The following is a 218,960-nucleotide window of genomic DNA, read 5'->3' on the forward strand; positions in this document are numbered from 1 at the left end:
CCAGACCAGCCTCAGCACAGCCCCCCCTCCTCCTCCTCAACCGCCACAACCCGCCACGCACCACCCCTCCCTCCTGCCCTGTCACTGAATGATTTATGAGTGGGGGGGGGGGGGGGGGGGGGGGTGTTGCATCACTACGGTGTCTGGGCATCTCTCCCAAGTGTTCTAGTCTTTGCCCACAACACTTAGGCTGGGAGAGTCAGGGTGGAGCCCTGGCATGGTGTTCACTCACTCACACACACACACACCAGCACACACACGCACACACATAGACGACACACATACACACACATACATGCACCAGCACACACACCAGCATGCACACGCCAGCACACACACATGCACACACCAGCACACACTTGCATGCACACACACATGCACGTACACACACCAGCATACACACACATATGCACGCACACACACCAGCATACACACACACATGCACGCACACACACACACATGCACGTATACACACCAGAGCATACACACACACATGCACGCACGTACACACCAGCATACACACACATGCATGCACATACACACACCCAGCATACATGTACACACCAACATACACACACACTCACTCATGTACATGTACACACACACATACATGCATGCAAGTACACGTACAGGTACACACCAGCATACACACACAGGTACACACCAGCATACACACACATGCATACTTAGTATGACTGAAGGGAAAGCAACGACAGTGAGGTATGAGAGATAGAGAAATATCATTACCACCCAACCCCCCCCCCCCCCCCCCCTCCCCTTCACCTCTGACACACGCCTGTGTGAGTGCACACGACTCCCCCGGGACGCCCTACAGTCAGACACACACGTGCACCTACACATACACACGTATGTACACGTGGGTGCAAACACACTTGTGCACCTACCGTAAACACATCAGAGAGCAGTGACAGAGGGGGCTATGTGTGTGTGTGTGGTGACAGTGGAGGCTGGCTGTGTGTGGGTCTATGTGTGTGTGTGTGTGGTGACAGTGGAGGCTGGCTGTGTGTGGGTCTATGTGTGTGTGTGTGTGGTGACAGTGGAGGCTGGCTGTGTGTGGGTCTATGTGTGTGTGTGTGTTGACAGTGGAGGCTGTGTGTGGGTCTATGTGTGTGTGGTGACAGTAGAGGTTGGCTGTGTGTGTGTGTGTGTGTGTGTGTGTGTGTGTGTGTGTGTGTGTGTGTGTGTGTGTGTGTGTGTGTGTGTGTGTGTGTGTGTGTGTGTGTGTGTGTGTGTGTGTGTGTGTGTCTGTGTCTGTGTGTGTGTGTGTGTGTGTCTGTGTCTGTGCGTGTGTGTGTGTGTGTGTGTGTGTGTGTGTGTGTGTGTGTGTGTGTGTGTGTGTGTGTGTGTGTGGGCGGGTAGGTATCTCCACTGGAAAAGCAGTGAAGTCCGCCCCCATGCAGCCCCCTCAACCAGCCCTATGAATGTACTGAGATGGGTGGGACGCGTGAATATTTTCCCTAATGGAGTTGCACTTCGGCGTTCGAACGCGGAAGTGCAACTCCATTAGGGAAAATATTCACGCGGGTGGGACACTGAGCCTAAGGTGGTGGGTGGCTGGAGGGATTTGGGGAGGGAGGCTGGGGGGGGGGGGGGGGGGGGGGGGGGGGGTGATTAACACTTTAATCGCAGAAGACGCTGTGCAGCGTCTTTCCCCGCCATGCTTATTCTGCCGAAGACGCTGGACAGCGTCTTTGATATCAATATTTCAAAAATCTGTGATCGAAATCATATTTCTCCCCCGGAGACATTATATGTACTGGTGAGCCCCTCTCAACTCTCCAACGGTTCAAGAGCGTCATCTGGTGGCCGATCGGCCGATCGCCCAAACAGGAAGTGATGCGGATGAAGTTGTGCTCACCCATATTTCGTCCGGGCACTCGCTATCGTTAGCAGGACTCCATCTTGACACACTGGATGTCGATCGGTTGCAAATAACTCGATAAACAACATGATTTGGACGTATATACTATTATACAACCTGGAAATGGATCGGGTATTTCTACATCCCATAATAGGAATATTTCAGTTCCACGTTCATCGTCCAACGGCGCGAGGAAGATACGGTAAGATCCAGCGTTATTTTTCAACGTGTTCTTTACTAACTGCTCTAATGATCATATCACCCACACTAGATGAATGATATAACGTTGCCCACGGAATTATAAACGACCCCCCGCCCATCCGGTCAACATCAGATCATACTTAGGTCGCTTTCACACAGGGGCTGTTTGGTCCGGACTTTCGGACCAGAATTCGATAGTCCGGTTTTTCGGGTCTGTGTGAATGCGCGTCGAACTCGGTCCGCGGACCAAGCAGGCGAACTCTAGTCCGCCTGAAAACGTAGGTCTCGGTTCGGCTTCATCGAACCAAAAGCGAACCAAATATAGGAAGTGATTATTATTACCACTGCTCGCAGCACTCACTGCAAAACAAGCACACTGCATCCAATCTCTCTATCTATCTATATATGTCTGTGCATCTTGGGAAGAAGGAAGAAAAAACGCGGCTTATTATTATTACCGAGGCGCGCAGCTTATTATATTATTAAAACAGCTACTTGTGGGCACTCATAAAAACACCGTGGTCTACAAGTTGTTTAGCGAGAGGATGGTGGTAATGTGCTTCAATAGAACAATGGATCAATGCCATGTCAAAACTCGGCTCCGCTGATCTGGAGGGCTCCGCAGTACACACACAGACACACACACGCGCGCGCGCGCACACACGGGATCGCAGCCACACACACATTTCCACTGTCCAATAGACAAGCGCCCTTTTCGACCGTGTGACATTGTTCAGAAGGTTTCGGTCCGCCTCACAGATATCTGTGTGAAAGCAGGCGAACCAAATGAAGAATGCAACAATGTTGCAACTTCACCCCCAGAACCGCACCGAGTCCACCAAAACTATATGTGAAAGCGACCTTAGTAACTCCTAGAAGCACGGCCAGTTGACATTTTTTATCTCGCACAGATTCCTATCAAACTGTATTTGATCATCAATATAATGCATTTGGGGCTATAAATCAAGTTCTGGAGAAAGCTGCAGAAAATGATAAAAACATACTTATACTTTAGACCGTATTCTAGTATGAATATGTGAATGAAAAAGTATAACGTTGCTACACCCTGAACAATAGATATAGGACGTTGAATGGGCCATAGTAATGTCAATTTAGCAATACAATTTAAAAAGTTATAGCCCTGCAAAGAAGGGGAACTTCTCCATGTTAAATAGGGCTGGCGAGGGATGGTAAATTATGAATTTAACCTTGGCGATCAAAGTGTTAACAGGCCTGTGTGTTGCGTGATTCTAAACTATGTGTGGTGCCAGAGCAAGTCCCTCCCCCCCCCCCTGTTCTAATTGGACGAGGTAGGAAGGCACAGTCGTGACAGCTTCCTCTTTTCCATCCAAAAAGCGTCAGAGAAAACAAGGACAGCAACACAAGCAGACTTTCTGAAAAGAGAAAAGAGGGGGGGGGGGGGGGGGGGGGGGGGTTTAAAGAAAAATCAATGCCGAGACGTCTCTTCATCGGCTTTAATGGAGAGGTAGCGGGAGGAAGTGATGCGTAGGCGTAGCAGAGTGAGAGAGCAATGAGGAGGAGGAATATGATGGAGGAGGAGACTTCTATTGATTCAGCTTTCATGTGCATTGACCATATTCACATGGCGGCCATTTTGCCAAGGAATTTCCGACCTGAGCATGACGCGTCTATACTTTCCGTAGCCGCATTTCTGCAGACCCCTCTCTGATTGGTTGAGCGAAGCCCCTCTCTGATTGGTAAAATGAAGCTCGGGGGTAGACGGCGGCTCGTGTGGTGAGCACAGACCATCGCTATAGTTTCCCAACAGGAGTAAAGTCTGTAGCAATCCAAAGTGACATTGACCACCAGACTCTTTCTCTTAAGGCATTAACTGGTTTAATTAATATAAATGTTATATTGTAACTGTCTAGTTACACATTGGTTCCGAAACATGTATGTTATTGTAACTGTCTAGTTAAGGCATTAACTGGGTTAATCTAAATGTTAGGTATTGTCACACCAGGATCAGTTGGTATGATGAAACACATGTTATTATATGTTTGATTGAAATGTTGTGTCTTACTAATAATAACTAATTCCTTGGTCAATAGAAGTCTCTGTGATACTTTCTGACATGAGAGCAAAATGGCCGCCGTGTGAACATGGTCAGTTATGTACAAATCGTGTTTTCCCCCCCTCCCTTACTCCCACACGCAAATACATTTATCTCAACTTTACACCGAGAACAGACCAGGCCTGAAGCGCCGCAAACGTTATTCCTCATGCGAGCAGTAGAGCAGTAGTCTGGTTGTTCACACCAGCAGTAGAGCAGTAGTCTAGTTGTTGACACCAGCAGTAGAGCAGTAGTCTAGTTGTTCACACCAGCAGTAGAGCAGTAGTCTAGTTGTTGACACCAGCAGTAGAGCAGTAGTCTAGTTGTTCACACCAGCAGTAGAGCAGTAGTCTGGTTGTTAACACCAGCTGTAGAGCAGTAATCTGGTTGTTAACACCAGCAGTAGAGCAGTAGTCTGGTTGTTCACACCAGCAGTAGAGCAGTAGTCTGGTTGTTAACACCAGCAGTTGTGCAGTAGTCTGGTTGTTCACACCAGCAGTAGAGCAGTAATCTGGTTGTTAACACCAGCAGTAGAGCAGTAGTCTGGTTGTTAACACCAGCAGTAGAGCAGTAGTCTGGTTGTTAACACCAGCAGTAGAGCAGTAGTCTGGTTGTTAACACCAGCAGTAGAGCAGTAGTCTGGTTGTTAACACCAGCTGTAGAGCAGTAGTCTGGTTGTTAACACCAGCAGTAGAGCAGTAGTCTGGTTGTTAACACCAGCAGTAGAGCAGTAGTCTGGTTGTTAACACCAGCAGTAGAGCAGTAGTCTGGTTGTTAACACCAGCAGTAGAGCAGTAGTCTGGTTGTTAACACCAGCTGTAGAGCAGTAGTCTGGTTGTTAACACCAGCAGTAGAGCAGTAGTCTGGTTGTTCACACCAGCAGTAAAGCAGTAGTCTGGTTGTTCACACCAGCAGTAGAGCAGTAGTCTAGTTGTTCACACCAGCAGTATAGCAGTAGTCTGGTTGTTAACACCAGCAGTAGAGCAGTAGTCTAGTTGTTAACAACAGCAGTAGAGCAGTAGTCTAGTTGTTCACACCAGCAGTAGAGCAGTAGCCTGGTTGTTAACACCAGCAGTAGAGCAGTAGTCTGGTTGTTCACACCAGCAGTAGAGCAGTAGCCTGGTTGTTCACAGTTTATAATCACAGGTAGAGCTGATATTTATCATAGGTAAATAAAAAATCAAGAGCATGATTTTAAACCATCCTGTCTCTGTTTGTCCCTATTTCTAGGACCAGAGTGAGAAAGTGTGTCTGTCACCTTGCGCTGTTCTCTCTCTTTTACCCACAGCCCCTCCCTTCTGTGTGTCTGTCTCTCCTCACTCCTCGCTCTCCTCACTCCTCGAATATCATGCAGTATCTGTCTCTAATCCTTTCAATCTCACCATTGTTACACTCTACCGCCCTCCAGGTACACTCGATCACTTCACAGATGAGCTGGACATGCTTCTTAGCTCCTTACCGGAAGATGGTACCCCTCTCCTTCTATTGGGCGACTTCAACCTGCCTGACTCATCTCAGTCAGTCATAGTAGTCTCCCTCCTACAATCGTTTGACCTGACTCCCACTGCCATGCCTCCCACCCACAAAGCAGGCAACTCCTTGGATCTCATATTTTCCCGTAACTCCAGCATCATTAACACCACGGTAACTCCCCTACATGTATCTGACCATTCCTTCATATCCTTCTCACTAACTCTCATGCTTAACCGAAAGGTCTTCACCCCAACTCAAACAGTCTCACTCAGACGCAACCTGCCCTCCCTATCCCCCTCCACCCTCTCCTCTGACATACTATCCGCTCTACCTTTGAGTGACACCTTCTCTGCTCTCTCCACAGAGATGGCAACCTCCACCCTCCTTTCAGCCCTTGCAACCTCCTTCAACAAGCTCTGTCCCCTCGTTGAGAAACCTGCCCGCCGTTCCCCACCCAGTCCATGGCTGACAGATCCAGTGAGAGAACAAAGACAGGTCCTGAGAGCAGCTGAAAGGAAGTATAGAAAGTCACGCCTCACTGCTGACATCGACACATATCACAACCTCTTGTTAACATTCTCCAAAACCATCACTAATGCCAAAGCTTCTTTCTTCCACCATAGGATCGAGGCCTCTGCCAAGAATCTTCGCAAACTGCATGCTACCATGTCCTCCCTCCTCACTCCCCCCCCACCCCCCCCCTCCCTCATCTTTCTCTGCCGAAGACTTTGCGATCTTCTTTGAGGAAAAAGTGGAGAACATCCGCAGCTCCTTCTCCCAACCCCCACCCATTCCAAATGCTGAATCGAGAACCTCATCCTTCACTCTGTCATCTTTCTCTCCCATTACAGAAGCAGAGACCCTGACACTGGTAACGTCGAACCGTCCGACTACTTGCCAGCTGGACCAGCTACCCTCCCCACTCCTCCAGACCATAGCACCAGACATCCTCCCATTCCTAACTGCAACCATCAACTCCTCACTCAACTCGGGGGTGGTCCCCACCTCCCTAAAACAAGCCAGAGTCACGCCGCTCATAAAAAAACCAACCCTGAACCCTACCATCATAGGCAACTACCGTCCTGTCTCTCTTCTCTCCTTCCTTTCTAAAACACTTGAACGTGCTGTATCCAACCAACTTACTGCTTATCTCTTACAGAATGACCTCCTAGACCCTAATCAGTCAGGCTTCAGGACTGGTCACTCCACAGAGACAGCCCTCATTGCGGTCACAGAGGCACTTCACTTAGCAAAAGCGAAAGGCCTCTCCTCTGTCCTGATTCTCCTAGATCTATCTGCAGCCTTCGACACAGTCAACCACCAGATCCTCCTTGCGGCCCTCGCAGGAATGGGAGTGGCTGGCTCTGCGCTGACATGGCTGTCATCATACCTCAATGACCGCTCCTACCAAGTGTCATGGAGAGGGACCCTGTCGGCCACCTGCCCCCTGCGGACGGGTGTCCCCCAGGGCTCGGTTTTAGGACCCCTTCTCTTCTCCCTCTACACTAAATCACTGGGTAACATTATCACGTCTCATGGCTTCTCCTACCATTGTTATGCCGACGATACTCAACTCTTCCTCTCCTTCCCTCCCTCAGATATCCACGTCTCTGAGCGGATCTCGGCCTGTCTGTCCGACATCTCCGCCTGGATGACGTCCAACCACCTCAAACTGAACCTAAGCAAAACAGAATTGCTCCACCTGCCGGCCAAATCCTCCCCCCTAACCGACCTTTCAATCACAGTCGAGAATGCAGCTGTGACTGCGTCCCCGACCGCCAAGAACCTTGGTGTTGTCCTCGACGACCAGTTGAACTTCTCTGCTCACATCGCAGCGACGACCAGAACCTGCCGATTCCTCCTGAGAAACGTCAGAAGGATCCGCCCCTTCCTGACAAAAGAAGCCACCCAACTCCTCGTCCAATCAACAGTCATCTCCCGCCTCGACTACTGCAATGCACTGCTCGCTGGCCTCCCGGCCACTGCCACTAAGCCTCTTCAACTCATTCAGAACGCAGCGGCCCGCCTGATCTCAAACCTACCGAAGTCGGCCCATGTCACCCCACTTCTTAGGGACCTGCACTGGCTCCCCATTGCTGCACGAATCCGCTTCAAGGCCCTCGACCTAGCATACCGTGCGGCAAAGGGAACCGCTCCCGCCTACCTCCGGTCAATGGTCTCTAACTACACACCCTCAAGACCCCTACGCTCTGCATCTTCTGGCCGCCTCAGACCTACTCCTATCCAAGCTCCGGGAAGGTCATCAAAGAGAAGTCGCCTATTCTCAGTCCTTGCCCCACAATGGTGGAATGAACTACCCACCCCAGTTAGGACAGCCGAATCACGTCCAATCTTTCGCCGTCGACTAAAGACGCACTTCTTCAACCATTATCTGAATAAAAAAAAAAAAAAAAAAAAACTATAAAAAAAAAATCTAACCCTAACTAACCGTACTGTCATGCACTTGTCCTAATAAACTAACCTACACTGTAGCACTCAACACTTTGATGAACATTGTTGCTCAGCTGATAGAGTTGTGCCCTTCCTGATGGCTTGTCGTACAGAACTTGTAAGTCGCTTTGGATAAAAGCGTCAGCTAAATGACTAAATGTAAATGTAAATGTAAAAAGTTAATTAACTGCATTTATACATATATATAATTGACAAAGCACATCCTTCATCTGTATCTCCACTGATATACAATTAACACATTCAAACCTTAACAGCGTGTTTGACGGGGCGACAGTGGCTCGGGAGGTAGAGCAGTCGTCTGGTAATCCGGAGGTTCCCGGTTGGATTCCCGCTCCTCCCGGGCAGCGTGTCCAAGTGTCCTTGAGCAAGACACTCAACTCTGCCGTCGGTGTGTGAATGTGTCAGTGGATGGGTAAAATGTGAGGAACAAATTGTAAAGCGCTTTAGATAAAAGAGATATATAAATGCACCATTTACAATTGACCATTTTTCGTTCATCCAGTTTTGATGGTTTTTTTTTTCTTATCTGGTACGTGGCCGATTCGCTCGCAGCTAGCGCCGAAAACATGACCAGACGGCGTTCCCGGTTGCTTCGAGGCAGTTTGCGGCGCCTCCGCTTGCGACGTGCCGGCCCCCACGTCAGGCGGGTATTTTCAGGGGATTTCAGGGATTTATTTATGAAAACACTTTTGTTGTTTCACCTGAGCTGCTCCGTGCGTCTTTTGTAAACCAAAAGCGCCCATTAGGGAAACGGGGCTCCTGCGGCGACGTCGCGGCTCAGCCTGTTCCCCCGTCCTGACAGCTGAGGAGACGAGGGGGAGGGCGAGGGGGGGGGGGGGGGGCCACGGGGGGTGTAAATAAAGGAAAGTGAGCTCCTGTATGTATCACACAGGTAGCTCAAGCCCCTTGATGAGTGACAATCTGTCTGCTTTTCAGAGGAGCAGAGGGAACGTGTGAGTCGGCCGCGGGGCGCGGAGGGAAGAGCAGCAGCCGCGTGACTCGTGTGATAGACTTAAAGGGGCAGTTCGCCCCCCGAACTTCAAGAAAACGCGTTTTCCGTCATGGCGAGTTCAGACGACACGATTATAGCCCTGGTTTTGCGCTCTCGCCGACAGCTCATTTTGGGGGGATCGGCGACGAAAAGTCTCAGATCAGAGGCGTCTCGGCGCTCGAACGCTATGTGTGAATTGTTCCAAGACGTGTCTCCTGAGTGACTCAACGATGTGTCGCTAGACGGATATCTGGACCCTGTTGGGGACAAGCAATGAGCTACAGCCAATGAGAGCACAATACGAGAGAGACAATTCTGCTGTGGTTGAGTTACATTGACTTTGAACTAGTGAGGGACTGCGAACAGAATGAAGAAACTCTGTCTGTCAATTTAAAAGCTGTTTTTACTGAATCAGAACAAGACAATGATTAAACTGTGCCACCTATTGCAATGTTCGATGACCCTGCTGTGTTATTGGTGTCTCTATTAGTTGTCATGCATTTATTCATGATTTTAGGGACATTTTAAAAAGGTGATGGGCGGAGATCTGGGAAATAACCAGTCCATTACCGGAGTGAAATAACCAGTCCATTACCGGAGTGAAATAACCAGTCCATTACCGGAGTGAAATAACCAGTCCATTGACACCACTAAAAGCTTGCGTTTTCCTTTTCACTCCAATACAATAGGGGGCGACAGTAGGGAGGTAGAGCGTTCATCTGGTAGTCGGAAGGTTCCCGGTTCGATTCCTGCTCCTCCCGGGCAGCTCCTCCCGGACAAGCCCCCATATTACGTTACCATTGATTAGCATGAAAATACTCGTTGTCTAGTATCAATGACACATAATATGAAACGGTAGCCAGAAGTAACAAAAAGGTTTTAATGATAATTACCATTAGGATTGAGGTTGCAGGAGTAACATAAAAAAAAAACACACAAACAAAGGACAGGACTGTGCAGACAGGATAAACCACACCCACAGGGGAGAACAAAAACAGATATTCACAAGGGGATGACGAGAACAAGAAACACCTGGGTTGATTACAAATGGATACACCTGGGCGGGAACTACAGGAAGTCAAGACAAGGAACTACACCTAAGGCACAGGAAAAGGGACACCACACAAAACACTGGAGAACACAGATCAGGGTTACATGAACACATGATACATGGAACAGACGAACAACCTAACAGGGTAACTAACAGGGATACAAATACACCCACACATAACAGTGTCGATGTGTCCTTGAGCAAGACAGTTAACCTTCTAATTGATATGTAGGTTGGCACCTTGCATGGTTGCCTCCGCCGTCGGTGTGTGAATGGGTGAATGTGAGGAACAAAATTGTAAAGTGCTTTGGATAAAAGCGCTATATAAATGCACCATTCACCATACATGAACTCCCCATTATAATGAGCAGGGCTGTACTTCGGTAGAAAATAGTTCCTACATGAAACTGCTCACAACAGAGTCTGCGGATTATCTTGAGTAACCGGGTCCTGGTTTCTGGAAAGAGACATTGCCTTTGAGTTTTTCGAATGTATTTATTTTGGTGCTTTGAGCCACAGAGTGCCATTCAGCTCCATTGTATTGGAGTGATAGCTGATATCTCTACAGCAGGTATCTCTACAGCAGATATCTCTACAGCAGATATCTCTACAGCAGGTATCTCTACAGCAGATATCTCTACAGCAGATATCTCTACAGCAGATATCTCTACAGCAGGTATCTCTACAGCAGATATCTCTACAGCAGGTATATCTACAGCAGATATATCTACAGCAGACATCTCTACAGCAGACATCTCCAGCAGGTATCTCTACAGCAGGTATCTACAGCAGATATCTCTACAGCAGACATCTCTACAGCAGACATCTCTACAGCAGGTATCTCTACAGCAGGTATCTACAGCAGATATCTCTACAACAGACATCTCTACAGCAGGTATCTCTACAGCAGGTATCTACAGCAGATATCTCTACAGCAGATATCTCTACAGCAGACATCTCTACAGCAGACATCTCTACAGCAGACATCTCTACAGCAGGTATCTCTACAGCAGGTATCTACAGCAGATATATCTACAGCAGACATCTCTACAGCAGACATCTCCAAAACTAAGCAAATCACACAAAGCAATGAATGCTACACAGTCACAAACGTAATTGAATGACTCCCAATGAGCTAATTGCACTCTTAGGGCTAGATCCACAAAAAAATCGATTGCACGGTGCTAGTTGCACCCTTACTTACAATTCATTATGAATTGAAAATGGGGGACCCTGATGTAAACAAGACGAAAGTATTTCTCTGGTCTGCATCTGCTTAACAATTGTGTGTATTGAGCCGTACTGTATTGTACCCATTCTGCAATCTGTTAATAAAATTTTCTCTCTCTGCACACACACACACATATATATGTACACACTTGACGCACACACATATACATAACTGCGTCCCTTTGTGGACGGTTGCCAGGCAACATTTCCCTGATTGGGTTAGCTGGCTGCTGCCCCCACACACACTCCTCAGCCACTCCCATCCCTCTCTCCCGTGGGACAGGGCTGCACTTGCAGGGCCAAGGATGGAGGGAGGAGACAGAAAGAGGAGAGGAGATGTACACCTCCGTATACAGTAGTTCCTCCAGGATCAGCCTTAAAGCTGCTCCTCGCCCAGGCTCCACGTCCATGTGTACTTCATGTTGTTCCATGATGATGATGGTGCTGGTGGTGATGGTGATGATGATTGTTAGTTTTGGTGAGGATTGTATCGTCGGCGTACAGTGTATTATAGACAGGCACCTTTGAGTGGATTCAGTATCTCACTGCTGTCGCTTGAGGAAATGTGTGAGTTGGAACAACTGTGGAGCTGTTGATTCAGGGTTGGTGATAGGTCTGGTCAGTCCCACTAAAGCCTGTTATGGAATCACACCCTTACTCTATCGCTATAGGATGCTGTGTATCTCTTTCTCTCCCTCTTTCTCTCTCTCTCTCCCTCTCCCTCTTTCTATCTCTCCCTCTCTCCTCTCTCACCCTCTCCATCTTACTATCTCTCTCCCTCTCTCTTACTCATACAGTAGATAAGTGTAGAATATACTTATACCCAGCATGCCTCTGTCAGCACGCACCATCCTGTGTATTATTTTTCTTTTTAATGTATTGATTAATTTTTTTTCCAGTTATTGCATTTCCTCTGGCATCCTGCCTGGGGCAGCTACGAGCTAAAGCGCTAACTCTGTATGAAACTCTGGAAAACGGTAGGGTCGGCGGTTGCCGGAGGCCATTTTTACTTTATTTGGTATAATGTGGCTTGGTGTCTGTCTGCAGTGTCTCTGGAGTGCGAAGAGATCGTTGGCCTTTGGGGGAATGTGAGGAGAGGAGAGGAGAGGAGAGGAGAGGAGAGGAGAGGAGAGGAGAGGAGAGGAGAGGAGAGGAGAGGAGAGGAGAGGAGAGGAGAGGAGAGGAGAGGAGAGGAGAGGAGAGGAGAGGAGATAATAGAAGAGGAGAGAATAGAAGGTGAGAGAAGAAAGAAGAGAAGAGGAGAGAAGAAAAGAGGAGAAAAGAGGAGAGAAGAGAAGAGGAGATAAGAGGAGAAAATAGAAGGTGAGAGAAGAGGAGAGAAGAGAAGAGGAGAGGGAAGAGAGAGGAGAGAAGAGAAGATGAGATAAGAGAAGAGAGAAGAGGAGAGAATAGAAGGTGTGAGAAGAGGAGAGAAGAGAAGAGGAGAGAAGAGAACACAACACAACTTTTACAGGTAGATGAATGTGTTTGAAGCCATGCCATGGAGATTGACCTGGAGTGTCCTGTGGCCTGTCTATACCAGAAATGTCAGCTTCTTGTTGTTCTTTACCGTGCACAGTACCACCACACATTATGCACTAACCGTCGCCTCAAGAATGACATATTTCAAAGATTAGACATTGAATAGAAAACGGTGTTGTTTACAAAAATTTATTCATACAAATCTTACAACACTTTCATAACATTGAGAAACATAAACCCCCCATAAGGACTCCTGCGTGTATAACGATATTTTTTCTTTTTTTTTCTTTTTTTTTCTTTACTAAGATTCACTTTTTTTTTTAAACACAATGTTTCCAGAATAGGTAAGAGATTAAACATTGAAGTAAGGCGTTCGGCGCTTTTTCTGAAATATCTAACAACAGGCTATGAGCTGGACAACAGGTCTTATCATGTTCAGTTAACCTTTTCATATCTAGGAGGGGGAAATGCACAGAAACCCTCTCAGTTAGGGGGCGGGGCTATTTTCTGATTCATAAATTACTGACCAATACCAAACAATCAAACAACATTAATAAACACTAGTCATTGGTTCACAACTCTCACAGACACTGAACGCACGCACACACGCACGCACACACACACGTTGCCTGCTCCATCAACAAATGGATTCTATTCATTTTTACTCGATAAATCATTGGCCATGCTTTTAAAAACGAAAAGAAAAAAAGCCTAATTCTACTACTCCTCGGGTAAACCGAGCGGAGCGATCGCACATCAAAAGTAAGTTTCAATGTATAAGCGTATGGGCTGCAGCATCTTAGGGCCACTGAAATTGCCATCTGTCATTTGTGGCGATTTTTCTTCTTCTTTTTCCCCCCTCATGTCGAAGCAAAGGCACCAAAGCCAAAAGCTGTTCCCATCCTTTACACGCATGCACATCCAAACACACACACACACACACACACACACGCATGCACATCCAAACACACACACACACACGCATGCACATCCAAACACACACACACATGCACACACACACACACACACACACACACTCATGCACATTCAAACACACACACACACACACTCATGCACATTCAAACACACACACACACACACCCACAGGCATGCACATTCACAGTCAAACACACACACACACACACACACACACACAAACACTCACGCATATGTACACACGCACGCACGTACACACAAAGCCTGCGGGAGAGAAAGCCAAATTGGGAGAAAATTTGTATTGATACGAGAACGTGGGGGGGGGGGGGGGGGGGGGGGGCGTAAAGCTGTATTTGCATAATACTGAATAAATACATAAGATATCTCCATATTAAAGCCTCAATGGGAGGGTCCCTCTGTGGGCGACCTATCGATTTCATACGCCTGCTCTCCAGCGTAGGGATTACTGTGTAGAGCGGCCTGGTCCGACGGCTCTATTGCGGCGCCTCAGAACGGCCACAGCCCAGGGAATTCAAAGCCCGATCCAGCCACCTGTATCAGACTCATTGACCCTGCTCTCACTCCGCCACGCTGTATCTCTCAGGTCTCTCTCTCTCTCTCTCTCTCTCTCTCTCTCTCTGGCTCGGAGCTACACCCCTCTTCTCTTACGCAACAGGCTCTCAATCGCCTCTCTCTTTCTCTCTCTCTCTCTCTCTCTCTCTCTCTCTCTCTCTCTCTCTCTCTCTCTCTCTCTCTCTCTCTCCTCCTCGTCTCACCCTCGCTCATCTCTTGATCGCTCTCTCTCTCTCTCTCTCTCTCTCTCTCTCTCTCTCTCTCTCTCTCTCTCTCTCTCTCTCTCTCTCTCTCTCTCTCTGTGTCTGTTACTTTCCACCACAGTCTCGCCTTGCTTCTCGTGGCTAGCTCACAACGCTCCTCGTCGCTCCGACACACTCCATGTAGAGACATCTAGCGCTGATCAGCTTTGTTATAAAAAGAAAGAAAGGGAAAAAAAACGAACCACAACAGCACTAGGTGAAATCAACACGTTTTATAGTACGGCAATCGATAGTAAGAGAGAAGGGGTCTGGTTTTTTAAATGCCACCGGGACGAAGGCAATCAGCGGAGGGGCGGGATGTGTCCTCGTGTGATATCATATCCACTATGAGATTAATAAAGGCGGGGTTGGGGGTGGGGTGGGAGGAGGGGGGGGGGGGGGGGGTAGTTACAATTCAACCAGTCAGTGCAGTACCAGTTTCCGCCACCTCTGTAGCCTCTCCTAATCCCCCTGCTCACACATCCCACTGGAACCGAGAGGGGAAGCGGTCTGTGGAAGCGAGGCTCTCCTGACGGCACTATCCGAACAGCACACAACAACGCCATGCAGTCTACCAGCACATTAGCAAGGTGTCCATCCCTGCATGCACCAATTAATAGGAAAATAACAGTTTACACATGGTCTACACGTCAACACCGCGCCTGGAGAAACACAGCAGAGAGACTAGAACTAACCGAGCTTTAAAGATGCAACCTTTCCTCTCCCTCCGCCCTATCCTCTCCTCGGACACTTCCCCTTCCTGTATCTCGGCGGATGCCGTGCACGGGGCAGATTCCTTTTTTTTTACCCCGCAAGGTGCCGCCCGAATGTGACCGAAGGCCGAAGCACACGAAACCGAGAACTTCCGTCGACTTGGAACAAAGAGAACGTGGAGATGAATATGCATATGAATCGTATACTGTACATAATACGCACAGAGGAAAAGGTTCTTCACGCAGGCCCCCGTCTCCTGTAGCTGTGTCTCTTAACTCCTACAGGGAAAGACTTTGGGAGGCTAGTGAGCAAGCAAGTGTTTTTTGTTTTGCCGCAAACTGTTGACTGCGACTCCTTTGCCACTGAGGGACTATACGGTCGTTCAAAGGCATTCTGTGTCCTTCTAAAGCCTCGCAAAAAAGGGACTCTCACCACCGGTTTGATGAATGACAGTTTGGGTCCATCAGTCATCCATCAAAGCTATGCGAGGCAGCTACTAAAGCCATCGGAATCTCGCTCCCCCCACCTCCCCCCAAGAGCGTCTGCGAGCTCACAAACCCCACACGTTACCCAGCAGGGGGGGGGGAGGGGGGGGGGGGGGGGAGATAGGGGGGGGGGGGGGGGAGATAGGGGGGGGGGGGTTCCACAAGGGCAACATCTATCATTTAGGGGGAAAATCCGGATGTGCCTCACACATAGCATGCTCACTGCTTCTTTAGGCCTGTTTGGAAAACAAACAACACTAAAAAAATAGAACGTTGGTTACAAAAATAAGTATAACATTCAATACTTTGATTGTCTTTTTAAAATCTATTTATTTTCTGCATATGTAGATGACCTTTAAAGATTTCAAGCGCATAATGTTGAAGGTGCACATTTATCTTTTTTTTTCTTTTTCTTTTTTTTATATATATAGAGAGAGAATGATTTTTTTTTCTTTTTTTTTTCTTTTTTTCAACATGTTGACATGAAAATAAAATATTGGGTCCACAACTGTGCGGTATCAAGTGCTTTTGTACAAAAAGAAAAACAATATTATTATTAAAATATTCATTTTAATGGCTTTACTTCATACATAAATACATGTTTAAAGAACACAGGCGCAATCCACTGTCTGGTCAGTAATATCAGGATGGTTTTATGATCGAGTATATATACACAGGAGGGCAGTTAGGGCGCTCTGAGGGCGCTACAAATAGGCAAGCCGACGTCCTTTGTTTCTTACTCTCTGTCTGTACCTTCTTCCCAGGACGGCTGCGAGGTATTTCTTCACGGCCATCTGCTTTCGATAGCGACTGTAGCTGTCGGTGAAGATCCCGTCCGAATGCCGTTTGGACAGCGGTTCCGATTCGTCCTCCACACTGCTGTCCTCACTGCAAGACAGGAGCAGAGCTCGTTAGGGGCGCCGGCTCTCTCACACATGAGCAGACAAGCACAGCAGGCGCACCTTGAGGAGGCGTTAGACCGCCAGCCCACTGCACGGTGTCATCACAAAGTTCCTTTAACGGTTCAAATTAGCTTCCTATCTTTTTTTTTTTCGTTGTCTAAAGACGAAAAGTTTGAAAATATATAAAAGACAACGTTAAAAATAGCAACCCATTGTATTTCCTGGCCATTGTTTCCTATAATGGCAATTTTTTTTCGGCGGTTCTGAGACAATAAAATCAATTCATGGATTATCAATTCATAATTGTTAGTGTTTTTCTTTTGTATTATTGTATATATTTTTTTGGTATATCTTGTAAACCTTTCCTCAATTCGTTAGAAACAAGAGCCAACCACCATCGCATTGCCACGCCACAACAAACAAAGAAAGAAAGAAAAGCGAACAATGTTTTTGCAGACGGTTGTAATAGATAGAAAAATTAAAAACACCCACAGAAATTACACGACACAATGTCAAAAGAGTGACAGAGACAGCGATGCAGCACCCTGGACAAAAAGGATGATGACGGCAGCGGCAGGTAAACGCTTATAAGAAATGCCCTTACCCTACACGTATTGTCATCAGAGAATGCAGATATTGTCTCGCTGATAACTGACCCAGGATCTCCCTCAAGGCTCTATCTAATTCTTCCTCAGCATGCCTCTCTGTTCTGAGATGATAAAACGCCAAACACATAGATCGTCAGTGACCAAGCGCAGACAAAATGAGCAAAAGTAGCCTAAAATGTGGCCCCGAAAGTCCAAATATTGCATAATAACTTTGAATTAATCTGAGGCGCCCTATGTGGAGTTATACGGCTATAAACTTTGCTCACATCCACCGGCTTTTATCCTTATCCTGGCGACCTGGCCTGTGTTTGCATCAACATTTTAGGCTACTGAATATGAAAATAACATTGAACAAATAACACGAGAAGAATTGGGGGAAAACAATGCAAAAGCCAACATTATCGCAACAGCAACACAAGTCATTAGAATGGAGTTGCCCTCCATCACTGGCTATATTGTGGTATTATAATATAATATTTACCTCTTCTCTGGAGGGTAGTATAGCGTGTACACGTCGTCATCCAAGGAAGGGGGGCTTCGTATAGCAATCTGATCGCTGTCAAAACCCATGTCGGATAATGAATTGCCATCTTCATCGAAGGCGTCGTTTTCAAGTCTGCGAATGGAAACATATTCAACGTTAATTTGCTATATTCTAACGCAGGATAATTCATCGAAACCTAAACACGTAAACAGAATCTAGTTGTGTTAAATGGGAATTAATAATAGGCCGAAGATCATTGGCAGAAGTGGCTATTAAAGGTATTTGCATCTGACACGAGTGAAAACGCGAGGAGAGGAAACGAAAAAGAATTGTAATATCTTTACAGGAAAATCCGTAAAAAAACAAATTATTGTACCTGTGCAGTTATGACCTTAAATAGCCTAAAATGTCTTGTTTGTTCTTTTAAAATTGCATGTCGCGAGGGACAAACTGTTTTTAACTCCAATCCGTTGGCGACTGTATATACAGGCTCAGCCTCATTAATTATTTAGGAATCAAGACAATGGCTGTGAAGAATATTGCATTTATAGGCCCCTCGAGCAACATTTCGATTTAAAAAAAAGAATGAGGAAAAAAAAGGAACCGCTATCAGCAATGAAAATTGGGGTCGTTGGAAATACATAGCTAAATTATAGATGTATTTTCCCCGACAAACGTGCATAAAAATCATAATAATTCTCCTGTGAATAGAGCGTTCCTATTCGTTTCGCCTCGCCTCTCTCCTCGGTGACGTCACCCCGGGGGCTATCCGTTGCATCGACTGCGCTCTCCGGTTATAATAATAATGAGGGGGATTCTGTGCGCCGTCCGTCCCACCGGACGGGTGTCTCTAGACGCAATCTCCACGGTTATTTTCCACACGCCAGAACCGGGAATCTCACGAAAACGTGTTCCCGTGGCGGTGAAGGACAAAATAAAATACCGTTTAATTCTGTGTGCTTAAAATAAAGACTTGCGCATTTCCTGCTGTATAATTACGCCACGCATATTTGAACTAAAAGTGCCCACAACATCCAAATTGTCCACCGTTGATTATGACTTTAGGATAGGTATAGCAATTCGTCACAGCAATTGCTAATACAAAAATAATGATAATTAGAAGTCAAGAAAGTATAGTTTAAAATCTCATTTAAATAGAAATCGACGGTCAAATAAAAAAATAAAATAAAAAGGCGTGTGAGAAGAAACGGCCGCACGTACCTAATCTTAGGGTAACTTAGTCCGAGAGGCGTGCAGTAGACGCTGTAGTGCATTATGATTCCGTAGACGAGCAAGACTAAAGTCGCTTTACTCGACCTGGCCATGCTGTTAGAGAATGAAAAACAAGAGAACAGCGTTAGACAGGTGCATCCATCCATCCACACGCTACACCAACATTCCTCAGATGAAATCAATAGGCGTGCACGTCGCTAACCCTCCTAGAACAATCCCAACACAAGTCATTAGAACAACATAAATCGTGTGTCCATGCATTCGTGCAGGAATTAGAATGTGTTTTCGATTCCTTCAAAAGTTTAAAGACTGCCCATTAATTAAATGCGACACCAATTCAATCCCCCTGCATGCATGGTGTTGGTCTCCGTGCACCAAAAGAAAAAGGGAGAAGAAAAAAAAGAACGAATTCCATAACTTAATCTTCATCGTATAGGATTTCTCGAAGCTTAAAGGAATTCGGAGCGAAATAACCGCTATATAAAAGCACGTATATACCTAATAGCAGAGGATGAGCAGAGCCGTTAGGGTGCGATGCGGGCGCGGCTGTGGTGCGTGTGAGAGAGAGAGAGAGAGAGAGCGAGAGAGAGAGAGAGATCTCGTGGCTGAAGCGCCTCGTCGTTACCGTGTTGCTGTCCCCCTCGGTGCTGCCCGGCGCACTTTTATACACAAATATATGACTAAACCAGTCGCCCTGGTGAACAAAAAAACTCGATGGAAAAGTACACCGTCCTACGTCTACATATCTTTGTTCTAAACTTTTTGTCCATGTGCAGCTGATTGCCTCGGAGTTTTATCCATGTATCGTGTGAGCCTTGCCTTTTTTTTTTTTTTTTTTTTTTTTTTTTTTCAATAAGTCACACAGATAGACGTCATCAAGCCTTCCTCCCGGAATATAATAGTAGGCTATGTTCCTTCCTCATCGATGCCCGTCAGACTCACCACCCCCCCCCCCACCCCACCTCTCAGATGGAAGTTTACTTCGAAACTTAATTTTTTTTTCCAGAAAGGGGGCGAATGCATACATTTATGAACTTTACACAGGCAGAGTCATGATGGTCAGCACAAATCATTTTCTCCCTCACTGTGCGACCACGGTGTGCCTCCTACGCGTCATCAATAACTCCAATTAGGCTTTTATTTTTTTATGAGTATATGGCTGAGCTGGGAAATGATAGGGAGTGATGATGGCCGTGGGGTTTCTGTGTCTCAAGAAGCATCACGATTCAGAGGTCCGCGGTGGTTTCAGCACCGGACAGCTCCCAAATCCGAGGGCCCTCTGCGCCTGCATGCAGGGCCCAGGGGGTTGGTTGGGGGAGCTGTCCGGTGCTGAAACCACCGCGGACCTCTGAATCGTGATGCTTCTTTTTCTTTTTTTTTCTTTCTAATCACATCTGATATTACTAAAAGGATATTGGAGCTCCGATTAACGACCATCACTGACTGGCAGCCCCGTCAATACATCGTTAAAATAAAGGAGGCTCGTGATGTGACGTGACGGACTGAGGAGCAGGATACAAGTTGCCACAAAGAGACAGTGGCTTTCTATAGACGTATACTGCCATAGATACCATACCATTGTCAGTCTACAGGATTTTGTAGTGAAAACTGGTATGAAAAACGATTAACGGCCAGATAATCTGTTTAGGCTAGATTTGTCTGGGCCTACAAAAACTGCATGGGCCAAGATTCGTTTATAATCCCGTATTCGTTGGGCTACGAATACAGACTATGGTTATAGGCGTATCCCCCCCCCCCTTAGCAATAGATGAGTCAGCATTCTATGCATCATCCATCTCATAGGACAAGCCCTTATCATACAAACATGGCCTCTATATAGACTATATACTACCACACCATTCATTGAAGGATTTGACGTGACGAGATCATTCACGTCAGCATGGTGTTTACTCTGACTCATGTCACCGTGCGGGGGGGCCTATCCCCAACTTTTGCTTTAGGACGTGATTCCAATAAAATGGCATAAGGTAAAAACCACATGGCGGGGTTTACAGACAGTCTGTGTCGTCGCCCAGCCCCTGGTTTCCACAGAGATGAACACACGGCGCCACCATGAGGCGAAGAGAAAGGCGTGCAGGCTCCTTCATTCCACAGCACTCCGTCCAACCTCTCTCTCTCTCTCTCTCTCTCTCTCTCTCTCTCTCTCTCTCTCTCTCTCTCTCTCTCTCTCTCTCTCTCTCTCTCTCTCTCTCTCTCTCTCTCTCTCTCTCTCTCTCTCCTCTCTCTCCTCTCTCTCTCTCTCTAATTTATTATGAATATATGTTCGGTTGCCTCACATAATCTTGAGTTCAAACTACCGCAGTGCTGATAAGATAAGATAAGATAAGATACGATCAGATCCGAGAAGACAGGATAAGACATTCCTTTATTGATCCCTTGGGGTAATTCGAGGTAGCAGAGGAGATCAAATAAAAACGTGTGTGACATTCAATCGGGGCACCGAATTATCAGTTTTAGTGTAAAGGATAAACGTATAGGTATTGCGGGGCGACAGTGGCTCAGTAGGTCGAGCAGTCGGCTGGTTATCCGGAGTTTCTCGGTTCGATTCCCGCTCCTAGTGTGTCGAAGTGTCCTTGAGCAAGACACTTAACGCCTAACTGCTCCCGATGAGCAGGTTGGCACCTTGCATTAGTCCTTGTATCAAGAGCTCAATCAACTACAGAGAATGAAAACCTGCCTCCATTTCTTATATTCAGAGTTTATTATATTGTTTACACCATTTCTTTTCATCTTTACTATAATTTTATTGCCTATATTTATGTCTTTCTATTATTACCCTGCCTGTCCATACCTGTACTTCCCCTCCCCCCTCTCCCATGCCCATATGATGCTCTGTTTGGGAATAGAATTGGAAAATCTCTCTCTACTCGAACCTATAAAGCCCCAATCCGAAATATGTTGACCGTATATATGTGGGTTATATTCACATATATTTGAAAAGGTGCTCAATATATGAAATATTATTTCATTGAGTAATCATTAAAAATAAAAAATACATCCACAGCTTTTAGAAAGGTGTGGAATAAAAGTATTGCTTGCAGCTTTTCCCCAAAACAATATTGATTAATGAATTTATCATTTTAAAATGTTGACAGGTCCAAAATGAATGTTGTTGCTTACATGTTGCAGGCATGTAGCCCCTCCCCACTTCCCCACATGGAATGCACCTGATTGGATCAATTACATGCTGGTGCTCTAGTGCAACATCTAGTAATGGATGAATGTTAATTTTGTAAGATAAGATAAGACATTCCTTTATTGATCCCCTTGCGGAAATGTTGGCATCATAGCAGCATGAGAGAGGGGGGGGGGGTACAGATGGGCAGGGTAATAGATAAAATAAGATAAGATATTCCATTATTGATCCCCTTGGGGAAATTCAGGCATTATAGCAGCATGGGAGAGGGGGGGGGGTACAGGTATGGGCAGGGTAATAGTAGAAATACATAAATACAGGCAATACAATTATAGTAACGTTTTTTTTAAACAGTGTAAAAAATATAATTAAGAAATGGAGGCACATTTTCATTCTCTAGTTGATTGAGCTCTTGATACAAGGACTAACACTAGACAACATGCTGTCATTCTCTAGTTGATTGAGCTCTTGATACAAGGACTAACACTAGACAACATGCTGTCATTCTCTAGTTGATTGAGCTCTTGATACAAGGACTAACACTATACAACATGCTGTCATTCTCTAGTTGATTGAGCTCTTGATACAAGGACTAACACTATAGTCTACAGCAGGGGTAGGCAACTCTAGGCACGCGTGCAGGTGGGGGCATTTTCATAGGCACAGGGGGCAGCATTAGAAAAAAAAAATTTGCTTTGAAATATTATAGTGAAATATTTTGCACTGTTGTCGCATTTATCTTGTTGAAATCCTCCCACAGGTTATTTTTACTACCACATATTTAATTGAGACCCTTTATTTGTTTATTATTTCAATTTAGCTGGAAATACATTGCTACATCATTCAGTAACATTTGCAGAGCCTTATAACAAAAACATTATTACGGTCACCATTGTGACCAGTGGGATTAATCAACACATTTTATTATTTATTTTTCTATTTCATTGAACATTGCACATGGTAAAAGCCATTTTTTTACTCAAAATGTGAGTATTACCAAGTCAACTTGTGTTCTTAAAACAATGACAATAAACATAGTTTTATTAGGTTGAAATAATGTGGTTGTGTACTTATTTTCCTGTTAACTTATTATGGATTGAAAACTGAAAACTTTAATGCACAGTAACTGAACTCAATATTTTTAAGTTCTGGTAACTTATTATTATAATTTTTTTTACAGTGTAGTCTTGCGATCAATCAAAACTTATTTACACGATATACCTCACATTCACCCTCCATTCACATCCTGGTGTTCTCCTGGTGTTTTCCATTAGGCCTGTAGGTGGAGCTATGACAGCACACGTACAGTACACACACCGATGGTGTGTGATGTGTCCAAAAATGAATGGGCAAATGTGAGTGAAATGGTCGCACTGTATGCAGCTGTTTGTCTGCAGCTGTTTGTCTGCATTGCATTCCCCCCCCCCAACTCAGATTTAGGGTTGATACAACCATCATAATAATATTGTTAATAATAACAATAACAATAATGATGTAATAATGTAAAAATTATCATTAAAAATACCTGATTATGAGAAAAAAAATTACGATGCATGGAATATTGTTGAGGCACACTAGTTACAACTATATTTCAAACAGGCACTCCATGTCAAAAAGGTTGCTGACCCCTGGTCTATAGTATAGACAATATGCTGTCATTCTCTAGTTGATTGAGCTCTAGAGTAGACAACATGCTGTCATTCTCTAGTTGATTGAGCTCTAGACAACAGGTAAACACCATATAAGACAACTCTGATCATAAGGGTATTTTTTACCACCTGCAGCGAGCACTGTTTGAAAGTCAGTCAACATATGGCAGTCTATAGGCCTACTTACTAGACGTTTATCCTTTACACTAAAACTGATCATTCGGTGCCCGATTGAATGGCAGGGTAATAGTACACAGTCAATTTCAGTTTGAGTAAAATTTACTCTGCGAAATTTACTGTGTAGAAGACATAAATATAGACAATAAAATGTGTTTTTTAATGAGTTTTCTTTTTAATAAACAGTGTAAACAATCTAATTAACTCTGAATATAAAAATATGAGAAAGATAAACGGTGTAAACAAAGGTGCAGATGAGGGTCTGTATGCCCTATCGGTTATATATTATACGTTACAATGGCCAATAAAGAATTATAATCTGAATATAAACTAAGAGTAAAGTAAATCAAACAGTATACACAGGTGCAGTATACACAAGGTACCCTAACTGGCATGATATAGGTCATACAATGTTGTCCGTGCAGCTTTTGGTGGTTAAGAGTCAGACACACGTAGTGATCAACATTCCTAGAGTTCTGCAGATGGAAAATAAACAGTTTGGAACTTTAACCATTGGTTTGTTTTACCCCAGAATTTACAAACATTAGCCTAACAATGTGAAGACACATTTTACAGCCACAAATTACTACAATGCCTAAATATAATTCAAATATGTTTTCTAGTGATAGCTAGTGTTATCGAACAACATGTCTCCATTCTTATATATGAAGCTTAAAGGGGTACTTCACCAAAAAACCTCAATCAGATCCGATCAGATTTTGTCCTGGTATTTAAAAGCAATTCAGGATAGGATCACCCTGATCCAGATTCAGACTTTTCAAGATTACTAGATCCTGAGTATCAGTGCTCTTTTTTTTATTTTTATTTTTTTTAATCTTTTTCCCCCTCCTTTTTCCTCCGATTTTTTCCCATCCCAATGTTAGTCGTTATGCCAATTCCCAATCCCCTTCCTGGTCGCTGCGCACTTACCCCCCACAGTCGGTCTGGGAGAGTGGAGGCTATCACGTGCTTCCTCCTACACACGTCTAGCCAATCAACTGCTTCTTTTCACCTGGCAGCGCGGACTCTCACTGAGAGGGTGTAACGTGTGGAAGGATCACACTACCCCCCTTAGATCCTATCCGTGCTGAGCAGGCGCCCCGACCGAACTGTAGGAGTCGCTGTTTACAACGACCCGGACCCACCCCTCCAGCTTTCCCACCTTCTAATACTGCCAATTGTATTAGTGTGAACGGCCAGCCAAGCTGGTGACAACGCCGGGAGCTGGATTCCTGAGTATCAGTGCTTTAATCCTACCGATCTCCATTTAGTGGATATGAAAAATAATACAAGGAAGACAAGAGTCCACATTGCAGAGACATTTATAATGTCTAACAATTTTTTACATACATACATACATAAAGGACATCAAATCATAATGGAATTGTAATAAAATTAAATACTACCTAGGGTAACAAAAAAATACATTAATTCAAAGGCAGCTGGATCATCCAGGCATGCTTTGAGGAGTTGAATTCTATAAAAGTTAGGTTTCAGTTTGCTGAAGGTGATGACAGATGGACCTTTTCTTTGTTGAAGATATTTTTTCTTTAATCTAAATTATATTTGTGATTGAAAATCTTTGTTGTGATACTTTTATGAACATAAACATGTATGTCAACATTTGTTTGAAAACAAAATTAGGCCACCACAAACATATTATATATTATTATTATTATTTAAAGTTAAATTCAAGATTCAAGATTCAAATTGATTTGCCATGAAGGTACATGTGTTGTTGTAGTACATTTTGGTGGGATAAAAATAATACATATTTTTGACAACCCCAATCCTGTGTTGTCAGTTTGAACTACCTGTTTTGAAGATTTGATCCAGATTAACACATTCGGGGCCATTGGGATGCGTCTAATAAATCTCTAGAGGACCGGCAAATGTAAACAGACGTGGGGCTGTTTGTAGAGCTAAATCTATACTTTATAGTATTGCTATCTGTCCATTCTCATTGTCAATTGGGACCATAAACCGTCCCTTCAAAATGGATTAAAGAAATAATTTTTTCATCAATACGTTCTCATTTTATAGCGCCGTGAATATAAGCGCTATACGGCATTTGGTCTAGTATATTTCCTGGAAGGCGAGATAAAGGGCTAATAGATACTAACGTTATATCCAATGGCATTTCCGTTATACAGATGCTACAGTTAAAACTCAAACTGCATATGATCGGCACGATCCTCAAGCATGTATGCATGAAAGGGGGGGTGGGGCGGGGGACGTTGTTTCTTATTATTGATTACCAATAACCGTGTTCGTCTAAGTAGTCACATAGGCCGATCGTATCGTATCATAACAAGGCTCGATTGGGCTGTAATTTACGTGAAACAGATCTTACCATGAGCCAGTTGGATCCCCCCAAACGTAATCCAAGCTACATGCTGCACATCCAGCATCGAGCTAACTGAAAATTCCATTGAAAGTCAAAAAAAATAATGCTCCGTTCAGCCACAGGGCACACTGCATTATCGCGATATCGCCCCTAAGAGGATCTGGCCGGTATTGCACTTTCTCGAATTCAAAGAGTAGGGTACATCTGCAGTGCATCTCGGCAACCTTGAATAGGTTATTAAAATGGAATAAAAGCAAAAACAACTTGCCACGGATATATCCGCGCTTCTGTCCACAACGGGTGGAATCGAAACACGGAGATCTCCGTGGTCGGGCGCCATTGTGTTAAAGCTTGGATTGGATTTCCTGATCCGATTGGATATCAAAGTGATCCTAATCCTGTTTATTGCCAAAAATCCCAATCTGATCTGATATGGATTAAAAGTTTTTAACTACTGGGCCCTGGTGACTGAAGGGTGGCTGGTATTACATCTACGGTGCCCACAATCCTGCCTAAGTGCCCTTGAGCAAGCCACCGAACCCCACAACTGCCCCAGGGGCGCTGCCTGTATGTGTAACTATAGGGATAGTCGAAAAGACAAATTTGCCTTGTGTACATTGGCAATCAAAATTATATTTTTCTAAAAGAATGCCAATTTATTTTGCACATAATCTCACACACATCCGAAAACTACATTTACATACAGTCATTTAGAGCTGACGCTTTTATCCAAAGCGACAGACATGTGCACACATAGAGCCCAAGGGTAATGGTAATGCAGCCTTTATCAACTATGCCCCAAAACTGTGGAACAAACTACCCCAAAACATCAGAGAAGCCAACTCACTAGACATCTTTAAAAGACAGCTTAAAACCTATCTCTTTGCTCAGGCATTTCACTGTGGGGTAATGCAAGCAAATACTTGATGCTCTGTTGTGAGGAGAAGATGACTTTTGACCTAAATCTTTCAAAGTTGTTTAACATTCCAGTTAGGTACATGGTGTTCACTGCCTAGCCAAGGTTGATTCTCCTAACTGGGCCATTTTCATCTGATTGAACAATCTTATCACACTTTTTACTGTAACCTTGCTATTTACATTTTACATTTTTATGCTCGCTTATGCTTGCCTGTATTTTTTACTGTTGTTGTACCTCCGTTCTATTTCATAATTTTTAGTCTATTTTTAAACTTAATCATTTTAAACTATTTTATTATTTGTATTACTGAATGAAACTGTAAACAGCCTATTGGGATGCTAGATCCTAATGTGAAACACTGTGATTTACCATACCTTGCTATGCTTGCTCATGCCTGTATTTTTTACTGTTGTGAAGTACTTTGAACTGCAACCTCTGTATGAAAAGTGCTATACAAATAAAGTTATTATAAGGGGTGCTCGAACACCTGCCCTTTTGAGCCTCATAAAAAAGTGCCCTTTAAAAAAAATATATATATATATTTTATTTTACCGTTGCGCATATAGACTGCCCTTCCAACTGAAAAATGTCAGGATAGAATAAAAATATTAGGCAAAGAGAGAGAGATGCCCCGTATTCCATTGCAGTTTGCACTGCCTCATCAGCGTGCCTCTCCGCGGACCTATATATTTTATGCATAGCGTGGGTGGTGATGATGATGATGATAGAAACCGCTGTGGCGCATACAGTTGAATGCTGGTATTACACTCACTGAGGGACATGAAGAAGTCAAGTCCGATGGGATTTGGGAATCTCATATACAAATCGGGATTGGAATAAGAAATGCATTTATATTAAACAATACAGAAACAGAATATACAGCACTTCTTGGGGTTTGTAGGGTAAGCACTTATTCCTTCCCCCCTGAACATTTATGGAGATGTATGGGCCTTTTAAGTCAGTGATAAAAGTGTCTTTCAAGGATAAGTGAGCTCCTGCACTGATTATTATAGTTCAATATTTGATCACCAAAACCCCCCAAAAAGCATAAAAAGTGGGGGCCCCCCGCCCAGAAAGGGCCCCCCAAAAATAGGTTCTAACACACACAGGTAGAGTGCCCTTTTCAGCCTTTGAGCACTTGCCACTCTAAAGTCATGTGCACGTCCCTGCAAAGCGACTTACAAGTCAGCAGGAACGGTACAACTCTATCAGCTGAGTAACAATGTTGATCAAATTGTTGAGTGCTACAGCGAAGATTAGTCTATTAGGACATGTGCATGACCGTAAGGTTAGTTATTATTAGGGTTATTTTTTATTTGTTTTCTTCATTTCAGATATTGATTGAAGAAGTGTGTATTTAGTTGATGGCAAAAGATTGGACGGGTTTCGGCTGTCCTAACTGTGGTGGGAAGTTCGTTCCACCATTGTGGGGCAAGGACCGAGAATCGGCGGCTTCTCTTTGATGGCCCTCCCGGAGCTCGGATAGGAGTAGGTCTGAGGCGGCCAGAAGATGCAGAGCGTAGGGGTCTTGAGGGTGTGTAGTTAGAGAGTAGAGACCAACGACCGGAGGTAGGCGGGAGCCGTTCCCTTCGCCGCACGATATGCCAGATCGAGGGCCTTGAAGCGGATTCGTGTGGCAATGGGGAGCCAGTGCAGGTCCCTAAGAAGTGGGGTGATATGGGCTGACTTCGGTAGGTTGGAGATCAGGCGGGCCGCTGCATTCTGAATGAGTTGAAGAGGCTTGGTGGCAGTGGTCGGAACTAAGGCCAGCAAGCAGTGCGTTGCAGTAGTCGAGGTTCAGTTTGAGGGGGTTGGTCGTCATCCAGGCGGAGATGTCGGACACATAGGCCGAAATCCGCGGATATATGAGGGAGGAAAGGAGAGGAAGAGTTGAGTATCATCGGCATAGAAATGATACAAGAAGGCATGAGACGTGATAATGTTACCCAGAGATTTAGTGTAGACTCTAACCAGTTTTGCACACATTCATTTAGATTGACAGTTATTGAGACTAAATGAGCTTGATTATGGCCACCGGTGATGTCATCGGGGCCAATGAAGCCTTGTGTTGTGTTAATTACAGCTCAATGAAATGAGCTGGTTGCCATATTCAAACTCATTTACTCTCAATAGCTGTCAAACTGAATTAATGTGTGCAAAATTGTTTACCGATTTTGGATTGTTAGCGTTTTTTGGTGTGCGAGATTATGTGTAAAATAAATCAGCATTGTATTTTTTGTGAAGTGCCCCATTAAAAGCATATACCAGGCAACAGTGGCTCAGGAGGTAGAGTGGTCGCCTAGTAATCAGAAGCTTCTTGGTTAGGTTCCCAGCTTCTCCCGGCAGCGTGTCTAAAGTGTCCTTGAGCAAGACACTTAAACCCCAACTCCTCCCGATGAACAGGTCGGCACCTTGCATGGTCGCTGTCTTTGTGTGAATGTAAGGCATACGTTTTATAAAAGCGCTATATAAATGCAGTCCATTTACGATTTACCAGTAGCCTAACAACCATCCACTTGTATGGCAGGCCCGATCCTGGGGTCTAGAATTTAGTTTAAGAATAGGGGGCAGGTAACCATACGATTTATTCTTCTTCCTGCTCCTTTTGCCCATGGTAGAACTGTATTTATGATTTTGTATGAAAACTGTATGATTGTATTGCTTCCATGTGGCAAATAAAAACTCTGAATCTGAATGCTACTGAAGCCAAGCATACATAATGCTATAATACTGTATGCATGTCTATATTGTGGGGCACCTGACCTAGCTGGAGGCAAGTTCAACCAACAATTTGAAACAAGAAGACTCACAGTCCAATTTTCAAATTTAAAAAGATTATTATATTTATTGTGAGGGGAATGGGTGAGTAATGCAACTTAAATCCTTCCCATCCGGGGTACTGGCTTCACCTTCAACTGGCTGGTCCTTCAGGCCTCCTTCTACAGCAGTGGTGCCCAACCAGTCGATCGTGATCGACCGGTAGATCGCACGCTGGTTTCAAGTAGACCGCGAGATTATTTTGGAAAATCATTGTTACGGGGTCTAGTTAGATCGAGGCGATCGGCAATCGCTTGCTTTTGTTTTCATGAATACCCGGATGTAGAGGAATGTGAAGCACTTTGCTTACAGACGCTGAACTTGATACTTGTGTCTGTCATTATTCATGCCGTAGAAACATCCACACAAACATGGTGTCAAAAGTAGTTGAACTTACGTCCATGTATATGTAGCAGGGTGGATTATCCCTGCTTTATGGGAGTGGTTGTACACGGCCACCTGGTAGCGAGAACGCAGCAGAGCTGAGTCCAGCTGGGTCCCCGACTGAAGGCCAGGAATGTTGAAGTGGAGGTCGAGCAGCAGGAGTGGATGGGGCCTAGGATTCACTGACCTAGGAATGGTACTCTGGTCCTTCTTGCCCTCCAGGGCGATCAGCAGTAGCTCCCCACACATCCACACTTCCCCCAATAGTTCCTGAGCCCTCCCACACCCGATGGCAGTAAGATGGATGATATATTCGCTCCCCAAAGCAGTACTCTTCCTTAATGATGAGTGGAGACCTTCCACAATGAACTATAGGCAGGGGGTGGGGAAAGGGTTAAACAATAATGAGCATTACCCGGAGAGAAAAGGGTTAGACAAAATGCACATTAAAGACACACACACAGTGCTCCCATTTATGTCTCCTTTACTGAAGCTTATACACGTTACACGTTATCGCATACCTATCAAGGCTACTTCCACACTGGGCACCTAGTGCTCTCGCTCTATATTACAGACACAGTAATGATCTCTTCCCTTTAAGGGTTATCTACTGCTCCGCTTCGCTGTAGGTGGGGAACAGGGTAGAGAGTAAAAGAGTTCAATGAGAATTTTTATAAAGAACCACACGTTATTAGTACACTCAAAAGAAATTGACAGTGGGCCCACGTTAGCAAATAAAAGTCCTATCTACAGCCGGCTTTTCCCCAAAACAATAAATGGTTGGGGCGCCCCTAGACACTGCTGCCAGCGTTAGTTCAAAGCACCGTTTATCTTCGCTCTTAGAGAGCCTGCGCCACACAGTGGAAATGTCTACCGATAAAGTTTCAGCACTCGGAGCGCCGCTGTACTTATCCAAGATGGCGGGCCTGCTCTCACCACCAACCGTCCGTGAGGTAAGATGGCCGTCGGGAGATCCCGCGATAACAGGCAGCGGGCGGGTTAGACGGTGGGCAGGTGACTGCTGGGGTAACGGCTTGGAGGGGCTGGAGGAGCGTGCAGTGTAGTGACGTCCGCTGCTGGGCTGAAGAGGTGGCCGACACGTGGGCTAAACTGTGGTGCTAGCTTATAACTGAAGTTAAGCTGTGGGTCGTGGTGAACCCCCTGTCATGACGCCTATACACAGCTAACGCAAGGTGGACAATATCTACCACCTGGTCTTCGGCAGTCGCTCGTCTGCTGGTTCATTCACAATGTCTCTTCCGCATTAACCAAACGCTAAACTATCGCATACTTCTATAATAACCCGCTTTGTAACTGAGTTTATCTCTCCCGTTCCGTGCGTCCTCCTCCCTCTGTGGAAAACGATGAAGAGGAAGCCCCTCCCTCGGCACCGCGCTCTGAACCCATCCTTCTTCACCTGTGTCTCCCTGCCCAACGTGACCACCAGCGCCCCTGGCGGCACCTGTATCCTGTCCCACTATGAAGTGTCAATGTTAGGATAGGGAGAATCAAAGAGCGGTCGGCCGGTTACACAACGTCCTCGCGAACACAGGGAATGCAAAGAATTAGCGTTAGACACATTGAATAATAGTCAGTCATTTTCAGGTGTCTACATATACATATTAGCTGACTATGTCACAGTCGGACTCTGGTTCTGAAGACAACATTACGGAGGCCGAGACAAGTAACGTTGGGCTATTGTCAGCTAGCATGGCGGCTAATATTCCACCCCCCTCCCTGATGAGCTTCACAGGCGACTGGAGCGTCAGCTGGGACATATTCTGTGCCGAATACGAGGACTATGCACTCGCTACAGGTATAACCAAGAAGGACATGAACATTCAGGCTGCAACTCTGAAGAGTGTGATGGCGAATGCAGGCACATTTACCGCCACAACCTGAATCTCACCGAACAGGATCAAGGGGACGCTAAAGTCATACTGGATACATTGGGGAAGTACTTCAAACCGGCGAAGAGCGTCATAATATGAAAGGTACGTGTTCGGGAGCAACATGAGGAAGGCGAATCCATAGACAGTTTTGTGACCAGACTGAGAGAAAAGGCAGCAACATGTGTACGGGCAGCTAAGAGATGAAATGATTTGTGACAAAATTGTACTAGGTGTTGCAAACGAGAGCATAAGACGCAGACTGTTGAGAGAGAAAGGGCTCACGTTAATTACCGCTGTTGAAATGTGCCGAGCAGCGGAACAGGCTGATATGGGAGTGAGAGCGATGGAGATAGCGAGCCCATGCGCCGACGCTGTTCACGCCGTTGCTAGGCAACAAGTCAGGCATAACTAGTCAGACTACTGCTTGACCTGACTCCTAGAACCCACCTCACCCCTGCCCAACCTAGGATGGCTTAGAGTAGACGACAGAGTACAGCAACTTGCAATGGGCCTGGTCTACAAGATACACTACGCGACCAAGGTACCCATGTACCCTGATAAAGATGGCGCCGCTATGCCCGGTCGCCTGTCTGTTCGCTCCGTCGAGATTGTGCTTACTTTTGTTAATATTTATAGTTTTAAGAGTTTTGTCTGTACCAACAGTAGGTGCATTTAATGTGTATGACCGTCAGTCACTTATAGACATCGGATTACGGGAAACTTACCGATTGGATTACTCCCTGAATCAGCTTTCCGAACCGCAGCAATGGCCTGTTGAGATCCTGAGAACACCAGGACCAGGTCTTGACCCCAGGAACAAAGGAATCATCAGGCGGCGAGGGAAGAGAGTTGGGATCCGTAACAGGCTGAGATCCAGACGACACCGAACGCCACTACCCAGTATATTGCTAGCCCATGTACAATCAATTGACAATAAACTGGATGACATCCGAGCAAGGATTCAATACCAAAGAGACGTTAGAGACTGTAACGTTCTCTGCTTCACCGAGACGTGGTTGACGCCGGACGTCCCAGACCACGCCATACAACCGGCCGACCACTTCTTCATCCACCGCAAGGACAGATCAGCATTGTCCGGCAAACAACGTGGAGGAGGTATTGCCTTCATGTTTAACAACAATTGGAGCGATCCAGCTAACGTGAAGGAATTATCGAACCACTGCTGCCCAGACCTGGAATATATAACCATCAAGTGTCGTCCTTTTTTCCTCCCGAGGGAGTTAACGGCGATCATCCTTGTAGGAGTGTACATTCCACTGCAAGCCAGCAATAATGTTGCGCTCTCCAGACTCCACGACGAGGTAAATAAAATCCAAGCAGTGAACGTTAACGCCGCCATTATAGTGGTGGGTGATTTCAATAGCGCCAATCTGAGAAAGGTATTACCTGACTTCTATCAGCATGTGACTTGTAACACCAGAGGCGGTAACATCCTAGATCACTGTTACACGCAATTCAAGGGTGGATACAAGGCTCATTCTGCTAGTGGCTTTGGTAAGTCAGATCACGCGTCCATTTTCCTTTCACCAAAGTACAAACAGAGAATCAAAAGCACTCCCGTAGTCTTGCGAGAGGTGCAGAAATGGGATTTGACGTCAGAGGAGACGCTCCAGGCTGCGTTTGACTGCACAGACTGGAGCGTGTTCCGCGACACAGATAACATTCATGTCTACACGGAGACAGTGCTGGACTATGTTCGTACTTTGGTGGAAGAAACAATCCCCACTACCACAATGAGAGTTTACCCAAATCAAAAACCCTGGGTAGACAAATCCGTCCGTGAAGCTCTGAGAGCGCGCACCAAAGCATACAACGACGGCCTAGTGGCGGGCAACATGAATGACCACAAGGTGGCGCAATACAACGTAAGGAGGACAGTGACAGAGGCCAAACGGCGCTACAAGGATAAAATTGAACTCCAGTTTGAACAGGCTGACTCTAGAGCTATGTGGCAGGGGCTCAAAACGATGACAGACTACAAAGGCGCCTCCCTCAAACTGAACAGTGACATCTCCTTAGCAAATGACCTCAATACCTTCTATGCAAGGTTTGATGCTGGTAATAACAACACCAGCCCACAAGCCACGGCAATGGGGGGGGGGGGGGGGTCTGCTGCTGATGGAGACTCAGTGTTCAGGGTAACAGAGCATGAGGTGAGGCGGACCTTTAAAAAAGTGAATATCAGGAAGGCAGCAGGTCCGGACGGCATCCCCGGCCGCGTCCTAAAAGTCTGTGCCGACCAACTGGCCCCGGTATTCACTGACATATTTAACCTGTCCTTAGAACAGGCTGTCATCCCCACCTGCCTGAAGAAGTCCACTATTATCCCTGTACCCAAAAAATCCAAGCCTGCTTGCCTCAACGACTACCGCCCTGTAGCTCTCACCTCCATAGCCATGAAGTGCTTTGAGAAGCTAGTAAAGGGCTACATCTGCTCCTCCCTCCCCATCAACATGGACCCCCTGCAATTTGCATACCGCCCCAACAGGTCCATGGAGGACGCCATAGCCCATGTGCTGCACACAGCAGCATCACACCTGGACAAGAGGCAGGGGAACTATGTGAGAATGCTATTCATCGACTACAGCTCGGCATTCAATACCATAGTCCCCTCCATACTCATAGCCAAGCTCAGGGACCTGGGCTTGAACTATGACCTCTGCCAGTGGGTCTTGGACTTCCTGACGGGCAGACCCCAGGTGGTGAGAGCAGGCAACTGCACCTCCTCATCCATCACCCTCAACATAGGGGCCCCCCAGGGCTGTGTTCTGAGTCCCCTCCTCTACTCCCTGTACACACACGACTGTGTGGCTCAGCGGAGTAGCAATACAATCATCAAATTTGCTGACGACACAGTGGTGGTGGGCCTGATCTCTGCCAACAACGAGAGGGCCTACCTGGAAGAGGTCAAGGTCCTGGCGGGATGGTGCCAGGAAAACAGCCTCTCCCTGAACGTCAGCAAAACAAAGGAGATGATTGTGGACTTCAGGAGGTCGGGGGTCAAGGACTACAGCCCCCTCAGCATCGACGGGGCACCGGTTGAGAGAGTCAACAGCTTTAAGTACCTCGGAGCCTACATATCCGAGGACTTGACATGGACCACACACATTGACAGTGTTGTGAAGAAGGCACGACAACGCCTCTACTTCCTCAGGCGACTAAGGAAGTTCCAAGTCAGTCAGAAGATCCTTAAGAACTTCTACTCATGTACAATAGAGAGCATCTTGACTGGCAAAATCACCTCCTGGTTTGGGAATAGCACTGCACAAGACCGAAGCAGACTACAAAGAGTGACACGTTCAGCCGAACGCACAATTGGAGGGGGGCTCCCCACCCTCCAGAACATTTACAACAAGCGTTGCAGGGGCAAGGCTAAGAGAATCATTAAAGACTCCAGTCACCCGAACAACTGCCTCTTTGAACTGCTGTGGTCAGGCAAGCGATACCGGAGTCTCAAGGCGAGCACAGAAAGACTCAGAAGAAGCTTCTATCCCCAGGCCATCAGGCTGCTAAACGAACAATGAACACTACACAACAACAACCATCAAACGCACATAGCACACACATCCACACGCACACACTCACTTTAAACAAACACACTGTAGCACCCACTCCACACACTTTATAGCACACACCCACTTTAAACAAACACACTGTAGCACCCACTCCCCACACTTTATATTTATTGATGAAGGATTGCACTACAACTCGCACACCTTACTGTAAATTGTACCTAAATTGTACCTCATCCCATTTCTGCTTTGCACTATATAGTACTGTACATTAGTACACTGCATAGTATTGTATATTATATGGTAACTCAGTTACGTCTATTCTGCATCGAACATTGTACATATGTGTATACTGAACACTGTGACCTCATTTTCTACTTCTAAATTACATGCTATACTATGTTATTTGATACTATCTTGTCTAGCACAGTCTCTGGAGCGTAACAGTAAGAAGCATTTTGTATGAAAGTATTCTGTACTTCTGTATGACAACTATTAAAGAAACTTGAAACTTGAAACTTGAAACATGTCAAAATACTTCCCAAAGGTCAGTGAATACCACGATCACAACACCAGAGGGAGCTCCACAAATCATGTAAAACCCAGATTCGGCTCAAACAAGGGACTAAACACGTTTCGCAATTATGCCACATCAATGTGGAACGCCCTACCTAAAGCTGTAAAGGAATGTGAATCACTACCCACTTTCAAAAACACTCTCAAAAAACACCTACGTGAGACTGCAATTCGAAACTGGCCCCTACAAATGTCCTAACCTAGTTGTACAGTAAATGACCAAGTAAGGCTTTGTCAGTATTCCAATGTACAGTGTAAAATGTGTGTGTGTCCCCTACCCAACCCCCCCCCCCCCCCCCCCCACCTCCAATGTACAGCCCTCACCCACCCACCCAACCCCACCCCACCCACCCAACCTCCTCCAATGTACAGTTTCTACGCCAAATGTATATACACTCTTTTTCTGGACATTTTTGTATCACAAACAGTACTGTATTTGCAAATCTGATATGTCATAAATGTATAGATGTAGCAGTACTGTCTATCTGTATGTCATGTATGTCATATATGTTATGATGAATTGAAAATGGGGGACCCTGATGTAAACAAGACGAAAGTCTTTCTCTGGTCTGCATCCCCTTAACAATTGTATGTATTGAGCTGTACTGTACTGTACCCATTCTGCAATCTGTTAATAAACTTTTCAATCAATCAATCAAAACCAAGGGAGACGGAGCTATTCACCCAGAACTGCAGTCAGATTATACATGCAAATACTGTGGCAACTCTCATCCAAGGGGCAGAGAACATTGCCCAGCATTTGGGAATCATGTGGATCACAGAATCACTTTGCAAAAGTGTGTCAAAAAAGCAAAAGAAAACCCACTGATGGAAAAGAGCACTGCATTGTAAATACAGCTGACAATTCAGAGCAAGACAGTGAGGATGACATATATGACTGACATTTAATTCTATTCTAATTGTATTCCACTTTTGCTTTGGCAATGTAAACATATGTTTTCTCATGCCCATTGATTGAGTGTGTGTTGTCAGTGTGTATGCAGAGTGTGAAATAAATGGGTCACGCTGCCTGCATGCCCAACATGAGAAGTTACAGTCTTGTCATTCTTGTAATTCCTACACTACACCATTACAATGATATATAAAATATCATATTATATTATATACCCATTCAATATGCACATGACAGAAAATATTATATGCCATATAATATTTTCTGTCATGTGCATATTGAATGGGTATTACTGATTGATTGATTGATTGATTGATTGATTGATTGATTGATTGAAAACTTTATTAACAGATTGCAGATTGGGTACAGTACAGTACAGCTCAATACATACAATTGTTAAGGGGATGCAGACCAGAGAAAGACTTTCATCTTGTTTACATCAGGGTCCCCCATTTTCAATTCATCATAACATATATGACATACACGACATACAGATAGACAGTACTGCTACATCTATACATTTATGACATATCAGATTTGCAAATACAGTACTGTTTGTGATACCAAAAGAGTCCAGAAAAGAGAGTATATACATTTGACGTAGAAACTGTACATTGGAGGGTAGGGGGGTGGGGGTGGGGGGGGGGACTGTACATTGGAGGAGGTTGGGTGGGTGGGGTGGGACACTGTACAACTGTACAAGCAAAACTGTACATTGGAATATTGACAAAACCATACTTGGTCATTTACTGTACATTGGGTTGGGTTAGGACATTTACAGGAGCCAGTTTCGAATTGCAGTCTCCCGTAGGTGTTCTTTGAGAGTGTTTTTGAAAGTGGGTAGTGATTCACATTCCTTTACAGCTTTGGGTAGGGTGTTCCACATTGATGTGGCATAATTGCGAAACGTGTTTAGTCCCTTGTTTGAGCCGAATCTGGGTTTAACATGATTTGTGGAGCTCCCTCTGGTGTTGTGATCACTGACCTTTGGGAAGTATTTTGACATGTACATGGGTACCTTGGTCGTGTAGTGTATCTTGTAGACCAGGCCCATTGCAAGTTGCTGTACTCTGTCGTCTACTCTAAGTCATCCTAGTTTGTCAAAGTGGGCAGGGGTGAGGTGGGTTCTAGGAGTAAGGTCAAGCAGTAGTCTGACCAGTTTGTTTTGAGATGTTTGTAATTTTGTTTTTAGCGCCTTTGAGGTGCTTTGGTACCATGAGGTGCAAGCATAGTCGTAGTACCCTTGAATGAGTGCTCCTGCCAGAGTCGTCAGGGTATTCTTGTTTACCAGTGAGGAGATCCGGTACAAGAATCGAGTTCGTTGGTTGACTTTTTTTATTACATTGGATGCCATTTTGTCACAGGAAAGATTTGCCTCTAGGATGGAGCCCAGGTAGGTAATTTCTTCTTTCCTTGTGACAATATTGTCACCCACTGTAACTGAGAAGCCGTCGGTCTTGCTGAGTTTGTTATTTGAACCGAAGAGAATGGACTCTGTTTTGCCCATGTGTAATGATAGTTTGTTATCAGCGAGCCATATGCAGATTTTGCCTAGTTCCGAGCTGAGGGTTTTTTCAACCTGTAACTTGTTCTTGTCAGAGACCAGCAGGGCTGAGTCGTCCGCAAACAGGAACAAGTTGCAGTCACAAGCTAACGACATGTCATTTGCATAAATTAGGAACAGTAGCGGTCCTAGTATGCTTCCTTGTGGAACACCACAGATCACTGTGAGGGGGGGGGATAGGGTACCGTTTACCTCCACCATCTGTTCTCTCCCCTCCAGGTAGGATTGCATCCAGCTCACTGATAGGCTATCAAACCAATTGCTTTTAGCTTGTCAAACAGAATGGTGTGATTGACAGTGTCGAAGGCCTTTTGTAGGTCCAGCATGACCATGCCGCAGTATTTGCCCGCGTCCACCTCTTGTTTGATGTGGTCGTTTAAATAGAGAAGGCATGTGTCAGTGGAGTGGGATGTTCTGAAGCCAGATTGGAATTCGTAGATTCGATTTTCGGTTTGTAACCGACCCCAATCGCACAACACAAGACAGGTATGATGGTTTGCCAAGAAACAGATATTTATTGAGAACAGGGAAAAAGGGCACTGTCCCTTTAAGGGAGAAAACACAAAACACTGGAATAACACAAGAGGGGAAGGTAAAGTGCCTTTAAGAGGCGGGCAGGAAAAGGGAACACTAAGGGAAAGTATAAGGGAACGCCTAGGGACAGAGGAACTAGAGACTAGGAGAACTAGGGACAAGGAGGACTAGGGACAGAGGACTAGGGACTAGGAGAGCTAGGGATAGAGGACTAGGGACTAGGAGAACTAGGGATAGAGGACTAGGGACTAGGAGAACTAGGGACAGAGGACTAGAGAGGGGAGAAACTAGGGACAGAGGCCCACGGAGGCGGGCTGGGGACAGGGAGGACTGGGAGGACTGGTGGGAACACCTGGGCCGCTCTGCAGAACTCTCTCGGCAGATCTCCGAGGTGGGTAACGGCGGCCGAGAGGGAGAGAGGAGAGGGTTAATGTACAAAGGGGAAAAACAGAGCAGATGCAGGAGAGGTGACCAGTCCAAATACCAAAGTTAAACAAAGTAATACTATCTTCGTGAAAAAATACACAAAGAGCAAAGTACCAAAACAAATACAAAGAGAATACTATCTTTGGTGTGAACAAACACACAGTGGGAGATGTAACGTCCAAAATAATATCCAAGTGAAACAAACAGAGGCACCACGCTGGGTGAGTGACTGTCAGATAAAAAAGGTGGTAATTCTTCAGTGTTAGAAACACACGAAAAACGGAGATGATCTAGACAGTCAAAACTCACCCAGACGTATGCGTAATGGTGCAGGAACAGCAGCGGCGGCGAGGGTGTCGCCATCGGGTAGCTGGCTGTCCGAGCCGAGAACAGGGTGGTGCTGGAACAGGCGGCGGTGGCGAGGGTGTCGCCACCGGGTAGCCGGCTGTCCGAGCCGAGGACAGAGTGGTGCTGGAACAGGCGGCGGTGGCGAGGGTGTCGCCACCGGTAGCCGACTGTCCGAGCCGAGGACAGAGTGGTGCTGGAACAGGCGGCGGTGGCGAGGGTGTCGCCACCGGGAAGCCAACTGTCCGAGCCGAGGACAGAGTGGTGCGCCACAACTTGGAGTGATAATATCCACGAGAGAACAAAACAGAGGCATTACGCTGGGTGAGTGACTTAACAGTCAAACTCACCCAGGAGGCACAACGCTGGGTGAGTGACTTAACAATCAAAACTCACCCAGGAGGCAACACGCTGGATGAGTGACTTAACAATCAAAACTCACCCAGGCGTGGAGGAGTGTGCCAAGCACGAAGGTCTGGAAGATGCGCTCCTGCGCGCTGGTCTGGAGAGCGTGCCAAGCTCGAAGTTCTAGGAGATGCGCGTCTGCGCGCTGGTCGGGAGAGCGTGCCAAGCTCGAAGGTCTAGGAGATGCGCGTCTGCACGCTGGTCGGGAGAGCGTGCCAAGCTCGAAGGTCTAGGAGATGCGCGTCTGCGCGCTGGTCGGGAGAGCGTGCCAAGCTCGAAGGTCTAGGAGATGCGCGTCTGCGCGCTGGTCGGGAGAGCGTGCCAAGCTCGAAGGTCTAGGAGATGCGCGTCTGCACGCTGGTCGGGAGAGCGTGCCAAGCTCGAAGGTCTAGGAGATGCGCGTCTGCGCACTGGTCGGGAGAGCGTGCCAAGCTCGAAGGTCTAGGAGATGCGCGTCTGCGCGCTGGTCGGGAGAGCGTGCCAAGCTCGAAGGTCTAGGAGATGCGCGTCTGCGTGCTGGTCGGGAGAGCGTGCCAAGCTCGAAGGTCTGGTAGATGCGCGTCTGCGCGCTGAGGTCTGGAGAGCGTGCCAAGCTCGAGGGTCTGGAAGATGCGCGTCTACGCTGGTCTGGAGAGCGTGCCAAGCTCGAAGGTCTGGTAGATGCGCGTCTGCGCGCTGAGGTCTGGAGAGCGTGCCAAGCTCGAGGGTTCTTGGAAGATGCGCGTTGCGCGCTGGTCTGGAGAGCGTGCCAAGCTCGAGCGTCCTTGGAAGATGCGCGTTGCGCGCTGAGGACTGGAGAGCGTCTGCGCTGGTCTGGATGTGCGTCAGGACGAACAGCTGCGCGGGGGTCTGCAGTGGAACGCTGGGGTGCCTCCCGTGGAAGTACAGGGAGCGCAGACCAGTCTCCCCCACAGGCAACGGCGACAGCTGGCGAAGGCTGGAGCAAACATCTCGACGCCGGAGAATGGAACAGCATAGGCAGACAGAGGATCTCCCAAAAGAGTCTAGATGTTTAGAGAATATGACTCGGCAAGTATACAACACGACCCCACGCCGAAACGAGGGGAAGCGCCCTGGTATTTAAAGCCCACAGGGGAACTAATTAGCCTGCCACCACAGGTGCGAGAGGTAATTGATAATCGAACAGGTGTGGCCACTGAGAGTAAAGAACGAGAGGGTGGGGGCTAGAGAGAGTGAGTAGGGAATTCCTAACAGTAGGCTTAAAGAAGACAGAGAAAGTTGGTGAGCAGCGGACAAAACCTCACAGTACCCCCCCCTCAACGGGAGCCACCTGGCGACCCAAAACAAATACAGACAGAGTGGCAGGGGGCAAAACAAGACAAAAACAAAAGGTACTGGCCAAGCCAGCAGGGGAAGCCACCACAAGAGTGGGGCTAGCAAAAGAAACAGGGTCGCCGAGGGGTAACTAGGGTAGCAGAGGGGCAACAGGAGGAACTGGCCTAGAGGAAACCGGGCCTAGAGGAACCGGGTCAGGAGGAACTGGGTCCAGAGAACTAGCCTAGAGAACTGGCCAAGAGAACTGGCCTAGAGAACCGGTCTAGAGAACTGGTTTAGAGAACTGGTCTAGAGGAACTGAGGGGCAAGCAGGGTAGCTAAGGGGTAACCATGGTAGCACCGGGAAAGGGCTAGCAGAGGGAAAGGGTAGCCGCCAGGGCACCGAGCTACAGGGCCTATGCTAGCTGTACTGTTACATCAACATAGAGGCTGCGCAAGCTGCCGGAGCTAGGCTAGCAGAGGGAAAGGGTAGCTGCCAAGGCACTGATAGCTACAGGGCCTATGCTAGCTGTACTGCTACATCAACATAGAGGCTGCGCTAGCTGCCGAGCTAGGCTAGCAGGGGGAAAGGGTAGCTGCCAAGGCACTGATAGCTACAGGGCCTATGCCAGCTGTACTGCTACATCAACATAGAGGCTGCGCTAGCTGCCGGAGCTAGGCTGGCAGACAGGGCTGGACCAGCATGAGAGAACAAGCTAGCTGGAAGGACAGTCCTAGCTGTGTGAGATAAACTGACCTTGCTAGCTGAAAGGGCAGTCCTAGCAGTGGGAATACTACACAAAAAAGTGGAGGCCATGCAGAGGGACCGGGTTAGCTGCTTGGGCCTGGCTAGCTACAGGGCCTATGCCAGCTGCAAGGCTGCACTAACATAGAGGCTGTGCTAACAGCCGGGGCCAAGCTAGCAGACCGGGGCCATGCAGAGGGAAACTGGGTTAGCTGCCAGGGCATGGCTAGCTACAGGGCCCATGCCAGCAGCAAGGGCTGCATAAACATAGAGGCTGTGCTAGCAGCCGGGGCAAAGCTAGCAGACAGGGGCTCTGCTGAGGGACTGGGTTAGCCGCCAGGGCATGGCTAGCTACAGGGCCTATGCCAGCAGCAAGGGCTGCATAAACATAGAGGCTGTGCTAGCAGCCGGGGCTAAGCTAGCAGACAGGGGCTCTGCTGAGGGACTGGGTTAGCTGCCAGGGCATGGCTAGCTACAGGGGGGTAACAGGCTAACAAGGGAGCTAAACAGGACTAACAAGGGAGCTAGAGGGAACAAGAAAAAAAAAAGAGGCAAACTCAACATACACCGTCTGTGCTGGCTGGGGTCGTCGATTTGGTGGGGTCGTACTGTTATGGTTTGTAACCGACCCCAATCGCACAACACAAGACAGGTATGATGGTTTGCCAAGAAACAGATATTTATTGAGAACAGGGAAAAAGGGCACTGTCCCTTTAAGGGAGAAAACACAAAACACTGGAATAACACAAGAGGGGAAGGTAAAGTGCCTTTAAGAGGCGGGCAGGAAAAGGGAACACTAAGGGAAAGTATAAGGGAACGCCTAGGGACAGAGGAACTAGAGACTAGGAGAACTAGGGACAAGGAGGACTAGGGACAGAGGACTAGGGACTAGGAGAGCTAGGGATAGAGGACTAGGGACTAGGAGAACTAGGGATAGAGGACTAGGGACTAGGAGAACTAGGGACAGAGGACTAGAGAGGGGAGAAACTAGGGACAGAGGCCCGCGGAGGCGGGCTGGGGACAGGGAGGACTGGGAGGACTGGTGGGAACACCTGGGCCGCTCTGCAGAACTCTCTTGGCAGATCTCCGAGGTGGGTAACGGCGGCCGAGAGGGAGAGAGGAGAGGGTTAATGTACAAAGGGGAAAAACAGAGCAGATGCAGGAGAGGTGACCAGTCCAAATACCAAAGTTAAACAAAGTAATACTATCTTCGTGAAAAAATACACAAAGAGCAAAGTACCAAAACAAATACAAAGAGAATACTATCTTTGGTGTGAACAAACACACAGTGGGAGATGTAACGTCCAAAATAATATCCAAGTGAAACAAACAGAGGCACCACGCTGGGTGAGTGACTGTCAGATAAAAAAGGTGGTAATTCTTCAGTGTTAGAAACACACGAAAAACGGAGATGATCTAGACAGTCAAAACTCACCCAGACGTATGCGTAATGGTGCAGGAACAGCAGCGGCGGCGAGGGTGTCGCCATCGGGTAGCTGGCTGTCCGAGCCGAGAACAGGGTGGTGCTGGAACAGGCGGCGGTGGCGAGGGTGTCGCCACCGGGTAGCCGGCTGTCCGAGCCGAGGACAGAGTGGTGCTGGAACAGGCGGCGGTGGCGAGGGTGTCGCCACCGGTAGCCGACTGTCCGAGCCGAGGACAGAGTGGTGCTGGAACAGGCGGCGGTGGCGAGGGTGTCGCCACCGGTAGCCGACTGTCCGAGCCGAGGACAGAGTGGTGCTGGAACAGGCGGCGGTGGCGAGGGTGTCGCCACCGGGAAGCCGGCTGTCCGAGCCGAGGACAGAGTGGTGCGCCACAACTTGGAGTGATAATATCCACGAGAGAACAAAACAGAGGCATTATGCTGGGTGAGTGACTTAACAGTCAAACTCACCCAGGAGGCACAACGCTGGGTGAGTGACTTAACAATCAAAACTCACCCAGGAGGCAACACGCTGGATGAGTGACTTAACAATCAAAACTCACCCAGGCGTGGAGGAGTGTGCCAAGCACGAAGGTCTGGAAGATGCGCTCCTGCGCGCTGGTCTGGAGAGCGTGCCAAGCTCGAAGGTCTAGGAGATGCGCGTCTGCGCGCTGGTCGGGAGAGCGTGCCAAGCTCGAAGGTCTAGGAGATGCGCGTCTGCACGCTGGTCGGGAGAGCGTGCCAAGCTCGAAGGTCTAGGAGATGCGCGTCTGCGCGCTGGTCGGGAGAGCGTGCCAAGCTCGAAGGTCTAGGAGATGCGCGTCTGCGCGCTGGTCGGGAGAGCGTGCCAAGCTCGAAGGTCTAGGAGATGCGCGTCTGCACGCTGGTCGGGAGAGCGTGCCAAGCTCGAAGGTCTAGGAGATGCGCGTCTGCGCGCTGGTCGGGAGAGCGTGCCAAGCTCGAAGGTCTAGGAGATGCGCGTCTGCGCGCTGGTCGGGAGAGCGTGCCAAGCTCGAAGGTCTGGTAGATGCGCGTCTGCGCGCTGAGGTCTGGAGAGCGTGCCAAGCTCGAGGGTCTGGAAGATGCGCGTCTACGCTGGTCTGGAGAGCGTGCCAAGCTCGAAGGTCTGGTAGATGCGCGTCTGCGCGCTGAGGTCTGGAGAGCGTGCCAAGCTCGAGGGTTCTTGGAAGATGCGCGTTGCGCGCTGGTCTGGAGAGCGTGCCAAGCTCGAGCGTCCTTGGAAGATGCGCGTTGCGCGCTGAGGACTGGAGAGCGTCTGCGCTGGTCTGGATGTGCGTCAGGACGAACAGCTGCGCGGGGGTCTGCAGTGGAACGCTGGGGTGCCTCCCGTGGAAGTACAGGGAGCGCAGACCAGTCTCCCCCACAGGCAACGGCGACAGCTGGCGAAGGCTGGAGCAAACATCTCGACGCCGGAGAATGGAACAGCATAGGCAGACAGAGGATCTCCCAAAAGAGTCTAGATGTTTAGAGAATATGACTCGGCAAGTATACAACACGACCCCACGCCGAAACGAGGGGAAGCGCCCTGGTATTTAAAGCCCACAGGGGAACTAATTAGCCTGCCACCACAGGTGCGAGAGGTAATTGATAATCGAACAGGTGTGGCCACTGAGAGTAAAGAACGAGAGGGTGGGGGCTAGAGAGAGTGAGTAGGGAATTCCTAACAGTAGGCTTAAAGAAGACAGAGAAAGTTGGTGAGCAGCGGACAAAACCTCACAAATCTCAATACTTCGTAGAAGGACAGTTTCCAACGGTAAATATTGAGACTATGGGGTGGTTTCCATCTCATTACGAGCATTTTCTTTGCTGCCGTTAAACCGGCCAGAAACACTCTCTTTTTGTGAGGTGTTAATTTTAGAGATGAATCATCATTTAATAATAAAATGTGTGGCAAACAAGGTATGTTTATCTCTGTTATATTAGTGAGAAATTGTGAGGTTTTGTCCGTTGCTCACCTTCTCGCTCTGTTCCGTTAAGCCTACTCGCTCTGTTCCTTTAGTTTTCTGTTAATCAATTGCATTCTCCTCACCTCACTAGCCCCCACCCTCGCGTTCGTTTGCTCTTCAGCAGCCACACCCTTAGACTACCTGTCATTATGTGTTTGATTGGTCTGGTGCCGAACACACACTTCTAGTTCGATTATCAATTACCTCCCGCACCTGATGTGTATTCTAATTAGCACCCCTGTGGGCTTTAAGTACCTCGCTCTTCCCCTCTAGCCTTGTCGGGTCGTTCCGTATCATATCTCTATCACCAAGACTCCTTCGGGAGGTTCTCTGTCTGTTATGCTGTTTTCATCTCCGGCGTGAGATGCGCTCTAGCCTTCGCCTCCTGTCGCCGTTTGCCTGGAAGGAGACACTGGACTGCGCTCTCTAAACTTCCACAGGAGGTATTCCAGTGTTCCACTTCAGACCTCCGCGCAGCAGACGTCCAGACGCGCATCCAGACCTCTGCGCCAGATGCACTCAAGCCTTCGCCACCTGTCGCCGTTTGCCTGGAAGGAGACACCGCACTGCGCTCTCTAAACCTCTACGGGAGGTATTCCGGTGTTCCACTCCAGACCTCCGCGCAGCAGATGCGCTCTCCGTACCGGCGCGTACTCAAAGCAGACGCGCACCATCCAGACCTCCGAGCCTGGCGCGCTCTTCCGCGCAGACGCGCTCTTCACTCCAGACGCACATTCAGACGCACTCCAGATGCGTCCTCCGTACCGGCGCGTACTCCAAGCAGACGCGCACCACTCAGACCTCCGCGCCAGATGCGTCCTCCGTACCGGCGCGTACTCCAAGCAGACGCGCACCACTCAGACCTCCGCGCCAGATGCGCCCTCCGTACCGGCGCGTACTCCAAGCAGTCGCGCACCACTCAGACCTCCGCGCCAGATGCGCCCTCCGTACCGGCGCGTACTCCAAGCAGTCGCGCACCACTCAGACCTCCGCTTGGACAACCCGTTCCCCGTGGCGACGCGCTCGCCCTTTTGATCCTGCTCTCTTTACGCACAACGCCTGGGTGAGTTTTGCCAGACTGTCTTTGACCCTATTCGTTTTTCGTGTGTTTTAGACACTGAAGATATCCTGCTTTTTGTCAGACTGTCACTCACCCAGTGTCAGCTTTTTGGATTGTTCATTGGGATAATATTTGCTTGAACATCGCTCACTGTGTGTATTCACACCGAAGATATTATCACTTGGATTATTATTGGGACTTCGCTCACAGTGTGTATATCACCGAAGATTCTATCACGTGGATTCGTTGTTGGGACATTACTCACAGTGTGTATTTACACCGAAGATTCAGTCACTTGGATTACTCTGTTTTGGGACAAGTCACTTCTCCTGTCACCTGCTCTGTTCCCCACTGTACTCTGAGCTAACCCGCTCCCTCTCTCCCTCTCGGTCCCGTTTACCACCTCGGAGAGTTGCCGAGAGGATTCTGCAGAGCGGCTCTGACGTCACCGTCTGATTCCTCAGACGAACCATCCCGGGAGAAGCTGCAGAGCAGCAACATTCTTCTAATGCTTGTATCCCAGTCTTTGTCTGTTTTCCATTCTCTAGTCCTCCTAGTCCTCCCTGTCCAGTCCTTCTAGCCCTCCTAGTCCTCCCTGTCCCCAGCCCGCCTCCGCGGGCCTCTGTCCCTGTTTCCCCTCTCTAGTCCTCCCTGTCCAGTCCTTCCAGTCCTCCTAGTCATCCTAGTCCTCCCTGTCTAGTCCTTCCAGTCCTCCCTCTCCTCAGCCCGCCTCCGCGAGCCTCTGTCCCTGTTTCCCCTCTCTAGTCCTCCTAGCCCTCCCTGTCCAGTCCTCCTAGTCCTCCTAGTCATCCCGTCCAGTCCTCCTAGTCCTCCCTGTTTTTCCTGCCCTTGTCCCTTGCCCTGGTCCTGTTCCCTTAGCCTTCCCCTTAGCCAGCTCGCCACCTAAAGGCACTGTGCCTTTTCCCATTTCTTGTTTTCCAGTAATTTTGTGTTCTCCCTTAAAGGGACAGTGCCGTTTTCTGTGTGTTTCAATAAATGCCCAGTTCTTGGCTTACTCTCATACCTGTCTTGTGTTGTGCGATTGGGGTCGGTTACAAACCATAACAGAAATAATGCAACCTTGGCCCAAAAAGCGAGTACTCTTGGACATTCCCACATCATATGTATGTATGTTCCTATAACTTTTTGCGGACATAAAGCACATAGAGGACTTTGTAATATTTTTATTTGACAGAGTTTCCTGGGTGACAGATAAAATCTTTGTATCATTTTGTAATGAGTTAATTGGTTATTATAATTACGAGAGGTTAGTGGAATATTATCCCATACATTCTGCCAATTTATGCAGGCATTGTAATTCTTTAAGTCTATGTTCCAGACAGTGGTATTACCTGTAGTTCTGTTTAGTTTTCCTTGTATTTTATTATATAACCCAGAAACAAAACCATTTTTAACATTTATGCCATTCACTATATTCATTAAAGGGTGACCTGGTAAAGGCTGATTCCATGGGACACCATAAGTGCGCATTGCAGTGCGTAACTGTAAATAAAAAAAGAAGGATGTACTAGGGACATTATAGATTTGTTTGAGCTCTTGAAATGATCTGAGACCGTATTCACTGTATATGTCAGATAGTTTGTGAATACCTTGTCTTTGCCAATTGGGAAATGTAGCTGGTTTCCCTCCCAACAGTAAGAAGTTGTTATCAAAAATAGGGGTATCTATGTGCCATTTTGTGTTCCACTGTCCCGTTTCGGCAATATATTTCCAGACGTAAATTGAATGTGCTATAATTGGGCCGAATTTAGTACGGCAAAAGCTTGGGGATAGACCAGAAAAGAGTATATCTTTGAATGTATATGGAGATACAATGTGCCTCTCCATATTCACCCATGGTATGTCAGAATCATTATTGAACCATCTTAGCAACGGTCTGAGCATAAAAGAAAAATAGTACTGTTCAAAATTAGGAACAGCTAGCCCTCCTGCTTTCCTACTGTTTTGGAGTGTGGAATTGCTGATTCGTGGATGTTGTTCACGCCATATAAATTTGAATACTAGTCCCTGTAGCTTCTCCCAAAATCCTGGAGGTGGCGGTAAATGAATCATGCTTACCAGAAAATTGATCTTAGGGAGAATGTGGGTCTTGACTACTGAAAGCCTGACTGAAAATGGGATTAATAATAGTGACCAACGGTTTAACTCGTCAGATATTACCTTCTTAAGGCTCTTGTAATTTTTTGACACAATTTTGTCAATGGATGTGTATATATCTATACCTAAATATCTGAAACCAGAGCCCACTGGTATTTCTGTATGTAGTTGGGGACTACTTGCTGCTGTATTTAGGGGAAGTAAAATTGATTTATTCAGGTTGATCTTGTAGCCTGAAATAAAACTAAAATGTTTAATAGTGTCTAGGACTACAGGTAGGGACCGTGGTGTATTGTCAAGAAATAATAACAGATCGTCTGCATACAGACAAATTTTATGGTAGGTGTTATTTACTATTATGGGTTTTATTTCGGCACAATTTCTAATTTTTTGGGCCAAGGGTTCAAGAGATAACGCAAATAATAATGCGGAGGCGGGGCAACCCTGCCTGACGCTACGTCTGATAGGGAAGGGTGTGGAACACTGATTGGATGTGATAACCATGGCCGTTGGATTATGATATAAGATTTTGAGCATATTTATAAATGTGTCTCCAAATGCCATATTCTTCATGGTGTGCCATAAGTACTCCCATTCCAGCCTATCGAAGGCCTTTTCGGCGTCAAGGGACAACACTGCACATGGTGATATTTTTGGAGCTTTGTCAATAATGTGTAACAGTCGTCTTAAATTATCTGATGCAAATCTTTGTTTAACAAATCCAGTTTGGTCTGGGTGGACCAATATTGGCAGTATCGTCTCTAGACGTCGTGCGAGGACCTTGGCATATAATTTTAAGTCTCCATTAAGAAGGGACAATGGACGATAGTTAGCACAGATGTTTCCATCCTTTCCTTTTTTCTGTATCAGTGTGATAATTGCTGTACTTATGTCTCTATTAAAACTCCCTTTCATAATGGCTTGTTGGAACATCTCGAGTAGTAATGGACCCAACTCTTTCCAAAAGGTCAAGTACAGCTCCGGTGGGATACCATCGAAACCTGGTGATTTCCCCTGTTTCATTTCTTTCAGTGCATCGTAAAGTTCCTCCAGGGTAAAGGGAGAATCTGTTGAGGTTATTTGTTGCTCTGTTAATTTAGGTAGATCCAAGTCTTCAAAAAAGGAGTCTAAATCAGCTTTTGAGAATTGAGCTTCAGATGAATACAATTGTTGATAGAAAAGTTTAAATTCTAGATTTATTTTGGCCGGATCGTTTACCATCGCTCCTTCTTTATTTAGGATTGATGTGATGTCTGCTTTCTGTTCATTATATTGGATTTTCCTAGTCAACACAAAGCTTGGATTATTTCCATTCAAATACTCAGTTTGCCTCGCTCTGTGAGCTAGGAACTCTGCTTTTTGTGCCATTAGAGCATTTAGTTCAGACTTCGCTTTCCAAAGCTCCCTTTCTCTTTCTTGATCGTAGTTGTTTTGTTGTTCTGCAGTTAGCAATGAGTGTCTATTTTCCAATCTGGATATTTCTTGATGGTGGGCTTTGTTACGTGCTGAAGCAAATTATATTGTATTATTGCTAATAAAGCCTTTAGTTGCATATAGGCAATAAGAATCTTTTCTGCATCCTCAGCTCCAGCTAAGCACACATCCAACACATCATAAAAGCCATTTTGGTCTGGCGGTCTGTAAATTGTGCCGACTAGAACAGATTTAGCCCTTTCAAATATAATTTCTACAAAAACAGTTTCAATAGCCTCATGATCTAGGTCCGTACGGTTAATGAATTTGGTGTCTTTATGAATGTACATACAGACACCACCTCCATGCCTGTTCCTGTCATTACGGACTATTGAATAGTTCTCCAATTCTATTTCCGGGTCTGTTATTGATGAATCCAGTTTAGTTTCAGAGAAACATAGAATGTTTACCTTACCGCTAATGAAATGTTGTCTTATTTCTGCCAGTTTGTGTCTAAGGCTGTTTACATTTAGATGGAAAATATGAAGTCCGTTTTTATTTGCTGTGTTGCCTATATCCTTGAGAAAAAGGTAGGGTTCATCTTCTGTGGGGAGGGGGGGGGGGCTCTGTGATGTCCGGGGGGGGGTGGGGGATCCTTTGATCAGGGTGGGTGTCCCGCGACGGGGGGGTGGGGGGGCGGGCTGTGTTGTTATTATTTGGTCCGTGTGTGGGAGGGGGGGGGGGTGGGTGTGATTCTTTGTCATGTCCTGGTTCATCTGCTAGTGTCTGTGTTGATTCCGTCTCGATGCCCGGGTGGTGAAATTCCGTGGGGAGGGGGCAGGGGGCTGTGTTGATTCCATCCCACCGGTTCCCTGTGGCGATGTCTCGCTGACCGGGTGGCTTTCGGTGGGGGAAGGGTAGGGTCCTCTGGCTCCGGTAGTTTGCTGTGTTAGCTTGCCGGCTACCTGCGCCACCGTCGAGTTGATTATCCCCGGTACCTTCACTCCCGTCTCGTCCTCCCGTGTATTCCTCTGCGGCGGCACCAGGTGTGTTGATTGCTCCGGCGTCGGGTGGAAATTAGGCACCCGAAGGCATCGTTGCATCCTGTAGTGCCAGACCCAGTCGTCGCGTCTGGGTTCGCGTCCTGACGGGGGTCCTGACGTGGCTGGGTCCGGGGGTTTAGCTGCACGTCTCCCGAAACTAGCAGGATAAGGGACAAAAAAGTCTTTCGGTCCATTCTGCCAGTCGGGGGTCTGTTCTTTCTTTCAGGATTAGCCGTTAATGTTGCGTGAGCGGTCGCTGTCCCCACGGCCAGGTGCTTATGCTCCGTGCCGTTTTGAAAATAGAAGTCGCTGTGGACCTCCTTTTCTATTTTTGTTCTTCTCTCCTCTTCCGTCTGGTTGTGCTTCATCGTTGAGTACTAATACTATTACATTTACTACTAATACCAGCCGAGAGTAGGTCAAATATGGGCTGGTAGCTCTCGGCTAGGTGGCAAATTCAAAAGTAGATCTTGGTTCAAAAAAGGTTGGGCACCCCTGTTCTACAGTCTTTAGACAGAAAAAAAAGTATCCAGGTCCTCCAACACACAGGTTTGGCAAAGAATTCCTCTTAATAATCCTCCACTGTCTTTACACGTAATATAGTTTCCCGTCTTCAACTCAAACATTAAAGGACAATGCCCAGCATTTACTAACTACCCAGGGGGGGGGGGGTATATCACGGTCTTCCAGGGGAGGTGGAGAGCTCCTTCTCCAGCACCGTCGTCTGGATTCTCTCCCCGTTCTTCCTGTTTGCCCCTGCTTAAAACCCTACGAGTTAATTAGTGATGCAACTCACCTGTTCCTGTTCCACAGCGGTAATCAGGGAGGTACCTGCCCTCAATGACCTTCCCCAGTGGCCTGGTTTGGGGGAAGGGTCTCTGATGTCTGCCATTTCCCTCTGCCAGGGGCACTGGGGTGCCATAATATATATCCCTTACTCACTTTGCGACTGTCTCCCCTACTGACTGCTGTATTTGTTGTCTGTTACTCGTGGATTTATGTTCTTGTGTATTCATATTGTTCCCTGTTTCCCTGTCGTTCTATGTTTCTTTGTTTCTTGTCACTTGTCAGGGACTTTGGGTAATTGAAAAGCGCTATACAAAATAAATTAATTATTATTATTAGTATTGTTATATGTATATTTGTGTAGTTGTTCTACTGTATATACTGTATCTATCCACATCTGTCTGTACATACCTTTTTACATATCTCTAGATACTATATCTATATCTCTTTATATATCCCTTACCTACTTTACTTTATTAATACTAAAACTCTGTACATACATCTGATTAGCACTATCTATACTCAGTAGTACTAATTATACTATATATTTTATGCCAAGTTTAATCACCTGTATATTGTATATTACTATTGCACATTTACATTTGCACTCTGGTTGGATGTCACACTTCTTTTCATTGTACTGTACTTGTCCTGTATAATGACAATGCATTTGAATCTAATCTACATAGGACTCTTTGGGCATTTGGGGCGTATCAGTCAGTAGGTGTCAGCAAACCTCTCAGCTTAAAGGTGCCAGAGGTAAACTCTCTGTATGTTCAAATTGTGCTGCTGGATAGTTTTCGGGATGACTGACTTTTTATGCTTTTCGCCCCAAAGCCCTGCACGGATTTGATTCATACTTGGCTTGTTCTAATGTCTTTTAGTTTTAAGTTTCAAGTTTTCAAGTTTTGTTTTATTTGTCATATATAAGGTACATGTACATTACAGTGAAATGCTTGGTTCTGTATAAGCCTTCTGATATTGTGCTTCATACAGTAAAACAAGTCAAAAGAATAGACCAAAACACTATACAAAATATACAATATACAAAACTAAAGTACAAAAAGCACAATGGTTTTTCAACACCGGTTCCCTTTTATACGTTTCAGCTGGGACAACGGCACTGTGGCTTGCTTGGCGCTGCCCACAGTGCTGAACTAAACAGCAGAGAGGCAATTGAAAAATCTAATTTCTCTCTATCTTAAGAACATTCACTTATACAAAAACAGACTGAACGGATATATATAACAGACCTGCTGGGGCAGCGGACTGAGAGCAGTGGACACAAACAGGCTCGATAAGATGGTCAGGAAGGCCAGTAGCGTGGTTGGGGTGGAGCTGGACTCCCTAGCGAGGGTGGCGGAGAGGAGGAACCTTGCTAAGCTCCAGCATCAGGGAAAACCCCTCCCACCCACTATACACAGACTTGACTGACAGGAGGAGCATGTTCAGTGCTAGGCTCACACTACCTAAATGCAGCACTTCATTCCGACAGCCATCAGACTATACAATGCATCACTGTGCCTCACTGCATCACTGAGCACAGAGTGACAGTTACCATCTTCCTGGACTCTTACTTTTGAAACAGCACTGTGCAATATTACACCTACTGTAGACTTCAGTATATTTTTACTGTATTTATTTACTGTATCTTTTATTCTATTTCATTTTATTCTATTCTTAGGCCATTTGTTTTGTTATTCTTATTCGTGACTTGTTCTGTCTAAATGTTTAATGTTGAGTGATTTGCAGTGTCAAATTTCCCTCAGGATAATACATTTATATTCTATTCTATATCTTTGAAAAGTCTCCATTTATTCAACACTTCTGAATTCACTGACAAACTGAACTGAACTGACAAAAATAAGGTGCATAAAAAAGCAAACAAAATTTCTCCACAGGCTACTCACCATCATTAGTAGAGCGGCAAGCAGCGTTTGGGGACAGAGTGAAATCTTCTTAAAACACTGTCCCTCCACTCATTCCTGAACTTTTTTGTTAAGTCCTTCTCAAATGCCAACTGAATTAAATTGGGCTTGCGTCGATGAAGCATACTAAGGCGATGTTCTGTAAAGACGTTCTTGAGGGTAGAAAACAAATTCTCACAGAGTGCTGTGCTAGTTTCAGTAGTGTTGTTGTTGACATCAGTGCCCACTAGGGCTGTCCCCGACTAAGGAATTGGATAGTCGACTTTGATTGAGAAAAAAAAAAAAAAAAAATTACCAGGGTGCACAGGCACAGCTGACTCAGTGGGCGGGCCCGGCCCCCTAATGCCCGCCCATGGCGCGGTCTGCCCTGGTGTAAACAAGACAAAAGTCTTTCTCTGGTCTGCATCCCCTTAACAATTGTGTGTATTGAGCTGTACTGTATTGTACCCATTCTGCAATCTGTTAATACAATTTCCAATCAATCAAATCAATCACAAGTTTGTGGTGAACAGTGACGTTGACGCAAAACACCACACTGCACCTAGGGGGCGCCAAACGCTTGCACATTTCTTTTTTGCACACCAAATTGGAAAGCGGTCAATATAAGGCCTCATGGAGACTAGACACAACGATGACATTTGCGTCTATAAAGTATTTCCGACCTTCTGTAAACTAGGGGTTGGATTTTTTTTTGGGTAACTGTTATCCACAGCAACAGGGTCAGGCGCCGAAACCTCTGTCCCATCCATCCAGAGCCTGTGATGTCGGCCATATTGGGCTCTAGCAGCCCACTGCACTTCCGCGTTACTTAGAGCTCGTGAGGGGGAGGGGGGAAGGGACGCGCGGGGGGGGGGGGGGGGGGTAAAACGAAGGAATGTTGATTAGAGTCTTGACGTAAGTGGTTGTAGCTACGGCTACTACAACCACGTACGTCAATGGTCTAATCAACATTCATTCACGCGCTCCCTCCCCCCCTTCCTCCTCCCCCTCACGAGCTCCATGTAACGCGGAAGTGCAGTCGGCGCTAGAGCCCAATATGGCCGACATCACGCTCTCCACGAGCTCAAAATACCGGAAGTGTTGCGGTGGGTCGGACACACAGGGGGGACAGCCATTCACTACAGGAGGATGGTTCCTCTCCTCGCCCCTCTAGTGTCTATTGTTTATGTTCCTCCTCCTCCTCTCTCTCGGAGCCTCGCCGGGTCCCAAGCGGTGACCTCTGATTTCTTTGATTTAAACCGTTTTTTCGAAACAACTTTAATCACACACAAAAAAACGTTGTCGGTCGGAGTTGTATTCGCTTATCGAGGGGGTATTTTTTTTTTATAATTTTTTTAACGGATTTTCCAGAACAGAAGCACCGAGGTGGTGAGGGTTCGGAATGGGACAGAAGACCGACGGTTGAGAGATTCCACACATCATAACGAGTCGCTTCAAGTCGGGGTGTTTCCACTGGGATTTGTAACATCAAACGCGAACAGAAGAAGACGCATGTAGCCGTGCTCAAAGAAACACAGGAAAGGTCGCTATAAAGGTAAGATAAGACGTGTTTCCGAAAAGATTCCTCGTGCTTTGTTTTTGTTTTGTTTCGGAAGTCAAGTGTGCTTCTTTAGCCTCAATAGGCCTTTCTTTCCCCACTTCGAGGAATGAACTGGAGAAGTTGGGACTTTAATAAAATCAAAGGAGTTTCCAAATCGTGTGACGTTGTGTGTCGAGTCGTAGTTTCTTTGAAGGACGTTTGCCTGGGTTGTGATACATGCTATTAAGGAGGAGCAATATCAGGTATTTATCCGGCATTATTGATCACTAGTGGTGTCCCTTTCACGCTAACTGTGATTGGGTTTCCTATATCGTCACACACTGAGGAGTCAAGCTCTATCTCATTCACACGCACACACACACACAAGCACACACGTACACACAATCTACTGATGAGACACACGGTTACCCAACTTTTGATAGGCCTCTTACACTAAACTCGTACTGTACTTAATAGAATGGATAAACGCCAACAAGCTTTCAACACTAACTACATTAATGCTGCTCGTGACGCGGAGGGGTTGTTTGTTTGCTTGTCTGTTGTTGTGTGCTTGTGTGTGTAGTGGCTGCAGTAGCACAGTAATAATCCCCCCACATGGTAATCCCAGTGAGGACAGAGCCTCAGTCTGCTGGACAGTCATAGTCTCCTGCCCCCTTAACACACACACAAGCACACATACACATACATTGATTGATTGAAAACTTTATTAACAGATTGCAGAATGAGTACAGTACAGCTCAATACACACAATTGTTAAGGGGATGCAGACCAGAGAAATACGTTCGTCTTCTTTACATCAGGGTCCCCCATTTTCAATTCATCAGGACATATGACATACAGATAGACAGTACTGCTACATCTATACATTTATGACATACCAGATTTATACAGTACTGTTTGTGATACAAAAAGAGTCCAGAAAAGAGAGTATATGACGTAAAAACTGTACATTGGAGGAGGTTGGGGGGGGGGGGGGGGGTTGGGTAGGAGGAGTACACACACATACATGCACAAACACACACTATACATACACGCACTTAATACACCATGCGCACATACATACAAGGACACACACCACACACACACAGCTGGACTGGCTGCTCGGCCTGTTGGCAGAGGAGAGGGGCACAGTGACAGGTGGTGCTGGCTGTAGAAATGGGACTTGAGTCGGCGGTGGCGGCGAGAGTCCCGGTAGGAGCCGGGCGCACGTGGCCCCCCTCGCCACACCAGGCGGCGGCACGCAAGGTAATAAAGTTACTTTAAGACTCCATGTTGATTAAAGACTAGGAGGCAGACTGAAATAGCTCCTAGGGTAGCGGCGGCGCAGGAGTGATGCCCGCATCCCGTCACCACGACGACGGGGCCGCACAAACACCGGCCGGCAAAAGTACACGTGAGGGGGGGGGGGGGGTAAGACGTCCGCACTCGGAGTTTACTGTGTGATTAGTTAAACTCTGTTACCCTTCTCTCTGTCCTTACTGGGACGTGAGAACAAGAGGTCCTCTTTTTCTGCTCTCTCTCTTCCCCATTCGTGCTCTCTCTCGCTCTCTCTCTCTGGCCATTGACGGGCACAGCAGGTGGCCTCAGTGGCATGAATGGATTCGGAAGGAAGTCTCCCCCCGTCCCCCCCGACCTCTTTGCTGTCATTGGCAGAGATGGCAGGATGCCCCGGTGATGAGAGTGCACTGCACCACAGAGTGTGGCGTGGTGATTACTGGGTTGCTTGAGCAGTGTGGCCCCCGCTGCCATCTCATCTCTCCTTTCCGACACAGAGGATTTTCCTGGATACATATAATCTGTAGTCTCTGGTAGCGGTGGCCGGTTAACCGGGCCGGTATTTTACATTTACATCATGATCATGCCTTGAGCCCGCGAGGCAGATGAACAAAAATGTCTGCAGACTAGCCCACTGGCCCGAATGCCATCTTTTAGGGTTCGGACAGCCGTTGCAGAAGCTCAGAGCGTTCGCTCTCACAAACATGTTCAGAAATCAGGAATACCGTCGGGGTCGAACGTTCTGTCGTAATGTAATCACAATAGCAGCTCCGCTCCCCGCTTCTGCGTTAAACTCAGTCTTAACTGTGAAATGTATGATATATAAGCGGATATAAAGCTATTGCATCATTTTACAAGTACCATAGGAGCTCAACAGTGCAATTTTTTTCGTTCATAACCTGGGAAGTATGCAAATTTACCGTGTTAATGGGAGAGTGTGTAACGTTATTCCAACAATCGTAGGGTTGGGTACCGTTCACATTTGAACCGTTTTATTTTTTTCATTACCGAAATGTGGCACCAGTGGATTTCACGTGAATCGGTAGTGTACTCGGTAGTACCGACGTGATACGGTCGATCGATACTCTTAAAAGTACCGGATTCGGTACCTATCCCTAAACAATGGTCACCTAGCGTTACAGTTATTCTGTCAGCTTCTTGGTAAGTGAGGGTCATTATATATTAGCTTATTATACAACTCTTACCTGGCCGATGCAAAGACATTCAATCTCACTCTAACAGCTAGCCACAACTTCAGCGTATCCTTCCCTATAAATACATCATTAACGCTACATTTCCTCCGCTCAGCCAGGTTGTCTAGAGTGTTTGGGTCCATGAGTCATGACCATGTAGCACAAGCTAGCCACAACTTGCTTGTCCGTCCGTATCAATAGAATATAAATACTTTATTCATCCCAAGAGAAATTTGACACTACAAATAACTCGCAGTAAACAGTAAACATTTAGGTAGACAAAAAATAAAGGTCACGAATAAAAATAAGCCTAAGAATAAAATATGGTCCGGGATATACATTTCCTATGTTACATTCTATGATTCTAATATAAGCTATACTAATATCAAATGTCCTATGTTACATTCTAATATAAACGATACAGTAAAAATATCCAGAATATACAGTGTATAAAATGTTTAGACTTGTCGGTCTAAAAGTAAAACTAAAAGTCCAGGAAGATAGTACTGTCACCCTGTGCTCAGTGAGGCACAGTGATGCATTATAAAGTCTGATGGCTGTTGGAATGAAGGACTTCCTGTGCCGTTCAGTGCTACATCTTGGGAGTCTTAGTCTAGCACTGAACGTGCTCCTTCTGTCAGCCAAGTCTGTGTATAGTGGGTGGGAGGGGTTGTCCCTGGTGGCATGGAGCTTAGCAAGTCTATGAAGTAAAGCGCGAAGTAAGTAACGTGTTGTTGGCACAATTCAGAACCATTGTTTTGATCTGATTATCGGATTCCAACATTAGTGGTTAACGTTACTCCATAGAAACCTGGCTCATCACACACACGCATATCTTGCGCATCCAGCCGTGGACGTGCATCGCAAGGTAAACGCACACGCCTCACAGTCAGAGCGAACACACATGGGTACGGTGGCTTATAATAAATAAACTGGACAATCATTTAGCTAAATTATATACACACAGTAATAATAATAATAATAATAATAATAATAATAATAATAATAATAATAATAAAAAAAACGAATAATTTGAATCCTGAATTTTTTAAAGCTTTGAATGTCAATATAACCAACGGATTCTGAGCCATCCGAACGTTCTGTGCCAGCTCTACTGCAGAGTGCAGACACATCTGTATCAGCCTGGTCAGTGTAGCTGCTGTGTATGTTAGCGTTCCCCTTGTGTCCATGTCGTCACTCTGTGGGGGAACTTAGGTTGCCAATGTTGCCTGCTGGATCAGTTAACGTTACCTGACTTAAATTCTTAGCTTTCAAAGCTCAGTATATTGAACTGGCCACTCTTTTGTAACGTATACAATGTTTACTGCCTGTATAATTAGATTGATTGATTCAGGTCTTTTAGTGAGAAAATGTGAATGACGTTAGTTCCTTCAACCAGCTAAAGCTGCTAAACTACTGCTATGTTGGCTTACAGGGCTCGAAAAGCTAGTGTATGGGTGTTCCAGCCCCCACTCGTTACTCCAAACAAGCCGGTGTTGTTAAACATTTATCAGATCTGTCATTTTGGATGGTTGAGGGACAGTAAACAAATGTAACTGTGAAGCCTTGTATTGTTGTTGAGCCTGTGATCTGCCGTCGTTGAGTACTTTACATTTACAATTACAACATATTTTCTTCATCACTGGCGCTCATTTAGCTACACGATCAGCCAGTGCAAAGTTTGCCAGCAGTAGTAGAGCAACAAGCCTCTCCTCTCACTGCAAGTCAACAATCTGCTACAGTAAGAGATTGATTTGGTAGTAGATAAGATACCCAACGTTAGTTACAGTTGGTTGCATAAATTCTGCACCTGTATGCTTGCTTGTCTCTCTCCCTCTGTGTGTATGTATGAGCCTCAATACACATCAATGAGAGATAGTAGTGGATTCATGGGACAGAATCTCTGCTCTTATCACATTGTTGTCACCTCTAACGGTAGTTGAACAAAGTAAATAAAATGTATTTGATCACTTAGATTGGCTATTTGCCTTGTAACCGAGTCTGTCAACAAACATGCTTCGGGACAATTTTGAGAAGCTAGTGAAGAAGTTAATTTCGAGTCGTCTATAACTCTCCTGCACCCCACTGTAAACGTTTGCCTAATGTCCTCAAGTCACCACCGTCTTTTCTTAAATGTCAACACATTACTCCCATCCTAAATGATAGCAATCTGATCTAAAACCGCTACTGGCAGTGGCTACTGGCTAGCGTTACATATATATTATGTTATAATGTGTAGAATGACGTCGCTTCTGACACACACACTGTACCTCAAGTCAAGTCAAGAGTTTTATTTGTCACGGCATACAAGTATACAATGAAATGCGGGGGGTCTTGCCCGCAACGATTGTGCATAATACAATAATAATATATAATAGTATAATAAGAATCCAATAGAACGACATTGTGCAATAATACAAGTAATCAAAGTAGGGCATATCGGTATATGTACATGAGTTATTTACAGAGCATGGTAGGACATGCTAGGTCCTGTGGTAGTGCAGTACACTGTTAGCTATGGATGAGGCACTGGGTCACGTACACTGCTATACAATGCTATATTATACAATCTCAAGTTATACTATACTATTCTTAAAGTGACCTTTCCTTTTGTAAAGTGACCATAAGTGTGAGCATGTGCACTGTGCAGCATGAGTGTGTGTGGCTGCTAGTGTGTGAGCGTGTACAGTGTGTGTGTTGTGTGTGTGTGCTCATGTGTGCTTGTGTGTGGAGAGTTCAGTGTTCAAGGCTCTGATGGCCTGGGGGAAGAAGCTGAGCCGAAGTGTCTCTGTCCTAGTTGCTGGTGTTCGCAAGCGTTTGCCTGACCGCAGCAGTTTGAACAGGCTGTTGTTGGGGTGGTGAGGGTCTTTCATTATTCTGCAGGCTCTGGATTTGCACCTCTTGTTGTATAGAACCTGCAGGGGTGGTAGTGCAATACCCGTGGTACGCTCGACTGAGCGCACCACTCTCTGTAGGCCTTCTTGTCCTGTGCCGTGCTGTTTCCATACCAGGCAGTGATGTTTCCAGTCAAGATGCTCTCTACAGCTCCCGAGTAGAAGGACTGGAGTATCTTCCCAGATACTCTGAACTTCCTTAACGATCTCAGGTGGTAGAGGCGCTGCTTCGCCTTTTTTACGACTGAGTCTATGTGTGTTGTCCATGTCAGATGTGGACCCCCAGGTACTTGAAGCTGCTCACCCTGTCCACGGTAGCCCCGTTTATCCTCAGTGGTGTGTGTCCCCCCTGCTGTCTTCTCCTAAAATCCACGATCAGCTCCTTGGTTTTACCAATGTTCAGGAGCAGGCTGTTGTCCTGGCACCAGCGTTCCAGTACCTCAACCTCCTCCCGGTAGGCCTTCTCGTCGTTGTCCGAGATCAGCCCCACCACCACTGTGTCGTCCGCAAACTTCACTATGGAGTTGGAGCTGAACCTGGCCACACAGTCATGTGTGTATAGTGAGTACAGCAGGGGGCTCAGAACACAGCCCTGGGGGGACCCGATGCTCAGGGTGATGGTGTTGGAGGTCTGACCCCCCACCCTGACCGCCTGGGGCCTTTCACTCAGAAAGTCCAGTACCCAGGCGCTCAGAGCGGAGCTCAGACCCAGCTCGATCAGCTTGTCCACCAGTCTGGTGGGGACTATGGTGTTGAACGCTGAGCTGTAGTCAATGAACAACAGTCTCACATAGCCCCCCTTCTGGCGGTCTAGGTGAGAGAGGGTGCTGTGTAGTACATGGGACTAGACCGCATCATCAGTGGACCTGTTTGGCCTGTATGCAAATTGCATAGGGTCCATATCACTGGGGAGGGAGACACAAATGTGATCCTTGACCAGCCTCTCGAAACATTTCATGGCCACAGAGGTGAATGCCACCGGTCTGTAGTCATTGACCGGTCACCTGCTCTCTTGACCATCAACCACTAGTCTTATCATTTGTAAACTCGTTGTATTGTTCACTCAAAACCATGTAAAAAAATGTACTGTAAATTTGTAAATGTACTGTTCAAATAGCTAAGAAAGGGATTAAAAGGAGAGAGATTTATATTGTTGGGGTTAACTTGTGGAACAATGCTGATGATATACATTGAAGAATAAGTCGATTGCTTATGTAAAAAAAATATATATATATATATATATTATATAGCTGTATAGTTATTTTCGAGGGTTACAAAATGTGAATAATTATTTGTATTTTTTTGGAGGCTTCATTTGATAAGAATATAGGACAGACATATATACGCATTATGCTTCAGCCTGTACCCTTTCAGTCACTGCCAGAATCAAAGACCGCTGACCGTCTGGAATTATTGTGCATATTGTGTGATGACTGAATTATACTGCTGCTACTACTACTACTACTACTACTATACTACTACTACTACTACTACTACTACTACTACTACTACTACTACTACTACTAATACTACTACTACACTGCTGCTACTACTACTACTACTACTACTACTACTACTACTACTACTACTACTAAAAAACATACCTAAAATAAACCCTAGACGTTTATTGTTCAAAGTTAGTCTTCCTATTATTCCCGGATGTCTTCATTCACCGCTCAAAGCGAGTCCCGTGTGAAAACCTCTCCTCGTTCACATGGATGTACAGGAATGTCCAACATGGTGATACATCCGAGTGCTGTCCTGAGCAAACATTACGCAATGAATACAGTTGCTCAAAGGTCGCGAGGCCTCTCCCAGAACACTCTGCAACTTATCTGATTAACCAGAACGGGAATGTGGGTTAAGAGAGTCACGTCATGCCTGTTCCTGTTAAGTGCATCACTCAAATCTTGAGATGTCCTCAGTCCCTCTGATGTACTCATGTATTCTGGAGTGCTTTGTGGTTACACTGTGATTAACTATTCATTAGTGTTAAAGGGGAATCCCTCTCTTGTGTTTGGTAGAGGTGTTGATTTACTACAGAGTCAAATGAGCTCACACTCTGTACATAACGCCAGGCCTGAGGAATACTCCTAAGCTACTGAGCATGCTCCAGCGTCCTGCTTTACAAGGGACTACATGGCGAAAAGGGGGCGGGGGCATCAGACGTTGAAGTGGAAGGTTGACCACCAGATGCACACTCGGAGTGGAGGTGGTGAACATTTACTTCTGGTTACTCCGTTACCTGGCGGCGAGAGAGAGCGTGAAGCTGGTCGAGATCTGTTAGGCATGTCTGACTCTTAACCACCAAAACCTGCATGGACTACAACGTATGATGTATATCATGCCAGTTTAGGGCATCTTGTGTATACTGCACCTTGTGTTTACTGTTTACTTTTACTCGTACTCATAGTATATATTCAGATTAAAATTATTATATATTTATTGTAACGTTTAATATATTACACTGTTTATTTTTCTCATTCTTATACTCTGATCTAATTTCATTGCCTATATTTATGCCTTTCTACTATTGCCCATACCTGCACCTCCCCTCCCCCCTCCCCCATGCTTCTATAACACCCAAACTTCCCCAAGGGGATCAATAAAGGAATATTTTACCACAAGAGACGATCATGTTTATCAGGTACTCAGTGTTTCCCCTGAAAAAAAAAAACCTGCACGCTGCCGGAATACATATTTGTGCGTGCGCACGTGCCGTCGGAATCCATATTAACGCACGCTGCCGGAGAAATAACTTAAAACTACCTTAGAATTGTTTGAGAGAGGTTATTCATGTTCATGGAGTCATGTGAATTTGCTAGGATGTTTTTGGTGTGTCCGCTGACTAGGGCTGTCCCCGACTAAGGATTTGGATAGCCGACTATGATTGGCCAAAATGTGCCGTTAGTCGACTATTAGTAAAAAAAAAAAAAAAAAAATGGATGTGAGGCAGGACAGTAGCCTTACAGTGCCTTACAGTGTATTGCAAGGTCTGACATTGACCAAACTTGATATGCATGACCTTGGTGGGCTCTAGGTCAACTCCTGAAAAGGGGGTCAATGTCAGACCTTGCAATCAAAAGTTAGGGGGCGCACTGAAATTATGGCAAGGGTTATTAGCCCCCTAACTTTTGATTGCAAAGTCTGACATTGACCCCCTTTTCAGGAGTTGACCTAGAGCCCACCAAGGTCATGCATATCAAGTTTGGTCAATGTCAGACCTTGCAATACACTGTAAGGCACTGTAAGGCTACTGTCTTGCCTCACTTCCAGTGATGAAGCTAAGCTATGCTAACGGAGCGTCTATTCCCAAAGCTAAAATGCACGCACAGAGACAAAAAAGGTATGCATCTTCTTGTCTAACTCCAGGGAAGATGTTAAATAAGCTAATTTCCAAAAAAAGTGGAGTTCCCCTTTAAGGAATGAGTCAGCGTTAATAGTTTTAAATGCAAATAATTTATTGAAACATAGAAGTGGGGTCGGGGACACACACACTGTTTCAACTCACCACCCCCGCATCATATTGTAGTCTAGTCTGTCTTCAAACTTCCACTCCTCTCGAAACCTTTTTATATTTGAATATCAACATTATCTGTGCATCCTCAGTAATCCTCAGTTTACTACAATATACTCCTCTCCTGAGTCCTGACTAGTGACTTCATCGTCTTTCCAAATGCACGCACACACACAGAGAAAGGGAGAGTACCCCCCCCAACCCTTTCCCTTTCCCCAGTCCACACTGTCTGCTGTTCTCTATGGCTCTGCCGCTGATCAGGATTAGCTTGTTAGCTTACGCTAACATAACGTTCATTTCGGGCGATGTGGGCATAAAGGAATGGCGACGATGCAATGCACGTTAGATGCATTTGACCCGTTGTGAGAAGAAGAAAAAACCACAGACTTATTTCGGCTCGCAAAATAGGCGCACTGCTGTGTAGCTCTGCTCTCAGGGAACAAACTTAACTTTTTGACTTACCAGCCATTTGGCTGGTAGATTTTAAAAACTACCAGCCAGGCAGATTTTTTACCAGCCATTGGCGGTTGGCTGGTACTTATTTTGTTCCCTGATTACGGCTCCTTTCGACCGACTAATCGACTAATAGGAGTTAGCCCTACCGCTGACACTAGAAGTGCTCTGGAGGCCCAGTTTGCTGCATATTTATTTGTACACTGCAAAAAAAGATATCTTATCAAGTGAAAATATCTTGTATTTGGTACAATAAGTCCAATATTGAGTAGAATTATCTTATTCCACTTTTGCTTATTTCTTTCTTGATTTTGGTCAATTTAATCTTGTTTTAAGAAAATGTTAATCTTAAGATTAAATTGACCAAAATCAGAAAAAAAGCTAAATTATCTGCCAGTGGGATAAGATAATTCAAGATAATTCTACAAGATATGTTCACTTGATAAGATACATTTCTTTTTGCAGTGTAGTTGTAATCAAAGTAAATGTCAAGATTAATGACATGCCTCAACACTTGTACACTATTTGTATTGAACATAGATAGGGATGGGTACCTTTCACATTTGAACCGGTACCGGTACCTGTGAATCGATACCGGTACCCAACGGTACCCTTTTTCGGTACTTTAGTCTCAAGAAATTTAATTTACCTACCTCAGTCGTAAAAAAAAAAATCCAAACTTCAAATAACTACAATTTCGACAGTTTTCGGCTTGTCATTGCTCCGACTGCTTTGTTGTTGAATCAAGTCAAATCCTAGGTAAGCATATTGTGCGTGTGAACGTTGACATGAAAAGAAAAAAGTTAAAAAAAAATAATAATAAAAGATTTTTTTTTTTATTTTTCTTTTCGGTTTCCCACTTGATTCGATACTCGGTAGTACCGACGTGTTTCGGTTCGGTGCCTCAAAAGTACCGAATTCTGTACCCATCCCTAAACATAGATATAGATGATTGAATAGATAATATAAAGGGGTGCACCGATGTATCGGTCGGGTCAGGGTTAGAAATTAACATTTTTTTTCAGGGCTTTTTTTGCCCCCCTTAATTGATTTTCGGGGGCTTTTTTTTGTATTTCGGGGGCACTGAATTTTTATGATAAACGGTAGGGGTGGGACGGTTCACAAAATGGACGGTTTGGTTCATATCACGAATTTTGGGTCACGGTTTTCAGTTCGATATACGTTAATTTTTATTAAAAAAAATTTAACACTCAAATCTAAAAGTCAAGATAGACTGCGCTCACAAATTATAACACTGGGTGCTGAAATCCCGTCGAGTATAATAGAAAAAGAAAGCAATACGCTTGGACCAGCACTCACAGATTTTGGTATATTTAATGGCAGCCTGAAACAAACATGTTTCGGAACATAATCGTTCCGAAACATGTTTGTTTCAGGCTGCCATTAAATATACCAAAATCTGTGAGTGCTGGTCCAAGCGTATTGCTTTCTTTTTCTATAACACTCAAATCTAAACATGTTTCTCATTTATTAAAAATAAAATAAAAGGATTACAGTGTTTACAGCCTTAAATAATGTTTGGCACACAAAGACCGAACTGACTGAAAAATATAGGCTACATTTGTCAAAGTATTAATTTAGTGCAAACAAACAATATGCTCAGCCAGCACTAGACTTTCCTTTCTTTAATGAATATAAACACACAAAAACAATGTCAACCATGTTTAAATTCCCTGCTTGTCAGTTCTTAATGGAAATATTCGTTTTCTGCTTGAAATTATTATGTTTCTGTCTACATATATTTAGACTAACATTATTTAAATATTGAGTGCAACTGTGGTGGATTACGTAATTCGGTGAGTTGGAACTATCTATGGATTGGCGCCGGGTCCCCACGGACATTTTAGCGTGTGGCACCGCCACCTTCAGCTCCGGTCACGTTAGGAGCAGTTCATAACGTCAACAAGCAGCGCGAAAGCGGCAATAGTCCCGGTTGGAGTTAGTAAAACACAGTTGTATGTTAGCCTTCTTGGATGTTGAATAAACGCCTATCATTGTCTTTAAACACCCCGCCTCTCAGACTCCCATTTCCTCCTCTGCTACAGTAGCTAGTAGCTACGGTGTTAGCTGTTGTTGTGAAGGGCTAGCTAGCTAACAGCTACAAACATTGTACAAACTGCTAACGCTATGGCAAGATGTGTGTAGGCCTATGTAATGTTAATGGCTATGTTTTTAAAGTCGTAATGAAGATTGATTTATATTGTGCGTGCCATTTTTACACAAACTGACTAGCACCTGGCTGCTGCTGCAGCCAGTGCAGAACACCGGCTCCGCCAAATGATTTTTTTTATTTGCGCGTCATCTGAACCGTATACGATACACAGACGCTCCATTACCGGATAAATATATATATATAATTAGTAAACTGTCGGGGGCATTAAGTGCCCCCCTTAACTGATTTTCGAGGGCATTTTATCCATTTTCAAGGGCATTATGCCCCAAGCCCCCGTTAATTTCGAACCCTGGGTCGGGTATCGGTATCGGCCGATAAGTGCCTTGTTGACTGCAATCGGCCTATCGGCCGATAAGCTCGAACGTGCCGATGGCAGTAGCCGATAAATATCCATCAATTTGTGTAGCGTCAAGACAAAAAAAAGTTCACTCGCGACCTGCACAACGCCGTCCCCAGTCCCCCCCACACACACACACACAAGCTACTGCATCAAAGTTACTACTTATGATTAACAAGGCATTCGTTTTGTGGCATTAATGTTATATAGTGTTACACGTTCAATAACATCAGCATATTATTTACCCGAACGTAGCAAGCGTTCATACTAGCTCAGTTCCTTCTGTTGCTCACAGAGCCCTGAGTTTACCCATTCTGCAATCTGTTAATAACGTTTTCAATCAGACACATGTATAGAAAGGCTTTGTTTTATTATAACATTAGTTGCAGTAAAATCATTATGCCTCATTTAAGTCATCCTGCGGAGCTAAAAGCTAAACGTCGGCCGCGCCATGTTGTTGTTCTAGAAAACCTCTCGTCAAAATCAATGGCGGACAAAAGCAGAAGTAAAAAATGTATACGCGCTTGCCGATTGGTGGTAACAGCGGGTGCAAGCGGTGTGTGACGTAATTGGCAGAATCGACTGTCAAACAAAATTTCATTGGTTGAGACAATAGTATCTAGCTGCAGCCCAGCAGGTAGACCATGCTGGGAGAACTAGTATCTAGCTGCAGCCCTGCAGAAGATACTGGGAGAGAGATAGTGCTATTTCTTGATGTTTCCTTCCTTTTTTTAAGTAAGTAAAGAGCCCTATGTTCATATCGGTGAGCACAATTTGTAAGACAAATATACAGTAGTTTCATAAAAAAATATATATATATTACCAAAAAAAATTTTTACAAAAAAAGAAAATATAAAAAAAAAATATATATATAAAAAAATTGCCACAAATATTGGTATCGGTATCGGCCGATTGTGTTAGTTGAACAATCGGTATCAGTGGCAAATTTTCATATCGGTGCATCCCTAAATACTAACTGTCTAACATACACAAATCATAACACTACAACAGCACGTTAGTACGTTACACCTAAGAAGTCTCAGTGGCATAGGCTAAATTCTGCCTTAGAGCATTTCATTTTCCTGGGCTTTTGAAAGAAAAGCTCCAGGGCTCGTTGGTGGGGAATTCACTGGTAGGGGCCCATTGATGCTGAGACGCATACAAGTGGCCAGATAGTCTCCCTGCAGCCTTTTTCTCAGGTCAGTCTTTTACACCCCCCACAGCCCAAATTAAATTTAAAAAAAAATTATAAAATAATTTATTTTTTAATAGTCTACTCTAGTTCATAGCAGCGGCGGTCCTAATTCAGCGGCGCTGCTGAATGCATATAAGGGAAACACTGGGTACCCAACCCTAAGCAGTGCTCCCTTTGGCCACATGGAGAGAATGACTCAGCCGGCTAAACCAGTGTAACGTGGCATTGCAGTGGACTTCCCCTTTAATATGTCACATTAACCCAATGTCCTCTGATAACTAGGCTAACCGCTCCGCTGAATGTGATGGATAGGAATAACGTCACAGGGAATATGGAATCTTGTCTATAAATTATAGGCTATAGATCATATTTGCCTCAAATGCTAGTCTTGGGGTCCTGTTAAACCGTTGGATAAACGCCTTGTCACATTGATGTAGGTCAAACATCTTGGCCTTATTAATAACTAGTGGTGGTGGGACAGTTTCTTGCTCTCCTGCTCCCGACCCAGCCCTGCTGCCACCCCGACCACGGCCCTGCTGCCACCCCGACCACGGCCCTGCTGCCACCCCGGCCACGGCCCTGCTGTCACCCCGACCACGGCCCTGCTGCCACCCAGACCACGGCCCTGCTGTCACCCCGACCACGGCCCTGCTGCCACCCAGACCACGGCCCTGCTGTCACCCCAGCCACGGCCCTGCTGCCACGCCAACCACGGCCCTGCTGCCACCCCGACCACGGCCCTGCTGCCACCCCGACCACGGCCCTGCTGTCACCCCAGCCACGGCCCTGCTGCCACGCCAACCACGGCCCTGCTGCCACCCCGACCACGGCCCTGCTGCCACGCCGACCACGGCCCTGCTGCCACCCCGACCACGGCCCTGCTGCCACGCCGACCACGGCCCTGCTGCCACCCCGGCCACGGCCCTGCTGTCACCCCGACCACGGCCCTGCTGCCACGCCGACCACGGCCCTGCTGCCACCCCGGCCACGGCCCTGCTGTCACCCCGACCACGGCCCTGCTGTCACCCCGGCCACAGCTCTATGTCCACATCACCCAAGCCACACCTCTGCGCCCATCCCAGCCACGGCTCTGCTCCCATCCCAGCCACGGCTCTGCTCCCATCCCAGCCACGGCTCTGCTCCCATCCCAGCCACAGCTCTGCGCCCATCCCAGCCACGGCTCTGCTCCCATCCCAGCCACGGCTCTGCTCCCATCCCAGCCACGGCTCTGCTCCCATCCCAGCCACAGCTCTGCGCCCATCCCAGCCACAGCTCTGCTCCCATCCCAGCCACGGCTCTGCTCCCATCCCAGCCACAGCTCTGCTCCCACCCCAGCCACGGCTCTGCGCCCATCCCAGCCACGGCTCTGCTCCCATCCCAGCCACGACTCTGCTCCACCCCAGCCACGGCTCTGCTCCACCCCAGCCACGGCTCTGCTCCCATCCCAGCCACGGCTCTGCTCCCATCCCAGCCACGGCTCTGCTCCCATCCCAGCCACAGCTCTGCTCCCATCCCAGCTACAGCTCTGCTCCACCCCAGCCACGGCTCTGCTCCCATCCCAGCCATGGCTCTGCTCCCACCCCAGCCACGGCTAAAAGCCTCTCTCATACAGCCCTCCACCATTGTCTCATGAGGCCCAGTGTGAGGCAGCGGTCCATGTCCCCCTAATCTGACATGGCATCGCTGTCAGTCTGGCACAAAGCCTCACATGTCCTCAAATGGGCTCTGCCCCCAGCACTTGTCATTGTGAGTGTGCCTGTGCTGTGCAGAATGCTAGTGGGGAGTGATGTAGTACACACACCGGGACATGGGTGGATACGTGGATGAATTCCTCAACAGCTCAGCCACCCAATACCAGCAGTCTTTCTTCACACACAAGAGTCTAGGGACAAAATAAGAATGACAATTCCCTTTCTCCTGTACGTGATCTAGGGCTGGGCGATATGGCATACAAATAAAATCCCTGATTATTTTTAAAAAAAATCGATTTACGATTTTAATCGATTTTTTTCTCTTGAAAACTAGAAACGCCAAGGAAATCATTCAAATAACCTTTGTTTTTATTTGACACAAAAAAAATGATCAAACTAAGATGAATGTCCCTATGGGATTAAAGTGCAAACCTAACTACTTTCACCAATCTTCATCTTCAAATAATAATACTATATATATATATATATATATATATATATATATATATATATATATATATATATAAGGTTACTCTTGATCAAACAAAGATGAATGTTAATAGTGCAATAACTTGCTTTTTCACCAAACTTCACTTAAAACAAATAAAAGGCAAGCCCCTCCCGGATTTTTTTTTGTACATTAAATGCATCAATCTGGTGCACTTTGAGAGCAAAATAAAGAGGCTAGATTCTATGATGAACTTTGTGCTCAAAACACAAAATCGACTAGACTAGTGCTTCCCAATCATCTCCTTGAAGCACCCCAGCCGTTAAATGTATTTGTTAAATTCCAACACCAGCACACCTGATTCAACTTAACTAGCCCTTTATTAGTTGAATCAGGTGTGCTGGTGGTGGAATTTAACAAATACATGGAAGTTCACGGCTGGGGTGTCTCGAGGAAAGGTTTGGGAACCACTGGACTAGAGCAGACATTTGAGCCATCAAAGAAATTAAGCAAAAGTGGTTACCTGTGTTGAACTGGTTTATTTTTTAGAAAATAAAAAAATATAGTGGATTACTATTACGACTACTACCACTGCCAATACTACTGATACATCCCTATTGGCAAACTTTTGTATTTAAAAAAAATGAAAAAATAAAAAAAAATAAAAAAAAAATTATTTCAAATTACTTAATTTATTTTGGTTCATTATACAACTGTACAACTAATTAGCGGGCCGCCACAGTCTAGGTAATTAATGGGAAACCCTGATATTTTAGACATCATTATAAACATCAGACTATTTTGCTCACATATTTAAGTAGTGCATTCTCAGGTGGTATTTGAAAGACACTTTGCTATTCAATTTACTACAAAAGTACAATGTACAAAGGTAGTAGTATTAAAAATGCCACCCCTAAATACTACTCACTAAATATCCTGACATCAGAGAGCTGTGCAAATATTGTGAAATACTTGCTTTTCATATATTCTCATTCAATTTTTTTTTAACTCATAAAATAAATTTGGGTCGCACGTAAATCGACAGGGACCGTCGGCAACCGGAACCAAACCATTTATTTTGCATGGCCCAACCAATATCCTGCAACTAATTCTACAACTTGAAAACTTAAAGTCGCAAAGAAACGGCTAGCAGAAGGCTATTTGATTCCACATATTATTTATGCGTTTCTTGTAAACACAGGAAGCTAGAGAGGAACTTGTCATGGATATTTATTGGCATTTACAGTAGCCAATAGTGCTGAATGTGAATTACGGTCACCCCATTAGCTAGCAAGCTAATGTTAGCAACGTTATGCAACATTAGTAACGTTAGCTAGCAAGCTAAATATTTTTTTTTCCAATTTTTGTTTGAGGCAGAGTGCTGCTAGCTTAGTTACAATGTGCTGGAAATGTCATTCTAGAAAGCATTTCATTGGTTGCTAAATTAATATACAGTGCAGGACCACTCATCAACATTTGTCTATTGTTTTCCAGGAAATTACAAACTCTTAAAATACCATTTTTTAAGAATACCTACAAAACCTTTCTGTCATTGTTTGGACAGGTACTGGCGTACTGTATAAGGGACAATCAGTCCAATACATGTGATAAAAGAACATAAACATCTATTTTGATTTCACGGGGCCTTTAACGCCCCAGAGTGTTAACAGAGGATGTCTGAATCAAACACGTGACCCACATTTCTTGGCGTGTGCGTGTCTTTCTGCAGACCATGTCATCCACTCCCCCCGGAGCCGCCAAAAGAATGGCACATTTCTTGGCACTAATCTCTTTGTCTATATAACACAGGCTCATTTGGGAAGCATGTCTGAGAGCGGATCAAATAATCGGGTCTGTAATTCAATTTGCTGTGAAGTCTATTTGAGCCGTCATTAGTTCTGCTAAATTTGTCATCCGAGATAAAGCGTTTGGGCGATGATGACGTTCAGCGCCGGCGGCGTTCCCATCCTTTTATCTCTCAGTATATTGTCTTGATGGAAGGGTTCCCTGCCATGTGACTTGTCTTGTTAACAAGGCTTAGTTCCAGTTTATTCTCCTCTCGTCCTCATTATACTATTAGGACTGGCTATCAAAATTCTACACTTTTATGGTATAGAATAGATCGAATTGCTTCAATACTATCTAGTATAAAAGAAAAATGCTGTGGTATGAAAGTTGGTATAGATAATTGTTTACATTTATTTTATTTAACCTTTATTTAACCAGGCAGGTCAGTTAAGAACAAATTCTTATTTTCTTTGACGGCCTGGCGAGAGGACTTGAAGGCTAAGGCCTAACAAAATTAATAGTTGGTTTCAGGTTGGTTGTCAGTTTGGCCATGGGTAGGTAGGGAATTTATTTTATTTTATTTTTTTATTTTATTCTTTCCCACGGCGACTATGGATAGGGAATTTCTTTATTTAATTAAAATGTTCACAACAACATGGATGCATGTACTCTGCCAGCATGTTTAATATCCATAATACTAAATGTTTGACTAAGATTTCTATGAAACTTTATTCAAAAAAAAAAAAAAATGATTTTTATATATATATTTTTTTAAAAACTCATAAAATATATTGGTTCGTCGCACCTAAATCGGCAGGGTCGGTCGGAAACCTGAAACCAACTATTAATTTCGTTAGGCCTAACATTGAAAGAGGACAAAAAAAAATATATATACTAATCACAATAATAAAGAAACAGATGGTACATACATCACAGAGGTAAGGGCAATAATTAAAACACATCAAACAAAATTACAAAGGGGCATACATGAAGCAGAACATGTAGAATACAAGTAGGTAATCTATCGGTGTCAATGAGCCAATAAGCACATTTGTTGCAAGATATAACATTTCTTCTGTTCAACCACAATCCAAAATGTAACTAAGCCTCCCAATGGCCCACACAGCACATGTGACTTGCATAACTTGGCAAAGTAAGGTATCAGGGGAGGAAACTAACTTTTTGGCTTACCAGCCAACTGGCGAGTATCTGATTTTTTTTACCAGCCAAACAGATTTTTTACCAGACAAAAAAAATCGCTAATTGTGATAATTACTTCTTTGTATGTCAAGCCGCGTCAATGTTGTGTATGCATCTGGGTAGGTACACTGTGCCTTTAAGACAGCACGGTGGTCTTACGACAGTGCTGTGAAGTACCGTCAAGTGTTGTGGTAACGTCAGTTGGGTTGGTGTGCTGTTGTGCACAGTGCACTGGTTGAGCTAGCCCCTTTCGTGACTGCGATGTGCAAGCCAGGGGCTTTTGAGCATGAAATAAAATGTCTAACCTTACGTCGTAGTCCGGTGCTTTTTTGGAAACATTATAGTCATAACAGATACACCTAGCTGGCTGCTTTGAGCACACGGGGCTAACGTTAGCTAGCAAGCAGCTATAGCTAAAACGCTAACTAGAAGCTAACCACTGTATACATTACACCTCTGTGATTTAAATGTGTCCTTAGTAACTTATACTCGAGGGTTGTACTAGGGTTGGATGCAGTTCCCCGTTGGTCAGTCTGTCTGTTTTCCATCTTCTGCTGTGTTTAACGTTATCTGTTTGCGAGTGCTCCTGATGGCTAGCCTAGTACCACAGGACTTTTATTATTATATGTCCGCGGGTTGGCCAGTACTGCGCAAACGTTTATTAAACATTATATGTCCGCGGGTGGTGCTCTCGTGGCACTGTCAACTAAAGCGAACACTCAGAAGACGCGCACCGTTTGCCAGTGCAGTGATTGCAGAATGTTTTATTTTTTTGTATACTCGCCAGCAGGGGAGGAAACTAACTTTTTGGCTTACCAGCCAACTGGCGGGTATCTGATTTTCTTTACCAGCCAAACGTAAAAAATACTAGCATTTGGCCAGTAAAGTGGCCTAATTTCCTCCCCTGTAAGGTATCTTAAAAAAAGAAAGGAAAAAAGGTTGGTAACGGCATCGAATCCCAGGTATCGGTATTGGCACCGGTGTGGTAAATCCCCAAACGATACAGGGTACTACAAACATGAGATGACCAGGAGCCGACTACAGTGATCTTACACGCTGTCCTGCAGCAGTGGACTGTCCATTCACACCAGCTACAGGGCGTCAGCAGATGAGGTCGATATAGACATCTGGTTGAATAGAATATCAGAGTAGTGCATGTGTTTGATCACCGGGCTACTCAATCCCGCCATTGTAAGGTCAGGTTAACCATCTGGACGCCTCTTGTCGCTTGGGCTGACTGTGTGTTTGCCCTCATTATTAGCCTTTGTGCTGCTCAGCGTTGGCATGTGTGTGTGTGGGCTCTGAATAGGCCAGGGAGCTGTGAGCGCTGCTCTGAGGGGGAGAACCTAAAGGTACTGTAGACGGTCCCGTCCCTTTGTTCAGGACCGCTTTGAAATGGACGCTACGGAACAAAGAGTGTCCAAAAATTGAATTTGCTGTCCGAGTGAATGACTGAGATGTAGCTTTTTCTGTTTGTTTGTTTTTCTGAAAGAGCTCTTTTGATGGTTCAAAAGTCACACTGCACAGCCTTGAATAATTTATGATAATAATCTGTTAATACCTGGTAAATTCCCTGCATTAAAGCTTTATTCAAGTGGAGGCAGACTTTAGAAGTTAACTTTGGCTAGGAAAAATGGGGCGCCAGTGACTCAGAAGGTAGAGCAGGTAGTCTGGTAGTCTGAAGGTTCCCTGTTCGAATCTGGGTCTTCTCGGCGATGTGTCCTTGAGCAAGATTCTTAATCCCGGGAACTTGGTCGCCTCTGCCGTCAGTCTGTGTGTGTGTGGGTGGGTGGGTGAATGTGAGGCATGAGTTGTAAATTGCTTTGGATAGAAAAAGCACTATATAAATGCCGTCCATTTACCGAAACATAATCAGTGTAGTATCACACAATAGAGGAGAACATTGTGGCGTCTGAATCCATCTAGTGGCCTTTATGAGAAAGGGCTCCGGGGGTTAAAGGTCAGCTGCATACCACAGAGGCTATGGACACTTGCACGTCAGCAGCGGTCTCCCAAGGACTGGTCTTTTGTTTGCCCCCCTGGGTCTTCTTAAAGAGCATGTTGTTCGCTGCTGTCCCCGTTACCACAGAGCCATGCCGCCCGCTGGTGGGTCGTATCAACAAAGAACGAGATGCCTGCCGTCGCTTTGCCTTTCGTCAATTGTGCCTTTCGTTGTTGTGTCGTCAACAAATCATTACGGTCTCTTTAAGGTGTGAGTGGTATTTTCTTTTGGTGTTAAATAGCTCTACATTCCGACAGCCATCACTGCTATTGAGTGTTTGGTCAGTAACAAACATGGGTCTCCCAGTCCCTCCGCTCTGCAGTAAACAGAAACTACTTCAACCAATCAGCAGAGAGGACCTTATTTCAAGACACCTTTCCAAGCCACATTTGCTTACTACACTGGCAGGTTATTGTACTTGTTTCAAGCACATGCTATTATTTGCTTAAAACTAGTTTTTATTTATTTAGTTCTCTCTCCTGATTCGATAAAGTGGGAACGGGACACCGGAACATGTATTTTCAGTTTACTGCAGAGTGGAAAGATTGGGAGACGCATGTTACTGACCAGACACTCTATATCAGTGATGGCTGTCAGAATGTAGATAGGGCTGGGCGATTCTTGCTAAAATGTAAATCATGATTTTTCTCTCTAAGAATTGAGATTACGATTCTTATTTTTTTCAATAAAATCATTTATAAAGAAAAAATGTGAATAATTTTTTTAATAAAGAAAAATCGTCATCACTTAGAAATGAGATTGCATAGGTCTATGAATCGAGATCGTGATTTTTTTTTCGATTATTTGCCCAGCCCTAAATGTAGATATATTATTTTAACTTGTAGACTACTTATTTTAACCAAGAAAATACCACTTACAGCACCTTTTTAATGAAGTATCCCAAGATACATGGTGGATTTCACTCCAGGCCGCGTCGCTGAACCACTGTAAGAGTGGATGGGCTCTGAAGTTAAACTTGTTGGCGACGATGAACCAGCTTGACCTGCGGGCTCTGCTCAGGCAGGCAGCTGGTCTATTCACAGAGCATATGGGACTCCTCTGGGAGCGCGTTTGGTGCGTACAGTGAACGCTGCCTTAAGTGGGATTTAATAAGATAATATGGTTCCTCGTGCTTATTCATAACGCAGGATCCCACATATAAACAATGTGTGTTTATACCTTTTTGGGTTCCTCAGTCAAGGGAGACGGTGGGTGAAATTAAGTTATTAAGTTGACATCTGGTCAGATAAGTACATAGTTGCATTACTCAAATCTCAAATCGGTAACTATGGGTAAAAAGTGCGTCAGACGATATGGCTCATAGATGATCGGTATTGGCGGAAAGAACTTCGGGGCCTCCTCTGTTCGACGAACAATCTTACTGACCCTTAGCTGCCAAGAGTTGTACCCTTCCTGCTGACTGTCGTACAGAACTTGTAAGTAGCTTTGGATAAAAGCGTCGGCTAAATGACTAAATGTATGTAATATCCAGTGTTCTTTTCGTCAGCTATTTAAAATAGTTGTCTTACTCATGTGTCAAATGCTCTTTTTCGTTTTCATCATATTTAGTCACCTTACCTATTTTTTGTTTAGTCAAAGGTCTGATCATTTTAGTCTTTTTAGTTTAGTCTCGCCACTAGGGATGCCCCCCGGACCCCGGTTTTGAACGGGAACCGGTACTATATTAGAAAATACCGGAGTATTTATAAGCTCCGACGTCCTCGGTACTGCTATCGATACTCTAGAGAAATTATTATTATTATTATTATTATTTAAAAGTTGCGAACGATCCTCTCTCTGTCTCTGCACGAGAAGCGAGCCGCAGCAAGCCATTACACACACTTGTCGCGAGCCACTCACACATACACGGGTAGGGACTGGAGGTGCCTGTCCGTGGCTAGCTACGTTAGCTACGGAGCTAGTAGTCAGTTTCAGTGTTGCTGGATGGTACACTCTAACGTTAACGTTATGCCGAGTTCATACTACACTACACTTATGAACTCGACATAGCGATAACGTTAATCCGTTTCCATGAAGTGTTTAATTAGCAGCAATCTGTTCTGTTGTTGAACATTTAACGTTAACGTGGCTAGCTACGTTAGCTACGGAGCTAATAGAGTATACCATCCAGCAACACTGAAACTGACTAACGTTAACGTTATGCCGACTCGCCGAGTTCATACTACACTACACGTATGAACTCGACATAGCGTTAACGTTACTCCGTTTACATGAAGTGTTTAATTAGCAACAATCTGTTCCGTTGTTGAAAATGTAACGTTAAGGTAGGTATCCGATGCACTTCCGGCGTGGACAGGAAAACGTCGTGAAATCGTTGTAGTCATTTTGTAGTCTTATTAACTAAAAGATTTTAACAAAATAAAAAGCAGCAGCACTATTGCATAACTGAGTCATGTTTGCTATGTATTTCTTTCTTTAGGGGAGTAGGACATTTGTTTCACAGTTTTAGCATGATGTTTTATAGATGGCCAGGTTAAACACAGGTTTTTGTTTTTTAAGAGGGGGCCGGGGGTTTGATTTGATTGAAGTTTATTTCAAATATGCAACACAACAAACAAATAACAAGTACAGATATAGCCTTAAGCCGTTCAAATAATAATTTATAATTTTTTTTTAAATTTAAATATATTTAAATAATAATCTAAAAGAACCGATAAGAGTATCGATAAAGTACCGAACCGTTAAGCAGTATCGATAAGAGTAGTAGTATCGATAAAATCCTAACGATACCCATCCCTACTCGCCACTCAGTTACAACCTCATAAGTTGGCATGAGCTTTTTTCAAAAACAAGCTAACGTTAGTGCTAGCTGGTTAGACAAAAATGATTGCAATCTAACCTCTTAAAGATTGGGAAAAAACAGGGGCCATTTTTGTTTTTGACGATTACCTTTTATTTGCAAAGCTTTACTTTATACTTTATACTATGCCTGAGTCTGGTCTCTTTTGAAAGGTAACATTCTAAAGTTGCTAACACAATAAAGAGTTTCTTTAGACACTGAAATAAAATATTTTCTCCTTTTGTGTTGACTTGTTGCCAGTTGCCTGTTTTTGGGTTCCATATGAGAGGTAGGAGCTGGAAAACGTGTGTGTGTGTGTGTGTGTGTGTGTGTGTGTGTGTGTGTGTGTGTGTGTGTGTGTGTGTGTGTGTGTGTGTGTGTGTGTGTGTGTGTGTGTGTGTGTGTGTGTGTGTGTGTGTGTGTGTGTGTGTGTGTGTGTGTGTGTGTGTGTGTGTGTGTGTGTGTGTGTGTGTGTGTGTGTGTGTGTGTGTGAGAAGGACTGCAATTGCTTGCTGTGTGAGAGAGAGAGATAGAGAGAATTAAGTACATTTGCTGAAATACAGTTGTTCTTAATTTTCTCACTTGCTATGTGAGAATGTTAGTTATTATGTTCTCAATGCCCCTTGCATTGTATGAGTTGTGTGGAAGAGTTTGCTAGTTCTAGTGCTACCCCTTTGTACATTGTGGCTGTGTCTGACAAAAGTTAACGATAAATAATGCTATTAGGGATACATTTGCCTCCTGCGTGAACTGTGCATAGCTGAATAGACTGTATTTTAACGTCGGTCATATGGTGGTACTTGGAGAGCCAGCTACGTTCTCAGGTGGTACTTGGTGTAAAAAGGTTGAGAACCACTGCCCTACATAATAGTGTTTTGAGCTACTTGTAAGACTACTGTGACTTCTGTGCTTGGACTGGCCTTGTTTAGGCTATATTTAACTGTTACATGAAAATACTGATAACACTGCCCTCCAACCCCTCTACACAATCATCTCAAATACACACACACAGCCATAACCTCCACACACGATACACACACGCACTTCCTGTCGGCTAGTCCTCACAACGTGTATTTACTACGACTTGCAGGACTACTGTGGCTTCTGTGGTTGTGCTGGCCTTGTTTAGTATATATAAAGATATGACAATATCTATGCTGAAAGTCGGTTAAACCCCAGCTGTATTAGTATGGCGGTTCTTTGGTTCATAGTTTATACACTGAGCTTTTAAATAAGTTGGCAACGTGGCCCATCCTCAAAGCAACTTGGAAGTGACCTCATGTCGCCTACATCTGTTGTCACAATAAACTCTTCCTCTGAATCTTGGATCTTGATGATCGTCACACTTCTTATAGCCTGTCGTTTGCCCGAAAATGTATGGAGTTAGACAATTATTTCCCCTGGCAATAGTTCTTACATATTCCTTTAGTCCATATAATTCCTTGCATGAATATTCTGAATAGGAAATATGTGAGGGAACGTGTGGTATGGAATAGTCAAGTTTTTCCAAATATTTCACACATTACTCTTGATTGTATCTTCATCTAAGATACATTTTCTGATAAAGCAGGTCATGATTGAAGGAAAACACATAGTTTGAATATGTTTGGATTATTTATATACAATGATTAATCATGAAATATTCTTGTGTGCATAAGTATGTGGACCCTTGGGATCCAGCAGCTGCTGGCAGTATGGCCTTCAGCTAAACCTTTCCCAGACCTTTCCTAGAGTTGAATACTAGTCTCTTGCATGTGCTTTGATGGACTTTGGTTAGTTTCATCGTTGAACTCCCTCAATTCACTGACATTTTAGGGATTTCTCGCATGAACAACTCACTACAACTTCTACAGTATTTCAAAGTGTCCCAAAGGTCCTAGTTGGACCTAGTATCATCGGCCCATCCATAATGCTCATGTCTTTAGTTTCATAATTCCATGCCAAGGTTGATGTTTGTCCTTGTATAACGACAGCGACCATGCATCTTCATGTAGATAGATTGGATTTGCAATAACTCAACAGAACCTAGGTAGAGCGGTCGTCTTGTAATCAGAAGATTCCCAGTTCAATTCCAGTTCAATTCCAGCTCCTCCCGGCAGCGGGTTGGAAGTGTCCTTGAGCAAGACACTTAACCCCTAACTGCTCCCGATGAGCAGGTTGGTGCCTTGCATGGTTGCCTCCACTGTCGGTGTGTGACTGTGTGAGTGAATGGGTGAATGTGAGGCATGAGTTGTGAAGCGCTTTGGATAAAAGCTGTTTATAATATAAATATGCGGTCCATTTACACTTACAGAATATAGGGACAAATCGTCGTAAAATAAGCATTATTTAATGAAAAATAAGTGAAATAAAACATTTTCATATATTTACAAAAGTTTGAAGTTCTGAAACGGTCACACCACCACTGGACAATTGTCACGTTTGACTTAAAGAAATCAAAACAATTCAAATTTTTACTAGAGCCATATGGAATCCGCGATCACGGAATCGCGGACGGAATCACGGAATTGAGCAATAAAAATGGAATCAACTATAAAAAAATAAAATAATAATTATTATTTTTATTTTTTATTTTTTTTTAAGATTTATTTTTTTTATGTTGTGGGACTTGTACAGCACTTTGTTCAACTTTGTCAGTGCTGTAAAGTTTAAACCTTTTTAAATCTTAGACAAACAAAACACTTTGCTTTCATGAAATATTGTAAGCCGTCATTTGAGGCTTTATAAAAGCAGCACAATGAACACAAATCTGTCAGTGCCGAGTCCGACCTCATCTTAAATAACAAACAGCATTGCTTGTTGTAGGTAACAAAGAGAGGCAGAGTTGATTTTGCAAAAATATATATAATTATTATTATTATTATTTTTTTTTTTATAATCGAATTTTATTTTCATATTCGAATCCCATGCCCATCGAACGAAGCTTCGAAGCTTCGAAGTATTTAAGACAGCCCTATTAAATGGACTGTTATATCTTATTATATTGTGGACATTTATTCATTCCCACTTATTAGACACTATTTCTGATGGTAAAATTAGCATACAAAGCAAAATACAGAATTCTGAAATATTAAAATGGAAAAAACGGAATTTGGAAAAAAATAAAATGGAATTTGGAAAAAAATAAAACTGATTTCATATGGCTCTAATTTTTACTTTCAATGTGTTTGACGTCATGTACGTCATAAATAAGTACCCGCCAACCGCCAATGGCGCGCAGATTTAAGGTTTGGCGACTAACAATGAGAGGTCTGCCCGCCACCTGGCGTGTAGTTCATATCGATACTCTTATTTCGAAAAAATCCTGTGCAGGTCTCATTTCCGCCCCAAGCGCAGCTCCAGTCATAATATCTATGGCTCCGTCAGCTAGCAACGTTTGGTTCATATGATACTCTTATTTTGAAAAAAACCCGTGGCAACTCGACGAGTCATATCCGCTCAGTCCGTGCTATTGTCTGCGGCGCAGGGCGGTCAAGCAGAGGAGCAGGGCTACACAGCAGTGCGGCTATTTTGCGATCCGAAATAAGTCGGTGGTGTTTTTTTCCCCCTCACAACGGGTCAAATGCATCGAACACGCTTTGCATCGTCGCCATTCCTTTATGCCCACATCTCCCGAAATGAACGTTACATTAGCGTAAGCTAACAAGTTAATCCTGATCAGAGGCAGAGCCATAGAGAACAGCAGACAGTGTGGACTGGGGAAAAGGGTGTGTGTGCGTGCGTTTGGAAAGATGACGAAGTCAGTCAGGAGTATATTATAGTAAACTGAGGATTACTGAGGATGGACAGATAATGTTGATATTCAAATATAAAAAAGTTTCGAGAGGAGTGGACGTTTGAAGACAGACTAGACTACAATATAATGCCGGGGTGGTGAGTTGAAACAGTGTGAATGAATGAAAACTTTATTTAACAGATTGCAGAATGGGTACAATACAGTACGGCTCAATACACACAATTGTTAAGGAGATGCAGACCAGAGAAAGACTTTCGTCTTGTTTACATCAGGGTCCCCCATTGTGTGTGTGTGTCCCAACCGACCCCACTTCTATGTTTCAATAAATTATTTGCATTTAAAACTATTAACGCGCTGACTCATTCCTTCAGTCCACTCAAAATTATGCTAATATTCCTTATGTTGTTTATGATATTAATTGAAAATAGCATATGAGAGTATTATAGTAATAATAACACATGGCGATATACTAAAAGCTATTTATAATTTTTGGCTGGAAAAAAATCTGCCTGGCTGGTGTTTTTTTTAAATCTACCAGCCAAATGGCTCGTAAGTCAAAAAGTTAAGTTTGTTTCCTGACGTCAACCACCTGCTTTGATCCTCAAGGTACTTGTTTCCAGAGGACTACCCTCGGGAGAGATGACGAGGGCTACCAGCCAGGCGTTGTTTGATCTAGCTTCAGTCAGATCCTCCCCCTCCTGCGCGCGCGCGGACACACACACGCGCGCGCACACACACACACACACACACACACACATAACAGAAAGTAACATTAGCCTGACTGTGATCAGGTGCTGGTTGAGAGAGACACAATCTGTCAAACTTTACCAGCATCACTGGCAACAGTCTCATCAGTATCATGGTCAGTTACCAAAGCCATGATTATTAATTTCCACATCTCCCAGCCAGGATCTGAACCACGAACGCCCTCCTCTCCCAGACCACTGGCCACGAGCCATGTCTTCCTCTCAGCCATTAGTTAGCTTCAGTCTTAGCCTCAGAGTCGCCTTGTCTTCCTCTCTGCCATTAGTTAGCTTCAGTCTTAGCCTCAGAGTTGCCACTAATTGGCTCCTGGGCCTAGTTGGGAAGCGATGTTGGCGTTTGGGATCACGGAAAGAATGACGCACGGGTCAGGTCGGGGGTCAAAGGTGGCGCTCAGGGTTACGATGGCGGGTGGTTTCCATACGAGCGGAACACCGAGCATTCGTCAAGGCCGAGAGCCGAGCGTCCGTGTGCTGCTGAAGAGAGGAAGAGCAACACTGTGCTGCTGAAGAGAGGAAGAGCAACACTGTGCTGCTGAAGAGAGGAAGAGCAACACTGTGCTGCTGAAGAGAGGAAGAGCAACACTGTGCTGCTGAAGAGAGGAAGAGCAACACTGTGCTGCTGAAGAGAGGAAGAGCAACACTGTGCTGCTGAAGAGAGGAAGAGCAACACTGTGCTGCTGAAGAGAGGAAGAGCAACACTGTGCTGCTGAAGAGAGGAAGAGCAACACTGTGCTGCTGAAGAGAGGAAGAGCAACACTGTGCTGCTGAAGAGAGGAAGAGCAACACTGTGCTGCTGAAGAGAGGAAGAGCATCAATGTGCTGCTGAAGAGAGGAAGAGCATCACTGTGCTGCTGAAGAGAGGAAGAGCAACACTGTGCTGCTGAAGAGAGGAAGAGCAACACTGTGCTGCTGAAGAGAGGAAGAGCAACACTGTGCTGCTGAAGAGAGGAAGAGCAACACTGTGCTGCTGAAGAGAGGAAGAGCAACACTGTGCTGCTGAAGAGAGGAAGAGCAACACTGTGCTGCTGAAGAGAGGAAGAGCAACACTGTGCTGCTGAAGAGAGGAAGAGATGGTCTGGTCTGAATCTCTGGTTTGGCTGCGTTCACTCCCTGGTTAGTGCTCAATTCAGATGTATTGCTCGGATCAGATTTTTTGTAATAATTTCAACAACTTTGGGGTTAGTGTTTTTTAGAAGTAGCCTGCATTTTATGTTTAGGTTAATATAGAATGTAAAATTAAATGACGACGTGCGGTGCCGTCGCCCGGGAGATCAAAAATGTATTTCTCAGTCTATTTTAATTCGCCCGGGCTGTGATATTATGAAGCTAGCAAAGCTCAGCGGTACATATACAGTACAGCCTGGAACCAGCAAAACGATACCCAACCCTAATATGTCGCAAAACATCATTCCAAATAAAACAGACGCACCCTAAATAACTGGTCTGGTCTGAATCATTTAGGCTACGTTCACACTGTGAGCCTTGGTGCTCAATTCCGATTTATTGCTCTGATCAGATTTTTAGAAATCAGATTATGTTCGAATGGGGCCTGTCCATCCGTGACGGCCATGACTACACACTGGTGTGTGTGTGTGTGTGTGTGCGCGCGCGCAGGCCTGCTTTTGTACGCCGCCAGTTCACACATCTGCGAGCGGCAAACCCAGCCGGCGACTCGCCCTCTCACATTTCAACCCACAAGCCTTATCTCGCTCCCTTGATCTATCCCTCCATCCATCCCCTGCTTCAATACCTCTCACGCTCTTTCCGTCCGACGCTCCTTGCCTTAACCTCAACCATTCCCCCCCCCGCCATACCTCGCTCCACACCTCTTTTTCCTACCCCCCCCCCCCCCCCCTCCTCTCGGCCATCTGTTTCTGCCGCCTCAGCTGGCAATTGCCTTTGGGTCAATAAAGTTTGGGGCGTGAGAGGAAATCAATAACCCATCCGTCTCGGACAAGCGGATCGATGCATCGACGGCCGGCTCTCACGGCGGGGGTTAAGCCACGGCGGTGCTGCTCTCGGTGAGCCGCGCGGGACGGAGTAAAGCCTCCAGAGCCCTCTACTCTTCTGGTAGAGACGGAGTAAAGCCTCCAGAGCCCTCTACTCTTCTGGTAGAGACGGTGTAAAGCCTCCAGAGCCCTCTACTCTTCTGGTAGAGACGGAGTAAAGCCCCCAGAGCCCTCTACTCTTCTGGTAGAGACGGAGTAAAGCCTCCAGAGCCCTCTACTCTTCTGGTAGAGACGGAGTAAAGCCTCCAGAGCCCTCTACTCTTCTGGTAGAGACGGAGTAAAGCCTCCAGAGCCCTCTACTCTTCTGGTAGAGACGGAGTAAAGCCTCCAGAGCCCTCTACTCTTCTGGTAGAGACGGAGTAAAGCCTCCAGAGCCCTCTACTCTTCTGGTAGAGACTGAGTAAAGACTCCAGAGCCCTCTACTCTTCTGGTAGAGACTGAGTAAAGCCTCCAGAGCCCTCTACTCTTCTGGTAGAGACTGAGTAAAGCCTCCAGAGCCCTCTACTCTTCTGGTAGAGACTGAGTAAAGACTCCAGAGCCCTCTACTCTTCTGGTAGAGACGGAGTAAAGCCTCCAGAGCCCTCTACTCTTCTGGTAGAGACTTGAGTAAAGCCTCCAGAGCCCTCTACTCTTCTGGTAGAGACGGTGTAAAGCCTCCAGAGCCCTCTACTCTTCTGGTAGAGACGGTGTAAAGCCTCCAGAGCCCTCTACTCTTCTGGTAGAGACGGAGTAAAGCCTCCAGAGCCCTCTGCTTCTCCTTCTCCATGGGTTCATCCATCGGTGGACGATGCCGTGACCGAGTGTAAATAGCGCACAAGGATTGTGGGAAATGTAGGAAATTGATACACGGTCATACGCTCGACTATGAAACCTCAAACGACTGCGGACATGCCGCGCAGAGTCCGGTCCGCTCACAGTACGCCCAAACCAAGTGGAAGCATTAAGGGGTGGTGTCTTAAAGGAGACCTGGAACAATGACACCTTTGTGTTTCCCAGCAGTATATGTACCACTACGCGTCCCTGGCTTCATATCACAGCCTGGAAAATGTATATAAGACTGAAATTAACTTTAATTCACTGCGTGAAATCAACCTACCAATTTCTTTGCGTGTGTAAATAATTTTTTTTTAAATGATAAAATATTTATTATTTAATGTTAGTTTGTGTGTGTCGTGGGACAACTACAGCATCGCAAAAACTACAGTGAGTGCACGTGACACACACACGAACTAACGTTAAATAATATAATTTTTTACAAATGCAAAATAATAATTAATAAAATCTATTTACGATAATTGTGTCCCGATTTATCGATTCTTCAAAATGGCATATCGTCTCAGCCTTAGAAATACCAAATGTTACGTTCCTGTCAAGTAAACGCCAGTCCCAGTAAACAGGCGAGACATTTTTAGAAGTTGGACCATTCCAACAACTTTGGGGTTAGTGTTTGACAAGTGGCCTGCATTTTATGTTTAGGTTAATATGAAATGTAAAGTGAAATGACGTGACATGCCGTCACCCGGGACATCTAAAGTACATTTCAGTCTGTTAATTTTATTTGCCTGGCTGTGATATGAAGCGAGCGAAGCCCAGCGGTGAATATACACAGTACAGCCTGGAACCAGCAAAACGATGGCCAACTCTAATATGTCACAAAACATCATTCCAAATAACACAGACGGACCCTAAATGACAACACTTTGACCTTGTTAAGAATCAAGATGACGACCAAAGCCTGAACCGTCTGAAACCCGGTACCACTGTAGAGGACCGTTCCCCGCCGCGCTCCTAGAGAGCCGACTTCCCTGCTCCTCCACTTCCTGCCCTCTTCCTCGCCACGGTCTGCTTTGTTTGATCCTCTCTGATCCCTGGAAGGACTCGGGCGAGCGGCGTCTCACCCGCCCTCTATGACGTTCTATGAGATTGTCCTTGGCGCTTGTCGAAAAGCTCATTTGTACACACAGTCACACACGCACTACACACCCACACACACACTACACAAACACACACACATACCCACTACACACGCACGACTGCGCATAAAATTAAATATTGTTTGTTTCCGGTTGGTTGTCAGTTAAGGCCATGGGTAGGTAGGGAATTTATTTAATTTTTTATTTTATTCTTTCCCACGGCGACTATGGATAGGGAATTTATTTAATTTTTTATTTTATTCTTTCCCACGGCGACTATGGATAGGGAATTTCTTTATTTAATTAAAATGTTCACAACAACATGGATGCATGTACTCTGCCAGCATGTTTAATATCCATAATACTAGAGGTTTGACTAAGATTTATATGAAACTTTATTGTAAAAAAATATATATATATCTATATATATATATATTTTTTTAACTCATAAAATAAATTGGGTCGCACCTGAATCGGCAGGGTCTGTCGGCAACTTGAAACAAACCATTTTTTCTTTTAGGCCCTACACACACACACTCACACACACACTACATGCACCCACACTACATGCACACACACCCACACACTACACACAGAGCTCATGCCCTCTTGCTCTCTCTGTGTCGTCCTCCCAGCTGTGACACCTGTTCCTCCCAGGCGCTACATTCCACTGATCACTTATTACACACACTTCAACAGAGAGGCCCAGAGTGACTTCTCTCACGACACGAGTGATGCGTACAGCCCCCCCCCCCCCCTCCCCCAGATGTCACCTCTCAGCGCCTGCCTAGTGGTGACACAGACACGCACGCTGTAACACGTCACACTATACTAGTGAGGACGTTCATTCGACATGCTGCAGTCATTCCCTAAATCCCGGTTTGAAACCCTGCCCCCTGAACGCCTGACCTTTTGACCTCGCCGCATAATTCTGAGCCCCACCCTAAACATCCCTCTTCTGCGCGAACGCTGATCCAATCTTCACTGAGAAGGATTTTCCCCTTGCATTTTTTTGGTTGCCTTTTTGTGAGTGTACACACACACACATATATATACTGTACATATCAGATAGCAGTGAGCTCTGTGGGGGATAGCACTAACGGGCTTGTAATTCTCAGATCTGTGTCAGGGGGATGGATAGCTCACTTGTTTTTGGGGGGGGGGGGTGAAATAGCTATAGGCTGTAATAGAATATAGTTTCAGTCTTTCTTGCGTTTGTAGGCTTTTGTGGGGAATCTAAGTCATGAGAGCACAGAGCCCGCTTCGCATTCTTTGTCTTTCTGTTGTGTTGAGACCTGAAACACAAAACCCTTCGGGCTATGTATAGTTTCATCAGTCTATCTTTAACCACACTCATGACACAATCTGAGCACCACCATGACAAAGCATGCCATGTGTACAGGGCCGGACGGACATCTGTTAGCTAATGTACGGTTTTTTACACATACGTACAGGGAGCGAAATTAACTTTTTGACTCACCGGCCAGTGGTGGGTAGATGGGAAGAATCTACCCGCCAAGCATATTTCTTACCCGCCAACTTTTTTTTGATAAATTTTTTTTTTATTATTATTTTATATAGATTTTTTTTTAATAAAATATATATATTATATAATCATACTTGTGGTTGTGTTATCTGCGAGACATCGCCACCTCGCTGTCTGCAAACAGCTCCACTGTCTGTGTGTATACTCGAGTGGCCTCCAGCTCCAGCAAGGATTCTCCGGGGGTGCAGCTGGACCCTAAACGCTACATTCAGCATGCAAAAGAATTCTCCGGCGCTGCACCTGGACCCTAGTCAGCAGCTCTCACTCATGCGATGTAAACCAGGGACTCGAATACGCATGTTGTTGTTGTTTTAGGACATTGATGCCAAGAGCTATCTGTAGCTACTGCTGGATGGCGTTGGGACAACGCCTCAGTGAACTATTTAGTTTACTGCGACATTTCGTAGTGACTAGTTACCTAGCCAACGGAGGTATTATGCACTGGACTATTGCTGGAGGATTTGTTGATGTCGGGAGCTATCCGTAGCTAGCCGGCTGGATAACGTTACACAATGCCTCGTGTATTAAACTAAGTGAATAGTTGACTGGGTCATTTTGTAACGGTAGTTAACGTTATCTCACGAAGGTCCCACACTGACTAGACTAACGTCACGGTGAGGCAATAGCCTCTGTTTACATGCAGGCATACAGGGGTAGGAGCAGCAGTGCTAAGTGCTAACTAACGTCACAGTGACTCGGAGGCAATAGCCTCTGTTTACATGCAGCATACAGAAACAGGTGGGGAGGGGGTAGCAGCAGCAGTGCGCGGTGCGCGCTTCATGTCTGCTGAGACAGCGAGTGAGAACTCCGCTAAAGAATTTGATCATGATTTTCGGTTTTCACATGACTATTTGATTGAGCGCCACACGGCGCTCAGACGTCTCAGTGGGAGGCGCCAAACGTAAAAACTGCGCGCAAATGGCGGGTGGCACTCTCTAGTTTCGGTCCCTGCATACGTAACATAGATATTTGGACGTCGTTGACACAATTTTTGGAAATTTGGCTCTGTACACCACCACGATGGACTTGAAATGAAACACCGGGTATTAAAACGGTTGTATCTGCAAGGTATTTTATTCGCTGGTATGGTCGTGCAATTGGTATAAAATTTCGCTCTAAGTGGTATTAAAAAGGTCTTCAATTGAATGTATTGAAACCGGCAGATATCCTGTAAAAGTGACTAATTTGATTTATGATTGTTCGTTTGTCCAATTACCTTTGCTCCCTTAAAAAGGAGGAGGCACATGTAGAAACTGTTGTAATTCCTACACCGTTCATCTGATTTGGATGTAAATACCTTAAAATTAAGGCTGCAAATCTGCAATTAAATTAATCTTGATTGTTTCATTTCAAGTCAACTGTGGTGGTGTACAGAGCCAAAATTGTGACTAATATGTATGGCCCTGACTGTACATGATGGTTGACTGTACTGATTCCTCATACCAATAGTGAAATAAATGCATAACTGTGTCATAGTGTTCCATCCATGTACTCATAGAACATGTCTATTTTACTATCTTTGTCAAGGCCACTGCTCTCCTATATAATATTGAGGCTATTTATTATGTGTGAAACATAATTCTTTTCATTTAGTGGATACTTTCTATACTTTTGTCTAGGGATGCTCGATATTGGCTTTTTTGCCGATACCGATATTGTCCAACTCTTAAAGGGGAACTATCTTATAAATGGCCTTTTTTAGTGTTTAGCATTGTTTCCTAGCTATGTGAACTTATATTAATATGATCTATGTCTCAAAATTCTCATATTGGCGCATTCTTCCAATTCTCCTCTCACAATATTCACCCTCACTGAACTGAGTCATTTGAAAATGTGCGCGATTTGTGATGTCAGAGAGACACCGCTGCATGTTAATGTTCAGGCGAACACGCCGCTGCGCAGTGGTTTAGGAGCCCAGGCTCAAAACAGCTCGAGATCTTGAGGTAGAAAAATGCTGTTTTTGAGGACTTGATTAGAAATACAAAACAATGAATAAAAAAAATATATATATTACAGAGGTGTTCCATAGACTCACAGGAATTGTGTAAAAGTGCCCAAATAGTGAAAGAAATAGTCAAATAGTTCCCCTTTAATTTCCGATACCGATATCAACCGATACCGATATATGCAGGGTTTCCCCCCCAAAAAATGGAATAATTTCAGGTAATTAACATTACATATCTCTTGTTGTGGAATTAACACATTATGCATACTTTTGACAATAAATAAAATCAGAATTTGTTCTTACTTGCTTGCCTGGGTAAATAAAGGTTATAGAAATGTAAAATAAATGTAATTATTATTATTTTTTTTTAATACCGATATTTTCCGATATCACATTTTAATGCCGATATCGGCCGATAATATCGGACATTATTATTTTGTCATAATAAAAATCTGTCCTTTTGTAATAAAGGTCTAAAACAATCCCCTTTCCGTTTCAAGCAGCTAAGCTAACGTGGTGCTCCCTCCTCTCTGCAGGCTTGACGATGGGTTGCGTCAGGAGTAAAGAGGACAAGGGCCCGGCGCTGAAGTACCGGCCAGAGAACCCCGCGGCCACGCCGGTCAACGCCCATCTGGGTCACTACGGACCGGACCCCACGCTGCTGGGCCACTCCCCGGCCCTGAAGGGCCACAACAACAGCTACAACAGCCACGCCGCGGCCCTCACGCCCTTCGGAGGGGCCAACTCGGTCATGTCGCCGTTCGGGGGCGCCTCCACCTCCTTCACCTCCTCTGTGGCAGTGAGCAGCCCCTTCCCCAGTGTGGTCACAGGTCAGTTCAGCCCCTCCCCCAGTGTGTGGTCACAGGTCAGTTCAGCCCCTCCCCCAGTGTGTGGTCACAGGTCAGTTCACCCCCTCCCCCAGTGTGGTCACAGGTCAGTTCAGCCCCTCCCCCAGTGTGTGGTCACAGGTCAGTTCAGCCCCTCCCCCAGTGTCTTCACAGGTCCGTTCAGCCCCTCCCCCAGTGTGGTCACAGGTCAGTTCAGCCCCTCCCCCAGTGTGTGGTCACAGGTCAGTTCAGCCCCTCCCCCAGTGTCATCACAGGTCAGTTCAGCCCCTCCCCCAGTGTCATCACAGGTCCGTTCAGCCCCTCCCCCAGTGTGTCTTCACAGGTCAGTTCAGCCCCTCCCCCAGTGTGGTCACAGGTCCGTTCAGCCCCTCCCCCAGTGTGTGGTCACAGGTCCGTTCAGCCCCTCCCCCAGTGTGTGGTCACAGGTCAGTTCAGCCCCTCCCCCAGTGTGTGGTCACAGGTCAGTTCAGCCCCTCCCCCAGTGTGTGGTCACAGGTCCGTTCAGCCCCTCCCCCAGTGTGTGGTCACAGGTCCGTTCAGCCCCTCCCCCAGTGTGGTCACAGGTCCGTTCAGCCCCTCCCCCAGTGTGTGGTCACAGGTCCGTTCAGCCCCTCCCCCAGTGTGTGGTCACAGGTCCGTTCAGCCCCTCCCCCAGTGCATCACAGGTCAGTTCAGCCCCTCCCCCAGTGTCTTCACAGGTCAGTTCAGCCCCTTCCCCAGTGTCTTCACAGGTCAGTTCAGCCCCTTCCCCAGTGTCTTCACAGGTCAGTTCAGCCCCTTCCCCAGTGTCTTCACAGGTCAGTTCAGTCCATTCCGTAGTGTCATCAGTCAGTTCAGTCCAGTTCAGTCCATTTTCCAGTGTCATCATCACAGGTCAGTTCAGCCCCTCCCTCAGTTTGGTCACAGGTCAGTTCAGTCTAGGGATGTCCGATATTATCGGCCTACCGATATTGGCATTAAAATGTAATATTGGAAATTATCGGTCAGTTCAGTTCAGTCCAATCCGTAGTGTCATCACAGGTCAGTTCAGCCCCTTCACAGGTCAGTTTAATCCATTCAGTTCAGTGGCCTGGTTGAAAAGGGTCATCCGAGGACGAGATAAGCAGTGGGTTCTCTCTCCGGGGCGTGTCAGTGTTGAGCTCCCTGTGGGGTTAATGATGGCAGCCTCCTTGGGTTTGTTCCTTGGTTCAGAATCACTGCGGTTTACCAACATCGTCTGCTCCCTGGAGGTTACTTGCTGGAGTCTTAAATCATCGCTGCTTTAATAGAGGACTCGATGAAAGATGCTAAGTTACTGTGGTCATTTTCAGCACTGAGGTCTAATGCTTCTGGCACTCAACCCCCCCCACTTGGTTTCTTTAGCATGCTGTCATCGGCAAACGATGTCCAGCTTTAGAAAGCTGCGTCGCTTACACATCGACACGGACAGGTCTTCACGAGCAGCAGATGTTATGCAAATGAGACCTTTGCAAGTAGACAGCCAATATGTCAAGCCCAAATCAAATGCCAAGAGCGGGCATGAAATCAAAACGGCAGGCGATGCAGCGTTCATAGCCTCTCCAAAAACGCTGAATAACATTGGTGTTCATTGAAATACATTGGCTTTAATTGTGTACAATTTGTGTTTTCCCAAGTTACTTTCACTGTGTGCCGTCGTTGTAGATTTTCAATGGGATGAAAATGTCATAACGGTGATCAAATGATTTTAGGGACAAACGTCATCTCGATAGTGGCCCAGTGGAGCAGCATTGATTTGATGGATGGAATTTGACGTAAACGCCGCTCATGCGTTCTGCCTTGAGATGTTTGTAGTGCCCCTCCCCCTCCCAGAAACACATCCCCACCACGCATAGACGCGCTCTCATTCCCTCCACCGTTTGCACGTGAAGACGGTGAAGTCATTCAGAGGCACAACATATCTTGCTACGCTGATGAAACCCAGCTCTTAATAAGCCTTATGGTGTGATCTTTGACTCTGCCTTTCACGTTGGGGAAAAAAAAAGGTAAAATGCAGAACTGAAAGCCAGTTTCTTTCAGCTCCACTGCAGAAATCAAAGCTCTCCTCTCCCTCTGGGTTCTGGAACAGGTCATCCATGCTTTCATCGTCACCCCCAGGCGTTATTACTGTAATTCACTGTAATTATCTGTACACTAGGTCGGATCAGCCAGTCCTCCGTGTCCCATGTGCAACTGGTCCAAAGTGCTGCGGCCGGGCTTCTGACTGTTTCCAGAAAGAGAGACCATTAGATTAGATTCAAATGTATCATTTGTCATTATACAGCACGTACAGTTAGGGCTGGGCGATATGGCCAAAAATGATATCACGATATCGATATCGATAATGATATCATATAACTCGATATCTATAATTATCGATATTGTTAGTACTAAAAATATATATATATATATATATTTCTTTTTTTTAAACAACAGATGTATGTTTATTTTGCAACAATTCTTTGTCGTTGCCGCCATCTTTAGTGTTACAGCCCCTCACACTCCAGTTCTCAGGCTGCAGCTGGTTTGAAAGCTAAAGTAAACAGGCTTCTCTGCTGGCTGTGGCTCCAGGGGAGTTGAATAGTTTCTTTTCTATTTTTTGGCGCTTTTTTGGTGGACAAACCACCGTACATGTGCACCGTGACTCTCGACTGGAGACTAGCTCTGCTAGCACACATAGCCTACTGTGTACAGACGGTTTCAAACTGTATTTTAAATTAGAAAGCAAACAAAATAAATGGACAAGAGAAAAATAAATCTCAATTTGGTCAGTATTGTCATTTGGACAAGCAAAGCCATTACTTTAAGTTGCAGGCAAGAAAGACAAGTCTGTCCACTGTCTCTGGTTTTAAAACTGCCCTGTTGCAGGTCACACACAAAAAGAAAAAGAAAAATAATTGTATTGATATTTTTTTTATTATCAATCGATATAGATTATTAAAATATATCGCGATAATTATCGTTATCGTTTTATCGCCCAGCCCTACGTACAGTACAAGGAATGGAAGTTTGGCATCCAACCAGAGTGCAAATGTAGCAGTAAAGTGCAACAGCAATATACAATGTACAGGTGATTAAACAGGTGATAATTAGGGCTGACCTTCGATCTTTTTTTTGGAATTCGAAGCTTCTGGGCCGAGATTAGATTTTAATTCGAAGCTTCGGCGAAAAAAAAACTTTAAAAAATGAATAAAAATAAAAACAAATGTATATATTCGAATTTTATTTTCATATTCGAATCCCATGCCCATCGAACGCGAAGCTTCGAAGTATTTAAGACAGCCCTAGTGATAATACTGTAGTGTCCAGCAGCTTAACTAGTAAGAGTAGGTACAGATATAGATATAGTATCTACAGGTATGTAAATAAGATTGCAGGTATGTACAGACAGATGTGGATATATATATATATATATATATATATATATATATATATATATATATATAGTACGGTAATAATAAATATTTATATATATATTACGGTATATACAGCATTATTGTACATTAGGGCTGTCTAACTAATATTCTATATTCAAATGAATAATCTACTTGTAAAAAAATATATACCTATATATATTATAATTGACATTAGATGTATGTTACATTTTGGGGGGAAAACAGCCCCCGGCAGTCTTCCTCTCAACTTGAATGTGCTGCATAATGGACAGGAGACACACAACGTCACTTTAATTTAGCGGAGCTGAACAACGTGCCAACAACAACAACAACCGCATGGCGTGATGGCAGAGAATTCACAACCCAACTCGGTCGCAAAGACAGTGATTTGGAAATACTTTGGATTTTGATCAACTTGTGGAACCTCGTGACAACGTTGTATTGCTCTCTCTCTTTCTCTCTCTTTCTGTGTTAGATCTAATCCAGCCCATTCAGTTTTCTCCTCCAGATAAACAATCTTCCCCTCTCTCGCTCTCTCTGTATCTCTCTCTCTTCCTTCCTTTCTCTCTCTCTTCCTCTCTATGTCTCTCTCTCTTCCTCCCCGCCCTCCTTCTCTCTCATGCACGTCTCTGCACGCCGTCACTTCCGAGGTCCTGATCTAAGAGTTCATGGACGACACGACTGATCTCTTCTAAAACTCCTCTAGACTATAATGTGAGGTTGGATGAGTCATAACCCGGTTACCTTCCCGTCCCGACCTGATGTTTTCTTTTTTAGAACGGCGGTGTATATTTAGATTCCTCGTCTCCATGGCCACTAGAGACCGTAACTAGAGTACAGGACATGTATTCTAGGCTATTAGATTCACAGGATAAGTGGCTTGAGATGTTGTTTTCTGATGGGGTCCAGTGGAAGGAACATAAAAACACAATAGAGACGAAACAATAACAACAACATAATCGCCAACATCAACAAGACAAAAACGACAAACACAACATCTGTAACCGTTGATTGAAAGCTGATCACAAAAACAAATCATTCAAAGGCGCAAGCAGCTCGTTTTCAGAGGAAAATAATAACCAGATGAGGTTAAAGACTTCTAACAAACCAGAGGTTACCTGAAAAGACTTCTAACAAACCAGAGGTTACCTGAAAAGACTTAACAAACCAGAGGTTACCTGAAAAGACTTCTAACAAACCAGAGGTTACCTGAAAAGACTTAACAAACCAGAGGTTACCTGAAAAGACTTAACAAACCAGAGGTTACCTGAAAAGACTTCTAACAAACCAGAGGTTACCTGAAAAGACTTAACAAACCAGAGGTTACCTGAAAAGACTTCTAACAAACCAGAGGTTACCTGAAAAGACTTCTAACAAACCAGAGGTTACCTGAAAAGACTTCTAACAAACCAGAGGTTACATGAAAAGACTTCTAACAAACCAGAGGTTACCTGAAAAGACTTCTAACAAACCAGAGGTTACCTGAAAAGACTTCTAACAAACCAGAGGTTACCTGAAAAGACTTTTAACAAACCAGAGGTTACCTGAAAAGACTATTAACAAACCGGAGGTTACCTGAAAAGACTTCTAACAAACCAGAGGTTACCTGAAAAGACTTCTAACAAACCGGAGGTTACCTGAAAAGAGGGCATGACTTAAAATACTTCTAACAAATCAAATGATACATCTGAAGCTGAAACAATGACACACATGTCATTAACATTCCAAAACATTGTGACGCAATAGAGGTCATAGGTCATACTCAAACCCAAGACTTTGTGGTTATATCAAAGTGTCTCTCTCCCTTGCCACCTCGATAACGGTAACTAACAATATCATAACGCATCTGGTCAATTATTCCAGTCGCAAGAAACCCTAAAAATAGACTCCCTTTTGCCAATTTCTGAGTAAAGTTTGGGAACGGAATACGAAGCTATACGTGTCTTTTTACGAGGCAGAATATTCCAAAATAGAGAAGTATTCCATGATGCTACGCTCGTAATGTGTCTTTCTTACAAAACAACAGAAACGGCGTCCGACCGACAAATAGCCGAAGAGGCACCCCGTGTGGGATTCGCCATCCCTGTCAAACCCACGCAGCAGACCCTGTCTGTACAAACCCACGCAGCAGACCCTGTCGTACAGATGTCTCTAATCCTCCCGATGTTCTCCTGTCCCGCCTGCAGGTGGCGTCACGTTCTTCGTGGCGCTGTACGACTACGAGGCGAGGACGTCGGACGATCTCTCGTTCAAAAAAGGCGACCGTTTCCAGATCATCAATAACACGTGAGTAGCTTTTTTACACGCTAGAGGCATGGGCGATGGATTTGAGTGTATGTTTGTGTGTGTGGTGTTATTGACATGGGTTTTAGTGTGCCTGGGAGTGTTGCACGTGCCCATGGTCATGCAAGTGAGTGGGTGTGTCTTTATCCCCCATTGTATTGAGGCTGAAAGCAGTCTAGGTTTATGGGTGGTTTTAATGGGGCCATCTGGTGAGCTTCCCACACACACGCACACACACACACACGCTCACGCACACACACTTATTTTTATTTAACCTTTATTTAACCAGGCTGGTCAATTAAGAATCAATTCTTATTTACAACGATGGCCTGGGCGAGAGGACAAAAGAGCCTCTCGAACGGTAATGGGGAAAGGGGTAAACTCTTTTATTAAGATAAGATATTCCTTTATTGATCCCCTCGTGGAAATCCGGGCAGCATGGGGGGGGGGGGGGGAGGTACACTTATGGGTAGGGTAGTAGTAGAAAGACATAAATATAGGCAATAGAATTATAATAAAAATAAACCGTGTAAACAATATAATTAACTAACTATAAGAATAATAAGAAAGCAGCGGCTGATCGGCGCAGTGGGCAAGGCGCTCGCCTCTAACGCAGGAGACGCTGGGTTCGAGCCCAGCTCTCGGCGTTGCTACCGGCTGGCCGGTCGTTCATACTAACACAATTGGCAAGTGTTAGAGGGTGGGAAAGCCGGTGGGTGGGGATTTGACGTTGTGGACAGCGACTCCTACAGGTCGGTTTGGTGACGCCGGTGCGACGGAAGCAGGAAGTGACGGGGGCAGCGTGAGCCTCCCACGTGTTACTCCTCGCCACTGAGAGCTTGAGCTGCTGCGGCGAAAAGATGCGACAGGCTGCCTCCTCGTGTACCGGAGGGGACACGTGATGCAAGGCTTCTGTCCTCACTACAACCGACCTGTGGGAGGCATAGTCTAGCAACATTCGAGACAGGGGAGGGAAGAATTGGATAATACAAAATTGGGATGGGAGAAAAATAGAAAATGGGGAGAAAAAGTGGATACGTTTTTTTTTTTTAAATATTAAGAAAGTAAGTAAAATAGAAGAGAGACAGACGATACATACGTCACATCGAACACACAACCAAATAAAATGACGAGGTATGTAATACATGAAGCAGAACAGACGGATTACAGTTAAAAGGCAACTCTGTGTAAACAACTCTGCGCTAGAGTCCTTAAAAGTAGTGAGGGGGATCAAGTTGTCCATTTTCAACGTCTTTTGCATCTCGAGTAGATGTATCAAATAAGTAATAATAATAAGGATATCAACCATATAAATGGAAAATTCAAATATGCAGTATATTATATAATATGTATGTATTATAAATATCTATTTATATATATAATTTACAATCATATATATATATATATATATATATATATATATATATATATATATATATATATATATATATATATATATTATATAATTGATATATATAATTATATATGTAAAATAGATATAAAGCATTTAGGTGGTCAGAAAAAACACTGGTTGGTGGTCTGATGCTGCATCGATCGGTAGATGGTAGACGGCAAACTGGATAATTCATTTTCAGACCAGAGATGAGGGTGATATCTGACAAACACCAGTGTCGTCAGTAGCAACGGCAGTGGTAGCCGCAGCAGCAACACCGGGGATGTTTCAACTGTTGTTCCACCATGGGAACGGGGTTGAAAGGAACCCAACCTGAGTATGTCAATAAGAGCAAAATGGCCACCGTTTGTCTGTTGTGGAGCATCCGGTCAGACCAGTGTTCTCTTCCTCTCTTCTCCCCAGGGAAGGTGACTGGTGGGAGGCTCGCTCCATCAACACGGGCCAGAAGGGATACATACCCAGTAACTACGTGGCTCCAGCAGACTCCATACAGGCAGAAGAGTAAGACCCTCTCTCTCTCTCTGTCTATCTGTAAATATTTCTCTCTCTCGTCTGTCTGTCACTCTCTCTTGCCCTCACTCTCTGTTTTTCTCTCTCTCCCCTCTCTCTTTCTCTATCCACCGACCTGTCTGTATCTCTCTCCCTCTCTCTTTCTCTGTCTGTATCTCTCTCTGCCTTTCCCTCTCTCTTTAGCCCCTCTACCTGTCTCTCTTTCTCTCTCCCCTCTCTTTCTATCGGCCTGTATCTCTCTCTGTCTCTATCTGTATTTCTCTCTCCCCCTCTCTGTCTTTCCCTCTATCTCTATGTCTGTAACTATCTGTCTCTGACTGTCTCCCTCTTTCTCTGTCCCTCTCTCTTGCTCTCTCTCTCTCTGTCTGTATTTCTCTTTCCCTCTGTCTCTCTCTCTCTCTCTCTCTCTCTCTCTCTCTCTCTCTCTCTCTCTCTCTCTCTCTCTCTCTCTCTCTTTTTTCTCTCTCTTTTTTTCTCTTTCTCTCTCTCTCTCTCTACACAGCCTCTTATTATTAAATCACCAGCCCGGTCCTAATTGAGGCAGCATGATGGGTCCAGACTGCTCCCACATTGTGACTAACTCACCATGTACACATGACAAGGCGCTGGGCCGGACAATAGAGCCTGTATTGCCGCTGAGAGTTGATGCATTCCACTGCCTGTCCTGCACCATGTGTGACGGGGTTGTGATGGGCTGTCCACTGCCTGTCCTGCACCATGTGTGACAGGGTTGTGATGGGCTGTCCACTGCCTGTCCTGCACCATGTGTGACAGGGTTGTGATGGGCTGTCCACTGCCTGTCCTGCACCATGTGTGACAGGGTTGTGATGGGCTGTCCACTGCCTGTCCTGCACCATGTGTGACAGGGTTGTGATGGGCTGTCCACTGCCTGTCCTGCACCATGTGTGACAGGGTTGTGATGGGCTGTCCACTGCCTGCCGTGCACCATGTGTGACAGGGTTGTGATGGGCTGTCCACTGCCTGTCCTGCACCATGTGTGACGGGGTTGTGATGGGCTGTCTACTGCCTGTCCTGCACCATGTGTGACAGGGTTGTGATGGGCTGTCCACTGCCTGTCCTGCACCATGTGTGACAGGGTTGTGATGGGCTGTCCACTGCCTGCCGTGCACCATGTGTGACAGGGTTGTGATGGGCTGTCCACTCCCTGTCCTGCACCATGTGTGACAGGGTTGTGATGGGCTGTCCACTGCCTGTCCTGCACCATGTGTGACAGGGTTGTGATGGGCTGTCCACTGCCTGTCCTGCACCATGTGTGACAGGGTTGTGATGGGCTGTCCACTGCCTGCCGTGCACTATGTGTGACAGGGTTGTGATGGGCTGTCCACTGCCTGTCCTGCACCATGTGTGACAGGGTTGTGATGGGCTGTCCACTGCCTGTCCTGCACCATGTGTGACAGGGTTGTGATGGGCTGTCCACTGCCTGCCGTGCACTATGTGTGACAGGGTTGTGATGGGCTGTCCACTGCCTGTCCTGCACCATGTGTGACAGGGTTGTGATGGGCTGTCCACTGCCTGTCCTGCACCATGTGTGACAGGGTTGTGATGGGCTGTCCACTGCCTGTCCTGCACCATGTGTGACAGGGTTGTGATGGGCTGTCCACTGCCTGTCCTGCACCATGTGTGACAGGGTTGTGATGGGCTGTCCACTGCCTGTCCTGCACCATGTGTGACAGGGTTGTGATGGGCTGTCCACTGCCTGCCGTGCACCATGTGTGACAGGGTTGTGATGGGCTGTCCACTGCCTGTCCTGCACCATGTGTGACAGGGTTGTGATGGGCTGTCCACTGCCTGCCGTGCACCATGTGTGACAGGGTTGTGATGGGCTGTCCACTGCCTGTCCTGCACCATGTGTGACGGGGTTGTGATGGGCTGTCCACTGCCTGTCCTGCACCATGTGTGACAGGGTTGTGATGGGCTGTCCACTGCCTGCCGTGCACCATGTGTGACAGGGTTGTGATGGGCTGTCCACTGCCTGTCCTGCACCATGTGTGACAGGGTTGTGATGGGCTGTCCACTGCCTGTCCTGCACCATGTGTGACAGGGTTGTAATAGGCTGTCTGCTTCCTCTGAATATAATACACACAGGTTACTTTGCTTGCCCCATCGGTCACATCTAGCTGCTCTGATTGGCCCATCGATAGGGGTGGGGGAAAAATCGATACGTAGTAGTATTGCGATACTTTGCGTGGCGATACTGTATCGATACAGGGACGCCAAGTATCGATATTAAATTTTTTATTAAATTCTTAATTTTTTTATTTTAAATGTATTAAAAAAAATGTATAAGGAAGTTGCATTGTTCATTTCAATACCTGTAATAGTACAGTAGTCCGCATACACGCACACATGTGCATTCAGTTAAGTTGGAATATGACTGTAATACAAACAGTTCAGTTTGTCAGGTACATGCAACACAGATTACAGTGTTTACATCTGTCTGCTTGAGAAAATACCATGTTCTGCAATAAAAAGTATTGAAGTGAGATGAACAGACTGGACTTTATTTTATTAGATAAAACATGTTGACAAAGTTTTACTTTGAAAAAAGGTAATAAATCGCAATATATCGCAATATTAATATCGCAATACTCAGCATATTGCAATATATTTAGTATCGCAATACTATCGTATCGTGAGGCCTCTGGTGATTCCCACCCCTACCCATCGGTCACATCTAGCTGCTCTGATCGGTCACATCTAGCTCCTCTTATCGGCCCATCGGTCACATCTAGCTGAGCCAGAGGCAGAGGACAGTGTCTGGTGAACAGAAGGCCACGCTCTCCTCTGCTCAAGAAGGAATGTCTTATCTTATCTTACGAGATGGGGACCTAAACGACTTGGAACAAATCAAACGATGCATCTGAAGCTGACACAATGACACAAATGTCATTAACATTCCACACTAGTTGTGACGGAATTAAATAGGGCTGTACCGAATGTCATTTTTTGAAGATTGAAGTATTCGAACGAAGCTTCAAATTCGTCAACATAAATAATCCAATAAGGGCACGGTTGGTATGAAAGTGATGGTGACGTCTTATAGTATAATATTATAATATTAGTGTAGCCTAATCTTTAACTGCAACTGTGAAGAAAACCCCCATTGGTTTAAACAGATTGAATAGACAAAAAAAATGTATTAAAGTTTTTAAATTCGAATGTCGGTTTAGAAATTGAATGTCAACATTATGATCGAAGCTTAGAAGCTTTCGGTACAGCCCTAGAATTAAAGCATCGGTGTACTGGATATTTTAAGGCATTTGTGCTCCGACAGTCAGTGGGCCTATAGAGTGACCCGGAACATGGCAGAGAGAGAGAGGGAGTCTGCGAGAGAGAGTGAGGCCCTGACCTCTTCTCTACACATTGCACCAAATCCAGTGGAGTCCTTTAGTTACCATGACACTTGACACATACCACTCACCTCAGAGATCGACGAAAATTTTTTAAAAAATATTATATTACTCAACATAAAACATCATGTTTGAATAGTTTTCTCTGAATATATTTGTTTTTCGTAGCGAGTGGTTTGGTTGTTTAGCTTCACAAGCGTCTCCGTTAAAAGGTCCTGGAGTCCTCTGTCTCACTCTGGAGTGTCTCTGGTTGTGTGGTGTCTCTTGGTGAGCCCCCAGACCCCCCCCCCCGGAGAGGCTTTCTACCGCTGGGATGATTGACTTGCACGCGGTTCTTTGAGGTCTTATGTAACAAAGTAATGTGCTATTTATGAGGCTGTTTAACGCAGTGTTAACTTCGATACCAACCCCTGGAGGAATATTCTGCCCGTTTCATTTCAACTGAATTCATAATGAGTATAAATTATGTAACGTAACTGGTATAAATACAGCTACCACCTCGGTCTGACTTCTGAAAGGTAACCCGTGCAGGATTACCTCCGAATAACAACGCAGATACAACAATAAAGCGGAGCCAGGCGATAACCACCGGCTATTTCCACGGCTCTCTGTCGATGGCGTTCCGTTCGTCCTCTCGCTGAGTAAGAGGCTTCGTGGGGGCGATAAGTGACTGCAGTCGTTTATTTTCAGCGAGAGGCAGACAGGTGGCAGACTGCAGGGGGATGTTGTGCGTTTTAGTTTTTTTCCGCGGATCAGCTGTGAGTGAAAGTCACGCAGAAGAGAGTGGGTCTGGGTGTGTTATTTGGCGAACAAGAAAAAAACGTCTGATTTTATTTTCAGTAATGACCCTGCTGTGTTACAAACATATATTTTGGGAAGGGGTGAATTAGAAGTTTGAGTAAAATTCTGCACGAAAAAAAAAAAGGTTCTGCACATGCGTTCCGTTGGTGGTTAACGTACCGTTGCATTCGTTCGGTACACAGCGCGTACTGAACCAAAGGTCCAGTACTGAAACGGCTCGGTATGGATATGTGTACCGTTACACCCCTAATATATATATATACAGGAATAATAGATTTATATATATATATATATATATATATATATATATATATATATATATATATATATATATATATATATATATATATATATATATATATATATATATATATGCTGTATGTACAGCATCATTGTACATGCTATCAGAGACATAATGTTAAGATTTGATAACATTACAGCACTGAGGCAATTTTGCACATGCAAGACTCTTGCACCGGTGCGTGAAAGGAAACAATCTGAAACCCTTTCTATTCACACTGCTTTTGCACAACGACCATATTGACATTTTGGGGGCCAAGCTGGACCTGGTCTCGGAGTGATGCATTATTACGGTTCCTCAGCAATATATTGTTAAGTCTCTGATGAACCTTGTGTCTTTTCTGGCAGGTGGTACTTTGGTAAAATGGGACGAAAAGATGCAGAACGTCTTCTGTTGGTCCCTGGGAATCAGCGAGGCTGCTTCTTGGCACGAGAGAGTGAGACCACTAAAGGTATTTCTTCTTCCCAAATCCACTCCGTCAACCACCCCACCCCACCCACGTAGGGTCTCCATCAACTAAGACTTTCATGTTGATTAGTCTAGGACTCTAGGTTATTTAATTATCCATTTGAATGGTAAGAGTTATTTGGTCATAAGTCATTACTGGAAAATGATAAGCAACATATCTGGTGCCACAATGATATTCACAGATATACTTTAGTCTTTTAATAAGCACTGGACTTAAAGGAACATTCCAGCATTTTGGGAAAAATGCACTTACCGTCTTCTCCAGAGTCAGGCAAGAAGATGGATAGGATACCAGCTTCGTCTCTGTGTGTTCAGTAGAAAGCTAACCTAGCTAGCCTAGCTTAGCACAAATGAATGGAAGCGGATACGGATCAGCTAGCCTAGCTGTTGGCCAAACACACCTCCCCCTGAGTTCTAAGCGAGGCTAGCTGATCCTTATCTGCTTCCTAGGCTATAGCTTGCAGCCGGATAGCCTTCTACTGAACGCACAGAAAAGGTTGGCCTTGTTTATTTTATTTCATTTTAATTACAATTTTAAAGGTGCTATAAATATAACATTCAGCCACTAGATGGAGCACCAGCACGTCATTCATCCAATCAGGTGCATTCCACGTGGGGAAATGGGAAGTAGGGTGGGGATTCAACAACAACAACAACAACAACAACAACATACATTTTGGACCCGCAAACGTGTGTTTTAAATGATAAATTCATTCTGGGGAGAAAGCAATACTTTTATTCCCTACCTTCCTAAAAGCTCTGTTGATGTATTATTATATACGGAAACTATTACTCTACAGACATTTTTTATCTATAGCTTCTTTAATTTATTATTGTTTGTTGTTTTGTTTTTTTTAAAGGTGCCTACTCTCTGTCCCTCCGGGACTGGGACGACGTGAAGGGAGACAATGTGAAACACTACAAGATCCGCAAGCTGGACAACGGCGGCTATTACATCACCACGCGGGCCCAGTTCGAGACGTTACAGAAGCTGGTGAAGCACTACACCGGTACGTAGAGCCTACACACCACGCTCCTGCAGGGTGGCATTAGAAGCACTACACCGGTACGTAGAGCCTACACACCACGCTCCTGCAGGGTGGCATTAGAAGCACTACACCGGTACGTAGAGCCTACACGCCACGCTCCTGCAGGGTGGCATTAGAAGCACTACACCGGTACGTAGAGCCTACACACCACGCTCCTGCAGGGTGGCATTAGAAGCACTACACCGGTACGTAGAGCCTACACACCACGCTCCTGCAGGGTGGCATTAGAAGCACTACACCGGTACGTAGAGCCTACACATCACGCTCCTGCAGGGTGGCATTAGAAGCACTACACCGGTACGTAGAGCCTACACACCACGCTCCTGCAGGGTGGCATTAGAAGCACTACACCGGTACGTAGAGCCTACACACCACGCTCCTGCAGGGTGGCATTAGAAGCACTACACCGGTACGTAGAGCCTACACACCACGCTCCTGCAGGGTGGCATTAGAAGCACTACACCGGTACGTAGAGCCTACACACCACGCTCCTGCAGGGTGGCATTAGAAGCACTACACCGGTACGTAGAGCCTACACACCACGCTCCTGCAGGGTGGCATTAGAAGCACTACACCGGTACGTCAAGCCCCGCCCCCTCGCCCCTAAACACCATGCTGCTGCAGGGTAGCAATTAGAAGAAATTGTTATTTACCAACCGACCGAACAAGCATTCCACCTCTGAGGTCTGTCTCCTGTAGCTTGTTATTGCCTCACTAGCGCGGGTCAGACATGTGTTACTCCTCCTGCCCAGGGATTAGTTGAGCTGGTCGCGCAGGCGATTGATTGATTGAAAATTGTATTAACAGATTGCAGAATGGGTACAATACAGTACGGCTCAATAGACACAATTGTTAAGGGGATGCAGACCAGAGAAAGACTTCCGTCTTGTTTACATCAGGGTCCCCCATTTTCTATTCATAATGAATTGTAAGTAAGGGTGCAATTAGCACCGTGCAGTCCCTTCTGTGTGGATCATCCCGCCCCCTCAGTGCGTCAGAGTGGCGGTCGCTCCGAGGCTCGGCTGAGTTAGACACGATGTTGTTTTGGTGTTGGTCACCTGTGTGGTGGCTGGAATATAATTGGCCGCTTAACCCTTTCGGTGCCACGGACGACATATCTCGTTTTATCAGCCCCCCCGTTGAGTGCCCACGACGACAAATATCGTTTTATTGTTTTATTAGCGATCTGAAATCATATTTCATCAACCGAGTCTCCCGTTGGTACACCAGCCCCTACATGATTTTTCAGCTTGCGTCTATAGCGTGCATACGTACACATATACTATCGATAATCTAGCGTTTATTTGAAAACGATTCATAAATAGGCCGAAAAATGACAACGTTTTTGTGTATTCTAGAATATTCCAGTAAATGTCTTTTATCATGGAATCTTTATATTTTCCTTGAAAACGAGGGCTTTTCAAAATGCTATAAAACGAAAATGAACCGATAAAAAAACAATCCGCTTTGACAATGTTGACTGCAAACGAGTCATTGATAAAGCAACGGGCAGATTAGACACATAGCCATAATTTAAAACATAGATTAGGCGTTTTTAACGCTAACATTGAAGTGGATGGTGGCATTCAACGGGTAAATCAAGGTTAAGCAAGGGCTCTGAAAGTGTTAGCGCTCTTTCTGATGGGAGTTTTCACAGGAGGGTAGGGCTGACCTTCGAATTGACAATGACTACGTCCTTGAGAATAACTGAAAAATTGGATTATTTTTAGGCTATATATCTTATGCTGATGTATGGTATTTTTGGAGTGTTACATTTAAAAAAAAATAAAAAAACGTATATCGAACCGAAAACCGTTAAACCAAAACCGTGATACGAACAGAACCGTGAATTTTCTGAACCGTTCCACCCCTATTAATTAGTACTACTGAGTGTGTAGTACAGATGTATACAGAGTTGTATAAATATGTACAGTGACAGGTATAAAGACACTATGGTAGTAAGTCATACTGGCCAGCAGCGTAACTAGTAAGGGATATGTACAGACAGTATCTATTCTGCACATGTTTTTTTTACATTTTATTGTCCTGAGAACATATTACGTCAGCTATGCTCAACTGAAATGGATTAGGTGGCAGTATATTATAGTATGACTTACAATAGAACATAAATGCAGTGTTATATTGTATTGTGGCCTAAATATTGTGAAATAACATATCAGGACCGTCTCCCCTCCCTATAGTGTCACACAGCCTAGCGCTGAGCACAGACTGCCCCCGGGCTGGATCAGCAGGTTGACTATTGGATGCAAACTGTACTGTCACTGTAAACAGTCCTTCTCTTACCGCCCCCTCCGTGTACAGAGCACGCGGACGGACTGTGCTACCGGCTGACGGCGGTGTGCCCCACGGTGAAGCCCCAGACCCAGGGCCTGGCCAAGGATGCCTGGGAGATCCCCCGAGATTCCCTCCGCCTGGAGCTCAAACTGGGCCAGGGCTGCTTCGGAGAAGTCTGGATGGGTAAGACACTGCTACTACTCTGCTACTATAATACTGCTGCTACTATACTATACTGCTACTGCTGCTACTACTATACTATACTGCTACTACTATACTATACTGCTACTGCTGCTGCTACTATACTATACTGCTACTGCTGCTACTACTATACTATACTGCTACTACTATACTATACTGCTACTGCTGCTGCTATACTGCTACTGCTGCTGCTACTACTATACTATACTGCTACTGCTACTACTATACTGCTACTACTATACTGCTGCTGCTACTACTACTATACTATACTGCTACTGCTACTACTATACTGCTACTACTATACTATACTGCTACTGCTACTACTATACTGCTACTACTATACTGCTACTGCTGCTATACTATACTGCTACTACTATACTGCTAATACTATACTATACTGCTACTGCTACTACTATACTGCTACTACTATACTGCTACTGCTGCTATACTATACTGCTACTACTATACTGCTAATACTATACTATACTGCTACTGCTACTACTATACTGCTACTACTATACTATACTGCTACTGCTACTATACTGCTACTGCTATTACTATACTATACTGCTACTACTACTGCTGCTGCTGCTACTGCTACTACTATACTACTACTACTACTTATATTGCTACTGCTACTACTGCCCCTACTGCTACTACTACTTATATTGCTACTGCTACTACTATACTATACTGCCACTGCTGCTGCTGCTACTGCTACTACTACTACTACTACTACTACTACTACTACTACTACTACTACTACTACTACTACTACTACTACTACTACTATACTGCTACTACTATACTGCTACTGCTACTACTATTCTACTACTACTACTACTATACTACTACTACTATACTCCTACTGCTCCTACTACTCCTACTACTGCTACTCCTACTACTGCTACTACTATCCTACTGCTACTGCTATACTACTGCTACTACTGCTACTGTTACTACTATACTACTGCTACTGCTGCTACTACTGCTACTATTACTGCTACTACTACTACTGCTACTACTGCTGCCGCTGTATTCATGACATTTGTCAGGGATCTGTTTACCTTCAGTATGCAAGGAATGTGCATGTGTCATTTCACAAGATTTAAACAACTTTTCAGAGACAGCTGGCATCGCTGGAGACAGGCGTCTCCATTCTTTTACTTGGCAACAAGCTCTGTGATCATTCCCACGTTCTGTTGTGACGGCCTGGGTATGTTGTAGCCGGCTCTCAGAATGCCTCCACACTCTCCATTAGCTATGTTCAGCCTGGCTGGGGCTAGCCATGGTCTAGCATGGTATGGTATGGTTGGGTTTGTGTCTCCATTAGCTACTATATTCAGCCTGGCTCGGGCTAGCCATGGTCTAGCATGGTATGGTATGGTTGGGTTTGTGTCTCCATTGGGTTTCTTGTAAACTCTCCGGTTGCAAAGCAACCTCTCAGAATACGCACCAGCAACTGTGGTACACAAGCTAAACCGTCATGAATCATGATACAACAGTCTCAGCCAGGTCCGGCCAGGTTCTAATGATGCTGGAGACGCTCACTGTGTGCCAGACAGGCCACAGCACGGCTAAACCCTGGTTAGTGAAGACAAGGCCACAGCACGGCTAAACCCTGGTTAGTGAAGACAAGGCCACAGCACGGCTAAACCCTGGTTAGTGAAGACAAGGCCACAGCACGGCTAAACCCTGGTTAGTGAAGACAAGGCCACAGCACGGCTAAACCCTGGCTAGTGGAGACAAGGCCACAGCACGGCTAAACCCTGGTTAGTGAAGACAAGGCCACAGCACGGCTAAACCCTGGCTAGTGGAGACGAGGCCACATCACGGCTAAACCCTGGTTAGTGAAGACAAGGCCACAGCACGGCTAAACCCTGGTTAGTGGAGACAAGGCCAGAGCACAGCTAAACCCTGGCTAGTGGAGACAAGGCCAGAGCACAGCTAAACCCTGGCTAGTGGAGACAAGGCCAGAGCACAGCTAAACCCTGGCTAGTGGAGACAAGGCCAGAGCACAGCTAAACCCTGGCTAGTGGAGACAAGGCCAGAGCACAGCTAAACCCTGGCTAGTGGAGACAAGGCCAGAGCACAGCTAAACCCTGGTTAGTGAAGACAAGACCACAGCACGGCTAAACCCTGGTTAGTGGAGACAAGGCCAGAGCACGGCTAAACCCTGGTTAGTGGAGACAAGGCCAGAGCACGGCTAAACCCTGGCTAGTATAGTGGAGACAAGGCATTTAGAGTACTTCACTGCTTATCATTGCTAGTAATCCACAGCTGTTTCTATGGACGCACAGAGAGGTATAGAGGCTGCTAGAATGAAAACAGGACTGAAACAGAGCGGTATAGAGGCTGCTAGAATGAGAACAGGACTGACACAGAGAGGTATAGAGGCTTCTAGAATGAGAACAGGACTGAAACAGAGCGGTATAGAGGCTGCTAGAATGAGAACAGGACTGACACAGAGAGGTATAGAGGCTGCTAGAATGAGAACAGGACTGACACAGAGAGGTATAGAGGCTTCTAGAATGAAAACAGGACTGAAACAGAGAGGTATAGAGGCTGCTAGAATGAGAACAGGACTGAAACAGAGCGGTATAGAGGCTGCTAGAATGAAAACAGGACTGAAACAGAGCGGTATAGAGGCTGCTAGAATGAGAACAGGACTGAAACAGAGCGGTATAGAGGCTGCTAGAATGAAAACAGGACTGAAACAGAGCGGTATAGAGCCTGCTAGAATGAGAACAGGACTGAAACAGAGAGAGGCTGCTAGAATGAGAACAGGACTGAAACAGAGAGGTATAGAGGCTGCTAGAATGAGAACAGGACTGCAACAGAGAGAGGCTGCTAGAATGAGAACAGGACTGAAACAGAGAGGTATAGAGGCTGCTAGAATGCGAAGAGTTTTCCTTTAGTTTTCTCTTCAGCAAAAAATGACTTTTTGAAAAGGACCACACTTCATTTTTCTTTACTTTTAACGAACCCGCCCAGTTGTGATGCTACTTGGACAGAACAGAACGTTTGTTGCCAAGCAACAGAATGAAGACGTCCGTCTCGAACCATGACGGGCGTCTCCAGAAGCTGTTTACGCTTTGTGAAATGACATGGCTTATGCGCTTTACTCGCGTCTTCAGTCAATTAAAATTTTTAATAAGAACTGCAGAAAGAGCAATATCCTTAATTCTGTTTTAACCGGCTGGTTTAGGAACCTTCTCGACGCCAAACACTTTTCAATACAAAACCCGTTCCCTCAAGTCATTGAACAAACATAGCTTACAAACGTCTCTACACACACACACATACACCAACACGTACACACGCATAGTCGCATACACACACACACACCCAACATACACGTACACATACACACATATACACACCCAACACACGTACACATACACACACACACCCAACACGCATAGTCGCATACACACACACACACCCAACATACACGTACACATACACACACACACACCCAACACATACACACGCATACACACACACACACGTACACTTACACACACACACACACCCAACACACGTATACATATACACACACACCCAACACACGCACGTACACATGTGACTCCTGCTTCTACAATCAACATACATGTCTGTGAAATAGTGATTGAATGAAGGACAACCACTTGCATGGGGCGACAGCGGTTCAGGAGGCAGAGCGGTAGTCTGGTAATTAAAAAGGTTCCCGGTTAGATTCCTGCTCCTCCCGGCCAGCGTGTCGGAAGTGTCCTTGAGCAAAGACACTTAACCCCCTAACTGCTTCCGATGAGCAGCTCGGCTCCTTGCATGGTCGCCTCCGCCGTCGGGTGTGTGAGTGAACGTGAGGCACAGGTTGTAAAGCGCTTTGGATAAAAACTCTTTATAAATACAGCCCGTTTACACAGTTGCACATAAATCAACCCACACAGGATACATTAATTAGCCTAGACGTCGGTACACAAATGAGCCAAGCGGTGTCTAAACGACCACATACAACACCGCGCACCGTGCATTAATTAGTCACGGGCGGCGTGTGAATAAACGCATGGCCAGGTGGCCCACAATGTATACACAGGAAGCTCTGTTCAATTATGCAACCGTGTACATAAAATGATGTCAAGCAAGCGCCCTCACTGTGACACACACACACACACACACACACACACACACACACAGGGAGAGAGAGAGAGAGAGAGAGAGGGCTCAGTAATCACAGGTTACCGCCTCCCATGGGCGGGTTATCTGGCCGGCCTGCAAGACGATTGGCTCTCTTCTTTCTTCTTTCATCCCTCGTTCCTTTCGTGAAGTCTGCAGCGAGCCCCGGCATGCCTGCTCCTACTACGCCATCCCAGGAATTCTTCTCTCTCTCTCTCCTTTCTCCTTTCCTTCCGCTTCTTCTTGTTTGTGAGTGGAGCTGTGGCTCTGCTCTTGCCCCTCTACTCCACCAGTTAGGGCACCGTGTGTGTGTATACGGTTTACTTTTACTCATACTCGTAGCATATATTCAGATAAAGAAATGAGTATTGCCTATATTTACACTAACATATAATCTTACCGATGGGGCGTTACAGACCCTCCTTTGTTTACACTGTTTATTTTCCTCGTGTTTTTATATTCAGAGTTAATTAGATTGTAATAAATCAAATGTTATTGCCTATGTTTACGTCTTTCTACTGTTACCCTGCCCATACCTGTACCTCCCCTCCCCCATGCTGCTGTGACGCCCGGATTTCCCCCAAGGGGATCGATAAAGGAATGTGTTCTCTTATCTCATTCTACTCCAGCGTCTCTCCTCCTAGCGCTCTGAGAGGCTGAGCTGCGGCTGAGCTCTCCCCTCTACTCTTACGATAGGATATAAGGGAACGCCGTAAAGATGCAAATATACTTAAACTTTTCATGTTTTCTAAACTAAGAGAAAACACGTACTGTCTGCAGCACGACACATGGCTCGTTAACTCATTGACTGCCGCGCTCTTTTCCCATCTTTACTCAATGGCGCCAGCATTATTGACCATTTTCGCAATGTCATCGTGTGTTCTGTATTATAGCTATGGACACAATAGTATGGCTCATTTGACGGGCATTGTTTATAGTCCAAGAGTGACTAACCAGTTAATTTCTACATACTGTAGTTTGTGCGCTAAACATCGCCCCTTTCCTAAATAATCCAGTCTTTTTTCATAGATCGCAAGATATGACGCGTTATATGCATTATGCCCAAATCATTCTGGTTGCTCGCCTGAAACCCCAAATACTTCCAAATCAAAGGTATATACCATATACATATGTGTTTTCACAGAAATCATCAAGGGGGGGGGGGGGTCGTTTTAACTAGAAACTACGATCGTTACAAAAAGCATGTTTTACGTCCGGTACAATACGACACTGTGATCGGTACAGAAGCATGTTTTACGTAAAAAGAATACCAGCAGGTTTACCTAAGATAGACCTTACCTCAGTCAGAAAGTACTCCAAACTTAATAAATCCCAGTAGACCCCATGGCGATCGCAATTACTCGTGTATATTGGGCATGGCTACCATACGGGAAAGAATAGCTCTGAGGCACCAAATCTTCCACTGATTGCTATGTTGTGATCCACTCCTAGGCGGAAACAGCCGGAGGTAAATCAGTACTGGAAGACGAGTGATATCCCCAGTTCAAAAGTTAGGCGATACTGCCACCTGGCGAGATTCGATCGTCATTGCAATTCCAACGTAGGCAGATGAGCCAAGGAGACCTAGGGAGCTCCGGCTGAGTGTTTAACACGGGGATCAAAGGAAAACGATCGAAGGATCTAATAACGTGATATTACGTTTTTTGGCACTCAAGCGTTGGCGGCGAAACGCGATATATATATTACGTTTTTGGCACAGAAAGAGTTAACAGGCTGTGTGCTTTTCTCTTCATCTCAGTTTGAGCTGCTGCCAAGCGGTTGAATTCCCCTCGTTTACACCATTGTGCTGTTGTTGTTGTTGTTCTTCTTCTTCTGGGATGTTATGCTCTATTGACCTCCATGGTCCACTTTCTCTCCATCCCATAATGTTAGCTAATCCCATCATGTTGGTCTCCACACGGTGTGTGTGTGGTGTAGTGTGTTGGGGTGTAGTGTTGTGTGTGTGTGTGTAGTGTAGTGTAGTGTGTGTGTGTGTAGTGTGTTGGTGTGTGTGTGTGTGTGTGTGTGTAGTGTAGTGTGTGTGTGGTGTGTTCAGTATGATTCATTCATGAAGGTCAGGCTTGTGACGGACGTTCCACATCTCCGATCAGCTCATTGTGTGTAAGCAGGGCGTGAGTAAGTGGCTCTCAACCAGGAAGTGAGTTGGTTATTTAGTGAGCGTTTGGGAGAGAGGGGGGGGGGGTACAGTAGTCCGTCGGGTCCTTCCTCTCCCCAGCTACACGTTACACTCGGGGCGTGGCGCCGCTCCTCCGTTTAGGATTAATGACCCTGTGAAGGTGGGGTCAAAGGTCGGCTTTATCTCACGCTCTTAAAAATGCTGGAAGGCGTCGGGGCACGTCGTCTCCTCGCCTGGCTGTCAGACTCCCCACGCAGGGGGTTAAATAGATTGATAATACATTGCATTATATTTTATATATAATATACAGGGCTTTCCCTAAACAATGGTAAAGGGGCGCAGCACCACTATGACAACACGTCAGCGCCACCATGTGTTTAAAAGAAGAAGAGGAAGGAAAAAAACGGGCGGGGGTAATAAATGTTTCTTCTTTTTTTTCCAGGGAAAGCTTGGGGCTTATACCTTATACACTGTACTTTAATCAATAATTTGTGGTTGTTATTTTATTGAAATTATGTTTTTAAGTTACAGCTTTTTTAAGGGCTTTCTTTATTGCAATTAGTTTCGCCTCCCGGCCCGGAACACCCCCTGCACTCGCCACCATCTTGCTTGAGGATCCTGGAGAAAGCCCTGCTCTATCTGTATATAAATTCTGTATATAAAAGTTTGTCCACCCTGACATTAAAGAGGAGCCGCCCGCCGCCCACAGATTGAAGTGTAAATGATTCTAAATGTGTTGGTTTTGAATTGTTTTAGTGTCGGGTCAGGTGGTCTAACCGTTTTTCTTTCTCTTCTCCAGGCACGTGGAACGGCACCACCAAGGTGGCCATCAAGACCCTGAAGCCGGGCACCATGTCCCCAGAGGCCTTCCTGCAGGAGGCGCAGATCATGAAGAAGCTCCGGCACGACAAGCTGGTGCCGCTGTACGCCGTGGTGTCAGAGGAGCCCATCTACATCGTCACGGAGTACATGGGCAAAGGTGAGGGCATCACACACACACACATCTACATCGTCACGGAGTACATGGGCAAAGGTGAGGGCATCACACACACACACATCTACATCGTCACCGAGTACATGGGCAAAGGTGAGGGCATCACACACACACACATCTACATCGTCACCGAGTACATGGGCAAAGGTGAGGTCATCACACACACACACATCTACATCGTCACCGAGTACATGGGCAAAGGTGAGGGCATCACACACACACGCATACATATATACACACACACACATACATATATACACACACACACACATACACATATACATACACACACACACATATATACACGCATATACACACACACACACATGCATACATACACACACACCTACACATACACACATACACATTGGGCCGTACTGTATTCTACCCATTCTGCAATCTGTTAATACAGTTTTCAATCAAATACACATACACACAAATACACACACACATACGCATGCACACATTCACATATACACACAAATACACACATACATACAGACAAATACACACAAATACACACACACATACGCATGCACACATTCACATATACACACAAATACACACATACATACAGACAAATACACACACACATACATACATACACAAATACACACACATACACACTAGGGCTGTCAAGGAATATTCTATATTCTAATTAATAATTCAATTGTAAAAAATAAAAAAAACATACATTAGATTGTAAAAATGAATATTTGATTTGTGTTTTATAAAAAATTATAACAGCCCCGGCGGTCTCCCTTTCGACTTCTCGCGTGTGTCTGAACACGCTGCATGACGGACAGGAGAGACGTGCCGGCTATATCATGGGATATCACTGCCCTTTACGTGCACCTTACGTTCAACTTCACACTAATAAAACGAATTGTCTATTGGCTCGGCAGCCTGGCATTCGTGTGACATCATGTCCGGAATCAACCAGCAAAAATAGCTCGGGGTTAATAGTTGTTGTCCTCGTCGAAAATTTATAATAATCATTCACGAGATACATTCAGTGCTGGATCTAACTAAATGGATTTATCAAGACACATTAAATGGTTAAAGAATGACACGCCACAGCGCTTCCAATTCGTATGGCGATGGTCTAACGGCAGCTGAACCAGTTAGCGTTAAGTCAGCTAAGTTACTTGTATCTTTTTGTGTGCTAAGTGCTAACGCTAGCGTGTTGAGAGTTATAGCGTCATGAATTTAAGTACCCTAACTTTTCAGTTTTTATAGCACTTTATTGTAAATCATCCCTCAGGGCAAAACAATGTTGTTTAGTCACATTTCTAGGAATTGTGTGCCTTAATCTTATTTAAACAAAACATGAAACAAGTATATAGGCTACTGTAGGCTTACTGAACAGATCATTAATTTACAGAAGCATCATACGGATCCCCAATGTTTTGATTATTATTTCACGTTTCATGTCAAGGAAAATATATTGTTTGACGTTTATCACGCCTTTTTCAGATATGCGCTCCTGTGTATAAATGTTCGTTCTATATACCGTGAACTTTCATTAATTTGATCATGCTCCGAGAGACAGACCCTTCTGAGAGGTTGAGATTATACATTATTCTATTTGTATGCTGGTGTATGTATGTTGATATTTATTTTGTTTAAAGGGGACCTGCATTGCTATTCCTAGCACTATTTGGGCAACTTTACACAATTCCTGTGAGTCTATGGAAGACATCTGTAAGGTTTATTTAAAAAAAAATCATTGTTTTATATTTCTAATGGAGTACTCAAAACTATCATTTTCCAGCCTCAAGATTTCAGCCTGTTATTGGCTGGGCTCCGCCCATAAGCACTTTCAGTGACAGTCATCCACACAGTCTGCGAGTGGCAGACAGAGAGAGAGAGAGCACTGTGTAAACACAGCTGCGTGCGAGATACGCAGGTCCCCTTCTTTTTCTCTCTCTCCCTCTCCCGTTTGAGGAAGTCTTCCACTGTGCCGCGTGCTACACGTTATGCTCCCGAATCGAGAGATAGAGAGGAGGAGAGAGAGAGACCGACCCAGAGACGACAGCGCGACGCGCACGTGTGTGTATGTGTGCTCTGTCGCGAGGGTCTATCTGATTCTCTCTCTCGCTCACTCTCTGTCAAACCCCGTTTGGTGCGCTACAACCACAGAGCCAATCGGATCACTATCCGCTCTATCCTCGCCACGTGACGTCACCATGCGAGTCAAATCAGAATGACCTGATTTTTTCGACCAGGAAATGAATGACCTGAAAGACGGCAATCCGCCAATATGGTATTTAGAGACACAAACACATTGATACTAACTCCTATTACTATAATACAATGCTAGACACTGAAAAAAGACATTTATAATGCATGTCACCTTTAAATAAATGACCTATTGCCTACTAGTTATGTCTCCTGTTGTATTGCCCTCTTGTGGACATAATGCGCAACAATAGATATTCGAATGGTTCGAACCTACCTCGAAGGAATATTCAAAGGTCATTTTTGGCCAATTTCTACAGCTCTAACACACACACACACACATACATGCCACGCCGTGATCTCAGACCTCATCACCGTACTGTAATGGAACGGAGCGTGTGAACCGTGGCAACCAGGAAGCTAATCTGTCTAAAATGGGGCGTGGGGGGAGTGGTGGTGCTGGAGTGGCCAAGCCCAGGTAGTCACAACACACACACACACACACACACACACACACACACACACCTATTCATAGTGTGATGCAGTATGGTATGACGGAAGGTAAAAATACTTGAAGCAGACCTTCCAAAACTCTTGCAACAAATGCTGATTCTGGCCAATAAGAAGTCATCCGACACCAGCGAGTAGTGTACCAACCTGTGTCCTCCACGAAGGTGCTTTAGCCTCCGCAGTGCAGAAAGATGGATGTAATCCACAACGCACTTCACCGAGGACACCGTTTTAACCATGTGATGCTGTTTCCAGGCAGCTTACTGGACTTCCTGAAGGAAGGAGATGGGAAATACCTGAAGCTGCCTCAGCTGGTGGACATGGCTGCTCAGGTAGGCGACACCAACACACAATACACACCACACACCAACACACCACACACCACACACACCACACACCAACACACACCACACACACCACTGTTACTGAGCTGTCAGTCACCACAGCAGGTACTCCTGGGTCTCCTGTCACAGACACTGTTTTAATGGCCTGTTTGTGTGTGTGTGCTTTTGCGTGTGTGTGCTTGCATGCATGCGAGTGCATGGTTGATTATCTTGCAAAGGAGAGAGCGACAGTGGAGCTATGTGTGTGTGTGTGGGCGAATGTTCAGGTGTGTGTGTGTGGGCGAATGTTCAGGTGTGTGTGTGTGTGTGGGTGGATGCACGCACATCTCTACAGTTGTGTATGTGAGGCTAATTCAGCGGTGCCAGCCCGTGGCACACAGTGGTCCCCATCTGGCTGTCATATTAATTTTGGATATCCAGGCTGACATCTCTACCTCCCCCCCCCCCCCCCCCCCCACTTGCCTGCCATGAGCACTTTAAACACCTGTCCTCTGGGGCCTATTAAGCCTGGGGGGTGGAGCGTGCGCTCCGTGATGTGCGCTTAACGCGCCTCCCTCTCCCCACTCCCCACCTCCTCTTTACTCCTCGCTCGGCCGAGTGGAAACGTGTCGGAGAATAATGTACACGGAGGCTGGGAACTAGAGGCGCCTTTCAGGCAAGCCGGCATGCGGCATAGTGTCACGCAGGTTAAAGCGATGGTACTAAGTGGCACCATTTATATATATATATATATATATATATATATATATATATATATATATATATATATATATATATATACAAATAAATAATAAGGTTTCGGGTCACGACTGATAAAAGTCATATCAAGCTGGGACAAGTGGAATGTCCGCTATGTTTTGCACAATTTACTAAATGATCACTATAAGTTTAGTTTATTAAGATCCCCAATTAGCTACAGCATTGCAGTAGTTATTCTTCCTGGGGTCCACATAAAATGTACATTGTGACAACATAATACTTACATCATAACCTATAACATTACAAGTAAACGGGACAAAGGACTAGAGACGTGGACTAGTACACACACAAGACAAGCTCCAATAATCCAATATCCAATTATCAACAATAATCTGAAATGTGGAGGAAGTCACCCTAAACAATATCTTAAATCTCACACTTTGGTCAAAGCCAAGAGCCCAGAGCCCCCACCCTCTCTTCTTAAGTCTCCTTCTCTCCCTCAGTGTTCTCCCAGCAGCCATGATGAGAGCTCTCCTCTTAGCCCAGCTCCTTTAATGACTTTGTACGATGTGTTTTCACTCTTAAACCTATATTATTGATCATGAAGATCCATCTACTATTGACGAGTCCGGTTCCACCACACTTTGCACTCTGGTTGGAGGCCAAACTTCTTTTCCTTGTACTGTACTTTTGCTGCATGATTTAATCTGTGATTTAATCTAATCTTATCTCTCTGAGACCTCGTGGTCCTGGTGGTCTAACGCCCTCTGTCTGTTCTCTCCCCTCCCTCCCTCCCTCCCTCCCTCCCTGTCCTGGACCAACCCCGGTCCAGATTGCCGACGGCATGGCCTTCATAGAGAGGATGAATTACATCCACCGGGACCTGAGAGCCGCCAACATCCTGGTGGCCGACAACCTGGTGTGTAAGATTGCAGACTTTGGCCTGGCGCGGCTGATCGAGGACAACGAGTACACGGCCCGGCAAGGTGGGTCTACAGACTGCTCCACAGACTGCTCCACAGACTGGTCTACAGACTTCTCCACAGACTGCTCCACAGACTGGTCTACAGACTGGTCTACAGACTGCTCCACAGACTGGTCTACAGACTGCTCCACAGACTGGTCTACAGACTGCTCCACAGACTGCTCCACAGACTGCTCCACAGACTGGTCTACAGACTGGTCTACAGACTGCTCCACAGACTGGTCCACAGACTGCTCCACAGACTGCTCCACAGACTGGTCTACAGACTGGTCTACAGACTGGTCTACAGACTGCTCCACAGACTGGTCTACAGACTGGTCTACAGACTGGTCTACAGACTGCTCCACAGACTGCTCCACAGACTGGGCCACAGACTGCTCCACAGACTGCTCCACAGAGCGCCCCTTCAGGCATTTGAGCCATCGTCCTGCAACTATTACTGCCCCAGTATACCATGTCAGGGTATCTGTGGGGTATTTAAAAGTCTTAAATTCACAATTCTCAATTTAAGGTCTTAAACGGTATTACAAACTCTTAAATTCACAATTCTCAATTTAAGCTATTAAAAAGTATTAAATTCGTAATTCTCAATTTAAGGCTTTAAAAAGGGTATTAAAAAGTATTAACCTTTTTTTGGGGCGGCAGCCCAGCTGTCGGGAGATTAAATATATGAACTGTTTTTGTATTCAAGATGTTGTTTTTTTGCAGGGCTATCGAGAGCTTGTATGGAACGCGTAATAATTTAAATTGGCACACGAGTGCAGCCGCTAGTTCAGTGTCGCTATGTTTTTGTTTTGTTTTTGCTAGTATGAAATTGGTATTAGATTTTTCTCTCAAGTGGCATTAAAGAGGTCTTCTTAAGTATTACATGTTACCTGTTGAAACCCTGCTGATCATCCGGTCTCTCTCTCTGCTCGTCTAGGAGCCAAGTTCCCCATCAAGTGGACGGCCCCTGAGGCCGCGCTGTACGGACGCTTCACCATCAAGTCAGACGGCTGGTCCTTCGGTATACTACTGACCGAGCTGGTGACCAAGGGCCGGGTGCCCTACCCAGGTAAGAAGTACCCTTGTTATCGCACCCTACAGGTGAAACACAGGGGCCGGGTGCCCTACCCAGGTAAGAGGTACCCTTGTTATCACACCCTACAGGTGAAACACAGGGGCTGGGTACCCTACCCAGGTAAGAAGTACCCTTGTTATCGCACCCTACAGGTGAAACACAGGGGCCGGGTACCCTACCCAGGTAAGAGGTACCCTTGTTATCGCACCCTACAGGTGAAACACAGGGGCCGGGTACCCTACCCAGGTAAGAGGTACCCTTGTTATCACACCCTACAGGTGAAACACAGGGGCCGGGTGCCCTACCCAGGTAAGAGGTACCCTTGTTATCGCACCCTACAGGTGAAACACAGGGGCTGGGTGCCCTACCCAGGTAAGAAGTACCCTTGTTATCGCACCCTACAGGTGAAACACAGGGGCTGGGTACCCTACCCAGGTAAGAGGTACCCTTGTTATCGCACCCTACAGGTGAAACACAGGGGCCGGGTGCCCTACCCAGGTAAGAAGTACCCTTGTTATCGCACCCTACAGGTGAAACACGGGGGCTGGGTACCCTACCTGTTTCATTATGTTCCGTCTGTCTCCCGACTGTACACAATGAACGGTTAAAGCAGTCTTGCTTACTTGTACTTTATTCATAGTTAACGTTATACAGTTGGGTTATCCCCAAGGAGATCAAGATACTCTCCTGTTCATGCTCACCGGATTTGGAACATCTGGCCATTCAATGCCGCCCATTCCACCTCCCCCGAGAGTTTACCGCCATCATTATGGCCGCGATGTATATCCCTCCCCAGGCAAACACCGTCAGGGCTCTGGCGGAGCTGGCGGAGCATCTCAACATCCACCAGATAAAACATCCAGACGCAGCAGCCATGATCGTAGCCGGCGATTTCAACCAGGCAAATCTGAAAAAAGTGATGCCATCCTTCTTTCAGCACATCGCCTGCTCCACCAGAGGGGGAAACACGCTCGACCACTGCTACACCCCGTTCAGAGCTGGCTACAAGGCTGTACCGGCTCCACCACTAGCGGGGGCTACTAGCACGTCCGATCATGACTCTATTTTTCCTGATCCCTGCTTACAGACAGAGATCATGTGACGCCGTCGTGTCACGTGAGGCAAAAAGATGGTCCGACCAATCAGAGGCCACGCTTCAGGACGCTCTCGAGGACGTAGACTGGGGGATGTTTCAAGGAAGCGCCAGTGACGTCAGCGAGTTTGCGGACACGGTTGTGAGCTTCATAACATCACTTGCCGACATTATTGTCCCCACAAAAAAGGTGCGGGTCTTCCCAAACCAGAAACCGTGGGTGGACAGTACTATCAGAGCAGCTCTGAAATCTCGCACCACTGCCTACAACCTGGGCAGAGAGTCAGGAAACATGGAGGAGTATAAGGCTACAGTCTATACTCTGCGCAAGGCTGTTAAACTTGCAAAATGGACGTATGCTGACAAAATGGAGACACAAATGGCACAGAATGACACAAGAGGCTTATGGCGGGGACTGAGGACGATAACTGACTACGAAGTCAGCGCCCCCTCAATGGGGAGCGACGACGCCTCTCTCGCGGACAACTCTTTCTACGCTCGGTTTGGTGCAGACAGCTCAACGGCTAGTGACGTCACTGGCGCGCCGGCTGTTGTGGAGGGGGGGGGGGGGGGGGCATCTGCGGGGCTCATTGTCGGTACACAGTGTGAGAAGAGCATTTATGCAGGTGAACACCAGAAAAGCTGCTGGCCCAGATGGAATAACAGGACGCATACTTAAGTCCTGTGCTAACCAGCTAGCCCCTGTGTTCACCACCATATTCAATCGATCCCTGGCGGAGTCAGTGGTCCCTGCCTGCTTCAAGATGTCTACCATCATCCCTGTACCAAAGAAACCCTCCCCAACAGGTCTCAATGACTACAGACCGGTGGCACTCACCTCTGTGGCCATGAAATGTTTCGAGGGGCTGGTCAAGGATCACATTTGTGCCTCCCTCCCCAGTGATATGGACCCTATGCAATTTGCATACAGGCCAAACAGGTCCACTGATGATGCGGTCTCCCAAGTACTGCACAGCACCCTCTCTCACCTGGACCGCCAGAAGGGGGGCTATGTGAGACTGTTGTTCATTGACTACAGCTCAGCGTTCAACACCATAGTCCCCACCAGACTGGTGGACAAGCTGATCGAGCTGGGTCTGAGCTCCGCCTGGATACTGGACTTTCTGAGCGAAAGGCCCCAGGCGGTAAGGGTGGGGGGTCAGACCTCCAACACCATCACCCTGAGCATCGGGTCCCCCCAGGGCTGTGTTCTGAGCCCCCTGCTGTACTCACTATACACACACGACTGTGTGGCCAAGTTCAGCTCCAACTCCATAGTGAAGTTTGCGGACGACACAGTGGTGGTGGGGCTGATCTCGGACAACGACGAGAAGGCCTACCGGGAGGAGGTTGAGGTACTGGAACGCTGGTGCCAGGACAACAGCCTGCTCCTGAACATTGGTAAAACCTAGGAGCTGATCGTGGATTTTAGGAGGAGACAGCAGGAGACACACACACCACTGAGGATAAACGGGGCTACCGTGGACAGGGTGAGCAGCTTCAAGTACCTGGGGGTCCACATCTCAGAGGACCTGACATGGACAACACACATAGACTCAGTCGTAAAAAAGGCGAAGCAGCGCCTCTACCACCTGAGACAGTTAAGGAAGTTCAGAGTATCTGGGAAGATACTCCAGTCCTTCTACTCCGGAGCTGTAGAGAGCATCTTGACTGGAAACATCACTGCCTGGTATGGAAACAGCAAGGCACAGGACAAGAAGGCCCTACAGAGAGTGGTGCGCTCAGCCGAGCGTACCACGGGTATTGCACTACCAACCCTGCAGGTCCTATACAACAAGAGGTGCAAATCCAGAGCCTGCAGGATAATGAAAGACCCTCCCCACCCCAACAACAGCCTGTTCATGCTGCTGCGGTCAGGCAAACGCCTGCGAACACCAGTAACGAGGACAGAGAGACTTCGGCTCAGCTTCTTCCCCCAGGCCATCAGAGCCTTGAACGCTGAACTCTCCACGCACAAGCACACATGAGCACACACACACTGTACACGCTCACACACTAGCAGCCACTTTAACATGAGCACACACACACTCATGCTGCACACGCTCACACTTATGGACACTTTACAGAAGGAAAGGTCACTTTAAGAATAGTATAGTAGAGCTTGAGATTGTATAATATAGCATTGTATAGCAGTGTACATAAAGACCCAGTGCCTCATCCGTAGCTAACTGTACTGCACTACCACATGACCTAGCATGTCCTACCATGCTCTGTAAATAACTCATGTACAGATACCGATATGCCCTACTTTGTTTACTTGTTTATTGCACAATGTCGCTCTATTGGTTGGATTCTTATTATATATTATTACTATTGTATTATGCACATCGTTGCAGGCAAGACCCCCCGCATTTCACTGTATACCTGTATGCCGTGACAAATAAAACTCTTGTATCTTGTATACATAAAGTTGGTTCCACCACAAGTGAACCCTCAGTGTTGCCTCTAAAACAGTCCTAAGTGCAACAGTACTTAAATCCTATTGTTACAATCTTTCTTTTTCCAAGTACGTCCCTTTCTCCGAACATAGATATTTAAGTTACAACTACTTAACCTGTGCTCTGCTTACTTACAACAGATCCAAACAACAACACTCACCTTCTCAACATTGTGTAAATGACTCATTACCTTTGTACACCTCAAACAATCAACAGTTCAAAACATGTGCACACATAACCCATTTCAATCTTCTTCTTTTTTTTTGTCCATTCTCTAATCACAGAGTATAGTCCTTCAGGTATTGAGGTCTGACAACCTGTCGACCAGACTTGGTAGTGACCGCACCTTGGTTCTCTACAGGGTCGACTGGCGGGCCGGCCTGCTCAGTCACTGTTGGTGCCGGTGTGACTGTAGTGGGTGTGTCTGTAGTGGTGTGATTGCGTCTGAGGTGGCGACGATTTCTTCTCAGAACACCTCCCCACTCTAACTCCACCTCATATGATCTGTGGCTCACTGGTTGGATCATCTTTGCCGCTCTCCAAGTCTTGTGTGTGTCACCAGGCTGTACTCTCACACTGTCTCCTCTTTTCAGAGTGTCCATGTCCTAAAAATATTTGCGATTTGATAATTGCATCATTCCAAATTTCGATTTAAAATAGTTTAATCGTGCAGCCCTAGTCCACTGACCTGCATATATCACATTTAGCGATGAAGGTCTTTATCTCCTCGTTCATCCAATGCCAGTATACACACTCCCTCGCTCGCCTCAGACATCCTTCTACTCCCAGATTAGAGGAGTGGATCCTGTAAGTGATGTCAACCCTGAGTGCATCCGGTATCACGGCTCTTTCTCCTCGGAAAACGATGCCATCCTGGAAACTCATTTCCTCCTGGAACGAGTGGTAGTGCCTGATGTCACTTGGCAAGTCTCTTTTCCTCTTGGGCCACCCTGACAGTATTCTATTTGCCACACTCTGTAACTTTAGGTCATCCTTTGTTGCAGCTCTAATAGCCCTCAGCCTCTCTGCTGAGATGGGTAAATAGCTAACCATGTTTACCGTCTCTACCTCTGTCTCACTGTCTCCCTTAGTGCTCTCTTGTAAGAATGCTCTACTCAATGTGTCTGCAAGCAACATATCCCTGCCTGGCACATATGTCACACTAATATCATAGTGCTGCACTCTGAGTAGCATCCTTTGTAATCTCTTCGGTGCACTAAGCAGTGGCTTGCTGTGGATATTTTCTAGAGGCTTGTGGTCGCTTTGAACTGTCACCTGTCTACCATATGTATATTGATGGAACTTTTCCATTCCAAACACTATGGCTAAACACTCTTTCTCTATTTGGGCATAGCCCTTTTCAGTTGGTGTGAGCGCCCTACTACTAAATGCTACAGGTTTACCTTTCTGTGTCAGGGCGGCCCCCAGCCCCGTGTCTGACGCATCCCATTGCAGCGTCCACTCCTCTTCTTCGTTGTAAGACTGTAGGACTGGTGCTTTGGCTATTTTGTCTTTCAGCCTTTGAAACGCTTCCTCTTGGACATCCGCCCATTCCCACATGGTTTCCTTACGTGTGAGTTGTCTAAGAATCTTGCAGTCATCTGACCGGTGGTCAAAGAACTTCGCCAGGTAGTTGAATGACCATCCCAACCAGTCTTTGTACTCTTTTTACATCTGTTGGCCTCGGCATCTCTCTGACCGCCCGTACTTTCTCCGGATCAATTCTCAGCCGTGAGCAGATGACTTATGTGGGGCACCTCTTTTTTTTTCGAAGCTTGAACTTGTCCGCGTTCAGCTTGATGTTGCGCTCCCTGCATCTGGTTAGAAAGCGTCTGAGTTTCTCGCCGTGGTCCTTTTCTGCTTCCTTCTGCGTTGCTCCTTCCCCTGTGATTAACATATCATCTGCTATGATGTAGACTCCTGGTAGGCCCTCTAGGGCCTGCATGAGCTTTCTTTGGAACACTTCCGGTGCTGGGCTTATTCCCATCGGCATCCGGAGCCAACGGAAGCAACCAAATGGGTCACCATGTTTCATTATGTTCCATCTGTCTCCCGACTGTACACAATGAACGGTTAAAGCAGTCTTGCTTACTTGTACTTTATTCATAGTTAACGTTATACATAAAGTTGGTTCCACCACAAGTGAACCCTCGGTGTTACCTCTAAAACAGTCCTAAGTGCAACGGTACTTAAATAGAACAATCCTATTGTTGCACTACCCAGATAACAAGTACCCATGGCACCTTGCAGGTCAAACACAAGTGGGGTATCGTATTCACGTCTGTCCATAACCACGATAAGAGACGGTGTCTCTGGAGGTAGATCGGTCGTCTGGTAATCAGAAGGCTCCCGGTTCGATTCCTGCTCCTCCCGGCCAGCGTGTCGGAAGTGTCCTTGAGCAAGAGACTTAACCCCTAACTGCTCCTGATGAGCAGGTCGGCACCTTGCGTTGTCGCCTCCGCCGTCGGTGTGTGAATGTGTGAGTGAACGGGGTGAATGTGAGGAATAAAAAAAGCGCTTTGGATAAAAGCTGTTGTATAAATGCACCATTTACCGCTTAACAGCTAATCAGATTTTCTGTTCAAACACGATGGATGGGTTGACAGTCGGCCAAGGAGCTGCACTATTGAATTATCTTACGAGAACAATGGCCATATAAAGGTCGGTGTTTCAGCCGTTTGGTGTGTTTCCCTTTATGGAAAAGTATCACGGTATTAAAATCTTAAAAAAAATAAAGATTATAATAATTTCTTACATTTATATAGCGCCTTTCAGGAAACCCAAGGCGCTTAACAGAGGAGGGGGCAAACTAAGGGGGAGGAGATCAGAGGAACAATTAGGTAAAAAGAGAAGTCAGGCTGAGAGGTGAGATTTTAATGAGTCCAGGGATGAAGCGTGGGTGGGTGCAGCAACAGAGAAGGCTCTGGGACCGACAGTGCGCAGGTTGGTGGTGGGGATGGAGAGGAGGATGGATACTATGGTATCACGGTTTAAATTAGACTGGATTATACCATTGTATTATTTACTGTAAGTTAGGGCTGGCTTACATACTTCGAAGCTTCGTTCGATGGCACAAGCTTCGAACATTAAAAAAATAATCGAAGTTTAAAAAAAATATATATATATAATTTTTTTTTCAAATTTTTTTTTTTCAAATTTTTTTCAAATTTTTTCTTTTATTTTTCTTTTTACTTCGGTGTGTGTGCATGGGGCCATTGGGTGGGGCCGGGGGACAAATACACTGGAGGAAAGTAACCCAGCTCAGCACTGCCCAAATTATATCATCACTATTGCCTGTTTGAAGGATATCATCCTCAAACACATATACACCACCTACACGCCTATTCTCAGTCCTTGCCCCACAATGGTGGAATGAACTACCCACCCCAGTTAGGACAGCCGAATCCCATCCAATCTTTCGCCGTCGACTAAAGACTCACTTCTTCAACCATTATCTGAAATAAAATTTAAAAAATAAAATAAAAAAAATCTAACCCTAACTAACCTTACTGTCATGCACTTGTCCTAATAAACTAACCTACACTGTAACACGCAACACTTTGATGAATATTGTTACTCAGCTGATAGAGTTGTATCCTTCCTGATGACCTGTCGTATAGAACTTGTAAGTCGCTTTGGATAAAAGCGTCAGCTAAATGACTAAATGTGAATGTAAATGCCTTGTAGAATTCCACACATAAGAAAGAAAGATACTGGGATGAATAAACAAAATAGGAAATAAAATGTAGAAATGCATGCAATACATAAATAAATATGAATCTCCATATATGAAATAGAACATTTAGATAAGGTGCTACTGAGATGTTTTGTTGAGTTCTTTGTTTTTTTGTGGAAGTAGCCCTTCTTAAAAATGCATGAACATTCACTGATAATTGGTCTGTAGTGGAGTCTACAAGGTCTACATTGCCGGACCATGTAGAATCCGGACCTTGTAGACTGACATAATTCTGTGCATAGTTTCATTATAGTTCAAATAATCAAAATCTTACTTCATTCATCTTAAACATTCTTGATTTGGGGGATTGGTAGTTCCCATGAAATCTGAAGTTGTTCAAACGACAACAGCGATCCACCTTGAATTAAATCACACTGTGTTGGCTGCGTCACAGTCACAAAAGGGGCTACTTAATTCATTAATCCAATCCACTTTATTTATAGAGCACATTTAAAAACAACAAAGTTTACCAAAGTGCTGTACAAGTCCTACAACATAAGATAAAATAAAAAAATTAAATAAAAATTTATTAATTAAATCTTTTTTTATTCGAAGCTTCGAATTAAAATCGAAGCTCGGCCCCGAAGCTTCGATTGCCAAAAAAAATTCGAAGGTCAGCCCTACTGTAACTGAGGGGTACAATTCCCTGACTGTATTACTAGATATGATACTTACTACCACTACCTTTGTACTTAATATTCGGCCACCCAGTACACGGCATAAATATATTATGATGAACACTGTCACGTAGATGAAACGGATCCAACACAGATGTACGAATTAGAAATAGGTCTTTATTTCTACACAGCGATGGTGTGTAGAGCAAGCACTTAATCAAATCAATCACATTTATGAATGGGAATTAGTATGCACTTTTATGGCAAGAGTATTCGTCGGTATATCAATAGAGAATGTCCAATCTCTGAAGGCGCAGGTGGTACATATACGACCTGGAATAGTTTAAGGAATAACAGCAATGATACTTTAATGATTATATACTGGATACACTAGGGGGGGTTAATCCGGTCGCTTGTAAGCCGACAGGAGTAGGAAGGGGGGGGGGGTAGAATCCGGCTGCCTCATCCGGCCAAGGGTATCCCAGGTGAACCCACTGTAGTGCCGTTCAATGCGCCGGCGATCCTTGGACCACAGATGAAAGCAGATGGACTCTTTGTGGGCCGGCGTCCTCCGGTCCACGGCGGAGAGACGTGAAGCGACCTCGTCTTGCAGAGCGTCTCCTCACCTTGCGTCCTCTCCAGGGGGGGGGGTTCCAACACACGGCAGTGTCGGGGGTCTTTATCCATGGAATAATCAACGTATACAAAGCATAATCCGTGCCTGGGAAGGCGGGCTGTCGTCGGTAGAATAATCCGGTATACAGGTCCACTCGCTCGTCGGCTCTGGGGCTCCTCGGGTGCAGCTTCACGTGGGGTCAACCACCCTGGATAAGCAGCCAGTTCTCTGCCCGAAACGATGGGGTACTGACTACGGTAGTATTCTCACCGCACGAAGCACTATATTAACAGACTATTATTAGCTTAATAGACTACGTCCAACTCGACGATATAGTGCCAAATATGACTATTCAAATATTAATATACACGATGCCTCAATACCGATGGTAAGCCGAACTTGGCCTTACTCCCACACGTGGCGTCGCGGGGAGGCTTGACGTCTGTGACTCTATTGGAGGGTAAGAAACTGGACTGAAAAGGAAGTCCTACTTTAGTAGCGCAGTATATATACGCACTATGAACAAATAGTCCCATTAGTGGTGCGGTAGCCAGATTCCTACGCGGAACTAGGACTTGTTCGTACATGTTGAGCGGTACGTTTGAACTGGGTCTGAGGGGTAGGGCAGCCTGGCACCAAGGTCTCGACCAATAGTAGAATGGAGACTATTATGGGATGTTCAGTAGGCTAGAATGGATATTCAATGCATATTGTACAAGGAATATACAAGGGATATCAGGGAATATTAGAGAATATACAAATACAATTAAATATATATATATAAATAAATATATATATTCGGTTTAATCTGGCCCTTCACAACAGCCACCCCCTGATTGGTCCCAGACCTAATCAGTTAAACAGAGACAGATTAATCGCGTTGTCTATTTACACATAAGGGTTTGCTGTAGGGTCAGTCAACTTCACAAAGTCATAGGGTTATAGGGTCATGGTCATCATCGATTGTGTCTGGGAGTCGGGGCAGTTCTATGAGCCTCGCCACGGGACGGGTGTAAGTGCGACCCTGGACGAGCACTTCAGCTGCTCGGACCTTGCCGTCGGCACCGGTGATCACTTTGCTTACGCGGCCGGCCGGCCACATAGCTCTGGGCAGTGATTGATCAATAATCATGACGACTGTTCCTTCTGTCAAATTGTCTCTCTCCTTTACCCACTTCTGGCGGGTCTGTAGAGACGGTAGGTAGTGCAGTAGGAAACTGCTCCAAAACTTGTCGGCTAATACTTGACTGTACCTCCACATTCGTCGGCCGTTCGCTTCTTCAGGCCGGTACATTGTCTGGGGTAATGCAGGATCTAGCCGCCCCATCAGGAGTGTGTTGGGGTCTGCGGAGATAACAGTGCTCAATCCACAGAACACAGACTTCTTATTTTCCACCTCCTCTGGACTTGCTTCCCTCGGGATAGGCATGGGCCACTGTCCTTCCGGGAGTCTTAGGAATGCGGGGCCGTCACTGTAGACCTTGCGGCGGGTGAGGTCATCTAGGGGCATTCCCCGGGTGATGACGTCAGCTGGGTTCTGTTTTGTATCAACGTAGCGCCACTCTGTTTCTCCGGTTAACTCTTCGGTTAAGTCTTGAATCTCGGTGACTCTGACTCCCACGAAGACTTTGTACTTGCATGAGTCCGATTTGATCCAGGCGAGTACTGTCGTGGAATCTGACCACAGGATTGTTCTAGACACCGGTATGGTGAGCTCACGTTGGATGAGCGTGGCTAGGTGCGCTCCGGCTAGGGCTGCGCAGAGCTCTAGACGTGGGATAGATTGTTGCTTGCGTGGGGCTATTCTCGAGCGGGCGAGGACAAATGCTGTGTAGATCTCTCCCCCCCTTTCTTGGGCCCGCAAGTAGGCTACTGATCCGTATGCGACCTCTGAGGCGTCACTGAAGACGTGTAAGTCCATTTTACATGTCTCTGGCCTCACCGTGGGTGGGAAGTAGCTTCGGCGCATATTAACGCCTGGGAGTGAGTCGAGCTCCATCTCCCACTCTCTCCAGGTGGATGCAAGGTGTGCGGGAATGGGGTCGTCCCAGCCCTGGTCCTTGTCCCACAATGCTCGTACAATCATTTTTGCCCTGGTGGTGTACGGTAGAATACATCCTAGCGGGTCATATTGTCGGGCGAGTGTTGTGTACACACTCCGTCTGGTGGTCGGCGCCGCCGCCGGCCTTCCCTGCTCCGTAGTCAGGGGCTTGTGTCTGTAGTGAAGCGAATCTGTTTTGAATCGCCACACCAATCCCAGGGTCATCTCCTGGGCTTCTCCCGGGATTGTAGCCATCCAGGTCTCGCTGCTGGCTGCCTTGTCCTCGGAGGAGAGGCTGCGCAGTACTTGCGGATCGCTGCTGGCCCACTGCCTGAGATCAAAGCCGCCTTTGATCAATGAGGCGCAGAGTTTAATCAGGAGAGCCTCGGCTTCTTCCTGGGTTGAAAGGCTTTGTAGACAGTTGTCTACGTAGAAGCTGTTCTTTACGCTGTGTCGGACCTCTTCGTCCGCTGCTGGGTCCTCTGCTACATGTTTCTGTAGTGCAAATGTAGCACAGCAGGGGGTGCACGTCGTTCCGAAGGGGAGGACTTCCCATTGGTAGATGGCTGGGTGCTCATCTCCTGGCTTCTCTCTCCATAGGAACCGTAACAGGGGCTTGTCCTCCTCTACTAATCTCACCTGCAGGAACATTCCTTTAATGTCCCCGCTGATGGCCACCTTTTCCTGGCGGAAGCGGAGTAGAACGCCGAGTAGGGAGGGGCCGAGTGTGGGACCGGGCAGTAACTCTTTATTCAGATTTTGGGATCCGATCTGGTAGCTGCAGTTAAATACTATGCGGTCTTTACCGTTGTGATGGACCTTGTGGTGAGGCACGTACCACGATTCAGTGGTCTGGTCAGCCTCTTTAATGTCCATCTTTGTGACGTGTCCCGCTGTGATGAGCTTCTCAATCTCAGCGCGGTATACACTCTCTTGGGCGGGGTTCTTGGCTAAGCGCCGCTCCGTGTTCAGCAGGTACCGTTCTGTGACGTCTGTCTTGGCGTGGAAAGTAGGCATTCCTTCTCGCCGCAGGAGTGGCGTGGCGTATCTCAACACGCCGTTGACCGGGACTCTCTTGGTCCCTGTCTCGAGGAGGTGAATGGCGTAAATGTCATCTTTAGAGCGAATGTCTTTCTTTCCGTTCTTAAAGGGCATTTGTTCCAAGGTCCATAGCCGCTCTACGTGTTGCAGGAGTGCGGTTTCTCCCTCTGTGACTCGGGAGTGGAGACATCTAGTGGCTGTACTTCGGTTGAGAGATTTGGCGAGCGGGCCTTGGAGAGTCCATCCCAAACGGGTCTCGACTGCTGCAGGACAGCCTCGGGGTCCGGTATGAACCCGGTCTATCGGGACAATGAGGTCTGCATGGTCGGAGCCTATCAACAGGGTCGGCATAGCATTGTCTATGAGCGGGATCGGTAACTTGCGCAGATGTGCATATTTCTCCATCAGCTTGGCGACGGGGTATGTGTACCGCGACAGTCCTATTTCTTGGCTGGTGAAAGCGTCTGTAATCTGGTACCGTCGCTCAGGCTGGCCGCTTGCTGCGATAGAGAATGAGACATTCTCGCCCTTTATCGTCTTCAAATCTCGTCTTATTGTCCGAATTGTCATTTGGGTTTCGCTTCCCCGCAGCCCTAGCTGGGCCGCAGCGGAGGCGAGCAGAAGGGTCTTCTCGGACCCGTCATCGAGGACGGCGTAAGTGTCCAGGACTTTATTCTGGTAGCTTAGTGTCACATGCACTACTTTTAGGAGTACTCGGGCTCCACTGCTGCTGGCGGGATCGATGTACATGACGCTCGCTTTGCTGCGGGATGGTGCGGGTGAAGGGCGCCGTCTGTTACTGTCGTGAAGTATGTCCAGATGGGCTCCATCGCACTTGGTGCACCCTTTCTTTAAGCGGCATTCGGCTGCCATGTGTGAGCGCGCACAGCGAAAACAGCTCTTGTTGGACTTTATCCATTGACTTGCTTCCTCCGCGTTCAGCTTGGGGAAGGAGTCACATTGCGCTAGCCAGTGTTCTTTCTCACAGTAGGGGCACACTATCTTCCACTTCTCCGTTCTGGAGGGGGTACTGTGGCTCCTGCTGCTCGGTACTGACTCCGATTGGTGCATCACAGTCACCGATCTTCTTCCATCATTTAGTCGTCTGGTTCCTTCTCTGGAGCCAGGGGTGCTCCGTCCGAATGTATCTAGCCGTAGGCTGCTGACTTCTCTTGCCAGGAAGTCTGCTAGATCGAGGAGGTTCGGTTCGGGGCCATTCGGGTCTCGGTGGTCTCTCTGCCGCCTAAAACGCTCCTGTCGAGCGGGCGGCAGCTTCTCCAAGATCCTTTCCACATTTGAGTTGGCGTAAAGTTCATGCCTCCCCTTCTCTCTCTGCGCTCCCAACATCCCTACCAGGGACTGCACTCTGATGGACAGGTCGTCCAGTGCTCGATTGTCTATTGCTGGGGGTAAGCGGTCGATGTGTCGGATCTCCTGGATCACGTAATCCCATATGCGCCCATACCTCTGGTCCAATGCTACCAGCGCTGCTGTGTATGGGGTGGTGGAAGTCGCGTAGGCGAGCGCTATATTATGTGCGCAGGGTACCTTTAAGTGCTTCAGTAGGATGGCGTATTTGTGGCGTTCATCCAATACATCCACCAACATGGTCTCCAGACACATGCGGAGTTCTGTATACTGGGCCCGGTTCTCTTGGGTGAAGTCGGGTACCATAGGCGTGCCAATGTATGACGCTGACTGTGGATACATCGGCGAGCGTTGGGGGAGAGGCCTCCTAGGCGAGTCTCCTCCCGCTCCTTGGTATGGGCTGGTACCGGCAGTGTACCATGGCCCGCTTGTCCAGGTGCTGTTCCTCGGTGCGGGTCGTGCGTCGTGCTCACCCGTGTATAGAGTCGGGGGTCTGTAGCGCAGCTCCGCGGGAGTATAGCCTGGGCTGTACCGGACCTCCTGGTCCGGTAGAGTACTGTGCTGTCGTCGGGCGTGGTTCTCCTCCTCTTCCTCTTCGTCTTCAGTTAGGTCATCCAGTGCTTGTAGTCTCTGGTTTAGCCTCTCCACAGGATATGCTGCTCCTTCCCGGTTGCTAGGTCTCGCTTGGACCGGTGGGGGGAGGTGGTCTGTGGGGGGTATAGACCTCGTCTGTTGGTCAAGTTCAGGGTTGTTTACTCGGCTAGGGGATGCCGCCCTGGAGGTGTGTCTAGACGAGTTCCTGGAGCCTCTGGCGGAGGGAGAGGGTGTTGTCCGTCTGATCAGCTGTTCTATTAGTTGCGCTTGCTGTCTGTCGCGCTCTGCGTCCCGTAGAGCACCAGCAGCTGCTCGCTGGCTGTCTGCTCGGTCTCGGGCCACATTCTCTTCCCTCTGAATGCGTCTTATTTCTAGACGTATATGCTCTTCTTCGCTCCGCTGCTGGATCTGCAGTCGGTCGCGTTCAGCAGCGGCGTTCAGGCTGATGAGGAAGGCCTGCTGTAGGGTCCTCTCTGCCTCGCTGGGAGAAGGCGGTTGTATAGGGGAGCCTTCCCTCGGGGTACTCCTTGCGGAGCCTTGGAGCTCTATCTCCACGGTGCTCTCCCCGTCTTCTTCCGTGCCGAGTTCTCTCGGTAGCGTTGTATTCCTCCCGGGACTCATCGGGGACTACTTCTTCAGTACTGGCGGGGTGTGAAGTCATGTCTGGTTCCCACTGGTCCCCACCGTGAACTTGGTCAGTTACATTAGAACCCGTAGGGGCCTCTATGGTCGGGGTAGTCTGGGCGTTGGGGTTAGACATACTTTTACTTTCTAGTTTTACCGCGTTTACTGTTAGTAGAAGACTAGGTTGTTGACTGACAGCGTAAGCCTCTAAGTACTGAGGGAGCCGTCGTTCGCGCTGCGGGCGTTGGTTAGGAGGATCGTTTCGTGGAGTGTTCATCATAGGCCATTTCAATATTAATAACACTATATTAATATTACACTAATTACCCTCCGGCTCGAAGGACCAATTGTAACTGAGGGGTACAATTCCCTGACTGTATTACTAGATATGATACTACCACTACCTTTGTACTTAATATTCGGCCACCCAGTACACGGCATAAATATATTATGATGAACACTGTCACGTAGATGAAACGGATCCAACACAAATGTACGAATTAGAAATAGGTCTTTATTTCTACACAGCGATGGTGTGTAGAGCAAGCACTTAATCAAATCAATCACATTTATGAATGGGAATTAGTATGCACTTTTATGGCAAGAGTATTCGTCGGTATATCAATAGAGAATGTCCAATCTCTGAAGGCGCAGGTGGTACATATACGACCTGGAATAGTTTAAGGAATAACAGCAATGATACTTTAATGATTATATACTGGATACACTAGGGGGGGTTAATCCGGTCGCTTGTAAGCCGACAGGAGTAGGAAGGGGGGGGGGGGGGGTAGAATCCGGCTGCCTCATCCGGCCAAGGGTATCCCAGGTGAACCCACTGTAGTGCCGTTCAATGCGCCGGCGATCCTTGGACCACAGATGAAAGCAGATGGACTCTTTGTGGGCCGGCGTCCTCCGGTCCACGGCGGAGAGACGTGAAGCGACCTCGTCTTGCAGAGCGTCTCCTCACCTTGCGTCCTCTCCAGGGGGGGGGGTTCCAACACACGGCAGTGTCGGGGGTCTTTATCCATGGAATAATCAACGTATACAAAGCATAATCCGTGCCTGGGAAGGCGGGCTGTCGTCGGTAGAATAATCCGGTATACAGGTCCACTCGCTCGTCGGCTCTGGGGCTCCTCGGGTGCAGCTTCACGTGGGGTCAACCACCCTGGATAAGCAGCCAGTTCTCTGCCCGAAACGATGGGGTACTGACTACGGTAGTATTCTCACCGCACGAAGCACTATATTAACAGACTATTATTAGCTTAATAGACTACGTCCAACTCGACGATATAGTGCCAAATATGACTATTCAAATATTAATATACACAATGTCTCAATACCGATGGTAAGCCGAACTTGGCCTTACTCCCACACGTGGCGTCGCGGGGAGGCTTGACGTCTGTGACTCTATTGGAGGGTAAGAAACTGGACTGAAAAGGAAGTCCTACTTTAGTAGCGCAGTATATATACGCACTATGAACAAATAGTCCCATTAGTGGTGCGGTAGCCAGATTCCTACGCGGAACTAGGACTTGTTCGTACATGTTGAGCGGTACGTTTGAACTGGGTCTGAGGGGTATGGCAGCCTGGCACCAAGGTCTCGACCAATAGTAGAATGGAGACTATTATGGGATGTTCAGTAGGCTAGAATGGATATTCAATGCATATTGTACAAGGAATATACAAGGGATATCAGGGAATATTAGAGAATATACAAATACAATTAAATATATATATATAAATAAATATATATATTCGGTTTAATCTGGCCCTTCACAACACCTACTGTAAGTACAATATTGGTACCATGGTGACTTTTACCCTGGTAAATTATATATACAACGGCCAGTACCTACGGTAAAACAAAGATTACCACTATACTTTTGTGTAAGGTGATGGTAGGAAGGACGAACTACCTCCTCTGGGATCTCACTGTGTTATAATGAGTTTCCTGAGTCTGGTTGACGTCTTCCTTCGCGACAGGAGGGTGTGTTTAGAGGTCAGTGTGGCGCAGGTGTAGGGTCTCTCTGGGGGCAAGTCTAGGTATTTGTGTATTCAGTTAGTTGCTCTCAGAAAGTGCCTGAAGGGGGGGAAAAAAGAGACATTTCTTGTGACATGCCATTCGGAGAAGAAGCAGGGTATTAAAAGTCAAGTCAATTCATAATTCTCAATTTAAGGCCTTATTGAAAAGTCTTACATTTAATTTGGACATGTATTACATTTGAAATAATATAAAATACATTCAACGTTTTCGTATATATTCAAGTCGTTGTTTTTCAGCCTGGCTACTGGGAGCGAGGATTTAAATTGACAGACGTTCCTCGTGACAGTCTTTCCTTCTCGTGACTCGCTGCTCTGAGGAGTATTAAAGTTCCACGGCTGTCGCCTGCATCTACCTCCACATCTCGGCGCAGAGCAGAGGAGTCGTGCCTGGCACACATGAGTCAACACAGATGGCCGACGGCTTATCGGTCCACGGGAAAGCACCCCTCACGCTCCACCGTGCAGAGGATCCGGGCCACGAGGAGCCTCCACCCCCCCCCGTCTCTCCCCTGCCCCCTGCTGCAGTGAGGACGGTACTGCGGCGCGTCTGGTGTGACTGGCACTGATTACAGAGCGTGCCATATGGCAGACCTGACCACAAGCTCTAATATACTGCCATCTGGCCCCTGTGGCCTGGCTCTCACTACGCCAACCCCTCGGGCTCATTAATGCAACCCTGCAGTTCTGAGGACCGAGCCTCGGCTCCCAGAGTCTGGCTTCAATTCGTCAGGGCTCTTATTCTGCCATGTTGTAATTTTTTTTACAGTGCAGAGAGAGGCAATAGGAGACGAGTGTGGGGGGGGGGGGGGTCAATCTGAGGCGCAGGAGCCAGACGGGAACACACCTCTCGTGTCTACAGATATGTGTGCGACTGTTTCCACGCGTGAAACATCCACCGCTGAGACGTAAACCATGCTAACGCCTCGGCCTGCAGGCATACCGGCCGGCAGCAGTTGCTCCACGGTATTCTCCTCTTTCACGGGGGTGTGAGAGAACCCAATCCACTCTGTCCCACAGAGGGAGAGAGAGAGAGGGGGTGGGTAATGCAAGGAGAGAGAGAGAGAGAGAGAGAGAGAGAGGGGGTGGGTAATGCAAGGAGAGGGGGAGAGAGAGGGGGTGGGTAATGCAAGGAGAGAGAGAGGAAGGGATATGGGGTAAAGGATGTGGTTGTGTCCATACCGCTGTCAGTGTGTCATGTCTTCTTTTAGCGGCAGACCCGTTCCCCCGGGGAGCTCTGTCTGTCTGCCGGGTCACTGGGTTCACCATCACTCTTCCTGGAGTGGAGAGACGAGGTTTGCGTTCTAGTGCTGCTGGAATGGTTACTGAGGTTCTAGTGCTGCTGGAATGGTTACTGAGGTTCTAGTGCTGCTGGAATGGTTACTGAGGTTCTAGTGCTGCTGGAATGGTTACTGAGGTTCTAGTGCTGCTGGAATGGTTACTGAGGTTCTAGTGCTGCTGGAATGGTTACTGAGGTTCTAGTGCTGCTGGAATGGTTACTGAGGTTCTAGTGCTGCTGGAATGGTTACTGAGGTTCTAGTGCTGCTGGAATGGTTACTGAGGTTTACATGCTAGTGATGCTGGAAATTCTTAACTAGAGTTAAAACCTAATTTGGGTGTAAGAGCTCCCAAGAGTTAAGAGCCCCTTCATTATCTATGGAGCAGCCCCATATATTTTACATCCCAGTGACATCACTGATTGGAGGGTTCTCTAGTCTGATATCCCGCTTTAGGAGAGAGTGCTGCGTGTTCACAAATACTGACTGAAGTATTGAAGGGGCACGGGGAGAACATAATGTGAATTCATAGAATGGATGGCATTTATTTTAAGTAGTAGAGTTGGGCCTTAGATTGAGTTACTACCTTTTTATCATAATGTTACCTTTATCCTATACGTTGGTTGTAGAAGTGAGGATTATCGGGGCGCTCTAATAGCACACCATGTAACGCGCTGCGTCGCGAAACGGCCGACCCTGGTTCGATTCCCGGATCCGCCGTCCTTTGCCGAATATCTTCCCCTGCTCTGTCTCCCATTTCCTCCTCTCCCTCTCTCTCTACCGGACTGCCCGGTAGTACAAACCAATAAAAATCTACAAAAACATATATATATATATATATATATATATATATATATATATATATATATATATATATATATATATATATATCTCATTCAGTTCTTGGGTTCACATTTGACTGTTGGGACATCTCACGTCATGGCCTGTCCTCAACTAAATCCTAGTCATAGGTTGTTGTCAGTTAATAATTTAATGGACAGATTACATGATTGTTTTACGATCGGATCACGTGGAACAAACTCTGTAAATATAGTTAATCTGGTGCCGAGGCATATTGTAATTATTAACCTTCATTTACCCAGGGACCGTAGCTGATGAGGGAGCTTTCCTCGTCCACTTCCCTCACCCAGCTGGTCCAGGGATTTGACAACCTTCCAGTCAAAAACAAGCTATTTGTGTCAATAGTTCTGTATTATTTAACCTACAATACTACGTTTTACCCGGAATGCTGCTCGACGCTCTAATTCCCTTTAATATAGGTGTCTTATCTGTCTACACTCTGTATCTGTCTAAATGTATCTGTCTGTCATCTATCTATATATATCTACCTATCTATCAATCAAATAACCCTTTATATGTAATTATTTGTTTGTATTATTTGTATAATAACCCTCTGCTGCCGTCCTGCCAGGCATGGTAAACCGGGAGGTGCTGGAGCAGGTGGAGCGGGGGTACAGGATGCCCTGCCCCCAGGGCTGCCCCGACTCCCTGCACGAGATGATGAGGCACTGCTGGAAGAAGGAGGCGGACGAGAGGCCCACCTTCGAGTACATCCAGTCCTTCCTGGAGGACTACTTCACAGCCACGGAGCCTCAGTACCAGCCCGGGGACAACCTGTAGCGCGGCACAGCGCCACAGGCATGTCGGCAAGCGGCGGGGGGTTGGGACAAGAGCTACAACCAGGCGGCCACCCCCCAGTCGGGAATACCCTGCTGTATATCAGATCTAGTGGTGGAGTATAATCTACAAACACTGTCGTCTCCCCCCCCACCCCACCCCCTCCACCCCCAACCACACTGGCATATCTGCATTGTCACACTCCCCTTCCCTGTATGAAAGGGGGGAAATGTTACGGTTGCTGCTGTAGGATTGGTTCCCCTATTGTGTTGTCCTTTTGTCCAACTGGGCACAAGTATGTAGAGAAGTATGCAAGGGTACAGAATACTGGTACACTATGAACCCTGGGAACCAGGATGGTCCACGTGGACTGACTGACCAGAACACTGTGATGAATGCATGAGGGAGATTCGCAAAGCAATGAATTCTAAACCGGAGGCTCGTTTGCAATTGCACAGGGTTTTTGTTCTTTTTGTTTATTTAATTTTTTTTGCTTTTGTTTTAAATCTTAACAATTTCCTCTCCATTTTGCCCCCACCCCCTCCCCTTTTTTTGTCTTCTTGTTTTAGAACACCCACCTCTTTGATAATTTTGAATCGAGATATTTTTTGTGTGTACAGGAATTTGACTTGTCTTATTTAGGCTGACAATAGTATGTTTTTCAAAGTGACCAATAACTGTGGTTGAGTCGTGGAGTAACGCGCTGTGACTGTAAAACCTTGGGACGGAGAGGTTCAGAACGATTGGATAGGACGTAGAGAATGTTTCTTTTTTTTTTAAGAATGTATCGAGTGAGTGCAAGTAAAGTAAACGGGGGATTGTGTACAAAGAAATGTATTTTTAGCGAAAGGTTTGACGGAAGTGAGAATAACGAAAGTGATTTGTACGTTTCTCTTTGATAAGGGAATTTGACTGGCAAATCATGTGGATTTAAAAATGATGCTTTTTAATTAAGGAATAAAAAGAAAATTCTTGTTTTAAATGGGTGTTTAACTTGAAATCACAACAGGTATTTTGATCATTTCCAAGGATTTGGAAACCTTTTTATTTAATTTTCTGTAACATTTTATAAATATTTTTAAAGAGAAAGACATTTCAGCTGTGAAATTTCAAGTGACAAGATGACATTCATTTAAGTTAGTTTGTTCTCGTCTGTTTGGTACCGAACACTTAATTTTCTTATCAATGGCGGCTTCGATCTTTGCTTCAAGAAGAGTCTACCGTAACGCTCTTACCTTTTCACACACATCCACTTAACCTGACAGCAGTTTATTCAATTCATACATCAACATCCAACAGGAGACTTGTTTCCCCCTTGGGAACATTGCCCCCTGCTGTTGATCTGAATTGGTGTTCACACACCACACAGATCCTGTGTAGACCCGCAATATTTCATGCAGACGTATTATTAACAAGTTGTTACTCGACTCATCAGCCGGATCCTAGCAACTCGTGAGCGATTGCACCTTTCATTTCCGTAGTACTATGTCAGTCAGGCGAGTAGTATGCTGGAGAGCCAAAGCTTAACAACACTAAACCACAATGTAAATCTATGCAAATCCATCCCTCGGCGAAGACCGATAGGAACTCGCGTGTCAAAAAGGTATTTGCTTATACTTTTTTCTTTTTTTTGTTGCTATTGGTGTCTGAAGCGGGATTTGAAAAGCAAAGGATGTGGAGACTTTTTTATTTTATTTTTTTATCCCTCAGCTACCAGGAAAAACAATAACCTTGCATACTGGTTGAATCAGGGATACAGTGTTTTTATGGAGAATAAAAGTCAGATTAAACTGGGCTTTAAAGGTACGTTAATCCATTGATGGGTATGATATGGGGATTTGTGGTGACGTGAGAACCCTTTCTTATAGTCCCTCAGTAAAGCCTATGGGTTGGACAAAGATGTGAAAATAGCTTTTTACATTTATTTGTGTTTGTGTGCTTTATTCATGAGAACCTAACATGTGATTGTTCTGAATGGTGCGGCTTAAACTAGAGGGGAGGTTGATAATGACAGAGAGCAGAACTAATATGATTTTGTACAGTACAAATAAAAGTTTTACTTAAAGATTTACCCTCCTGTTTAAATTTTGTGGGGGGGCGGGGGGGTTCACCGATTGTCATTGTCATTTCATTCTATTGTTTAAATAAACAATAGAAATAAATGGTCTGTCAATTACACATATTTAACAATCAATACTTACAACATGAGAAAGAAAAAGAAAGTCATCCAGAAAGCTGTTACCCCTCAACAAGTACAATTGTTCTTTATACATTTTCTTGAACTGAAAGATATTTGTACAACTCTTTAAATCATTCTGTACAAATCAAATTACATTTCCTTCTCGTCCTCGGAGCTAAATACAAACAACTTTTGCAAGCTGCAAGTCATATATTTATAGAAATTAATGAAGCACTCAACAGGATTTTTTTTAAAGAATACTTTATTGTGGAAGACTTCGACGTGATGTCACTGTTTACATTTTCAAAGGATACATTTTAATTCAATCAATCTTCCTTGTGCATTGGCTCATTTTAATATAAATAATTCCCAAACACTATGTATAGGAAGTACTTTGTTTGATTTTACATTTCCATTGTTCTTATTCACTGTACATTTCAACTATAGAGTCAATAATATGCAGTACATTCATTCTGTAGTGCACCAGAACACACTATGTGACATGGACGGTTGATGCACACTGTCCTCAGGGAACGATGCTGTATGCAGACTTAGTCATCGTCATGTCTGTAGGCAAAGACAGAAGATGTCAAAATTGGAGAGTGCACATAACAGTAAATCTAAGACTGGAGTGGAACACAAACATAATTCAGGGTTTACATTCAGGGTTTATATTCAGTGCTCACATTCAGGGTCTACGTTCAGCTTTGGACTCGTATAGAGGGAATGCCATTGAATTTAAGAATTCATATTACTATTTGTATGTTCTTGCACGCCAATCAATATTTGTCAACAAGTGCAACTCTCACCCAAAACTACCCAGAAACTTTCATTTGCAATGTCATTAACCTGTTAATGTGTATATCTGAAGCGGCACATCATTTGAAAGCTAAAATGGCCACCGTTTGACACCCTGCTTGACCCATTACGTGCTTCCAATCTTGGGTTATAACAAGATAAAACAGCCAACAAGCTTCAGTTTTGAAGTTTTTGAATTCGATAGGCGTTTTATGCTAAATTTGCAGGAATGCCAAGAGGTTAAGTAAAATCTGGAACTCTTAGATGAAGTGGTGTTCCTCTGTAAAGTTTAATGCTGTTACAGGTGTGACTTTAGTACCTGACCATCTCCTTGTACAGGCCCAGCGCCTCCTGAGCCACGTACTGGATGAATGCCGGGTCCTGCAGCTCCAGCTCCCCGGGGATAGACAGCATGAGGGGGGGCGAGTTCAGGATGTTCACCTCCACCTTGGTCTCTGTCCCAGAAACATTGTCCTCGTCGCTGCTCTGTGGCACCACCTGGTGGAGAGTAATAATATAATAAGAAACTTTATTTCTATAGCACCTTGCATACAGGAATTGCAGCTCTCAAAGTGCTTCACGGCAATATAAAAAGACATACATACATACATACTGTACACATACATACATAATGTTCATACATGCATACTGTACATACATCATACATGCATACAGTACATACATACTGCACATACATACATTATACAAACTACATACTACATCATACATACTGTACATACATCATACATACTGCACATACATACATTATACAAACTACATAATACATCATACATACTGTACATGCATACATCATAAAATTAGCACAGAATTGGCAGATCAATGCATAAAGTGCAGACATAATTTAAGTATACAACAGGCATAAAATGGACTGCAGCAAAATAGACAAAGTCAAGTTAAGGCTTAGAGCATTAAATCACATGGTTTTTCAGATTAGGATCTAACATATTAACTCATTGGACGCCACTCACGTATAAAGTCGGGTTAACTCGCCATCGCTTGAGCGCCAAACCCGAGAAAAGTCAGGTTTTCTATCGTTATTTCTTTGATTCGATATTCCCCTTCATAATCCATCGAGGGAGCCTGTGTTATCATTGGGAATGAGTCTGAGATCGCAAACGTCCAATACCGCCGCCTAACGCCTTGCGGTCGGTATTGCACATCCTTGGAAACTCTCTGGCTTGGCCTGTACGTCGATCTAAAAAGTCCGGTCCGGGTTTTCCTAGTCGGGCATGGTGAGCGGTTATAACGCATGGATTGAGGATAATCAAGCACTCCCGGTTCATGCTCTTTGGTGGATTAACACGATCGACATCAATACTTGGAATGGCGATCAGATAATTGGAATATTCTTTTTGCAGTACATCCTAGTCAAGGTAAGGGCTATGGTATCAATCTTGCGTTGATCCGAGCATGCCTTCGTTGTGATCCGAAAGTGTTACTGTAACGTTACTCCACAACGTATGTCGTTGGTGGCGATCAGAGCATAAAAAAACTACCCCCCCCCCCCCCCACCCTTTCACGCATTCATGATGAAACATAATACCGATAATGTAGCGTTGATTTCAGATTGATTGTTGATATATGCGAGAAACGCCACGGTTTCTAGTGAAATGCACTAAACGCTGCATAGTGGCGTTTTCTGGGATTACAGGATTACTCTAAAACTATACTCATATTCACCCCGGTATAAAACGGGAATGTATGGATGAAAAAATTATTTCTTTTTCACAAATTGAACGATAGATACTCGATGTCAAATAACAATAGTTTTATATCCATGATTTTATATCTATGATATAAAATATAGTTTGAGCCCTGCAAACACCGCCATGTATCCCTATTCTTTAAAGCGGTGGCGTTCTTACCACATGGTAAACAGCGACCTCTAGGCGCTGATTGAGTTTTAATAGGCCTCTTTGTTTACGGTTTTATTCTATAGTTATTACTACTATAATCATCATCACCATAATCATCATCAAAATTATAAGTCATCTATCGTCGTCACCACTGTCCTGTCCCTGACCTTTTCTATTGCATTCATTGTCCCCCCGAGCCCCTCCCCCTCCTGCTCACCGTGGTGATGCGGAAGACGTTCTGCACGGTGTCGTTGTCGCCCGTCACCTCGGCAACCCAGCTGAACTCCTCGGCCATGCCGCTGAGCCAGTCCACCGTCTCGTCTGTGTGGCGCTGCACGATGGACAGGATCTCATTGTACTGGTCCTTGGACACGTCCAGCAGCTGGGACACCTCGTCCAGCTCCACATGCAGCTCCCGCACGCTGGGACACTCTGGGGGACAGACGGGAAGAGGGACGTGTCTGTCAAGGGTGTGTGTGTGTGTGTCTGTGTGAGAGTGTGTGTGTGTCTGTGTGAGAGTGTGAGCTTTACCTTTGAGGAGAGCTCCCTGGCAGGCCTCACACTGGTCCTGCAGCTGCCAGCACTCTGAGGTCCGTCTGCGCAGCTCTCTGCAGAGCCTCCTGTTCTTCAGGAAACGAGGGAATATATCCCTCCCTGCACCAACTAGAGAGAACAGCAGTTAGTGCCGTCCAATCAAATGTGCTCTTGAGTTGAATGAATGAATGAATGAATGAAAACTTTATTAACAGATTGCAGAATGGGTACAGTACAGTACAGCTCAATACATACAATTGTTAAGGGGATGCAGACCAGAGAAAGACTTTCGTCTTGTTTACATCAGGGTCCCCCATTTTCAATTCATCGTAACATATATGACATACATGACATACAGATAGACAGTACTGCTCCATCTATACATTTATGACATACCAGATTTGCAATTACAGTACTGTTTGTGATACAAAAAGAGTCCAGAAAGAAAAGAGTATATACATTAGGCGTGGAAACTGTACATTGGATTGGGTAGGTGGGGGTGGGGGGGACTGTACATTGGAGGTGGTTGGGTGGGTGGGGGGGGGGGGGGTTGGTTAGGAGTGGGGGGGGGGGTTCGTTAGGAGTGGGGGGGGGGGGTTGGGAAGGGGGGGGGGTTGGGTAGGAGGGGTGGGTGGGGGACACTGTACAACTGTACAAACAACACTGTACATTGGATTATTGACAAGACCATACTTGGTAATTTACTGTACATTGGAGGGGGTTGTGTTCGGACATTTACAGGGGCCAGTTTCGGGTTGCAGTCTCCCTTAGGTGTTTTTTGAGAGTGTTTTTGAAAGTGGGTAGTGATTCACATTCCTTTACAGCTTTGGGTAGGGCGTTCCACATTGATGTGGCATAATTGCGAAACGTGTTTAGTCCCTTGTTTGAGCCGAATCTGGGTTTAACATGATTTGTGGAGCTCCCTCTGGTGTTGTGATCGTGGTGATGTGGATTGGGATCCACATGGTCCATAAATAACCGAACGCCAATTAAACAATAACGTCTGTGACATGGGTTTGTGTGAACTTTAAATGACCTCATAATTAATCCTGATCCACTCGTCTTCGCCTTCACTACTGTAATGCACTCCTTACCGACCTCCCGGGGAAAAAACATAGAAGGACTCATTCAAAACTCTGCAGCTACTAACTAGAACCATGAGGAGAGACCAGTCCAGTGTTAGCTACTGCACTGGCTTCCGGTAACATCTAGAATAATTGTCAAGGTCCTCCTCCTTATATACAAAGCACTAAATGGAACAGGACCAAGCTACATTCTCAACTATGTGCCCCCAAGAACATTACAATAATCACAGCCAAAAGAAAATCAGGGATGCATCTTTTGCTGATTAAGCACTAAAGCTATGGCAAAAATAAGCAAAAAACTTTTCCTCTTCACCTTAGCCTTTTAATACACTCTGCCACTTAGACTCATTACATCCACACTATGATTATTGTGCTGTATTTTATTGCACTGCACTATTGCACTATTTTATTCTGTCTATTCTATGCTAATTATATGTAAATGAGAGGTATTTTATTGCATTGCTCTATTGCACTATTTTATTCTGTGCTAATTTTATGATTATTGCATGAGATCTATTTTATTGCATTGCTTTTATTCCGTCTGCACTTTAAGCATTGCTTTTATTTAGTCAATTCTATGCTTGTTTATTTTATGCCTGTCTACATTCATGCCAATTTTATGCAAGTTTTATGTCTACGTTACTGTTGTGAAGCACTTTGGGCTGTAATTCTGGTAGGAAAGGTGGTAGACAAATAAAGTGTATTATTATTATCATTATTATTATTGTTAAGCCCCTCCCCCTACCTTTCCCCTTCTCCTCCTCCTCCACGTCATGGAGGTCGTCGAACACCTGGGTCACCACGGCCCCGAACTCCTCCACCACACTCCTGCCGAAGTCGAAGAAGGAGTCCAGCACCTCCTCCAGGCCCACGCCCTGCAGGAAGCCCGAGTCGCGGGCCGGGTAGAACGGGTCGGTGGCGGCGGTGGTCTCTGCCCTCTTGTCCGCGATGAGGAAGGCCCTCTGGAGCACCATGTCCAGCCTGCCGCTCATCCTGGACACCAGCAGGACGCTGCGGCTCACCAGCGCGCCGACCTTCGTCATCAGCCGGTTGAAGGAGTTCTCCATCTGCACCACCTCCACGTCGGGGTCGTCAGGGCCCTGGTTCACCACGATGTCCCCGGGCTCCATGGGCGGCTCCCGGGGGGCGAAGCGACCGGACACCCTGCGGAAGAAGTTCTCCACCTGGTGTTCAGCGGTGGAAGAAGTACACGGTTCCTTTACTTAAGTAAAAGTAGAAATACCAAGATGAATGAGTACTCTGGTAAAAGTAGAGAAGTATTTTCTATTGAATGTACTTAAGTATCTAAAGTAAAAGTTTGCATTCTACATGATGTTTGTGTATTCCAGACAGTGCTTGCGAGTGTTCAAACCTCGATCCATTGACCTCTAAAAGTTATGTTAAAGTGGTATGTGGGCCAGTTATGCTGCTCTGATTAAAGGTGATATTAAAGTGGTATGTTTACCAGTTATGCTGCTCTGATTAAATGTGATGTTAAAGTGGTGTGTGGTCCAGTTATGCTGCTCTGATTAAAGGTGATGTTAAAGTGGTATGTTTACCAGTTATGCTGCTCTGATTAAAGGTGATGTTAAAGTGGTATGTGGTCCAGTTATGCTGCTCTGATTAAAGGTGATGTTAAAGTGGTATGTGGTCCAGTTATGCTGCTCTGATTAAAGGTGATGTTAAAGTTATGCTGCATGAAGTTGACAAGCTTCAAATACAGTTCATCTGGGGATTTCTCACAGCCTCATCAACAAGAAACTGCTGCAAAAACACCCCATCTTAACATTAACTCAATGGACGGCATACCCGAGTAAAGTCGGGTTAACTCGCCAACGCTTGAGCGCCAAACCCGAGAAAAGTCGGGTTTTCATTGTTATTTATTTTATTTGATATTTCCATATCTATCCATCCAGGGAGCCTGGTGTTATCATAGGGAATGAGTCTGAGATCGCAAATATGCAATACCGGCTGCATCCTACCAGGCGGCGGTATCGAGCACCCTTTGAAACCGTGTGTCTTTGGCTGTGCGTCGGTTATATGGGTCCGGGTCAGCTATTTTTCTCCGGGCAAGACGAGCGGTTATAACGCTCAGATTGAGAAGAATCAAATACTCCCGGTGCATGTTGTGTGGTGGATTATGTTGGCAACACGATGGACATCAATACTTGGAATGGCGATCAGATAATTGGAATATTGTTTTTGGGGTACATCCTAGTCAAGGTAAGGGCTATATGATATCAATCTTACGTTGATCCAAGAATGTCTTCATTGCGATCCGAGCGTATGTGTGTAACGTTAGTCCACAACGTATTCCGTTGGTGACGATCAAAGCATCAAAAAACGACCTTCCCCCCCACCCTTTCATGCATTCATGATGGAACATAATACCTATCATTTGCATTTGATTTTTTAATTGTAGCGTGTGTAGGGAAAAAATGCCAAGGCATTTAGTATAATACATGTTGCGGGCTATTACCAGCCTCCCAGGAATTACCCTAGACCCAGGCCCGGACTGGCCATCCGGAGCACCGGGAGTTTTCCCGGTGGCCTGGCCTGCACAGATTAAAAAAAAAATTATATATATTTTTTATTGTAATTTTTTTTTTTTTTTGCCAGGCCATTGTTTCTAGTTGTAGTTGCGGCGCGGCGCGATAGTTAGATAACCTAGGTGGGTGGGGAACAACCAGGATTTCACTGTCTGCGACAGAGTTGGAGAACTATCTGACTTCTCTCCCTCCACGCGGATCACACACACACAATGGAGCCGTGCTGCCGCTTGTGATTGGTGGAGGCGGGACCAGGCGATACAACTGATTGACAGCGGAGGCGGCGAATGGAATGGCAGATGGCACACCCACTTTTCTGAAAGGAGTTGTTAAATCTGACATTACAAAAAACAATATGTGGTGGTTATGATTGGGGCTGAAGTTGAATAAACAATTTATGAAAGAGAAAGTCAAAATAATTCCAAGATAATTCAAAGATTACACACCTTTGCCACATTGGCTACAAACATAATCACTGCAAAGTTATCAAAAAAATAAGAATCTGATCAGACACAAGGGTTAAGTTGTTGTTCCCTTTCTAATTTCCTCAAAGACATCTAGTCTAGTTAATGTGATCAATATTATTTGACAATTGATGCTTTTTGTTGGAAATTTCAGTCAATGAGCTCATACTTTGAGCTCATTTTATAGTTAAAATTATTGAGACAACGCAATCTTCTGTCTTCGTTGTGCATGCATGCGTGTGCTCAGAACACGCAATACATGTGTCACTATTCTGGCAGTGGCTACTGTTATTATAGTATTGTAATGAAAGGTCTGTTATTTAAGACGAGACACCCCAGGTGAATAGTCAAATATACTTTTTTTGTTGATTTTGAGATTTTGTTATATTTTGCTTCCTAAACATGTCTTCTATGAAACTAGTGACAATAAAACGTCAATAACAGACATTTAGTTGTTTATTTTACTTCATTTTGCCTTATTGCATCCATAAATGTGCACATATTTAATGGGGAAGTGCCTCATTTGCATATATAAACATACATTTCAGAATATGCAATATATTTTTTCTTAGTTTATATGTACATAACAAACTGGGAAAGTTTCATAGTGATATCTATTCAAATATGTTTTGCCTATTAGGGGGTACTACACTGTACTACACTGTTTGTAGCCTGTGTGTAGTTCTGTTCAGTTCAATAACATCATTATTATTATTATTCAGTTATCAGGCATGTGTTTAGGTTGTCTATTACTAATGGTTTGATTAGGTATTGTGTTTGTAAATATCTGTTTAAAAAAAGAGAGTATGGCATTTTACAATACAGAACTTTGAAGGCGTTTTCGCAAAAATGAGTTTTAAGAGTTTTTCCTCATACTCTGAGCCAGAAATCTCCACTTCAGTAGCACTCACATACACCAAACCTTCCAGTTCTATTCATATCTATGTTCTGAAGGTATATACAGAAGGGTTTGTTGATATCGCATTCATACCCTGATTTATATCACATTTTATTCCTAAAAACATGGCGAAATATGGAATTTTACCATAAAAATGGACTGAATGGAGTATTTTCTGATTTATGGAGTGATAAAAAGAGATATCCAAAATCCCCTCTGTAATAACCTTTGGCTCTAATATGTCAACAAAATGAAACTATAATTTTGAAAATGGCTTTATCCAATGTTCAGATTTCTGTCCTGGAATTATATGCAAATTAGTGCCTATTTAAGAGGATCATGCCTCATTTGCATATTTAAACATACAATTTCAGAAAACTTGTAATACAAAAAAGTCTTGTCTTAATATAAGTAATCAACTGGGGAAGTCTCATTGTGATATCTATTAGTTAATTTTTTTACCCTATTCACCTGCAGTGTCTCCCCTTAATGTTTGTGTAAAGGGCTATTTTAACTGTTGATGGGTAGTGCATCAGTAAAGTGAATATGGTATTGTGCTCTTGCTCTGTTTGAATAGGTGGAGAGAGTGGTTAACTGTATTATAATAGTAAATAGAAAAATATGTTGTGCTCTTGCTTTTTTCTTTTTGAAGGTGGAGAGAGTAGCATTGCTAGTGCCACAACAGTTTTATTTGAGGTTCATAACAGTACATTGTACTAAGCAATTGTTGGCTCATTCGTTTGTGATTCACATGCACTAAAATGCACCAGAATGCAGGAAATTAAGTCTTTGTTACTAAAATGTTCCGGGTGGGGGACCCCCAGACCCCCGCTTAAAAAGTGGCCTGATTGGGGCTATATTTCGCGCTATATCTCCCGGTATGAATTATTTCCCCAGTCCGGCCCTGCCTAGACCGCTCTAAAACCATACTTATATTCACCACGGTATAAAACGGGAATGTATGGATGACATTTTCTTTTCTTTTTCACATATTGAACAATAGATACTCGATGTCAAATGGGCCATAGTATTGTATCCATATGTAACGGATATGTGCCGCGATAGTGTGACTACGGCACATAGAAGTGTGTAAAACTCACTCCCCAGAGGCAGATAAACCGAGCGCTTAGAGGGGAATTCCCTTCTTGGCGCAGCGGTTTGCTATACTGGCCCCGGAGCAGACGCTCGGGGTTCGACTCCCACTCGAGGCATGGTCGAAGTTTCGTGACGGGTACTAGGACGTACCCGTTATACTGGTGCCGTGACCCGGATGCCTTGGGTGGTGTGAGTTTAGGGGGGGTGAATGTAACGGATATGTGCCGCGATAGTGTGACTACGGCACATAGAAGTGTGTAAAACTCACTCCCCAGAGGCAGATAAACCGAGCGCTTAGAGGGGAATTCCCTTCTTGGCGCAGCGGTTTGCTATACTGGCCCCGGAGCAGACGCTCGGGGTTCGACTCCCACTCGAGGCATGGTCGAAGTTTCGTGACGGGTACTAGGACGTACCCGTTATACATAGCTATAATATAGAATATAGTTATAGCCCTGCAAACACTGCCACGTATTCCTATACTTTAGAGCGCCGGCCTTTTAATCACGCATATCGCTCCGGCACTGATTGAGTTAATGGGTTAAAGCCATTGTATCTTGTATTGAGTATTAAATTATTATCTTAGAACAAGTGACATAGCTTTGCTTGTTTGCAATACAAATGAGCTTGTTTCAAGGACTTTCTCGTGTCACCTGTCAAGTCAAAGAAATGTCATTTGTTTCAAGAAATATCTTACAAGTACAGTTGGTACAATTTACATTTTATTTCCCACTACCCACTACTGTGATAACATATTGATAGATAACATATGTTATCTATTTTATGATTATTGTCCATTTTATACTTTTTTTATGTCTGCACTTTATGCATTGCTTTTATTTAGTAAATTCATGCTCATGTTATTCCTGTCTATAGTCATACCAATGTTATGCTTGTCTATATTTTATGTCTACATTACTGCTTTGAAGCACGTTGGGCTGCAATCCTTGTGTGAAAGGTGCTATACAAATAAAGTTTATTGGCGTGGAAGGTGGAGAAGGTCTGCGGCCGGTGGGTACTTCGCCACTAGGGGCGCTATACCAAATATTTTGCAAACATGTACAGTACAGTACTGTACCACGCAAGACTCATGGCAAGACGTGAGCGATTCGACTCACGCTCACGGCAATGAATCGGCTCTTATGAACGAGTCGCTCAGCTGTTACTACAACAACACACAACCAGTCAAATAAAGTATAGTCTAGACTCTAATTCACAACTTGAAACACAATATAAATAGAAAAGTTAGAAACAAAACTCGCCCGTCTCCAAACACAGGCAGATCTCTCCCTCTCTCCTTCTCTCTCTCACACACAGCGCGACGTGGAATCGATTCGTTACACAATCAGACCTATTATATACCAAGAATAACTTCAGTATGAGTACAGGGCTGTACACATATTTTGCATATTGTTAAACGAGCCAAGGCTAGCTATTAAACTATCGATATGAATCGAAAATCTGGGACCCTGATGTAAACTAGACAAACGTCTTTCTCTGGTCTGCATCCCCTTAACAATTGTGTGTATTGAGCCGTACTGTATTGTACCCATTCTGCAATCTGTTAATAAAGTTCTCATTCATTCATTCAAACATAGACGATATTGAACAAGCCATAATCCACGTATTTTCAATCCGAGAGAGCTGCAGTAGTTAAATCAATGAGCCATCGACATAGTCAGTGTGGTAAGTAACGTTATTATTGCATCCAAGATTGATACACGGCTGGCTAGGCAGTTGGTAGTCATAGTCTTGTGTTATAAAATAAATAAACAATCAGCAATGTCTCGCTTCATGAATGGCCAGCAGTAGTACTGCTCCTAAAAAAAACTATTTACAAACGTTAACGTTAAGCACAGAGAGAGAGAGAGAGAGAGAGAGAGAGAGAGAGAGAGAGAGAGAGAGAGAGAGAGAGAGAGAGACTCACTGTTTAGTTGAAACGTCCAGGGCAGGAGAGCTTGATAAACGTGTATAATCCGCCATATAGCTTGTTAGCCAAGTGTTAGCTGAGCTCGTTAGCACAACACTCAACAAGTACATTCCTTTGTCCATTTCCGCTCGAACAGACTGCAAACTACCTGGCGTTCTATCGTCTTGCTCTAAGACAAACTCTAACCTTAACCAACTTTGAAAGAGTGCCTAAGCTTAACAGTCTAAAGAACTTGCAGTCACGGCACGCTCGACAAACAACCTAGACCAACCTAGGAACCAAGCTAGAAGCTAGAATTGGAACATTAGAAATTGGATTCGGCCAATCAGAGATCGTCTCTGTGAAATTCTGCCATGGAAAAAAATACTGGCGTCGGCCAATCAGAGAGCGTCTCCGCGAAATGCGGCTATGGAAATTCTTCACGGAAGTTCACGCTGCTGCCTAGACCGCTTCAAATCGCGCTCGGATTCCAACATAATAGTCATATTTCAACGCACAACGCCGTATGCACTGATTGGCTGTGACGGAGACAGCGATCAAACTGTGACGCGCACTCAGAGCGCTATCGCTTCTAGCCCGGGCGAGAAATACGAAAAAATAAAAAAAAACGTCACTTCCAGCTCATGAAAACGATGTTTTTTTAATTTAGATAATAACGTTATATTGTGCATTGGAAATACAAACATACTTAAAATGAGTAAATATTATTCATTTTAAACATGTTTATATTATTTATAGGGCTATAAAACACAAAAACGAAAAAGGTTTATTGTCTTCTTCTCTAATTTAACAGCAGCTGGCCAGCAGGTGGGTCGGCGCCCTTGCGCCCCTAGTGGCGAGCCGCCACTGTTACCTATGTTACTGTGTACCTTGGCGTGGAAGGTGGAGAAGCCCCTCCGGCAGGTGGAGGTGTAGAAGGTCTTGCAGGCGTCCTCCAGACAGGGCCTGCACTGCTCCCACTCTGACTGGAGCGAGGCCTTACACTGCTGCTCTGCCTCCTCCAATTTATCAGTCACCTCTTGGGCCAGCTGGGCTGCCCCCTGGTGGCAATGAAGGGAACGTTTCTTTTTCTTTTCTTTCTTTCTTTCTTTCTTTCTTTCTTTCTTTCTTTCTTTCTTTCTTTCTTTCTTTCTTTCTTTCTTTCTTTCTTTCTTTCTTTCTTTCTTTCTTTCTTTCTTTCTTTCACTAAAACTGCTATATTATGACATTCACATATAATAATAATAATAACAATCATTATGCATTCTTTCTTTCTATAAAACCAACACTGGTATATTATGAGATTCACATATAATACTAGTACTACTACTACTACTACTACTACTACTACTACTACTACTACTACTACTACTACTACTACTACTACTACTACTACTACTACTACTACTAATAATAATAATAATAATAATAATAATAATAATAATAATAATAATAATAATAATAATAATAATAATAATAATAATAATAATAATAATAATAATAATAATAATAATAATAATAATAATAATAATAATAATAATAATAATAATAATAATAATAATAATAATAATAATAATAATAATAATAGAATCCTTATGAATTATTTATTTCTTCTTTATTTTTATATAACTAAAACGCTATATTATGGCAGTCAGGTCTGATATGTAAATAACCATGTCAATCAATTGGTCTCTATAATAGGTTCTAGTGACAGTTGAAATCCCTCTACGCGCCAAAAGACACATTGATGGATGTTCTGCGGACATATGTTTAATTAAACTCCCTGCGGCCTCCGCGCGGATATCCTACACAGAGATAAAACACGGAGTGGCCGCTGACATGGACGTCACCCTGACCTTCTTCTTGTCACTGCTGTGTTGGAGTGACTTCATCAGGTGCTCGTGCTTCTTCTCGTTCTGCACCATCACCTCCTTCATCTCCTTCACTCCGTACAGAGCCCGCCTCACCTCCTCGTCCACCAGCTTCTCTCCGTCCATGGACAACTCTGAGCGAAGGAGAGAGAGAGAGAGAGAGAGAAAGGTGGATGATTAACGAGGTGTCGTTAATGATGCTTGCATTGGAACGACTCGGAGTACAGATATCGGTACCGTACGTGTGGTTAATGTATAGGTATGAGAAGGGGGAGGGGGTCCCTTTTACTCGTCCCTGTACTTATATATTGTAAACTATCTGTAGAAACTCCCTCTCCCTGCCCAGTCCTGGGTGAGTGGAGCATCAACCTAACAAGAGTCAAGACCCGCCCAAACTCTGATTACACCTGAACTGACGAAGAGACCAGGTGAGACCTTGCTCAGTTCTGTTCACAGAGTCTGCTATGGGGCGACAATAATATGTTCATGAGGCATGGTTTCTATCTTTAGCCATAAACGGCGTGGTTTATTTCACATGCTCCACAGCAGTACATGATACACATCCTTCTCCTCTGAGAGTGAAGGTGGAAGAGACAGAGGGGGAGTCGACATCTCCTCATTACACATGGGCAAAACAGAGTCCATTCTCTTCGGTTCAAATAACAAACTCAGCAAGACCGACGGCTTCTCAGTTACAGTGGGTGACAATATTGTCACAAGGAAAGACGAAATTACCTACCTGGGTTCCATCCTAGAGGCAAATCTTTCCTGTGACAAAATGGCATCCAATGTAATAAAAAAAGTCAACCAACGAACTAGATTCTTGTACCGGATCTCCTCTCTGGTAAACAAGAATACCCTGAAGACTCTGGCAGGAGCACTCATTCAAGGGTACTATGACTATGCGTGCACCTCATGGTACCAAAGCACCTCAAACAAACAAACTGGTCAGACTTCTACTTGACCTTACCCCTAGAACCCACCTCACCCCTGCCCACTTTGACAACCTAGGATGGCTTAGAGTAGACGACAGAGTACAGCAACTTGCAATGGGCCTGGTCTACAAGATACACTATACGACTAAGGTACCCATGTACATGTCAAAATACTTCCCAAAGGTCAGTGAATACCACAACCACTACACCAGAGGAAGCTCAACAAATCATGTTAAACCCAGATTCGGCTCAAACAAGGGACTAAACACGTTTAGCAATTATGCCACATCAATGTGGAACGCCCTACCCAAAGCTGTAAAGGAATGTGAATCCCTACCCACATTCAAAACCGCTCTTAAAGAGCACCTACGGGAGGCTGCAATTCGAAACTGGCCACCGTAAATGCCCAAAACCCCCACCACCTCCTAATTGACAGTCTCCTCCCCACTGCATGTATATATTCCCTCCCCGCCGTATGTATATTTCTCTCCCACCCACCCACCCCCTCCTAATGTACAGTCCTAATGTATATACTCTGTCAGGATCTAGGGGTAACAGTACTGTATATTTGAATACCGTTTATGTCACAAATGTACAGTACTAAATACCTATGCCATAAATGTCATGTATGTTGTGTATGTCATAAATGTCTATATGAATTGAAAATGGGGGACCCTGATGTAAACAAGACAAACGTCTTTCTCAGGTCTGCATCCCCTTAACAATTGTGTGTATTGAGCCGTACTGTATTGTACCCATTCTGCAATCTGTTAAATAAAGTTTTCATTCATTCATTCATTCATTCATTCATTCATTCATTCATCCATTCATTCATTCATTCATTCATTCATTCATTCATTCATTCACACAGTTAGGCAGTTACACAGTTACTTACTCAGTTACTTGCAATCATATATAACCTCTAACTTTAACACTCCCACTTATGGTTGCCTAGTACACTGTACAACTTCTTCAAAAACAACCTTTTACAAAGAAAATAATACAGTTCAGAGCATCAAAAGAATATGGCAGTCAATACTACATAACAGTCAATATTTACACACCAAACATGACCTCTGCAAATCTTCTCAATTTCAGTTTGGAAGCAGGTTTCGTCATAGTGTCTACTACCATGTCGTCTGTTGGACAATAAATCAGTGTCATTCTTTCTTCTCTGATGACAGATCTGATGAAATGATATTTTATATCGACATGTTTACATCTCTGTCGGCACACAGGGTTTCTAGCAATCGCAATGGTTCTCTGGTTGTCCTCATAAACAACAGTCTTCTTATATACATAGATATCCATTCCTTCGAGCAGTTGTTCTAAATACATTCCTGTATTGTCATAGCTAGAGCCATATATTCGGCTTCACAAGTTGATAGTGCCATTGTGGGCTGCTTCTTTGTTTTCCACGAAACCAGTGAGCTGTCTGTGTTCAAACTCACACAATACCCTGTGGTACTTCTTCTGTCTGTGGTGTCAGCTGCCCAGTCTGCATCACTGTAGGCTTTAAGCCCTAAGCCTTCGCTGCTCTTTCTTAAACAAAGCTGTTTATCTGCTGTACCTTTGAGATAACGAAAAACGCGTTTTGCTGTAATCCAGTGCTCCTCCGTGGGGTCAGCAAAATACTGTGACAATTTACTCACTACAAAACATAGGTCAGGGCGAGTACATGTTGTCAAATAAATGAGGCTACCTACAGCTTCTCTGTACATCTTTACATCAGTCAATCTCTGAGCATCCTCTTGGTAATCTAGTTTTTGATCACATGGTGTTTCCCTTGTTCTACATTCTTGCATGTCAAAACGTTTCAGGATCTTTTCCACATATCTCTTCTGGGATATTTTTACACAATTGGCAGACTGTTCGACGTCCATGCCTAGAAAATGCTTTAACCTTCCAAGGTCTTTCATTTTGAATCTGGTAAATCATCCACTTCTGTATTTAAACATAGAATCCACTTCTGTATTTAAACATCTGTATTTAAACATGTAATCCACTCCGGTATTTAAACCTGGAATCTACTCCTTCTGTATTTAAACATGGAGTATCCTCCTTCTGTTTTTAAGCATGTAGCCACCCTCCTTCCGTATTTAAACATGGAGTACCCTCCTTCAGTATTTAAACATTTAGCTACGAACCTGGCTTTGTACTTGTCGTGGCCTTCAATACTCTCCTTGATTGAGTACACCCATTTCCCTCCCACTGTCTGTTTGCCCTCTGGTAACTTGGTTAGAGTAAAGGTGTGGTTGTCCTCTAGGGACCTCATCTCCTCATCCATTGCTCTCTCCCATTTACTTGATTCAGGGGACACTATGGCCTCTTTAAAGGTCTGAGGTACTCCACTGACTACTCTGTAGCAGTAATCAATGCTGGTAAGTGTACTGTCATCCTCGTCACTTTCTCTCCGGGCATAGTCTGTCAGATACTTTGGGGGTTTGTGTTCCCGCGAGGGATACCTCCCACTGCTTGGGGCACGTGATGTCACCCTCGGGTGCTCCTCGTCATCGTCCTCTGGGGGTTGCTGACTGTCTGTCTGCATGACCGTGCTAAGTACACTAGGCTGAGGTGTCTCTGTTTCTTCACACGTTACTCTGGAGTCCAGCTCTGGCTCCTCTGTCTGTGTCTCGTTCTCACATGTTGTCTTTGTGACAAACTTGACTAGCCTGTGTTTCTGCACTCTCCCTTTACCGGGATAATAAACTAGGGAAGCGGGGCTTCCTTTGTCGTGCCCTACAAAGAGTCCTTTTTCACATCTGGACTCGAGCTTTCCTCTGTCCTGCTGGTAAGCATAACACACTGATCCAAATTGGTGCATTCTAGCTAGATTACACTTCTTTCAGTGCTGTATAGTGTATACGGGGTGGTGCCCGTGTGCTTATTAAAGCACCTGTTTCTGTTGTAAGCGGCTTCTTGCACCGCATAATGCCATAGACTCTTAGGTAAGTTACTATCTACTAGCTTACACCTAGCCATTTCGAAAAGAGTGCGCCATTCCCTCTCTGCCACTCCGTTCTGGTGTGGGGAGTATGGACATGACGTCTCATGTCTTATCTTGTTCCTTCTCAACAGTGATTGGAATTCTCTATTTGTGAACTCGGTTCCGTTGTCGGACCTCAAGCATCTTATGTTACCATAAGGGGCTACGTCTGCCAGGAATTTCTCCGTGGCCTGGAGTGTGTCACTCTTTGCTTTGAGAAAGTAAACAAACACTGCCCCTGTACACACATCTGTAAGAGACTGTACATATCTAAAGCCTCCTATGGACTCGTTGCTTACTGGACCGGCTAGATCTGTGTTAACTAGCGCAAGTGGTACCTTTACTTTTTCTGTGGGATTTCTGTTTCTCGATTGAGTAAACTTCCCCTTCATGCACACTACACATTCTCTGTCAGGTCTACGCTTTTCACCTTCAATGTGCATGCCTTCTGTCACTGCTTGCAGTTTCAGTAAATCCTCGTAATTACAATGACCCATAATCTCATGCCATGTCTGAATATCGTGACTGACAGTCACTTTACACATATCATTATTATTATTACACTTGTCGTTGTCATTACACTCTGTTTGTAGATAATACATTCTCTTGTACACCTTTATGTCAAATCGGGTACCGTCAGGCTCTACAAGAACATTTTTACCTTCGTTGAAGAATACTTTGGCACCGTTCGCAGTAGCAGCTATTACAGAGAATAGTTCTTGTGGGAACGAGGGTACGTAGAGAGCGTTCTTTAATGTCACTGTACACCGGCGCCCCTCACTGTCTATGAGGCATACCTGTGCGTCTCCTCTCTCTTGCGCCAACCCGTAGGTGCGCTTCCCGTCTGCCAGCTCCATGCTGTGTCTCTCCGGGTCAAAAGTGTTGTCAAAGTTCTTGAACCGACTCCTGTCGTTGATGATGTGGGACGACGCACCTGTGTCCACGATCAGTCCCTTCCTTTGGGCCTGCTGCAGCTGCGTTGGCCTGGTGACGTACGCTGTCTGCGCCCCGAAGATGAAGTCTTCTTGTCCCGCTACTCTCCGGGCGTCGTCTCAATTTGTCGTCCGATTTGTCGACGTCCACCGTCGCCGCCATCTTGTCCACTGCCGCCATCTTGTCCATGCGCATACCGCACGCTCTGGTCGTGTCCCCCGTGGATTTGCAGAAGCTACACCAGACAGTCTTTGTGCAGTTACCTTTCCGATGGCCTTTTTCTCCGCATCGCCAACATGCCAGCTCCATCGTGGGCCTGGTCTTCTCCCTCGGCGTCGCTCGGGCCTTCAGCACCCTCTCTCCCGCCTCCGCGGCGGCTGGGTGGATATCTTCTGAGGCCTCGAAATTTCGTAACTTGGCCTTGAACTTTCCCAGCGTCATGTCCGCTGAACCGCGTGTTACCAGGAGTGTGAACGGTTTGTACAGCTCCGGTAGTCCCCTCATCACCATCATTAGCCCATCGCTTGGTGCTTCTCCTGCACTCTTCAACGCCGTAATGATCTGCTCAGCTCTGATGACGTATTTGGTCACAGTCTCGGTGTGCCCCTTCTTCAGTGCTGTTAGTGTTATGTAGAGGGACACGACTCGGGGTCTTCCTTGCCCGATATAATGTTCTCTCAACACTTCCAGGCTTTCTCTGCCTTTGTCCTTAATGTCGCGGAATATCAGCCCCAAGCTTGTGTCGTCGAGCAGTGGTGCTAACTCACAGTATGCATCTGCATTATGCTTGTCGTCCAGGGCTTGCGCTTCCGCCGTTACTTCTCCCGTGGGGGCCGTCAAGATTGTCGTCTTCAGTCCCACACCGTGCATGCAGCACAACATGCGCTCTTCCCAGAGCTCATAGTCCTCGGCTCTTCCATTGAATGAGGGCTATTTCCTCTTTCCTTTTGTCGCCATCCTCTTGTTGATGGTAGGCGTAGCTTTAGCTCTTGTTGGCCTAGCGTCTAGCCATGCGGTGCTCCCGGTGCTAACCTAGCCTATACTTCAGCTAAACTTGCGACCCTTTATTATTTCGCCCCTGCGTGATCTGGGCCCATAACCTGTTGACAGAGTCTGCTATGGGGCGACAATAATATGTTCATGAGGCATGGTTTCTATCTTTAGCCATAAACGGCGTGGTTTATTTCACATGCTCCACAGCAGTACATGATACATCCTTCTCCTCTGAGAGTGAAGGTGGAAGAGACAGAGGGGGAGTCGGCATCTCCTTAAATACCCTCTACCTGGCGGCAGCATTAACAGCTCCGCCTATAGCGCCCTCTTGTGGAATCAGTTATATACAGTTAGACAGTTAGGCAGTTACACAGTTACTTACTCAGTTACTTGCAATCATATATAACCTCTAACTTTAACAAGTTCTCTTCCATTTTGCAAAGTCTGCTGATCATAGGCATAGCTTTCCCCTCAATATTGAGAAGAGGTCAATTTATCCCCCTCAAAAAATATAGCTAATATGTAAGACAACCCCCTCCCCAAAAGAGGTAAAGGATAAGGGGGTCAAAACATTTATATATCCTTCTTACCTGTAACTATATTAACCGACAATTTCACACCATACCATACAGCAGGGGTTCCCAAAGTGGGGGAGCTGCCGCGGGGGTCGCCAGATTATTTAAAAATAAAAAATGTAATCCAAAAAAAATAAAAATAAATTTTTATGCAGTCAGGCCACTGAACTTAGAAGCAGGCCAGGCCAGTGTTTCTAGTTGCAGCAGCGCAATAGTTAGATAACCTAGGTGGGGAACAACCAGGAGATCACTGCAACTCACACAAGTTGGAGGACTATCTCTCTCTCTCTCTCTCTCTCTCTCTCTCTCTCTCTCTCTCTCTCTCTCTCTCTCTCTCTCTCTCTCTCTCTCTCTCTCTCTCTCTCTCTCTCTCTCTCTCTCTCTCTCTCTCTCTCTCTCTCTCTCTCTCTCTCTTTCTCTCTCTCTCTCTTGCTCTCACACACACACAAAGGGAGCCGCATGTGATTGGTGGAGGCGGGACCCTTACAAAAAACTGTTGTTGCTAATCATTGACACATGCTAGCCTGTAATAATCCCCCCCAGAAAAATCTACTTTGCATTTGATATATTGCAAATAATATTATATGCCATCACACACACTGGCATTTAAAGGGTTAGAATTATAAAATGAATATGTGGTGTTATGATCAGGGCTGAAGTTGAATAAAAGATTGTATTTTTTTCAATCTGACATTACAAAAAACAGAAAATCCATCAAAATCAGTGTTGTTGCTAATCATACATATAGCCTGTTTTTTAATAATAATTTGTGATGCCATCACAAACACTGGCATTTAAAGGGTACAAATAAAAAAATGCCTGCACCAGAATGCAGGAAATGAAGTCTTTGTAACAATACATTTCCTGGTGGGGGACCCCCAGACCCCCTGCTGAGTGCCAGCAACGCTTTATGTCGTTAGTTCATGCCGCCCGTTGAATGCCAGCAACGCTATATAGCGTTTGTTTGTCGTTTTTTTGAAGGACGATTTGAATTCATATTTCATCAATCGAACCTCACGCTAGTGCAGCAACCTCTCTCTGAGCTCCATTGGGAAAATACCGCCCCCTATCGTCTCTCCCTGTGTAACTGCACCCCATTGGATTAGACTGATGGGGGGGGGGGTCCAGTTTCCTCATTTTACTTTTCCGGCAAGCCATCTGAAGAGATCAAAGTGATTGCCGAGCCGGAAAACACCGTGGAATACATATTTACCCAGCGCTGAATCAATAAACGCAATCGATATTTGGAATGGCGATCAGGAATTGGAATAATCTTTTTGGAGAACATCTGATCTGAGGTAAGGAATCTATTTTACCAGTCTTAGGATAATCGGATCTGTTTTCACAGAGATATCAGCATTTGCCCTATGTGTGTGTGTGTGTGTGTGTGTGTGTGTGTGTGTGTGTGTGTGTGTGTGTGTGTGTGTGTGTGTGTGTGTGTGTGTGTGTGTGTGTGCGCGCTGATCAGGAAATGAGAGAATAGATTTTTCAGCTCGCTTCTATAGCGTGCATAAGTACACATATACTATCGATAATCTAGCGTTTATTTGAAAACGATTCATAAATAGGCCGAAAAATTACAACGTTTTTTGTGTATTACAGTAAAGCGCGATTCCTGCAGAAAGGAAAGTTTAAAAAAACGCACACTTTTCTGTCCCCAGCCTTTGTAGAAAGCATACACTTTAAACAGACTTTGTAGTCACATTTAATTTATATATTTGAATAATGTAAAATGTTCTTTGAACAATTATACCTATTTGAGGCAAGAATTGGGCAATATTTGTTTTTAATCAATTATATGAAATTCCAAGTACAAGAAAAGTGCTTGTCCCCAATGTCATGTATTGAGGTTTAGGGGCATATTTAGAGTTTACAAATATATTTCTCTCCCATTTTAAATGCAAGTATGTATACACCACTATCACATGTATGAAGTGGCTAACATAAAAAAAATTAAATACCAACTAAATATTATAAATAATATAATGGAAATAGCTGTCCCCTGGTGTCATGTCACTGGTGTTACCGCTTAACAAAAATCCCTATTCTGAAAAAATCCAAAGACTTGTGACATCACTTCCTACTTCCTACGTCCTACTTCCTGAAGAACTGTGAAGAAAGGTACATTGTCAGTCTGCTGTCTTTTTTCAAATGTTGGAAATGTTTTCATTTATCTCATAATTTCATACGAGACATTTAGCTAGAGTCACTGGTATGGCCTATTTTTTAAGAAGATATCAATACTCAATAATCAATACAAATTGATTAAATTACATATTTTAGTGAGTTTTGCATGATTAGCAACATGTGGTTTGAGGTACTGTAGCTGCCATTTTGTAAAATACAGATTTCATGAAAATGGTCACTGGTGTTACCGTCACTGGTGTTACTGCTCTTCATGGTAACCAGTAACACCAGTGACTATCTTGTGTAAATAAGCTTTAGTAAAAGCTTTTATAAGCCTCCAATGCTTATTAGTGTGTGTGCGTTTGAACGTTTGCATGTTTCAACCATACATTTCCATTTATAAAAAATAAAAATAAATAATAATTTTTATTTTTTATTCTTATTTTTTAACCTTCTATAATAGTGGGGGTCGCGGCTCTCTGACACCGTTATTTAGGGATCGCGGCCTGAAAAGTTTGGGAACCCCTGCCAACATACAGGACTGTACCATCTCAACCTTGCTGACGTGTCTCTCACTTGTGTGTTTCCACCATAAATTGATGCAGAAAAGGCACAAATTGGTGCAGAAGTCCACCAGAATGCAGGAAATCAAGTGTTTGAAGCAAGACATTTTCCCCACAGTATTATAGTATTATGTATTATGTATGAATTATTATTTAAATGTTTTTTTTATGTTTTGTAAAGGTTTTTAATGTTTTGTAAAGGTTTTTAATGTTTTGTAAAGGTTTTTAATGTTTTGTAAAGGTTTTTAAATGGACTCTTGGAAGATTAGCCAATGAGCTAAAAGAGTTCCAGATAAATTCAATCAGATCAAACTAACAGGTAGTCTGAGGTGGGTGGGTGAGTGACAGCTCAAATCAAACTAACAGGTAGTCTGAGGTGGGTGAGTGAGTGACAGCTCAAATCAAACTAACAGGTAGTCTGAGGTGGGTGAGTGAGTGACAGCTCAAATCAAACTAACAGGTAGTCTGAGGTGGGTGAGTGAGTGACAGCTCAAATCAAACTAACAGGTAGTCTGAGGTGGGTGAGTGAGTGACAGCTCAAATCAAACTAACAGGTAGTCTGAGGTGGGTGAGTGAGTGACAGCTCAAATCAAACTAACAGGTAGTCTGAGGTGGGTGAGTGAGTGACAGCTCAAATCAAACTAACAGGTAGTCTGAGGTGGGTGAGTGACAGCTCAAATCAAACAAACAGGTAGTCTGAGGGTGGGTGAGTGACAGCTCACGTTTCAGGGTGTCCTCTGAGATGGGCGGGTCTTCGGGGGCAGAATGAAGGGCGCCCAGCGCTGCCACCAGAACCGCCAAACTGAGCAGGATCCTCATGTTGGACCTCAGTCACAGTCTTGGATAGGAAAACGCAATCTGGAAAGATTAGATTAGATTGGATTCAAATGCATTGTATGCAACAGCTAAACTCCAGTTCTTCTTTTGAGGCTGGAAAATGTTTGCTTTGTAACATTTGTAAATATTAGAGCAAAGACATCCCTCCATTTTGAGTTATGGTGGGCTGAGAACGTTCTAAAAAGATGTTTCTATCTACAGGTCAAACTTTTCAAGAACACGTGTGAATACCAATAGTCTTTCCAAAGGGTCCTGTGGTACAATGATTCGAGTCGATTCAAATTTATTGTCATTATACGAGTACAGTAGGGGAGAGTGGGGTGAGTAGTGCCAAGGGGCATGTAGTTCCACCCCTGTTATCTAGAAAACCATAGAAGAAGTTGGTCATGTGACAACATATTTTTGAAGAGGCATCCATTTCACTCAACCTGCAGAGAAGGGAGACACCTGGCTTGAGAGGTAAGCACATTTAAGTTCAAAAAACTGTTTTTTGCCCTCCAAAGTAAAATTTGTATGATCAAGGTTTTTTGATTGCTGTGTTTGAAGAATTATAGACAACTTTGAAAACAGTTCACACATGTTTTAGTGCTTTAGTAAGCTACACCATGAGTCTATACAGTTAGCATGATGCTAGCTCAAAACAGCTGGGGGATGCATTTTTTTCAAAATGGTAGGCTTGGGGTGATTTGTGCCAAAGGGCCTGGGTTAAGTTGTGCCAGATATTCTCTTTGTTAAGTTGCCCCAACTTATTTTATTAACTATATATATATTACTTTATTGTATTTTATTGTTATTGTACATTGCATTCTTGCATTTGATCACTAAAACTATGTGATATTCTTAATTTTAGACCAAAATCCATCATGCCACGCAGATATACAAATGGAAGACAGACAGGGTTTCAACTCCTCTTGAGAAGTTGGAAATAGCAGTGAAAGAGGTGCAACAGGGGAAGACTATACGTCAGGTTGGAAAGGAGATGAAGATCTGCAGGATGCTTTTACCGCTTTTGAGATTAAAATGATCTGTTTTACATAAAATTATCAATGGCACAATTTACCCCAGTGTATTCTCTGTAATGTCACAACTTACCCCACACCGGGGGCAAGTTGTGCCACAAAACCACTTTTTTTTCTAAAGCTATATTTCTGAAACAGTTTATTTAAGATCCAAAGTGATTGTCCCCAGGGATGCACAACATCCTAAACTATATGTACATATTTTAGTTGGGGGCATTACTGTAATCCCCTTGCTTTAAAGGCACTTTAAGTAAAAAGTGGAACTACTCACCCCACTCTCCCCTACAACAAAAAGCATCTTTTTGGCATCCAACCAGAGTGCAAATGTAACAGTAAAGGGCAATAGTAATATACAATGTATAGGTGATTAAACTGGGTATAAAATATATTAGTACTACTGAGTAATAGTGCTAATCAGATGTATGTACAGCGTTGTAGTGTTAATATGTACAGTGATACAGGTATAAAGACCTACAAGATGACTATAATGTAAGATGACTACAGTATGACAGGTGTATTTGTCTATATCTATTCATCTGGCCGTGCCTCCCAATGATTAGTGATCAGGTTGCATGTTTTGTTTACATACAGAGGTTGAACTTGAGCTGGTAAATTTCAACATTGTACTATAGACCTGTTCGCTGTATACGTCAGACTCAAGGGGGCAAAAGGAACATAATCCTGGTCAGAACAATAATATTTGCATTTGTTAGCCATTGATTGATTGATTGAAAACTTTATTAACAGATTGCAGAATACAATACAGTACAGTGTAACGCTCTGGGTTCTCTGGCTGCTGCCAGAGAACCGTACACCATTCTGACACCTGTCACTTGTCTCCCCTGTCACTAATTGTCTGTGTTCTCTGATTCGTTGTCACTGTGGTGCGTGTGGAATGTCTGGAATGTGTACCTATGTAACCCCTGTCTTGCCTGTGTTTTATCGTCGGTTCTTCACACTATCTCCAGCTCGGTACACGCCGGTACCCCTGGACTCGGACGTTCCTGCTCCAGATTGTCTTGATTAGTTGTTCAATTCTTTATGCTACTTCAGTAGACGCTCGGCGTCATTGCCTATTCTCTGTTGCTCAGGTGTATTGTTCCAACATTAAAAGGAACCACTGATAGACGAGCAATCACTCTCTGCCTCCTTTATTCCTCTACTACTGGGACCTTGCCACTCACCGTAACATACAGCTCAATACTAACAACTGCTAAGAGGATGAAGACCAGAAAAAAACTTTTGCCTTGTTTACATAAGGGTCCTCCATTTTCAATTCATCAAGACATTTATGACATACAAGACATACAAATATACGGTACTGTGTAAGAAAAGGAGATCATAAAAAAATATACATCTGAAGGGGAAGAAACTGTACATTGGAGGGGGTTGGGTGGGTGGGGGTATTTTGACATTTACTGGGGCCAGTTTCTAATTGCAGCCACCCGTAGGTGTTCTTTGAGAGTGGTTTTGAAGGAGGGTAGGTATTCACATTCCTTTACGGCTGTGGGTAGGGCATTCCACATTATTGTGGCATAATTGCGAAATGTGTTTAGTTCCTTGTTTGACCCAAATCTGGGTTGAACGTGATTTGTGGAACTCCCACTAGTGTTATGGTCGTGGAATTCACTGACCTTTGGGAAGTATTTCAACAGGTACATGGGTATCTTAGTGGTGTAGTGTATCTTGTAGACCAGGCCCATTGCACGTTACTGTACTCTGTCGTCTACTCTAAGACATCTTAGATTGTCAAAATGAGCAGGGGTGAGGTGGGTTTTAAGAGTAAGTCCAAGCAGTAGTCTGACCAGTTTGTTTTGTGATGTTTGTAGCCTTGTTTTTAGGGCCTTTGAGGTGCTTTGGTACCATGAGGTACCAGCTAGCGTTCTAAACAATCAATCCATGCCAAAGCTATATGTAAAAGGTGAAAGACTCACACTCACAGCCATGCTGATTTGATTTGGCTAAATGACATCCAGCCGTTTTTGTTTGAAACAACTTTTAGTCAGGGGAGTGTCATGGTTTCTCAGAGCCCTGTCATACTTTTTTAGCGCTTGCGCAGGTAGGGGGCAACTCAGTCACGTGACTCAGTTGGTATTGCTGATTGGCTTGAACATGGTATGTTTGTATTCAGCGAACAGGTCTATATATATACATATACATATACATACATATACATATACATATATATATATATATATATATATATATATATATATATATATATATATATATATATATATATATATATATATATATATATATATATATATATATATATATATATATATATATATATATATGTATATATATACAGGTCTACCCATATACTGTAACTGTATGATAGCATGTACAATAGTGCTGTATATACCATATAATATACTTTTATATATTTATATTTACTGCATATATATATCCATATCTTCTATATATCTACCTAGTTGCTGTGGGGCACTTTGGGCTGCGGTCCATGTGTCAAAAGTGCTATATAGATAGTTATTCCTATTTATTATTATTATATTGTAAAAATGTATGCATTGAAATGTCTGTAAAGTCTCGACGACATTGTCTTTTCGGGAATAAATAATGGTTTGAACATACCTTTATATAATCCTTTTTACATATATGTAGATACTATCTGTACATACTGTATCCCTTACCTACTCGTACTAGTTACGCTGCTGGCCAGTACCACTTACTACATAGTGTCTTGTGTATACTGCACCTGTGTATACTGTATTGTCCATATTTATTGTAACATATAATATATCTGATAGGGCATACAGACCCTCATCTGCACATTGGATTAAACGGTTTACTTTCTCATATTCTTATATTCAGAGTTAATTATATTGTTTACACTGTTTTTCTACTATTACCCTGCCCTATTCCTAATTTATGCAAATGACATGTCGTCAGCTTGTGACTGCAACTTGTTCCTGTTTGCGGACGACTCAGCCCTGCTGGTCTCTGACAAGAACAAGTTACAGGTTGAAAAAGCCCTCAGCTCGGAACTAGGCAAAATCTGCATATGGCTCGCCGACAACAAACTATCATTACACATGGGCAAAACAGAGTCCATTCTCTTCGGTTCAAATAACAAACTCAGCAAGACTGACGGCTTCTCGGTTACAGTGGGTGACAATATTGTCACAAGGAAAGATGAAATTACCTACCTGGGTTCCATCCTAGAGGCTAATCTTTCCTGTGACAAAATGGCATCCAATGTAATAAAAAAAGTCAACCAACGAACGCGATTCTTGTACCGGATCTCCTCTCTGGTAAACAAGAATACCCTGAAGACTCTAGCAGGAGCACTCATTCAAGGGTACTACGACTATGCTTGCACCTCATGGTACCAAAGCACCTCAAAGGCACTAAAAAACAAATTACAAACATCTCAAAACAAGCTAGTCAGACTACTACTTGACCTGACTCCTAGAACCCACCTCACCCCTGCCCACTTTGACAACCTAGGATGGCTTAGAGTAGACGACAGAGTACAGCAACTTGCAATGGGCCTGGTCTACAAGATACACTACGCGACCAAGGTACCCATGTACATGTCAAAATACTTCCCAAAGGTCAGTGAATACCACGATCACAACACCAGAGGGAGCTCCACAAATCATGTAAAACCCAGATTCGGCTCAAACAAGGGACTAAACACGTTTCGCAATTATGCCACATCAATGTGGAACGCCCTGCCTAAAGCTGTAAAGGAATGTGAATCACTACCCACCTTCAAAAACACTCTCAAAAAACACCTACGTGAGACTGCAATTCGAAACTGGCCCCTACAAATGTCCTAACCTAGTTGTACAGTAAATGACCAAGTAAGGCTTTGTCAACATTCCAATGTACAGTGTAAAATGTGTATGTGTCCCCTACCCAACCCCCCCCCCCCCCCCACCTCCAATGTACAGCCCTCACCCAACCCACCCAACCCCACCCCACCAACCTCCTCCAATGTACAGTTTCTACGCCAAATGTATATACACTCCTTTTCTGGACACTTTTGTATCACAAACAGTACTGCATTTGCAAATCTGATATGTCATAAATGTATAGATGTAGCAGTACTGTCTATCTGTATGTCATGTATGTCATATATGTTATGATGAATTGAAAATGGGGGACCCTGGTGGAAACAAGACGAAAGTCTTTCTCTGGTCTGCATCCCCTTAACAATTGTATGTATTGAGATGTACTGTACTGTACCCATTCTGCAATCTGTTAATAAACTTTTCAATCAATCAATCAATCAATACCTGTACCTCCCCTCCCCCTCCCCCATGCTGCTATGACACCCGAACTTCCCCAAGGGAAATGTATATGTTTTATACCCAGTTTAATCACCTGTACATTGTATATTACTGTTGCACTTTACTGTTACATTTGCACTCTGGTTGGATGCCAAACCTCTTTTCGTTGTACAGTACTTGTGCTGTATAATGACAATACATTTGAATCTAATCTAAATATCCACATTACTTTGAAGAGACCTGCCACTAGGTGGTGCTGTCCACATTACTTTGAAGAGGCCTGCCACTAGGTGGTGCTGTCCACATTACTTTGAAGAGGCCTGCCACTAGGTGGTGCTGTCCACATTACTTTGAAGAGGCCTGCCACTAGGTGGTGGTACACATCTTTCTGAACTGAAACAGCTGAGTAGTTTGTCTTGGGTGTGAGTTCATGCTGGTGCCAAGATTGACCAACTATACAGTTAACTACTTGGCTGATGCTCAAGTCAACATGAAGCCTGCCCATCATGCATTAAGTACATTTGTTGTCAAAATTACCTTTTTAAAGGGGAATACCACCCAATTTAAGAATTCATATTATTCATGTTATTCCTATAGTCTATAGTATCTGTTGTCCTATAATATCAGACCTTTATTTTCCTATAAGAGAGGAATACCTTTATTGTCCCTACACAGTACAGCACAATAATTGTGTTTAAAAATAAAAAATAAAGTGTAAGTACAAAAGGAATAGGCTATATAAGACAGATAAAACAAAAGGATAGCAAATGAGATAGCCGGTTCTAACAGGGTTATAGTAATAACTATGTGCAAGGCTATATGACAGATATATTTAACAGTACATGGTTATAGTAATAACTATGTACAAGGCTATATGACAGATATATTTAACAGTACATGGTTATAGTAATAACTATGTGCAAGGCTATATGACAGATATATAACAGTACATGGTTATAGTAATAATAACTATGTGTAGGGCTATATGACAGATATATAACAGTACATGGTTATAGTAATAATAACTATGTGTAGGGCTATATGACAGATATATAACAGTACATGGTTATAGTAATAATAACTATGTGTAGGGCTATATGACAGATATATAACAGTACATGGTTATAGTAATAATAACTATGTGTAGGGCTATATGACAGATATATAACAGTACATGGTTATAGTAATAATAACTATGTACAGGGCTATATATATATGTAACATAATTATAGTAATAACTAAAGGGCTATATGACAGATATATGATTATAGTAGTAACTATCTAAAGGGCTATATGACAGATATATATATAACAGGATTATAGTAGTAACTAAAGGGCTATATGACAGATATATGATTATAGTAGTAACTATGTACAGGGCTATATGACAGATAGATATATATAACAGGATTATAGTAGTAACTATGTACAGGGCTATATGACAGATATATATATAACAGGATTATAGTAGTAACTAAAGGGCTATATGATAGATACTCAGAATGTGCAAAGACATCATTTCAGGTTCTGTGCAAACTAAGTTATGTACATAGAAAACATGCTAAGCTGCCAATGGAAATATGGAACATATAAACATATAGTAACTGAGACGTGCAGAAATTACCAGTAGTAGGCATGCTGAGTGTGTGTGTGTGTGTGTGTGTGTGTGTGTGTGTGTGTGTGTGTGTGTGTGTGTGTGTGTGTGTGTGTGTGTGTGTGTGTGTGTGTGTGTGTGTGTGTGTGTGTGTGTGTGTGTGTGTGTGTGTGTGTGTGTGTGTGTGTGTGTGTGTGTGTGTGTGTGTGTGTGTGTGTGTGTGTGTGTGTGTGTGTGTGTGTGTGTGTGTGTGTGTGTGTGTGTGTGTGTGTGTGTGTGTGACTGATGTGGTCGGGCTGCAGACCAGCACCCCAGCTGGCTCAGGTCGGGGTCATTGCCACATGTGTTATTGTAGAGCCGTATTGCCTGAAGCGTTCCTTGGCACAGCTTGGGGGAGATAAGTGGCTGTGGCTGAATGTGCTCCTATAGACAATTTCAATGGAATTATGTTGCCAGGGAAGAGTTTATAATTCTGTTGCCAGGGAAGAGTTTATAATTCTGTTGCCAGGGAAGAGTTTAGAATTATGTTGCCAGGGAACAGTTTAGAATTCTGAGAAAGGTCTGACGGGTGAATAACTACGTATTCCACTGATCCGAGAACAGTCTGACGGGTGAATAACTACGTGTTCCACTGGTGTGAGAAAAGTCTGACCGGCGAATAACTACCTCTTCCACTGGTCTGAGAACAGTCTGACAGGTGAATAACTACCTCTTCCACTGGTCTGAGAACAGTCTGACGGGTGAATAACTACCTCTTCCACTAGTCTGAGAACAGTCTGACCGGAGTGACCGGTGAATAACAATGTATTTTACTGGTCCGAGAACAGTCTGACGGGTGAATAACTACCTCTTCCACTGATCTGAGAACAGTCTGACAGGTGAATAACTACCTCTTCCACTAGTCTGAGAACAGTCTGACGGGTGAATAACTACCTCTTCCACTGGTCTGAGAACAGTCTGACCGGTGAATAACAATGTATTTTACTGGTCCGAGAAAAGTCTGACGGGTGAATAACTATCTATTCCACTGGTCTGAGAACAGTCTGACCGGTGAATAACTATCTATTCCACTGGTCTGAGAACAGTCTGACCGGTGAATAACTACCTCTTCCACTGGTCTGAGAACAGTCTGACCGGTGAATAACTACGTGTTCCACTGTGACAAATAATCCTTGACAATTGCAAGTGTACTTTTTATTACCTCACACTACGGGACTCCGACGCTGTACTGCTTGCATATCACAGTACCCTCTTACAATAACTTTGTGTGTTAGGTAATTTCCTTGAGGCATGTACTACTAAGTGGTTAACACTGGGGATCAAAGCACTTGGCAAGGCATATTAAAGCATCCGCTCCAGCCTGAAAACCTGGCACGCTTAATCTCTAGGCCATCTGTTGTGCCACCAAGGCAGAAAATACAATACAATACAATACAATACAATACAATACAATACAATACAATACAATACAATACAATACAATACAATACAATACAATACAATACACACACCCTCAAGAAGCTTGTACATGCTGTTGTTTGTCGTTGTTTAACTGCGTTACGGTCACCTTACTGGAGGCAGTGCCCCAGTTCAGCCGTGCGTGAAGTTATACAATTTGGCAGCCGACTGGAGATTTACTGTAAATGAGGATGTACTGAGTTGTCGTAGTCCATCACGGGTTTAAGTTGCTAACACAAGTCAAATTACTCTATTGTGTTCTGTCGTTGCAACATCCCGCACTGGGAATTTCTGAGTAAGAGGAGAAAGAGTAAATAAATGCATTAAATTAAATTAAATAAATAAATAAAAATCCGTGCTGGAATAAATATTCACATTGCAAAGAGTCAAAATAACACGAATCAACAGGAAGCGGTTGCTTGTGTGGTCGAGATTTGTTAAGAATAGTCTAATTTGGTCATGATCTGAAACCATCAAAACAAACACGAGGAACTATCACAACTATCTTACCAGTCACAGAGGCGAGCGACTCCTCCCCTGGTGTGGCCTGATGGGATGTGTTGGACAGTGGAATGCGTGGTTACCTTCACCTGCCCAAGTCTATTTATGCTGTTTCCACCCAGTCTTTATCCTATTACAGTCTTTGCCCCGTGGTGATGGCCACTAATCCGTCAGTCAACACACGATCACGTGGTCTTTGTTTTGCATAAGGTGGCTATTGAGATTACCTAGTCATGACATACATAATATATGCATGGACAGTGTATTGCAATTGCACACGGCAAGTACATTTCCTGCGAAGGTAATGAAAATGTCGTGTGTGTCCACGGATCGTTCTGCTGCTAGCCAGAACAGAGCAAACATCACGTGTGAGCACTCGGCTTCGACCGCACAAAAACAACCCTTGCGTTTCAGAAATTCCACAACAAAGCAGATGGGAATATGCATAACTGTTTTCATAGCACCGCAGAACACTCCGTTCTCATCTTTATGCACTTCCCCGGTCGATCTGATCGCCGTGAAGCTGGTGCTCGGACTTGAACCGGTATACTGTTTGACCTCCTGCTGTCTCCACCCGAAGGAGGGAGACATGATGAGGGAAGATGTGTCTGCTGGAGGCGAGCCAGTTGATAGATCTGACTGCAGGGCCTGCTGTCGAAGGGCTGCGTTGTGTAGGCTACTGTAAGTGTGCAACACGGGCCGTATACCCAGGGGGATATGAGCAGCACCCATAGGCGTAGCTTTAGGGGGGGGTTGCAGGGTAAATGGTAAATGGTGCATTTGATCCGAAGCGCTTTGCAATTTTGTTCCTCACATTCACCCATTCACTCACACATTCACACACAGACGGCAGAGGCGACCATGCAAGGAGCCAACCTTCTCATCGGGAGCAATTATGGGTTAAGTGTCTTGCTCAAGGACACTTTGGGAGGAGTGGGAATCGAACCGGGAACCTTCTGATTACCAGGCGACCGCTCTACCTCCTGAGCCAGTCACCCTCGATATCGAGAAGAAGTAAATTTGTCCCCCTCTGAAAATATAGCTAATATGGAAGACAACCCCCCCCCCCCCAAAAGAGGTCAAAGATAAGGGGGTCAAAACATTTATATTCCATTATATTTGTGTCAGTGGGTACCTGAATGTTGTCTTTTCCTTCACATAAATAAAGACATTTCTACTACAAATTGATGCAGAGAGGCACAAATTGTTACAACAGAATGCAGGAAATTAAGTGTCCCCCTCCAATGAAACCAAACCTACGCCCTTGTGAAGACCTAAAGTACAGAACACCTAAGGAACACATCCATAGTTTCCTCGAGGTAATCTGGCAGAGTGTTTCTATCGCCACCTATCATCGGATCTGCAACTAAAGACGAGAGAGAGCCGTACAAAGCTGCTGAGCCATAGCATCATTAGTAAAGAAAACATTCCTGTCGGTAGGTAGCTCCACGTTCAGCATCCCAACCGCTGGTGGAATGTGCCTCTGTCCTCCTCTCCTCGCCCGCTGCCCCAGCTCCCTCTAAAAATGTGCCCTCTCCTGCATTCTGTGACCCAGAAAATAGGGTCTTCTCTGGCTAATAATGAGAAACAGCCATGGCCGTACCCCGGTGCTCAGCGCCACTGACCCCCACCCACCTCACCACCCCGACACCTGGTTCCTATAACGCCGGCGAGGGCTGAGTTCCTCCCGTGTTCTCCCGCGGTCGACCCCGTCTCCTGAGGGTCAACCGTGAAGAAAGTCTCTTTCATATCTGTTGGGTGTGAGAGATGATGCACGCAGACGCACGCAGACGCTACACAGACGCACGCAGACGTTACGCTGACGTTACACAGACACACGCAGACGTTACACAGACGTTTACGCAACAGAGGGGACAGTGTCGCTACGGAGGCTGATATCCGGAAGACACGTCGAGAGCGGCGCTCGCCAGCTTCCGGTCTTGCTTTCAAGCCGCCGCCGTCATCGTTTGTCCGATGCATGAGCGTCTCCCCGCGGTCTTGAATGAAGTCCAAGTCTGTGTTCTTAGAGGCCTTGGTGAACCCCCCCCCCCCCGTCAGAAGCGTAGCAGCAGGTCCATATAATAAGTTCACGATGTGTTCATGTGTCGCGGTGGTGATCAAAGCCTGCAGGGTTCTGGAGGGAAGGGGGGGGTAAACAGGTGCAGGGGGATGAGCTGCCTCGCTGGCCGCTGGGAACCAGGATAAGAGGATGAAATGGTTACAGGCTGGGAACCACCAGGTCCAAGGATCGTTGGGTGAGGGAACGTTACCCATCCGACATCTGCGAAGGTTCTACTGAGGTGGCTCGCTCCGTGGGAAAAGGTCAGAGAGCAGTGTGGTGGCTTTTTTTAAACCTACAGGTCAAACTTTTAACTGGTGGAGCATGAAGTGAAACAAAGAGTCTTGGTTGAAACGGATGGTTTTAATAATCAGGTTATGAGTTTATTTGCGAAGCTGCTTGGTCAGTAGGAACAATTCCATTAGAGTACACACAAGTAGTCTGGCAAGAGAAATGCTGAAGAAGCCTTCAGCTTATGTATAATTTATGCTTGTGTGGTGACATTGAAGATTTAGGGAGGATGTTAAGTGTATCTGCTTTTGACCCGTCAGGTCTGTTGTGTACATTTTTTTTTAAATACATGAACATGTAGAATGACCTTAATGACCTTAATGAATGAAGTTCTCTGGAAGAGGATGTGCCTTTGTATGCTATATTTGGACACAAAGGCCTGTGCATGATTAATCCAAAGAGAGAAAGCTCTTTGGAGTAAAGGTGAACATGCTAAATATATATATAATATGATATGTGTTTTATTAAAATGGCTATAACATTCCCCCCCCTTTTGATCAGTAATTGATCAAAACTAAATCATCAACATAAAACATCATCATTACAATACAACAATGTGTTATTCCATGATCAAGATGAGTTCACAACAATAGCTACATGTTTCATTCCACTTTAATAGTTAGCAACCTCGTCATAGGTGGGAGCATCATGATTGTGTTCTACGGTGTACATAGCAGTTCTCTCGCTATCACAACGAAATTCCTCCTCCTCGTTTTCAGTTGCTTCTGATTCATGGTCTGGCCGGGTCGTTGGCCGAATAGGAGAAAATCACGAGAGTCACGAGAGAAGTCGACTGGTCACCGTCCAGAGGTCCGCTGGTGGTCAGCCTTGGGAAATGGCGACAACGCCAAGTTTGTTGTGGCTTTTTAAACCTACAGGTCAAACTACTGACTAGTGGAGCATGAAGTGAAACAAAGAGTGTTGGTTGAAACGGATGGTATTAATAATCAGGTTATGAGTTTATTTGCGAAGCTGCTTGGTCAGTAGGAACAATTCAGTTACATGGAGTACACCCAGCAGTCTGGCAAGAGAAATGCTGAAGAAGGTCTTCAGCTTAGACACATATGCTGGTGTGATGACCTTGACGATTTGGGGAGGATGTTAAGTGTATTTGCTTTTGACCCGTCAGGTCTGTTGTGTAAAGATTAACCTCTTAACTGGAACCGACCCGGCCCCAGGACGTTTTGCCCGCCGGCGCCCGACGCCACTTTGGCGACCTGTAGCGGCTCGGGTGTGCATATTTTATACAGTATATAGATCGAATTAAAGCCCTATTTGTTGTCTGTCGTTGTTTCAGGCGACAAAATACGTTCAGCGGTTCTCGAGTTACATGCCAATATGTGAGGCGTGCGCCACAGTCTTTAGCAGACTTAAAAAAAAAATCAAATACCACTCCCGACTCCCGAGGCTCTACCTCCGTCAATCATTTGGCGATCTCAAAGATTATTGGACAGGGTTGTAACTAGGGATGCTCGATATTGGCTTTTTTACAGATACAGATATACCGATATTGTCCAACTCCTAATTTCCGATACCGATATCAACCGATACCGATATATGCAGGGTTTCCCCCCCCCCCCCAAAAAACGGAATAATTTCAGGTAATTAACATTACATATCTCGTCGAGTAATTAACACAACATTATGCATACTTTGACAATAGATAAAATAATAATTTGTTCTTACTTGCTTGCCTGGGTAAATAAAGGTTAAATAAATATATATATATATATATATTTTTTTTTAAACGGATACCGATATTTTTCGATATCACATTTTTATGCCAATATCGGCCGATAATATCGGACATGAGTGTGCCTTTCCAATGCTACCCCACATGGGCATGAGCGAATCAGGAATCTAGGTGAAAAGTCACGAGAAAAAACAGGAAGTAAAAAATGTGCCGAATGCATTGGAGTATGAGAAAATGGAAACCTGCAGACCTTTTTTTTCTCATATTTTACCAAGATTGCTCTATATCACTAAATTCTGAACGGATTTTTATGACATTTGGACATGTACTACACAAGACTTCAGGCTATGGACCCAGGGTGTTTTTTCAGCCATACCAATTTTCTTGGAAATATACTTTTGGATATTGCTGATATAACTACTACAGAAAAACGGGAGTAACACGTTTTTCTAAGACTCAAGTTCAGACCTATGTTACTCTATTTCATTAGGAGTAAAGGTGAATATCAGAAACTTCAGAATGTTATCTTTCAAAAGAGACCAAGCTCATGCATATGCTATAAGTATAAAGTATAGTATTTTGGTTTGCAAAACAAGTATGCAGTCCTCAAGTTCAAGTTAGAAAATGGCAATACATGAACATGTCATAATGCTAAACATGCTAAATATGTATATGTGTTGTATTAATTTGGCTATAACACAAGAGACAGTGGTTGTTATGGTAAATGGACTGGATTTATATAGTGCTTTTATCCAAAGTGCTTTACAATATGTAATATATATCACTTTGACACGCTGCCCAGGAGGAGGGAATCAAACCGGGAAATGAACCCAGGAACCATCCGATTACCAGACGACCACTCTGATTGATTGATTGATTGAAAAGTTTATTAACAGATTGCAGAATGGGTACAGTACAGTACAGCTCAATACATACAATTGTTAAGGGGATGCAGACCAGAGAAAGACTTTCGACTTGTTTACATCAGGGTCCCCCATTTTCAATTCATCATAACATATATGACATACATGACATACAGATAGACAGTACTGCTACATCTATACATTTATGACATATCAGATTTGCAAAAACAGTACTGTTTGTGATACAAAAGTGTCCAGAAAAGGAGTGTATATACATTTGGCATAGAAACTGTACATTGGAGGAGGTTGGTTGGGTGGGGTGGGGTTGGGTGGGTTGGGTGAGGGCTGTACATTGGAGGTGGGGGGGGGGGGGGGGGGTTGGGAAGGGGACACACACACATTTTACACTGTACATTTGAAAATTGACAAAGCCTTACTTACTCTACCTCCTAAACCACTGTTGCCTAAACCACTATGATTTGAAATGCAGTATTAATAAAGTTTATGATGATGATGATTGTTGTTATTTGTTATTATTACAAGTAATACTATTATTATTATTACTATTCTTATTGTTACGAAGGACAATAGAAGGTTGAGCAACAGCAGAGAGAGAAATGGAGGCTGATTGGAAGTGATACTAGAATGAGTAATGGTTATTTTAGGAAACAGCTTAACCAATGAATTGCACAGAGATAGATTTGTAATTTGGCAAATGTTGTTGCCTCTTAGCTAACAACAGATGTTGAGAATAAATATACTTGAGAGCTGGCAGAAGTAGTGAGCTGTTCTGGGACAAAGTCCATTAAACAAAAAAACCTGTAGAAATCCTAATGTGTAGGCATGCATTGTGATATAGAATGAGACTGAACAAAGTTAACTATCGCCGCTCCAATACAGTATATGTGTATATATTGTAACGTAACGTTGCTTAGTTTTGCACCACGTTATTCACGACTCTCGAGGCAGATGTATTTCTCAGTTCAGGTCTTTATTCCAACGCTCAGTTACAGGCTGCAGTTCCATTGCCTTATTGCTACACATTCCCATGCCCCAAGAGGCCGCACCCCATGTGCTCCACCCTCTTATAGCCTCCTCAGGTCAGCCTGCGCACTCTCGACTCCAATAGCGTCGCCGCCAGCCCCGGGATGGCGGAGTGCAGAGTGGCAGCTCGACTGACCAACCACCCAAATCCCAGGGTTACTACATTACCCCCCCACAACAAAGTCCCTCGCCCCGAGGGACGAACCAAAACCACCCCCAGGGCGGTCAGGTGGCGTAGCGGAGATTGCGTTTGTCACCAACGCCGGAGAAGCTGGATTCGCCTGTTCGAATCCAGCTCCCGGCGTTGCTATCAGCTTGGCTGGCCGCTCACACTAATACAATTGGCAGTATTAGACGGTGGGAAAGCTGAAGGGTGGGTCCTGGGCGTTCGGTCGGGGCGCCTGCTTAGCAAGGGTAGGATCTAGGGAGAGATAGTGCGGCCTCCCACACGCTACACTCTCCCCGGTGAGAATCTGCGCGGCCAGGCTGGCCTGCCGGCAGGCTGCACGTGCGTCGGAGGAAAGCATGTGACAGTCTCCGGTCTCCCGGACCAACAGTAGGGGAAAGTGCGCAACAACCAGGAAGGGTGGGATGGGAGAAAAATCGGGAAAAAGAGGGGAAGAAAGATAAAAAATAAAAATAAAAAACACCCCCAGTCCACAAAATTAAACCCCCCACCAATGCTAGGCCAGCAGCTAGCCACGCGACGCTTCCGGTGGCAGTGGCGGCCGCTGGGTACTTCGCCACTAGGGGCGCTATACCAAATATTTTGTACAGTACAGTACTGTACCACGCAAGACTCATGGCAAGACGTGAGCGATTCGACTCACGCTCACGGCAATGAATCGGCTCTTATGAACGAGTCGCTCAGCTGTTACTACAACAACACACAACCAGTCAAATAAAGTATAGTCTAGACTCTAATTCACAACTTGAAACACAATATAAATAGAAAAGTTAGAAACAAAACTCGCCCGTCTCCAAACACAGGCAGATCTCTCCCTCTCTCCTTCTCTCTCTCACACACAGCGCGACGTGGAATCGATTCGTTACACAATCAGACCTATTATATACCAAGAATAACTTCAGTATGAGTACAGGGCTGTACACATATTTTGCATATTGTTAAACGAGCCAAGGCTAGCTATTAAGCTATCGATATGAATCGAAAATCTGGGACCCTGATGTAAACAAGACAAACGTCTTTCTCTGGTCTGCATCCCCTTAACAATTGTGTGTATTGAGCCGTACTGTATTGTACCCATTCTGCAATCTGTTAATAAAGTTCTCATTCATTAATTCATTCAAACATAGACGATATTGAACAAGCCATAATCCACGTATTTTCAATCCGAGAGAGCTGCAGTAGTTAAATCAATGAGCCATCGACATAGTCAGTGTGGTAAGTAACGTTATTATTGCATCCAAGATTGATACACGGCTGGCTAGGCAGTTGGTAGTCATAGTCTTGTGTTATAAAATAAATAAACAATCAGCAATGTCTCGCTTCATGAATGGCCAGCACAGCAGTAGCCTAACAGTACTGCTCCTAAAAAAAACTATTTACAAACGTTAACGTTAAGCACAGAGAGAGAGAGAGAGAGAGAGAGAGAGAGAGAGAGAGAGAGAGAGAGAGAGAGAGAGAGAGAGAGAGAGAGAGAGAGAGACTCACTGTTTAGTTGAAACGTCCAGGGCAGGAGAGCTTGATAAACGTGTATAATCCGCCATATAGCTTGTTGTTAGCCAAGTGTTAGCTCAGCTGAGCTCGTTAGCACAACACTCAACAAGTACATTCCTTTGTCCATTTCCGCTCGAACAGACTGCAAACTACCTGGCGTTCTATCGCCATGCTCTAAGACAAACTCTAACCTTAACCAACTTTGAAAGAGTGCCTAAGCTTAACAGTCTAAAGAACTTGCAGTCACGGCACGGCACGCTCTAAGACAAACAACAGTCCTAGACCAACCTAGGAACCAAGCTAGAAGCTAGAATTGGAACATTAGAAATTGGATTCGGCCAATCAGAGATCGTCTCTGTGAAATTCTGCCATGGAAAAAAATACTGGCGTCGGCCAATCAGAGAGCGTCTCCGCAAAATGCGGCTATGGAAATTCTTCACGGAAGTTCACGCTGCTGGCTAGACCGCTTCAAATCGCGCTCGGATTCCAACATAATAGTCATATTTCAACGCACAACGCCGTATGCACTGATTGGCTGTGACGGAGACAGCGATCAAACTGTGACGCGCACTCAGAGCGCTATCGCGTATAGCCCGGGCCGAGAAATACGAAAAAATAAAAAAAATAAAAAAAACGTGATGTCACTTCCTGCTCTGGAAAACGATGTTTTTTTTATTTAGATAATAACGTTATATTGTGCATTGGAAATACAAACATACTTAAAATGAGTAAATATTATTAATTTTAAACATGTTTATATTATTTATAGGGCTATAAAACACAAAAACGAAAAAGTTTTATTGTCTTCTTCTCTGATTTAACAGCAGCTGGCCAGCAGGTGGGTCGGCGCCCTAGCGCCCTTAGTGGTAGAGCCGCCACTGTCCGGTGGCTATACCTAACCACCGGTTATGATGCCACGCTCACTGCTAGCCCCGTCGTGCTCTGTTGGTTACTGACTGCAACCCTTTCTGTCAGGCCCCAAGAGACGACAACCACCAAATCCCATTGGTTCCAGGTTGCTCGCGTCCTCCTGTTCCCAGACCGACAGAGAGACGCCCTCCCCAATAACAGAGATGTCTTGCTTCCCACCCCAGCTGCCGGTGGCTACACCTAACAACCGGGGGCGACGCTACGCTAACTGCTAGCAGTGCTAGCCCCACCCCAATACCCGCTAAACACAGTAGCTAAATCCCCAAACAGTTCACAGTGCCCCGTACACAGTTCACACAGTACCCAGTACCCACAGTTCACAGTGAGCTGTGGTGTTCTACAAGGAAGCATACTAGGACCGCTACTATTCCTAATTTATGCAAATTACATGTCGTCAGCTTGTGACTGCAACTTGTTCCTGTTTGCGGACGACTCAGCCCTGCTGGTCTCTGACAAGAACAAGTTACAGGTTGAAAAAGCCCTCAGCTCGGAACTAGGCAAAATCTGCATATGGCTCGCCGACAACAAACAGAGTCCATTCTCTTCGGTTCAAATAACAAACTCAGCAAGACCGACGGCTTCTCGGTTACAGTGGGTGACAATATTGTCACAAGGAAAGATGAAATTACCTACCTGGGTTCCATCCTAGAGGCTAATATTTCCTGTGACAAAATGGCATCCAATGTAATAAAAAAAAGTCAACCAACGAACTCGATTCTTGTACCGGATCTCCTCCCTGGTAAACAAGAATACCCTGAAGACTCTGACAGGAGCACTCATTCAAGGGTACTACGACTATGCTTGCACCTCATGGTACCAAAGCACCTCAAAGGCACTAAAAAACAAATTACAAACATCTCAAAACTAACTAGTCAGACTACTGCTTGACCTGACTCCTAGAACCCACCTCACCCCTGCCCACTTTGACAACCTAGGATGGCTTAGAGTAGACGACAGAGTACAGCAACTTGCAATGGGCCTGGTCTACAAGATACACTACGCGACCAAGGTACCCATGTACATGTCAAAATACTTCCCAAAGGTCAGTGAATACCACGATCACAACACCAGAGGGAGCTCCACAAATCATGTTAAACCCAGATTCGGCTCAAACAAGGGACTAAACACGTTTCGCAATTATGCCACATCAATGTGGAACGCCCTACCCAAAGCTGTAAAGGAATGTGAATCACTACCCACTTTCAAAAACACTCTGAAAGAACACCTACGGGAGACTGCAATTCAAAACTGGCCCCTACAAATGTCCTAACCCAGTTGTACAGTAAATTACCAAGTATGGCTTTGTCAGTATTCCAATGTACAGTGTACAGTGTCCCCCCCCCCCTACCCAACCCCCCCCACCCCCACCTCCAATGTACAGCCCCCACCCACCCACCCAACCCCACCCCACCCACCCAACCTCCTCCAATGTACAGTTTCTACGTCAAATGTATACACTCTTTTTCTGGACACTTTTGTATCACAAACAGTACTGTATTTGCAAATCTGATATGTCATACATGTATAGATGTAGCAGTACTGTCTATCTGTATGTCATGTATGTCATATATGTTATGATGAATTGAAAATGGGGGACCCTGATGTAAACAAGACGAAAGTCTTTCTCTGGTCTGCATCCCCTTAACAATTGTATGTATTGAGCTGTACTGTACTGTACCCATTCTGCAATCTGTTAATAAACTTTTCAATCAATCAATCAATCAGTACCCCATACCCCATACACAGTTCACAGTACCCTGTACACCATACACAGTTCACAGTACCCCGTCAGAGAGTTCCATTTCCATCATGGCTCTACCAATGCAGAGAGTTCTATTCGACCACGGCTCTGTACACAACATAGTTCGCTGTGTGCTCCGCACATGTCCTCATGTCCGCCGGGCCAGGCCACCAATGTCCTCGACCAACCCCCGCAGCGGCTCCCCAGATCTTCCGGTCGCCCACACCGTCGAGCCTGCCATGTGCCTTTGCTCCCCTCCCGAGTCAACTCTGACCCCCGTCCGGCGGGAAATGGCACCCGCGAAGCCTCCGTGGAACCTCCTCATGGCTCTCAACGTCCTCGTCCATGTCTCCTGACCACCCGCACGTTCCTTCCTCCTTCCTCCACATATGTCTTAAATTGGCCTGAGACTAAATGTTTTGTTGTAAATCTGTTCGGGAATGAGACCCAATGTTAACTACCAAATCCTCTTTAAAAAGAAACATCTTAGGACAGCTAGCCTACTTGATTATATCATTGGGTCTCATTCCCGAACGGATTTACAACAAAAAAGGTCCTCTTAGGCAGATTTCTGCCCATTTAAGACATATTAGCGCTAGTAGCACGATTCCCCAAATTTTCCTGAGATCGGATTTGACCGTGGCTGAGAGCAGAATTTAAGAGTGCTGAGGAGCACACTTATGATTGATTGACTAATTGAACATTTTATTGACTTGACAGACTGTGTTCTCATAGTGATTCCTTCATGTCAACGCTACAGGCCTCCTTGGAATTAATTACTTAATCATAATTAAAATAAATATGACAATATTTGTACGATATGAAATTACGCATTTGATGTCGGAAAAATTTATAATATGGATTCATGTGATCACAGGGCAGCTGGATTAACCATATCTGAACCAGCTATTTTGGACAAATGTATAATTACTTTAATTACTCAGATATTCAAACACAATTATGCAATTATTGTGAAATTATTGAAAATAATAATTATTTAATGCCTTCTGTGGAATTTGTATTGCTTATTTGTTACATATCTGTTTTATTGATTAATTATACATTTGAAAGAATGCAGGTTATAGCCAACATGAATTGGTACAATGGGACAGACATTTGTTTGATATAGCTATAACTTGCATTCCTTCAAATATATCATTAATCAATAAACAGATATTGAAATACACTATGTAGCCTAGTACACCAACACTGCAAATGACAGTGGATAAATAAATAAATAAATAAGAACTAAAGCTAATCGTGTGGAAATAGACTGCATTAATATTCCATAACAAGTCTTGTGTGCGCCAGTATGGCCTACGTGTCTAATGAATGAACAGTAGGCTTATATTATTCTAGTGACTTGTTTCATTAGGATTTAGTATACTATATATATGCTCTGCCCTATGTACAGTATAAGTACAGTCTGTATACAGACCAGAGCATGTGAGCGGCGCGGAGCGGCCAAGAAATCCGCTCTTCGCTCTAGACGGCTGAGTTCCGCTCTCATTCGCTCATGTTGGCCCCCCCCCCCCAAGCCGATCTCGCTCGCTCAGCGCTCAGCTTCATTTGCGCATCAAGCGCACCCCGCTCCACAGCCCGCTCAGCAGAAAAAAATAATTTTTTTGGAGCATGATGTAAATTAGCTTGATTTGACCAAACTACAACAGTCTGCACCCCCTGGGCCCCTTAACAATTGTTTGTATTGAGCCGTATTGTATTGTACCCATTCTGCAATGTTAAATAACGTGCATTCAACTAACTGTACTATGCTAAGGTAGCTAGCCTAGCCGCAATGCTATGGCAGATCCCATTCACGTTAGCATGTAAGCTAACAACAACAGCGCTCTTTTTGTGAGACTAAACTCCGCTCTTGGTAGTACATTGTGTTGATGACTCTGCACCCCCTGGGCCCCTTAACAATTGTTTGTATTGAGCCGTATTGTATTGTACCCATTCTGCAATGTTAAATAACGTTTATCCATTCAACTAGCTGTACTATGCTAAGGTAGCTAGCCTAGCCGCAATGCTATGGCCGATCCCATTCACGTTAGCATGTAAGCTAACAACAACAGCCCTTTTTGAGAGACTAAACTCTCCGCTCTTGGTGGTACATTGTGTTGATGTTGGTTTCGTTTCATCAATAAATGAGGCAGAACACAGTGAATGTATCCTTTTTTTTATTGCACTTTGTTTGTTTCTCACTGAAAATAAATGTTGCGTTCACCCGAGGTCCCAAGGTGATTTAAAGATGGCGGATTCTACTTTGACTTAGCAGGATGTGTAGTGACGGTTCACCCTTCTGATTGGTTAAAAATTACCTTCATGTTTGTACATCGCCACCTATTGCTTTGGCATTGTACTACATGTATATTACATCAGTTTGATCGTGTGCACTGAGCGGCTGGGAGCGGCTCGGAGCGGAGCAGTACTGCGCGCGTGTGTGTGCGTGTGTGTGCACGCGCTGCGGCAGGTGTACCACGAGCTGTACTATATATCATTTACATTTACATTTAGTCATTTAGCTGACGCTTTTATCCAAAGCTACTTACAAGTTCTGTACGACAAGCCATCAGGAAGGGCACAACTCTATCAGCTGAGCAACAATGTTCATCAAAGTGTTGAGTGCTACAGTGTAGGTTAGTTTATTAGGACAAGTGCATGACAGTACGGTTAGTTAGGGTTAGATTTTTTTTTTATATATTTTTTTTTTTTTTTTTTTAATTCGGATAATGGTTGAAGAAGTGCGTCTTTAGTCGACGGCGAAAGATTGGACGGGATTCGGCTGTCCTAACTGGGGTGGGTAGTTCATTCCACCATTGTGGGGCAAGGACTGAGAATAGGCGACTTCTCTTTGATGACCCTCCCGGAGCTTGGATAGGAGTAGGTCTGAGGCGGCCAGAAGATGCAGAGCGTAGGGGTCTTGAGGGTGTGTAGTTAGAGACCATTGACCGGAGGTAGGCGGGAGCGGTTCCCTTTGCCGCACGGTATGCTAGGTCGAGGGCCTTGAAGCGGATTCGTGCAGCAATGGGGAGCCAGTGCAGGTCCCTAAGAAGTGGGGTGACATGGGCCGACTTCGGTAGGTTTGAGATCAGGCGGGCCGCTGCGTTCTGAATGAGTTGAAGAGGCTTAGTGGCAGTGGCCGGGAGGCCAGCGAGCAGTGCATTGCAGTAGTCGAGGCGGGAGATGACTGTTGATTGGACGAGGAGTTGGGTGGCTTCTTTTGTCAGGAAGGGGCGGATCCTTCTGACGTTGCTCAGGAGGAATCGGCAGGTTCTGGTCGTCGCTGCGATGTGAGCAGAGAAGTTCAACTGGTCGTCGAGGACAACACCAAGGTTCTTGGCGGTCGGGGACGCAGTCACAGCTGCATTCTCGACTGTGATTGAAAGGTCGGTTAGGGGGGAGGATTTGGCCGGCAGGTGGAGCAATTCTGTTTTGCTTAGGTTCAGTTTGAGGTGGTTGGACGTCATCCAGGCGGAGATGTCGGACAGACAGGCAGAGATCCGCTCAGAGACGTGGATATCTGAGGGAGGGAAGGAGAGGAAGAGTTGAGTATCGTCGGCATAACAATGGTAGGAGAAGCCATGAGACGTGATAATGTTACCCAGTGATTTAGTGTAGAGGGAGAAGAGAAGGGGTCCTAAAACCGAGCCCTGGGGCACACCCGTCCGCAGGGGGCGGGTGGCCGACAGGGTCCCTCTCCATGACACTTGGTAGGAGCGGTCATTGAGGTATGATGACAGCCATGTCAGCGCAGAGCCAGCCACTCCCATTCCTGCGAGGGCCGCAAGGAGGATCTGGTGGTTGACTGTGTCGAAGGCTGCAGATAGATCTAGGAGAATCAGGACAGAGGAGAGGCCTTTCGCTTTTGCTAAGTGAAGTGCTATATATGATGCCAATACATTAATCTAATCTAATTTTGATGGGTCGCAAGACTCGCAAAGTGCTTCCGCGTCCATTTTCACACGGCTGCATCATTAGTTGCCTTATAAGGAGCTCTGGAGGCGTTGTTTTGTATGCAAATGACCTGAACGGGGACGCGTGTTTGCGTTTGAGACATGGTGCCATTCCCCAACGCAGATATCGCAACTGTGATAGTTTGAGCCAGTTGAGATAGTTGAGGACTCAGAGTGAACTTGTCATTGATTCTGTCTCAGTAGGTTCCAAGATAAGTCTTCCAAGAGAACTCTTTGGAAAATGTTCGGGAATGAGACCCATTGTCCCTCTACATTACACATTACACTGAATTACAAGGTGTGAGCTGAGCAAATGGACCATAGAACTCTGCTGGTGGTATATATGGACGCCAACGACTCAGCTTGTCTTTCTAATTTGTGAGTGTTATGAGATATGAGCAGATGGGTAATAATCATGAATAGTCTGTTCTGAATATTGTCACCTTCTTAAAATAATGGCTATTAGGTCACTTTTTGAGGAAAACTGTGTTTTTGCCTAAATGCTCCCCAGGGTACCGTGCTGTCACCCTTTTTGTTTACCCTCTACACCTCCGACTTCCACTACAACACAAGGACGTGCCACTTGCAAAAGTTCTCCGATGGCTCCTCCATCGTCAGCTACATTGTGGACGACGATGAGGCTAAATACAGGGCTCTGGTGGAGAGCTTCGTAGGGTGGTCGGACAGTAACCAGCTCCAACTCAACGTTAGCAAGACAAAGGAGCTGGTGGTGGACTATCTGAGAGGTAGGAAGGGTCCCCCATCTCCCATAATCCTCAGAGGGGAGGAGGTAGAGATTGATTGAAGATGGTGGAGTCCTACAAGTTCCTTGGAGTTCACCTGAACAAAAAACTGGACTGGTCGGACAACACTGAGGCCCTCTACAGGAAGGGACAGAGTAGGCTGTTCATCCTGAGGAGACTCAGGTCGTTCGACGTGTGCAACCGACTGCTGCTATCGTTCTACCAGTCAGCTGTAGCCAGCGTCCTCTTTTTTGCTGTGGTGTGCTGGGGGGGGCAACATCAACTCAAGGGACTCCAGCAAGCTGAGCAAGCTGAACAAGCTGGTGAAGAAGGCTAGCTCAGTAGTGGGTGGTGAGCTGGATAACCTGGTGGTGGCTGAGAGGAGGATGAGGAAAAAGCTAGAAGCCATCCTGGAGAACTCTCACCCCCTCTACGAGGAGCTAGCCAGAATGAAGAGCATGTTCAGCCTAAGACTCACCCCCCCCCCCTCCCCATACTGTATTTGTACTGAAGCTATGCATCCCCCACCCTGTATCCCCCCCCCATGCTGCTTTGACACCCGAATTTTCCCAAGGGGATCAATAAAGGATTATCTTATCTTAAGTCATCTCTTCATGATGCTGCCACCTCTGGTAAAATTATCCTTAATATTGAAAAGATCATGCTGTTCCTATACCCAGTTGTGAAATGATTAATATATATATATATTCTATATTTTGGTTCAGTTTATTCCGTTTTTCTATTTTAAGACCAGTGGTGCAGTCGTAATATGGGCCAAGGCCAAACGCCACGTGCACGCTCGCTCCCGCGCACGTGCGCGCGCACACGCATACATGTCTCTCTCCTCTTTCATGAGGCGGAGCTGGGGACGAGACGGGCGGTCTTTGTCACATAACACACGCCCAACACTCCACACACACGCACACACACACACACACACACACACACAGTCAAGGTGATAAGTGCCGGCCGGCGCGACGAGTAATCTTTGTGTCGTCGCGCCATATACCCCGGCCGCGTGTACCTGTTCCGCAACAGTAAGTGACTTCCGGGGTAGGCCTGATTGGCCCCGACAGGCACGTGACGCGGCAAACTCAGGACGCGCAACGAGGCTGCTGAGAGCTGTCGCGCGGAAATAGGCTGTCTATTGCCATTCTCTAACACAAACTCTAACCTTAACCAGCTCCTTAACAGCGCCTAAACTTAACCGTTCTAACCTTAACCAACTCCGAAACAATGCCTAACCTTAACCTTAACCATGCCTAACCTTAACCATAGAAAGAATATTGCCATTCTCTAAGACAAACTCTAACCTTAACCAGCTCCTTAACAGCGCCTAAACTTAACCGTTCTAACCTTAACCAACTCCGAAACAATGCCTAACCTTAACCTTAACCATGCCTAACCTTAACCGGCGAAAGAATACACGTTAAAAAAAAATCACGTTAAAAAAAAAAGATTTGATGGGATTCGAACTCACCAACAACGGACCACAGGATCGCAGGACCGCTGCTCTGCCAGGTGAGCTATAGCGCCAAATGAGAGTCATGGCGTATTTGGACGGTTACGTAATTCCGTAAGCTCTGCCGCTCGGCTCCGCGGAGCGTGCCGCGCGGCAGAGAAAGTTGCGCGTCACGTGCCTGTCGGGGCCAATCAGGCCTACACCGGAAGTCACTTACTGTTGCGGAACAGTTACACGCACCCCGGCCGGCACTTATCACCTAGACTTTGCATAATAATAGGATGCGCGCACTTCTGCCTCAGTGACGTAGCCTAAACGTCGTTTGACCGCGTATGCCCACCACTGCATCGCTGATTTAAGACGATATGACGTCATGACGATAATGCTAAAGTATAAATATTTCAATTTAAAAAAAAACGTTGCCAAAAGGTAATACCGCTGCTATATTCAAATAGTAGCCTGTGTGTTTAAACGGGGATATTGTATTTTCAGAAGCACTACTTTATAATCCGCTCTGTAGTGATCAGCCTATACCGACATCACTCAGATGGGGGGGGGGGTGCACACAGATGTGAAGAGCACGTGGTTCCCGCCCCCCTCCAAGCCCTGCGGGTGCGCGACTTCCTCTTACGTTTGGGGGCAAACTCTCTCTCTCGCCCCCCCCCCCCCCCTCTCTCTCTCTCGCTCCCCCCCTCTCTCTCTCGTGAGTTCCAGCTGCGGGTACCAGTTGCGCGAGACGGACATTATTATCCTACATCCTCACCTCAGCAGTTTTTCCCCCAAACTGCAACTTTTTTCCCTTTTTTTTTTTTTTTTTTTTGTACTTTGAGAAAGAGTTGTATTTTCAACCTCCACTTGTCCAATTATCATACCAACACACACACACACACACAACAGAGTTTATTATTATTATCATCCGAAGTGGACCAGTGTGTGACTAATACCTGCATCTACAAAAAAAAGAAAAAAAAGGAACTCAGCTGCTGGATGGAGCTTTGACGGGTTTTTGTCACCTTTTATTACCGGGACGAGGAGAGGATATTTGGGATACTGTGTGGATAATAATTCCGTGGTGCAAAAAGGTGCAGTGTGGCGCTCAAGTAGATAATACCATACAAATGCCATTGCAATGCTGTGGATGTGACTTCAAGACGACAGAGTTTCGCGACGGTACAGTTCTGTAAAACACAATGAAAGGTAAGAAGACAGTTGGTTTTAACAACAAATGTTGACTAGAACTACACATTCCTCGCGGAGAATAATTACAAAAAAAGCGTACCAAAAAAAACTAAAATGTCGTAAATGCAAACTGCCGTTTGCATTTGTTTACATTTACATTTGAGTTATTTGTACGTTTTTTCTACGCCTTTGTTTACATTTAAGACATTTTAGTTTTTTGTATGCTTTCTTTGTACGCTTTTGTTTACATTTAAGACATTTTAGTTTTTTTGTACGCTTTTTAAAATGATGATTCTACGCCAAGACGTGAGGAATGTGTAGTTTCTAGAACTCGCGTCACATCTGGTTTCAATTAGGCGCTCGACTCGTGGGGACCTCTGGTTTTTAGTATTGTTTTGCATCTGGCCGCCGCTGCAGCACAACATCACACGACTTACTCTGGGAAGAAACATTAAAAACCATTTACAACAGCAAAAGAAAAAGGCAGAACAAAACAGAAAATACAATTCTATTCAAGTTACGTTGTATGAATATAATTATACTTTTATGGACTTATCAGAACAGAAAACTGGTTTTCGTTAAATGCTTCCATCCTCGAATGAATAATGTCACATGTTATTATAGGCGCGCAAGTCAAAGCTGTGCTGGCTTTTTGTTTTTGTTTTGGTTTAGGTAGACTGCATGGGGGGAAACAGTGAGTCAGACTTATGTAATTACACGAAAAAGCTCCACTGTAAACTATTCACAAACACATGCAACCACTAAATAAGGTCCATGTCAGCTACTCTGTGACTTTTAAACTATCTCTGTGAACAAAGAGTCCTCTGAAATACCACCTTTCAAAGCCACCAAGTGAAACTGTAAGTCTCACAGTGCAATGGGTTATGGTGTCAGACTCAGTGGCCAAGACAGCTTTGCGTTTCTTAAATCACAGTTTTTATGAGGCTTGCTCTCTTGGCACCGAAGTCTGCGTTTCCCATGCAGTGAACTCATGCTGTTGACTGAGGGGTTAAGCCTCTCGTGTTGGGGGGGGGGGGGGGGGGGTGTTTTCAAATCTAGTCTTTCTTTCACACAACGACCGTTCAAAACCACAACACAACGGCCTCGTTTGATAAATCAGCAAATTGGTAATTGGACTCGAATTGACTGCACTAATGTTATTATCAGCACTACAGGATTACCGCCACCTCGTGGAGGCCTGGAGTATAACACACGTTTCCACCGAATAGTAGATCTAAAGGCACAATCCGTGAAACAGCCTTTGGTGTAAGGATTTACAGTATGCAACAGCTAAGATCCTGTTTTGCACTTCTTTTGAGGCTGGGAAATGTTTGCTTTTAGTTTTTATTTTGAATTATGGTGGGCTGAGAAAGTTCTAAAAATATGTTTCTATCTACAGGTCAAACCTTTCAAGAATACACGTGTGCAAAAACTGCATACCAATACAATAGCCATGATTGACAACAACCCTTTGGATACATTTGTCATTTTTGTAGTTGTCGTCTTTCGAAAGGGTCCTGTGGATTAGATTCAAATTTATTATCATTCAGTATACAGCACAAGTACAGTACAACAAAAATAAGTTTGGCATCCAACCAGAGTGCAAATGTAACAGTAAAGTGCAATAGCAATATACAATGTACAGGTGATTAAACTGGATATAAATGTATACATTAGTACTATTGAGTAATAGTGCTAATCGGATGTATGTACATAGTTGTAGTATTAATAAGCAGTGGTGCAGTCGTGCACACACGCGGTTACACGCCGTTGTAGTAGGTCACTGAGGCAGAAGTGCGCGCAATGATGTGCACGCGCGCACACACAAATGCGTTCACAATTGTCACTGGACTCGTCGCGCCGGCCCGTGCGGCAAATACCCGGCCGGCACTTATCACCTAGACTTTGCATAATAATAGGATACCGATAGCATAACAACGAGAAGAGCCAAACCAAAATACAAGCCCTGTAGGCTACCAATTGGGGGCTGCTTGATCTGTGGTCCCGACTGGAAGACAAGTTGTGCTTCAGTCTGAAGGAAACGTTGGGTTATGACTATAACCAAGTTCTGTTAACACTAGTGGACGCTCAGCGTCTCATTGCATATATCTCGCTTCAGCATATATATACTGAATACATTTCAAAATGTACCTTTAAATGCCAGCATTCATCTGGCCACACCCCCATCCGTTTACCTACATAAGCAGGGGTGGTGCCACACACTCATCTCCTTCCCAACAAATTTCACCACAATGAAAAATCAAGGGCCGCAGCGGCGTCTAGACGCTGAGCGTCCACTAGTGTTAACAGAACTTGGTTATAGTCATAACCCAACGTTCTGTATCACACTAGCTCCCGCTCAGCGTCTCATTGCATAATAGGAGCTGAGCGGGAGCTAGAAGCTCGACAAATGTACCCCGCTGAGGCCCCCCACAGCCATCAGATCAGGGAGGACCGAGCCCCCCCGACCCCCCCTAATGGAGGGCACCCCCCCTATTGGGGCTTCACGGGAGGGCGACGGACCCGACCGTGCGAAGAGGCACTCAAGCAACTCAACCCACAGGGTGAGCAGACCGTGGCTTGACCCCACGACTACACACACTCACAACCCGCATGCCACCCGGGAAAGAACGGAGGGAACAACCTCGTTACTGCCCCCAGAATCACGGGGTCAAGGGCAAACCCAACCCTGTGGCAAGGCCGTAGCAGCGGAGCGCGAAGGAAGACCCAGACCCACCAAAGGGACTGGACCCCCTGGAACGGGGGCCCGGAGAAGTCCATGATGCCAGCATCAAGACCCCACCAGGTGGGCACTTAGTGACCCCACCCCCCACATCGCCAGCGTATTCGGACAAAGGCCCCTCAGCCGAGCGGGCCCTGTCCCCCCAATAGTACACCGCCTGGCACACTGACCCTGCAGAACAGGCAGTCAGCATGGCCGTAAGCACACAAAAAAGGTTAACCAACGGAAGCAGGCAGCGCACCGGGGAAAAACCAGGCAACAGGCTGTTAACCCTAGCCTGGAGACTGCGGACGAGACAGGCGCCAGAGGGGACAGCTGAACACAGCCGACCCCGGCGGAAGGGGCGTAAGCTGGCGTTGTTGCATGACCAAGCCTCCATTAAAAAAAAAACCCACCCAGAGGGGTTGAGGCAGAGAAGGCTGACACGATTGGCAGACGTCATGAACGTGCAGGGGCACCCTCAACCGGTGAACCCGGGAGTTGACACTGCTCCAACACACCAGGGAATCAACCACCTTGGTGTTACCCAATGCGGTGGTTGTTCCTATAACCCCTCAAGAAAAAAACTCCAAAACACACCTGCGGGTATACACCGGCTATACCGCAGTACGAGTGTTTCAGTTTTCAAAAAAGGGTTAACCCAGGCCTACGGGTCGACGAAACATGACTTCGGACCGGGCCCGGCGATACGGGAAGCACAGGGTCACCAGAGGAGGTCAAAGACCACCCCAACAGGCCCCTCTTCGCCATGCGTGAGAGAGGAGCGAAAAAGAATGGAGAACCAGCCCCAAGCACACCGTACTTGGTATTCCCAGGCGGTCTCCCAACCAAGTACTAACCAGGACCAACCTGTGTAGCGGCCGAGATCCGACGAGATCGAGCGTGTACAGGTTGGCATGGCCGTAAGCCATTACGACAGTGCTGAGTAAAAAATTTACCCAACAAAGGTCTCCATAGCGCTTAACCCTGTGACACCCGGACCGACCTGGCATTTTTCCCCCTGAAAAAAGCCCAAGTCCCTCAGGGTACCAGAACAGCAGATCTACATCCCCGGCGGACAACGGGTTCAACTGATCCGGACCAGCGTGACCAGAACCAGTCCCGTGCCCTAACCACGCCGACATGCCTACTCCAGGAGAAGGGGCAGATATGCGTGTTGATCTTAAACATGAAAAGAAGGCGCCACCCAGACGTTCGGGCGAACCGTGCCCGGTGGCCCACCCCCAGGGCGTGAGACCCCTCTACATATGTTCAGATCCATTCCGTCATCATCCCCCAGATATGAACGAGAATCCGTCGATAACCAAACCAGGTCGTCGGATTTGGTCGTCGGAAGAGGAAAAACCTCCATCCCAGTTGCTTTATAAAAACGCCGTTTTAACCTCAAGCAACCAAGGCGTGCCAGTCAGTCGCCTGTTTACAGAACACCCCGAGCTAGCACTATACGTGCGTCGGGACACACCCACATCAATGAACAGGCTATTTAGACCTGTCATTGAATCCCCAAGGCGCCCAGGGGAACGACAAGAGGGGTGTGATACTTCCTAACCCCAACTCTTTTTAATAGAAAAGAAGGAAGCACCAACAGTATGTATCCCAGTCTACACAGCCGGGGGTAAAAAAATTTCACATTTTTACATCCCACCACCCTCCCATAGGAAGGAGACGGGAATCCCCAGAGAGACTTCCCACGCGAGCTGTACAGATTGAAAAGAATATATTGCACCTTGAGCCATGTAAAAAATTGGTTTTAGGGCTCTCCGGGGAGGAGGCACTGAACCCATACACACTCAATAATCGAATTGAATCGAATACATACACAATAGAGTAGGACTCCTTCTTGAGGGTCCACTCACCTTGACAATCTGAGGAGGAGGCACTGTACTCTGAAGGAGGCTCCCTCACATGGAAGGAGAGTCCCAACTCACAGAAGGCCCGAATAGGAGCTTGGTGAGGAGGAGCCCTGACCACCCCCCGAAACAGATCCATCACATGGACCTGAACAGCACACGGAAGTCCTACCAACAGAGACGCGCATGGTGACGTACTCTATGGCGGGGGAATTTCTGCGGTGCACACGCCCAATATTCCAGGCCGTGGGACCAGGAAACCCCCCCCCCCCCCCTCACCCTGTAACGTGCCGAACCGCAACGTGACAGGAACCTTGAAGGACAGGTGGGTTTACCCCTGACCAAATGTAATGACAAAAAGAGAGTATGACACAGTCATAGTCAGCTCCATGAAGTGTCTGACAGCTTCACACAGCGCATGAGCTAACCTGCTATCTGATTTTTACTAAGGAAAAAACACAGAAATAGAGAGGGCTCTCCAAGAGCCCCGGTACCAAACTTACACATGTGCTTCTGTGGCCAGTCCAACCCAGTTGTAGGTCACATGACACACACAACCCATCATCACCTACAAAAAATGGCAAAAACACTCTACAGAGGAACGCCGTTTTTCATAATGAGAGAATACATAATTCTCGATTAGTATCGGCCACAGGCCTTGCTAAGCACACACGAAAGCGACCAAACAATCTTTTCTTTTAGGAAAATAAAGTTTCTCCAGCAGTTTTAGCACAACCTCAGCAATCAAGCTAAGGGTTACATCGTATCCCTACCACACAGTGACACAATGTAGTGCAACAACATGTCTGAGAGGAGGATGAAGAAGTCCCCAGGGAACCGTTGGGGAAACACAATCCTCCTACTTTACCCTTAATACGGCCAGTTTAAACAGGAAAACCTGTTAATATGTGAACACACTGTTCATTGTCATTACAGGCTGAGAAAAGAATCATTCTTTACTCATTTGTCACTAAGCATAGCTTTATAGGTTAGTTAACCCCCTTAGTTGTGAGTACACGGTACATATAAACACACATGATGTTTCTCAACACAACAAACCAGATCATTTTCACATCTGTAACAACAACCCGATTTGCATGGAGAAGCTAAATACCAGTGACAAGACAATTCACACATAACTCGCTTCGTATCCTAAATGTAGTGCAGCAACACTCGTTTTCATCGTTATTTACAAAACATTTAGAAGGGAAAGCCAGAAGAAGTGTACAAGGTCTGGTCAGGCCTTGCCTACCCGGAGCGTAGATCAAGCGAAGTGCAGTCTCAAGGCACCGTAGTAAACACAGCCGTTCTGTGTTGTCGATCTGGGCAGCGTCGCCGCTCCATCCCGTCGCTACGGTCCCCCTTGTTGACGCAGTCCTTGCCGTCCTGGCCCAGGGCAGGTTCGACGAACATCCTCTGTCAAAGATGACGTCGTAGTCAAGAGTGTTTAAAACATGTTATAATCAAAGCACGTTCAACAGAGTAGCATTAAGCTAACGGCCGCTCTAACCGTCGGGCGCTACCGCCCCTGCCCGCGAGACGCCGAGCGAACGGCGCACGCAACCAGAGGGGAGCTTCGAATCCCCCCCGCCTCTCCCCGTGAGGGAGAGGGGAGTTGGGAACCGCGGCGGCGCGCGAGGGGCCGGAGCCACCCCGCGCTGGGCCTCGGCCGATAGCAGCAAGCTAACGTTTCCTAGCCTAGCCTCGGTAGGCCACCTAGTGATCACAGCAGGCTAGCGCCGCAGCTAACAGCTGACTGGCTAACAGTAGGCCACCACTAGCACGTAAGCTAAGCAGCTATCACCTGAACTTGTACACAATGATATAACACTCACTCAGACAGGCCGCCGTTCTGAAACCCTCCTCACTTTTTAAGAGAAAAGAGAAACAAGATGTTAACCAGTGTTGTGCTAGTTACTGAAAAATAGTAACTCAGTTACTTTACTAGTTACACCCAAAAGTAATGCGTTACTGTGAAAAGTAACTATTTAGTTACTTGAAGAATAAAAAAATTGCTCCCATGCAGATACTCAAAATGGGTTGATCAACTTGACAGTTTCCATTCACATCACTGAACTCTGCTAAGCAATGTGGTCTAGAGATACAAACACAAATCTCACACAAACACAAATGTCCCGACGTAATAAGAAATGCACCGTGCCTAATTGCTCGGGGAGGTTGAGCGCAGGCACGTTTAGGTTGCGCGCGTGCACGTTTAGGTTGCGCGCGTGCACGTTTAGGTTGAGCGCATGCACGTTTAGGTTCTAGGTTGAAAATAAGTGCTTGAACAGCCTTGATATCTGTCGCCGGAGCGTTTCATTATAATAAACCGTCTTGCAACGTTGTTTAAGATATCAATCGTGCATTGCAACGTTAGAATAGTTAGGATATCAATTGTGCATGAAAGGACTATATTTATATTGTTTGATTAGTATTGATGAGATTCGTTGATCAACTTGAGTTTCCATTCATTTACATTCACATCACTGCACTCACCTCACCAGTGTCTGTTGAGATGTAACGTTATTCCAGCAGCAACATTTTCTTTATCTCATTTCCATCTTGTACTATATTCTCTCTCCAAGTAGTTGGAAATAGTTTTCCGTCCCATTTGCTGTGTGTCGCCTCGTATCATTCTATGCGGGTGGCGAGTGGATTTGGATGAGTCCTGATAGTTAACGTTAACTTAGACTCTAGTATCTTTGAGCCAAAACACAAATGACATAACTAAAACGTTATTTTCTTTTCGCTCGACAAAAGAGAAATACGTGAGGGCGCTGGGCGCTGCCATTATCAGTCAGGAATAGTAAACAAAACACGCCCCCAGCACAGCATTTCCCCGCAGCCAGAGAGGATATGAGGATAATAATAATAATAATAATAATAATAATAATAATAATAATAATAATAATAATAATAATAATAATAATAATAATTGTAACTGAGGGGTACAATTCCCTGACTGTATTACTAGATATGATACTTACTACCACTACCTTTGTACTTAATATTCGGCCACCCAGTACACGGCATAAATATATTATGATGAACACTGTCACGTAGATGAAACGGATCCAACACAAATGTACGAATTAGAAATAGGTCTTTATTTCTACACAACGATGGTGTGTAGAGCAAGCACTTAATCAGATCAATCACATTTATGAATGGGAATTAGTATGCACTTTTATGGCAAGAGTATTCGTCGGTATATCAATAGAGAATGTCCAATCTCTGAAGGCGCAGGTGGTACATATACGACCTGGAATAGTTTAAGGAATAACAGCAATGATACTTTAATGATTATATACTGGATACGCTAGGGGGGGTTAATCCGGTCGCTTGTAAGCCGACAGGAGTAGGAGGGGGGGGGGGGGTAGAATCCGGCTGCCTCATCCGGCCAAGGGTATCCCAGGTGAACCCACTGTAGTGCCGTTCAATGCGCCGGCGATCCTTGGACCACAGATGAAAGCAGGTGGACTCTTTGTGGGCCGGCGTCATCCGGTCCACGGAGGAGAGACGTGAAGCGACCTCGTCTTGCAGAGCGTCTCCTCACCTTGCGTCCTCTCCAGGGGGGGGGGTTCCAACACACGGCAGTGTCGGGGGTCTTTATCCATGGAATAATCAAAGTATACAAAGCATAATCCGTGCCTGGGAAGGCGGGCTGTCGTCGGCAGAATAATCCGGTATACAGGTCCACTCGCTCGTCGGCTCTGGGGCTCCTCGGGGGCAGCTTCACGTGGGGTCAACCACCCTGGATAAGCAGCCAGTTCTCTGCCCGAAACGATGGGGTACTGACTACGGTAGTATTCTCACCGCACGAAGCACTATATATTAACAGACTATTATTAGCTTAATAGACTACGTCCAACTCGACGATATAGTGCTAAATATGACTATTCAAATATTAATATACACGATGTCTCAATACCGATGGTAGGCGAACTTGGCCTTACTCCCACACGTGGCGTCGCGGGGAGGCTTTACGTCTGTGACTCTATTGGAGGGTAAGAAACTGGACTGAAAAGAAAGTCCTACTTTAGTAGCGCAGTATATATACGCACTATGAGTCCCATTAGTGGTGCGGTAGTCAGATTCCTACGCGGAACTAGGACTTGTTCGTACATGTGGAGCGGTACGTTTGAACTGGGTCTGAGGGGTATGGCAGCCTGGCACCAAGGTCTCGACCAATAGTAGAATGGAGACTATTATGGGATGTTCAGTAGGCTAGAATGGATATTCAATGCATATTGTACAAGGAATATACAAGGGATATCAGGGAATATTAGAGAATATACAAATACAATTAAATATATATATATAAGTAAATATATATATTCGGTTTAATCTGGCCCTTCACAACAGCCACCCCCTGATTGGTCCCAGACCTAATCAGTTAAACAGAGACAGATTAATCGCGTTGTCTATTTACACATAAGGGTTTGCTGTAGGGGTCAGTCAACTTCACAAAGTCATAGGGTTATAGGGTCATGGTCATCATCGATTGTGTCTGGGAGTCGGGGCAGTTCTATGAGCCTCGCCACGGGACGGGTGTAAGTGCGACCCTGGACGAGCACTTCAGCTGCTCGGACCTTGCCGTCGGCACCGGTGATCACTTTGCTTACGCGGCCGGCCGGCCACATAGCTCTGGGCAGTGATTGATCAATAATCATGACGACTGTTCCTTCTGTCAAATTGTCTCTCTGGGCTCGCTGCAGTAGAAGCAATTCTGCTTCCTCGTAGTTAGCTGCTGACATATCAGCGGGGGACTTGCACTCCGGGTGGTACCGCAGGAATGTTCTTTGTTGTGCACTCTCTATGGACGTGCAATCGTCTATGTTAGGGTCGGTGGAGGCTACGGTGCTCAATCCACAGAACACAGACTTCTTATTTTCCACCTCCTCCTGACTGGCTTCCCTCGGGATAGGCGTGGGCCACTCTCCTTCCGGGAGCTTTAGGAATGCTGGGCCGTCACTGTAGACATTGCGACGGGTGAGGTCATCCAGGGGCATCCCCCGGGTGATGACGTCAGCTGGGTTCTGTTTTGTATCAACGTAGCGCCACTCTGTTTCTCCGGTTAACTCTTCGGTTAAGTCTTGAATCTCGGTGACTCTGACTCCCACGAAGACTTTGTACTTGCATGAGTCCGATTTGATCCAGGCGAGTACCGTCGTGGAATCTGACCACAGGATTGTTCTAGACACCGGTATGGTGAGCTCACGTTGGATGAGCGTGGCTAGGTGCGCTCCGGCTAGGGCTGCGCAGAGCTCTAGACGTGGGATAGATTGTTGCTTGCGTGGGGCTATTCTCGAGCGGGCGAGGACAAATGCTGTGTAGATCTCTCCCCCCTTCTCTTGGGCCCGCAAGTAGGCTACTGATCCGTATGCGACCTCTGAGGCGTCACTGAAGACGTGTAAGTCCATTTTACATGTCTCTGGCCTCACCGTGGGTGGGAAGTAGCTTCGGCGCATATTAACGCCTGGGAGTGAGTGGAGCTCCATCTCCCACTCTCTCCAGGTGGATGCAAGGTGTGCGGGAATGGGGTCGTCCCAGCCCTGGTCCTTGTCCCACAATGCTCGTACAATCATTTTTGCCCTGGTGGTGTACGGTAGAATACATCCTAGCGGGTCATATTGTCGGGCGAGTGTTGTGTACACACTCCGTCTGGTGGTCGGCGCCGCCGCCGGCCTTCCCTGCTCCGTAGTCAGGGGCTTGTGTCTGTAGTGAAGCGAATCTGTTTTGAATCGCCACACCAATCCCAGGGTCATCTCCTGGGCTTCTCCCGGGATTGTAGCCATCCAGGTCTCGCTGCTGGCTGCCTTGTCCTCGGAGGAGAGGCTGCGCAGACTTGCGGATCGCTGCTGGCCCACTGCCTGAGATCAAAGCCGCCTTTGATCAATGAGGCGCGGAGTTTAATCAGGAGAGCCTCGGCTTCTTCCTGGGTTGAAAGGCTTTGTAGACAGTTGTCTACGTAGAAGCTGTTCTTTACGCTGTGTCGGACCTCTTCGTCCGCTGCTGGGTCCTCTGCTACATGTTTCTGTAGTGCAAATGTAGCACAACAGGGGCTGCACGTCGTTCCGAAGGGGAGGACTTCCCATTGGTAGATGGCTGGGTGCTCATCTCCTGGCTTCTCTCTCCATAGGAACCGTAACAGGGGCTTGTCCGCCTCTACTAATCTCACCTGCAGGAACATTCCTTTAATGTCCCCGCTGATGGCCACCTTTTCCTGGCGGAAGCGGAGTAGAACGCCGAGTAGGGAGGGGCCGAGTGTGGGACCGGGCAGTAACTCTTTATTCAGATTTTGGGATCCGATCTGGTAGCTGCAGTTAAATACTATGCGGTCTTTACCGTTGTGATGGACCTTGTGGTGAGGCACGTACCACGATTCAGTGGTCTGGTCAGCCTCTTTAATGTCCATCTTTGTGACGTGTCCCGCTGTGATGAGCTTCTCAATCTCAGCGCGGTATACACTCTCTTGGGCGGGGTTCTTGGCTAAGCGCCGCTCCGTGTTCAGCAGGTACCGTTCTGTGGCGTCTGTCTTGGCGTGGAAAGTAGGCATTCCTTCTCGCCGCAGGAGTGGCGTGGCGTATCTCAACACGCCGTTGACCGGGACTCTCTTGGTCCCTGTCTCGAGGAGGTGAATGGCGTAAATGTCATCTTTAGAGCGAATGTCTTTCTTTCCGTTCTTAAAGGGCATTTGTTCCAAGGTCCATAGCCGCTCTACGTGTTGCAGGAGTGCGGTTTCTCCCTCTGTGACTCGGGAGTGGAGACATCTAGTGGCTGTACTTCGGTTGAGAGATTTGGCGAGCGGGCCTTGGAGAGTCCATCCCAAACGGGTCTCGACTGCTGCAGGACAGCCTCGGGGTCCGGTATGAACCCGGTCTATCGGGACAATGAGGTCTGCATGGTCGGAGCCTATCAACAGGGTCGGCATAGCATTGTCTATGAGCGGGATCGGTAACTTGCGCAGATGTGCATATTTCTCCATCAGCTTGGCGACGGGGTATGTGTACCGCGACAGTCCTATTTCTTGGCTGGTGAAAGCGTCTGTAATCTGGTACCGTCGCTCAGGCTGGCCGCTTGCTGCGATAGAGAATGAGACATTCTCGCCCTTTATCGTCTTCAAATCTCGTCTTATTGTCCGAATTGTCATTTGGGTTTCGCTTCCCCGCAGCCCTAGCTGGGCCGCAGCGGAGGCGAGCAGCAGGGTCTTCTCTGACCCGTCATCGAGGACGGCGTAAGTGTCCAGGACTTTATTCTGGTAGCTTAGTGTCACACTCACTACTTTTAGGAGTACTCGGGCTCCACTGCTGCTGGCGGGATCGATGTACATCACGCTCGCTTTGCGGCTGGATGGTGCGGGTGAAGGGCGCCGTCTGTTACTGTCGTGAAGTATGTCCAGATGGGCTCCATCGCACTTGGTGCACCTTTTCTTTAAGCGGCATTCGGCTGCCATGTGTGAGCGCGCACAGCGAAAACAGCGCTTGTTGGACTTTATCCATTGACTTGCTTCCTCCGCGTTCAGCTTGGGGAAGGAGTCACATTGCGCTAGCCAGTGTTCTTTCTCACAGTAGGGGCACACTATCTTCCACTTCTCCGTTCTGGAGGGGGTACTGTGGCTCCTGCTGCTCGGTACTGACTCCGATTGGTGCATCACAGTCATCGATCTTCTTCCATCATTTAGTCGTCTGGTTCCTTCTCTGGAGCCAGGGGTGCTCCGTCCGAATGTATCTAGCCGTAGGCTGCTGACTTCTCTCGCCAGGAAGTCTGCTAGATCGAGGAGGTTCGGTTCGGGGCCATTCGGGTCTCGGTGGTCCCTCTGTCGCCTAAAACGCTCCTGTCGAGCGGGCGGCAGCTTCTCCAAGATCCTTTCCACATTTGAGTTGGCGTAAAGTTCATGCCTCCCCTTCTCTCTCTGCGCTCCCAACATCCCTACCAGGGACTGCACTCTGATGGACAGGTCGTCCAGTGCTCGATTGTCTATTGCTGGGGGTAAGCGGTCGATGTGTCGGATCTCCTGGATCACGTAATCCCATATGCGCCCATACCTCTGGTCCAATGCTACCAGCGCTGCTGTGTATGGGGTGGTGGAAGTCGCGTAGGCGAGCGCTATATTATGTGCGCGGGGCACCTTTAAATGCTTCAGTAGGATGGCGTATTTATGGCGTTCATCCAATACATCCACCAACATGGTCTCCAGACACATGCAGAGTTCTGTATACTGGGCCCGGTTCTCTTGGGTGAAGTCGGGTACCATAGGCGTGCCAATGTATGACGCTGACTGTGGATACATCGGCGAGCGTTGGGGGAGAGGCCTCCTAGGCGAGTCTCCTCCCGCTCCTTGGTATGGGCTGGTACCGGCAGTGTACCATGGCCCGCTTGTCCAGGTGCTGTTCCTCGGTGCGGGTCGTGCGTCGTGCTCACCCGTGTATAGAGTCGGGGGTCTGTAGCGCAGCTCCGCGGGAGTGTAGCCTGGGCTGTACCGGACCTCCTGGTCCGGTAGAGTACTGTGCTGTCGTCGGGCGTGGTTCTCCTCCTCTTCCTCTTCGTCTTCAGTTAGGTCATCCAGTGCTTGTAGTCTCTGGTTTAGCCTCTCCACAGGATATGCTGCTCCTTCCCGGTTGCTAGGTCTCGCTTGGACCGGTGGGGGGAGGTGGTCTGTGGGGGGTATAGACCTCGTCTGTTGGTCAAGTTCAGGGTTGTTTACTCGGCTAGGGGATGCCGCCCTGGAGGTGTGTCTAGACGAGTTCCTGGAGCCTCTGGCGGAGGGAGAGGGTGTTGTCCGTCTGATCAGCTGTTCTATTAGTTGCGCTTGCTGTCTGTCGCGCTCTGCGTCCCGTAGAGCACCAGCAGCTTCTCGCTGGCTGTCTGCTCGGTCTCGGGCCACATTCTCTTCCCTCTGAATGCGTCTTATTTCTAGACGTATATGCTCTTCTTCGCTCCGCTGCTGGATCTGCAGTCGGTCGCGTTCAGCAGCGGCGTTCAGGCTGATGAGGAAGGCCTGCTGTAGGGTCCTCTCTGCCTCGCTGGGAGAAGGCGGTTGTATAGGGGAGCCTTCCCTCGGGGTACTCCTTGCGGAGCCTTGGAGCTCTATCTCCACGGTGCTCTCCCCGTCTTCTTCCGTGCCGAGTTCTCTCTCGGTAGCGTTGTATTCCTCCCGGGACTCATCGGGGACTACTTCTTCAGTACTGGCGGGGTGTGAAGTCATGTCTGGTTCCCACTGGTCCCCACCGTGAACTTGGTCAGTTACATTAGAACCCGTAGGGGCCTCTATGGTCGGGGTAGTCTGGGCGTTGGGGTTAGACATACTTTTACTTTCTAGTTTTACCGCGTTTACTGTTAGTAGAAGACTAGGTTGTTGACTGACAGCGTAAGCCTCCAAGTACTGAGGGAGCCGTCGTTCGCGCTGCGGGCGTTGGTTAGGAGGATCGTTTCGTGGAGTGTTCATCATAGGCCATTTCAATATTAATAACACTATATTAATATTACACTAATTACCCTCCGGCTCGAAGGACCAATTGTAACTGAGGGGTACAATTCCCTGACTGTATTACTAGATATGATACTTACTACCACTACCTTTGTACTTAATATTCGGCCACCCAGTACACGGCATAAATATATTATGATGAACACTGTCACGTAGATGAAACGGATCCAACACAAATGTACGAATTAGAAATAGGTCTTTATTTCTACACAACGATGGTGTGTAGAGCAAGCACTTAATCAGATCAATCACATTTATGAATGGGAATTAGTATGCACTTTTATGGCAAGAGTATTCGTCGGTATATCAATAGAGAATGTCCAATCTCTGAAGGCGCAGGTGGTACATATACGACCTGGAATAGTTTAAGGAATAACAGCAATGATACTTTAATGATTATATACTGGATACGCTAGGGGGGGTTAATCCGGTCGCTTGTAAGCCGACAGGAGTAGGAGGGGGGGGGGGGGTAGAATCCGGCTGCCTCATCCGGCCAAGGGTATCCCAGGTGAACCCACTGTAGTGCCGTTCAATGCGCCGGCGATCCTTGGACCACAGATGAAAGCAGGTGGACTCTTTGTGGGCCGGCGTCATCCGGTCCACGGAGGAGAGACGTGAAGCGACCTCGTCTTGCAGAGCGTCTCCTCACCTTGCGTCCTCTCCAGGGGGGGGGGTTCCAACACACGGCAGTGTCGGGGGTCTTTATCCATGGAATAATCAAAGTATACAAAGCATAATCCGTGCCTGGGAAGGCGGGCTGTCGTCGGCAGAATAATCCGGTATACAGGTCCACTCGCTCGTCGGCTCTGGGGCTCCTCGGGGGCAGCTTCACGTGGGGTCAACCACCCTGGATAAGCAGCCAGTTCTCTGCCCGAAACGATGGGGTACTGACTACGGTAGTATTCTCACCGCACGAAGCACTATATATTAACAGACTATTATTAGCTTAATAGACTACGTCCAACTCGACGATATAGTGCTAAATATGACTATTCAAATATTAATATACACGATGTCTCAATACCGATGGTAGGCGAACTTGGCCTTACTCCCACACGTGGCGTCGCGGGGAGGCTTTACGTCTGTGACTCTATTGGAGGGTAAGAAACTGGACTGAAAAGAAAGTCCTACTTTAGTAGCGCAGTATATATACGCACTATGAACAAATAGTCCCATTAGTGGTGCGGTAGTCAGATTCCTACGCGGAACTAGGACTTGTTCGTACATGTGGAGCGGTACGTTTGAACTGGGTCTGAGGGGTATGGCAGCCTGGCACCAAGGTCTCGACCAATAGTAGAATGGAGACTATTATGGGATGTTCAGTAGGCTAGAATGGATATTCAATGCATATTGTACAAGGAATATACAAGGGATATCAGGGAATATTAGAGAATATACAAATACAATTAAATATATATATATAAGTAAATATATATATTCGGTTTAATCTGGCCCTTCACAACAATAATAATAATAATAATAATAATAATAATAATAATAATAATCACTACCGCTCGCTATCAATCTACGCCGTATATAACGCAAATAACGCAGTGACGAACCATTCAGTAACGTAAGTAGCGTTACTGAATTTCAAAAGTAATGCGTTAGAGTACTAGAACTCGCCAAAAGTAACTTCGTTACTGTAACGCGTTACTTTGTAACGCGTTAGTCCCAACACTGATGTTAACACAGTTTTACAACAGTGATTTTACCAACACCCGACGGAGCCAGCACAATACTAAACTGGCCTGTAGCTGACTTGAACACAGATCTTCCACTAACGAACATCTATGCCCATATTTCCTCGTGAGGGAATACTCTCATTTGGATATGAAAGATGGGGCCTACACGGTGACAGAGAAAACATCCACTCGTCCAGAAAACACAGGGATCACCAGTGTTAATGGTCGTGGCCCACTAGTTAAACTATAATGGGCTTCAGATCAAGGTCTTCCGCTGTTGCCTAAGAGGCTGAACAAAAGACCTTAATCTGGGGCCGGTGTTCGTAAACATTGTCAGCCAGCCCCCATAGCACTAACAGACAAGTGGAGCCGCAAGCAAACATCACTCACCAACCTGGAACTCACCGCTTCTCACAACAGCGGCGCATCCTACATTTCAGCTGTGTCCTGAAAGGTTTTACCGCAACCAGCACAGCAAGGAACTGCAGTTGAGAGGCATGCAGCGGCATGCTCCCAATACGAAAACCGGTGGAGGATTTTAGAATGATCACCATCTTCCAGACACTCCAGTGACGAAGACAATATCGCCGTATTTCCTCGAAAATAGAGAGAAAATAAAGATATGATGTCAACGTATCTCTTGTTCTTCATCATCATTTTCTTTCCTCGTAAACATTGTCAGCCAATATTTTTCTCCACGTCAAGTGGGCATATGAGCAACACGTTGCTTGTGATGAAATTTGAGAAGGAGATGAGTGTGTGGCACCACCCCTGCTTATGTAGGTAAGCGGATGGGGGTGTGGCCAGATGAATGCTGGCATTTAAAGGTACATTTTGAAATGTATTCAGTATATATATGCTGAAGCGAGATATATGCAATGAGACGCTGAGCGGGAGCTAGTGTGATACAGAACTGTCCTTCTGTAAACTAACTCTAAGTTACATTGTTAATTTAGTTTGTATTTACTTTTCTAGTTTAAGTTAATTCAATTAAAGAAATTGTAACTACAATTACATTTAAAACATTGTTATGCATAATAATCATCTGTTCTGTGCGCAACCGAGGGAACATGTATGCGCGTGCGCGTGCACGTGGCGTTTGGGCAGTTCCCATATTACGACTGCACCACTGTTAATAAGTACAGTGATAGTAAGTCATTCTGGCCAGCAGTGTAACTAGTATGAGTGCATATAGGCCTATAGCAAAGATATATAGCAAAGATGCATATAGCAATACATTTTTTTAATAAATTTTTTTATTTCCAATTTTCAACAGAACACAACATAATACACAGGACATCACAGGACAGTACTTCAACAATAATAATCATAATAATGACAAGACAATTAGAAATAATAAATACAGAATACAAAATACATAGCAAAAATGATACTTAAAATTCAGGGGGCGGCTGGGTGGCGCAGCGGAGATTGCGCTCGTCACCAATGCGAGAGACTCCGGTCTCGAATCTGGGTGTCTGCATTGCCTCCGGCTTGGGCCGGCCGTCATACTAACTCGTATGTGTAAAGGCACACACAACATATTCCAGTTAACGGTATATTTTTTTAATGATTCGTTATGGCGTAATCAATACTTCCATGCGTATAAATTGCGTTCGCGACCTCCATGTTTTGGGGCTATTCATCAGAAAACTCGGATCCGGGATTCGGCTCCCATCCGTCGGGCAACAACTGTGGGTTTTCAGCCTCTCTCTCTGGAGCTTAACGGAGTTTCGACTCCTGGCTAGAGGAGCTTGTCGCGGCTCATGCGCATGCGCACGCTCAGCCAATCAGAGAGGGGGCTGCAGAAATGGAGCTCAACCAATCAGAGAGGGGTCTGCAGAACTGGAGCTACTATTTGTATAGACGCAGGGCGCCTGCACAGCAAAAGACAGGAAGTGGTGAAGGTAGTGTGACCTCCCACGCGTTACACTTCACCAATGAGAGTCCGCGCTGTCAGGTGAAAAGAGAGCCGCTGGCTGTCTCCGCATGTGTCGGAGGAAGCATGTGGTAGACCTCAGGGCTCCCTTGACCGACCAGTAGGGGGCACATGCGGCATAACGACTAAATTGGGATGGGAGGAAAAACACAGAAAAATCAGGAGGGGAAAAAGAGGATACAAAAAAATATTCAACCTACCTGATACAAGATGCATGTAATTCTTCACTTATCTAATATCTTTACACCACTCACCAAACCTCCCCTTGGAAAAACAGACGTACCATAATTTTGAAAGAATAATATGATAATAATAAGAATGATAATAAATGCTTAATGAATTCATCATTGAAAAAATGTCGGCGGGTCCAAAATGAATGTTGTTGTTTACATGTTGCATGTGTATCCCCTCCCTACTTCCCATTTCCCCATGTGGAACACACCTGATTGACATGACATGCTGGTGGTCTAGTGTGACATCTAGTGGCTGAATGTTATCGAGAGCACCTTTAACTTATTGATTGATTGATTGAATGATTGATTGATTGATTGATTGATTGATTGATTGAAAATTTTATTAACAGATAGCAGAATGGGTACAATACAGTACGGCTCAATTAGTGCCATATGAAATCTGTTCTATTATTTTCCAAATTCCATAATATCTTTTACCAAATTCAGTTTTTTCCGTTTTAATATTTCAGAATTCTGTATTTAGCTTTTTATGCTAATTTTACCATCAGAAATAGTGTCTAATAAGTGGGAATGAATAAATGTCCACAATTGAATAAGATATAACAGTCCATTTAATGTTTTTAAGTGCTGCAACTCAGAAATACAGTTCAATTTTACACAATATTTTTCAAATAATATTGTGACAAAATAAAAATGCAACCAAAATAAAAATACACATTTCAAGTGTAAACAATAGATACACCTACTACTGACATTATCACAATGACAATGTCAGTAGCCTAGCTATATCTATTATATTGTGATGAAATATAGTAATGCATAATTTAGGCACCTTTAGTTTAGTTTATTTCGTTTATAAAGGACAGTGTGTAATGACAATCGTTTGCATTAAACAAATGGATGGGTGCACTAGATTTAGCTAGAAGCTATCATTTCCATCTATAGTCCCATGTACTGTAACGTTACAGCTATTTAAGTTTATTTAGTTTATAAAGGACAGTAGGGGTGGACGGTATAAACGGTATACGGTATAAACGGTATTAATTTGCTCTACGGTATGGATTTTGACTATACCGTGTAACCGGTAGGGCAGCTCTAAAATAGCAATGACGTCATGTAACCACAGCGCGACTATTTCAATCGCATTTGCCCCTAAAAATAGATAGAATTAGTCATAGATAATAGATATGTGCAAACTGGAAAAAGTTATTTAGGAGGCTTCGCGCAGTGGGCGTGTCAACACGCAATTGTCATTTCATAATAAACACATATCACCACGGCGCACAGCAAGTTTCAATTTCAGTTCCTGGCATTTTTAACCAGTGGAGAAAGGTAAGATATTTCCCTATCGTTTTTCTTATATGAATTATTCTACGTTAATAAAACATACCTGGTGATCAACTACAGTTTGCTGTAAACATTACGATATGTGTGTAGTGTTATGATAACGACGGTAGCAGCGGGAGCCGGGAGGACGGCTGCAGCAGTGGATTTGCGAATAGCATGCAGCTGCAGAGCCGCAGAGCCAGGGGCTCTTTCAGGTCTGGTCACAGGCCCGTCAAACAGCGCCCCCCCACCCTTGCGCCGTTCTGACCCCCATCGTCTCTAAGCATTTTGTGTGTCAATTTGTTGACACATGTGTCAATTTGTTGACACATGTGTCAATTTGTTGACACAATTGTCAATTCTTAAAGCTGAGGATGAGTGGCACCCTTGTCTCAATTCTTATTCAATTCAATTCGCTCTGCGGCTCTGCAGCTACATATGCTTCTAGCAAAATCCAGCCCCGCTGTTTGCAATGGGAGCAGGAGTCTCGACTCGGGACTTATTTTATTTGGAATATAATGACTTTATACGCAAAAGTAGCCTAGTTTTAAGTTAAAATATTATAAATCTACATGCCTTGAGGATGTCATTCTTTATATAGCCTGCCTATCAGGCAAAAACAATTATTCTAACAGAAACACTGATACCGTGATATATACCGTTACCGTCTATGCTTCAAATTATACCGTGATATAAATTTTAGACCATACCGTCCACCCCTAAAGGACAGTGTGTAATGACAATCGTTTGCATTAAACAAATAGATGGGTGCACTAGATTTAGCAAGAAGCTATAATTTCCATCTATAGTCCTATGTACTGTAACGTTACATAGCTATTTAATCACAATAGTGTCGCACGTGTTTTTGCGGTCCAGTCCGCGGTACGTTGACAGAATTTGCAAAACACCTTATCGCCGGAGACATAAAAGTCATTAGGATACTGCTCTGCTCTGAATTTAGGGCTTATTGCGGAATTTCTTAGCTTCTTGAATGAATGAAATGAATGAAAACTTTATTTAACAGATTGCAGAATGGGTACAATACAGTACGGCTCAATACATACAATTGTTAAGGGGATGCAGACCTGAGAAAGACGTTTGTCTTGTTTCCATCAGGGTCCCCCATTTTCAATTCATATAGACATATATGACATACATGACATACAGATAGTCAGTACTGCTACATCTATACATTTATGACATACCAGATTTGCAAATACAGTACTGTTTGTGATACAGAAGGAGTCAAGAAAAGGGAGTATATACATTTGACGTAGAAACTGTACATTGGAGGAGGTTGGGTGGGGGGGGTTGGGTACATTGGGATATTGACAACCATACTGGGTAATTTACATTGGAGGTGGTTGGGGGGGGGGGGGGGGGGGGGGCCGGGGGGCACACTGTATAAACAAGTAACACTGTACATTGAGGGGGGGGGGGGGAGACACTGTACAAACAAACACAATTGTACATTGAACTATTGACAAAACCATACTAGGTAAATGACTGTACATTGGCGTCTTGTACACTGTACGTCTTGACGACATTAACACTGAAACAGCGAGACGGCAGACACTTGGACACCGCTGTGTTGTGTGTAACACGCAGCGGTCCCCGCCTCCCCGGTCATGTTTGCTTTGCAACAAACGTTCCATCCAAAAACGGAATTTCAGTCCAGATTAGGCCAAATTCTGCAATATTCCACGTTTTGCAGTTGATTCCATTTTTATTGGTCAATTCCGTGATTCCGTCCGCAATTCCGTGAACGCGGATTTCATATGGCTCTAGGCTCAATACACACAATTGTTAAGGGAGTGCAGACCAGAGAAATACTTTCGTCTTGTTTACATCAGGGTCCCCCATTTTCAATTCATCATAACATTTATGACATACACAACATATATATCAAGGTTATAAGAAAAACAATATACTCACGTTCAGTGGTAATCCATCATTATTTAGTTAACCACTAGTCTTATTACTGTGACACTTAAGAAATAGCATTGTGTGTATTGAGCCGTACTGTATTGTACCCATTCTGCAATCTGTTAATACAATGTTCAATCAATCAATCAATCACTCAACACTGCAGCACTCAAGTTTCAACACTGATGAACATTATTACTCAGCTGAAAGAGTTGTACCATTTCCCATTACATCGTACAGAACCTGTAAGTCGCTTTGGATAAAAGCGTCAGCTAAATGCCAAAATGTAAATGTAAAATGTATATATTGTCATTTCGATATTGATTTGACTGCTGTCGGCCAACACTGCAGTAGTTCTCCCACAGTGCAGCTCGGACAGCGGCATCAGATGAACATACAGCTGCTGTTGAATGTAATTGACCTGTCTCAAAACCCTGCCCCTTTTCTTGATCCTCCAATCACAACTGTCGCTTACCTCGGACAAACCAAGTTTGTCCGAGGTAAGCGACAGTTGTGATTGGAGGATCAAGAAAAGGGGCAGGGTTTTGAGACAGGTCCATTCAGCCCGGTCCCCTGGGTGGAACGTGATGAAATTGGTTTCCCAGAATGGCTGTCAGAGGGCCAGGCACACTTATGGTAACTCTATTGTTGTAGCAGCACACGGAGAGACGTTGCCCTGGGAACCACAACAGAAAGAGGGGTTCTTCGAGAAGTCAAGTTCCATGAATGAGCGAGCATTCCTTCAGCTACGAGTCGCTCCTGCACGGATTATTTCATGCAGCCTCTCCGAACTCACCATCTCTAGTGAATCACTAGTGAAAACTTTATTAACAGATTGCAGAATGGGTACAATACAGTACGGCTCAATACACACAATTGTTAAGGGGATGCAGACCAGAGAAAGACTTTCGTCTTGTTTACATCAGGGTCCCCCATTTTCAATTCATCATAACATTTATATTTTTTTGTATTGTCTTTTTCCCCCTCCTTTTTTCTGTTTTTCTCCCATCCCAATGTTAGTCGTTATGCCAATTCCCAATCCCCTTCCTGGTCGTTGCGCACTTACAACCCTACCGTCGGTCTGGGAGGGCGGAGACTATCACATGCTTCCTCCGACACATGTGTAGCCAGTCCACCGCTTCTTTTCACCTGGCAGCGCGGACTCTCACTGTAATGTGTGGAAGGATCACACTACCTCCCCCAGATCCTTCCCTCGCTGTGCAGGCGCCCCGACCGAACTGTAGGAGTCGCTGTTTTACAACGACCAGGACCCACCCCACCGGCTTTCCCACCCGCTGACACTGCCAATTGTGTCAGTATGGACGGCCGACCAAGCCGGAGGTACCGCGGCAGCTGGATTCGATCCCACTGTCTCTGCGGTGGTAGACAGACGCTTAGTCCGCTGCGCTACCCAGCCGCACTCATCATAACATAACATACACGACATACAGATAAACAGTACTGTTACATCCAGACATTTATGACATACAAGATATACAAATATACAGTACTATTTAAGAGACAGAGTTTCTAAAAGAGAGTATACATTTGAGGGGGAAGAAACTGTACATTGGAGGGGGTTGGGTGGGTGGGGGTTTGGATATTTACAGGGGCCAGTTTCGAATTCTCTTTGAGAGCGGTTTTGAATGTGGGTAAGGATTCACATAATTTTACGGCTGTAGGTAGGGCGTTCCACATTGATGTCGCTTATTTGAGACGAATCTGGGTTGAACATGATTTGTGGAACTCCCTCTGATGTTGTGGTCGTGGAATTCACTGACCTTTGGGAAGTATTTTGACATTTACATGGGTATCTTAGTGGTGTAGTGTATCTTGTAGACCAGGCCCATTGCAAGTTGCTGTACTCTGTCGTCTACTCTAAGCCATCCTAGGTTGTCAAAGTGGGCAGGGGTGAGGTGGGTTTTAGGAGTAAGGTCAAGCAGTAGTCTGACGATGTTTGTAATATTTTTTAGTGCCTTTGAGGTGCTTTGGTACCATGAGGTGCAAGCATAGTCGTAGTACCCTTGAATGACCTCAGGGTGACCTCAAGGTTGTCGGTACGAGGGCCGATGAAGCGTTCTTGAATCCCAAGACCAAAATACCATTTGTCTTGGTTTTCTTATATTTATTTAATATATTTAATTGAGTATTTTATTGCCCATGTTTATTGTAATGTAAAATGTAACTGATAGGGCATACAGACCCTCATTTGACCCTTTGATTACACTTTTTACTTTCTCATATCTTTATATTCAGAGTTAATTATATAGTTTACACTGCTTATTTCTATCTTTACTATAATTGTATTGCCTATATTTATGTATTTCTTCTATTACCCTGCCCATACCTGTACCTCCCCTCCCCCATGCTGCTATGATGCTCGAATTTCCCCAAGGGGATCAATAAAGGAATATATCTCATCTCATCTCATCTCATCTCCTCTCCTCTCCTCTCCTCTCCTCTCCTCTCCTCTCCTCTCCTCTCCTCTCCTCTCCTCTCCTCTCCTCTCCTCTCCTCTCCTCTCCTCTCCTCTCCTCTCCTCTCATTTGATCTCATCTTATCTTATCTTATCTTATCTGATCTGATCTGATCTGATCTTATATCTGTAAATGTACTTCCACGTAAGCTACCAGGTCAACTGCTGCTGGAACAGAAACCTCGCCCTGAAATCCCACAACAAGGTGTGAGTTGTTGCAGGGAGACAACACTGGAAGCTGTGGAGCGTGAGAGCGTGAGGAGGATTCTGTGGAGAGTGTGCTTAACGTTGCAGTGAAAAGTTATTTGCGTTGGAATACGGCTAGCTTAGCGTTATCTAAAAGATAAAAACAGCGGTTCGTGTTTGTGCGATGAAGCATTCTTGAACCGTGGATTCCAAGACCGCATACGGATTCCAAGACCCCCCCCCCCCACCCAGTACTTCCACAAAAGCTACCAGGTCAAGTGTTGCCGACGTCACAAAACCTCATCCTCCTCTCTCCACACCACACACCACGCCCACCCCTGCAGTGTTCTTGGCATGATGAAGCGAGAGAGTGGTCTGAAGGTCTCTGAAGGACATGTGGTCTGTTTTTATTTTCACTAGCCATGGACAATGACACAGGGAAACCGCCTGGATTTCACCCCCTACGTACTTTCCCATGAGCGTGGAACCTACATGGGCCTGTGAGGATGTGAGAGAGGGGCCACGACCCCAGAGAGAGAGAGAGAGAGATTTCCTGGAAAATATGTTGACTAATTTAATGGAGAGATCAGAACTCATTGTTCTTGAGTACTTTACAGTTTCATTCAGTAATAAAAAAAAATACAAATAGAATAGACAGAGTAAAAAAGTGCGGTCTGATTCAGTTTAAAAATAATAAAATAGAACATAAAATAGTTCAATAAAAATATAACACTTAGTTGTACTCGGGGAGAGGGTACATACCGGCACAATGAAGCGCTCCGGGCACTGACGAGGATGCGGTGATAGAACTAGGTTTTGGCTTTATTCTCATTTTCCAGCCGTTATCCTGCCAGTTTTGTAAATTTTACGGAAAAACAACAACTAATAATGAAAGCTTGTGATTAAAAAAAACAATCAAAGGTGCTCTATAGATAACATTCAGTCACTAGATGTCGGACTCGAGCATGTCCTTCATCCAGCCGAGTGCGTTCCACGTGGGAACATGGGAAGTAGTTAGGGGATACATGCAAGCAACAATGTAAACAGCAACATTCATTTTGGACCCTCCACATTTCTTTAAATGATAAATTCATTAATCAATAGTTTTCTCTCTCTACCTTTCTCTCCACCTCTCTCTCCCCCCCTCTCGCTCTCTCTCTCTCTCCCTCTTTCACTTTCTATCTTGCTTGCTCTCTCCCTCTTTCTCTCCATTTCTCTCCCTCTTTCTCTCTCTCTCTCTCCCTCCCCCTCTCTCTCTCTTTCTCTATCCCTCTCTTTCCCCCTCTCTCTCTCCCTCTTTCACTTTATCTTGCTTGCTCTCTCCCTCTTTCTCTCCCTTTCTCTCCCTCTCCCCCTTTCTCCCTATCCCTCCTCTCTCTCTCTCTTTCTCTATCCCTCTCTCTCCCACTCTCTCTCTCCCCCTCTCTCTCTCTCCCTCTTTCATTTTCTCTCTTGCTTGCTCTCCCTCTTTCTCTCCCTCTCCCCCTTTCTCCCCATCTCCCCCTTTCTCTCTTTACCCCCCCTCTCTCTTTCTCTATCCCTCTCTCTCCCACTCTCTCTCTCTCTCTCTCTCTCTCTTTCACTTTCTCTCTTGCTTGCTCTCTCCCTCTTTCTCTCCCTTTCTCTCCCTCTTTCTCTTTCTCTCCCTCCCCCCTCTCTTTCTCTTTCTCTATCCCTCTCTCCCACTCTCTCTCCCCCTCTCTCTCTCCCTCTTTCATTTTCACTCTTGCTTGCTCTCCCTCTTTCTCTCCCTCTCCCCCTTTCTCTCCATCTCCCCCTTTCTCTCTTTACCCCCCCTCTCTCTTTCTCTCTCCCTCTCTCTCCCACTCTCTCTCTCCCTCTTTCACTTTCTCTCTTGCTTGCTCTCTCCCTCTTTCTCTCCCTTTCTCTCCCTCTCCCTCTTTCTCTTTCTCTCCCTCCCCCCTCTCTTTCTCTATCCCTCTCTCTCCCACTCTCTCCATTGTGAAACCGTATAATAAAACAAGAATTCTGTCTGAATCTGTGTTCTTTCTCCTCCAGACGACTTCGCTGATGAGGAGGAGGTGCAGTCCTTTGGCTACAAGAGGTTTGGTGAGTAGAGAAGCTTGTTGTCTAACCCCCTTTATATGCCCTTTATATGCCCTTTATATGCCCTTTATATGCCCTTTATATGCCAGTAAGAGGGTTGTGTAACAGGTCTGGTCAAAGTCAACGAGAATACTGGGTAACATTGTTTCATTGTTTCAACTGAACTCCAGTGTGTTTTGAAGGAACTTTTTGTTTGAAATCCGTTGTATTTGGTTACCATCTTCTACCAAAAGTGCTTGTTTTTGCCATTGAAACAGAAACCCCCGCTAGGCGTGAGTTGTTGCAGGAAGACGACACTGGAAACTGTGGAGCATGAGAGCGTACTGAGGATTCTATGGATAGAACGCGAATGTTACCGTGAACATTTGCTTTGCATTGGAATACAGCTAGCTTAGCTGTTTGTGCATTTCCAAATTGTGCCAACAACATGTCGCCCACTTTGCGTAGCGTCCATATACTATGGATACGGAAATATGCCGTTTCCATGAGCGGAGAGAGACCTGCTGCGGACGGAGCGGAGTTAATGTAGCCGACGGTCTTGACTGACAATACGCATTAGGCATCGGGTATAGTGCTGTGCATTGTTATTGCTGCTGCCATGCTCTTCAACCCTTCCACTACCACACGATACATGGTTAACCCTTTCACAAACACTACCAAATGGTTAACCCTTTCACTGTGGCAATACAGAAGGTTAACCCTTTCACCGCCACATGTCAAAGGGTTAACCCTTTCACAACCACACTGCAGGAGCGGAGTTAATGTAACCGACGGTCTTGACTGACAATACGCATTAAGCATCGGTATAGTGCTGTGCATTGTTGTTATGGCAGGAGCACTCATTCAGGGGTACTACGACTATGCTTGCACCTCATGGTACCAAAGCACCTCAAAGGCGCTAAAAACAAAATTACAAACATCTCAAAACAAACTGGTCAGACTACTGCTTGACCTTACTCCTAGAACCCACCTCACCCCTGCCCACTTCGACAACCTAGGATGGCTTAGAGTAGACGACAGAGTACAACAACTTGCAATGGGCCTGGTCTACAAGATACACTACACGACCAAGGTACCCATGTACATGTCAAAATACTTCCCAAAGGTCAGTGAATACCACGATCACAACACCAGAGGGAGCTCCACAAATCATGTCAAACCCAGATTCGGCTCAAATAAGGGACTAAACACGTTTCGCAATTATGCCACATCAATGTGGAACGCCCTACCCAAAGCTGTAAAGGAATGTGGATCACTACCCACTTTCAAAACCTCTCTCAAGGGACACCTACGGGAGACTGCAATTCAACACTGGCCCCTGTAAATATCCTAACCCAATCATTCCAACCCCCTCCAATGTACAGTCATTTACCTAGTATGGTTTTGTCA

The 218,960-nt window shown here is 45.3% G+C and overlaps 4 protein-coding genes across 5 annotated transcripts in view; 2 read left to right on the top strand and 2 right to left on the bottom strand.

Annotated features, from left to right (window-relative positions):
* Positions 1-16,510: 16,510 nt before the first annotated feature.
* adcyap1b (adenylate cyclase activating polypeptide 1b) lies at positions 16,511-19,125 on the bottom strand (the record flags this gene model as incomplete). 2 transcript variants are annotated; one of them, XM_084327348.1, is made up of 4 exons in its annotated part: positions 16,511-16,694; positions 17,313-17,417; positions 17,798-17,932; positions 19,022-19,125. In XM_084327348.1, 4 exons carry the CDS (start codon positions 19,123-19,125, stop codon positions 16,511-16,513), a joined length of 528 nt encoding a protein of 175 aa, XP_084183474.1. The 2 variants fall into 2 exon arrangements, with proteins under 2 accessions (XP_084183474.1, XP_084183475.1); XM_084327349.1 differs by lacking the exon at positions 17,313-17,417.
* A 36,486-nt stretch (positions 19,126-55,611) lies between these two features.
* Positions 55,612-142,076, top strand: yes1 (YES proto-oncogene 1, Src family tyrosine kinase). The gene is made up of 12 exons (XM_084326819.1): positions 55,612-55,960; positions 91,403-91,696; positions 97,293-97,392; positions 99,206-99,304; positions 104,134-104,237; positions 105,115-105,264; positions 107,626-107,781; positions 114,894-115,073; positions 118,035-118,111; positions 119,655-119,808; positions 120,730-120,861; positions 139,806-142,076. Exons 2-12 carry the CDS (start codon positions 91,411-91,413, stop codon positions 140,012-140,014), a joined length of 1,647 nt encoding a protein of 548 aa, XP_084182945.1. The 5' UTR covers positions 55,612-55,960; positions 91,403-91,410; the 3' UTR covers positions 140,015-142,076.
* A 618-nt stretch (positions 142,077-142,694) lies between these two features.
* clul1 (clusterin-like 1 (retinal)) lies at positions 142,695-165,198 on the bottom strand (the record flags this gene model as incomplete). The annotated part of the gene is made up of 8 exons (XM_084327804.1): positions 142,695-142,757; positions 143,308-143,486; positions 145,083-145,297; positions 145,397-145,519; positions 147,230-147,668; positions 154,287-154,457; positions 155,253-155,401; positions 165,102-165,198. 8 exons carry the CDS (start codon positions 165,196-165,198, stop codon positions 142,742-142,744), a joined length of 1,389 nt encoding a protein of 462 aa, XP_084183930.1. The 3' UTR covers positions 142,695-142,741.
* Positions 165,199-191,392: 26,194 nt separating this feature from the next.
* Positions 191,393-218,960, top strand: part of colec12 (collectin sub-family member 12) — an 81,615-nt gene continuing 54,047 nt past the window's right edge. Inside the window, exons 1-2 of the mRNA XM_084327002.1 lie at positions 191,393-191,707; positions 217,524-217,574. Of these exons, the coding sequence (XP_084183128.1) occupies positions 191,701-191,707; positions 217,524-217,574 (58 nt within the window). The 5' untranslated portion in view covers positions 191,393-191,700. The remainder of the gene's footprint in view (positions 191,708-217,523; positions 217,575-218,960) is intronic.

Source organism: Notolepis coatsorum, assembly GCF_963971535.1.
Source record: "Notolepis coatsorum genome assembly, chromosome: 13".
NCBI lineage: Eukaryota > Metazoa > Chordata > Actinopteri > Aulopiformes > Paralepididae > Notolepis > Notolepis coatsorum.

What these genes read in the sequence shown, in the direction of transcription:
- yes1 (XM_084326819.1), top strand. Translation starts at nt 91,411, where the DNA reads ATGGGTTGCGTCAGGAGTAAAGAGGACAAGGGCCCGGCGCTGAAGTAC. An exon ending in AGAGAGTGAGACCACTAAAG is followed by an intron (nt 104,238 to 105,114) that starts GTATTTCTTCTT and finishes TTTTTTTTAAAG; the next exon opens with GTGCCTACTCTCTGTCCCTC. An exon ending in TGGTGGACATGGCTGCTCAG is followed by an intron (nt 118,112 to 119,654) that starts GTAGGCGACACC and finishes ACCCCGGTCCAG; the next exon opens with ATTGCCGACGGCATGGCCTT.